The sequence below is a fragment of the Salvelinus fontinalis genome, chromosome 21 (genome assembly GCF_029448725.1).
Source record: "Salvelinus fontinalis isolate EN_2023a chromosome 21, ASM2944872v1, whole genome shotgun sequence".
Classification (NCBI taxonomy): Eukaryota; Metazoa; Chordata; class Actinopteri; order Salmoniformes; family Salmonidae; genus Salvelinus; species Salvelinus fontinalis.
The window spans coordinates 31,986,286-32,190,249 of NC_074685.1; the positions used below are offsets into that span (position 1 = coordinate 31,986,286).

A 203,964-nucleotide genomic window follows, 5' to 3' on the forward strand; every position below is an offset into this window, starting at 1 on the left:
ACCTATTGGTAGAAAACAAAAACAGACTTTCAATATCTCTTTGAGCATGGGTTAGTTATTAATTAGTGGTCAAAGTGGTCAATGTATTTGTTTTCAATAAACATTGAAGAAATATAGCTTACATGTTGTCAAAATCCTAAGCAGTGGTGTGTATTTATGGATGCCAAGGGAAGCCACGCTTCCCCAATTATTTGACCAATAAAAAAAGATCAAATTAATCTTTCATCTGTGTTCATAATTTTCCATCAATTCGCAAGTGGCTGAACCTCACCGGAGAAATCATTGAGCGAGGAAACAGTGCCCCTCTGTCTCAGTATGTGTAGCCCATGTATCTGATGCTGCTTGAACCAAAAGAGTATAACATTTTACCGCCATAGCGTATGATTGATGTCAGCAAGAATTTGGCCTCCCTTCATAATTTGTTTTTGCCAATCAGCGATGTGCTGAGCTCAACTTTGGGTTGTCCTTGGTGCAGCAAAATGTCATTTTCTGAAATAAATGTCTGTTTCTGGTCAGCTTACGTTGATGTCCTGCAGTAGCTAGCTTGCTAAATCAACCCCTTTCCTAAGCCATGGATGGAGATTTGGACTTAATTCTCTGTACAGGCCTGTGATGACGTCGATTCTCATCTAACCATAAATAAATATGTTGTGCCACTGACCTGAGACGATTAAAGTTCAATATGTAGCCTAGTAGGCTCACGTTAACTAGTTCATTGTAGCCCATGCGAGGAACTTAGGCTACCTCGCTAAAATGCTTGCAACTAGCTTATTACGACAAAAACTAAAAGTGTACTGTATGACAGAGCCATAGACTGTTTTGCAAACATGAGAGAAGGATAGCATTGGCTTTCAACTAGTCTACAAGTAGGGAGAGTCAGTTTTACACAGAAATCAGTACCATGGACAGTCACATGATATTTAGCAACATTGATGGAACTAAATTGTTATTGGTATCTAAGTTTGTTTTTAGTGTATTGTTGATTTGATGCTGTTTACATTTTTAAGTTGAAATGGTGCTGGAATAGTGGAGGCAGTACTCCTGTTGTCTTTGTGCTGACTTGTGGTAACTCTGGTTCTAAATCAGTAGATGTTAAGTAAGCTGTCAAAAACATTAACTTGCTTGACCTGCTGCAGGTGACCTGTGTATTCTCTCCTGATTGGCTCTGTGGTACTTAGTCAATGGGAACTCCGTTGCCGGCCCCATCATAAAGTTTTTACACAGTCTGGCAGTCTGACTAAAGTACCAGAGGTATGAGGAGAGACATCCTCCTTTATGGGAACAAATATTACCTGACACTTTGGATCCTATTCTTCGACAGTTAGAAGACACACTGCATCAATGCAACAAAAAAAATATTACTAATTACTATCCATGAGTAACCTCAACCTTGTGAGTCTGTGGGTGTTTGGGCCAATAAAGTGCCAACTCAATTCTAACACTGACTAGTCTCTCATGCCCCTATGAACGGAGACACAGGTCAATAGTTTTTAATCTAAACCAGCCCTTTTTTACTGGACTACACTAACCCCTGATTGGGGCTCTTTTCTTGACACACAGTAGCAGTTTACCAGATAAGAAGTCAAGAAGATCAAAAAGTAGATTGTTGTAAGGGTGTATTACGTCCTGTGCTGGTCCATTATCATATCCATTCTGGATTCTGAGTGGTAAAATCATAGCTGACAAATGCCTCTATGTATGTGTCTACTGTATGTGGGAATGTCTTATGTCCGTCCTACATGTAGAGTTGGTACATGGAATATTCCTCAACTGCATATATCATAAATTGCTATTACAAATATAAGTATTATGTTCAAGAACTGACATTTTCAGATATTATTTTGACAAACACACTTTAACACATTTTGGAGCTTACAATTAATTCTTTATTGTCATAGATTTGGTGGGCACTGTCATCTGTGATCTATGTTATATGACTTTCTTTCAGCACGTACTGATGAAACTGTCAATTCATATTTTTTTCTTAAAGTCTACAAACGCTCTACATTTATTCACTCTGTGATAGGGTTGGATCTTATATGCTCCTTTTATTATTGTCCTGTAAATGGTTCAGTGCCTATAATTTAGGTTGTGTGTAGAATGGGGCATAAAGGAAATTACCTCTACTAGATCATAGTGATAAGGAAAACTGCATATAATTTTGGCCTGTGTATTAATTTGCCTATAACTAATCAGAATTCCATTATGTTTACATAAAAAACATAATACTTCAAAATGAGAAGATCCTGCCATGGAAAAGACGACTGGGTGGACATCAAGTGGAATGGAGGGGAAATAACTCACACCATGCAGCAGGACACCTTCAGCTGCGGGGTCTTTGTAATGCAGGTTTGATAGTTATATTTTCTATAATGAATGGTTAGCTGTTATGTGACAATTAGGTCAAAAACTCTATTTTATTTTTTGGTGTAGATGGCCATGGAAGTTGCACAGAACTTCCCCAACATCCCCCACCCAAATTAACATAGAACCTTCACAAAAACACATGGAGCAACTGTGAAAAGAAATGGCTGAGGATATACAAAAAATGTCTGGTATGTAATGACATTTAATTCAAAGTAAATGTAAATTCTTTATTTTTATGTAGTTGTGTGGGACAGCCATATGTTCAGTTCATGCCTATGATTTCAAGAGTTCAACAAACCAACAACTGCTTCATGTGTGCTGATAAAGAACCTGGATGTGGCCCAAAGACTGACTGGGTTAGTAACATGAAGACAATTTATGATATAACACAATGGATGGCTAAATTGTCATACTGCAATGATATTTGATATTATTTATAACGTGTTACACTTGGTTTTGTTTTAGATTGAATGTTTTGCATGCCAACGGTGGTTCCTAGAGGTTATGCATTATGGGTGTGTATCCACTGCACGCTTCTTAGGTGTGTAATTGACATGACCAAGGAGCTATTGCAATTTAAAACTATGAAAAATGTACATTACACTGCGTGATTTTACAGTACACAAACAAGAGTGTGCAATATAGAAGGGTAGTCAGTGTACATTCTGAACCTTGTTTGAAGACAGTAGGTCACATGACCAAGGAACTATTAGAAAAAGAAAAATGCATGTAAAATCTTGTGCGATGAAATTGGACAAACTAAAGGGTGTGCAATGTGAGAGGCCCATTGAGTGGACATTCCAAACCTTGTTTGAAGTCAGTAGGTCACATGACCAAGGAGCTATTGAAATTCGAATGTAAAAAAGCTTTGTTCTTTGTTTACGCTCCCTACCGAATTAAAATAGGAATACAAAATGCTGCTTACATTTCCACATGTTTATTAGCTTTGGAAAGCGAATTCATGTCCAAATCGGGAAAATAAGACCTGTGCAATGTTGTGCGCAATTTTTCCAACATCATGACAGTTATTTGGAGTCTGTGGTTCAAGTGGTTTGAAAGCGCGAATATCCAACTTGAAACTTGTCTTTACCTCGGTTAAGTAATTTACGTATCGGCTAATCACATATGTTATAGCAATCTGTCAGCCGATGAGAGAGGGGTGTCGCTTTCTCTTACTTCTCTTTATGTCTAAAAAGTAGTCTGGTCCTATGACTTTCATGACCGATAGGATTTCCTGTATTGTATCATGTTTCTACTAAACGATTTAGTAAGAAAAACGTCAGCCTGGAGAAAAATGTCAATGTGCCAAACTTTTTATATTTTTCCCACATTGCTTTTACAAGAAAAACCTCCCCTAACAACTCTTCCAGTTCCCAACGCTTTGCCAAGTTGTGTCTTTGTAGTACAGCACGTTGGCCAGCCTAAAGGAACCACACTTGAATATTTTTTTCTGTGGATACAAACTCATGGGATAGTGGGTTAGCTGACAACGTTACGAAAACGAAGCGTGCGCTTCAATGGGGCAGAACAGTCTGTGAATTGTGATTCTGGATGGCCAGATAGCTACCAACAACCATGTGGGGAATTGTAAGTGACTCTTTTTTTTAGCTAGTTTCAGCTTGTTCTTGATACCATGTCTTGTTTTGAGGTGTTTTGACTGATTGAATGTCAATTCCATTATTGCTAGATAGCTAACCAACAACTAAGGGTGTATTTGAGAGACAAGTGGTCAGTGTAAAAATAATAATAATACATAAATCATTAACAAATAAGTGCTCATTGTGCAAATGTAATTATGTTTTCAATAAACATTGGAGACGAAAAGTTTACTTGTTGTCAACAATCTAAGCCAACCCCGTCTGTTTTTCCCCATAGTTGCACACGCGTTGGTTTTGTTGCTAAACAACCAACCAGTCTATCCAACAACTATCCCGACCAGAAACTACTGAGGCTGACTTTAAACCAACACCTCACCACGGCATATTTTATGGGAGTAACATCATGTTGGTTTTCCTGCTATGGGCTTCACTGTTCCTCTCAAGCCTCCAAGAACAAAATGGTCAAGATGGTAAGTCCCAAACGTTATAATTTTATCAATATTTTTGACTGATACAGAACTGTACAGTATGTGATGTTGAATTGCATTTTCATCATGCATACTGTAACAGGCTATACCTATGTAGCTCCAGGTGTCCAGCTTTCTGGACCTCAGAATGTGAGTGTGGATTATGACCTAAAAGACCAGAGGATATCTGTAACATGGGAAGATGACCCATCTTCCTCCAGAGTACCGGACAAACTGATTTATGATGTGGAGGTTCTCTTAACAGTCAATATGACTGAAGTACACAGTGTGAGTGTTTTCCAAATCAATTATGCACATTACTACTATTCGACCTTATTACCACCGGACACAATTCCAAGGTTACTATATAGAAGTATGAGTGGCTGGTTTTGGGTGTTGATGTCCTCAGGAAGCTGTGGATGTGAGACCAACCCTCGCCAGCAGGAAATACCACTGGAGTTGGACCTCGGCTTTACCCCTAGAGTGCACCTCCCACTCAGTCAGGCTCCGCTCCAGATACCAGAACTACACCAGTCAATGGAGCCCCCTACAGACCATCACTGGTTGGTGTTTTTAGTACAATTAACGCAAAATCACACGCAGGCATGTATACACGTATACACACACACACAGTACACACAAACAATGCTGTTCATTCACATCCGTAACCTTTCTGCAGGGAGGTCCTCATCACATCCACAGGTTTTCCCAAGAAGCAGTGTGGTTCAAGTCGATAGCAACTTTACTTTCTGCTGTATTCTTGGGCCAGGGCAGAGACTTGAATACATGAAATACAACAACATTCTAATGAACACCACCCACATCATTGACCAGAGTTATGCCATGGTTGTGCATATGCAGTCTCCCTCTCCGCCCAGTTGCATCAATGTCTATTGTAATTCACCGCTGTATGGCACCTGTGTTTACGTGGGATGTAAGTATAAACTTCTTGTAAGCCTCCCTCTTACCAATCTAAGCAGCTAAACAGCTCTGTAGTTCCTTGCCATACTGTACAGTTTACAGCATCATTTGAATGTAATCATAATGGATATGGGATGTGTTCAAACATATAGATCCTATAATTCACTCCCCCAGACCCCCCTGGGGACAGGAACCTTGTGTGTGAGACCCGGGACCTGGAGTCAGTGGAGTGTCACTGGGACACAGGGAGGGCCACCAACCTGACTAAACAGAGGATGACTCGTTATCACCTGAATGGAAGGTACAGTACAGTACTATAACAAAAAGGAAAAGCCACACACTCTAGTAGCTCCAATGCAATAATTTATTCACCAACAGTTCAACAGCAAGCTGTCTTTATCAGGCTAGAGTACTACCCAGGCCATGGTATTGTTAGTATTATTGTGTAATAATCACTGGAGGTGACATTCTCTGTCCATGTATTCTTCAGAGCTTGTCCAAACAGAACAGTCTCAAACTGCTACCAAACAGTACGAGTGGATCAGGGGGAGAGGAATTGGACATTGACTGCCAGAAACCCGCTCGGCACACTGGAGCTCAGAGACACAGCAGATCTGAAGAAAAGAGGTACAGTAGTGTGATAGCAGCTCCTCTCACACTGCATATGAATCTATTCCTTACTCTTAGTATATTGATTTACAAGGCCATTGAATGTTGAGGTTCTACCTTCCAGTGCGTTTACTAGCTCCCATGGAAGTGGTGGCTTCAGGTGTGAATGCCAGTGTTCAGTGGCAGTGGGAAAGACCGCAGTACCATATACTATTAATGGTTTGCCAAGTACAGCTGAACCATAGTGGGCACATAGACATGGTAAGTTACAGTAGGACACCTACAATACAATGAACAATATAGTTATTAACTAGGCAATACTAATGCTAAGCCCATTTACATTCTATTCACAGAGGAACTATTCTGGCATAGGTCTTAGGTCAGTAGTTTTACATGGCCTAGCACCTGCCCAGACATACACCGTGCAGGTGTGTTGTGGATTGAAACAGCACTTCTGGAAATGGGGCGACTGGAGCGAAGGTAGCACCTTCAAAACCGAAGAGGACAGTGAGTATCCAATCCATATGCAGCTACATGGACACACCTTTTTAAATACGGGTAACAAGGAAGACAGTTCAAACACACACCGTATGTGTAGATTGTATTTGATTACATACAGTTCACCATTTTTATGTCATTGTGTGTTTTTTTGTCCCCAGTTCCTGAAGCGTTAGATGTATGGATGCAGATTGAAGGGAACCAAACCATTATACTATGGAAAGTAAGTTTTGAAGATTGTGTACACTATATAGTATACATTATGTGATATTGGTTATACTACATTATAAACTGGGTGGTTCATGGCCTGAATGCTGACTGGCTGACAGCCACGGGTATAACAAAACATTTATTTTTACGTTGGTAATCAGTTTATAATAGCAATAAGGCACCTTGGAGTTTGTGGTATATGGCCAATATACCACGGCTAAAGGCTGTATCCAGACACTCCGCTTTGCATTGTGCCTAAGAACAGCCCTTAGTCGTGGTATATTGGCCATATACCACACCCCCTCGGGCCTTATTGCTTAAGTATAGCACATTAGGGGACTGGGCTGATAATCAAGACTTTAATTAGATACAGTGGGCTCCAAAATTACTGGCACCCCTGACTGGCAATGCACAAACAATGCTTAAACAAATATAAACAATATAATTATAGAGATAAACTCAAAATACCAACATGTGAGAAATACTGTACTTTATTAATGTTTCAATGGAACCAACCAAAATAATTTATTGATTTAATTAAAATTCAATGTCCTCCAAATCAAGGTTTCACAATTAATGGCACCCTTACAGATTACTGTAAATAACATCTACCAAAATTAAATCACTAATTAAATTCCACTTATTTAAATTTATCTAAGTTTTAAGGAACTATATTGAGCCATTACATCACTTCCTGTTTCACTAGGGTATAAAAATGATGTAACACACCTGCAATATCCCGCTGTCATCCAACACCATGAAGAAAACAAAAGAACTAGCAGTTCAAAAGAGACAGATGGGCATAGACCTTCATAAATCTGGTAATGGCTACAAGAAGATCCACAAACGATTGAATATACCACTGAGCACTGTCAGGGCAATTATTAGAAAATTCAAAAGATATGGAACAGTTGAAAACCTCAAGGGTAGAGGACGCAAATGCATTTTGCCCCCCAGGATAGGGAGGAGGATGGTGAGAGAAGCAACAAAATCCCCAAGAATCACTGTGAAAGAATTGCAGGCCTTGGTGGCGTCTTGGGGTCACCAGGTTTCAAAAAGCACCATCAGACGCCACCTCCACATCCACAGGCTCTTTGGAAGGGTTGCCAGAAGAAAGCCCTTTCTGACCCCAAGACACAGACGCAAGCGCTTGGAGTTTGCCAAACGTCATTTAAATTATGACTGGAAGAAGGTGCTCTGGTCAGATGAGACCAAAATTGAACGTTTTGGTCAGACACAGCATCGGCATGTTTGGCGTCGAAACAGAGATGCATACAAGGAGAGGTACCTCATACCCACGGTGAAATATGGTGGGTCAGTGATGTTTTGGGGCTGTTTTAATTCCAGAGGTCCAGGAGCACTGGTTAAGATTGATGGCATAATGAATTCTACTAAGCATCAGGCAATTTTGGCTGACAATCTGGTTGCCTCTGCCAGAAGGCTGGGACTTGGCCGTAAGTAGACTTTCCAACAAGACAATGACCCGAAACATTCCTCAAGATCCACACAGAAATGGTTCTGTGACAACAAAATTCATGTTCTGCCATGGCCATCTCAGTCGCCGGACCTCAATCCAATCGGAAACCTGTGGGCTGAGTGGAAGAGGGCAGTTGATAAGCGCAAACCAAAGAATGTGAAGGATCTTGAAAGGATCTGCTTAGAGGAATGGTCCAAAATCCCTCCAAATGTGTTCCTTAACCTTGTCAAACATTACAGGAAAAGACTCCATGCTGTTATCCTTGCCAGAGGTGGTTGCACTAAGTACTAAATGAGGAGTGCCAATAATTATGAAACCTTGATTTTGGTTAAATTTATTTTGTATTACATAATTGAATGATTTTGGTTGGTTCCATTGAAACATTAATAAAGTACAGTATTTCTCACATGTTTGTATTTTGAGTTTATCTCTATAATTATATTGTTTATATTTTTTAAAGTATTGTTTGTGCATTGCCAGTCAGGGGTGCCAGTAATTTTGGAGACCACTGTATGAATTATATCAAATAGATTATAATATTCATCCCTTTCTCTTTAGCCTCTTACAGTGAATCAGAGTCATGGGCAGATCAAGGGCTATGAGGTGACCTGGGGAAGGCAGGAGACAATTGTCCATCCACCTCAGAATGACCTTCTCATCAGTGATCGATCCACCGATGAGGGGCATAGGGTCACAGTTACAGCCAAAAACTCTGCTGGCAGCTCCCTTCCCTCGATCATCATTATTCCCAGGCTTCCTCACAGAAGTAAAAGCTCCATGGAAATTGTTGGCAGTGATGGTGGGTTTAACCTATCCTGGTCCGCTAGCCCCAATGCTAGCTGTGGCTACGTGGTGGACTGGTGTCCCACACATACTAAATGCAGAGTGGAGTGGGTTAAGGTACCAGCTGGTATAACCAGGGCCAGAATCCAATCAGGTAAGATGCCATCTCAGTAAGGGGATAGTGTGTTGAAATGAGATCTGGGTTCAAACACATGTATTAGATTTTTTGTTATTTAAATACTTATTTCCTGTGTAGTTGAGTACTTTCAAATAATGTCTCTCGAATCCGCTACTTCTACTGGCAGTATTTGAAAGTATTTTGAAATTATGTCCATTAAATAGCCTACTATTTGAAAGTGTTTTCAAGTACTTATTTTAAATACTATTTTCTAATACCTGGGTTAAATGCATGGGAGTTTTTTTTTTTGTCAGTATATTTGTGTATTTCCAGATACATTCCAATATTCAACTACTTGTCTTTTATAATAAAAAATATCTGAATACTTACTTCAAAATGTATGTGAAAGTAATTGAGATATTTGAAATAGTATTTGAACCCAGGTCAGGCTGAAATTGCTCAAACACCATGTCACAAGGTAAATGCTTTTTAATAGTTATTGTAATACCTTTTGGAGTTTGGTTCGTGAAGAATATGTATACCTTCATGCCCTTGTTGCGGTTTCTCACACCCAGCTAGCTTTGAAGAGGGGGTGAGGTACACACTCTCCATCTTTGCCTGTACTCCAGGGGCTCCAGAGCTATGGGAGAGAAGGGAGGGCTATGTAAAAGAGTGCCGTAAGTATCCACTCTTCTGACTTATAAATCCAGAATTCTTCATTCTCTTTCCTCCTGCTATAGTATTTGACCATCCATCTCTATCTTTGCTACATAGTTCCAAAAGGACAGATTCAGAGGTTGGCTGCAGAACAGCATGGTTCGGACACAGTTCTGATCTCCTGGACTGGTATTCCCCCGGAGAATCAGACGTCATTCATTCATGGTTACATCATATACTACTTTGATACTTCCCATCCTTCCAGCATGAGAATTTTCAATGTCACTACAGGTATAAAACACATGTCCAGAGAAGATTTACAGTATTCGGAGACAAATTGATTAAATGTAATCATATCTTGCTGCTTTCTTTTTTTTCTCCTTACTTTCTTCTTTTTGAATCATTGCCGGCTATGATGGACAGATGAGCCTGGGGCCAAGAATCTGACAGGCATACCTGTCAGCTCCTACAGATTCATAGTGAAGGCCCTCACATCAGTAGGGGAGGGCGGAGACTCTTCACCAGTCTTCCTCCAGATGAACCCGCAGAGTATGTCCTGACCTATTCAGTTGTGCATTTGTATTGCTGCTGCTTTGTAAAAAGCTGTAACTTTCTGACTTCATTCCACAGCTGATCAGTTGATCCCAGTGATTATCATTTCCCTGGGTTCAGCTGCCTGTCTCCTCACTCTGGTCACCATCTTATGCTACAGAAACTGGAAATGGTAGGAACATGTTTACTGTCATGTCAATCAATCAATCAAATGTATTTTATAAAGTGGGTTGTTCCATGTCATTTCAGAAAGCCAAGACACCCACCATCTCAGATTGTTCTGAAATTGTTTCTGTAGTTAGAAACAGATAAGATTAGCATTTGTGCAACATTATTTTGTTCAAATATAATTACATATCTGAGAATTGAAGCTAATTGATTGCACCTAAATTGGTCATTTTAATTTATAGGATTCATATAATATTTAATAAATATAGAACCTAACATCTGATTTGGACCAAGCTTTTTTTCTAACAATGAATGGTCAAAAGCCACCTATGGACCCTGCACACCCCACACCAATCCCAACCCATCCCAACAATGAGTATACAGTATCAGTTCACTATGTCTGACTAGTAGTATGGAGCTGCAGCTCTGAGTATTGGTTATTCATCCTAGAATATAGGATGGGACAGAAACCTAACAACTTCAATGACTAATTTCTCTGAACAGGGGGAAAAACAACATGACCAAATTCACTGAGAATACATTACATAGGATGAAGAAACAACACTCAGAGCTGCAGCTCCATACAACTAGTCAGACATAGTGAACTGATAATATATACCTGTTGTTGGGTTGGGATTGGCGTGGGGTGTTTGTAGGTGACTTTTGACCGTTCCTTTGGATTTGTCATGACGATCTCATTGTTAGAAAGACGTTTGGTCTAAATATGATGTTAGGTACTATATTGAATAATATATGAATCCTATCAATTAAAATAGGCAATTTGTATGCAATCAATTAGCTCAATTTCTTGGAGATCAAATTATATTTTAACAAAATAATGTTGCAGGAATACTAATTGTATCTGTCTCTAACAACAGAAACCATTTCAGAACAATCTGAGATGTGCTTTTTAAGGTGGAACGACCCAAAGCCCTTTTTACATCAGCAGTTGTCACAACGTTTGTATAAAAATACTCAGATTAAAACCCCAAAGAGGAAGCAATGCAGATATAGAAGCACGGTGGCTAGGAAAAACTCCCTAGAAAGGAAGGACCCTAGAAAGAAACCTAGAGAGGAACCAGGCTCAGAGGTCCTTTTCTGGCTGTGCCGGGTGGAGATTCTAAGAGTACATGGCCGTTTAGGCAAGATTGTTCTTCAAGATGTTCAAACGTTCATAGATGACCAGAAGTGTAGCCGGAGAGTAGAGCATTTCAGTACAGCCTGGTCTCACAGCAGTCTAATCTTGAAGTGACGAAAGCATGGATTAGCTTTTCTGCATAATTTTTGGACAAACAGTTTCAGATTTTTGTAATGTTACAAACTGCTCTTGAAAATATTTATGATATGTTTGTCATAAAATGCTGTTACAAAGACAGTGCCCACCCCACTCCATTGGCTGTTATTTTTTCCAGGACCTGTCCATATTACTGTTTTATCAACCATTTATTTTCTTCATGTCAACAGTGTGAAAGAGAACCTGTATCCTGAAATTCCAAAGCCAGTATGGAAGGAGGAATGGTTGACACCACTGGTAGGTCCTCGGTCCCACTCCATCTTGTTTTTGCATATAAGCACTCTAGACTAGAAAGCAGTACTTGCTGCAGGTAGAGTATATCCTGATATTAATGTTTTTCTTGTTTTCCAGCAGGGCACTGGCCGCCAAATCCTCTATGTGGATCCATGTCAACCCAGTGAGATTGATATAGTGTGTAACCGAGAGCAGTCTGGAGAAGCTGTACTAGATAACAATGCTGGAAAGGGTGCCTTAACCAACACAAACTCTGATGTCCCAGCTCTGCATGGATATTACAACCAGCTCCTCAGCAAGACCACTTCAGGACACTTCACCTTCTCTCCTCACACAATGGGATCGCCATCCTCTCAACTCCCAGGCACAGTAATCCAGAACCCCTCATACAACCTAGAAGTACAGGCTAGTTTAGATATGGAACAGTCTGTGGGATATGAGCCGGATATGAACTCTTTCTCCTGTCCTAACCCTGAACCACACAACGCCATGTCGTATGTGCCCGTTGAGACGGATTCCTGGGGTTACAAGTTCCAGTATCACATAGAAGACAGCTCTCCTCTCCAGGAGTAGAGCTTCTGGGCAGCCCTATTTCCATCAGCTCCACTCAATTCATATTTTTGTTCCAGCCCAGCACTAACACAGCTGAGAAGACCAATTGATATTTTGATTGGGCCATGATTGCACTGCTCCTGGAAATAAAAGTGTCTTATCAAACAGAAAGAATGAACTGATGTTCTTGTATTTATTTAAATGCACTTCTCTCTCCTGACTTGATATGTTGCTTTATGTGAAATATTTAGATGACAGTGGAAATGTTTTAATAGATACAGCATGAGTAAGTATTGCTTCCGTCCCTCTCTTCGCCCCAACCAGGGACCTTCTGCACACATCGACAACAGTCACCCTCCAAGCACCGTTACCCATCGCTCCACAAAAGCCGCAAGGGAAACAACTACTTCAAGTTTCAGAGCGAGTGACGTCACCGATTGAAACGCTAGCGGTCACCCAACTAACTAGCTATTTCACAAATTCACACCGGTTTTTTTCTGGCAGCATATGGAAGCACGTTCGATTGTGCGTCAAGATTTCAGCATAGCAAATTTGTATGAAGGTCTGGTTATTAAATGGGTAAATAGTTCAATAGTAATATGGTCTAAAACGCTCTGGTGACAAACTTTGCTACCCTGTTTCCAATTATCTACATGGCTTGGAGAACCTATTCAAGTAAGTTAAGTAAATACATTTCGAAAATGTTTTGAATTTTTAAAATTGTTACAGTGTAGGCTAACTCAAATGAGCTAGCTAGACGACTTTACATACTGTATAGATAACGTTAGCTGGCTAAGCGAATTAAATATCACCAGCTACCTAACTTCATATTAGTTCGCTATCTTGATGTATTTATCACTGTAAAAAACAAACTCCAAATGCCATGGAGGAGGGTGAAAGGATAATTTTTAGCAGCCCCAACTTTCAAAGTGAGAGAGTAGGTTATTCTGGATAGGGCAGGCACTTTTGTGTAGTTCCGTCCCTAGAAGTGAGGACGGAGGTAAAAGTAACATAATATTCAGTGCAGTGTAGTTTGGGTATAAGGAAGTCTGTTTCTTGTGAGTTTTTCTGTCCTCAGATAAAGAGAGCTCTGAAAGCTTGTCTACGGATGAAGAGTTCCCAATGAAGAGCAGTGGTTCTCAGTCCTGATCCTGGGGACTCAAAGGAGTGCACATTTTTGTTTTTGCCTTCAAATGATCAACTCATCATCAAGCTTCGAGTGGTATTCATGTATTCATTTGTGATGCTATCCTTGTTATGATCCTGTTAGTGTCACATGCTACATATGCACATGTGTGCTCATGCATCTATCAATCCAATGTTATCATGCTTTGTTATAAGGGATATTATACTTTAGTAGTCCACAATGACCTGGTGATGTAAAAGTCTAATAATTACATTATCTTCCATATTCCTAGATACCTTGTAAATGGAGTTTCCTTCAAAACGATTACCTACAGTTACCGTGTAGGGCACTGCAAGGTTGAGTGACCAGGGCCATCTGGGACTGCCTCCTGGAGGAATTCAAGTGTGTGAAGGCTACCTGTGTCCTGCATAACTTCATGAGGATGGACACGAGGACCAGGAGGGGAACTGCAGCTCGCCGGCGTGTGCCAGAGGAGAAGTCTGGTGCCCTGCAGGATGTTTCAAGGATGGGGTAGAACAACGCAGCAAGAGGTAATCCGTGTGCGGGAGATCTTCACCTCCTACTTCTTTGAAGAGGGTGCTGTTCCATGGCAACACCATAGACTACACTACGCACAACCAAAGGCTCTTTTAAGAGCCATCCACATTGCAGTAAGAGTATTCTTCCTTTTACTTAGCTATGTCAACTGCAGTTATTCAATTCCCAGTTTCTCTCCCTTTAATTTCTAATTCTTAGGTGATGGTGCTGTTTAGGTAAGGGTGTGATGTCTGTACAAAAACAAAACAGGCTATTTTAAGTCACCCATATTGAAAAAAGTTTAAACAATTAGACACCCTGTAACCCACACATACACACATGTATCAATCTGATTGATGGATTGCGTTGTGCAGTAAGCAGGCTCAGGTGTATAACTGTGGCTCCTTCCACCTTCAAAGAATAGGCAAGAGGGCCAACCATGGAGAATAGTAAGACAATTCATTATTTCTATAACTCCGCTATATTTTTTGTCCTCGTGTGTCTGTCCATGTTTTTCAGCATAAAGTACTCTGCAGCAACTTAGTGTGGACACCAGGTAAGGCCACACACAGATTCCTGTTGAACACTCTCTTTAACTACCTTATTTTCTCAATAACAGTCTCTCTCCTTCACTTCATCCCTCTCTCCCCTTCTCCCTAAATCCTCTAGGTTATATCAGCTGTGTCAGTGAACCCCTCTCGCATCTGAACTGGCTAATTAGAGGGCACAGCATGATCAGAGGTGAGAGGTCACGTCAACAGGAAGTATTATTGAAGAGATTCTTTACATTGAAATAGAGATTCAGTAGTCCCATAGTTAATGATCCAAGGTCAGTTTTGCATTTCACCTGATGATTATGATGACAGTGTTAGCATGTTTAAGCCTTGTGTTTTTAAAATGTTTATTCTATCTCTCCATCTTTCTCTCTGCAGGTATGTTTTGATGTGAGAGAGGATGCCAACCCCCAGTCCCGTCATACAGGGGCAAAAATCTGATATCAACCTTGGAGGGGACAATTACATTACATTTTCTCAAGAGCAATTCCTGAGGGGGACACCAAAAGTAGTGCTGTAACACATAGCCTACGTTGTTAAATGTATATTGAGGAACCATAATTCCTACAACTGGATAATTGATAGGTACAGTAGTTAACTGAAGGGTTTTCTAAACTTGTTCAAATGTTTAAATCATTATAATACTACTATTAATAATAGTTATAGCAGTGCTCCTTACCAGTCCAGTATGTATGCAGGTATTCGTACTTACAACCAGCAATATCAAGAAAGGCCAGTAGGTGGCAATGGTACTGTACACTGTGTGGGTGTAGTTTTCATAAATACAATGAACATGGTGTGATCACATCTTAAAATAATCTCCATTGAGAACCATCACAAAGTTGGTCTCTGTATTGAAATTACCTTTTAAGTTGACTTTTTCTGATACATTTATATAGTCATTAAATATGTGCCACTGGCCTGAATCTACTACAATATCTTTACAAGAACAAAAAGCTTAAAATAAGTACAGTTCTAAAAGTGAAAGAACTACTTCAATGAATAACCCAAATAAATCAACCAAAATATCCTTCAGTCAGTGTCTCAACTCGGTCAGTGTCTCAACTCGGTCAGTGTCTCAACTCGGCCAGTGTCTCAACTCGGCCAGTGTCTCAACTCGGTCAGTGTCTCAACTCGGCCAGTGTCTCAACTCGGCCAGTGTCTCAACTCGGCCAGTGTCTCAACTCGGCCAGTGTCTCAACTCGGCCAGTGTCTCAACTCGGCCAGTGTCTCAACTCGGCCAGTGTCTCAACTCGGCCAGTGTCTCAACTCGGCCAGTGTCTCAACTCGGCCAGTGTCTCAACTCGGCCAGTGTCTCAACTCGACCAGTGTCTCAACTCTTCAAACAGCAGCTATGGACAAGTATGTCACACAAAGTATGCAATTTTAAATAAAATAACATGAAATAAATCATTTGTAAGTGTACTAAAAACTGAAAACTACTAAACAAAAGAACAAATATCAATTACACCAGGGGTTCTCAAACAGGGGTCCGTGAAATAAAAAAGTGTAATGAATGTAGTCAGTACCACAAGGTTTCCAGTAAGTTTACATATAATATAGAGTGGAGGTCCCTGAGGACCCCTCAAAACCGTGCCTCAAAATATGCAGGGTTTCCAGTACCCAAAAAAGGTTGAGAACCACTGCTATACACACTACTGAACAAAAGAACCAAACATATGTTTGTGGGTTTCAATGCATCCAACAAATTGCTGGCAGATATTTTCCCTCTTGAGACTGTCCAGCCTGTCTTTATGTACATTACAGACAATTACGCCGTTCAGTCTCTCTTGGCCCATGCTAGCCCGTAGCCAAGTCTTTAACCTGCGGAGTGCACTGAAACTCCTCTCAGCCTCACATGAAGACACTGGCACCACAAACAAAATTCTGATCAGCACCTCAACTTGGTCAAACAACCTGGAAGCCTCCTGAGGACTGCTGCCTCTCCACTGCTGCTACAGGGGTATTTGTTGTGAAAGAGAGGGATCTGCACTAAAAGAGAATCTATGTTCAGTTCTGGGTACTGATCTAGAGACTCATCCAACTCCCCCGTGAGAAGCGCTCTTTCCAACTTTTGCAGGACGTTTAGACTGTCCTTGTCAAAACGGTCGCCAAACTAAACATCCACACCATCCAACACTTAAAAAATTTCTGCCCTATAGTGATCCACTGCTTTGCCAGCAAATCGTCTTGAGTGCGTCTCAATGGATTCAATAGAGTCAATCAATGTTGTTGCTTTCTCATACAGTGCAAGGTAGCTTTCGTCATTTCTCGTGCTTTTAAGAGATGACCGCACACACTTGACTGCAGCCTGCATACCAGAGACAGTCTGAGTTGTCTTCTGCAGTGAAATGTTTAGACATTCAAGCTCTCCAAGAACAGCAGAGGCAAGTGTGAGGCCCAACAGTCTTGCCTTTGCTGAAGTGCTCGAATAAGCCACTGGCAGTTGAAGCTGTCTTGGATGCAGATTTTGCCATCTCCTCTAGGCTGCTTAGTACCCGCTCATACTGCCCTAGCACAGCTCTAATAGCAGTATTCTGCACAGTCCACCTTGTTGGACATAGGGGTTTCAGGGTGGTCAGATTTGTATCTTTGGACGTGGCAATTGATTCAAACATGCTCTTAAACTTTCCTGACTGGCCATAGAGGACACCTAACTGATGGACCCAGGAAAGGGAATTCCGGATCAGTGGGAAGGCTGAGCAGCCAGCCTGTGTAATCAGATTTACACAGTGTGCTCCACAATGGACATAGAGGGCTAATGGCTGCTGCCTCCTCACAATTGCCTGTGCACCTGTGTATTTTCCTGCCATGTTTGAGGCACCATCGTAACTCTGCCCACGTAAGCCAGACATGGGCAAATTGAGCCTCAACAACACATCAGTTGCCACCTTCGCAATGCCCTCACCTGTTGTCTCCGACACCCTGTATAGCCCAATAAACTCCTCGTGAGGGACAAGGTCATGGTCAACATAACGCAGACAGACACTCTCCTGTTCAGCACCAGAGACATCTTGAGTACCATCAACAATTAATGAAAATTGTACAATCGGAAGAGACCTAATCTCAGCTGAAATGCCTTGAATGACAGTTACAATTACAAAGTGGCGGTGGGTTTGGCAGTTTTGATGTGCTGTGAATTTTTCAATGGCTTTTCTCCAGTTCCTAAATCCTGCACTAATGAAGGCAGCATCTGCTCTTTGGCCAAACGATGGCTAGCTTGAAAACCCTTGGCTACAGTGAAAACACAACACTCCTTTTATTGATGGATTATAATGTAGCCAGGGGAAATTGCGAAACCATCTCTCTTGAAACGTCAACAACCGCAAGAGTTTGCAGTTCTATAAATTGTGGGTGTGGCTGATATGGTTTTGTGCCATCACTGAGGTAACTGGACAATGCTGTGCCACTGTCCCCTATACTGGTGTGGCTGGCAACAAGGGTGACACCTGGTCCTGCCGTGGCTGTGACACTGTCCTCTGAAGTCTCTCTCTTTGGCTCTTTCCCTTTCACCACCCTCACTGACTCACAGACAAGAAATAAGGTGTTTGCCGTACTCCTAACTACCGGTACCCAAAACTACACAATTAATCACAACAGTAATACCATTGCCTTAAACAAATCTTAGTTTAGTCACCAGTTTAAGTTGAGAGTGGGGGTATCCATGGCATTTTCCAATTATGTCCCTATTTTACAAGTCAAAAAATTGAGAACCTTTCATAATGTTGCCAAACAAAGACTCAACAAACTTACCTGAGACTCCTTGTCTCTGCCAGTCTGTCCCTGCATATCTGTCCCCAGCTCTGCTGTCTGTGTGCCATATTTTGCCTGCTCTGCCTAATGACATAATTGTGAAACATTTACATTAGCATTTCACTTCTTTCTGATTAACATTTTATCAACTAGTCTTTGAGATATTAGGCTACTAGAGTTCTTACTTTGCGTTTTGGTGTACTGAAAAATACTCTGATGTCCGTCTTTTTACTTTTTTTCTGCCATTTTTCTACCTGGCTGGCTGGCTGGCTGGCCTAGCTGCACACACACACATTTACACAACACATGCTACAACCTTTTGTAATTTTAATATAGTTTGTTTCATATTGGCTGGCTTCCAACAATAGCTGAATTTGTAAAGCTAGCGAGCACCAATTCCGTTTCTGTGGTGTTTGTTATAATCTTTTCTACCTGGTTAAATAAAGGTTAAATAAAATAAAAACAGTTCACTAGCGACAATTTAGCTTTTGCAACGAGACCATTAAATACACTGCACAAAAAATAAAGGGAACACTTAAACAACACATTGTAACTCCAAGTCAATCACACTTCATTTGTGGCCTGCTGGAGGTCATTTTGCTGGGCGCTGGCAGTGCACCTCCTTGCACAAAGGCGGAGGTAGCGGTCCTGCTGCTGGGTTGTTGCCCTCCTACAGCCTCCTCCACGTCTCCTGATGTACTGTCCTGTGTCCTGGTAGCGCCTCCATGCTCTGGACACTACGCTGACAGACACAGCAAACCTTTTTGCCACAGCTCGCATTGATGTGCCATCCTGGATGAACTGCACTACCTGAGCCACTTGTGTGGGTTGTAGACTCCGTCTCATGCTACCACTAGAGTGAGAGTACCGCCAGCATTCAAAAGTGACCAAAACATCAGCCAGGAAGCATAGGAACTGAGAAGTCGTCTGTGGTCACCACCTGCAGAATTACTCATTTGGGGGTGTCTTGCTAATTGCCTATAATTTCCACCTTTTGTCTATTCCATTTGCACAACAGCATGTGAAATTTATTGTCAATCAGTGTTGCTTCCTAAGTGGACAGTTTGATTTGACAGAAGTGTGATTGACTTAGAGTTACATTGTGTTGTTTAAGTGTTCCCTTTATTTTTTTGAGCAGTGTATATTTAAGACAATGGTATAAGAGAGTGTAGTTCTGTTCAGTTTGGACTTCAGTTTATCGCTAACCTTATCACAGGGACTTTGAAGCACTACAGCTGCATGCTGATCTTGGAATAAACTGACGATAGCAAAGATTCCATCTTTGACGACGCCACATAAATGGAATAGGTACTAGCTAGCTTGATAGTTAATGTTTGCTTTAGTTTGCGCGCTAGCTCTGCAAATTCAGCTAGTGTGTGAACCCTGCCAACATAAAAATAAAAAAACATTGCTATGGCGCGATTGACTGGATTAACCTCACGTCAGTTACGTACATTGAGTGCCTTTCGGACAGTAGACACGAACCCTCTATTACCTTGCCAGCTAAAGAACTGGCAGTGGATCAAACCATCGTGAGGCAAAGGGCAGGGGAGGTCGCAATCTTTTGAAACTTAAAAACGCGCTATTAAGTGTCTATAATCAGCACAAGTGGGGGGGGGGGGGTCGTGTCCCCCCTGGGATTTCCGCCTATAACGTCATCGCCACCTCACTCTCTCTAAAGATAACCTTTGGGCCGACTGAGAGCCCAAGGCTGGTTAGGAAACACTATTATGTAATTGTGATTAACTAAAATTATGGTAGCACTGTGATTCATTAATCATATGCTGCCTTCCCAGCTCCTATGTTCTTACCTCTTTCTTCCTCTGTTTTTATAATGCACAACATATGTACATTGAACTACAGATTGAACATGTATTTATAATATTACAATTATAATATTTATAATGCATGTATTTATAACACTTGGACAATTAACTTCTTTAAATAAAGGGTTTTACATTCTCTACTGGTTAAAATTAAGTCTTTCATTTGATGAAATACTACACCCTATCCTGTGTTTATCAGATCAATGCAGATTATGGAAATTAGATATTGAGATGGACCAGTTTGAGTATGTACATGATGCATAGGAAGTGTAGTGTACTGTTTTTTTAAATTATATTTCTGTGTATATGAATTACAAATCAGCCTTTAACTAGTTAAATCATGTTTCTAGTCTATTGCATAGTTACAATGTGTAACCAATGATGTCCCAGGACCAAGACTCGTAAACACTGTTGAAGTGTATCATTGTAATACATACATGCAGACACAGCATCATTCAAAGACGGGAATTTTATGCTCCTGGTATTGGATATGACTGAAAAACTATCTCAAAGACATTCATACCTGAACTGTACCTTCATTTGCCACAGAGTACATGATCAGTGAATATATTAAATGTACAGGCTACAATGTGGGGATCTCATGCATGGTAATAACTACATGTATATATTACTTCCTTGGCACAAAGTTATAATATATTATACCCAGCAGCATACCACCCTGCATACCACTGCTGGCTTGCTTCTGAAGCTAAGCAGGGTTGGTCCTGGTCAGTCCCTGGATGGGAGACCAGATGCTGCTGGAAGTGGTGTTGGAGGGCCAGTAGGAGGCACTCTTTCCTCTGGTCTAAAAAAAAATATCCCAATGCCCAGGGCAGTGCCCTGTGCCCTGTGTAGGGTGCTGTCTTTCGGATGGGACGTTAAACGGGTGTCCTGACTCTCTGAGGTCATTAAAGATCCCATGGCACTTATCGTAAGAGTAGGGGTGTTAACCCCGGTGTCCTGGCTAAATTCCCAATCTGGCCCTCAAACCATCATGGTCACCTAATAATCCCCAGTTTACAATTGGCTCATTCATCCCCCTCCTCTCCCCTGTAACTATTCCCCAGGTCGTTGCTGCAAATGAGAACGTGTTCTCAGTCAACTTACCTGGTAAAATAATGGTAAAAAATAAAATAAAAAAATAATATATTATACTCAATCCATAGCCTTCATTAATGTCATTGAGTGTTTTGAAGTTGATACAACTGGCTATGATAGCTGAGGTTCATAGCTAGGTTCTGAACTAATATGTATACCAAATGTTTTAGGGTCTATACACATAGCTAGCTACACATCCATAGGCATACAGGTATTTTTTTATCCTCCACTGCACAATAAGCAAGAAAATAGCTAGCTAGCTACGTTATTTCATCTATCTGCATTGCATGGCAAATATCAGCAAGGCAAGATCACAAAATTGCACATTAAACAACCAGAATTAAATGTTCACGCTCATGTCACAACAACCATAAAGCTGGCCAGCTAGCTGGCTAATGTTAGCTAGTCAGCTAGTTCGCTAAATCGCGATTTCCGTAAATTAACCACCCGATATGATTGGTCATCGCCGCTGGTGATTTGCATAAAGTTGGGAAAGCATGTCTTTTTCACCGCCTCCCAGGCCACATTCGCACCGCTCAAATGTCCCCCCGCTTTCCTTCCATTGAAATTAATGGAAAGCGGTGTTTCACCGCGTGCTAGTGAACGCGGGGCATCTAGTAGGGGTCTCTCGAGATCAGGGAACGTTCTCCTGCCCACTCCCAAGCTGTGTTCGAATACTCATACTACCCACACTAACCGTACTATTTGTGACGTTACTTGAGTATATAGTATGCTTATTGGTCATAGTATGGATATATTTATTATATCCATACTAGTTAGCTAGCTAGCTACCTAACAATTTACAAGTTCCCCAGATGTCGAGCTAAATTCGCCAAAATATGACGTTTACACGCAGAGGACACTATTCCCGTGCTTTAGGCCCACAATGCAATTCTTCAGGAAATGGGCTTGGTTCCACATCGTTTTCAGATTTCAAGAAAATGGCGAAAAATATGCAGCCAAAGTCCAACAGCGGATACAAATTCATTGCTTTTAACTAATTACGACAAATGTTAACAAAATGTTGAGAAATGTAATAAAATAATGACTTTTCCAATAATTTACCTTACACGTTGTTGGCTGACAATTTTCTACCTACGCTGTCCTTACGAACCACAGCATATCATTACAGCAGTATGAACAGGTGTGCCGAAAATCGTTCTTCATTGCTGCGACTTGCTTGCTAGAACTTGAGATTTCTGCTCTTCACTCCGGTGTCAGTTTAGCCTACATTTCACTGATCTTAGTAGCATAAATAATGTTTGTCTGTAGTTTTCGGCTTGGCTATTTGTTTCAAGTGTATGTGGCGGTTCTAGCTTGTATGGCGCCCTGGGCGGCTGCCATTGTCGCCCATACCTAAATCCTCAAATGATTTTGTAGTGTATAAATGCATATCTTAGCCAAACTTCGTCATCTCTCCCATGTCTTATTCGACTAGTATTTTTGAAAGTGTAAGGATAATAATTCAGCCATAGTAATGACATGTTTATTGCTTGCTAACATGTTACTCCGTCCTATGTTTAATATAACACACATACATTCATTCTTACTTTCGGATGCCTATCCTGACGTGAAGTTTGTTCTATAGAAGGTATTTGACTCTGATGTGTGCCACAAAGTATTTGACTCCAGCCACAAAATAAAGGAAATTAGAAGGGGGGTCTTACACTCATAACAGGGGGGTTCTGGCAGGGCGAGATTTTCGGCACAACACCTGTATGTTACGTTAGTTGTCTACTTATACATCAAACTTGCCAGTATATTAACTATAGGCTATCTAACTACCCAACGTTTATTGACTTAATTATTCCATTCTTAGCTAAATTTTATTATCGTTGTGCGTTCTCAATGAACGTTGGGTGCTTTCGTAAATTCGTTCTGGCTATCTACTCCGATTGTGTACCAGTCCAGAGCAAGAATAATGCATTTACGAGCGCTCAACAGCGGTTGAATATGGTCGACAAAAAAGCGTCATTAAATTGTTGCCACCAACGCTCTGGACAACATAAAAACTGCCTAACCAGCTCTGCTATGGCGAGTAAAATGGTCAGAGTGGTGTCACTCATTTGTGTCTGGAAGTAGCTAGCCAACGTTAGCATGGTGCTTGACTGCCGTTGTAAGGTCAGAACGCTCAAATCCTACTCCTCGGGCCGAGCGTCCAGTGTGCGCTCCGACTTTTCAAACGGACAATGACAACGCTCTGAATTTACGAGTGGACTCTGACACTCCAGGTTGAATTTAAGAACACACCCGAAGTCGTAAAATGTCTAACTAGTAATTTGTTACGCTAACTAGCTAGCATGAGGTTGCATAGCAACAACTTCCGGTAGACCGGCGAAGAGCTAGTACGCTCAACTGAAAGGATACTGTTTCGTTTACAGTATATTAAAATTAACTAATAGTATGTAGTATATACTCATTAAATATGTAGAATACAGTATGCTAGTATGGGTATTCGAACACAGCTCCAGTGATCAACCCCTGCAGCATGTTTTGTAGTTGTCATGGTAACAATGTATTAGTTCCGTCAACAAAATCGCCGGAGAGACTCCTCGTCAAGGTCCATGTGAAACAGTTGGGAAACTTGATGGGATGCAGGACAAATAGAAGTATCTGGCTGGGAAGAAGCTTGTTTTGTATCCAAGTATGTTGGCCAGTCAGACTAGAAATAAACCACAATGTCGCGAGTTTACGGGACCAACACCTCATTCAGTGGCGGTGGTAAGTTCAATACAAACTCCGTGACTAGTTAACGTTAATAAGCTTAGCTACATGTTGTACATAGCTAAACAAACGTATTGTTTTGTAAAATTAGAGAGTAAGCATATCTAACAATTATTTTTTAAATTGTTTTTACCGACCCCAGTTGACCTGGGTAGGAAAATTGGCCCTTGGCCAGATAGATTCCCGTGTGACAGTTCTGTACAATGTTTTAGTTAAAGCAAATAACTACAGTAGGGCCTTGAGTTTTCCTTGGCCAGGTCACTTGGTCAGGAGAAACTGCTGCCTCCCATAAACATAATTACTAAACCCTTACCAACATTTTCTAGAGGGCGAGGTTCCCATCATCCAGGCCTCCAGACTACCTCATCCTGGAGAGAAGGAAACAGGAGGAGGCCCGAGACAAGGTGTTGGAGTTCACCAAGTACCAGAACACCTGTGACCTTAAGACGCGCTGGGAGAAGAACTCTGACCGGCGCATTGTGTTGGGAACCATTGAGAGACGGGTCAAAGATGCCATTGGGCAGTATCAGATGACCATCAATGAGAGAAGGGAGAGGTCTGTGACAAATATTTTGGTTGAGTTCCCATAACAGCTGATCATATTTCCTTAAGAGGTATTTCAATTGCTCCATGTCTGTCTATCACCCCTGTCTCCCTTAGACTGCATGATATGTTGGAGGCAGAGGAGAAGGAACTGCTGAGAGAAATGGAGACCAAGAAGGAAACAGTGCTGGAGAGACAAGCCAAGATGCGAGAGAGAGCCAAGTTACTGCGAGAGAGGAGGGAGAGTGAAAGGCTAAGTGTGGTTGAAGACAAGCTTGAACAGCAATTCAGGTAGAGAGAACAACTAAAGGGAGTTTCTACAAGACAATGTTGCAGCTTTCTTTTATATGTGTGTGTTAAAACCTCTATACAAATAGATTTTTAAATGGACCAATTTCAGAGAGCGGAGTGAGGAGCTCCGGGCTGAACAGACTCGACGCAGGCAGGACGAAATTTGCACAGAGCGGGCTGCGCAGCTATGTACGCGGCAGGTGACGCAGCGACAGAATGAGGAGGAGGAGCAGCTCTTTGCTCAGCTGTGGGAGAGCGACCGGCGAGCCAAGGAGGAGCGGGAGGGCCAGGATGCACAGAGGCAACGCCAGAGTAACTTGCAGCAGCTGGCCTACCTGCGTGTTCAGATGGAGGCTGCCGAGCAGCAGAGAGAACAGGCCAAGCAGCTCAAAGAGGAAGAGGCCCTGCTACTGGTAGGCAAATTCAGCCTGTAATTGAGATGTTTCTCTCTGTGTCTGTGTCGGTTTCTGCTTTGTGATCACTAATTGAGCCCTCTCTGTTTTTCTCTGTGTGTGTCCCAGAGGGAGCAGAGAGAGATGCTGCATCTGGAGGAGCAGAGAGAGCGCCGTCAGAAGCTCCAGGGTCAGGAGAGCCGGCGCAGGCTACTCGACCACTCTCTGAGGCTGAAAATGAAGCGCCAGGCCAGGGAGCAGCAGGACGAGCTGGCGCTGGACATGAGCATGCTCGAGCATCTGCTGACGGAGGAGAGAGATGAGAAACAGGGCAAGGTCACGAGGAAGGTGGGAAAGTGGAGTCGTATTAGTATGTTAAATTACCACATTGTCACTCTATTTGGCACACAAAGAAATCTTATTAAACTAAAAGAGGCAGAGGATAACTGACTGAGTGTGTGTGTGTTTCACAGCTTGAGCTGCGAGAGGAGCAGAGTAGGTACCAGCAGTACCTGGCCGATCAGCTTGAGGAACAGAAGAGACAGGAGGTGGAGACAGAGCAGCTGATCGAGGCAGAGCTAAAGCAGACCTGGGCCCGGAGGGCAGAGCAGTGTCACAAAGAGAAACACGCCAGGGATAGGCTGATGAAGGATGTGATGGACACACGCCGCCTGCAGATCCAGGAGAAATGTAAGAAAGCGGAAGAGAGGAAAGCAGATCTTTCACTTGTGCAGGTCCTTTGTGACAGTGCAGTTGATTTACAGTATACAATGACTTGTTTATATCACAAGTCATCTTTTAAATAGGATGTGGTCTCATGGTGTGTGTGCTTGTGTATTTGTGCTTCTTTTTTAGTGGATTTGAACAAGCAGAAACAGGCTCAGCTGGCCGAGGAGAGAGACGAGCTAAACAAAACCATACAGGAGAACAAACTGCTGGATGAGAGAGAGAAAACTCGGTATGCATAATGTGATCAAAGATTCTGACATGCGTCCTCTCACAGAAATACACAATCATTTTACCCTTTTTCACACACAGCAGAAGACTTCATAATTAATACATATCTCTGCTTTCCTCTCCCAGTCTGAGACAGGGCTGTCAGGAGTTCCAGGCAGACCTGCTGGCCCAGATGATGTACCAGCAGCAGTTGCATGATGAGGGGAGATCTCAGACAGAGCAGGAGCACCAGCAAGGCCTGGTCTACCAGGAGCAGTACAACAGAAAGATGCAGGAGATCCTCTCCAGGCCTACCTCACACACCAGGGCTGTCCACCCTTTCAGGAGAACCTCTTCCACTAACCCACAGGGACAGTTTAGCTTGGAGTAACCTAGCATGTGAAGTAAAGCAAATGCATTTATGGCCTGGCTCGGCAGGGAACACATACTTTCGTAATTCAGACAACGTACAGAAACACTAATCTCTAAAAATTATACACCCACACGAACACACGCCTAACCCTGTCTTACCTCACAAACATACATCTCCGGCAAGTGCTTTATGTGTAATCCTCTTAAGACAAATCGGAAATTAGCTGTCCCAAGTGTCTCAGAAAATGGCTAATGGATATTAAATAAAAATAAAATAAATGTAATCATATTTTTGAGTTCAGAAAATGTTTCCATTTTGCTCCTTGGCAGAGTGCTGTATTGCATACATTGATGGAGGATTTCACCAGGAACAAAGCTGTTCATATTTTGTTCAGTAGGTAGCGCTGAAAATGTATTTTTTCAGTTCAATTTCAGGAACTCTTTTTGAGCAAATTGTTGGTATATTAAATGTACCTATTTTAAGGATAAGTCGATTTTCAATTGAATAATATTACTGTGGAGGCGGAGGCCTGCCTGCATACACATGAAGAGAGTAGTGTCTTTGGATTTCATTGCACTGTAATGTGATGGCAAACATAACATTGTTGGGTAATACAGGGATAAAGTCTGAAATACATTATGTGTCATGAGCATAAGTTGCTTTCTCTGGATATAGTTACAGCAAGTGAAGGCAGAGAAAGATACAAGAAAATCTATCTTGTCGAGTGTGAAAGTGTGTGTGTGTGACATTTAAATTCATGCATCATGTGCTATATAAATCTACCAAGCAAAAATGAGATGTGCCTGTATTTAGCATGTTAAATAAGGCATGATTTAGTGGTGTCAAAAATAAGAATTGGGCTAAAAGCTTATTGTATCACCCAACTCGACTAACTGGATTTTAGTGCCATACTGCCATTAAGTCTATTATGCTTAGACTCATCACATGGCACATACCTGTAGGTAGTTGAGCAGGTGATAGGAATTCAGTGGTTAGTCTGACTTGAGTTACCAGAACAGGTTGTTAGTGGCATGTCAAAGCATTGAGTCCTATTATCTCAGTGTCATTCCCAAAGCAACCCATGGTGTTAGCACCAACGTTGAGACCACCTGCTGTGGAATGAGGCATACACAACTCTCCAAACGGATTGCTGTAGAAAATATTTCACAAGCACTAACTGAGTAATGTCTATCCTCTTTGTAACCGACTGTTTTAGGCCCATTTCATAATAACACAAACCCTTTTCCTTACAAACCCTTTTACTTATCAGTGCTAGTTATCAATACTACTGTAGTTCAATGTGACCTTCAGTAGAATGTATACATTACAAATTGTAGAATGTTGAAAAATAATTGTGTATTCTTGTACAAGGCATGGAGCAAATAACACATTACTAGTCATTTTCCTTGTGACCTGTTCCATCTGTGATCTCTGTTCTCTTTATTTTTTTAATTTCATTTTTATTTAACCAGGTAGGCTAGTTGAGAACAAGTTCTCATTTGCAACTGCGACCTGGCCAAGATAAAGCATAACAAATCGACACATACAACAACACAGAGTTACACATGGAATAAACAAAACATACAATCAATAATGAGGTAAAAAAAAAAAAGTCTATATACAGTGAGTGCAAATGAGGTAAGATAAGGGAGTTAAGGCAATAAATAGGCCATGGTGGCGAAGTAATTACAATATAGCAATTAAACACTGGAATGGTAGATGTGCAGAAGATGAATGTGCAAGTAGAGATACTGGGGTGCAAAGGAACAAGATAAATAAATAAATACAGTATGGGGATGAGGTAGATAGATGGGTTGTTTACAGATGGGCTATGTACAGGTGCAGTGATCTGTGATCTGCTCTGACAGCTGGTGCTTAAAGCTAGTGAGGGAGATATGAGTCTCCAGCTTCAGTGATTTTTGCAGTTCGTTCCAGTCATTGGCAGCAGAGAACTGGAAGGAAAGGCGACCAAAGGAGGAATTGGCTTTTGGGGGTGACCCGTGAGATATACTTGCTGGAGCGCGTCCTACGAGTGGGTGCTACTATGGTGACCAGTGAGCTGAAATAAGGCAGGGCTTTAATTTTTGTAAAAAAAAAATAATGATTGTAATGGGTGGAATGTATTTTGACTGTGCCTGCATACTTTTCAGATTCCATATAGCAGCCTGGTAGGTGAAGTCAATCAACACCCCATACCTGCAGAAGGAGTGGTTTGGGAGTGTAGTCATGGCATGATATTGGAATGGATTTTTTCTTCTTTCTAAATAGCCTGCTGACAATAATGACTTGAGGACAGTATGATCTGGATCGTGGAATAATCACAGCTACCTCTGAATACTCTAGCAGAATCGTCTACTACATACAATATCTAAGGACTATAACGCCATAATGAAAAGGCAAGTGAAGGAACATAACGTCATAATGAAAAGGCAAGTGAAGGAACATAACACCATAATGAAGAGACAAGAGGGGAAGATTGACTATGAACTCTACTGCAAGGTAACATACTACTGCCGTAGACCTACAGTGCAAGTTGTATTTTGTGATATTGTTGATCATAGTGCGACGAAATGCGGAACAGGATGTATAAATGATGCTGTGTTTTATAAAGTCTAATTTCCCCAAATATTGTAACCTTGCAGCTGTCATGGACATAAAACTTCTAATTTTAAGCATGACATCTTTATATGCTTCAGGTACCAGGCTAGTTCCAGTCACAGATTGTACTACTACAATCAAAGATAACACTGACGTGTTAATGCTTGCCTAGAACTAAGATACTAGGTCCACTGAGTTCAGGAAATCATAGTAATTGATTATCCATACCTTTGCTATTCAGAATGATTTTGTGGGATGGAGCAAAAAGTTGCGTTAATTTCATTAAGACTCCCGAAATGTGTCAAGATAAATCATATAATAGCCATACATATAGGCCTATATTAGAAGTTTTCAGTGTAACATTATGACCTAAACCCATAATTTGATCTGCCCCTCCACAGTCCACCATAACATCCCCACTGTTAATGTTCGTTCTAATCTAGAGCGTGGAATAAATTGTAGTGCGCTGATGAGCCAGATGGGGTCTCGTGCGGTACTCCGGTACAGCCTGAGCCATTGCCAGTCAACATGACTTGAGTCCATGGATACGACGGGGAGGATCTAAAGGGAAGCTATTGATAAACTATTTATAGTTTATGTATTTGCACTTATAACCTACTGGGGCTGGCTACCCATATCCAGTCGTCATTCGTTGGCGTTTTTCATTATTGAGTAATTTAAGGGGGATCAAGCAAAACTGAGTTGTTACGCAACTCATCCACGTGAAGACACCTGCGGTTCGTGACCAGGAAAGGGGTCGGAAGTGGCTAACATATTTAACTCAACTCTGGACGACGACACTCGGGAATATGACGACGAAATAAACTTCTAATTAGATGAAAAAACTTTATGGGATTATCAACAATCATGAGATATTGTCATTTATAAAACGCAGCAGTTACTTTTCAGTTTTCGTTGATAGTGTTGGACCATGTCCGTAAACGAGTTATATTCAAAGGTGAGTGCTTTGTACAGTAATTGATTCTTTATATACACTTCTTTCTCCTGTCCAGGTCCATTTCGTGTTGCATAACTGCATAATTATTGTGGCAACCTCTTTGGGCCACCACATCTATAGAGGGTGTAATTGTAGAATTCGCCATTGTAGCCAGTTTCCTGCTTGTATGTCATGTATTTTAATGCAGGCATAATGACAAGTGTTCAGGAAGAAATCGAGCGCCAGCCATCCCAGTTCTGCTTGCTCGGATGTCATTGCAGCTTGTTTGACAGGTGCACGAGCAAGTTTAGTTTCGGTCTGGTATCGGTGTTCGGTTGTAGTTTACTGTTGTCTTCTAGCCTTGTGGGCTACTGCTGGACCTAGTTGTGTCCATAATAGTAAAATCATACATTTTCAATACTGACTAGTCTTAAGATAAAATAACTGACATTATCTTATTAAAGGAAAGTGAGTCAAAGCGTTCATAATCTGATTGTACAGTATCTCCCAGGCGGCAGTGAGTTTTGAACACGGGATAGATAATTGCAAACAATTTATACTGAAGCTGCTTTGTGAAGAGGGTCAAAAGAGGCGTTTTAATCATGGATTGATTGAATATTCTATTTCTGATGGGAACATGCTTTATGCAGTAACACAAGCTTGTGCCCAATCCTCAAAAAGGGCTAATATACCCCTACCCGAGGTATAACAAAGCACAACCATTCCCCCCCCCCTTATCTCGAAGGTCTCTCATATACGAAATGGATGGTTGTACAAACATATTTTACTGGAGAACTGTTTAAATTGATAGATATTGTGACACACCACCTTAACTCAAACAGTGCAGAATAATGCTTGGCTGATGGATTTGGGGCTGGGCCACAAACTCAACCCAAATTGTGGAATAAAAGTAGTAAATTGAATGCCCTACATAACCAAACAAACAGCATTAGGATATCTTAAGTAAAGCTTTTTGGAAGTATAGACCTGTAAACACAGAGATAAAATAGGTGTAAATATCAATAGAAACATTGCCAAGTCAAATTTGCTCTCATTCAGTGGTGTCTGGTCCTGCCTGGGAAAAAAACATACATCTACACATGTTTTTTGATGTTGTGGCTATTGTAATTTGCTCTAAGGAAAACACCCCCTAAACTCAAAAAGTGCAGAATAATGCCTGACAGGAGGGACATGGGCCACAAACTCATGTAACCCAAAATGGAAAGCTCTGGTATTGCTGAAATGTTGTAATACAAGTGGTCAGTTGTCTACCCTACATACACAAACAAATAACATTAGCATATCTTACTTCCCTTTGGAAATTTAGACCTAGCTTGAAAATATAACATTCATCATAATAATTAATAGTTTAACTTCACTTGGTCCTGCTTGACAAAAATGCATACAGTTAAATGTTTTATTTTAATGTTGTGCCTACTGTAATCAGCTCTAAGGCAAGTGGGCTCAGACACTAAAGACTGTCATGTTTTTTTCCAGCCAAATGCTCCTGTTTAGCCCCTACTCTTGCAATTACATTAGGCCCCTCCCCCCTAGATTTGACTCCAAATCCAATATGGTTGCCACATTGCAATTAAATGGTGGTTTAATTACCTGTATTTGTACACGTTTTAAATGAGAAATGTCAGATTTGTGTACTGTACTTATGACCTGTACTCAAGATCATTTTGTGTACTTCAACTAGGCTAGGAATTCATGAATACACTCAAACACCTTTGTCTGGATATATAAAAAGGCAGCAGACTGCTTGGCATGGCAACACCAAGTAGTTATTCCAAGTCACAAGCCTCTGAGGATCAATGAGGCGACTGGGAGGCTCCAACAACAGGACAGATAATCTAACCCTGGACTCTGACACCGTCTCCCTAGCTCTACAACTTGCCCCCACTGTGGTATAACTTGCACCTCCAGGATTGGGCTCTTAAATCACCTCCTTATCATTTAGAAGTGAGCTTTGATTCATTGCTAGTCTAATATGTCTGCCTGAATCTAACATGACCTTTTGCTGGCTCACTGCATTTCTGATGTTTATTGGGATGTTCTGGTGCACTCTTATCCTGTTTGGGTTGAGCTGGCACATTGCTTCTTCCAGACTTTCATGTCCACCATGCTGGCTATCTGCCTTGGACTTGCTGTATATCTTGACTTGGTGACAGTTATGGTGTATGGGGAGGATGCAACCACACATAAACAAGCTCATAAGGCAGGTGTTCACTACAATGAACCAACACAACCTGACACTCATTGACAAGAAATGCCATCAACTTATTGGGCCTTCACATGCCATCCTGGATCTCCCAGAACTGTCCTTGATAGGCCCAATCCATTATCAGTCCTTCCCTCATGTAGTTACTAGAGACAGACACACCATGGAACTGGACTGCCACATGTCAGGAGGCCATTCAACAGCAAAAATGCCATCTGGACATTGCTGGCGTGCATTGTCCTCATATGTACGTACTGTATTTGGCTACCAACCATGGCTGGCCAAGCCATGTGATACCTGAACTGGACTCACTTGTGAAGAATGGCCTTTTCTGCTGATGTGACTCATGCTTTGGTCTGGGAAAATCCCAACATCCCTATGATGACAGTAGTCATTTATGGCAAATGAGGAACCTTAGGATGGTAAAACTTGCTGTATGTCATCGTTTATGGTGGCTGGGTATTGACTGAGAGCGGTCTTTGTGCGTCATGCTTAGTCTGTTCCATCTCCTCTGCAACCCTTTTACTGTCCATCAAATCCCAGGTATCGTCTTCAAATGTATATGTGTGTGGAGCTGTGCTATGTCCCTCACAACCAACACTTCTTAGTCATAGTCTATGTGGTGCAGCGGTCTAAGCCACGGCATCTCAGTGCAAGAGGCGTCACTGCAGTACCTGGTTCGAATCCATGCTGTATCACATCCGGCCGTGATTGGGAGTGCCATAGGGCGGCGCACAATTGGCCCATTATCGTCCAGGTCTGCCTGGGGTAGGCCGTCATTGTAAATAAGAATTTGTTCTTAACTGACTTGCCTAGTTAAATAAAGGTTAAATAAAAAAAATAGCTACACTCTAACTAACCTCTAAATTGAAGTCACCCTCACAGGTTCTGTCATTCTACATCTCCTGCTTGTTGTGCCCCAGTCGCTAATCAATGCCAACCACCCACAGATAATATTGGCGAAATTATCATCCTACCTGACTTCCAAAGGAATATAAAGAAATATATAGGACGTGACCTGCAGGACATTTTGCCACATTCAACATATATAAAAAAAAAAAAAACACCCACAGGCCAATTATGCATTGGAAAGATCTAAATGCAAGTCTGTTTTGACAGCCCTTTCACAGACTGTCCTTCACATCCAGACAACCAACCATTCCACTACTGGTGTATCCCCAGCAACATTCATGCTGGGATAAAATTCCAGTTACCGTAGTCAATGCAACTCCGGGATGCTGGCCTTCTAGGCAGAGTTGCAAAGAAAAAGCCATATCTCAGACTGGCCAATAAAAAGATTGATGGGTAAAAGAACAGACACTGGACAGAGGAACTCTGCCTAGAAGACCAGTATCCCGGAGTCCCCTCTTCACTGTTGACGTTGAGACGGTTGTTTTGCGGGTACTATTTAATGAAGCTGTCAGTTGAGGGTTTGTGAGGCGTCTGTTTCTCAAAGTAGACACTCTAATGTACTTGTCCTCTTGCTCAGTTGTGCACCGGGGCCTCCCACTCCTCTTTCTATTCTGGTTAGACAGTTTGCGCTGTTCTGAGAAGAGGGTAGTACACATCATTGTACGAGATCTTCAGTTTCTTGGCCATTTCTTGCATGGAATAGCCATAATTTCTCAGAACAAGAATAGCCTGACGAGTTTCAGAAGAAAGTCGTTTGTTTCTAGACATTTTGAGCCTGTAATCGAACCAACAAATGCTGATGCTCCAGATACTCAACTTGTCTAAAGGCCAGTTTTATTGCTTCTTTAATCAGGACAACAGTTTTCAGCTGTGCATTTTCTAATGATCAATTAGCCTTTTAAAATGATAAACTTGGATTAGCAAACACAACGTGCCATTGGAACACAGGAGTGATGGTTGCTGATAATGGGCCTCTGTACGCCTATGTAGATATTCCCCCAAAAATCAGCCGTTTCCAATTACAATAGTCAATTACAATAGTCATTTACAACATTAACAATGTCTACACTGTATTTCTGATCAATTTGATGTTATTTTAATGGACAAAAAATGAGGACAACAAGGACATTTCTAAGTGACCCCAAACTTTTGAATGGTAGTGTATACACTACTAGAGTAGCTGACTGTTTTATTACGATTGCTTTCCTGTTACTTGGTTACGATACTGTGTGTTGTGAAGGCTTGTTATTATATTTGAAGGTATTGCCCCTTGTTGATATGAATGAGATTAAAACATGAACACACATTGTGGCTATTCAAACACAACAGAGGCATGACAATGCCACCCATTGTCCTTGATATACCAAGAGCCCTAGGAAACCATTTCAAAGACAGAATAACAAAATTAACAAGGGCTATTTATATGCAGGCTAAGGTGTTTGAGGGTAATCATGTTGGCCATATTGGAATCCGAATATAGTTGATTCACAATTAGGCATGAGGGTTGTACACAATTGTGAATAAATGCCTCTCATTTACAAAATTCATATTTGCAGGTGACTTAACCGTGATCAAATGTTAGTATGGCAGCCATAATTAGATTTAGGATTTGAGGCAAAATATAAAGATAATCTGTGATTGCCCCTTTGACCTAATTGCAATCCTTTAAGAAACCTTGGACCCCAAAAGTTGTTTTATATTGGTGTTTGTTGTTTTCCTTAGAGCCAATTACAATAGCCACAACATCAAAGAATGTGTAACTGTATGTATTTCTTTCAGGCAGGACCAGACGGCATTGAATGAGAACAAATTTGACTTGGAAAGTTTTCTAATGAACAGCTACCAAAACATGAAGTTCATCATAAATATTCGTAGTTGATATTGCCGTCTATTGTATCTGTGTGTTTACAGGTCTACATTTACAAGATGCTTTAACATATGCTAATGTTGTTTGTTTCGGTATGTAGGGCAGATAATTGTCTCCTTCTATTCCAAATTCGAGCAATATCAGAGTTTGTAGTATTGGGTTACATGAGCTTATGTGGCCCACTCCCCCTCCAGCCAGGGATTATTCTGTACTGATTGAGTTAAGGGGATGTCACAACATCTATCAATTTAACCACTTTGATATAAAATATTTGTATACAACCATCCTTTTCATATATAGGAGACCTTTAGAGATATGGAAAAATGTGGTTGTTTTGTTATACCTTTGGTAGGGGTATGTAAAACATTTTGGGGGCCTTGCCACTAGCCTATTTTCCAATACTGGGGGCCCACAGTTGAATGAACATGCAACAATAACTTGAGCTGACACCATTACACACATTACAGACAATTGATGGGTTACTGGCCTACTCTCTGACATAGATTGTTGTGTAAAATTAGTACTTTGAATTTATACTTTGTATTTTGTTCCAATTGTTATGAAATATTATAGTTTCTTGTGGTGTAGGCCTATGTGTTGATTAACCTCGAAGATTTGTGTACACCACTGGAATGACTCATTTCAGGAAGAAAACTAGCCCAATGAAAGACACTAACTGCCTTCAGCGCCTAGTGACGATAGTGTCTTCTGGCCGGGGGAGTTTTTTAAAAGCCCTGATGCTTGCTCTAAACAGTAACACTCATCGCTTGCGGCACAGTTTTGGAAACATAAGGAACGTGTCTTTCATATCAGCGAGAAATCATTTTCAAAAACAAAATGTTTAATTATTTCATACCTTTTTAATAGGGTTAGGGTTCCCACATGGCCATATTTCCATGTTACAGTGGTTGTTTACATATAACAGACGTAAGACTACCTGTGCTAATTAGCTATCTGCGTCTCTGAACACCTGTGTGCAAACGGAAGACAGACGCCACAAACGTGGTGTCACTGAGAAATACTGTCGGCTGCAACTGTGTTAAAACCGGTTAAAACATTGTACAGTTAGTGTTTTGCATTTGTGAAATAATTTTGATGTGATATGAAAGTAGAGGGATATATGTTTCAAGAACCGTACTGATATCGATTCACGTTTAAATGGAGTATTTGGCTGTTTTGGCAGCCAGAGCCAATTCACCTTTAAACAGAACATGTAAGGTCCTTGGACTATAAGGAGTAACGTTGGGCTACTTTAGTCCATAATTGGGCTAGAAGAAACCTAGCCAAACTATTGAGAAAGCGATGTCTTTGAAGTGCAGAGTCATACATTGCAGGTGTAATTGGATAGAGAACAGAATCAGGTTACACACATTATTTGTCACTAATCCTCCATGACTCCAAATCTAGTTTCGCATTCCTCTGCAGAAATGACAAAAATAGCTGCATTGTTGTTTACTTTAGAACTCTTGGATTTAGTTTAGGTGTTCCCTTTACTCAACTTTTGACTTGTTGAGTGAATGGCTGTTACAGTTCTCTGTCCAAACATATTGTTCTATTTATTTACTAGTTACTTCCCTCTGTCTCTCTTTTGTTTACTCAGGGACAGACCAGTCAAACTTTGTCCCGTGAATAATTAACTTAGTCTGACGGATGTCAAACCTTTTTCTTAATGTTTTCCTTTGTGTATAGTTAGTAAAAAATAGGACTGTGACATCATTGTAAAACACTAAAGACACACCTGTAGGCATTGTCATCTGTCATATTTCCTCTCTAGTCATTCCTGCTCGGTGCTTTCATCCATGACCTTTTACCTTGCATTGTGTGACATCTCTATGAAATATTCTACCCAGTCTGTGAATTATATTGTATCAGAAGATTCTTCATGCCATAATTCTGTCTCGCTGGGCCAGTTCAAAGTCTTCTGATTAGGAATCCATTTAGCTTTTAGATTTAGTTTTGATACTGGATTGCAGTACAGTAACAGTCCTCAAATTGCACTCGTCAGTTAATAAGCTGTTATCCTCCTGGTCCATCCCACTCACACTCTCTGTATCCCCCCCCCCCCCCCACCCCACCATGAAGCCCAGTAATCCAGAATAAAGACAAATCCTACGATTCCATCTGTTTTGTGATCAACGGCTGTACCAGTTGGCACACAGATTCTTTTTTAGCTTACTATGTTGAAGTCAAAACACAGATTCAGCATGTGTCGTCTATCTGCCTTGCATTATGTACATAACCTGTAGATGTTGTGATGTCATTGCAGACCTATAGTAATTAGGCCTACCCTCTGTGTGTTTGGTTTGCTGGTGGAATGTTGTTTCTTTGTGTTTAGTAAAGCTGTGGGCCTTTTAGAGTGCGATTATTTGGAGTCGACACTAGCCCCCTACAGTTTGGGCTAGGGGGTGCCTTGGAGTGAATTAGCCTAAACCTGCCCTCTTCAGAGGTTTCAGTGGATTCCCAAATCCACGACAAATGCCTACAGTTGAAGTCGGAAGTTTACATACACCTTAGCCAAATACATTTGAACTCAGTTTTTAAAAATTCGCTGTCTTAGGTCAGTTAGGTTCACCACTTTATTTTAAAAGTGTGAAATGTCAGAATAATAGTAGAGAGAATTATTTATTTCAGCTTTTATTTCTTTCATCACATTCCCAGTGGGTCAGAAGTTTAGATACTCTCAATTAGTATTTGGTAGCATTGCCTTTAAATTGTTTAACTTGGGTCAAACGTTTTGGGTAGCCTTCCACAAGCTTCCCACAATAAGTTGGGTGAATTTTGGCCCAGTCCTCCTGACAGAGCTGGTGTAACTGAGTCAGGTTTGTAGGCCTCCTTCCTCGCACACGCTTTTTTAATTCTGCCAACAAATTTTCTATAGGATTGAGGTCAGGGCTTTGTGATGGCCACTCCAATACCTTGACTTTGTTGTCCTTAAGCCATTTTGCCACAACTTTGCTTGGGGTCATTGTCCATTTGGAAGACCCATTTGCGACCAACTTTTAACTTCCTGACTGATGTCTTGAGATGTTGCTTCAATGTATCCACATCATTTTCCTGCCTTATGATGCCATCTATTTTGTGAAGTTGCTCTCAAGGATGAACCAGACTTGTGGAGGTCTACAATTATTTTTTTGAGGTCTTGGCTGATTTCTTTTGATTTCCCCATGATGTCAAGCAAAGAGGCACTGAGTTTGAAGGTAGGCCTTGAAATACATCCACAGGTACACCTCCAATTTACTCAAACAATGTCAATTAGCCTAACAGAAGCTTCTAAAGCCATTACATAATTTTCTGGAATTTTCCAAGCTGTTTAAAGGCACAGTCTGTATGTAAACTTCTGAACCACTGGAATTGTGATACAGTGAAATAATCTGTCTGTAAACAATTGTTGGAAAAATGACTTGTGTCATGCTCAAAGTAGATGTCCTAACCGACTTGCCAAAACTATAGTTTGTTAACAATAATTTTTTGGAGTGGTTGAATAATGAGTTTTAATGACTCCAACCTAAGTGTATGTAAACTTCCGACTTCAACTGTATGTGTTAATGTGGGCCTCAGAGGAATGTTACGCTGTCTTGACCTTTTCTTTAACTTGAGGCAATGATAGCGAGAGGACAATTCACTTATTTCTAATATGCTTGTGTCCCAGCCTATTGGTAGGCCTATGTTTTTCCCATTTATCATTGCAATATTTGAATTGTTTGAACTCTCACCTCCCACTTAATGTAGCAGTATTGACAAGTGCTTGTTGCTAAATGGCATCATTCAGCTAATGTTAAACATCTCCATTGCAAGATGTCAAAAGGTATTAGACGATGCTGTAATTCTACTCTATACATTGTTTCTTAGACATGCCAGTGCAGTACTTTCCTTTCATTAACAGGTAATAGGGTGCTGTCAGTGAGCCACTTTCAGTGCCAACATAAGTTATCTTGCAGGCTATTCTAAAAGTTCTTTCCATACAGTTCTTTCCTAAACAGACATTTCTTTACTCCAGACCCCAGTGTCCTAAACTCCGGAAGTATATGCTTGGCTACTGTATGTAAGAGGGTCTGTGTTTCGGTCCTACTGTATCGTAGCTGAAGGGAAGTTACCTGTAAAAATGTAAGGCACACAACAGAGGAAGAAAATTGTACCATGAAGCAGGAAGTTGCTGTGATTCTCAGGAGTACAGCACATAGAGAAGCTGGTAAACAACAACCTTGGTTCTTCAGGGAATTGAGCTTAAAGCCACGTGTGTGTCAGTGTGTTCCTCTCCCTAGGGATATATTGTCCCTCATAGGGCTTGTAACTGTAACATTACTCAGAAGCTTCACAGTAGAGTCGCTTGTCAGCCCACAAATGTCTGTCAGGGAGATACTAGTTGCATATAGCCTCAATGTCCTATGTAGGCTATTCTAAAACGTCCCGATTCTGACTTGCGATACTGTAAGTAGACTTAACATTGTTTGACATAAGTCCATGTTAAGTCAACTCAAGTCTGAATAGGGCCCAAAGTGATTAGCATTTCGTTTTGTGGTCGAATTCTACTGAAAAGGGTGACATGTTTTTAACACCACATCTTTTGCATCATCAAGCTTATCTCTAGATAATTATCTGGAGCTAGTCTGTTGCTTAGGAAAATGTGTCATGTCCTTTGTACAACAAAGCACTCCAGGAAAACCTTTTATTCCACCTGCCTGCCTCATGATCATGCTAGCTGACATTCTCAGCATTTTCCCCTAACGCCTAAACGTTTCTCCTTGCTTCTGTCTTTAGAGCAGGTGTAATTAGCGCTCTCTTTTTACGATAAACAGACAGGTCAAAGTTCCTGGAGGAAGGGATTATGGACGTGACTTCCTATTGGCAACACCCAGGCAGCAGGTTTCACCTGACGAGGTAATAATAGTCCTTGTGCTGACACGCACATCCTAGCAGGGCGGGGCAATAGCAGCACTGGAGCGGAAGGATGGAACACCTGTACAGTAGCTGGCTCCATTCTCAGGGTTTGCATCTTACCTGTGTGTATTTACTTCAGCAGTTTATAAAGGGGCTTTTACTGAAACCCGAGAGTAGTCTCTTCAGGTTAACCTCGTTTTCTCTCCTCACGACTCCTCACCAATTTATTCTATAGATAAGAAGAGGATAACTTTTCACCAACTGTTGTAAAACCCATTAATAGTTCACAAAAAGGACAATGGAGATTGAAGAAAAAATATATTATTAAATATATTATTTGATTACATTTTTTAATCATTGCGATTATGTTTAACAATATGGTTGTAGTTTTAAGTGATCCAGTACGTAATATAGTACACTTATCATTATTTGGTTGTGATCCAGAGAGGTTAGAACAAGTATCTAGATCTTCTATGAGGCTGTGGTGGGATCCAAATTGTGGATTTAAAAGAACATGAATCATCAGCGTACAATAACACCTTTTGTTGTTAAGCCCTGGATTTTAGCACCTTGATGTTTTTGTTGGATCTGATTTCAATAGCTAACAGTTCGATGACCATAATAAATAGATATGCTGATAGTGGATAACCTTATTTTACTCCTCTCGACAGTTTAATACTTTCTCAGAAGTAGACATTATTTACTATTTTACACCTAGGGTGACTATAAATAACTTTAACCCATTGTATAAGAGATTCCCCTGAAATTAATTCCAGTCGTACTTTATCAAAAGCCTTTTCAAAGTCAGCTATGAATACCCAGCCTGGTTTCCCAGATTTTTCATAGTGTTTCATTGTTTTCAGTACTTGTAGCAAAGGAGCACACAAACTCAGCAAAAAAAAGAAATGTCCCTTTTTCAGGACCCTGTCTTTCAAAGATAATTAGTACAAATCCAAATAACTTCATAGATCTTCATTGTAAAGGGTTTAAACACTGTTTCCCATGCTTGTTCAATGAATCATAAACAATTAATGAACATGCACCTGTGGAACGGTCGTTAAGAAACTAACAGCTTACAAACGGTAGGAAATTAAGGTCACAGTTGTGAAAACTTAGGACACTGAAGAGGACTTTCTACTGACTCTGAAAAACACCAAAAGAAAGATGCCCAAGTTCCCTGCTCATCTGCATGAATGTGCCTTAGGCATGCCGCAAGGAGGCATGAGGACTGCAGATGTGGCCAGGGCAATAAATTGCAATGTCCGTACTGTGAGATCCCTAAGACAGAGCTACAGGGAGACAGGATGGACAGCTGATCATCCTCGCAGTGGCAGACCACGTGTAACAACACCTGCACAGGATTGGTACGTCACACCTGTGGGACAGGTACAGGATGGCAACAACAACTGCCCGAGTTACACCAGGAACGCACAATCCCTCCATCAGTGCTCAGACTGTCCGCAATAGGCTGAGAGAGGCTGGACTGAGGGCTTGTAGGCCTGTCCTCACCAGACATCACCGGCAACAACGTCGCCTATGGGCACAAACCCACCGTCGCTGGACAGGACTGGCAAAAAGTGCTCTTCACTGGCGAGTCGCGGTTTTGTCTTACCAGGGGTGATGGTCGGATTCGCGTTTATCGTCGACAGAATGAGCGTTACACCGAGGCCTGTACTCTGGAGTGGGATCGATTTTGGAAGTGGAGGGTCTGTCATGGTCTGGGGCGGTGTGTCACAGCATCAACTGACTGAGCATGTTGTCATTGCAGGCAATCTCAACGCTGTGCGTTACAAGCAAGGTGCAGCAGCATCACACAGAAATAAAATCTATGGCAGCACATGCAGTCAGAAGCAGAGGAGAAGGAAAACATGTCCGTCGAAATTACCGTCATCCAAGATTCCATGACCGTCAGCCCTAGTTTACCCATGACATTTTTTACCACCACCTCACTGGTTATGCTAGTGTTATATCCTCATGAGTTTAATCAGTGTTGTTGTAGGTTAGTTAACTGACGTGGATACGGGTAGTATCAGAAAGTTAAGGGGATTCTAAAACATTTTCCGACATTACGCAACAGCATTACTTCATCAGGGTCAAAGGGGAAACTGGTAATGTAACTTTTTCCTCTGACGTTATTTTCTTCTCCTCCCCCTTATTTCCTTACTCATCCCTCCCGCCACCCTTACAGGTGTACTTCCACTAACTCAGCACCACCAGCCCTGTCTGGGTGCTTGTTTTATGTCTTTTTCTTTACATTAGTAGTATTTGGTTGGAGTACTACTGTATCTAATGTATTGTTGCCTTTTCTCACTGTTATAACTCAGATCAGAGTTCAGGCATCTATCTATTAGTTTTCCTTCTCTTATGTTCTTCATATTTGACACAGAGCATAGGGTACTACCCCTATCACAATTCTGTCAGTCCATGGCCATGAGAGAGAGAGAACACACAAACACACACACTAGAGTAAAGACTGATTCTCAATGTTTCCTTGTCAAGATCATAAACTTCCCTGTATAACTCCTTTGTGTCTTGTCAGCCCATCTGCAAAGCAAGCAGGACCAACACTAAGCCTGATTGAATTGACCCAGTGCAGTGGCCGATGGTAATAAAATATAATAAAGCAATTTCATTAGGTTTGCTTGAAGTGTGATCAGAAGGGGAGGGGGGAAAAGAGTCAGGGAGTGAGCGAGAGTAGGGCTCAGTTAGTTAGTAGTCAAAGCCAGTACTAAGTGAATGTAGGCTTATTATACCCTGTCATTACTGCTCCTGCCTTTTGTACTCAACAATGAGGAATGGCATCACTTTTTTTGATAACCATGGGCGACATTGTTAGTCTTCTAAATAGCACTGATTGAACAAAAATGACTGTATTACAGCACATGTCACCCATTGTCTCTTTTAATGTGCTTATATCCAATACCTGTAGGTAATGCTTTGACTACCCTGTCTGTGTCTGATCGATAGTAGAAGGGACATGGAGATGAGGTCCTGGCTATTGTATCTTTCCCAGTATAAATCATGGTGGCACTTTGTCCTTGTAATGTTAATGTCTCCTATTATTTTGTCTGATGTCTGACTGCAGAATCCCAACGTTTTTTTGCTGAGCAAACTGCTTCTTTGTGTTTGAATTCTGATGAACTGTACCTGTCATCATAGAACTGTGGCATATGATGCAGCACATACTGCAAATCATGTCAGTTCCATTATCAAAGACATAAGGTCCTATTTGATCAAAATCGGGAACCATATTTCTAGGAGAATGAGGAAATAACTTATTTCTGCCCAGCGAGGAAGCATTTTTTTTTGTTTATTTTCGTTTCACAGTGGGATGGTAAGGATTGGATGAGAGGAGTGTAGAGGTAAACACTCAGCTGAGTGTCATTGAACTTGGCTTCCGAAACATGCTGGGGGCTCATTACGAGTTCATTACGATCAGAGTCTTCACGAAAGTTTCACCACCGCAGCGTTTGACATAGCAGAACAGACTAAATTCAAACGGCTGCCTCAAAAATATATATTTTTAAATATGGTCACATTTCATCAACAGTATACAATTTAGAGTATCTATAGGCAGATATCTGTAATGTAGTCTACTCTATCTGAACACCACCACACTATCCTATCAAATCATAATTTGTCACATGCTTTTTGTAAACAACAGGTGTAGACTAAAAGTAAAATGCTTACTTACTGGCTCTTCCCAACAATGCAGAGAGAAAAATAATAAAGATAATAGCACAAGGAATAAATACACAATGAGTAGGAAACAGGATTGATAATTAGCTGCAGTGTGTGTGATGAGTCAAATAGTTGGTTCAAAGGGGGGGGTCAATGGAAATAGTTGCAATTTGGTTAACTATTTAGTAGTATTATAGCTTGGGGGTAGAAGCTGTTCAGAGTCCTGTTGGTTCCAGACTTGGTGCATCGGTGCCGCTTGCCGTTCGGTAGCAGAGAAAACAGTCAATGACTTGGGTGGCTGGAGTCTTTGACCATATTTAGGGCCTTCCTCTGACACCGCCTTGTATAGAGGTTCTAGATGGCAGGGAGCTCAGCCCCAGTGATGTACTGGGCCATACGCACTACCCTCTGTAGCGCCTTGTGGTCGGATCCCAAGCAGTTGCCATACAAAGCGGTTATGCAGCCAGTCAAGATGCTCTCAATGGTGCCGCTGTAGAACCTTTTGAGGATCTGAGGGCCCATGAAAAATATTTTCATCTGTTGGGTCGGTATGTGAATTGTACACTGCTCAACAAAATAAAGGGAACACTTAAACAACACAATGTAACTCCAAGTCAAACTTGGAGGTCTCCTCCACGTCTCCTGATGTACTGGCCTGTCTCCTGGTAGCGCCTCCATGCTCTGGACACTACGCTGACAGACACAGCAAACCTTTTTGCCACAGCTCGCATTGATGTGCCATCCTGGATGAACTGCACTACCTGAGCCACTTGTGTGGGTTGTAGACTCCGTCTCATGCTACCACTAGAGTGAAAGCACCGCCAGCATTCAAAAGTGACCAAAACATCAGCCAGGAAGCATAGGAACTGAGAAGTGGTGTGTGGTCACCACCTGCAGAATCACTCCTTTTTTGGGGGTGTCTTGCTAATTGCCTATAATTTCCACCTTTTGTCTATTCCATTTGCACAACAGCATGTGAAATTTATTGTCAATCAGTGTTGCTTCCTAAGTGGACAGTTTGATTTCACAGAAGTGTGATTGACTTGGAGTTACATTGTGTTGTTTAAGTGTTCCCTTTATTTTTTTGAGCAGTGTAGTTGGTCCAGGGTGTCTGGGACGATGGTGTTTGATGTGAGCAATGACCAGCCTTTCAAAGTATTTCATGGCTACGTATGTGAGTGCTACAGGGCAAAAGTTATTTAGACCGGTTATCTTGGCGTTCTTGGGCACAGGGACAATGGTGGTCTGCTTGAAACATGTAGGTATTACAGACCGGGTCAGCGAGAGGTTGAAAATGGAAATTGTCTTCACTGACATTTTCGCTGGCATGCTCTGAGTACACATCCTGGTAATCCATCTGGCCCCGCAGCCTTGTGAATGTTAACTGTTTTAAAGGTCTTACTCACATCAGCTACGGAGAGCGAGATCACACAGTCGTCCGGAACAGCTGGTGCTCTCATTAACTTATTAGTGTCACGTTCTTTGAAAGTGGCAGCTTTAGCCTTTTAGCTCAGTTCGTATGTTGCCTGTAATCCATGGCTTCTAGTTGGGATATGTACGTACGGTCACTGTGGGGACAATGTTGTCGATGCACTTATTAATGAAGCTGGAGACTGACGGGGTAAACTCCTCAATGTTATCAGATAAACCCAGGAACATGTTCCAGTCTGTTCTAGCGAAACAGTCCTGTAGCTTAGCATCCGCTTAATCGGACTACTTCTGTATTGAGCACGTCACTGCTACTTCCTGTTTGAGTTTTTGCTTGTAAGCAGGAAACAAGGTTAGTTGGTCATCAAGTATTGTGATTCTGATGACTTCTGTGTGAACCACGTCTAAGGACAGGATAGATTGGTTCGGTTTAGGAGGGTGATGTATATGTTTTGACGGAGGAAAGGAGTGGTGTCATGGATCTAGGGGAGGACACTTCAGGATAAATGAGGCTGCTTCATATGCGTTCAGGATTGATGTTTGTTTACGAAGTGAAGAATGGGTTGGAAAAGTGTGTGTGTAGGCTATTGTATGTGTTTTAGGGGGTTGGTAGGACCGTGTGTGGCATCGCATCAGAACAGAAGTCTTTAGCAAAAAGACTCCTTCACAAAGCTCTCTGTCCATCTAGGTTGCACGTTCATTTGGCACTGTCTTATTGTCCTTTCTTCAAACAGTGATGGGCTGAGGTGACCCGCTGCACTACTCATAAAGTTCTTTATTTTGGATTTCAACTCAGTTGTTGAAGAGTTTGAAATTTGGAGAATGTTTAGTCACCTCTCTGTTTCACCAGAGGCACATATAGGGTACTAAGTAATGCCAGTTGAATCAATGTGGAGAAGGATCTAGCTGTCTTTTGCTCACATTTGCAGAGGAGCTTGGCTTTCCTCCTACTGTGTTCTGTCTATGTTGGTACATAATTAAAGATGGTTTGATCAGGACCTAGCAAGAACACTGCCCTCAAACGCCTTAGCACACCGTGGGAGAGAGACATGAAAGATTAGGAGAGAAAAATCAACTGCAGAGAGAAGAACACCTCGCCAAGTGATTTCCCCTGATGCTTTTATGGAAGTCTGGCAAGAATTGATTACTTGCATAAATGTGTTCTGAAATAATCCTTAATGATCATGATCTCCTGAATGCCTTAGCTTATGAAACAAACTCCTAATTTTACATTTGAGTGTCAGCACAAAACCAAAAATGTGTCTTACATCCAGGCTAAGCACCAGGTTTCTTAATAAAGGCATACACTACTCCGGCCTACTGTATGTTAGGCATAGCCTACATACCATAAGTCCGTATGTTTGGCCTGCTTTGTTTGTATTGTTTTCTCTGGGTCAATCCATGGGCCGTGGGACATGCAAGGTCCTTTGTGACGGTCATTGAATGAGACGGGCGCAGTCAGTGCCAGTCCCCCCCCCCCACCCTCAATCTCTAAATGGATTTATAAGGAGGAGAATCAGCCCCCTGGGTGGTTGCATTTGCATCAGAGGAAGAGGTTGTTGTTATTGTTGTCATGCTGAACCATTTACTCATGAACTCCATGTTTAGTAGGGACAACAGAGAGGGGTCTTCACCTTTAACCGTGCCGCCATGTCCATTTCTTACAAAGGGAGTTTCCATGCCAGCATAACCTGGAAATATTTATTCTGGAAATTCTCACGTAGAAACTTATTGGGAGGAAGGATGTTTAACATGCTTTTTACATTTGTCACAAACCAATTTTTAGAAAATCATGATGAAAGTAGACCTATACATGCCTCCTGTAAGACCCTATGAACCGTACATGATACAGACACCATCAGGCTGTCATTATACTCCTTAGAGTGTGCTCTCAAATATGGAGTATGTCTATATTATGAAATAAACTTTTTCACATTCATAAAATATGAATATTTCAAAAGTCCCCTTTTTTTATTTAGCTTATTTTTAGACATATTGTTTGGAACAATATGCTCTTCAAACATGTCAAATTTCCAGAGTGGCTCTGTGGTACTTTTAATGATATGACCTATTTTATACATCGACATTTACATTATAACCAATCACAGGCCTCCTTTAGGATTGCACATTCAAGCAAATCACCAGCAGCAGATCCATTTGAAAACCATGTTCTCATTCACTGTGTTGGCGATGCTCATAAAATTTACTTGAATTGAATTCATAACTTCAGAATTACGAGAGAGCCCACTCTAGCAATGTAATGTACTTAGAGTATATTGTTCCAAACTTTTTAACTACTTCACAGATATGAAACAAACAGACAATCATAAAATCAGTCAAATATCAAATTCCCAGTTTATGCTCAAAACCAACTTTTATAAGAGGTTTTTCAAATAAGTTTTATGTTTTACTCAATTCCATGACGTACAGTAAAGAATTGTTGACAGAATCGATGGATGCAGTACAATGCATAATTTATATAATTAATTAATACATTTCTTGGTAGTCCTAAAAATATTGCTTTCAGGTTGTAAATCACAGCTGGCCTGGTAAATTGTTTGTTGCCTCCACCCATTTGGGATGCACTGTTTCAGTTTCAAATCACTATATTGACAGAAATGGATGATTGCAACTGAGGTTGGGAATGCCAATACAATCAAACTAGCAAGGGCAATGATCACAAGTCAGTCTTAACGTGGCTAATAGGCTAGCGTATCTATTTATGTAGCTACTTATTTAGCAAGCTAAAAACACACAGCCTAACATTAGCTAGCTAGCTAGCTAGCTGCTGGGAGGATGTCATGTCATTGGAGGAGTGGGTGTCATTTGGTTAGCTAGAAAGAAGTGTGAATCGCTTTGCTAGCTATGCTGAATTTGAACGACTGTTATCCAGTTAGCATATCTCTTGCGTTCGTAAATTAACTCTGGCTATTTACTCTGATTTCAGAGCACTCTCGTCTGTGTGCCAACCTTCATTTAACTAGGCAAGTCCGTTAAGAACAAATTCTTATTTACAATGACGGCCTACCAAAAGGCAAAAGGCCTCCTGCGGGGACGGGGGCTGGGATTAAAAATGTATTAAATATAGGACAAAACGCACATCACGACAAGAGAGACAACACAACATAGAGAGACCTAAGGCAGCAACACATGGTAGCGGCACAAAACATGGTACAAACATTATTGGGCACAGACAACAGCACAAAGGGCAAGAAGGTAGAGACAACAATACATCACGCAAAGCAGCCACAACTGTCAGTAAGGGTCTCCACGATTGAGTCTTTGAATTAAGAGATTGAGATAAAACTGTCCAGGTTGAGTGTTTGTTGCAGCTCGTTACAGTCGCTAGCTGCAGCGAACTGAAAAGACGAGCGACCCCAGGGATGTGTGTGCTTTAGGGACCTTTAACAGAATGTGACTGGCAGAATGGGTGTTGTATGTGGAGAATGAGGGCTGCAGTAGATATCTCAGATAGGGGAGAGTGAGGCCTAAGAGGGTTTTATAAGCATAAACCAGTGGGTCTTGCAACTGGTATACGGAGTTGACCGGTTTACAGAGGAGTATAGAGTGCAGTGATGTGTCCTATAAGGGGCATTGGTGGCAAATCTGATGGCCGAATGGTAAAGATCATCTAGCCGCTCGCGAGCGCCCTTACCTGCCGATCTATAAATGTATGTCTCCTTAATCTAGCATGGGTAGGATGGTCATCTGAATCAGGGTTAGTTTGGCAGCTGGGGTGAAAGAGGAGTGATTACGATAGAGGAAACCAAGTCTAGATTTAACTTTAACCTCCAGCTTTGATATGTGCTGAGAGATGGACAGTGTAACGTCTAGCCGTACTCCCAAGTACTTGTATGAGGTGACGACCTCAAGCTCTAAACCCTCAGTGGTATTCTTCTTACCAAACCACATGACCTTTGTTTTGAAGGTGTTCAGAACAAGGTTAATGGTAAAGAAAGCTTGTTGGACACTAAGAAAGCTTTGTTGTAGAGCATTTAACACAAAATCTGGGGAGTGGCCAGCTGAGGATAAGACTATCATCTGCATATAAATGGATGCGAGAGCTTTCTACTGCCTGAGCTATGTTGTTGATGTAAATTGAGAAGAGCGTGAGGCCTATGATCAAGCCTTGGGGTACTCCCTTGACGCCAGGCAGTGGCTGAGACATCAGTTTTTCTGACTTTATATACTGCACTCTTTGAGAGAGGTAGTTAGCAAACCAGGCCAAAGACCCGTCAGAGACACCAATAATCCTTAGCCGGCCCACGAGAATGGAATGGTCTACCGTATCAAAAGCTTCGTCCAAGTCAATAAAAATAGCAGCACAACATTGCTTAGAATCAAGGGCAATGGTGACATCACTGACACATCCATAACCTGAGCGGAAACCAGATTGCATACCAGAGAGAATACTATAGACATCAAGAATGCCAGTCAGTTGACTATTGACATGTTTTTCCAACACTTTTGAAAAACAGGGAAAAATAGAAATAGGCCTATAACAGTTAGGATCAGCTTGATCTCCCCCTTTAAATAAAGGACGAACTGTGGCTCCCTTCCAAGCAATGGGAACCTCCCCAGAAAGGAGAGACAGGTTAAAAAGGTTGGAGATAGGCATGGCGATGATTGGGGCAGCAACCTTAAAGGAGAAAGGGTCTTGAAAGTATTGCCAGAACAATTTGAGACACCCAAAATATTTTGGTCTACGCTGGCGTGGAATCATCCCAAACTTATTCTCCGAGTCAGATAACTCTTCAAAGGACTTTGTGTTCTTTTGTATGTGTTATAGTGGGAGTGTTCAGTACATTCTTGGTGTCCTAATTACAGTTTGATAGGGCCCACACTGAGCTGTTCTGCATTCAGGGGGTGGGCAGCACTCTTTTCTGTACGCTCTACATATTGGAGAACTTCACTGACCCAGATAAACACAGAAAACGGGGATAGGAGGATTCGCTTTGTCGCTGATATATTTCAATTTGAACAGAATAGCTTAGGCCGACTTATTAAAATGCCCAGGCCTGCAAGAAGCAGAAATGTCTACTACGGCATGTGCTCATATGGGTGCGGGGAGGAGTTTACTACAGATGACCTCGTTGCCCCCTTTTAACTCTCTCTCTTAGTCCGATGCAGCATCTATGACATTTTGAGACGATATCGTGAATATTGTCACAAGAAGAGAAACAACAATTCCACGTTCCACCTAACCGGGGTATGATTTTGGCTACTTGATTTAATAATGTTTGTCTTGCCTGAGTCCAAATGTGCAACAAACCTTTGGAAATAGTCAAGTGTTGTGATGGACTGTTTTGAGAGGTGGACTAATGGTCCAGTTTTGATGCAAAAGCTGCATGTGTACTGTTGTTGCCTCTATACAAGGTGATTCATGCCACATAACAGGGCTTTCATCTTGTTTGTTGTTAGTCTCGAAATGCTTTCGACCTGTATAACATCACAAAGCAAAGAGCGGAGCGAAGGAAGGAAAATGCCGGAATGCCAGTCCCAGCAATAGAATGTAACGAGTGAGAGAAAGATGAGGAGTAGAGGGAGTTTTACAGTACTGATCAAGTCCGTCTCATTCAATGGAGCTGATTTACTTCAGCACCACTGCAGCTTGACTTACAGGTGGCTGCTGCTATTCCCAGGCATTGCTATAGCTTAGCACTGCTTACAGCAGGGGCAGCTGTTGGAATGGTGGCTAGAACAGATATGGTAAAGTCATTAGTGCTCCTTCCTGATCTCTACAAAGCAAACTGCAGTCAGAAGTCCTCTGTCAAGTCTCTCTGTTCATTTGTTTTCTAACGTAATAGTGAGGTCATATTTAGCCCTGGCTCTGTCAGCCATTGCTGTTTAGTTTAAGTGTACATCATGCTGGTTTGAGGAGGAGTGAGGCGGAGCTCTAGGAGATGACACTGTTTTACAAATCAAATGAGTTCCTGCCATCACTGAGCAAGATTTGCATTTCTGCTACGACCGCACGAAGGAACAGCATTCTCTGGGAGTTTCCCCTCGTGCTTCCAGTTCACGTCAGAGTGCTGCACAATCACCTGACCCATGGAGCAGTCCAAGACAATTGAATTAGCCTATTCCTTTCAAAATGTCTTTATGACGGAGTACTGACTGACTGAAGCCATTTACAATGTAATGGCAATCACCTTTCAATCTCTCATGTTTCTCCTGTTCTTCCTCTTTTGACAGAGTTTCCATCCACCACACTTTATTTCCCTTTTCTGTTGTCTTTCTTTCATTATTAGGCAAATACCACATCAGAGGTAGTACCTGTACCATAGTTCCTTATTTGTGATGATTCATGAAGCCTTTGAACTTTGTCTATGGTCAAACATGGGTATTTTCCACAGATTTGTCCTTTATGTGCTAAATTAGAGAATTGTATGTCCACTCTAACTTACATGATGCTACAACCATGACTACTACAACCATGCACTACTGCCAGCAGATTGTCCATCTGCTCTTGTTCAGGTCCCCTAGAACGTTGCCGTGTCTGTGTAAAGGCAACCATATGTACCGGTCATGTTTACACTGCTGAGAGAAACTGACTGGGCTGCTACAGCGTTAGAACTGTTTGCCATCAAACCAGATTATATCACAATGGTCTGACACTGCTGCTGTGTGAATGGCCATAGCAGCCACCCAGCATGCAAAACAAAGTGTGACGCTCGCTATTTTCCCCATTCCCGAAGCAGAAGGCAATAAAGTTCTACCACCAGCAGGTGAGCAGGGTGCCGCTAAAGACGTGATTTACATCTCTGGCGGGTATACAAGCCTTCAACAAGCCCCTTATGTTATTTACATCTCTGGCGGGTATCCCCCAGTCAGAGGACTGCTACAAGCCCCTTATGTTATTTACATCTCTGGCGGGTATCCCCTTGTCAGAGGACTGCTACAAGCCCCTTATGTTATTTACATCTCTGGCGGGTATCCCCTAGTCAGAGGACTGCTACAAGCCCCTTATGTTATTTACATCTCTGGCGGGTATCCCCCAGTCAGAGGACTGCTACAAGCCCCTTATGTTATTTACATCTCTGGCGGGTATCCCCTAGTCAGAGGACTGCTACAAGCCCCTTATGTTATTTACATCTCTGGCGGGTATCCCCTAGTCAGAGGACTGCTACAAGCCTTCAACAAGGCGCCTTTCCCTGCCCAGCAAATGTAGACGCCAGGAGTTTGCTACATGGCATTGGTACTTGGATTGGAACCGGTGCTATGGTCAGATGAAATTAAAATAGAGCTCTTTGGCCACGCACACCAGTGGTGTGTTTGGCTTTGAAATAAGGATACATAAGCAGAAAAGAACCCCAAAATATGGTGGTGGATTAAATGTTATTGGTCTCGTAAAATATTTAAAAGGCTCTGCGCCGCTACCCTTGCAGGGTGAAGTATTGAAAACAGGGTACCAGTAATTTTGACCCCAATCTTTTTGAGAAAGATTACTTGTTAACCCCCCCAGAGTCGATGTCCACACCTCTATGGTAATCTAGTTTGCGTTAAAAAAAGTAAGTTTCAGCTAGAGAGAGAGTGCATTCGGAAAGTATTCAGACCCCTTGACTTTTTTACGCATTTACATTACAGCCTCATCAATCTACACACAATATCCCATAATGACAAAGTAAAAACAGTTTTTTAGAACTTTTTGCAACCCTGACAGAGCTCCAGAATTCCTCTGTGGAGATGGGAGAAACTTCCAGAAGGACAACAATCTTTCATCAGTCCTTTTACATGAAAATGCCCATCAGGAAAATTTAAGTCTAGAGCATATTTCCCCAAATATTCTGTTAACAAATGTTTTATTACTATAATGTTATACTATATGAACCCTCAATTGAATTATACATAAGCCTATTCTCTTTTTACAGAAAGTCAAAAGATCTATGTATAGTGACAGTCACACGTTAGATAACTTGCCAAGCAAAGTCTACATTTTTTTACTCCTCGACTTTAGAAGGTCTTAGCTCAGCTTCTGAACGTCATAGAGACAAACCAAAGATATTCCCATGTGCATCAGTCGCGTCTATCTCTGGCATTTTTCAGCTTGTTTCACAGAGTTATGCGTTGTTATAGATCGGTTTATACAATCCCGAATTTGTAAAAAAAAATGTTTTTATAAAATTACCACTCATATCAAGGAAGGTCCCGTGACCCCCCCAACCCCCCCCCCCCCAAGGAAACTTTGGTGCCCCCCACCATTTTGAACAAATAGCCTAACCATTGAACAAATAGTACAGTGAGTAGGTTAGATTGTGCTTTGAAAGTGATGTTTTAAAGCCATCAGTGATGGAAGCCGTAGTGGAAGCCAATGAAGCAGAGCGTTAAAAGCATCTTGTCAGGATCAAAGTGAAAGGACTCTGGTGTGCCACTGAAATACCAGTTGTCATCTGAAAGGGTCTATAACCTGGAGCTCTGGGCCTGATTGGTCATCTCTTCTGGGCAGATCCATCCTAAATCCCATCCAATAGTGGGCTGAGAGAGTCTCTGAACTCTCTGAAATCATGTCCCCATTGTGTCAGTCTGGATCTCACACACACTCCAGGTGATGGGCTGAGTAGAGCGCTGGGCTGGCTCGACCCAAACCCGCAGAACCAGGAAAAACGGTAACAAACTCTGTTTACTGTATGTTTATGCTCTGTTTACAATCACATGGTCCAAAAGTTCTGTCTTGGTCCCATCATCCAATTTTTAGGATAATCAAATGGCCAGTTCAGTGGCACTTTGCCAAAATCCTTGCTATTTATAAATGAATTATTCTCTTCTCTAATTGCATGTGTAGATAGTCTACTGCACTGTAGTCACTCAAGACCGTGTAGTGGTGGATTCTTGCAATTCAATGATACAGAGACAAGTGTGATTTTAATTAGGAGATTAATATGCACAGTAATGCTGAAGTCAAATGCATCAATGAGTGACATTGAGATGGGATGCTTCAGTACTTCTTTGCGATTTATTTATCCACTTAGATATTGTTTATCCAATTTCATGGAAAATTGTCTTACTTCCACTGCATGGGGTTTTGGCAAAAGGATTTCAGACATCAAAGACCCAGTAAAGCTGAAGACTTGATGGAAGTTTGCCCACCATCCTGAGTACAGACTGAGGCGTAGTAATACACGTGATGCTGAATTCCTCTTTTTTGTTTAGCCATGGGATACAAAATATTGGCTATATCCCAGCCACTTTGTAATTTTTAAGAAATAATGTCATGGCGACTAAGCTTTTCATTCAAACAGTATCGGTGCACGGGCCGTATCCGTAACGCGTCTCAGACTAGAAAATTGGTCCTGACGATGTAGACATTTTACGCCTACTCTTATGGGTAAAAATAAAAGCTATGCATGAAGCCTCTGTCACGATTACCGGCTGAGGTTAAGTTGAACATCATCCTAAAACCCACTCTGAGCTGGGAGTTCTTTTAGTCTTAAAACCGGTTTTAACAAGATTCCTAGGACCTTTTCTCAGACGATTTGTGGATACAACCCCAGGACATGCATAGTAATTCAATTAGGCTAATAATGAATGCTGCCATTTCAAACGCAACCTTTGGAAATGGCACAGCACAGTTGCCATTTCCCTTCCAAATCCTTGATCTTTTCTTGATCTTGACATTCAATCAGCCTCTCAAATATGAAGAAGCAACAGTGTGTGAAAAGAGTAGTGAGGATTCCTCTTGCATTATATGCCTACGGTTGTGCCAAAAAATGTCCTCAATCGTTTTGCCAATAAGGATTCATTGGAGAAGTGTGACGATGTCAGCCATGCTTACAAAAATCTTGTATTGATTTAAACATTTCTCCCTCCATCTCTCCTTCCTTAGATCCATCCCTCGCTGCCTCTCATGCTCTCTCATGTTTCCCCTATTGATTTCTTCCCTGGTGATATTAAGTAACTGATTTACATGTAGCTAACAAATGAAAATGTGTCCGAGCATGTGGTATCAGCGGCATGGGAATTACTGTAGTTGCTCAGTGGGATCCAGAGAAAAGGCTTTGTTTATTTCCTTCTCTGATGTGTTGCCCTGGGATGATGATGATGATGATGATGATGATGATGAACTACAGTCATGTAGAGTCACACCTGACCTGACTTCTGTGATTTGGAGGTAGGGTGACTCACTTACTGTTCTTTTATTTCCGTGCTAAAAGAACGATCACAAATTGTCATAGCTCTGCTGGATACTTGACAAGTACACAAAGGTCTCTGTGCTTGTAAAGAAGAACTCTGAGCAAAGGAGAAGCATTGTAACCCATGAGCGTAAGCTTGCAATCGGGAGCGAAGTGAAAGCACCTTTGTGACCTGTCGTCGATCTTCGTAAAAGTCAGCGCGTGAATCGGTTTTCATGTCCCACGTCTAAATGGACTGGTGGTGAGGGAGTTGCTGGCTCTGTTGTGCAATTATTTTGAACAAGGCCCTATGTAACCTAATATGATAGTCATAAATAAGGTACTGATCAGGTCAAATGAGCCATACTATTTCCTACAACTGTAAGCTGCAAATCAGAATGAAAGTCACTCACAGTACAGTAAGATCTTCCTATGGTTGTGTGAGAGTTTCAGACTAGGAGACAAACTGTCTTCAAGTGTTCCCAGAGTCAAAGCCCATGTGACCCTGGCTGACACGTGGGTAATATTAGTGATAGCACGGTCGGTTGCAGCGCTACGCAAGGTTATTTTGTATCGCTACATCTCCCCCCCCCCCCCCCAGTTATCTGCCAGCCCGCCCGCTGCCTCCTTATTAAAGCGGATTAAAAAGCGCTGCTGTCATCTCGCCTGTCGTAATACGCTGTGACTCTCAGGGCCCGGAGGGGAAGACAGCGCTCAAAGTTCAGTCTTTCAGCCTCTCAGTCAGAGCATGAGTAACGAGGACTTGGCGTCAGTAGGTGTCTTCTCTATAATGTATTTCTACAGGGGAGTGGCCTGCGACTTGGTTGGGAGGTGTGCTTGTTGTTGTTGAAATATGAATGGGCCCTCTGTGACTGAGGTAAATGTTAGGTTAAACCTCATTGTCATCTGACTCCTCTCACTGTTCTGATATCAGGCTGAGATATCATGATGTACTGATCGGAGATAGCGGAGCCCTCTGGTAACAGTAAACACTGACAACTTGTTGAGAAGTTTCCTATGAAGTTGAGAAGGTCGTACAGAGAGTTTGTTCTCCATTTGAGACACGCAAAGCTCAGGTGTGGAAAATCCACTTTACTTACACACAGACTACACAGCTCCGTAGGGCTGAGCACTGCATAAACTCTATTACCCCTGACAAACTGCGTTAATTCAGTCTGCTGCTGAAATGTGAACCATCGTCTACAAATGATTCCGTCCACTTACCTTTTCTAATGAATAAAATGCCAATGTGGCAGAATGGAGGAAATGAGTTGGAATATTCATTAACATTTTCAGATGTAGTTATTTTTCTAAAAGTTTCCTCCTCTCTCCCTCTGTAGTGTTTCTCTGGGGTGATGTAAAGGAGAAACAGTTCTGCACTGGAGGGATGTTGCTGCTTTATTACCCCCCCCCCCCCCCCTCTCCTTCTGTCAGCACCCTTTTTTTGTTTTGGCTTTCTTCCTCTGCTAGCAGCAAATTGACATGCATCTAGCTGCTATCTGCTGGTTTTATGTACATAAACTGTGTATATATTGGTGTGAAAGTAGAATTAATTTCTTCCTGGTATGGGACCTCCCTATGTGTGCATGCCTGTGCACCTAGAAAATGTATGAGCTTAACAGGCCTGGCCCTGGAAGTTCTGCCGCCCTAGGCGAGAAAGAAATCCCCCCCCCCATCCTCGCTAAACTAGAATAGTGTACAGCAGGGGTTAGCAATAGGTTTGGCCTAGGGCAAGTTTTCTCAGCTAATAGTCAGCAGAACAGAACATAATAGCAGCCCAATTCATAGGCCTACGTTACACATTAAACACAATGTTAACACATCTGGTTAGTTGGCTATGTAATCAGGTCAATGTCAGTAACATATTTTCATATTTGCAATCTGATTACATTGATATAATCACCAACTTCTCTATTAAATTCGTTTTATATATTTCTTTGTGCGTTGATTGGGGAAAAACTGCTTGCAGTCAAGAGAATGTCGCTCTGAAAAAGTCTGAAAAGAAGGATGGATAATGAAAAATAGAGCTTTCAGGGAACAATGGACAGAGGAATAGGCATATTTCTCCAATGTCAAACCAGAGTGTGGGCCTAGTCATAAAGATTTGTCATTGAGCTTTATAGTGGCATAAACACAACCAGGCATGATGTTTTCCTCTGCTTGTCAAACAATCACTTCAAAGGGCTCCTTTACTTGGCTACCCACACACGTTCACCCACTCACAACATATTTCCATCCTCCAAACAGTTGTGAATGGAAAGACACTTCTGTTACACAAAACACCAAAAAGTGTCATGACATTTGGTGATTGTCATTAGGCCAGAATTAATGCCTCCACTGCTGTCCGTGTGCTTCTCGGTGTGGCCACTCATCTCTGCCTTGGCACATTTCTGTGATCTTGTCGAACCACATTGCATTTTGGAACATAGGCTATCACCCACTTTCAAGTCCATTCGCTTTTTCATGCCTCTGACGTATGGTAATGATAAATAATGGTGGTACAGCCTACAGTTTTCTTGATGTTTTCGTTATTGTGATCGGCCCAGGTACCGGTACGGCGTACCCCCACTATTTATTTTGCCCGGGACGCCGTACCGGACCGCCTTACTTTCACCCCTGTGCAGTGGTGGAAAAGGTACCCAATTCTCCTACTTGAGTCAAGGTAAAGATACCTTTTAATAGAAAATGACTGGTGGTTGATCACTCACAGTGAACCCTATGTAGTTTTGCTGTCTGAGGTTAGGCTGCTACTCTACTGTACTGTGTTTCTAAGGTCTGCAGCTTAGGCGGGCTTATCTCTGTCAGATAAAATATGGTCATGGTTTTTAAAGAGCTGAAACATCTCAACAGTGATTGTACTGCGTACAGTAGTTTTGTTTAGCCTTCTCCTTTGTCTGCTGTTTCCCCCACTTACTCCCTATTACCTCGTAGCAGTGCATTGTTAGGCTGTTTTGTGCCTGTGAAGGAATAGGAGGTCAGGAGGACTGTGTTTGGATCATTTGTCTGGCTTTTCTTTTTGCCCTCAAGAACACAAAAAATAAACTGCTTGTCCTTTTGTTCTGTGGGGCAGTCGTTTGCATCTGTGGTACGGTCGTTATAGGCCTAACTCATTGAAGTGAAACTTAGGCCGATGTGCTGAGAAATGGACTAGTCAATTAATGATTAATTAGCGAATAAAACTCTTGCATTGAACTCCATAAAATTATATGCTCAATGTTTGTTCAGCAGGGATTTTTTTTTGTAAACAAAAATGATTGTTCTGATCCTGAATGAAATTGACAATACCTCATTTCATGTGTTTTTTTATTTTTATTTCCCCCCCCTAATTTATTTTTTACTAATTGTTGTAATTTCAAAATGCAATTAGCAGCAGAGGACCAGCTAATGGTTTGTATGATTATTCACAGTGAGTAATCACTCCCACTCTCCTGACAAAAAGAATAATAATTTCTTAAACTTTTATAGCACTTTACATAACAGAAAGAAATCTCAAAGCGCTTCAAAAGCAACAACAAAAGAAAACGATCAAGCAATAGGCTATGTCGTGAGTAGCCTAGCTATAGTTAGCCAGGTCAACCAATAGAGGCCAAGTCTTTGAGTGCATGAATCCTCCAAAGATGGAGATGGTCAGTTTATGGCTTGATCAGATGAAGGTAGAGGGAGATGGTCAGTTTATGGCTTGATCAGATGAAGGTAGAGGGAGATGGTTGATTGAATCTGATGGTGATCTTGTCGAGGGTCAAGCCCTTCTCCTTCACAATGTGTGGGTGATGCCTCAGCAGCACTAATAGGTTAAAAACAAAACCTTTATCTTCAACATCAGGCCAAACTTCTCTCATAATAATGTGTTCTATTCATCCCGTAAAGTTACTAATTTATCGTCAAAGGAACTGTTAGAAAGGCGCAATTTAATCATTTTTGGAAGATGGAATAAGTTGTTGCCGATCGCTTTAGGAGACAACTTAGTTTTGCCGTTAATGGCATCCCGACTTGAAGTACATTTTATGTGATTCTAAGTGAGTCAATCAAAAAGGTAGGGCTAGGTTTATATAAGAAGTAAGATTAGCAAACAAATGTGCCCTTGGAAATGATCAGTCAGCATTTTCGCCTCACTACGGGCCTATCTAGGGTATCTCAAGGCGGGATGTGTCGCAAACACAATTACCTCAACACTGGCACACCGTCAACCTATTTACACTTATTTTCAGCTCTTGTTGAAACAGTAACGCATTGCAACATCTTTGAGCTGTCATATCAAATGGACATCTCTAGAGCATTCAGCTGTTCTGTCACTTTTTATGGATTGACAGTATGTATGCATTGACAATAAATGACACACTGTCAATGAACACGGGCAAGTGGGGGAGGAATGCTGTCTAAATGTGCAAACAATATTCAAAGTAATTGATGAGTTGAATTAAATCTCTGTGTTTTTGTGTTGCAGTACACTCGGGTGTGGATCCCAGACCCAGAGGATGTATGGAGAGCTGCAGAGATCATCAAGGACTACAAGGAGGGAGAGCCAATCCTGCACCTCAAACTTGAAGATGAATCGGTGATCTACCCCCCCCCCCCCCCCCCCCTAACCCTAACCCCCCCAGATCAGGCCACAGTTATAAGATAAATATCGTAATATATATATATTTTTTTTTATAGCCCTTGCCTAAGGACTCAATAGGCTTTGGTCTATTTTGTCGTGCTCATGTACATTTGTACATGTACTAATTTTAAAGCAGTTAATGTTAACTGCGTGCCTACACACATTCAGAAACTTTGGTGCCATGAATCATTAATCATATTTTTTGAAGTGAGACATGCAAGCCCTGAGAGATGCAAGTCACAGTTATTAAATAACAATGTACTGTGCCAAGAGTAGTTTGAATGAATCAGCAGATGATGATATTATCGCTTTGTGCAGCAGCAGTATATTCCCCTACTCATGATCACAATCTCTACTTGATACAGGTATGATTCATAAACACCTAGAAGCCACCAAATCCATATCCTTTAACATGTGTAGTTATGGACAGTGCTGCATTATGATTTCAACTGGTAAAGGGAGTCGTCATACCCTCAAACCAGGGGCACATGTGCAAAGACTTTGCTTTTAACGTTTTTTTTTAGTATTGACATTTTTTGCTTGAACCCCTCCTGTCCCAGCCGTTGGAATACCGCATCGGACCCAAAGACAACCCTCTTCCCTTCCTCCGGAACCCTGATATCCTGGTGGGGGAGAATGACCTCACAGCGCTCAGCTACCTGCACGAGCCTGCTGTCCTGCACAACCTCAAAGTGCGCTTCCTCGAGCCCAACCACATCTACACATACTGTGGTAAGTCTATACTGTACCACCACCTGCTCTGGCAGCGCCACTTATAGTAACCAGAATGTCTGGTCTGTATAGGGTCTCTTAGCAAAGCCCTTGGCCTGACCTTGTGCTGCAAATTCCTCCTACGTTTACTATGGTAGCTGGCTTATTTTACACCATGTAGGGTCGAGGCTTTCATTGACCTTTTTAATGGTTGTCTTGTCCCAACTTTTACAAACCTGTCCTCCCAATTCCCCAATCAACTAGGGTTCCATTGACTTAAACAGCCAACGAGTGAGCTGTTGCCATGTGTGGTATGCGCCCTAAACAAAGCAGACAAAGGGGAATGAGCAAAGACAATATTTGTCTGTTGATCCTACACTGGCTATAGATATCACCATCATGTTTTAATTAGGGAAATCTGTCCCCATAGTAACCCTGCCAGTGCAAACTTGGGTGAGCCTACTACATTCCTCTGGTAATATGGATGTTTTGACAGTATTTGCCTATCAAAGTTATCAAGAAAAATACAAAGGGGTGTTAACAATGTGTTTTTACCCACAGTAGCACATTGTACTGTACTGTAAGATAGGATTATATAATTATTATCTGTGATATGTTGTTGTCCCACCTAGCTTTCTTAATGTGAACTCACTAACTGTAAGTCACTCTGGATAAGAGCGTCTGCTAAATGACTGAAATATAGATGCAGATACAATTAATGGACTTAAGGTATTTTGGTGGGAATTCAGGTATTTACTTTCTCATACATTTCCTTATTATATCAGGTATTTCTTAAATACTTTGTGAAAATATGTTGCCTCATTTGCATATATACAGTATGCTGGGTGTATTTGCATTCATGAATAAATTAATATGAAGGGGTGGAGCAGGGCTGCAACCACCAAAAACTTACTCTGTCTCTAGGTTACTCCTTACTGTTGTTGTCACCAGTAAGGAGTGTGTCAGGAGAAAGTGTGTCAGGAGAAAGTGTGTCAGGAGAAAGTGTGTCAGGAGAAAGTGTGTCAGGAGAAAGTGTGTCAGGAGAAAGTGTGTCAGGAGAAGGATAACCAATGCTAATAGAACTCTACACGCTTGGCTCTAGATTACACCCATCCAAACATATTTTACGTTGTTTGTGAGATCAGACATAATGTCACTAATCCAAGTGTTCATTTTCAGAAGTTGCTTTCATTTCAGCGCATTTCATTTGTAAATATTTCAACTGTATTAAATCATTACTTTTTTCTCTCAAATTGGACAAAGAAACGAACACCCATCAAAATACCTTTATCTTTGTTCTCTTTCTTGGGATGTAACTGTCGAAGACGTGCAGTTGAATCCCTTACGAAGCGTTAGCGTTCTTATAGATGCAACGGAAAGCCAATGTATTCTATTGAGCCCATTTCAGCCATTACCGGAGTGTGTATGACAGGTCATTACAAACGTTTCCGCGGTCGTTACATTTAACGGGGGGGGGGGGGGGGGGGGGGGGGGGCGGGAACGAATGGCACAAGCAATAGTGGGAAAGAGTCACCAGTGAAATAAAAGCAATCAATCCAGCAAGATTTCAGTGACAAAGTGGATTTTGCACTCCTCAAACACAGAAAATAGATGGCTAAGATCCTCAGCTGGGTGAGACACACAAATACACACCCACAAGAATATATGGGATGTATTACTAAATATAGGATTAAGGAACTAGAGGTTACAGTCTCGCTGACTGGTCATACTATTTTCTCTGTCCTCCCTTCCCTCCTTCCTCTATAGGTATCGTACTGGTGGCCATCAACCCCTACGACCAGCTTCAAATCTATGGAGAGGAGGTCATCAATGCCTACAGTGGGCAGAACATGGGAGACATGGACCCACACATCTTTGCTGTTGCTGAGGAGGCATACAAGCAGATGGCCAGGTACTGGATGAGCCTCAGGGTACAGCTAAACGGGTATAACACAGGATCAGGATACTGTTAATGTATTAGACCTGGAAGAGTTGCCAATTAATAACCACATTCTATGTATTAGTCTGCTTTGGGAAGCAATTGAGTTGTTACTGTGTGTCACATGGAGCTGCGTAAGAGGCACTTGATTAGACTCCTCATTCGGTTTGATATGTCATTTTGACAGTGTGTGGCTCAGTTGGTAGAGCGCTGCGCTTGCAACGCCAGGGTTGTGGGTTCAATTCCCATGGGGGACCAGTATGAGGGGGGGGAAAGTGTGAAATGTAAATGTATGCACTCTCGATAAGAGCGTCTGCTAAAATGTAAATAGTGTTGGTGTGGGACTGAATAATGAGTTGCCACAGAGATAAACTGTGTCTTCAATGGAAGATGTGGGTGGGTAATAACAGTGCTTCGGTCCACATTAACTGTCAACCTCATCAATGCTGCTCTTCTCTGTAGAGCAAAAGACAATAAATACCATGTCCACTGCCTACATACTGTGCATGCCCACTGCTGGGTAGTCCTGGCAACTCCAGTCATGTAGAGAAAATGAGCGTTGTGTAACTGTAGACGTGGCCCATTAATGCAGCTCTGGTCAGTTACCTATTTTTTATTAATGTTCCAAATCTCTTTCTCTCTCTTTTTCTTTTCCCGTAGAGATGAGAGGAACCAATCCATCATAGTAAGTGGGGAGTCGGGGGCAGGGAAGACCGTCTCTGCTAAGTACGCCATGCGGTTCTTCGCCACTGTGGGAGGGTCGGCCAACGACACCAACGTTGAGGAGAAGGTGCTGGCCTCCAGCCCCATCATGGAGGTGAGGAGGGGAACTGGGGATGGGCTGCTGGTCCCATACTGTAGGCCAGCCCAGCAGTATGGCATCCTAGTAAAGGAAGTCGATCCCGGAATATATGGGTTACATAATATGATTTGTGCCTTTTTGGAGATGACACATATATCTTCTGGACAACCAAGTAATATTTTATTTACCTGCTTAGATGGGTTCTAGTGAAAACGTCATCGTGTTTTACTTTTTCTATGCCCTGAAAGTTTTATGAACTCGGCTGTAACTTTGTAGATTTTACAGCACAGTATTCTTATGGGGAATCATTTTGTAAACTGTAGGTGGAGAAGCTAAACACACCAGGAGTCCATGAACAGCAAAGTCCCACAGCCTGTCTGGAAAGATACGACTAGGAGAAGCTGCTAGCTAAAAAGTTCTCATGACTCTCTGTCCTTCAGGAAGTTATAGCTGAGGAGAGTCCGACATCTCTGAGTCCATTACCAGCCTCACCTCAGCTAGATCAGTCAGAGTGAAGAAACAGGACAGATCTGTATGCAAGGCCAGTTGGGCACAGTCTCCATCTTGGCAGATGACGCAACACAAAATTAGGAGCTTTACAACTGTCAAGACACATTACGAGCAGCAAGGAGAAGCTAAAGGTTTTTGTGTGGCATGAATCACAATTTCAGAAGATATAAACTTCCTTTTTTCAGGACCCTGTCTTTCAAAGCTAATAAGTAAAAATCCAAATAACTTCACAGATCTTCATTGTAAAGGGTTTGAACACTGTTTCCCATGCTTGTTCAATGAACAATAAACAATTCATGAACATGCACCTGTGGAACGGTCGTTAAGACATTAACAGCTTACAGACGGTGGGCAATTGTCACAGTTATGAAAACTTAGGACACTAAAGAGGCCTTTCTACTGACTCTGAAAAACACAAAAAGATCGATGCCCAGGGTCCCTGCTCATCTGCGTGAACATGCCTTAGGCATGCTGCAAGGAGGCATGAGGACTGCAGATATGGCCAGGGCAATAAATTGCAATGTCCGTATTGTGAGACGCCTAAGACCCCGCAACAGTGGCAGATCACGTGAAACAACAGGATCGATACATCTGAACATCACACCTGCGGGACAGGTACAGGATGGCAACAACTGCCCGAGTTACACCAGGAACGCACAATCCCTCCATTAGTGCTCAGACTGTCCACAATAGGCTGAGAGAGGCTGGACTGAGGGCTTGTAGGCCTGTCCTATGGGCACAAACCCACCGTTGCTGGACCAGACAGGACTGACAAAAAGTGCTCTTCACTGACGAGTCAGGGTTTTGTCTCACCAGGGGTGATGGTCAGAGTCGCGTTTATAGTCGAAGGAATGAGCGTTACACCGAAGCCTGTACTCTGGAGCGTGAACGATTTTGGAGGTGGAGGGTCCGTCATGGTCTGGAGCGGTGTGTCACAGCATCAATGGACTGAGCTTGTTGTCATTGCAGGCAATCTCAACGCTGTGCGTTACAGGGAAGACATCCTCCTCCCTCATGTGGTACCCTTCCTGCAGGCTCATCCTGACATGACCCTCCAGCATGACAATGCCACCAGCCATACTGCTCGTTTTGTGCGTGATTTCCTGCAAGACAGGAATGTCAGTGTTCTGCCATGGCCAGCGAAGAGCCCGGATCTCAATCCCATTAAGCACGTTTGGGATTTGTTGGATCTGAGGGTGAGGGCTAGGGCCGTTCACCCCAGAAATGTCCGGGAACTTGCAGGTGCCTTGGTGGAAGAGTGGGGTAACATCTCACAGCAAGACCTGGCAAATCTGGTGCAGTCCATGAGGAGGAGATGCACTGCAGTACTTAATGCAGCTGGTGGCCACACCAGATACTGACTGTTACTTTTGATTTTAACCCTCCCTTTGTTCAGGGACACATTATTTTATTTCTGTTAGTCACATGTCTGTGGAACTTGTTCAGTTTATGTCTCAGTTGTTGAATCTTGTTATGTTCATACAAATATTTACACATGTTAAGTTTGCTGGAAATAATCGCAGTTGACGGTGAGAGGACGTTTCTTTTTTTTGCCGAGTTTAAATATATTTTACAGTGGTTATGATTTTCTTTTGATCTCTGAAACTCTCCACCCCTTCTCCACCCCTCTGCTTCTCTTTTCAGGCTATTGGAAATGCGAAAACCACGCGCAATGACAACAGCAGTCGTTTTGGGAAGTACATCCAGATTGGTTTTGACAGGCGTTATCACATAATAGGTGCCAACATGCGCACGTATCTGCTGGAGAAGTCAAGGGTGGTGTTCCAGGTACGTGTAACTCCATGCTGCGCAGTCTGGGATGAAACTCTGTATTACTACTTTCTAAGTCCATGCTTCCCTTCACATTTACTTTCCTTCATTTAAACATTTGATTAGGTCCTAGCTTGACATGTTTTTTCCAGCCAATCAAATATCAAAATAAACGTATCTAAGTACTTTACAGAAATGAATACGATATTAAATTGCAGCCTGGCGGAACTCATGATCTAACAAAAGTCTTTCATTCATCAGAATATATTATTGATAAAGAGTTAAGTGTAGTATATTTCTGCTTTTTAGGCTGAGGATGAGCGGAATTACCACATCTTCTACCAGTTGTGTGCCTCTGCTAGCTTCCCGGAGTTCAAAGACCTAGCCTTGAGTAAGTGTCCAGACCGAGCCAATATTCAACTACGTTTCTGTTAAGGAAGCAACTGCATAATAACTGCAATCGTTATTTTTATGTCATGTTTACTGGAGCATAGTCCTTCGAACTACATTCAGAGAATAGTACGTGTCGTCTGTGAGGACGTTCAAATAAGAACACTTTTCTAATACGTTTATTTCTATCTCTGCTTTCATCTTAAAGCCAGTGCGGAAGACTTCATCTTCACATCGCAAGGAGAGAACATCTTCATTGAGGGGGTGAATGATGCCGAGGACTTCAAGAAGACGAAGGAAGCCTTTACACTACTGGGTAATGGTCTGACTGCATGGGTACATTCTAAGATGGTAACACCGCTACATTAGAACAGGCTCAGAACATAGGGTTTATGTATCTTGGACATAAATACTGACTGGTTTTTTGTTCTTTTTTTTCAATCTCCCGATGGAACAATATTTACTTTACTGTGGTTTGTTTTTGCAGGTGTTAAGGAGAGCAATCAAAGCAGCATCTTCAGAATCATAGCTTCCATCCTGCATCTGGGGAACGTGGAGATCTGCTCAGAGAGAGACGGAGACTCCTGCCACATATCAGTATGTCACTATATAGCCTTGTCCAGATTAATTCTGTTTGAGTTTATAGTTCCACATCACAGCCTCAAACCGAATATATCTTCTCTATACCTAATTTATTGATTAAATCTGTGTGTGTTTGTAGAGGAACGACCCTCACTTGACGCACTTTTGCCGGTTGCTGGGGGTGGAGCTGGAGCAGATGGAACACTGGCTATGTCACAGGAAGCTGGTCACCACGTCAGAGACCTACGTCAAGAACATGTCCCGCAAACAGGCGGCTAATGCCCGCGACGCGCTCGCCAAACACATCTACGCACACATGTTTGACTGGATTGTGGAGCACGTCAACAAGTCTCTGCACACCTCCTCCAAACAACACTCCTTCATCGGTGTTCTGGATATCTATGGGTAAGACTGCCCACCTGGGCTCCCCAGAACCTCTGAAAACAAACCTCAACAGTGGGTTGGTTTGGATTGTGAGAGAAACTTGACTGTGTGGTGAGAACCGATTTTCATGCCAGCAATAGAAGTCTTATTTCAGGAGTGTAATCTCAGCCATGGTGAATGGTTAAAGCATCCCAGGCTGGCAGTAAGTTAACACACTGTGACAGCAGACACACAGAAGAACATCAGCCCAACATTTCTCATTTTCCCCCGCAGTTCTATCACACAATGTTTTCTGTACTAAAGGCACGGAGAAGCATGATATTTGATGAGTAGATTTCATAACGGTCACATACACATATTTAGCAGATGTTATTGCTGCTGTAGCGAAATGCTTGTGTTCCTAGCTCCACAGTGTAGTAAAATCTAACAATTCACAACAATACACACAAATCTAAAAGTAAAATAATGGAATTAAGAAATATATAAATATTAGGACGAGCAATGTCGGAGTGGCATTGACTAGAATACAGTATATACATTTGAAATGAGTAAAACAGTATGTAAACATTATTAAAGTGACTAGTGTTCCATTATTAAAGTGACCAGTGGTTCCATGTCTCTGTATATAGGGCAGCAGCCTCGACGGTGCAGGGTTGAGTAACCAGGTGGTAGCCGGCGAGAGATGGCTATTTAACAGTCTACCTTGAGATCGAGAGACTGAAAAACAGCTTCTATCCCAGCTTTGATGCACCTGTACTGACCTCGGCTTCTGGATGGTAGTGGGGTGAACAGGCCGTGGCTCGGGTGGTTGGTGTCCTTGATGATCTTTTTGGCCTTCCTGTGACATCAGGTCCTGTAGGTGTCTTGAAGGGCAAAAAGTGTGACCCGGTGATGGGTTGGGCAGACCGCACCACCCTCTGGAGAGCCCTGCACTTGCGGGCTCTTGGATGCACTTGGATGCTCTCAATTGTGCATCTGTAAAGATTTCGAAGGGTCTTAGGGGCCAAGCCAAATTTCTTCAGCCTCCTAATGTTGAAGAGGCGCTGTTGCGCCTTCTTCACCAAACTGTCTGTGTGGGTGGACCATTTCAGATCGTCAGTGACTGTGTATGCCGAGACACTTGAAGCTTTTCACCTTCTCCACAGTACTGTCCCGTCAATGTGGATAGGGGGGCGCTCCCTCTGCTGTTTCCTGAAGTCCACGATCCGCTCCTTTGTTTTGTTGACGTTGAGGGAGAGGTTATTTTCCTGGCACCACTTTCAGGGCCCTCACCTCCTCCCTGTGGGCTGTCTTGTCATTGTTGGTACTCAGGCCTACTATGGTTGTGCCGTCTGAAAACTTGATGATTGAGTTGGAGGCGTGTGGCCACGCAGTCATAGGTGAACAGGGAGTACAGGAGGGGGATGAGCACACACCCTTGTGGGGCCCCTGTGTTGAGGATCAGCGAAGTGGAGGTATTGTTTCCTACCTTCACCACCCGGGGGTGGCCAGTCAGGAAATCCAGGACACAGTTGCACAGGGTGGGGTTCAGACCCAGGGCCCCGAGCTTGATGATGAGCTTGGAGGGCACTATGGTGTTGAATACTGAGCTATAGTCAATGAACAGCATTCTTACATAGGTATTCCTCTTGTCCAGGTGTGATAGGGAAGTGTGCACTGCAATGGCGATAGCATCGACTGTGGATCTATTGGGGTGGTAAGCAAATTTAAGTGGCTCTAGGGCAGGGGTTGGCAAAGTTTTTGGCTCAAGGGCCACATCGGGATTTTGAAATTCAACAGAGGGACACATTTTTGGAGGACCAATTGTTTGTTAAAATGAATTTGCGGGGGCCTCCCGAGTGGCACAGTGGTCTAAGGCACTGCATGGCAGTGCTTGAGGCGTCACTACAGACCCGGGTTCGATCCCAGGCTGTGTCAAAGCTGGCTGTGACTGGGAGACCCATGAGGCGGCGCACAATTGGCCCAGCATCGTCCGGGTTTGGCAGGCCGAGATTTCCTTGTCCCATCGCGCTGTGGCGGGCCAGGTGCATGCACACTGACACGGTCGCCAGGTGTTTCCTCTGACACATTGGTGCGGCTGGCTTCCAGGTTAAGTGGGCATTATGTCAAGAAGCAGTGCGGCTTGGCTGGATCGTGTTTCGGAGGATGCACGGCTCTCGACCTTCGCCTCTTCTGAGTCTGTAACGGGAGTTTGGACAAGACTAACTACCAAGACTAAGACTAACTACCAATTGGATACCACAAAATTGGGGAGAAAAAAGGGCAAAAAAAAATATATTTCTTATGTCTCACGGGCCGGTTTGAAGTGCCCGGCTGGCCGGATGCGGGCTGTACTTTGCCTCCCCTTGGTCTCGGGTGTTATGTAAGGGTGTTATGTAAGGTAGGCAAAGTACAGACTCTCAAAGCACTTCATGATGACAGAAGTGAGTGCCACGGCGCTATAGTCATTTAGTTCAGTTACCGTTGTTATCTTGGGTACAGGAACAATGGTGGACATATTGAAGCAAGTGGGGACAGCAGACTGGGATAGGGAGAGATTGAATATGTCAGTAAACACTCCAGTCAGCTGGTCTGCCCATGCTCTGAGGACGCGGCTAGGGATGCCGCCTGGGCCGGCAGCCTTGCGAGGGTGAGTATGCCTTGCGAGGGTGAGCACGCCTTACTCACGTCGGACACGGAGAACGAGAGCCCACAGTCCTCAAAGCAGGTGAAGAAGGTGTTTAGCTTGACTGGGAGCAAGACGTCGGTGTCCGCGACGTGCCTGGTTTTCCCTTTGTAATCCGTGATTGTCTGTAGACATTGCCACATACTCATCTGTGTGTGTGAGCGCTCTGCGTGTCTCCAGCCAAATACCTCCATCCCCTGTGTTTTAAGTGCCTCTTTTCATTACAGTAGATAGAGGATGGAACCATATTGAATTGGGAGAGCTGTGCTTTTCTTATTCATGACCCTGTTTGACTGGGGGCTTAATTGCTTCTCTGCTGTGGGTTAGATTATTGATAAAACTGGCAGCCTGGCGCTGGGAGGGGAAAGATGCTGAGCTACAGTAGAAAGCCCAAATAATAAGACATACAGCGGGGGGTTATGTGTAACTTGAGTCTGATAATTATCTGTAGAAAACAGTTCATCTGAAAATACTTGTGGAATTTAAAATACTTGCTTGATTCACTGTTTGTTATGTTTTCCAGTTTCTTGAAATACTTTGCAAACGCAACTTATTTCTATGTGAAAAGTGAAATGGTCTATTCATTCCTTTTCCATTTTAGTAGACAGTCTTATCCAGAGCAACTTAAAGTAGCGAGTGGATACATTTTCATACTATTTCGTACTTGTCCCCTGCGGGAATCGAACCCACAACCGTAACATTGCAAGCGCCATGCTCTACCAACTGAGCCACATCACATCATTGTCAATGTACTCAATTACTGTATTGTGATGGAAAGTGTACAGGTACAAACCTCGATGACCAGCCTATGTACAATACGGTAATATACATTTACATGAAGTGGTTTGTAAGGATGGCACATTAATGCTGCACAAAAAGTGGTTGTTTTCCATGCTATTTGATGAAGAAAAATATTGAATTTGATGTGGATGTTTTGTGTCTTTGCCCATAACTTTGTACCTTTTTGATGTAAGTGTTTGAGGACAGGGTTTTTAATCTTTCTGGATACCATTAGAATGACAATCGCAAAGAAAGGGACAAGGGCAACAACTCTTACAGTTGTATTGAATCCTGCAAGATACAGTTCTCAATAATACCTTACTACCTTATTTGCCAAAGCAGAGATGCTGTGGAAAAAAACTTTTGCCCACGCTATCTGTCCTCTAATACTGGTAAATGCATACTACAGTACTTAAAAAAAAAAAAATTGTATAAATATATTTTTTTATTCAGATTTTTCAGGGGTGCTGCAGCACCCCTACTTCCCGTGGCTATGCAGCAGGGGTGTCAAAATCATTCCATGGAGGGCCTAGTTTCTGCAGTTTCTTTTAAAGACCTAGACAACCAGGTGAGGGGAGTGCTTTACTAATTAGTGAGTTTCATTTATTAATCAAGTGTGGGAGGAGGGAGGAGTGAAACCACGCAGACACTCTGCCCTCTGTGGAATGAGTTTGACACGTGATCAACAGTGAGCTCAACATTTAAGGGACAGTTTTGTCGTTGTTTTGTCTCTGTACTCCAGCACTTTGGATTTGGAATTGTACAATGACTATGAGGTTAAAGTGAAGACTGTCCCCTTTCATGTGAGGGTATTTTCATCCAAATCGGGTGAACTGTTTAGAAATTACAGCCCTTTTTGTACATAGTCCCCCAATTTTAGGGGACCAAATGTATTGGGACAGATTCACTTATGTGTATTAAAGTAGTAAGAAGTGAAGTATTTGGTCCCATATTCATAGCACACTATGACTACATCAAGCTTGTGACTCTACAAATTCGCTGGATGCATTTGCTGTTTTGAGTTGGTTGCATTTCAGATTATTACAATAACAGGGGAGGTTAGAATTTTGGGGGGGATATATTTGTGCATCTGAAACTTTCTCACTCGTCATTATTCACAATTCATTCAAGATTATCAGTAATCATGGTAGCATCCACATGCACGTAGAAGTGTTTAGAAACATTATCGTCTCATTTAGAATAAAAGTGACTCAAATTACACACTACATTATTTACTATTTAGTTTTCCTCTAGGCCTAATCACTGTCTAAAACACGGGATGGAAATAGACCGGAGACTTCCGACTCACCAGATATGTGACTGTTTTCTCTTCATCTGAACAGATTTGAGACCTTTGAGATAAACAGCTTCGAGCAGTTCTGCATCAACTACGCCAATGAGAAACTGCAGCAGCAGTTCAATCAAGTGAGTTTAAGTCTTCTATTTATAATATACACAGTGTACAAAACATTAAGAACACCTGCTCTTTCCATGACATAGACTGACCAGGTGAATCCAGGTGAACGATATGATCCCTTATTGATGTTACGTGTTAAATCCACTTCAATCAGTGTCGATGAAAGGGAGGAGGTTAAAGAAGGATTTTTAAGTCTTGAGACATGGATTGTGTATGTGTGCCATTCAGAGGGTGAATGGGCAAGACAAAATAGTTAAGTATGGTAGTAGGTGCGAGGCGCACCGGTTTGAGTGTGTTAAACTCAGCAGTGTTGCAGTTCTTTTCACACTCAACAGCTTCCAGTATGTATCAAAAATGGTCCACCGCCCAAAGAACATCCAGCCAACTTCACACAACTGGAGTATACATGCCCCTGATGAATTGAGGCCGCTCTTAGGGCAAAAGGGGGTGCAACTCAATATTAGGATGGTGTTCCTAATGTTTTGTACACTCAGTGTAGCTACCTACCTTATATTCCAATGTTCAGTAGAGGAGACCTGAGAACATAAAACATAACATAAAGCTGTTAACCTCGTGACTCAACATGAATGTTTTCAAGTGAAATAATTCAGGACTTAGTCTAACTGATAACCTACTGTGCTGTAGCTCACTGTGGGACTGCCTCTGTGTGTCCTCAGCATGTGTTCAAGCTGGAGCAGGAGGAGTACATGAAGGAGCAGATCCCCTGGACGCTCATCGACTTCTATGACAACCAGCCGTGTATCGACCTCATCGAGGCCAAGTTGGGTATCCTGGACCTACTGGATGAGGAGTGCAAGGTGGAGTACCCGGTCTTCCATACATAATGTATTCGTCTTTAGTCCTGAATTCTGTCCTTGCTCCAGTAGTTCTTAACTTCTCTTTTTGGGATGCATTAGTGGGGAAGTGTATATGAACAATTGGCAACTGGAGGAGTTTTAACGCTGAATGCACTTGAGCAGTCACAGGTGTTGAACAATCTTCTGTGTTTTGGTCTGGAGGGAGCAGAGCGGAACACACTGCTGATCCCTGCGTTTTAAACCTCTGGTCTCAGTTTAATGGGATTCATCCTGCATTCATAGGTGCACACCGTGGCCTGCGTCTGTTTCCCCTGCCTGCATCCAGATTGTTATCGGAGTTAAGGACTTTGCAACAAAACACAGATTGCTTATTTATTTCACTCATCCTCATCCCACAGCCCTTTGAAGTTATTGACGATCATTTGGAACAACCTCAAAATAATTGTTATTCTGAGCACAGCTAACCTGGATAGAAAGTTTTGGTTTCCTTCATGGTTTTACATAATATTTCTCCTTTATTCCCCTTCGCCTGCTGCTGCTACAGGTGCCCAAAGGGACAGATCAGAACTGGTGCCAGAAGCTGTACGATCGCCTTTCAAGCAGCGTCCATTTCCAGAAACCACGGATGTCCAACATATCTTTCATTATCATTCACTTTGCTGATAAGGTGGGTAGACCCAGCCTAGAGACATGTTTCACATGAAAAGCACCTGTACGTAAGGCTCTTCAGTTAGGTCAAAATTGACCTGATCCTAGGCTGTTGGTTCAAATGTCATTTTGGCCGGGAAATCCTGTTGTTACAGTCCTTAAGCAAGGTTGTGTGTTTAAACCTAACTGCTTCAGTATACCTGGCTGAGTAATTGGGAGCATCTACAAATTGTGCTATTCAAAGGACCTGACATGAATCACCCTCATTGCAGGGGCTTTGCCTGAAAAGAGCTAATATGATTATCCCATGATGACTCATCAGAGAGGCTTTGTGTGTTAGTATTACTGTGAGTGATCTCATTGGCCCTGCAATGTCACCCCTCCTCCTTATGACACATACACAAGCTCTAATTAACTCAAAGAGCAGTGCTCCTACACAGAGGAGCTGGCACTAAATAGAAAGGACTGCCTATGTGTCTGCCTAAAGTGGGTCATGTAAACAGATGAAAGGCAGGCAGCTGTAGCAATGTCCTTTTATTTACCGTGGTAATTTCCGTGAAAAGCTAGGGATGTGAGTGGCTAGAGTGGGACGAGAGAGTCCTGTTAATGTAGATGGGATTTCCTCAGCTCTCCTCTTAAGATGGTATTAAACTGATTCCCTTGGTGTTTCTCTTCGTCTAACTCTTCAAGTGAAAAGGAGTAGGATCTGCATTCAAATACTGCTCTTCCTCTCGCGCGCCAGTTGTACAGTCGTGGCCAAAAGTTTTGAGAATGACACAAATATAAATTTTCACAAACTCTGCTGCCTCAGTTTGTATGATGGCAATTTGCATATACTCCAGAATGTTATGAAGAGTGATCAGATGAATTGCAATTAATTGCAAAGTCCCTCTTTGCCATGCAAATGAACTGAATCCCCCAAGAACATTTCCACTGCATTTCAGCCCTGCCACAAAAGGACCAGCTGACATCATGTCAGTGATTCTCTCGTTAATGTAACGGTTGTCCTCCTCCTCTTCATCCGAAGAGGAGGAGCAGGGATTGAACCAAAATGCAGCGGATTGTGAAGACATGATATTTATTAAAGTAAAGACGGAAAACACGAAAACGAAATACACTTGACTAATAAACAAAATAACAAACGGAGTAGACAGACCTGGACATACGAACTTACAATAAAACACGAAGAACGCACGAACAGGGAAAATAGCCTACACATAAACGACGATGAACAAAACAAACCGAACAGTCCCGTATGGTGCGACAAACACTGACACAGGAGACAACCACCCACAACGAACACTGTGAAACAACCTACCTAAATATGACTCTCAATTAGAGGAACGCCAAACACCTGCCTCTAATTAAGAGCCATACCAGGCAACCCTTAAACCAACATAGAAACAGAAAACATAGAATGCCCACCCAAACTCACGTCCTGACCAACTAACACATACAACAAACTAACAGAAATGGGTCAGGAACGTGACAGTTAACACAGGTGTGAGTGTTGACGAGGACAAGGCTGGAGATCACTCTGTCATGCTGATTGAGTTTGAATAACGTCATCATTGCTTGCACAAAAAAGGCTTCACAGGCAAAGATATTGCTGCCAGTAAGATTGCACCTAAACCAACCATTTATCGGATCATCAAGAACTTCAAGGAGAGCGGTTCAATTGTTGTGAAGAAGGCTTCAGGGCGCCAAAGAAAGTCCAGCAAGTGCCAGGACCGTCTCCTAAAGTTGATTCAGCTGCGGGAGCGGGGCACCACCAGTACAGAGCTTGCTCAGGAATGGCAGCAGGCAGGTGTGAGTGCATCTACACGCACTGTGAGGCGAAGACTTTTGGAGGATAGCCTGGTGTCAAGAAGGGCAGCAAAGAAGCCACTTCTCTCCAGGAAAAACATCAGGGACAGACTGATATTCTGCAAAAGGTACAGGGATTGAACTGCTGAGGACTGGGGTAAAGTCATTTTCTCTGATTAATCCCCTTTCTGATTGTTTGGGGCATCCGGAAAATAGCTTGTCCGGAGAAGACAAGGTGAGCGCTACCATCCGTCCTGTGTCATGCCAACAGTAAAGCATCCTGAGACCATTCATTTGAGGGGTTGCTTCTCAGCCAAGGGAGTGGGCTCACTCACAATTTTGCCTAAGAACACAGCCATGAATAAAGAATGGTACCAACACATCCTCCGAGAGCAACTTCTCCCAACCATCCAGGAACAGTTTGGTGACGAACAATGCCTTTTCCAGCATGATGGAGCACCTTGCCATAAGGCAAAAGTGATAACTAAGTGGCTTGGGGAACAAAACATCGATATTTTGGGTCCCAAGTCCAGGAAACTCCCCAGCCCTTAATCCCATTGAGAACTTGTGGTCAATCCTCTAGAGGCAGGTGGACAAACAAAACCCCACAAATTCTGACAAACTCCAAGCATTGATTATGCAAGAATGAACTGCTATCAGTCAGGATGTGGCCCAGAAGTTAATTGACAGCATGCCAGGGCGGATTGCAGAGGTCTTGAAAAAGAAGGGTCAACACTGCAAATATTGACTCTTTGCATCAACTTAATGTAATTGTCAATAAAAGCCTTTGACACTTAGGAAATGCTTCTAATTATACTTCAGTATTCCATAGTAACATCTGACAAAAATATCTGAATACACTGAAGCAGCAAACATTGTGGAAATTAATATTTGTGTCATTCTCAAAACTTTTGGCCACGGCTGTACAATTAGAACAGCCTGCAACCCTATCTGTGAGAAAGAGGAGAGAGCAGGGGTGAAGTGTGACACCAGACTGCCTGGAGGCTGGGGCTGCTGATGGACAGACAAAGGGAAGGACAATAGACTGACTGACAGGGGGATTTCCTTCCAAACAATACCTGCACTCATGTTATTTTACATCTGACTTTTAATAAATAAACAGAATGTTTGCTAATCTGGCTCATCTTTTCTTTTTTTTATGCTCAGTAAATGCTTCTGTTTAAACTGCCACATGCTTTAAATTATTCAATGTACAGCTGGATGTTTGGCTACGGTTACTGTAAGTGCATTGCTGTGGGACACAACAGCAGGACTGTATGGGCCACCTGGGATTTGAACAAACAACCCTCCGTCCCTATTGTACATAATTACCATAGTTGATTAAATGTTTGCTAATTTAGTTGTCAGTGTATTTGGCTGTGAAGTGTAGTCTGTTCTATATACCTCTGTTCCCGCCCTTGGCAGGTTGAGTACCAGTGTGACGGCTTCCTGGAGAAGAACAGAGACACCGTCTACGAGGAACACATCAACATTCTGAAGGCCAGCAAGGTGAGAGAGAACTATGTCATTAGATCGCTACCACAATGACACAATCATCAAAACCATTCTAGTGGACACTTCAACTCACACTCAACAGCACACTCTGACCACTTAAATGCAGAAAGCATGTCGCAAATAATTATATTTTTAAGCTCTAACTAATTTAACCGTGTGGACTTCTTGGAAAAGCAGCACCGTAAAGCTTTTACCAAATTAGATTACTGCTGAAAGAGGCTTCAGGTTTGGGATAGAGTGCAACGACACAAAAAAAGTAACACGATTTAGAAAGTGGCAAATTGGAAGCATTTCACAGGTTCATATGATGGGCAGTATAGCTCCTATCAGATATAGTTGTTGTTTAAAGCCAGGCTGACAACTTGGCAACACTTCACATGAACCCTAAAGTTTAAATCCTGCTTTACATTCTCATTTGAAATACATGAAATGTAAATTAACATGTCATATCAAATTCTAATATATTGCAGATGAATTGTCTCTCACAGACACACACACACTTTCTAGAGATCCACTGACTCCTGCCTCTCCAAGCCAAACTCAAACTGCTTGATTGGAACCTAATTTCAGCTCATGTTCTCTTCATGAACTTTTTTACTGATTAAGTGATGAGAGCCAAAAGTGCATTAGCTTTCTCAGTCATTTCTGTTCAGTTCACCCTCTCTGCTGCTCTCTTTGGGACAAATACCAACTTTAGTTCACTTCATCTCGTATTAGGCATCTCATATTAAGCCCTTTCTCTTTCAACCATCTTGTCTCCCTCTCGTGAAAATCCTCTCCTCAGCATTACTAATGCAACAGCCATTAAGAGCGTGCAAATGAGAAGGAATATTGAGAGGCAAGGAGAGATTTCATATTTTATGTTCTGTCTAAAAGCATCTTGTCTGTGCCAAATCTATTCACTATCAGAAAGACACCAAGCTCCATTGAACAGCATGGATAGGACCGAGTTTGGGAAACGCTGCAGTGAGGTTTCCGAAACAAAAGCAGTGATAAAGACATAGCATGTCTCAATATTGTACAATATGCTGTACTGCATTTTTGTCTCTGTCATTTCAATTGATTTTCTAGTGTCAATTTTGTTCAGTAGTTGAGAACTTGGCAAGATCCCCTAGCTTGTTTAAACCCCCTCATATCTAGCTGACAGTGATGCAGAAACTTATCAACATTGGAGAGCCTTGGAGGACATGTGAGGGTCATGAAACTTCCTCCGGCTGATAAGTCTTTCCTCAATGACCATTACTATCATCTCTCACAGCCTGAAAGCCCTGCTAACTCTGAGGTACCTGAGCTGTACCCCCAAGCCAGAGGAGGTGGATGGATCAAGGAACTTCCACGAATCTTCATAGAAGTCCAATCCTGCTTACAGAGCATATTCTTTGCAAAGTGATAAAGGAAACATTTTCCGGAAGGAATTTCGTGTTAATTTCAGAATATTTTTTCGCAAGTTTGGCATGAGAGAATAGTTATCCGTATGGATGGTGGGACTGCACTGCAGTGTATTAGTACTGTCTAACCACACCAGCCTTATGTGACAGAGATATTATTGTGCTATTATCAGTATGGATGGTGGGACTGCACTGCAGTCTATTAGTACTGTTTTACCGCACCAGCCTTATCTGTGACAGAGATATTATTGTCCTATTATCAATATTCCCTCTGCATCCACTGCAAATACGTGGATGCTGCTGCTTGACACTCAAATTGTTCACCTTCACTGGTTCTGTTGTGGAGATGTGACTACAGAACTCTCCTGACAGACGCCTAAATGCTGGTTTATTGACGTCCTGTCCAGCCATGCTTTTCATTACTGTAGTCTCATCAGTGTTCTTTAACACACCCGCTATTACACTGGATCCTACAGTACAGCACTATGTAAAAATATATCTTATGAAAAAGATTTTTTGTGGAAATTCAACGCCACTTTTATTGTGCGGTTTGGTGAATTGATGTTGTTATCCGGCTGTAAAATGGCTTATAATATAATCTGTTTTATGCTAAGTTGTTTTGGATGAAACCATCTGCTAAACATCTTAATGATGTTCCCCCTCTCCCAGTTTCAGCTCGTGGCGGATCTGTTCCAAGACACTAATAAAGACGGAAGCAGCTCCACGTCTTCCAGCAAGTCCTCCAGGATCAACGTGCGCTCGGCCAAACCAACACCTAAAGTCCCCAACAAGGAGCACAGGAAAACCGTGGGCCACCAGGTTAGCATCCACCATGAGGCCTGAGTTCAATCAGTGTGCCTCTGGATAGGAGCCTGTCTGTGTTAGTGTCATAGTCATTTTCTTAACAATGTCTTTAACCTTTCATTAGGAAGCAATGATGTAACAAGTCTGTATTTTTACAATGATTGGTGGGATTAAGCAAGTTTTTTAACTTAGCCTTTGCAGTACTTTTCGTCCTCCGTTCCTCTGTTTGTTTACTGTAGTTCCGCAGCTCCCTGCAGCTTCTCATGGAGACCCTGAATGCCACCACCCCCCACTATGTGCGTTGCATCAAGCCTAATGATGAGAAGGAGGCATTCTCGTGAGTAAATATTTGGCTTTTCAGTGACGGTGTACAGTTGAAGTCAGAAGTTTACATACATCTTAGCCAAATCAAATGTATTTATAAAGCCCTTCTCACATCAGCTGATGTCGCAAAGTGCTGTACAGAAACCCAGCCTTAAACCCCAAACAGCAATCAATGCAGGTGTGGAAGCATGGTGGCTAGGAAAAACTCCCTAGAAAGGACACATATACATTTAAATTTAAACTCCGTTTTTCACAATTCCTGACATTTAGTCCTAGTAGAAATTCCCTGTCGTAGGTCAGTTAGGATCACCACTTTATTTTAGGAATGTGAAATGTCTGAATAATAGTAGAGAATTATTTATTTCAGCTTTTATTTCTTTCATCACATTCCCAGTGGGTCAGAAGTTTGCATACACTCAATTAGTATTTGGTAGCTTTGCCTTTAAATTGTTTAACTTGGGTCAAATGTTTTGGGTAGCCTTCCATAAGCTTCCCACAATAAGTTGGGTGAATTTTGGCCCATTCCTCCTGACAGAGCTGGTGTAACGGAGTCAGTCATATTTGTAGGTTTCCTTGCTCGCACACGCTTTTTCAGTTCTTCCCACAAATTTTCTATGGGATTGAGGTCAGGGCTTTGTAATAGCCACTCCAATACCTTGACTTTGTTGTCCTTAAGCCATTTTGCCACAACTTTGGAAGTATGCTTGGGGTCATTATCCATTTGGAAGAACCATGAGATGTTCCTTCAAATTATCAATTTTCGTGATGATGCCATCTATTTTGTGAAGTGCACCAGTCCCTCCTGCAGCAAAGCACCCCCACAACATGATGCTGCCACCCCGTGCTTCACGGTTGGGATGGTGTTCTTCCCCCTTTTCTCCCCATTTTCCCTCCAAACATAACGATGGTCATTATGGCCAAACATTTCTATTTTTGCTTCATCAGACCAGAGGACATTTCTCCAAAAAGTACGATCTTTGTCCCCATGTGCAGTTGCAAACCGTAGTCTGGCTTTTTTATGGCGGTTTTGGAGCAGTGGCTTCTTCCTCGCTGAGCGGCCTTTCAGGTTATGTCGATATTGGACTCGTATTACTGTGGATATTGATACTTTTGTACCTATTTCCTCCAGCATCTTCACAAGGTCCTTTGCTGTTGTTCTGGGATTGATTGTCACTTTTCGCACCAAAGTACGTTCATCTCTAGGAGACAGAACGCATCTCCTTCCTGAGCGGTATGACGGATGCGTGGGTCTTATGGTGTTTATACTTGCGTACTATTGTTTGTAATGATGAACGTGGTACCTTCAGGCATTTGGAAATTGCTCCCAAGAATGAACCAGACTTGTGGAGGTCTACAATTTTTTTTCCTGAGGTCTTGGCTGATTTCTATTGATTTTTCCATGATGTCAAGCTAAGAGGCACTTTTAGAGGCACTTTTAAGGAGTTTAAAGGTAGGCCTTGAAATACATCCACAGGTACACCTCCAATTGACTCAAATGATGTCAATTAGCCTACCAGAAGCTTCTAAAGCCATGATCATTTTCTGGAATTTTCCAAGCTGTTTAAAGGCACAGTCAACTTAGTGTATGTACTTCTGACCCACTGGAATTGCGATACAGTGAATTATAAGTGAAATAATCTGTCTGTAAACAATTATTGGGAAAGTTACTTGTAATGCCCAAAGTAGATGTCCTAACCCACTTGCCAAAACTATAGTTTGTTAACAAGAAATTTGTGGATGGTTGAATAACAAGTTTTAATGACACCAACCTAAGTGTATGTAAACTTCTGACTTCAACTGTATGTAGGCAACAGAATATGGAAGAGTTTGTGTGTCTTGTCTGTCTCATGTAACTTCTCTGCTCAAATAGCCAAGTTGTTTGGATTAGCAAACTTTTTTCATTTTTAGTGGAAGAGATACTTTTGGGACTTCTGTACCCACTGGTACAGTATTACTACAGTATTACTGTAAACAAAGAGGGCTCTGTTCTGTGTGTATGTTTGTGTACAGTGTGTTTAAGAATCAGAAGCCAACTTCTTACCGTGACTGGCTTCACTAATCAGATCTAGGAGCCTAATATGTGGTCTGCCATTCTTATTTAAACGTGGTACGGTCATGGTGAGGTAATATTTGCTTATGTAAACAGAACACTAATAAACATGCATTGGAGTCATGGGAAAATACAACTAGGAGAGAGTACTGTGTGTGACAGACAGAGAGAGAGAGACATCACCTGCGTGTGCTGTGTTTGTTCTTTGGTTGCCTAGACCCGAGTGTAGCCTGAGGTGCTGATTCTGTCTCTTGCTGAATAACTCTCTCAAGTCCTCTGACTCAATAACAGTTTCCCTTGCTCACAGTGGCACAGCCATGTTGACTGTTACCAGAAACTCTCGTCCAAAATAAAGACTGTTTTTCAATAAACAATGTTGTCTTGATAAGCAGTGTTGAATGGGGCATTTAAACCAGCACACTAGATATCCTAGGTTTTTGTTTTTCGAGGTCGATTTAAGGAATTGTCTTGTGTTCTGAAGCTTTTCTACTACAGCACACATTGTCGACTTAGAATGTTTACTTCCGAAAAACAGGACAGAAGGAGAGGTCAGGTTATGTTGCCATCGTCTTGATGCATTCTTTTGCACAAGTGCCTCTTCAAGGTCTCTAAATCTAATGATGTGCCTTGGTCACATGCTGTGGCTGGACTTTAGCGAACATACCGACGGCTGTATGTAGGGACACAGTCAGTCTGCCCAGGCAGCACCTAGCTGACTAGCATTAACCTCCTCTCAATGCTTCTGTCTTCTGCCTAGTGGAGATGTGTACAATACTGAAGGGGAAGCTTAAGCTCAGGTACAGTAAGGAGAGGGTAATAGCCTTTACCTCTGTATATGTATGGTAATTAACCCTACTCCCAGAATGGTGTGTTTTCATTGCGATGGGGAATTGTTTTTGAAACTTTGTATACGTGCTCTTTTGTCCCTCTCTCTGTTGCAGGTTTGACTCTAGGAGAGCTGTGCAGCAACTGAGGGCATGTGGGGTCCTAGAGACCATCCGCATCAGTGCTGCTGGCTACCCATCAAGGTAAGATTGCTTCTCACACACCGTTACACGGGTGGCCCTGTTGTCTGCTCTGTGCAATAGATAGTGGATGCATAGAAATTGATTGTGGTCCTGTGTGGGTCAGTTGGTAGAGCATTGCGCTTTGCAACGTCATGGGGCGTTGGTTTGATTCCTGCTGGGGCCACCCATATAAAACATTTGTCACTTTGGATAAAAATGTCTGCTAAATGGCATATAATATTATTATTATTATTATATATATTGTAATAGAATGTGGTTGTTATGTGACTCCTGGTGATGTAATGGGCATGTCACTTCCGTAATCTGTGCTGCCTGGACGGAGGCTCTTCCTCTGTCTGTTTTTATTGCTCCATCATTGAGCTTTCTCGGTCGTCCTAAGCAGGGAGGAAATTGAATTCCGTCTCCCCTGAGGTACGTGCTTCCCTGAGGGAGAACAGCAGGAGAGCAATTCACCACAGAGCACGAAAACTCTCTTAATAACAATTTGATTCCGTTACACAGCATAAAACAGATTGCATAAGACAAAGTACTGCGTGAGAAAGTGCAGTCTTACTGTTTCAAGTCTAGAGGACCGACACTAGTCCTGACCTGCTCATGGTCGCAAACCAAAAGAAAATAGAGATGAACAATAATCATGCCTTTGTCGCAAGGACATTTTTTACAATTTGATTTGTTCAAAATAATACAATGGTTTCCTTTTTCATGAATTAAAATATGCCTGTTTCAGATTTGGGCTGTGTGTGTTTGACTTGCTTCTCAGCCAGTCCTATGTGATTCCAGGTGGACGTACCCAGACTTCTTCAACAGATACAGAGTCCTCATGAAGAAGTCAGATATGACCGTAGGAGACAAGAAACTGGTGTGTAGGAACCTACTAGAGACCCTGGTCAAGGTAAGAAAGATGTACGCCCTAAAGCCCCAAGCAGGATAGGAAAGGAAATGAACAAATAGAAAGGAAATGAATGAATAGAAAGGATCACTATTGTTCCTCCCATGGTTGAAGGATGTTGTTCTCTTCAACGGAGCTCCCTAACTCCTTCAGGGCCAGTCCATCTTTGCATCATTGAACCTACTGCATGTCTGCTCTGATACAGTACATGTTAACTTTTCCAGTATTGAGAGACAACAGCTTTGAATGTATGAACCTGGGGAATGGGGATGGAAAAAGGCAGGTCACGAGTTTCAGTCCTAATGGACAAACCCCGTTGTGTTCTCTAGGAACAGTGGAGAATTCAGCATACACAGCCTGAGATGAATCATGTTATTAATACATTATTACTGGTATTCGCCTTGGACAGTATGTCATGGATTCCTTAGGGGGGGGGGGACAATTTAACCTTGTGTTTGATAACGTCCACTTAACTAGCTGCCTTGATGCTCAGTTGATCGAGCTGAAGTTCAATTTAACTGAATGAATGAATGACTGGAAACCAAATGACTTCATCTTTCTCCCTCACCAGGACCCAGACAAGTTCCAGTTTGGTAAGACCAAGATCTTCTTCCGGGCGGGCCAAGTGGCCTACCTGGAGAAGCTGAGGGCAGACAAGTTCCGCTCCGCCTGCATCAAGATCCAGAAGACAGTGCGACGCTGGCTACAGATGGCCCGCTACAAGAAGATACGCAAGTCTGCCATCACCTTGCAGAGATTTGGCCGCGGTTACATGGCCCGCAGGTGAGAGGAGAAGCACAACGTTCTGCTAGACTAACAAAGTAGCTGGTCAATTCAGAATGTTTCCCACGAGGCAACTTCTTGACAAATCACACTACAAGGGTCTTGAACAAGTTTTAACCCATATCGGTGCCAGTGATGTAACTACTTTCCGTGTCCTCCTCCTCCTTTTGCTGTCTTTCTCAGGTATGCGGAGCAGCTGCGTCTAACCCGCGCTGCTGTTATCTGTCAGAAGCAGTATCGTATGGTCCGAGAGCGGAGGGGCTATCTGAGGGTGAGACAGGCTGTTGTCACCATCCAGGCCTTTACCAGGGGCATGTTCACCCGCAGGATCTTCCAGGAGGTACTACAACCACAACACTCTACCTGTTATGTCACTGGTTTACCTTTTACCTTTTTGATCCTGGATTTTGTATACACTCTCATTTGTTCCCAATCCCACACTGTATTCATGTTGAAGCTATCAGTGGTTAGATCTCTATTAGATCTCTATCTCTATCAGGAGTAAAGAGTACCCTGGGAAGATGCCTCAGTCTTGGACTTGTTGTCCTGTTTGTGTGACTGGAAAATTGGAGACGAAGTGCTCGGATTTGAAATGGAATGTGATCAGGCGGGCCTTGCATAAATGCTGCCTGCTATTGCGCCTTCTCAGATACTCTAGATTCCCTTTGGATTTAGTACTCTAGAATTTCCCCCTACTGGGAAATCTAGTTAACTACATATTTCTCATCACATTGTACAGTATAATAAATGGTTCCTTGTCCCTGATCTCTACCTCTCCTCTCCCCCACCCCAGTTCCTTCTGCATCACAAAGCCATGATCATCCAGAAGCATGTCCGAGGCTGGCTTACTAGGAGGAAGTTCAAGGTGGCACGGAACGCCGCCATCACCATCCAGTGTGCCTACCGCCGCATGCGAGCCAAGCGTGAGCTGAAACAGCTGAAGATTGAGGCGAGGTCCGCTCAACATCTGAAGAAGCTCAACACGGGCATGGAGAACAAGATCGTCCAGCTGCAGAGGAAGATGGATGACCAGGTACAGTCAAAGACGCATGGTTCTGACCCAAGCGACTTTATAGGAGTACACTGACCTGTAACGCTAGTAGCCTACAATGAGTGCCATAATACAAAGACAGGTCAATATTTTCCTTTGCAATCATTTTGGCACAGAATGTGTTTTGGCTAGTCTAGACTGTAAGTTATGTTAAAAAGGGATGGATTTGAAAGTGATGTGACGTCCCATAGTAGTAACAGAGCTCTCTCTGCTGTCCCACTGTTTAGACCAAAGATCTGAAGACTCAGAATGAGCAGCTGGTGGTGGCCAAAGCCTCCCTGGGCTCAGAGGTGAACAAGCTGCAGAAGGAGCTGGAGACCATGCGCAGTCGCCAGGGAGACGGCGGTCAGCTGACCTCTCTGAAGGATGAGCTGGAGAAGCTGAGGGCGGAGCTCCAGGAAGCACACGCCCACAGGAAGAAGCTGGAGGAGGAGCACAGCAACGAGAAGATGAGATTTGAACAGGTGAGCTGTTAATCACTGAAGAGGAGAAAGTACATCTTCCTTTACCTTGTATGTTCTCCAAAGCCCTAATGTTGACTGAAAACAACCTTCTGTTTGAAACACGTGGGTGAAAACAGTCTTCAGTTGCCCGAGTAACTATAGAAGATGCTGGTAGCAGCGGTTTTACTGAATTCTTGCTCTAAGAGTTGAATTACTGAACATCTGTTTCTCCAACAATCTCACTGTGGATTTAACTGTATGTATCAGTGGTCTTCTACTGACCGGAAAGTGATATCATGCATACATTTTTGTATTGTTTTGACCACCTGACTTAAGGAGATCATTGTTAAGTAGATTGGCCTCGGGCTTTCTCAGTGGTAATAGACACCCCTCTTTGGTCCTTTTGATTCTCTCCCAAGTCAGTCAGACAATGCAGGAATTGTCCCTGGCTCTCTAGCTCCGTCTGACATCAGTATGAGAGCCTCACACGCAGGATCAACAGATTTATAGTCACTTAAAGAGAAACAAAACAACTAAATAGACCTTTTTCTCACTTGTGGAGAGTAAGTAGCGTCTATCGTCTGAAGTATCAAATTGAAATAGATAAAAGAAAATGCATTGCTCTTGAACGGCCACCATGCTCTTTCTGATGTCTCTATTTCTTTCATTATTGCTCTTGTTCTTTTTCCTTAGAGAGTGGAGGAGCTGGAGAGGGAGAATTCCCTGCTGAAGAGTGAAAAGGAGAAGATGAACCAAAGGATTCTGCACCACTCCAAGAGCACAGAAGGTAAGTGCTTTTTAGATCTCATACACCACTAAGACGTAAACGATAGTACTACTACAGTGATTAGTTGATACATATATATAGGAGTGGTTGAAGGTGAAACTGTAGTCACAGTGAGCCCTGCATTCTGCCTGACCTGAGGGGAGGGACGGCTTGTTTCCCCACACAAAAGGGTTTTTTGTGGAAGTAGGACAAAAGGCAGAAACCGCATCAAGTTACACGGCAGCAGCAATGTGAGACAAAAAAAAAAAAACTGTGGTCAGCCCTTGTTTAGCACTGGGTTCACGTGGAAAAGTATTAGTTTTGGAATATGTACCTTTATGTGTGTGAAACATAAATCAATCAATTTGTTAAATCCATTCGTCAATGGACTTCTCTTTGTCAATGAGAAGTCACTTCTAGTTTACATCACAATCTCTGAACATGACCACTGCCTTTATCTAAATACCATGTGCAGTACTTCAAATGGGATGTTTCATCACAGAGCAGTTAAAAGGAAATCATGGGGCGGCGCACAATTGGCCCAGCGTCGTCCGGGTTAGGGGAGGGTTTGGCCGGCAGGGATGCTCTTGTCCCATCGTGCACTAGCGACTCCTGTGGCGGGCCGGGCGCAATGCACGCTGACACAGTCGCTAGGTGTATGGTGTTTCCGCCGACACATTGGTGCAGGTTCCGGGTTAAGCGGGCATTGTGTCAAGAAGCAGTGCGGTTTGGCTGGGTTGTGTTTTGGAGGACGCACTTCTCTCGACCTTCGCTTCTCCCAAGTCCGTACGGAAGTTGCAGCAATGGGACAAGACTGTAACTACCAATTGGATAACACGAAATTGGGGAGAAAAAAAGGGGTGAAATTGAAATTAATAAAAAAGTTCAAATCTGGTCCCATCATAGCCTAAATACAACAATTGTATCATAGCCTAAATAGAACTGATTTATTATTATATCATAACCAGAGTTTTACCTGGTGTGGTTAGCCTACCAGATCATGAAAGACTATCCCCCCCATCACTCTGGGAACTTTGGTGCCACCTCTAAAATCACCACAAAATGTTAAAAATGAAAAAATATATTATATTTGTTTGAATTACTATCTCAACATTTTGACTTGCGTAGTTTCACTTGCGTATATCAAAATGTTGACTTGCATATCTAAACATTTTGGGATAGTAGGCCTATCAAAGAATATATACAGTGGCTTCGGAAAGTACCCCTTGACTTTTTCCACATTTTGTTACATTACAGCCTTATTCTAAAAGGGATTAATTTAAAAAAAATCCTCAGCAATCTACACACAATACCCCATAATGACAAAGTGAAAACACGTTTTTAGAAATGATTGCAAATGTATTAAAAATACAAAGCTGAAATGCCTTAAGTGTTCAGACCCTTTGCTATGAGACTCGAAATTGAGCTCAGGCGCATTCTGTTTCCATTGATCATCCTTGAGATGTTTCTACAACTTGATTGGAGTCCACCTGTGGCAAATTCAATTAATTGGACATGATTTGGAAAGGTACACACATGTCTATAAGGTCCCACAGTTGACAGTGCATGTCAGAGCAAAACCAATCCATGAGGTCGAAGGAATTGTCCGTAGCGCTCCGAGACAGGTTTCTGTCGAGGTACAGATCTGGGGAACGGTACCAAAGCATTTCTGCAGCATTGAAGGTCCCCAAGAACATAGTGGCCCCCATCATTCTTAAATGGAAGACGTTTGGAACCACCAAGACACTTTCTAGAGCTGGCCGCCCGGCCAAACTGAGCAATCGGGGGAGAAGGACCCGATGGTCGTTCTGACAGAGCTCTAGAGTTCCTCTGTGGAGATGGGAGAACCTTCCAAAAGGACAACCATCTCTGCAGCACTCTACCAATCAGGCCTTTATGGTAGAGTGGCCAGACGGAAGCCACTCCTTAGTAAAAGGCACATGACAGCCCGCTTGGAGTTTGCCAAAATGCACCTAAAGGACACTCATAGCATGAGAAACAAGATTCTCTGGTCTGATGAAACCAAGGTTGAACTCTTTGGCCTGAATGCCAAACGTCACGTCTGGAGGAAACCTGGCACCATCCCTACGGTGAAGCGTGGTGGTGGCAGCATCATGCTGTGGGGATGATTTTTAGGGACAGGGAGACTAGGCAGGATTGAGGGGAAGATGAATGGAGCAAAGTACAGAGAGGTCCTTGATGAAAACCTGCTCCAGAGTGCTCCGGACCTCAGACTGGGTGTAAGGTTCAACCTTTCAGCAGGACAACATCCTTAAGCACACAGCCAAGACAACGCAGGAGTGACTTCGGGACAATTCTCTGAATTCTCTGAGACCTGAAAATAGCTGTGCAGCAACTCACCCCATCCAACCTGACAGAGCTTGAGAGGATCTGCAGAGAAGAATGCAAAAAACTCCCCAAATACAGATGTGCCAAATTTGTAGCATCATACCCAAGAAGGCTCATGGCTGTTATCACTGCCAAATGTGCTTTAACAAAGTACTGAGTAAAGGGTCTGAATACCTATGTAAATGTGATATTTCCGTTTTATCCAAAATCTGTTTCTGCTTTGTCATTATGGGGTATTGTGTATAGATTGAGGGGAAAAAACAATTTCATAAATTTTAGAAGAAGACTGTAACCTAACCAAAATGTGGATAGGGTCAAGGGGTCTGAATACTTTCCAGTGTGTGTGTGCGCTAATAGGCTTCCATTGTTGTTCTTGGCTCAGTGCAGCCGGCAGGCAGCGGCTACTGTGACAATTTCAGAATGTAACAGGGTATTAACGGCAATTTCTGTTGTTAGGTTCTAAATATCAGAGTAAGAACTCAATGTAACTATGAAAGCTTAAACCAAGTTTATACATGGTTCCACCAGTGGTGGTATATGTACCCCAGTTTGGGGTGGAATCTCCTCCTTCTCTTTAAACATTACATCTCTGTTGCTAGGCAGGAAATTAAGTGACGCGGGCAATAAACTGTTCCTTCTCCCTTAACGTGACCTGACCTCAACCCCCTTCCTCACTAATCCACAGCTCTCCACCCTTATCAGTGCCTGCCAACATGTGATCGTTTTTCCTTTACTCAGTACATTCCAAGCTTAATTGCCTCCACCATATACATTCCTCCTACAGATAATCATTAACTTCTGGTGTAGACCCTAGACTATAGCACCCCTCATGTCTCGATATTTAAAGTTTAGAAATCTGAACCCATCACAGGTAAAAACAAGTCTCAAATATAGTCTATACATTTCAGCTGTTTCAAAAACATTGCTCTGTAGGAGTGTTAAGCTCAACGAGGTAAACTGCCCTGCTCGGAGGGGTCAACTGTCAGGTGAGTGTAGTGCGTGAAAACTCATCTTTTTTCTAGTGTAAAACCAGATGTAACGCTCCAGGTGTGATCATTTCGCAAGTTTACGTGACAGTATTGTCTCTCAAAAATCTATGCCTCTCGAGAACCTCTCAAGAATGTCCCTATGCTATCGGCAATGTGAAAACGGTCCAAGATAGAAAAGGTATTTGGAATCTTGACAATACAATAACCTATCCCTCAAGTTAACATATGAAATGGTGCTGACACCAAGGTGCTAGTCCAAGTAACTTAATAAAATAAACTTGACATCAAAGACTAGCAATAGATATTCAGTACCTGTAATGGAGAATACTGTATGTAACTTATTGATGGCTTGTTTTCTAGTCACTCAAATGAAGGCTCATCTATAGGACAGTAATTGAGTAATAGTAAAAGTGGAGACTCATGAAAGTGATTGATGTGGACTGGTCGTGTGCGTGTTTCAGACCAGGAGAGCAGTGCATCCCAGAGTGTGGGTCGGGTCCAGGCAGAGCTGGATGAGGAGAGGCAGCGCTACCAGAACCTGCTCAGGGAGTTCTCCAGACTGGAGCAGAGATATGACAACCTACAGGAGGCCAAGGTGCGTGTGTGTTTGTGTGTGTGCACATTTGCATGTAGGTGTCCTATGCCAAGCCAGATATTCAATAGTTTCCTGTCTCCTCTTACCCTTCAGTTTCAGCCTGGCCACAGGAGGAACAATTCTAACCAGAGCAGCCTGGAGTCTGACTCCAATTATCCCTCCATTTCTACCTCGGAGGTGGGAGACACTGACGATGCCATCCAACTCGTAGAGGTAAGACCTCCTTAACCAGGATTAACCAGTTTTATACAGTCTAACACAGGCTTACTGTACATAGTTGCTTGGACTAGGTTTTGACCTGACATTGTTCCCCTGCAGGAGATGGGAGTGGAGAAGGCAGCAATGGACATCGGTGTGTTCATGAAGCTGCAGAAGCGTGTTAGGGAGCTGGAACAGGAGAGGAAGAGACTGCAAGTCAACCTGGAAAAGATGGAGGACCAGTCTAAGCGCAAGGTGGGCCTACGTCTCAGTCTAGTGTTATGCTCTTGCTTGTTTTTCTATACTTCTAAAATACCTACACAGAAGTTTCTTCCGTTACTCTTTGTCTTGAATACCTTTAAGTTTAAGATCCTCAAGCTGCCTGCCTCTGCCTTATCGACCCAAAGTGGAATATTTACTATTAGCCATCTCTCTTAGGGCACTGAGCCAAAGATGACATCAGAGCAAGAGAATGCGGATCTGGCCTACAACAGTCTCAAGGTACAGATCCATCCACCCCCACACAGATACACCAACTAACATGCATACACACAGACAACCACAGTGTACAGTACTATTCAGCAGTGGGATGTCTCTATTTGTGGTGTTCCATTTCTTCACTCTGGATGTTCTGGTGTCTTTAGTCTTCCTGCCCTCAACTTCTCAAGCATATTCAAAAAATGAAATTGTATGATCACAGGTCACCACAGAAAGGTAGAGGATCTGATTCATGTTAATTTTGTAGCAACACCTTTTCACTGGAATAATAATTTCAATATCCATGACACACAGTTGAAAACAAAAAACTAAAATATAGCTGCGAGCAGCAATGAATGGGGTTCACAGGATGAGAGAAAGGACGCACGGGCAGTTGAATAACAAAGCAAAGGTTCATTATAGGAATATGTTTCAAGTATTTTTTTAGCATATCTGCTAATGTATATCTATAGGTACAGTGTGGCCATATTTTAATGCAGCAACAACAAAAAAACTCAAAACCATTAATGACTGAGTCTAAATACAAAATCAGGAGGGAATCTGGCATATGGTTCATGAGGAGAAGATGATTGCATATGATTTTGAGCATTACCGTTACATATGCAAATAATTAGATGTTAAAAGTCTTTGTTTTTTGAGATATCAATACCAAATTCAATGTGGTTTACCTTAGAGACGTCCATGATAGCGATGACAAGTTTCAAGTTAATAGGCAACTGCGAAGTGAATTTAAAGTGGTTTCAATGGATACGTAAAATCTGAACTCCGCCATCTTTTGTCCAGCTTTTCTCAAGCTAAGTTAAGACACGTACCATGGGTATACTTTCCAAATGTGTTGTCATTTGGTCCTATGGTTCATGAGAAGTGTTTTTTGCATATTAGCCTATGTGCTAATATGCTTCTACTGGTATAGTGTGGCCATCTTTTAATGCATCAGCGTCATTTTCTCAAACTCTTTAGGGACTATTGTGATGAGTCCAAAAACCAACTTTATTTATTGATTTAAAATTTTGCAGGATGAAATCTCTTGATGCACCATTCCATTTTCAAGTGTTCAAATGATTTTTTTTTTTTTTTACAAACAATACTTGGTAACAAAAATATGGCAACTAGTGTCTAATAATAAAACGTACAATCAACAGAATAAAAAAGTTGTTGTACAAATACTAATAGGTCTACAACTAATAAAAATGACTTCCAACTACAACTAATAAAACTAAGTACCTATAATATATACAGTGCATTTGGAAACTATTCAGACCCCTTGACTTTTTCCACATTTTGTTACATTACAGCCTTATTCTAAATTAGATTTTATTTGATTTTTTCATCAATCTACACACAATACCCCATAATGACGAAGCAAAAACATTTTTTTTAAGAAATGTTTGCAAATGTATTACAGATGCAAACAAGGTATCTGTTTTTTGTAAGTATTCAGACCCTTTGCCCTGAGACTCAATTTTGCTCAGGTGCATCCTGTTTCCATTGATCATCCTTGACTGGAGTCCACCTATGGTAGATTCAATTGATTGTACATGATTTGGAAAGGCACACACCTGTCTATACAAGGTCCCACAGTTGACAGTGCATGTCAGAGCAAAAACCAAGCCATGAGGTCGAATTAATTGTCCGTAGAGCTCCGAGAAAGGATTGTGTCGAGGCACAAATCTGGGGAAGGGTACCAAAACATTTCTGCGACTTAGGGTTTTGATTATTTACGTTAGACATACTATGGTTACACACATGGTTAACATATTATGGTTACCATACTATAATTTCTGCAGCCTTGAAAGGCAGGTATCAACATGGCCGAACGAGAAGCTGCCAGCGATTTCTAGAAATCGCTTTCTATGGATATTAACCTTTTTTCTATGAATACAAATCGCTGTCTGTGTGAGAACTTTTTTTATACGCATGAGAACTTTTTTTTTTATACGACTACAAATCGCTTTCTATGCGTGAGAACATTTTGTATTTTTCTTCTCGTCAAATCCCTGCCAAAAGCCAGGTGACCTAAGCACTTTCAAATATGGAGTTGCAGGTTTGCCATGTCTGTCATGTTTTCCGCATATCTCTTCTATGTGCAAATCTTTATGGCAGTCATTTTAATTAAGGCCCTTGGAAATGACCTGCATATCTGCAGTTATAAAAAAATTATAATGCAATATATCGATTTACAAATACAAATCAGAAGGTGTTTGGATAATGAATTGCATTTGTGGATTGGGGATTTACATTTGTGAATACATTTGGCATGATATTGATCCCATATAATAGCACCATAATAGCACAGGCCACAGGGTTTAGATTTGATTGGCAGTAAAGATGTGTGCGTCGTGAACATTTTACAGGTTTGAGCCATGGGATCTAATGTAGCTGAGTCTACTGCACAGGTGAAATGATAACTGCTATTGGTGCCTTTCTGGACTCATTGCATAGAGAGAGAGAGAGAGTTGAGTACTTTCAGTCACTGTACAGTATCTTAGAAGATTAATAATCTTGTCAGTGTATCTATGAATCAACTGCAGTAGTCTTCGTGGCTATTAGCTACTTGCCATAGCTAAATACTGTAGCTACTTGCCATAGCTAAATACTGTAGCTACTTGCCATAGCTAAATACTGTAGCTTCTTGCCATAGCTAAATACTGTAGCTTCTTGCCATATCTAAATACTGTAGCTTCTTGCCATAGCTAAATACTGTAGCTACTTGCCATAGCTAAATACTGTAGCTTCTTGCCATAGCTAAATACTGTAGCTACTTGCCATAGCTAAATATTGTAGCTTCTTGCCATAGCTAAATACTGTAGCTACTTGCCATAGCTAAATACTGTAGCTACTTGCCATAGCTAAATACTGTAGCTACTTGCCATAGCTAAATACTGTAGCTTCTTGCCATAGCTAAATACTGTAGCTTCTTGCCATAGCTAAATACTGTAGCTACTTGCCATAGCTAAATGCTGTAGCTTCTTGCCATAGCTAAATACTGTAGCTACTTGCCATAGCTAAATACTGTAGCTGCTTGCCATAGCTAAATACTGTAGCTACTTGCCATAGCTAAATACTATAGCTTCTTGCCATAGCTAAATACCGTAGCTTCTTGCCATAGCTAAATACCGTAGCTTCTTGCCATAGCTAAATACTGTAGCTTCTTTCCATAGCTAAATACTGTAGCTACTTGCCATAGCTAAATACTGTAGCTACTTGCCATAGCTAAATACTGTAGCTACTTGCCATAGCTAAAATGAAAATCAACTACTAATAGTTTCTCTACAAAGATTTACTTACTAAGGTACTCACAATGTGGCAGCAATCACATCTTATTCTGCTCTATATTACTTTAGTACCTGTATTGGTATCAATCACTGTCATTCTTCCTTACATTGAGCCTTGGCATTTCATTACTTTTATTACCAACGATTACCAAAGTTACATTTTAGATTGCCAATAAATCTCTTTGAACTTTGGCCTTGTTTTTCCACAGAGACAGGAGCTGGAGTCTGAGAACAAGAAGCTGAAGAATGACCTGAACGAGCTGAGGAAGGCCATCGCTGACCGCGCTTCCAAGAACAGCTCCTCCAATGAGCTTCAGGACGGCTACAACCTGCTGCTGGGCCAGCTCAAGGCAGCCAATGAGGAGCTGGATGTGCGTAAGGATGAGGTCCTTATCCTCAGGAGTCAGATTGTCACTGCAGCCCAGCAGAAAGAGAAGGAGACAACCAATCACATTGTAAGTTACCATACTGGGATCTGAAAGTTGACATGGCTTCAGTTGTCCAATGGGAAGTGTTTATTGTCCAGTTTATATGGCCCTATTTGTTAATCAAAAGGTTATCTACACATTAAACTGGTACCAGGGACCTTAAAATTAGTCTTGTGAGGCTTGCATTCCAGGGAAAAACGGAGAACACCATCATGTTCATGAGTCTCAGCATCTCACACATATCTCTAGCTTAAGCAGATGAATTTTGATGGAGATGTTTTTATGTTAATTAGATTTCCACTGGGGCGCGACCATTGTAGGCCAAGGGTTGAAAGAATGTTCCACAGCATGTCTCCACGACTCCACAGCAAGTTGTTAGTGGCCCTAGTTATCCAAATTGCCCAGATATATTTATATACATATATTTATATATATATTTATATTATTATTATTTATTTATTTGAAAAAACACTTTTTTATTGCATATAAGCATCGAACCATTATCGAACCAGGAAGTCATTTGTTAGAATGATGAGATTAATACAGCTTCGATGGTGCTTTGCATCTGGAAGGCAGGTATAGTATGGGGAGGTGTGTCTAAGCTTAATATAGTAACAGCAACAGCAGAACTAACGATACACAACCGCAATGCACACAACAGCACTATATGAAATTATGCCAATATAAAAACATTATCTAGCAGGCGCCCCAAACACTTACTCTGTTGTCGTCTGTTCTCTTGGCCCCAGGCATATTTTTTTCCTCGAGTGGATGGTCAGGGTGCCGGAACATAATTACAAATAATTTGTAGACTGCACATTGACCGCAAGATGCACAAACCGATATATTTTACTAAAACATTAATTTCACACCTTGCTTACATTTGTATACAAGAGTGTATGATCGGGCCTCCCGGGTGGCGCAGTGGTCTAGGGCACTGCATCGCAGTGCTAACTGTGCCACCAGAGTCTCTGGGTTCGCGCCCAGGCTCTGTCGCAGCCGGCTGTGACCGGGAGGTCCGTGGGGCGACGCACAATTGGCATAGCGTCGTCCGGGGTAGGGAGGGTTTGGCCGGTAGGGATATCCTTGTCTCATCGCGCTCCAGCGACTCCTGTGGCGGGCCGGGCGCAGTGCGCGCCAACCAAGGGGGGCCAGGTACACGGTGTTTCCTCCGACACATTGGTGCGGCTGGCTTCCGGGTTGGAGGCGCGCTGTGTTAAGAAGCAGTACGGCTGGTTGGGTTGTGCTTCGGAGGACGCATGGCTTTCGACCTTCGTCTCTCCCGTGCCCGTACGGGAGTTGTAGCGATGAGACAAGGTAGTAACTACTAGCGATTGGATACCACGAAAATTGGGGAGAAAATGGGATAAAAAAAATAAAAAAAATTTTTTTAAAAGTGTATGAGTGTATGATCACAAAGTATCTTTCTATTATGCATACTATTATGCATATTATGCATATTATGAATACTTTGCAACAGCATTCCAAAATGTAAGTTACTTGGAGCTGATTTGCTGGTGTTTTTACAGTCTTTAATGTCCAACAATAAAACATTAAAATAAATCAAATAAAAATGTTTTGGTCACATGCAGATGTTATTGCGAGTGTAGCGAAATGCTTGTGCTTCTAGTTCCCGACAGTGCAGTAATATTTAACAAGTAATCTAATAATTTCCCAACAACAACCTAATACACACAAATCTAAGCAAAGGGATGGAATAAAAATATATACATATAAATATATGGATGACCGAGCGGCATAGGCAAGATGCAGTAGATGGTTATAAAATACAGTATACACATATGAGCTGAGTAATGTAAGATATGTAAACATTATTCAAGTGGCATTATTAAAGTGACTAGTGATCCATTTATTAAAGTGGTCAATGATTTCAAATCTGTATCTAGGCAGCAGCCTCTCTGTGTTAGTGATGGTTTTGTTCAGAGAATTTGAGGTTCCAAATAAAATCACACGCGGGCCGCCATTTGGGGAACCCTGCTATAGGTTTTGTGACAGTAGTAACGATAGAAGCTCTCTGACACAGAACTACATTCTCATGGCTGTTTAATTCCTTACGTTCGGGGGTGGGACAAGCGGAGACCAGGAAATCAACCTCACTCCTCCCTAAAGCTTGTTGTCGTTTTCCAAAAACACGTTACCTCCAAATATGTCACTGAGGGTCAAATCTGGAAAACAACAATACCTAGCTTTTTGATCTACAGAATGCATTTGGAAGCTGTTTCCGTAACGTGACAAAAAAATGTAGGTAAAAAAAAATCCTGAACGTTCGTTTAAGGATGGCTGATATACTTTTCTTGTTTGTGACTTATGTGGGTTGAAGGTCAACACGATTATTATCATTATGCAGCGCAATTGAATTGAGTCAAGTCAGCCAGTGATGGAAAAGCACATGATAGTCTTGCACTGTATGTTATGGATTCCAGTGACCTGTATCTTACCCAAACAAAACACTGGAATATTTGATCAAATGTTTCCAGTTGGATTTAGACAGAGGTACAGGCAGACTAGTATGTAACTGGAGAGTCTCATTATGAGACGTTTGAAAGAGACTGGCCTCCGTGCCAGACCTCCAACTGGAACTGAGACAGCGTCTGACAGATCAGTCCTTACACTGTAATAATCCAGCGCGGCATTCACCTGTAGTTATGTCCTCCTGAAGAGAGTTCCGAAGATGATCCCCACTGCTGTTAAACACCGTGGGTAGCCAGGCGTTTGGTTTGAGAGCGAGTGCCTCAGGACAGAGAGCAGAGAGAGCGCATGGTGTGCGGGAGGCAGCAGAACAGACAGCTCTCATTCACTCAGGCGTTTCCACTTCTACCCCCCCCCCCCCCCACACATCTAGGTAATATTTCAGACACTCCTGAGCTGCACTCTCCCAGTCCCACCTGCTAGGCTAGTGGAGGATATGCCTTGTGTGTCATACTCCTTAGAAGGAGGGTGATTATGACTCCTCCGAGATGGTGGCCTGTCGCTCTGATTCTTCCTTTCCCAACTGTTGAAGCTGATTGGTTCAGATGCAGATATTAGAGAGGCGCTGGCCTGTAATATGAAAGTGTGTTGAGGGCAGCTGTACTACAATATGTCCTATGACTCACGTTTGAGTGCGTGTTAAACACTGACTGGGTTTGACCTAAAGAGGGAAAGAGACAAGTCGGATGAATGTCATTACCTTATAAAGCAGTGGCTGATGTACCCACCAACTCTCTCCCACGGGTTTTGCTACCTCTTCAATGGCATCATAAATTGACCTTCATGTCCCCCTCTCTCCATAGGAAACCAATAACTTGCCTGAATGGACCAACAGCAAGAAGCCCATAGACAAGGAGGAGGCTCTGAGGTCCTATCATGGACTCTGTGAGTCTAAGAAGTAAGTGTCTTTCTTTACCTTATATTGGAAGTACAGTCATGGAATACACACTGGCCTGTGATGAATATGGCCTCTTTTTTTTTTTTTTGTCATACCCACTGGCGCACAGAATGTTTTTCAATGTAAATATCACCCCCCCCCCAGGGAAAGCACTCGAGGCGAAGCAGTTTAAGCACCGTCTTCACCCAATCCTTATACGTCAATATAACCAGTGACGAAAACACCAAAAACAGAACTAATGCTGCTCGGATCTCCCGCATCGCATTCAGTCCAGGAAGTTTCTCTCAGTCTATGAGCAGAATCTGCCCACAGGAGATGACTCTCAGGGTAACATCGGATCACCTTTCTAATCTAAACTGTCCCAATCACTTTGACGGTATAATGACATATTCATGGAAAAATGCCCTGCTTTTGATTCCACCCTATTGAAATTGACACAGTAATATCCTTCCTGAGCCATCTACCTTCATGGCCCTCTGTGTCATCATTAACAGAACCCTCAGACAGCCATTGAGTGACATGACTTAGATGGCACTCAGATTGCCAGGGAGGAAAGACATTTGTGTTGCTCATAATGAGCCACTCGAAGCACAGAGATTCATCGCGATCCAAAGCAATCTTCCGTTGACCCGCGATCTATTCCTGTTTTATATCTTTCATTCTGTGTCCCGGCCCGGTTTGAGAGACCTAGCCAAAATGCCAGGGTGAATCGAACACCTCTGTTGTGTCTGCAGAGCAGAACCTTTTAACCTGGAGGTATTTGTTAGACGTCCTCATTATGGCAGAATGCAGATAGATGGCAGTAATGAGAGGCAGATGCTGATATAACGACACTCTCTCACCGTGATCGGGTTTTAAAAGGGTGATGGTAGTGTCTGTCTGTTGTGTGAGAGCTTTTTCCTATGTCAGCTATAGGATTTTAACTGGAGAATCTCTGGTTCTGCTCTACCTCTCTGTGATGCTAACTCCTATTGCTCTGTTCTGTTTTCTCCTGTCCATTTTTGTTTCACTTCCTCCTGTCCCTCCTTTCTTCTTGCCATCTCTCGCTTTTCCTCTATCTCTCCGTCTCGCTATCTCTATCTCTCCTGGCTTGCCGCCGGCAGCAAAGCTTCAGACTGGGGTTATTTGAATGAAGATGGCGAGCTGGGCCTGGCATACCAGGGTCTAAAGCAAGTGGCCAGGTTATCTTCTGCTTTCCTTCTCTACTTACTGCCTTCCTGTTTTATCCTCTCCCCGTTCCTATGCCTCTGGTAAAAGAGGCACAAACTGTGGGGGTTAAGATGTGAGTTAATGAGCTATGAAACCATACTTAATACAGTAAGTCTCCACACTATGGTACCGGAATGCTACAAGTTAGGCGTTTAGGAAGGTTCAGTCAGCTTTAGGCTTATTGTAACCATCCCCTCTCTCCTCCTTTCCCCCAGGCTGTTGGAGGCCCAGCTCCAGTCTCAGGCCAGGAAGCACGAGGATGAGCTGGCGGCGTTCCACACCCAGGTTGAGCTGCTGAAGGACGACATAGAGAAGAAGCAGGAGATGCTGAACCACACCATGTCTCTGTCCCCTGAGGCCCAGGTGGAGTACAGCGTCCAGCAGGAGATCACCCGCCTCACCAACGACAACCTGGTGAGAACACTGCAATCAGGTTGCTGATCTAGGACTCTCAACCATACTATTATGATCTAAAAGGCAAAACTGATCCTGTATCAGCAGTCCTACTCTGAGACTCTTTGAATACAGGCCCGGGGGCACCTATTGGAATGGAACAGCCCGCAGCTCTGAAGGTTAGTGTTGAGTTGACCATCTTTGAATGTTTTTGTTACTATAGGACTTAAAAGAGCTTGTGGAGAAACTGGAGAAGAATGAGAGGAAGCTGAAGAAGCAGCTGAGGATCTACATGAAGAAAGTACAGGAGCTGGAAGGTGAGAGACCTGGAGCTCCTAATGAATTCTGTAGCCTATTCATTTATTGGTCTCACTAAGCTGTAATGAAGGCCAAAGGGACATACTGTATGATGGTTATTGCAGTGTCAGTGACCACTTTGTCCTCTGCTCTGTCCAGTGTCCGTGACTGCAGCAGCATCCCAGTCCACCACGGCCAAACCAGAGATGACCCGTCAGGTGACTGTCCAGCGCAGAGAGAAGGACTTTGAGGGCATGCTGGAGTACTACAAAGAGGACGAGGCCCTGCTTGTCAAAACGCTCATCACAGGTACGACGTGGCGGCAGAAAGCCAGCTCATCACAATATGACAGCATCCCAAGTACAAACACCTGTCAAGTCCAGAGCGTATCACTATATTCTCAAATCCACACGATGACTACAATGATTACTGAAATGAGTGGATGAACTTGTTCCAGGACACATCACTCTCTGTTTTCGAAATGGAATGGGTTAACATTGGGATAACTTATTGTAATGCGATTTGGTGTTCCAGACATGAAGCCCCACGCTGTATCAGCAACAGTGCCCTGCCTACCTGCCTACATCCTCTTCATGTGCATCCGCCATGCGGACTACATCAACGATGACCAGAAGGTCCACTCTCTGCTCACCTCCACCATCAACGCCATTAAGAAGGTCCTCAAGGTATAGATACAGAGCTGTATTCCCGCATACAGATGGAGACTTCACTCACATACTTTAATGCGGTGCACAATCTTTGGAAGTAAGTTGCGAGTCAAGCTCGGTCAGAATACAGTACAGCGACTCTGGTATTTGAACGTTCTCTTCATTTTGCAATGCCTCTGCAGAAAAACAATGATGACTTTGAGATGACCTCCTTCTGGCTGGCCAACACGAGTCGTCTGCTGCACTGTCTCAAGCAGTACAGTGGAGATGAGGTGAGGCTTACTTTGAACGATCAGAGATCATTCTGCTTATTATAAACTGTGACGAGATGCTAGAAAGGATGCTCAGTACTTTAGCTGGTTGAAATAAGCGGTAGATTGTCTGACATTTATACAGTCTGACTACTCCTTGATTCCTCTCCACGCACAATGCATTTTAAAGATGTGCAGACGGAAATACACTTGCTTTAACCTACTCTACAAATTGTAGATCTCCACAACTCTCATTCCTGTCTTGCTGTGTTCCCAGGCGTTTATGACTCAGAACACGGCCAAGCAGAATGAGCACTGTCTGAAGAACTTTGACCTGGCAGAGTACCGCCAGGTGCTGAGTGACCTCTCCATCCAGATCTACCAGCAGCTCGTCAAGGTGGCAGAGCACGTCATGCAGCCCATGATCGGTGAGGTGCTGGGGTAGCTCGGTGGCAAGAACTATATGTTCCAGAAGTTTGAGACAATGGAGTTGGAAATTGACCAACCATTTCTTCATTCTGGGTTGATTGTACTGCTGTTTTGACATTGTAAAATCCCTTATTATACTGATGTATATTTTCCACAGCTGAATGTTATAGTTCAGTACTTAGGTTTCCTAAAAGAAGAAAAGTGAACCAGTTAAACCTATAGAAATGAATGAATGAACATTGCGTTAACTATCTCCTCCCTTCAACTGGGCAGTGTCGGCCATGTTGGAGAGTGAGTCTATCCCCAGCCTTGCAGGAGTGAAGCCCATGGGTTACAGGAACCGCTCCTCCAGCATGGACAAGGACGAGGAGGGCCCAGGGAGCTACACCCTGGAGGCCCTGATCAGACAGCTGGGCCAGTTCCACGTGGTGATGGGCGAGCACGGCCTGGACCCAGAGATAGCAGGTCAGGTGGTCCGGCAGCTGTTCTACAGCATCAACGCTGTCACCCTCAACAACCTGCTGCTCAGGAAAGACGTCTGCTCCTGGAGCACTGGCATGCAGCTCCGGTATGTTTATATATCAATATATATATATATACAGAACCATGCTGGGGATATTATATGTTCTAGGGACTGACCAGGAAAAGGTCTTTAATGCTACATACAGTATAGCTGAGAGGAGCACTCATTAAAGTAGCATAAGGGTTTCATTTATGACCCGTCACTGAAGAGGTGGGTCTATACTAAGTGTCTTTCACTGGGATTGGTCAGGTACAACATCAGTCAGATGGAGGAGTGGCTTCGGGGGAAGAACCTCCACCAGAGTGGGGCGGTGGTTAACATGGAGCCCGTCATCCAGGCCGCCCAGCTGCTTCAGGTCAAGAAGAAGACGTCCCAGGACGCCGAGGCCATCTGCTCACTGTGCACCGCTCTCACCATGCAACAGGTACACTCATACACCTGTTACAGAAAGATGTTACAAGCCTGTTGCACATCAACAATCTTTGAGCATCGGAACGCCCCTCACAACTCCCTCTCAACGTTCACAGGAAGAGTGACGTGTCTTGTCTTCATATATTAACCAGTGTCCTATTTGTCTAACAGATTGTGAAAATCCTCAACCTCTACACCCCGCTCAACGAGTTTGAGGAAAGAGTCACTGTGTCCTTCATCAGAAACATCCAGGTAACAGCTCTCTGTCCGTTATAATTTATGATTGCCTGAAACCAATTCCAGTCAAATATAATCTATTTTCCATGCCATTTATTCCTGTTTTTTTTTTGTATCTTGTCCTCAGAATCGTCTGCAGGAGAGGAACGATGTCCCAATGCTCCTGGTGGACACCAAGCACACCTTCCCTGTCCTGTTCCCCTATACCCCCTCAGCCCTCAGCCTGGAGACCCTGCACATCCCTGCCAACCTCAGCCTACACTTCCTCACTCGAGTCTGAGGCTTCAGTGGGGCCTACCACAGGTTCTTAGCAAGAAGGAGAGCCCAACGGAGCTCCCTCTAACCTGGGTAGCTTTCAGTTGTGTTGCTAAACAGCAGAGGGCGCCAAGTCTACAGGACTCAATGGAAGGCAAAGAACCTTCCAGCTGACCAACATTGGATGCTGTCGAGCCTCTGTGTGTAAATCCAGCCGAATGTGTCAAGTCATTCTTTATAGCTGTCCACAACTGCTTCCTCTATTTGGCATCTTCTACAGTGGGCTATTGAGATGCCGTGCTTCCTCAGTTCTGTCCCAGACAGTCACATTTCTTTTCATTCACTGTAAGGAGTCTCTATGGTAAGCTGACTGTAAATTTATTCCTCTTAAAGATGAATTGAAATTTGTGCTAAGGTATTGATTCCCAGTTAGCCACTCCGCTGGTGTCCAGTTTTATTTATTGTACAGTAGGCAGTGGTCTACCGTGTCAGTCTGTCTGGATTTCTCATGATGAGTTAATTGTAGCCTCACTCCTCTCTACACCCTGTCAATGGACAGCAGATCAGACTCGGGAGCAGCCCTGCATTGCAGTGGCTCTGTTTGTGACTCACACTCTACACGCAGCACTGTGGCTCTGCTGCTCTTGATCATTCCTCTGCCTTGAGGAATCCTCAGTCTTCAGAGCCCTTCTCTCACTGAGGCTCGAGTTTGATCTTATATAAGAGCCGTATCTCCTCTGTGTTCAGATCAGAGCACACCGTCACACCATCTCCTACTACACGCTATGGTCCAGGAAGTCTGAAGTGCTCAACAAATCTCTCAACAGAGAGATTAGTTGTTGTTTTTACTCTGAATTCAATTTGAATGAATTGAACCCGTATCATCTCCGAATCAGGAGAAGTGAAGGCAAGCTTTATGTAAGTGAGGAGTTAGTAAGTGGGGTAGATCCATGTGTTTGTGAAGACTAGGGTTGAGTAGAGATGGGCGAGAGAGAGCACTTGAAAATGGGACTGGAGAGTCTCCTGTGTAGAGTGAGCTAATAGCCATTCCTGCAGGACAGTCTTAGCCTGGTTTCAAATCTGTTTGTGCGGTCTTGCCAACTCCTGCATGGCATGACAATGACTGGCAGGAGTTGGCAAGATGGCACAAACAGATCTGGGGCCATGCTAGGTCTGCTGCAGGACAGAGGAATTAACCCTTTACACTTGTGGGAATTGGCATATGGATAGGGCTAAATTGAAATGTTTCTCACAGAAGACATATGGAAAGCATATGCATAAGCATGGTAGCAATTGAAAGGGAACAGTTTGGATACTATGGGGAAATTATTAGACCAAAGTTGAGGACACAACAGTTCACCTGACATACTGTAAGACTGAATCCAAACATTACACTGTTGATTGGATGTGCATTTTACATTTACTGTACATTTTGCCGCATTTGTTGATAACGAAATCTGAAGATACTGGATACGTTCGGTAACATAATAATATTCCCTGGAAATTGTGGGGTAGGTGCAACATAATACAAAAAAATGACAAGGGTTTGAGTGAGAGGACTAACTGGTTTCTCCAAGTGGCCACACACTTTTATAAGTCATTTCAATCCACTTGTACGATTCAAAGAAGAGTCTTCAATTATAAGGTGCTTTTTTTTTTAGCTCTCCTAGCTGTAGTCGTTTTGTTTGGAACACAACCCTGCATCCCCGCCATCACACAATTACTGTTGTTTTCCCAATCCAAAAAACGGGCCATTTATAAATTGCAATCTGGGTCAGGTGGGCATCATATGAAAGCCTGTTCTATTGCCAACATGACTAGCTAAGTTAGAAAAGACAATATTACAGTGTTAAGCTTTCACAAGGCAATTCAGAGAAACAGATTTTGGTGCGCGTAGAAAGGAGTCGTGAGTGCATCCAGGTGCGTGTTCCAGAGCAAATGTTCTTTACATTAGACAAACAGGCTCATTCCGTTCAGAACAACCCAGGGTGTGACGCCATGTCATCTTGTAACTGTACATCAAACATAGTGATCATCAACGTTGACACTGTATATGATGCGAGTTTTAGGATATGGAAATGTGGCTTGTTTGACATCAAAGCGGTATTTATTATAATTCTCAACATCTCATATTTTAAAATACAACGAGTCCTCGTAAATTACAGCATTTCCCTCACTCAGACAACAAAACATTTTGCTAAAGTATCCCAATTAGCAGGAGGGATGGGGTCAACTTCTTGTTGCATGCGGTGCTCGAGTTCAGAACGGCTGCCAGTCACAATCCTACAGCGCTGTGAAGCGCAGAGCCAGAGCTCGGATGTAATGTATAGCATGCTACTGTACATCCACTGCATTCCAATTTAGGCGTTTATCAGTGGCCAAATCTGCCATTTACAACCCCGCATACTGGTACGAGTGTAAAGGGTTAAAGGTCAAGTGGAAGTGAGAGATTGTTCATTAGTAAGTGAAAAGGGAGACAATTAGAAGTGACATTGGACGGGAAGAGCCACACAGCTATCAAAGACTACTGATGAGAGAGGAAGAATGAAACCTGACTTCCAATAATGACTACATTTTGAGCCCAAGTAATCGAAAGCGGCATTTGTCTGATTTGTTGCCATTTCCTTGGACTGCTGCCACAGTTGTGAAGCAGAGAGCACGTGGAAGGTCAAAGTAACTTCATTATGATACTTGGAGAGCACTGTATCTCAAGTTAAGACTGCGAGCGTATCAGCTCCATGAAACTGAAGTAATAAATAGCAGATCATGTCTGCAACTCCACTGTTTCCGCACCGGCTATTCCTATTGGATAGAAAACACATACTGTTGTTGGGCCTCTGAAGTTTTAAGCTCGTCTTCAAATCACGTTCAGAGATATCAGAGCAGCTTTTACTAGAACAAAGCCTGTATGGGGAAAGGTCTCTAGCTACTAACGATGCCACTAACATGTACAGGACCATCTTTGATTCACCTTGTGCTTGTATTTTGTTTGGAATATGTTAATGTGTTTTTTTTATTATTACTGTTGAGAGTTTATGGTAAAGGGATCAGGCTTTTTCTAACACTACTACTCGCTCATTTTGAGTGTCATTCCTATTTCCGTTGTGTGGTTATATAACTTGGTCTTCTGTGGATTTTGTGCCATTTATAGCAGAGCGTTTCAGATGCAGGTTCCTATAACATCCTTTCTGCTACTCTCACTTATAAAGAACTTGATATTGCTTATGTTAAGACTGGAAGTTCAGCATTTTTCACTGCATTCCTCTTTGTCATAATTTACGATCATATCCATTATATCATGAGGCTATACACAGAATACAATATTTCACAGGGGCCACATCCTCAGAGAGGCCTTCAGTCTATGGGCCCTGTGTGCCATAATAACAGTTAGAAAACACAAACAATGCATACATTTAACAATGTCATAATTTTCATCGATCATAAAAAATATTGTCGCACACTCTATATATATATATATAAACTCCCAGTAATTTATTGGGGGAAATCATTGATGAAATTGAACAGGAGTCAAGGCCCTGGTGTGTGATCAGAGTATGGATGCCAGCGTTCATACATTGATTGATGTGTTGACCTTAATTGAAGCTCTTTCTAAAGCAGTGGTCTTGTCCTAAAGTTGAATCTTGATGTGGACTTTATGGAAGTGTTTAATTGTATGCAGATTAGTACATGTTGCACAATATGAATTTGGTGACATGGACACATTTATTCTGCCAACATCTCATTGAATGATCAAGGATTGTGAATTTAAATGAATATATTTTAGATGAAGCGTTGAAAGCCCACAATGACCTGGTTTTGTGGATAAGTAAATGATAAGCAAATGCATATGACAATGTTTTGTATGGTCAGGGTGATGTACGGTTTTCCATCTTATATCTGTATAATTAGGAAACTTATTTAGTCATTGGGGGGAAATTGAAATACAGTGTATTGGCTCAGTTTGAACAAAATGTAACCTCACAATCTTTCTTTGGAAAAATGTTGTAAAAATGAAATAAAATGTTCAATATATATTTTGTGTTGTGAATTGTGGTTTACTACTGTTACGTCGCCCAGCAAGAAAACCAAATAATGTTGCTCAAACAGAAGGGGGAACTAACAGTCACTGACAACTACCAAAAGGAACCTTGTGAGGTTTTAGGAGGGGTTCTGAACGACACTTGTGGGTGTGTCCACGGAAAGTTAACTAACTACAACAACTGGAACCAAAAAGACACCCACCATGAGACCCACTAAATTTGCCCAAGAACAGGCAAACAAAATGAAAACACCCACCAGGACGTAAAGCAAAATGAAAACCCCCACCAGGACGTAAAACAAAATGAAAACCCCCACCAGGACGTAAAACAAAATGAAAACCCCCACCAGGACGTAAAACAAAAAAGTGGAGCAAAACAAAATCAGACAAAGGAATGTTTTTCTAGAAATCAAATCTCTCAAGACAACCGGAGCACTGGGCCAGCCACTCTTAAATATCAGCTGTGCCAGCACAGGTGAAACACCTAATGAGATGACAAATAAGCACAGGTGTACGCATACTGACTAATGAGGTGACATCAATTGGTTATAGCTATATGTGCTGAAGTCCAACCTCAAAACATAAATGGAAAAACCAAAGCCTGTACACTATCAAAACAACATTTCAGATGTGATTACAGAATTGCATACATTATCTGCTGTGTGGGACTACCCTGGGGAATGTTTTAAACTACTCCAAAGGCTCCTTCCTGTATTAGTTAAGAGTAGCTGACGTTACTCTTTTGTAATAACACAACTACAGCCCTGCAACCACTTGGTCTCTGTGGGTATTGGTAGAATGGCAGTCTCCCCTTCTTCCTCTCACACAGACACCTTCATTTCACACAAACACCGATACACGGACAGAGCCGATGTGTGGAAGGCTTTGTGAAAGTGTCTCGCATGGTAGCAGACCGGTTGTGTCTATAGCTAAGCAGCTGTCACTGAATGGCTGTCTAGCTCAGTGTCCGTGGTTACCTTCAGTCTCTCAGGTGGTTAGTAACTCTGCTCTCAGAACAGGCTGATCAGCGAGGAAATGATAGGTAGTGTTGCATGGCTGTTTGGTATGTTTTGTTTTTCAATATATTTGCACGTTTTTAGTGTGTTTGTTGGCTCGAGAACGATAGAGGTTAACCTTTCTACAGTTTCCACGGCCCTGTGGAAATCTAATTAACATAACACACAAATCCCCATCAAAATGGGTCTGTTTAATGAAAGGCAGGAGAGGGAATGCTGACAGAACAGTGGGTCTGATTCAAACCCATGCTGGCAGCGGTACATCGTACATGTGCTCCAGAACACACCAGGCCACGTTATGTTTAGTTTGACAGTAAGGCTGACGTAGACAGGTTGCCCTCCATTGACATAACCACCATAACCAACATCTCTATTGTCTGCCAGTCTTATTACAAATCACAGCTTTCTGGGTTAAAGCAAGTTTTGGGAGGTTTACATCAATGATAGTGTGTCTCACACAAACGTGTGGTCAAATGGGCCTCTGTGGTTCATCTTTGACTCCGAGGATGACCCAGTATCTCGATGCCTGCACCAAAATCACTAAGCTATATGATTAGAACAGACTTGAGACATTGTGAGATGACAACATCCACTCTGCATTCGTGAATGTTGAACACAATTAAAGAGTGACATAAGGAGGTGGATTTCTTGACCAATTAGTCAAAAGAAATGCAGGTGAAAGGCATTCAGTTGAGTTTTATAGGCAAAAACACAATACGTTACCTCTGCAACCAGGTCTACCTTTTGTTACAGAATATTGCAAAACAGTTTGTTGATGTTGAGTGCAACCTTGGTTAGAGAAACAAGCAAAAGGAAGCAGGAAGCTCACAGAGTTGCTGTGCAGCGGAGAGATTCATGTGGCTGCCACAGACATAGGTTCAAAGAGTTGCTTATTTTGGTGTGGCTTCAATGGAAATGAGCCAATCAATAGTAGTAAGAGCTCACAGTGTGCCTTCATAGAGGAGGTGGAGGATATATCTGAAGGATGAGGTCAGAGGTGGCTTAAGTAGCACTTTACCGAATCTGTTTACATGCTTGATGGGGATGTTTTAATTGTTTTTGGCTAAAGATGCACTCTCAAACTTTTGTATAATTTCAGCCAGTAGTTTTGAAAGTGCTGCTCATGAGACAATAGTGGTCCCCGTTTTTTGTGTACTACGTCATCCATTTTGTGGGGCCAAAAAATATATACTGTATATATTTATATTATTTTTGCTATTCATATGATGTTACACATTTGTTGTGCTTCAGATCCTGGAGTGCATCTTTAAAGGTCGACTGCACTTCCTGATTTGGCCTTGTTTTAGATTTGGTTAATTAAGAAATGCTAGCGGCCATTACTGAATTCAACGTGAGTTGGTTTCGGTGTGTGGTTTGATGTGGGTGTATCCTGTGTGTGTTTGCAGGTGGGAAAACTTAGCCAAATCATTTAGCCAATTAGCTTCAGCCCGCTGGTGTGCGACTGTGGCAAAATTGGTTTGCCTTTGGATATACTATATCTGAGGATAGTTTGGGACCGTCAATAAAATTACACAATGTAAATGAGACAATATTTTAATGTTGCACATCTATTAGTTGTCTCAATAAATGCTTTAAATATTTGTAAATGAATTTCTACAATTTATTTGGTTTGAGGTTTTTAAGTCATTGAAATTTGGAGCTATTGATCTTTTAAAATATTGTTCCTTGTACGTCCTTTACTGATGGTCCCTAACTTGCCCCATAGGGATGTCGAATGTACAACCAAATTGACCATGGGCATTACAATTGAGTCCAATGCTGCTGCGCTTAAATGTATGATTACTTGGGTGCAGCCAGCTGTGGGCATCTGAGCACGATTAAAATAAACCCAACTCATGGAAAACTGTTACGGTACCCTTCATTCAGTAACATACCATTTTATCCTATCATCTCTCAAATCTCAGTTTTGGATGAGGTTGACTGTCTGACAAAAATTATCCTATTTACACATTGTAGTCAATTTTTACACAATAATAAATGTTTCATATTGATGCCACATAGGCCATTTTCAAAACGAAAAGTAGCTTTTTAGGGACAGTTGCTCTTTAATTATGTGATATTCTGGTTTTTTTTTGCTGTTGCTTTTCAATACATTACTACAGACTCTTTTCACCAGCACACAGGGACCATGCATCATCCTTTACCCACAAGCACTAAATAGTCTCTACACTCAGTCAAAGGATGAGGATTTAGACACCCCCGAGAGACTACAAAACAGACGAGAGAACAGATTCCCAGGCCGGTGTGGAGCGCTATAAAACCATGTGGTATAAAACCACAGCAGATGATGTTTGTGAGATGAGTGCAGAGATAAGGCCGCCAGCTTGTGGTTTCATCGGGGGAGGCGGGGCAGGCTGGTTGGTTCCTCAGAACTCCGTAGAATCAGATGTGTACCAACCAGGCTTTACGACGCATTCTAGAGAATGGTGTGCTGCTAGGCAAGTGTTAACTAACCTTTGACCCTTCTCATAACCATCTCCCCTTCCCTAACGCAGGTATCAGTGTAACACAGGCAATCACGGGCTTTGATAAACAGCTATGTGTTTGTGGTTGTTAAGTCAATGAGACCATGCCTATTTCAATCTTATCTTTCAAAAACAGTTATTTCTGAATATTTAGGCAAGTTAGCTGGCCACCTCCTTGATCCTGCTTTGTAATCAGTAATCTCTTGTAAGATGTGGCCCCTAAATGTAAACAGTGCAAACGCCAGTGAGTGTAGAGAGGAATAGGATTCTTCCACTTCCCCTACATGTTTTTTGAATCTTTCTTCTACATCAAACCCAGCATCAGAACCACAGCTGCCACCCACAGACGCATTCGAGAGCTCACACCAACATCTACCTTCCACCCACGGGCACCCGCAGGTACCAAAAACACACACAGATCCATCACCTTCCCTCCAATCCTCCTTCACAATATGAAAGATCTAAGTTATGTTATTCTCTCTAATGTTAAATCCTGATAAACACATTAGGTATTTTACTGTGTGCAGTGGTGTAAAGAACTTAAGTAAAAATACTTTGAAGTTCTACTTAAGTAGTTTTTTGGGGTATCTGTACTATACTATTTACATGTTTAACTACTTTTACTTCACTACATTACTACAAGAAAATAAAAAACAATGATAATACAAATCTTGAAGTTAGAATTAGCCCGTCAATAGCAGAAGAATATAACCTGAGTATTGGATGAGTATCCATACAACAATACTACAATGTACACTACCTTTCAAAAGTTTGGGGTCACTTAGTGAAGAGGCGACTCCGGGATGCTGGCCTTCTAGACAGAGTTCCTCTGTCCAGTGTCTGTGTTCTTTTGCCCATCTTAATCTTTTCTTTTTATTGGCCAGTCTGAGATATGGATTTGTCTTTGTAACTCTGCCTCGAAGGCCAGTATCCCGGAGTCGCCTCTTCACTAAGTGACCCAAAACTTTTGAACGGTAGTGTACATTGTAGTATTGTTGACGTTGAGACCGGTATTTTGCAGGTACTATTTAATGAAGCTGCCAGTTGAGGACTTGTGAGGCGTCTGTTTCTCAAACTAGACACTAATGTACTTGTCCTCTTGCTCAGTTGTGCACCGGGGCCTCCCACTCTTTCTATTCTGGTTAGAGCAAGTTTGCGCTGTTCTGTGAAGTGAGTAGTACACAGCGTTGTAAGAGATCTTCAGTTACTTGGCAATTTCTCGCATGGAATAGACTGACGAGTTTCAGAAGAAAGGTATTTCTTTCTGGCCATTTTGAGTCTGTCATCGAACCCACAAATGTTGATGCTCCAGATACTCAACTTGTCTAAAGAAGGACAGTTGTATTTTTTCTTTAATCAGAACAACAGTTTTCAGCTGTGCTAACATAAATGCAAAAGGGTTTTCTAATGATCAATTAGCCTTTTAAAATGCTAAACTTGGATTAGCTAACACAACGTGCCATTGGAACACAGGAGTGATGGTTGCTGATAATGGGTCTCTGTACGCCTAGATATTCCATTAAAAATCATCCATTTCCAGCTAAAATAGTAATTTACAACATTAACAATGTCTACACTGTATTTCTGATCAATTTGATGTTATTTTAATGAACAAAAAATTTGCTTTTCTTTCAAAAACAAGGATATTTCTAAGTGATCCAAACATTTGAACAGTAGTGTATGTGTGTGCTAGCGTGTGTATGAGTATGCGTGTGTCCAGTGGTGTAAAGTACTTAAGTAAAAATACCTTGAAGTGCTACTTAAGTAGTTTTTTGGGGTAACTGTACTTTACTATTTATATTTTTTACTTTTTAAATATTTCCTTGGTAGTTAGGTTGGTCTCTAGACATAACAGGAAAATGTGGGGAAATTATATACAGTAAGGGGATTTTCTTTACTGTCAAGTTACAGGACACATACCACAAATGCAATGGAACCTTATCAATGTAATACTAGAAACTGTTGAAACAAGTGTGTCAAGTGTCAAGTCATCCTCACAACATCCTGTAGTGGTAAATGGTTTGAACTCCTTTTTCTGATTTTATATTGTTATATTTTGGCAAGCAATGATGGATATATCGATAGTGAAGAATTATTCAAACTCAAACTTTTGTTCAGTGATACGGTTAGTGTTGAGTAAGTTGAGTACGTTCTGGCCTCATTTGAAACCAAACCAGTTAATTTGAGTTGACAGGAAGTGGTTTGTAGGTTACTGGTTTGTTTTTCTCTTCATGGTTGTTGGTACATGGAGAGGAAGACTGTCTTCTTGTTAAATGCACGTAGCACAGGTTGTTGCACGATAGTAAATGCACAGGTTGTTGCACAATAGTAAAGACAGCTGAAAAGTATTATAATATTCAAACGACTAGGTCCTTACACTATGTGAAAACACAAGTGTTTGAAAGTAAGACAATGATATATTCTTCTGTCTGTGTAAATATACAAGGTCTCCGTAACAGCAAACCTTTCCCATATTGTAATGCTTGGAGCACTGAATAAATAGGCACCCAACACAAATAGGCACCCAAGGCACCCTTTCTTAGAAAACATTCTCACAGAAACAACTATCTGAAATTCTCATGCAGGAATGTGCCCTGGCTAGATAAACCTTGAAATACTGACCCCCTGTGATATCACTGAGAGTGATATCACGGGGTCAGAATAAACAATAAACAATGAATTAACAATGGTAATACAAATCATGAAGTTAGGGTTAGCCCGTCAATAGCAGAAGAATATAACCCGACAATTGGATTTTTTATTTATTTATTTCACCTTTATTTAACCAGGTAGGCAAATTGAGAACACGTTCTCATTTACAATTGCGACCTGGCCAAGATAAAGCAAAGCAGTTCGGCACATACAACAACACATAGTTACACATGGAGTAAAACAAACATACAGTCAATAATACAGTGAAAAATAAGTCTATATACAATATGAGCAAGTGAGGATGAGTATCATACTACTCTCAGGGATATTACAGAATATAGAATATAACCTGACAATTGCATAAACGTATCCGGTAAGGTATATGGACCCAAAAACCCTTTCTCTGCCCCCGCCCTCTCTTTCCCTCTTGCTCTCTCTCTCTCTGCCACTCCCTCTTCCTACCACTCTCTCTCGCTATTTTCTGCTCTCCTCTGTGATATTTATACTGAAAGTTCATTGAGACAGCTGAGACATCACTTTGAGTTCCTTGTGCGTGTGTGCCCTAGAGTCTAACACCGCTGTGTGTGGTGCCACTACATCTTATGTTAGTGTGACACCTTTGTGAAAAATGGCATACAGCCTGTGGATCGCCCTACTCCATCTCCCAGTTCTGGTGCACTCTCAAAGTGGAAGAGAATGGGCTGACAACGGTGAGTTGCCTTTTCTCTTGAAGAGTTATTTTAATTCTCTTTAAGAATTATTTACATTCACTGCAACGTTTGTGTCCAAAAATACAGTGCTGGTGCATCATTGAGTGTTATTTCTCACTCCATACCAAAATGTATTTGACAAAATGTATCTGGATTCGCTGCTGTTGACCTCATCTAAATTGCTGAAATGGTTTCCTTTCCTTTCCCTCCCAGAACCCAGAATACTCTGCACTTCTCATCTAAGTGTGTCATCACCAAACACCCTAACCTGCCACTTTGATGATGACAACGGTGACGATGAAATAGAGGACGTAAAAGCCATGATTCTTTGGTAATGAACCTTCTAGAAGACCACTGAACATCAGCTATGTTAGTTAGGAGCTTGTACAATACATTGGACATAAATCATGGGTAGAAGAACACCACCCTTACTGCATATACAGATATCCAAATGTGTAAAATCCTCAGCTGGACTCGGAAATTATTCCCTGAATCTGATTTTATGAATATTATGTTTACAGCTACAGCAACAGCATTGGTGAGCAACGCTGTCTGAAAGAGAAGGGGAATAATGTCACATTTACGAACCTGGACACTCTGCCACCGTGTAATCTCACCATTCAATTAAAAGGAGGCAGCACATTTTGGAAAACAATCCTCTTGGCAAAAATAAGTAAGTTATCATAATTTCATACCTTCTCACCCTAAATTACACCTATTTGTCACATGCTTCGTTAAACAACAGGTGTAGACCAACAGTGAAATACTTACTTATGGGTTGTTTTCCAAAAATGCAGAGTTAAACATAATATTTTATAGAAAAATAATGACAAGAGGAATAAATACACAATGAGTAACGATAACTTGGCTATACTCACGGGTACTAGTTCCGAGTCGATGTGCAGGGGTACGAGATAATTGAGGCAGATATTGTATGTCCATACACAGTACCAGTCAAAAGTTTGGACACACCTACACATCAAGGGTTTTTCGTTATTTTTACTATTTTCTACAAAAAAAAGTGAAAATTTCTTCTAAATGTTTTGTTAATACACTGCATGCATGCTATAGTTTTGAATACATTGGTGTTTTATGTACCATGTTTTATCCTATTGCAAAGTTAAAGAATGTTTTTAATAGTAGTGAAGACATCATTCTTGGCATTCTCTCAACCAGTTTCATGAGGTAATCACCTGGAATCCCATCTGTTTTGCGCTGAGTGGGACTATCATTTATTTTTCAACAGGACAATGACCCAAAACACACCTCCAGGCTGTGTGAGGGTTATTTGTCCAAGAAGGAAAGGGATGGTGCTGTATCAGATGACCTAGCCTCCACAATCACCCGACTTCAACCCAATTGAGATGGTTTGGGATGAGTTGGACCGCAGAGTGAAGGAAAAGCAGCAAACAAGTGCTCAGCATATGTGGAAACTCCTTCAAGACTGTTGGAAAAGCATTCCTCATGAAGCTGGTTGAGAGAATGCCAAGAGTGTACAAAGCTGTCAACAAGGCAGAGGGTGGCTACTTTGAAGAATCTGAAATATAAAATATATTTTGATTTGTTTAACACTTTTTTGGTTACTACATGATTCCTTATTTGTTATTTCATAGTTTTGATGTGTTCACTATTATTCTACAATGTAGAAAATTGGTATAAATAAAGAAAAAACAGTAAATGAGTAGGTGTGTCCAAACTTTTGACTGGTACTGTAGGTAGGGATGAAGTGACTAGGCAACATAGATAATAAACAGTACAAGCAGCGTTTGTGATGAGTCAAAAGAGTACGTGAAAAAAGCGTCAATGCAAATAGTCCGGGTAGCTATTGGTCATCTTTATTTTTTTATTTTTTACCCCAATATCGGGATATCCAATTGGTAGTTACAGTCTTGTCCTATAGCTGCAACTCCCGTATGGACTCGGGAGAGACAAAGGTTGGGAGCCATGCGTCCTCCAAAACACGACCCCGCCAAGCCGCACTGCTCGTCAGCCGCACCAATGTGTCGGAGGAAACATCGTACAACTGGCGACTGAAATCAGTGTGCATGGACCCGGCCCGCCACAAGGAGTCTCCAGAGTGCGATGGGATAAGGACATCCCGGCTGGCCAAACCCTCCCCTAACCCGGACGACGTGGGCCAATTGTGCGCCGCCTCATGGGTCTACCGATCGCAGCCGACTGTGACACAGCCTGGGATCGAACCCTGGGTCTGTAGTGACGCCTCAAGCACTGCAATACATTGCCTTAGACCGCTGCGCCACTCAGGAGGCCTAATGGTTATCTTTTTAACTAATTACTTAGCAGTCTTATGGCTTGGAGGTAGAAGCTATTCAGGGTCCTGTTGGTTCTAGACTTGGTGCATCGATGCCGTTTGCCATGCGGTAGTAGAGAACAGTCTATGACTTGGATGGCTGGAGTCTGACAATTTTTAAGGCCTACCTCTGACACCACCTGCTATAGAGGTCTTGGATGGCAGAGAGCTCGGCCTAAGGGATGTACTGGGCCGTACGCACTACCCTCTGTAGCGCCTCGCTGTCAGATACCAAGCAGTTGCCATGCCAAGCTGTGATGCAGCCAGTCAAGATGCTCTCAATGGTGCAGCTGTATAACTTCTTGAGGATCTGAGGGCCCATGTCAAATCTTTTCAGCTTCCTGAGTGGGAGGAGGCGTTGTCGTGCCCTCTTCATGACTGTGTTGGTGTGTGTGAACCATGATAAGTTCTTAGGGATGTGGACACCGAGGAACTTAAAGCTCTCGACCTGCTCCACTACAGACCTGTCGATGTGGATGGGGGCGTGCTCGGTCCTCTGTTTCCTGTAATCCACGATCAGCATCTTTGTCTTGCTGACATTGAGGAAGTGGTTGTTGTCCTGGCACCACACTGCCAGCTTTCTGACCTCTTCCCTATAGGCTGTCTCGTCGTTGTCGGTGATCAGGCATATCACCGCAGTCATGGGTGAACAGGGATACAGGAGGGGACTAAGCAAACATGAGGGGCCCCTGTGTTGAGGGTCAGCGTGGCGGATGTGTTGTTGCCTACCCTCACCACGTGGGGGCGGCACGTCAGGTAGTCAAGGATCCAGTTGTAAAGGGAGGTTTTTTAATTCCAAGGTCTTTAGCTTAGTGATGAGTTTGGAGGGAATTATGGGGTTGAACACTGAGCTGTAGTCAATAAACAGCATCCTCACATAGGTGTTCCTTTTGTCCAGCTGGGAAAGGGCAGTGTGGAATGCAATAGAAATTGAGTCATCTGTGGATCTGTTGGGGCGATATGCGAATTGGAGTGGGTCCAGAGTGTCTGGGTGATGGTGTTGATGTGACCAACCTTTCAAAGCATTTCAAGGCTACAGATGTGAGCACTACGGGGCAATAGTCATTTAGGCAGGTTACCTTGGCGTTCTTGGACACAGGGACTATGGTGGTCTGCTTGAAACTTGTAGGTATTACATAGTGGGTCAGGGAGAGGTTGAAAATATCAGTGAAGACACTATGGTTTGAATGACAGTTTTTACATGACATCTTCCATCAATTGAGAGTCCTTAGTTGTCTCCTTCATCAATTGCCCTTAACACTTATCCTCTTGTTTCTTGTTCATCTTTATGGTTTAGTTAAACCCATGAGTCCTTGGGTGGTGAATGTCACATTTCTGGGGAGCTCCAACCGGGCTCTTATTTACATTGGGAATCCATACCTAAACGATTACCTGAACCCCAGCAATCAACTGTTCCAATTTCGCATCTGGAGTGTCAAAAATACTCTGGTACAGTAGCCAAAAGTCTATTTGTCTTGGATTTTTGGATGCAAACGCTTAACTATATGATATATATTTCCCTTTAGTTCAGACATAATTATTTAGCAACACTGTAGTTACTCTGTATAGTACAGTATATTCTATGGATACAATTTCTTGTCTTGTTCTTCTTTTACGGTGTACCCTGTTCATAGGTTCATAGCATAACCTATCAGCCTCTGATCATCGAGGGGGACGAGTACCTCCATAAGAACACAGAGTATCACGTCAAGGTTCGAGCCAAGCCAAACGGGAGGTACTTTGATGGGAGCTGGAGTGAATGGAGTGTCCCCCTCAGTTTCAGAACAGACAAAGGTAAAAAAAAAAAAAAAAGGCTTACGTGTCTAAAAAGTATAGTATGATATCGAGACGGTGCAGTTGGAAGTGATAGAGGGTAGAGGAAATGGGAGTCACATGCGTCGTCTCTGCTCTCGTTCTCTCTCCACTCCCCTACAGAGACAAAGATAGATGTCCAGATGCTGTCCTACTCACTCATTGTGGCCATTTTTGCTCTGCTTCTGGTCACCTTGGCAGTTAGTATTTTCTGGAGATTACAGTGAGTATTAAATTGGTCTCCTTTTCCTCTGCAAATCATCTTTTGTGTGTGTGTGTGTGTGTGTGTGTGCGTGTGTGTCAAATCAAATCAAATTTGATTTGTCACATGCGCCGAATACAACCTTACAGTGAAATACTTACTTACAAGCCCTTAACCAACAATGAAGATTTAAGAAAATACCTACAAAAAAGTAAGAGATAAGAATAACAAATAATTAAAGGGCAGCAGTAAATAACAATAGCGGGGCTCTATACAGGGGATACCGGTACAGAGTCAATGTGCAGGGTCACCGGTGTAGAGGTAATTGAGGTAATATGTACATATAGGTAGAGTTATTAAAGTGACTATGCATAGATAATAACAGAGAGTAGCAGCAGCGCAGAAAGGGGGGGTGCAAATAGTCTAAGTAGCCATTTGATTAGCCGCTTGTCGTGCGTTAGCAGAGAGAACAGTCTATGACTAAGGTGGCTGGAGTCTTTGACAATTTTTAGGGCCTTCCTCTGACACCACCTGGTATAGAGGTCCTGGATGGCAGGAAGCTTGGCCCCAGTGATGTACTGGGCCGTACGCACTACCCCCTGTAGTGCCTTGCGGTCGGAGGCTGAGCAGTTGCCATACCAGGCATTGATGCAACCCGTCAGGATGCTCTCGATGGTGCAGCTGTAAAACCTTTTGAGGATCTGAGGAGCCATGCCAAATATTTTCAGTCTCCTGAAAATCGGTTTTGTTGTGCCCTCTTCACGACTGTCTTGGTGTGCTTGGACCATGTTAGTTTGTTGGTGATGTGGACGCCAAGAAACTTGAAGCTCTCAACCTGCTCCACCACAGCCCTGTCGATGAGAATGGGGGCGTGCTCGGTACTCCTTTTCCTGTAGTCCACAATCATCTCCTTTGTATTGATCACGTTGAGAGAGTGGTTGTTGTCCTTGCACCACACGGTCAAGTCTCTGACCTCCTCCATATAGGCTGTCTCATCGTTGTCGGTGATCAGGCCTACCACTGTTGTGTCATCGGCAAACTTGATGATGGTGTTGGCATTGTGCCAGGCCGTGCAGTCATGAGTGAAATGGGAGTACAGGGGACTGAGCACGCACCCCTGAGGGGCATCCGTGTTGAGGATCAGCGTGGCAGATGTGTTGTCACCTACCCTTACCAGCTAGGGGTGGCACGTCAGGATGTCCAGGAACCAGTTGCAGAGGGAGGTGTTTAGTCCCAAGTTAGCTTAGTGATGAGCTTTGAGGGCACTATGGTGTTGAACACTGAGCTGAAGTCAATGAATAGCATTCTCACATTGGTGTTCCTTTTGTCCAGGTGTGAAAGGGCAGTGTGAAGTGCAATTCAGATTGCATCATCTGTGGATCTGTTGGTGTGGTATGCAAATTGGAGTGGGTCGAGGGTTTCTAGGATAATGGTGTTGATGTGAGCCATGACCGGCCTTTCAAAGCCTTTCATGGCTACAGACATGAGTGCTACGGGTCGGTAGTCATTTAGGCAGGTTACCTTAGTGTTCTTGGGCACAGGGACTATGGTGGTCTGCTTGAAACATGTTGGTATTACAGACTCAGACAGGGAGAGGTTGAAAATGTCAATGAAGACACTTGCCAGTTGGTCAGCGCATGCTCGGAGTACACATCCTGGTAATCTGTCTGGCCCTGCGGCCTTGTAAATGTTGACCTGTTTCAAAGTCTTACTCACATCGGGTTTGGAGAGCGTGATCACACAGTCATCTGGAACAGCTGATGCTCTCATGCATGTTTCAGTGTTACTTGCCTCGAAGCGAGCATAGAAGTTATTTAGCTCATCTGGTAGGCTTGTGTCACTGGGCAGCTCGCGGCTGTGCTTCCCTTTGTAGTCTATAATAGTTTGCAAGCCCTGCCACATCCGACGAGCGTCGGAGCCGGTGTAGTACAATTCGATCAGTCCTGTACTGCCGCTTTGCCTGTTTGATGGTTCGTCGGAGGGCATAGCGGGATTTCATATAAGCTTCCGGGTTAGAGTCCCGCTCCTTGAAAGTGGCAGTTCTACCCTTTAGCTCAGTGCAAATGTTGCCTGTAATCCATGGCTTCTGGTTGGGGTATGTACGTACAGTCACTGTGGGGATGACGTCATCGATGCACTTATTGATAAAGCCTGTGACTGATGTGGTGTACTCCTCAATGCCATCGGAAGAATCCCGGAACATATTCCAGTCTGTGCTAGCAAAACAGTCCTGTAGTTTAGCATCTGCTTCATCTGACACCTTTTTATAGACCGAGTCACTGGTGTTTTCTGCTTTAATTTTTGCTTGTAAGCAGGAATCAGGAGGATAGAATTATGGTCAGATTTACCAAATGGAGGGCGAGGGAGAGCTTTGTACGCGTCTCTGTGTGTGGAGTAAAGGTGGTTTTTTTCTATCGTTTTCCCCCCCTCTGGTTGCACATTTAACATGCTGCTAGAAATTAGGTAAAACTGATTTAAGTTTCCCTGCATTAAAGTCCCCGGCCACTAGGAGTGCCACCTCTGGATGAGCGCTTTCCTGTTTGCTTATGGCGGTATACAGCTCATTGAGTGCGGTTTTAGTGCCAGCATCGGTCTGGTGGTATGTAGACAGCTACGAAAATTACAGATGAAAAATATCTAGGTAGATAGTGTGGTTTACAGCTAATCATGAGATACTCTACCTCAGGTGAGCAAAACCTCGAGACTTCCTTAGATATCGTGCACCAGCTGTTGTTTACATATATGCATAGACCCCCGCCCCGTGTCTTACTAGAAGCTGCTGTTCTATCCTGCCGATAGAATGTATAACCCGCCAGCTGTATGTTCTTAATGTCGTCGTTCAGCCATGACTCGGTGAAACATAAGATATTACAGTTTTTAATGTCATGTTGGTAGGATATATGTGCTTTCAGTTCGTCCAATTTATTTTCCAGCAATTTAACGTTAGCTAGCAGGACGGATGGCAAAGGCAGATCGTCGCCTGATCCTCACAAGGCACCCTGATCTCTTTACGCAAAATCTTTGTTTCCTTCTCGAGCGAATGACAGGGATGAGGGTCCGTTAGAGTGTTTGTAGTATATCCTTCCCGTCTGACTCATTAAAGAAAAACTCTTCGTCCAATTCGAGGTGAGTAATCGCTGTTCTGATGTCCAGAAGCTCTTTTCGGTCATAAGAGATGGTAGCAGCAACATTATGTACAAAACGTGAAAAAAAAAAAAAATAGCACAGTTGGTTAAGAACCGATAAGACGGCAGCCATCCGCTCCGGCGTGTATGTGTGTGTGTGCATGTCCTCCACTCTCATGTCTCTCTTTCCTCGCAGAATACATTCCTTCATATGGCCAAGCATTCCACATCCCAAACACACACTTCTCCAGATCGTCCAGACCTACGAGCCAATGAAGGTACACTATACATTCTAAAAGTATTCTGACCCATTGACTTTTTCCACATTTTGTTACGTTACAGCCTTATCAAAAATATATGTTTCCTCATCAATCTACACACAATACCCCATAATGACAAAGCATACTGATATATTACATTTACATAAGTATTCAGACCCTTTACTCAGTACTTTGTTTAAGAACCTCTGGCAGCGATTACAGCCTCGAGTATTGATGCTATAAGCTTGGCACACCTGTATTTGGGGAGTATCCCCCATTCTTCTCTGCAGATCCTCTCGAGCTCTGTCAGGTTAGATGGGGAGCGTCGCTGCAAAGCTATTTTCAGGTCTCTCCAGAGATGTTCGATCGGGTTCACGTCCGGGCTCTGTCTGGGCCACTCAAGGATATTCAGAGACTTGTCCTGAAGCCACTCCTGCGTTGTCTTGTCTGTGTGCATAGGGTCGTTGTCCTGTTGGAAGGTGAATCTTCGCCACAGTCTGAGGTCCTGAGTGCTCTGGAACAGGTTTTCATCAAGGATCTCTCTTTAGTTTGCTCCCTTTCCCTGCAGCTGAAAAACATTCACACAGCATAATGCTTCCACCACCATGCTTCACCGTAGGAATTGTGCCAGGTTTCCTCCAGACGTGACGCTCGGCATTCAGGCCAAAGAGTTCAATCTTGGTTCCATCAGACCGGAGAATCTTGCTTCTCATTGTCAGAGTCCTTTAGGTGCCTTTTGGCAAACTCTAAGAGGGCTGCCATGTGCCTTTTACTGAGGAGTGGCTTACGTCTGGCCACTCTACCATAAAGGCCTGATTGGTGGAGTGCTGCAGAGATGGTTGTCCTTCTGGAAGGTTCTCCCATTTCCACAGATGGAGCTCAGTCATAGTGACCATCAGGTTCTTGGTCACCTCACTGACCAAGGCCCTTCTCTCCGGGTTGCTTAGTTTGGCCGGGTGGCTAGCTCTACAAAGAGTCTTGGTGGTTCCAAACTTCTTCCGTTTAAGAATGATGGAGGCCACTGTTTTCTTGGGGGCCTTCAATGCTACAGAAAGTTTTTGGTACCCTTCCCCAGATCTGTGCATCGACACAATCATGTCTTGGAGCTTGAGGGCCAATGCCTTTGACCTCATGGCTTGGTTTTTGCTCTGACATGCACTGTCAACTGTGGGACCTTATAGACAGGTGTGTCCCTTTCCAAATCATGCCCAATCGATTGGAGTCCACCTGTGGTAAATTCAATCAATCATATAAACATCTCAAGGATGATCAATGGAAACAGGATGCGCCTGAGCTCAATTTCAAGTCTTATAGCAAAGGGTCTGAATACTTATGTAAATAAGGTATATAAATAAATGTGCAAAATTTCTAAAAACCTGTTTTCTGTTTCTCATTATGGGGTATTGTGTGTAGATTGATGAGGGGGAAAATACATTACATCCATTTTAGAATAAAGCTGTAACGTAACAAAATATGAAAAAGGGAAGGGGTCTGAATACTTTCCAAGTGCACTGTACATACAAAAGTATGTGGACACCCATTCAAATGAGTGGATTCGGCTATTTCAGCCACACCCGTTGCTGACACGTGTATAAAATCCAGCACACCGCCATGCAATCCCCATAGACAAACATTGGCAGTAGAATGGCCATACTGAAGAGCTCAGTGACTTTGACTTTCAACGTGGCATCGTCATGGGATGTCACCTTTCCAACAAGTCAGTTCGTCAAATTTCTGCCCTTCTAGAGCTGCCCCGGTCAACTGTAAGTGCTGTTATTGTGAAGTGGAAACGTTTAGTAGCAAGAATGGCTCAAGCGCAAAGTGGGTCACACAAACTCATAGAATGGGATAGCCGAGTGCTAAAGCGCACAGCGCGTAAAAATCGTCTGTATGTGTGGTTGCAAACTCTAGGTTTCCATGGCCAATCAGCCACACACAAGCCTAAGATTACCACTCGCAATGCCAAGCGTTGGCTGGAGTTGTGTAAAGCTTGCCGCCATTGGACTCTGGAGCAGTGGAAACGTTCTCTGGAGTGATGAATCACGCTTCACCATCTGGCAGTCTGACGGATGAATCTGGGTATGACGGATGCCAGGAGAACGCTACCTTCCCGAATGCATAGTCCCAACTGTAAGGTTTGGTGGAGGAAGAATAATGGTCTGGGGCTGTTTTTTATGGTTCAGGCTAGGCCTCTTAGTTCCAGTGAAGGGAAATCTTAATGCTACAGCATACAATAACATTCTAGACTATTCTGTGCTTCCAACTTTGTGGCAACAGTTTGGGAAAGGGCCTTTCCTATTGCAGCATGACAATGCCATTCAGAAATGGTTTGTCGAGATTGGTGTGGAAGAACTTGACTGGCCTGCACAGAGCCCTGACCTCAACCCGTTCGAACACCTTTGGGATGAATTGGAACACCGACTGCGAGCCAGGCCTAATCGCACACCATCAGTGCCCGACCTCACTAATGCTCTTGTGGCTGAATGGAAGCAGGTCCCCGCTGCAATGTTCCATCATCTAGTGGAAAGCCTTCCCAGAAGAGTGGAGGCTGTTATAGCAGCAAAGGAGGGACCAACTCCATACTAATGCCCATGATTTTGGAATGAGATGTTCAATGAGCAGGTGTCCACATACTTTTTGTTATGTAGTGTAAGTCCTCTGATATGCACTAGATTGGGAACAATAATGTCCATAATGAGTTAGAAGGATATTGGTTTATCCTGTCTCTTTCCTGTGACCCAGCAGGGCCAACCTCTGAGCTTTAACCCAGAGGTGTTCAGTGACCTCAAGATCCAGCTGGTGGAGCTGGACGAGGAGCAGCACGTTACTGCCCAACCCCCTGACTCTGACGCCCATCCCCTCACTGAGGTCAAAGATCAATACCTCATTCAAGAGTGTGATGGGGATACGAAGTCCTGCCATAGCACCAGTAGTGGAGGTTCGGAGGCCATACTGTTGAGGTGCAAGTCCCCAGGAGAGCACCCCAACTTTGGGGCTGGGAGCAGTGGCTCCACCATGGGTATCCTGGACCTGAAGAGTGACACGGAGAGTGTGGAGACAGACGACAGTGATGGTAACATTGGTCCTGAGGGGCTAGTTGCTACCCAGCAAGGAGGTAAAGGTGAGGTGTATGTCACCATGTCTAGTTTCTATCAGATCCAGTGAGAGATGTAGAGAGAAAGAGCTTATTCAAGGTTATAGCTTTTTATTACATTCTTACGCTGAGCTCTGAGCGACTTTGTTAACGGCTGCTTTCATATGAGGTCTATTTGATCCACCGTGACTCAAACTGACTATCCACTGACTCCCAGTATCGCAAGACTAGCAGAAGTCAATGCACATGTTATTTACAAATGATAGGAGACAGAACAGGAATAATCCTCATTATGTTTCTTAGGTCTTGTGTTATTAATCTGTTGGTAGTTGCAAAAGACAAGGGAGAACTTGACTTGACTAACTTGAAATACAAAGCTGTCCCTCCTTTATATATTATTTTTGCATTTGCACTTCTTCCCATTTTGTATATTGTACTGAGGATAGTATACTGAGGAGCCACCGTGATATCCTGGCCTAATATTATTATAATACACACTGCTGCTTCTTATGACCTTGACACAGATACTCTTTACTTTACCATGACAACAGCTGCAAAGTAAACCTAGAATGTATCATTCAATTCCTCAGGGTTTGAACCCTTCTACACATTTATAGACATAAACATGGCAATAAGGTTTGATTAATTTATCTGTCTGTCACGTTTTTTTCTCCTCTTTTTGCACATACATGATTGTATTTCCTGCAGTTACCAGTACGTAGTTTTTTAAAACTTTGAATGTATTGTACTATGAACTATCATGCATTCGTTTTCAATGCAGAACGCTTGATCATTTTGTTGAACACGTTATGGGAGACATAGCATTAGACAGTCTTCAGCTTCACCGTATTACAGCTTTTTTTTCTGTAAATCTAGTATTTGTATATTTTACTCGAACAAATGTGACAGCATTTCCTGTATAAAAATGACCGTTGCTAAATTTTGTGTTTAAAACATTTTATTAAAACAGATCAAATGTGTATGCATAATAAATAAATTAAAAGTATAATTTCTTCTGCTCTCATCCCCTGAAATGACTGTACTTTGATTTATCATTCATGTTGTATCTGTTCAACCAATCTGAATGTAAGGGGATCTCTATGGTTTTCCTGTGTCTTTATATAAAGTTGTATTCCAACATTGCCGCCTCAATCAGACCGACAGTGTTTTGGTACACCAGAAGTACATTCATTTACAAAGGAATTCTGCTTTTGCTTTGCAGCATTGCGTTGCAGAGGCAGTTGCAGTGCGTTCTGTGTAATGCATAACATGGTATGGTATATACATGCGTTCAGTTTAGTTGCGTAGCTATGCAAAACGGTATGTAATGATGCTGTCGGTCTGATCGAGGTGTCAGACTGTGGACTACAGTTTTCTACAATACATACAGTGGGGAGAACAAGTATTTGATACACTGCCGATTTTGCAGGTTTTCCTACTTACAAAGCATGTAGAGGTCTGTAATTTTTATCATAGGTACACTTCAACTGTGAGAGACGGAATCTAAAACAAAAATCCAGAAAATTACATTGTATGATTTTTAAGTAATTCCTTTGCATTTTATTGCATGACATAAGTATTTGATACATCAGAAAAGCAGAACTTAATATTTGGTACAGAAACCTTTGTTTGCAATTACAGAGATCATACATTTCCTGTAGTTCTTGACCAGGTTTGCACACACTGCAGCAGGGGTTTTGGCCCACTCCTCCATACAGACCTTCTCCAGATCCTTCAGGTTTCGGGGCTGTCGCTGGGCAATACGGAAATTCAGCTCCCTCCAAAGATTTTCTATTGGGTTCAGGTCTGGAGACTGGCTAGACCACTCCAGGACCTTGAGATGCTTCTTACGGAGCCACTCCTTAGTTGCCCTGGCTGTGTGTTTCGGGTCGTTGTCATGCTGGAAGACCCAGCCACGACCCATCTTCAATGCTCTTACTGTGGGAAGGAGGTTGTTGGCCAAGATCTCGCGATACATGGCCCCATCCATCCTCCCCTCAATACGGTGCAGTTGTCCTGTCCCCTTTGCAGAAAAGCAGCCCCAAAGAATGATGTTTCCACCTCCATGCTTCACGTTTGGGATGGGTTCTTGGGGTTGTACTCATCCTTCTTCTTCCTCCAAACACAGGGAGTGGAGTTTAGACCAAAAAGTTATATTTTTGTCTCATCAGACCACATGACCTTCTCCCATTCCTCCTCTGGATCATCCAGATGGTCATTGGCAAACTTCAGATGGGCCTGGACATGCGCTGGCTTGAGCAGGGGGACCTTGCGTGCGCTGCAGGATTTTAATCCATGACGGCGTAGTGTGTTACTAATGGTTTTCTTTGAGACTGTGGTCCCAGGTCTCTTCAGGTCAGTGACCAGGTCCTGCCGTGTAGTTCTGGGCTGATCCCTCACCTTCCTCATGATCATTGATGCCCCACGAGGTGATATCTTGCATGGAGCCCCAGACCGAGGGTGATTGACCGTCATCTTGAACTTCTTCCATTTTCTAATAATTGCGCCAACAGTTGTTGCCTTCTCACTAAGCTGCTTGCCTATTGTCCTGTAGCCCATCCCAGCCTTGTGCAAGTCTACAATTTTATCCCTGATGTCCTTACACAGCTCTCTGGTCTTGGCCATTGTGGAGAGGTTGGAGTCTGTTTGATTGAGCGTGTGGACAGGTGTCTTTTATACAGGTAACGAGTTCAAACAGGTGCAGTTAATACAGGTAATGAGTGGAGAACAGGAGGGCTTCTTAAAGAAAAACTAACAGGTCTGTGAGAGCCGGAATTCTTACTGGTTGGTAGGTGATCAAATACTTATGTCATGCAATAAAATGCAAATTAATTACTTAAAAATCATACAATGTGATTTTCGTTTTAGATTCCGTCTCTCACAGTTGAAGTGTACCTATGATAAAAATTACAGACCTCTACATGCTTTGTAAGTAGGAAAACCTGCAAAATCGGCAGTGTATCAAATACTTGTTCTCCCCACTGTATATAGCTAGATGTAGTTAGTTAGCTTGTGGAGAGAGTGACTAACTGAAATACATATTTTAACATTGCACAAAATATGAACAAGTCAATTATAAATATTAGTTTGTCAACATGATTTCCATAAAATATTAGTTTAAGAAAGCACCTTGAAGAACTGTCCATTAAAAATCATTATCATAAATGTATCAACTTAAAACTCATAATTTCCATGCATTTTTCATCATTAGAATGAAATAGACATCACTGTCGATGGAGGCACTGACTCCGCAGTAGTAGTTGAGAAACTCCTCCTTGGTGACCTGCAGAAGGGGAGGAAGTGACAGACAGAGCTTACTGAACCAGCCTATACCATCAGTGTCAGATAGAGACAGAAAACCCACATTGCACTGATAAGGAGAACTGGAACACAAGAGTTGAAAGGGAAAGGGAAAGGCAAGGTTGTGTGAGAGCTGAGGGTGTCACCCTTTTGCATTTCCCCCCCTTTTTTTGTAAGCATTTCACTGTAAGGTACACCTACACCTGTTGTATTCTGTGCATGTGATAAATAACATTTGATTTGATCAATACATTGACATTTTCCTCTAACGTCCAAATGCTTATTTAATCAGGCCACTAAAGGTGCATTATACACTGAACAAAAATATAAACGCAACATGTAAAGTGTTGGTCCCATGTTTCATGAGCTGAATTTTTTTTTTATGTGCACAAATGTGTTTACATTCCTGTAAGTGAGTCTCTCCTTTGCTAAGATAATCCATCCACTGGCATATCAAGAAGCTGACTAAACAGCATGATCATTACACAGGTGCACCTTCTGCTAGGGACAATAAAAGGCCACTAAAATGTGCAGTTTTGGCACACAACAAAATGTCATAGAAGTCTTACGTTTTGAGGGAGCATGCAATTGGCATGCTGACATCACAAATGTCCACCAGATCTGTTGCCAGAGAATGTAATGTTAATTTCTCTACCATAAGCCGCCTCCAACGTGGTTTTAGAGAATTTGGCATTATGTCTAACTGGCCTCACAACCACGTGTAACCACGCCAGCTCAGGACCTCCAAATCCAGCTTCTTCACCTGCGGGATCGCCTGAGACCAGCCATCCAGACAGCTGATAAAACTGTGGGTTTGCACAACCGAAGAATTTCTGCTGTCAGAAATCGTCTCAGGGAAGCTCATCTGCATGCTCGCCATCCTCACCAGGGTAACCGTAACCGACTTCAGCGGGCAAATGCTCACCTTCGATGGCCACTGGCACGCTGGAGAAGTGTGCTCTTCACGTATGAATCCCAGTTTCAACTGTAATGGGCAGATGGCAGACAGCGTGGCATGGCATTGTGTGGGCGAGTGTTTTGCTGATGTCAACGTTGTGAACAGAGTGCCCCATGGTGGTGGTGGGGATATGGTATGGCCAGGCATAAGCTACGGACAGCAATTAATTTGCATTTTATCGATGGAAATTTCGATGGACAAAGATATTGTGACAAGATCCTGAGGCCCATTATCGTGCCATTCATCCGCTGCCATCACCTCATGTTTCAGCATGATAATGCACGGCCCCATGTACATATTATACCAAACTACTGCATAGAGAAATATAAGCGAAAGGAGACACCATGGTCTTTCTCTATGCAGTAGATTAGTGGGGTGTAACGCTCTCCTTTTGCTTATTTTCTCTATGCAGTAGATTAGTGGGGTGTAACGCTCTCCTTTTGCTTATATATTTCTCTATGCAGTAGTTTAGTGGGGTGTAACGCTCTCCTTTTGCTTATATATCTCTATGCAGTAGTTTAGTGGGGTGTAACGCTCTCCTTTTGCTTATATATTTCTCTATGCAGTAGATTAGTGGGGTGTAACGCTCTCCTTTTGCTTATATTTCTCTACTCAGTAGTTTAGTGGGGTGTAACGCTCTCCTTTTGCTTATACATTTCTCTATGCAGTAGTTTAGTGGGGTGTAACGCTCTCCTTTTGCTTATATATCTCTATGCAGTAGTTTAGTGGGGTGTAACGCTCTCCTTTTGCTTATATATTTCTCTATGCAGTAGTTTAGTGGGGTGTAACGCTCGCCTTTTGCTTATATTTCTCTACTCAGTAGTTTAGTGGGGTGTAACGCTCTCCTTTTGCTTATATATTTCTCTATGCAGTAGTTTAGTGGGGTGTAACGCTCTCCTTTTGCTTATATATTTCTCTATGCAGTAGTTTAGTGGGGTGTAACGCTCGCCTTTTGCTTATATTTCTCTACTCAGTAGTTTAGTGGGGTGTAACGCTCGCCTTTTGCTTATATTTCTCTACTCAGTAGTTTAGTGGGGTGTAACGCTCTCCTTTTGCTTATATATATATCTCTATGCAGTAGTTTAGTGGGGTGTAACGCTCTCCTTTTGCTTATATTTCTCTACTCAGTAGTTTAGTGGGGTGTAACGCTCTCCTTTTGCGTATATATTTCTCTATGCAGTAGTTTAGTGGGGTGTAACGCTCTCCTTTTGCTTATATTTCTCTATGCAGTAGTTTAATGGGGTGTGACGCTCTCCTTTTGCTTATATATTTCTCTATGCAGTAGTTTAGTGGGGTGTAACGCTCTCCTTTTGCTTATATTTCTCTATGCAGTAGTTTAATGGGGTGTGACGCTCTCCTTTTGCCTATATATTTCTCTATGCAGTAGTTTAGTGGGGTGTAACGCTCTCCTTTTGCTTATATATTTCTTAGTTGAGCAGTATAGGTGTACACTATAGTTGAGGTGGATGATGGTAAGACCCTTATTACCTATACCCAACATTGTTATCAGTATTACCTGTCCGTCCTTGTCGTAAGGAGAGTCGAAGCTGTCCAGGAATTTGCGGAATATTTGCTCTTCTGTCCATTCCCCGTTTTGATATTTGGGATGGTACTTGACATTGTAAACTCCCCTTAGATCTTCAATAGTGATCACCCCGTCATTAGTCTTATCCAGCTTCCTAAAGGCCTGCATGATCACCTCCTTCCTGGCATTGGACATCGGAGGCTGCAAGCAGAAATAATGCACAACGTTTACAAATGGCATACTGTAAGTGTGATCACATTTCAACAGTTATCATGTACTTCAGAGGCTTACCCCTTACCACTGATATTTACCCTGAGAGTGAGGAGAAATTCATCAAAGTCGATGAATCCACTGTTGTCCCGGTCAAAACGCTGAAACATTGCCATGGCTTCCTCTTTCTCGATGAGGACACCATAGTCATTAAGGCCCTTCATAAACTCCTTCATATCTAAGGTACGGTTATTGTCATCATCCATTATCTTGAATGTTCTGACAAATAATTAAACAATTGAAGAAGAAAAAAGATAAATACTTAGCTGTTGAAGAAAATCAGACAGTATTTCGTGGAGTTCACATTACTGAAACAATCCTTGCATTTTATAAACCAACCAAGAGAGGTCCTTAGACTAATTCAGACTACGTTACAGGCTTGACTAGTGACATATTTGATACAGTTGGCCTGTTAAATCACTACTGCATCAAACAAACCCACTGTTCCTAGGCCGTCAATGAAAATAAGAATTTGTTCTTAACTGACTTGCCTAGTTAAATAAAAGGTAAAATAAAATAAATGATTTGATGTTGATGACCTCCTGGGCAACAGTTGATATAGAACCATTTCCTCTGCCCATCACATAAAAGTATACTGTCCTTTCTCTCACCTGCCCAGACCCTTGATGCCAGAAGAGCCTCTTGCAAGACACTGCAACCTCAAGCTTTCCACAGGATCTGTGCACACAGACAGCTGTTTTTTGGCGTTCACTGCCATCTCCCGATCATGTCGTGACGTCCCCGCCATTTCCTGCTGCCAGGAAATGCATTTGCATAACTGATTTCCAAGCATACATTTCGATTTGATACAGAAAACATTCCATTTTCAATGATGTCTAGTACAGTATTTGAGAGACGGTGACAATGATAAATGAAACGTAAAGCTATGTGATAGCTATGTGACAAAAAGGGCGTAGTGGGGAAACGAACAGGTAGGTTCAAGTTGTCACCTGGCGCTTGCTAGCTGAACGGTCAAACTAGCCTAGCAAGTCGTTTGCATTATGTCCGTGTTTGCAATAAAGTCTAATTGTACCCATTTAGATATTTAGCTTCCTAAATACAAGTTATTTAGAATTTGTTTGCTACTTTATCTGTAGATGCGATCAACTTACCGTGCAAGTTAATATTGATATTGCAACCTGTAACTGTAAACAACATCAGCAGCGGTCCCTCTTCCCAGTCCACACCCCTACGCGTTCCCATAGAAATGTGGGCTTGCCTTATCCTCTTGCCTGCCCCCTTTGGCCCTTGAGCACAAGTCAGTTTACGGAAAGTGGTGTAAAGTATCTACATACAAATACTTTGAAGTACTACTTAAATAGTTCTTGGGGGTATCTGTACTTTACTATTTATATATTTTTGACAACATTTACTTCACTACATCCCTTAAGAAAATATATACTTTTTACTCCCATACATTTTCGAACGGGTAGGCCATACTAAACTCAGCAAAACAAGAAACGTCCTTTTTTCAGGACCCTGTCTTTCAAAGATAATTAGTAAAAATCCAAATAACTTCACAGATCTTCATTGTAAAGGGTTTAAACACGGTTTCCCAAGCGTGTTCAATGAACCATAAACAGTTAATGAACATGCACCTGTGGAATGGTCTAACAGCTTACCAACGGTAGGCACGAACAGCTTACAGGCGGTAGGCAATTAAGGTCACAGTTATGAAAACGTAGGACACTAAAGAGGCCTTTCTACTGACTCTGAAAAACACCAAAAGAAAGATGCCCAGGGTCCCTGTTCATCTGCGTGAAAGTGCCTTGCATGCTGCAAGGAGGCATGAGGACTGCAGATGTGGCCAGGGCAATACATTTTAATGTCCGTACTGTGCGACGCCTAAGACAGCACTACAGGGGGACAGGACGGACAGCTGATCGTCCTCGCAGTGACAGACCATATGTAACAACACCTGCACAGGATCGGTACATCCGAACATCACACCTGTGGGACAGGTACAGGATGGCAACAACAACTGCCCGAGTTACACCAGGAACGCACAATCCCTCCATCAGTGCTCAGATTGTCCACAATAGGCTGAGAGAGGCTGGACTGAGGGCTTGTGGGCCTGTTGTAAGGCAGGCCCTCACCAGACATCACAGGCAACAAGGACTGACAAATAGTGCTCTTCACTCACCAGGGATGATGGTCAGATTCGCGTTTATCGGCGAAGGAATGAGCGTTACACAGAGGCCTGTACTCTGGAATGGGATCGATTTGGAGGTGGAGGGTCCGTCATGGTCTGGGGCGGTGTGTAACAGCATCATCGGACTGAGCTTGTCGTCATTGCAGGTAATCTTAACGCTGTGTGTTACAGGGAAGACATCCTCCTCCCTCATGTGGTACCCTTCCTGTAGGCTCATCCTGACATGACCCTCCAGCATGACAATGCCACCAGCCATACTGCTCATTCTGTGCGTGATTTCCTGCAAGATAGGAATGGCCAGCGAAGAGCCCGGATCTCAATCCCATTAAGCACGTTTGGGATTTGTTGGATCCGAGGGTGAGGGCTAGGGCCGTTCCCCCCAGAAATGTCCGGGAACTTGCAGGTGCCTTGGTGGAAGAGTGGGGTAACATCTCACAGCAAGACCTGGCAAATCTGGTGCAGTCCACGAGGAGGAGATGCACTGCAGTACCTAATGCAGCTGGTGGCCACACCAGATACTGACTGTTACTTTTGATTTTAACCCTCCCTTTGTTCAGGGACACATTATTCTATTTCTGTTAGTCACATGCCTGTGGAAGTTGTTCAGTTTATGTCTCAGTTGTTGAATCTTGTTATGTTCATACAAATATTTACACAAGTTTGCTGGAAATAAACGCAGTTGACAGTGAGAGGATGTTTATTTTTTTGCTGAGTTTAGTTACATTTCAAATGCTCAGCAAGGAGAGCAATATGGTCCAATTTACACACCTATCAATATTTTACATTTACATTTGAGTCATTTAGCAGACGCTCTTATCCAGAGACTTACAGTTAGTACATTCACATTAAGATAGCTAGGTGGGACAACCACACAGTAAGTAGCCTACAATACATTAATCCTCAATATTACGCATTGTTATCCCTACTGCTTCTAATCTGGCAGACTCAAATACACTCAACTTTTACCCAAGTAGAATTTTAAATGGGTGAGTTTCACTTTTACTTGAGCAATTTTCTATTAAAGTATCTTTACTTTTACTCAAGTATGGTAATTGAGTACTTTTCCCACCACTGCTTACGAAGATCATAATAACCTTTTTATTGTTGAAAAGAAAGGTTACTCAAGTGCACCATCTGTAAATTGTCAGTCCTCTCCAAAAAAATACAATATGATAGTAATACATCATTTTAAGATGTTTTATTTAGTTCCACAACACTTTAGTCTAAATACTACATTAAAAAAAACACAGAGGACCAACACCAGAGTTTAATAAATTATAACATTCCAGCATCAGAGTACATGTGCAAAGAAAATGAAATATACCTGTACATAATATATTTCAAGATACAAAGCAAAAACGTCTTCACCAAAATCATCAGTGTGAGGTTACCCATCTCACTAACACTACAGTATACTGTATAATTCATTAGGAACTTTAATTCATTTCTTACAGAGATTTTAAGGAGATTAAGTTAAATGAGCATCTAAACAGATGTAGTTCAATTCATTTACAATAAATAGCATGTTGTACATGTGTTGACCTTTTCTGTCTGCTATATTAAAAGAACAATATAAAACAAAACAGAAAAATCTAACAACATATACAACAGTGCATCATTAACAAAGACATGGAGACTTTTCTGGTTAAATCTAAAATATTATTTACAGCAGATTACATTCAATTATAATTTAACATGATTTTAGGATAATTGTCCATCTCCTTCAAATATGAATATCATGCATTTAACTTGCATGCTATTGAGTGTGTGTGTGTGTGTGTGTGTGTGTGTGTGTTACATCTGAATTACTCAATCCAACTAAGCGCATACAGTAGTTCTTCCATGTTGACACATTGTGCAGTCCTACTTTTGGGACCCTGCCTTGAAAGATGTTTGGGAATGTACAGTATTTCAGAGATGTAAATGGCCTGTTGCTTTGCTGTACCTGCCAGCAAGACCTCTTGATCAATGTAAGAATAAATATTTAAAATGTAAGACATTTGAAGGTCACTTTTTTTGTTGTTGATTGAGCCAAGTAATTAAAACCAAAAATGGAATCATAATTGGGAAAATGTGCATTTGCCATTTTTGTAATGCAGCCGAATAAACACAAATAAAACAATAAATGGCACAATGATACCCCAAAAAGACCTCAGTAGATTCTTTAACACCTAAATTCTAAATAGTTTACTAAATGTCAAGCGGTCAAAGGTTAATGACACAATATTGCAAATCATTTTTTTTTTAAAACAGGCCTTTCAACAGAATTTAAACAAATAAATTCTCAAACACGAAAGTTTAAGGTCATTCTGACATTAGGAATAGAAAAGAGAGTATACATAACAATACATAACAGCTGTATCAGTTGACCTCCATCAATTGCAACAACATCTCTAGCGTTATGTGCTGAATTCACACTTGAGTTCCGATTTACACAAATCTGACATCAATTCCCTTGCACAAAAAATGTGAATTAAGAACACACATCTCAAGTTAGTATTCAGCTCTATGGGCAGTATAAACACCATGTGTGTTAGCTCAGTGTGGGCCTGATCACATAGATTATACAAGAAATAGAGGACTGTCTACTGTACACTTTGTTTCTATGGTAGCAGCTTCAGAAACAGTCCCAAGCAACTGTCCATCCTTCCATAAACCAGAACCATAAATCATAGAATTCTACAAGACTGACAAGTGACAACACAAGACTAATTAATTGAAACATTGATCATTTGTTCCACTATTTCTATTTTTCTGGCACAGTTAAATAAGTAGGTAGTTAGGAACTTTTCGGAGATAAATACAAACGCATAAAAAATATATATACACACACACTACCGTTCAAAAGTTTGGCATTACTTAGAAATGTGCTTTTCTTTAAAAAAACAAGGACATTTTTTGTCCATTAAAATAACATCAAATTGATCAGAAATAAAGTGTAGACATTGTTAATGTTATAAATTACTATTGTAGCTGGAAACGGGCAGATTTTTTATGGAATATCTACATAGGCGTACAGAGGCCCATTATCAGCAACCATCACTCCTGTGTTCCAATGGCACGTTGTGTTAGCTAATCCAAGTTTATAATTTTAAATGGCTAATTGAACATTAGAAAACCCTTTTGCAATTATGTTAGCACAGCTGAAAACTGTTGTCCTGATTAAAGAAGCAATAAAACTGGCCTTCTTTAGACTAGTTGAGTATCTGGAGCAGCAGCATTTGTGAGTTCAATTACAGGCTCAAAATGGCCAGAAACAAAGCTCTTTCTTCTGAAACTCGTCAGTCTATTCTTGTTCTGAGAAATGAAGGCTATTCCATGTGCTAACATAATTACAAAAGGGTTTTCTAATGTTCAATTAGCCTTTTAAAAAGATTAACTTGGATTAGCTTACACAACGTGCCATTGGAACACAGGAGTGATGGTTGCTGATAATGGGCCCCTGTACGCCTATGTAGATATTCCATAAAAAATATATATGTCGTTTCCAACTACAATAGTCATTTACAACATTAACAATGTCTACACTGTATTTCTAATCAATTTTATGTTATTTTAAAATGGACAATATTTTTTGCTTTTCTTTCAAAAAACAAGGACATTTCTAAGCGAGCCCAAACTTTTGAACGGTAGTGTATATAATGTCTCCCCCCTCCAGAATATCCTTCATTAGTGGTAATTACTTATCTTCTCAAAAAAATTAACAACTCGCTCAACCCGTCAACCAGATTTGAGGGAAGACACATTCCAGTGGGTATCAAATGAACAGATGACCTTTAATTGAAATTCATGCACATAAGTAACAAATGAAATAACAAAACGGATTAACAATGATAAGCCCAAATAGGGTACAGGTTCATGCATTCATGACATGATGCACACTGGCTGGCACTGGGGAGGACAGCTATCTGCCTAATGGGGAAGTGTATATTAACAGCCACTGGAGTGTTCTGACAGGCGACAAGCTATTGGAAACGAGGGGTAGCAGATACATCAGGCCAACAGTGTAGTGTGAGATAGAGGTCATGTGCTACATTCACAGAGGTTGAGAGAGCGTCTCTCCTTCGTATGGTCTTCCCTGAAAAGTGGAGGATGAACATTAATGTGTGTTTCTAGCTTTCCTGTTCCTTCGACTTCCCCTCTCTACTTCTCTCAAACGTCATCAAAGATTCTGCTCCGTGACGAGGACATGGACAGGTACCTGCCCGGTACATGTCTGCAACATGGAGAGGCATAGTGAGCATACTGTATATGTTTAACACACACACACACACACACACACACACACACACACGTCTGTGTTATTTGCTTACAGGTATCGACCACAGCAGAGCAGAAAATTATACTAACACACTTAATTAGATAAGAGTGGGCACTGGAGGACGTATTACCTGGTGGAGCCTGCTTCAAGAGGGTCGTCTGAAAGTGTCTCTGCATTGAAGTCCAAAGGCTCTGCGTCCTGAAGAAGTTCTATAGAGTCTCTCTCTGTTCCTCTGCCAGTCCGAGAGTACTTGGCCTCTGTTGGAGAAAAGACAACAATCAATACCATTTCACTGCCTTCCGCAGCTCAATTCCGATACATGTTAGAAGGGATTTTTAAAGAAGATGTGGTGTTGATATCCTTAGTGGCATTATGATAAGCCATGACTACAATAGGAAACGAACCAGTGATTAATTGTTTAACAAAGCAATGAGTAAAATCTAGCCAAACGGTAGAAAAACAAGTACAACGTAATGTAAGCAGGCTCTGCGACCATTCACTCACGTCTAGTGTTAGGGACAGTATCGGAGTAGTTGGTCTCTGTCATTTCTGCTGCTTCATTTCTAATCCTGTTCCTGGCGGTGTCTTCCCGCGTGTTACCGTAGCGCTCTTTCCACTCCTAGAACACAGGCCTGACGTTATCATCTGGATCTGTTTCTTTGCAATAACTACCAACGCACACAATAAAGGGGCATGGGAAATAAACTAGGCACTCACCCTTCGTCGGTTCTCTCCATCCTCAATCCTTTGGAGCTTTCTTTTCTCTGTTAGAAACAGAGAAATCACTAAGTACCGTTGTTTTAGTCGACAACCACACACACACACAGAAAACCAAAGCTTTTTTCCCCCGTCAAAAGGTTTCAATTCAAGTGGTGCCAAACCTCGCCGAATGAGCTCCTTGCCCTCATCGATCAGGTCAGAGGTCATTTCATTGTCTCCCACAAACTGCTGAAAGCCCAGGAGGTTCAGACAGCGGGTGCCCAGGCTAAAGGGTTCATACAGAAACAGTGATGGTCTATCATAAATCAATACTTGTTCTTGCACAGTATGTATGTGCACTGATAGTCCTTTTGGGTCATTGGAGGAGTACTCCTTGTAGAACAGTAAGTTGATATCATCATGTATCCTAATAGTATTGATCTACAAATGCAATTGAATTCCAAAATCTAAACAGCAGACTGGACTCACCTGAAGTAGGTAGCGATGCAGAGCAGTAATATGAGCATGGGGTAATAGATGTAGAAGCCATTAGCTATGAACGATAGAACCCTCATAGAACCCATGATCTGCAGAGGAGTGACATATCATCAACATGAGGAAAAGAACACGTCAAGGAATACGTTGGATCACTGTCAGAAGGACGTGCTGTGTCTTACAGAGGTGTAGGCCGTCTGCTCCTTCAGTTGGTGGGAGATGGCAGAGTCCATGTGGATCAGACCCAGGAAGTTCAGACACAGAGGAGGGGTCAGACGGCAGAACAGCCTAAAGAGCAACAAGACTACATTAGACATTTAACATTAAATCATGTTACATAAACATATACCAGGTGAAAAGTAAGGGATGGTATGGTCATTTTCAGTGTAGCTGTCCTCATACAGTATAGCTCTGTGCACACATGCACCAAAACCAGAAACACACACCACTTTCTGAATGTCAATTTCGTCCATTTCTATCTTATACTGTCTATGATTTCCAGAGATGTTCTCTCTCTTTGATACTTAGCTATCCAATCAGACCCAAATTCATCCTCTCACTGCTCTCTACCGTCTAGTCACTTACATGCCACTGAACTGCAGGCTGTAGGCATCAGTCTGGTGGTGTGAGGCCAGGTAGTAGTAGTTGAACACTCTGATCCGGAACACAGTGGAGTAAACACAGGTGCACAGGAAGAAGATGGTGATGAAGCACGCCATCTAGTGGACAAAACAATAACCATGTAAGAGACCGACAAGCTCCTACTGAATTATGAATACACAACAGGATGTTGATATTATCAGATACACCAATTAGTACAGTAGTACACCAGTAACTGCTTTCCGTTGGCATCTCACCTCAATGTACAAGTAGTTGTAGTCTCTCTCAGCGAGCTGGATGAAGACAGCGAAGAGTGAGAGGACGGGTCGGGTGCTGAAGAAGGTGCACTCAGACCACACCACGGCCACAGAAAACAGAGACAGCACCACAGCCAGCAGCCGGTAGAACCAATGTCTCAGCAGGCACTCCCAGTACCACTCTGGAGAAGAACAACATACAAACACACAAGGATCTTAGACGTTCAGAAACATCCCAAATGAGAAGCGGAATGGAAGACTAGACAGGGTAAGACCCATTAGGGAGCCCTGCACCCAACACTGCGAAGAGCATACTGTAGGTGAGTGAACAGTCAGTCAGTTGTAAAGTTGATCTAGGACATATTCAATCTCTCCCTATCCCAGTCTGCTGTCCCCACATGCTTCAAGATGTCCAACACTGTTCCTGTACCCAAGAAAGCAAAGGTAACTGAACTAAATGGCCCTGTAGCTCTCACTTCTGTTATCATGAAGTGCTTTGAGAAACTAATCAAGGATCATATCACCTCTACCTTACCTGCCACCCTAGACCCACTTCTATTTGCTTATCGCCCCAATAAATCCACAGACGATACAATCGCCATCACACTGCACTGCCCAATCCCATCTGGACAAGAGGAATACCTATGTAAGAATGCTGTTCATTGACTATAGCTCAGCATTCAACACCATAATACCCTCCAAGCTCATCATTAAGCTTGAGGCCCTGGGTCAGAACCCCACCTTGTGTAACTGGGTCCTGGCCTTCCTGACGGGCCACCTCCAGGTGGTGAAGGGCACCTCCACTTCTTTTGTCCTCGGCACTGGGGCCCAGCGGGGATGCGTGCTCGGCCCCCTCCTGTATCAAGTTTGCGGCCGACACGGCAGTGGTGGGCCTGATTGCCGGGCGGCCTGCAGGGGGGAAGTGGGGGCCCTGGGGGTGTGGTGCCGGCAAGATGGCCTCTCACCCAACGTCAACAAAACATAGGTGCTGATCGTGGACTTCAGGAAGCAGCGAAGGGGGTGCCCCCTGTCCGCATCGACGGGACCGCAGTGGAGAAGGTGGAGGGCTTCAAGTTCCTCGGCGTAAACATCCTTGACACTGAGGTGGTCCACCCGTGTGGACAGTGTGGTTAAGGGTACGCAGCAGCGCCTCTTCAACCTCAGGTGGCTGAGGGGATTTGGCTTGGCGCCTAAAACCCTCACAAACTTTTGCAGATGCACACCAGGCGTCCTGTCGGGCTGTGTCGGCGCCTGATATGGTGGCTGCACCGTCCGCGGGGCTCTCCAGAGGTTGGTGCTGTCTGCCCAGCGCATCACCGGGGGCGGGCTGCCTGCTCTCCAGGACACCTGCAGCGCCGATGTCACAGGAGGGCCAAGGGGATCATCGGGGACGGCAGCCACCCGGGCCACTGCCTGTTCACCCTGCTGTCGTCCGGAGGGCGGGGTCAGTAAAGGTGCATTGAAGCTAGGACTGAGAGACAGGGGCCATCGGACTGTTGAATGCCCATCGCTGGCACATTGGAGGCTGCTGCCCTATATACATAGACTTGAAAATCGCTGGCCGCCTTAATAGTGGAACACTAATCACTCTGATGATGTTTACATATTTTGCATTGCTCATCTCATATGTGTATGCTGTGTTCTTTCCTGTTCCTTTCCTGCTGTATCTTGGTCGGAGCTGCTCTGACATTGCTCGACCAAATATTTGTATATTCTTGGTTCCATTCCTTTACTTCAGATTTGAGTGTGTTGTTATGAAATTGTTGGATATTACTTGTTAGATATTACTGCACTGTTACAGCTAGAAACACAAGCATTTCGCTACATCCGCAATATCATCTGCTAAACACGTGTATGTGACAAATACAATTTGATTAGATGTGACCCACCTACGGTAGGAGTGTAAAAGTATCGGCTGAGCCAGCTAGTTGGTTCTGTGGAGGGGAAGCTGCGGACAAACTGGTGGGCTGAGCTGGTCTCATTCTTTGCCACATCCTCCAGGTGCATAGCCTGCTGCAGGAGGATCAGCCACTGGACACGGGTCCTGTTGTGCCTCTGCACTGCGTAAATTACCTGACCATTCACAAAATAACCACATTAGTCTGATTTAACCACAATTGAATCTAATATAGCTAGTGGATATATCAGTAAAATAAAGTAAACACAATGAAATACTTAAGTGAAAAGCCTTCTAATATATTTCTTCATTTTACTTGTTTGTGAAGCTTCACCAGGCTCTTCTCACTGGGATAGGTGTTCTGTTTGTCATCAAAGTCCTCATAGTCATCCATGTTTCTGCCCATCTTCTCCTGGTAGTCCACAGGGCACTAAGGGAGAAAACTCGTGTTAGGATTAACAAAAGGCGCCCGTCTCTCTCAGGCCACGTCACATTCCTCACTTGTTTAATCCTCACTTTAAGCACACGGAGCAGAGATTGTGGTGGGGCTCCATCTATTCTTCACTAAGAACGTGCAAATTGTTTCTTTCCTCGTGAAGCTCCTTTAATCTTACCTTTCTAAGAACAGTATCAATGTACTTCCTCAGTGGGTGGTTGTACTTGATGGATTCTTGGACCTTTCGCACTTCCTAAAACAGACGCACAACAAATGTGGACAAAAAAAAAGAAGGGAAAAAAAGGACATCAATTAACTCTAGGGGAGCCGAGAGCGTCATGTTGACTCAAAACAAAATGTACTTTTTTAATTACTCTGCCATTTTTTAAGTCGTGCCATGTCCCCACCTGTCCTTGACTTTCCTAAATAAGTCTATAAAATCAAACATATTGAGTTATAAGCCGTTTCAAGAGGACATGACATTTTCCCCCCTGCCCCTTATTCACCGCAAGTCATTCACTGGCAGTCAGCCTGCGTAGCTGATGGCCCATCGAAACTACACCTAACTACACCTGAAAAATACATTCACACATAGAATAAGAGAGTTAGCCTAAAGACGAGATTAAATTGACAATAGACTGATGGGTGAGAATATTATGAATTGTATATGAAGAATCTGTTGCAATATATTTCAACTGTTATGCCTGCGGCTATGAAACCCTGACCTGTTCACCGGACGTGCTACCTTGTCCAGAACCTGCTGTTTTCGACTCTCTCGCTCTCTCTACCGCACCTGCTGTCTCTAACTCTGAATGATCAGCTATGAAAAGCCAACTGACATTTACTCCTGAGGTGCTGACCTGTTGCACCCTCTACAACCACTGTGATTATTATTATTATTTGACCCTGCTGGTCATCTATGAACATTTGAACATCATGGCCATGTACTGTTATAATCTCCACCCGGCACAGCCAGAAGAGGACTGGCCACCGCTCAGAGCCTGGTTCCTCTCTAGGTTTCTTCCTAGGTTCCTGCCTTTCTAGAGAGTTTTTCCTAGCCACCGTGCTTCTACACCTGCATTGCTTGCTGTTTGGGGTTTTAGGCTGGGTTTCTATATAGCACTTTGTGACATCGGCTGATGTAAGAAGGGCTATATAAATACATTTGATTGATTGATTCACAGCGGGGCTTGGAATTGACACAGAGGCAGGTAAACAGAGTGCCAAAAAGTGACTTTTTCAAATGTCTACATAGTATCAAAAAGAGCATATTCTGCAATTCCCAAATCACCTATCATTGCCAAAACAACCCTTGAGCTCTATAAAAAAAATAACTTTGACAGAATTACCAAGATTCTATGCGCTCCCCACGTAAACTCGCAAAACTCACAGTAATATATTTAAATTCAAAATGCTATTCTGTTCTTTTTCAATGCTTTAAAAAAATGTTTTTTTCAAAATGTTCCTTAAGACCTGCCTGTAATGAATGAATGGTATTTGTGACGATGTTTATTTAAATGGTTTTTAACACAAATTGTGGCGTTTTTGTGGTTTTACCGTTGTAAGGTCTACAGTTGAAAATGCTATTGTGTTCTTTGATAATAAATGTTCTTTCGTATTATAATGTTATAAACACAACCAAATGATATTTTTTGAGATAGCATACTGTATATAAAATGTCTTTATTAGACTGTTAGAATGTGTCCCGAAGGGGGGTCTAACGAGGCCAGGCTTTTCTAGTGTTAAACACAATTTAACTCAGTTTCTAAGAAACAGAGCACACTAAAGTTTCCATTTCATAGTGAGAGCAGGAAGTTTTCCCTACCTCCATGACATCCTCTAGGTTCTCCTGTGCATCAGCCTTCTCCGTCATCAGCTTGGCTGCCTTGAAGTAGGTCTTGATGAGCAGGTGTCCCCGCCGCGAGGCGTTCCAATAGGAGCGCGGAATCTCCACCAGGCCGTAGCCCAGCAACAGCACCAGCAGGAACAGACCCCAGGTGTTGGCTGCAGTGATGCCTATTGTCTGCAGCTCATACCTGAGAGAAGCAGGGAGACATACCAAACCAGATTTACACGAGACGAAGACAAACATGGTTCCTCCTAATTACCCTTCCATGTTTGCACGGAGTTGTGTAGAATACAAATGAGGTGAAATACGGAATGTTAAACGTTGTTTTTGTAGTCAACAGCTACACTTTCCAAACCACTCATTTGTCCATGTTGCTGTCCACTCACCAGGAGAGGTGCCACTGAGGGTGAACGGCCACGTAGATAAGCAGCGAGCCGAAGATGAGCAGGTATGTTCCGTAATAAATGGCGTTCTCTATCAGTGCAGTCTTTATTTTCCCAGTGATGGAAAAGCCCCCTGAGCGTGCATAGGACTGCATGAAGGGCAGCAGCAGCCTACAAGAACATAAACATCTGGAGTAAGGCAGGTGTACTAGAATATGTGAAGTAAGAGAACATCTCTATAGGGACAGATGTGGGTGATTGGCTTAGTGAAGAAAGACTGGTCAGTCAAACTATATTAACTCGGGCAGACAATTCCTGTCCCAAGTCCTTGTCAGTCTAGTGTTTCCAGTACATACAACACCATGCAAATTCTACTCTAAACCTCACCAGGTGAGACACTGAGAGGTCCAGTAAACAACTCTCCAGAACACAGGCATGATTCCATCTGGAATGTAGCTCCATGGCTTGTAACACACCTTTAGAACACTGTCAAGGGAAACAAAGTGTTAATATGTAAGCAAACTTGGGGAAATAACGCTTACGCTATACTGATTATACACTGAGTACGCCCGGAGTTAATTATATAATGTTTTTGTACACTCAGTGTATACTGTGCTAGTGTGCTGGTGACCTATTTAAGATGAATCTAAACATTGAAACTGGAGCAAAGTACACGAACATTGATCTTCATATTTAAAACCATGGAACTCCAATGTTTGCCTTGTATAAACTATTAGGGTAACATGTCAGACTGGGAAAAAAACACTTTACATAACAATGAGCAAAACTAAAAAGGACCCGAAGTACTCAACTTTTCATGGTAGGAAGAGGCTGGACTTGTAAGTGAAATTAGATTACGTCTAGCTGTTGCAAATAAGTGTGTGTGACAACAGATATACAAAACCTGCCTTGTAATCTGCAGAGGCTTGTCTAAATCAAAACCTCTCTCTGGTTTGAGAAGACAGCTGAAACACAGTGTCATGTTTGAAATTACAGCAGTAGGTACTGCTTTTTGGCTGGGCCCTTTGTTCCTGGTCTTAAGTAACCAGGGTATGCTGGCGTTTTGTTCAACCAAATCCTGACCTATCATGCCCTGAATACTGAACCAAATCCTATTACACATGAACATTTGATGACACCCTAGGCACTCTAACCTTTTAGTGGCAGTGGCCATAGTTGAGTTTCCTGCTGTTTGATTGGATAGCAGTGGGGTCACAGGGAGTACGGCAGGATGTTCTTCATGATCAATCTTACACTGCTTGTAGATTGTCTGAAAGGTCAAACACACAGGAAGACATCAGAGAGGTATGCAAACACACAGACACCACAAAGTTAATGGTCACCATTTTGATCCATTTTTTTTGTCAAAGGGAATGGATAAGATGGGGCTTCAGTGTGTGGTGAATGTGTTCAGTAATAGTACTAACTGTGCTGATGTCCAGAGGAAGAATGAAGACGATGAGGAAACACAGGTACCAGGCCAGCAAGGTGCCAAACAGCACCATCCTCTGCTGCTTACGGAAGTCTGCATAGCGATGCAGCAGGAACAGAGCCAGGAAGAACACCACCACTATCTCAATGCCCAGAGCAGCCCCACTCATCCTGCCTCTCTTACCGCTCTCTCAACGGCAAGACAGTCACTGAAAAGAGACAACGTTTTAGAATCAATCCCTAGAAGTTATATAGACTAGAGGCTGTGAAAGAGAAATGCCATATTCACTACCTAATATAATAATAATTAATTTAAATTCCGCGGATTCTTTTAATGAGATGGTGCTGCGTACAGCCGGGGGGGGGGACGGGGGGGGGGGGACGGGGGGACGGGGGGACTGTAACCACCATTTCCTGCAATCTAGAGCAAACAATTGCCTTATATGATAACATATGTTACCAGTCCACAAGGTGGCGCAGCGCCTCTCTAACATGCCTTTGGAGAGAACGCTGGCTTTTCTTACACACAAGGCACTGAAGAAATGAATCAAAAATAAAATTCTAATAATAAAAACAATCCAAAACACAGTACATAGTAAGCAGACGTCAATAAAAGCTATATACAGGTGTTGTCAGGTCCAGTGGACAGTAGAACAGAATTAACGGAGGTCCTTGAAAGCTTTTCTGAACAGCTCAGTCTTGAGCTGAGTCTTAAATGAGTCCAGAGACTCTGCAGCCCTGACAGTGACTACAAGTCTGTTTCACAGCCCTGTCACCCATAGTTTTTAGTCTGCTGTGGGGCTGCTGAAGGAAGATAGACCTGGAGGAGTGAAGGTGTGTGTGGGGCAGGAGGGTAGAATGAGGACAGACAGATTCTTGGGTACAGATTTTCTCTCGTCAGTCACTGACAGTAACTCAACTAGCCCATGTGGGCTAACATGTTTTAGATTGGTAAGTTAGGCTAGCGGCCAGATAATTAAACTTGTAGTAATTATGGTGGAATTACCGACCGGGGGGCCCCCATTGATTTTCTTAGCAAACATTTCTATGGCAAAATGAGTAGAATTGCATGAACGGAGTTATAAAATTGCAAAATCTTCTCTCCGCCCCAAGGCAAAATGTGTAGAATTGCAGGAAATGAAATTCTAAAACTTCTCTGTTGTCAAGAGGGGGGCCACTAAATTGTTTTGCTTGGAAGATGGGGGAGGTGAAGCCGACTGGAAGATGGGGGAGGTGAAGCCGACTGGAAGATGGGGGAGGTGAAGCCGACTGGAAGATGGGGGAGGTGAGCTCTTAAAGCCGACTGGAAGATGGGGGAGGTGAAGCCGACTGGAAGATGGGGGAGGTGAGCTCTTAAAGCCGACTGGAAGATGGGGGAGGTGAAGCCGACTGGAAGATGGTGGAGGTGAAGCCGACTGGAAGATGGGGGAGGTGAGCTCTTAAAGCCGACTGGAAGATGGGGGAGGTGAAGCCGACTGGAAGATGGGGGAGGTGAGCTCTTAAAGCCGACTGGAAGATGGGCGAGGTGAGCTCTTAAAGCCGACTGGAAGATGGGCGAGGTGAGCTCTTAAAGCCGACTGGAAGATGGGGGAGGTGAAGCCGACTGGAAGATGGGGGAGGTGAGCTCTTAAAGCCGACTGGAAGATGGGGGAGGTGAAGCCGACTGGAAGATGGGGGAGGTGAAGCCGACTGGAAGATGGGGGAGGTGAGCTCTTAAAGCCGACTGGAAGATGGGGGAGGTGAGCTCTTAAAGCCGACTGGAAGATGAGGGAGGTGAGCTCTTAAAGCCGACTGGAAGATGTGGGAGGTGAGCTCTTAAAGCCGACTGGAAGATGGGGGAGGAGAAGCAGATTGGAAAATGGGGAAGGTGAGCTCTTAAAGCCGACTGGAAGATGGGGGAGGTGAGCTCTTAAAGCCGACTGGAAGATGGGGGAGGTGAAGCCGACTGGAAGATGGGGGAGGTGAAGCCGACTGGAAGATGGGGGAGGTGAGCTCTTAAAGCCGACTGGAAGATGGGGGAGGTGAAGCCGACTGGAAGATGGGGGAGGTGAAGCCGACTGGAAGATGGGGGAGGTGAGCTCTTAAAGCCGACTGGAAGATGGGGGAGGTGAAGCCGACTGGAAGATGGGGGAGGTGAAGCCGACTGGAAGATGGGGGAGGTGAAGCCGACTGGAAGATGGGGGAGGTGAAGCCGACTGGAAGATGGGGGAGGTGAGCTCTTAAAGCCGACTGGAAGATGGGGGAGGTGAGCTCTTAAAGCCGACTGGAAGATGGGGGAGGTGAGCTCTTAAAGCCGACTGGAAGATGGGGGAGGTGAGCTCTTAAAGCCGACTGGAAGGGCTCAAGTAGGTTGTGAGTGGACAGATGGTGTCGAGGAGCGTCATCAGGAAGGGCTGGTTGGAGATAGGCCTGTAGTTCTGGATGTTGTCAGGGTCAGATCCTAATCAAATGGGGAGCTTAAGAAAACAATTAAGCTCCAGACTTTTTAAGTACTGGTTTGACTGAGGCGAGTTTGAGCTGAGGAGGGACACATCCAGTGATGAGGGACTTGATGATTTCTGTGAGGGAAGGCTCCAGAGCAGGTAAGCAGGTCTTGACCAGGGAGGTGGGGAATAGTGTCAAGTGAATAAGTGGTGGGCCTCCTGGCCTCATTGTCCTAACCAGCTTGGTCACATCAGCAGTAGTGACTGTGGTGGAGGTGGAGAACTTTGACTCAGGAAGCGTAGATCAACTAAGGGGCTGGAGAGGACAGGATGGTGTTGAGGTTTTCAAATTTTGCTTTGGAAGAAGCACAGGTATTGATTGCAGCGTTCTGAGGAGAGCAGGGTTTGGGGTTTTGAGACTCCTAAACTGAATGGAGCATAGGCCTCTAAAGTGCGACCAATGTGGTTGCATATGCGACCAAATATTTTGCTGTGCGAGCAGGAGTATTATTTTGGGAGCACTGTGCCACAGTGGCGGCTCCTCAGAGGAGGAGATTGTAAAGATGGTAAAACGTTTAAAAAGTAATTATTTCAGATAAAACTATACTGAATATAATCGCATCACCAAACAATTGGTTGAAACACACTATTTTGCAAAGAAGGTCTACAGTAAACTCAACAGCACTCTGTAGGGTAGCACCACGGTGTAGGAGGACAGCTAGCTTCCGTCCTACTCTGGGTACATTGACCTCAATACAAAACATAGGAGGCTCATGGTTCTCACCCATCCCATAGACATACACAGTAATTATGACAACTTCCGGAGGACCTCCTCCAACCTATCAGAGCTCTTGCAGCATGAACTGACATGTTGTCCACCCAATCAAAGTTTTAGAGAAATAATCTAGTACTGAAAGCATATGCTACAGCTAGCACTGCAGTGTATAAATTGTGGTGAGTAGTTGACTCAGAGTGAGAAAGACAATAGTTTTCTTAGTAATAGTATTTATTCCTCAATGAAGGAGAAGCAAGAGAGAAATATAGAGAGATTGAAAAAAATGACACTTTCAGTTTCACTTAGCTAGCAAATACAGCTAGCTAGTTTAGCCTACTGCAACACCCTGCTCAAACAGAGCAATGCTATATTAGCTAGTTGGCTTTGACTATCCAACACAACACTGGAACTCTTCCAAGTCAAGGTAAGCTTTTGGTATGACTAATTTATTGCCACCGGGGCCCGCCGGTATAACTGCTTACTGATTGTACACTAATGTTACTGCATGATTGCAGCAGGTTTACTAACACGTTAGTTTCATTAGCTATGCTGTCTATGACGTTACATTAGCTAATATCGTGACAACGATGTAGGCTGTGTGTAGAGGTTTGGCTTGGAAAGCTTTTTTCGCCTGGTCACATACAGCCGATGTGTTGTGCATTGAAGTCCACAAGCGAAGCGACAAGGTGAGAGGAGGAGAGCGCATAAAAGGAATACTACGTGGTTGCTATGAAAGTGAACTTAGTTCACTTTCAAAAAAATATTAAACTGAAGCAAACGGGGATACCTGAATGTGTCCAATAGAAACTCTCGTTTGCAACGGTTGGACTAATGATTACACCCTATATCAGCTAGATGCAGGCAAGTGTGCAAGGCAGTATTTAATGTCACTGTCTGTCGCCTCAAATTTGTCTCTCGACCTGTGTGCACCTACGTTGTAAACTTTCATTCATAGGCTGGGTTTTAGCAACCTTATTATGGCTGTATATAGTCACAGCTGTGTACATTCCCCCTCAAGCAAACACCAAGACACCCCTCACGGAACTTCACTGGACTCTAATTACTCCAGTGCTAGCATCTCTACACTGGCTTCCTGTTAAGGCAAGGGCTGAATTCAAGGTTTTACTGCTAACCTACAAAGCATTACATGGGCTTGCTCCTACCAATCTTTCCGATTTAGTCCAGTTTCAGCTGTTCTGCCTGCAGCTATGGAACCCTGACCTGTTCACCGGACGTGCTACCTGTCCCAGACCTGCTGTTTTCAACTCTCTAGAGACAGCAGGAGCGGTAGAGATACTCTTAATGATCGGCTATGAAAAGCCAACTGACATTTACTCCTGAGGTGCTGACCTGTAGCACCCTCTACAACCACTGTGATGATTATTATTTGACCCTGCTGGTCATCTATGAACATTTGAACATCTTGGCCATCTGTTATACTCTCCACCCGGCACAGCCAGAAGAGGACTGGCCCCCCCTCATAGCCTGGTTCCTCTCTAGGTTTCTTCCTAGGTTCTGGCCTTTCTAGGGAGATTTTCCTAGCCACCGTGCTTCTACACCTGCATTGCTTGCTGTTTGGGGTTTTAGGCTGGGCTTCTGTACAGCACTTTGTGACATCAGCTGATGTAAAACAGGCTTTATACATACATTTTATTGATTGATTGACTCTATGTAAACTGGAAACTATATATCCGGAGGCTGCATTTATCGTAGCTGGGGATTTTAACAAAGCAAATTTGAGAACAAGGCTACCTAAATTCTATCAGCATATGAATTGCACGACGCGCAGGGGTAATACTCGACCACTGCTACTCTAACTTCTGCAATGCATACAAAGCCCTCCCCCACCCTTCCTTCGACAAATCCGACCACGACGTCATCTTGCTCGTACCGTCTTATAGGCAGAAACTCAAACAGAATGTACCAGTGACGAGAACCATTCAATGCTGGTCTGAACAATCGGAAGCCACGCTTCAAGATTGTTTTGATCACGCGGACTGGAATATGTTTCGGTCAGCCTCAAAGAGCAACATAGACATATACGCTGACTCTGAGTGAGTTTATAAAGAAGTGCATTGGATATGTTGTACCCATTGTGACTATTTAAACCTACCGTAACCAGAAACCGTGGATGGATGGCGGCATTCGTGCAAAACTGAAAGCGCGATCCACCGCATTTAACCATGGAAAGAGGACTGGAAATACGGCTGCATATAAACAGTGTAGTTATTCCCTCCGCAAGGCAATCAAACAAGAGAAATGCCGGTACAGGGACAAGGTGGAGTCGCAATTCAACGACTCAGACACGAGACGTATGTGGCAAGGGCTACAGGAAATCACGGACTACAAAAACAGCCACGTCATGGACACCGACGTCACAATTCCAGACAAACTAAACACCTTCATTGCCCGCTTTGAGGATAATAGTGCCACCGTCGCGGCTCGCTAACATTGACAAGCTCATCATCAAGGTGGAGGCCCTGGGTCTCAACCCTACCCTGTGCAATTGGGTCCTGGACTTTGAGGGGCCGGCCCCAGGTGGTGAAGGTAGGAAACAACATCTCCAGTTCGCTGACCCTCAACACTGGGGCCCCACATGGGTGAGTGCTCAGCCCTCTCCTGTAGTCCCTGTTCACCCACGACTGCGTGGCCATGCATGCCTCCAACTCAATCATCAAGTTTGCAGACAACACAACAGTAGTTGGCTTGATTACCAACAATAACACAGCCTACAGGGACGAGGTGAGGGCACTCAGAGTGTGGTGTCAGGAAAACAAACTCTCACTCAACGTCAACAAAACAAAGGAGATGATCGTGGACTTCAGGAAACAGCAGGAGAAGGAGACGTGTTCTGTCTCCTAGAGATTAACGTACTTTGGTGCGAAAAGTGCAAATTAGGACCTTGTGAAGATGCTGGAGGAAACAGGTACAAAAGTATCTATATCTACAGTAAAAACGAATCCTGTATCGACATAACATTAAAGGCCGCTCAGCAAGGAAGAAGCCACTTCTCCAAAACCACCATTAAAAAGACAGACTACGGTTTGCAACTGCACATGGGGACAAAGATCGTACTTTTTTGAGAAATGTCCTCTGGTCTGATGAAACAAAAACAGAACTGTTTGGCCATAATGACCATTGTTATTTTTGGAGGAAAAAGTGGGAGGCTTGTAAGCCGAACACCATCCCAACTGTGAAGCACAGGGGTGGCAGCATCATGTTGTGGGGGTTCTTTGCTGCAGGAGGGACTGGTGCACTTCACAAAATAGATGGCATCATGAGGGAGGAAGATATTGTGGATATATTGAAGCAACATCTCAAGACATCAGTCAGGAAGTTAAAGCTTGGTCGCAAATGGGTCTTCCAAATGGACAATGACCCCAAGCATACTTCCAAAGTTGTGGCAAAATGGCTTAAGGACAACAAAATCAAGGTATCGGAGTGGCCATCACAAAGCCCTGACCTCAATCCCATAGAAAATATGTGGGCAGAACTGAAAAAGCATGTGCGAGCAAGGAGGCCTACAAACCTGACTCAGTTACACCAGCTCTGTCAGGAGGAATGGGACAAAATTCACCCAACTTATTGTGGGAAGCTACCTTTAAAGTTTGACCCAAGTTAAACAATTTAAAGGCAATGCTACCAAATACTAATTGAGTGTATGTAAACTTCTGACCCACTGGGAATGTGATGAAAGAAATAAAAGCTGAAATAAATCATTCTCTCTACTATTATTTCTGACATTTCACATTCTTAAAATAAAGTGGTGATCCTAACTGACCTACGACAGGGAATTTTTACTAGGATTAAAAGTCAGGAATTGTGAAAACATTAGTTTTAATGTATTTAGCTAAGGTGTATGTAAACTTCCGACGTCAACTGTATTTAATACCATCTATTGCACCTTGCCTATGCCGCTCGGCCATCGCTCATCCATATAATTATAATGTACATATTCTCATTCACCCCTTTAGATGTGTGTATTAGGTAGTTATTGGGGAATTGTTAGATTACTTTTTAGATATTACTGCAATGTCGGAACTAGAAGCACAAGCATTTCGCTACACTCACATTAACATCTGCTAACCATGTATGTGACCAATACATTTTGATTTGATATAGGGAAAATGTGATAATTAGTAGCCTAAACCCATCGCTGTAATATCGAACTGGGTGATTGGAAAATTAATGAGAGTCATCTAATATGCTGTAATAGAAATAAGGCCATTCTCATCTTTCCCTCGGTCCTGACTAGTCTCCCAGTCCCTATCGCTGAAAAACATCCCCACATGTTTCCATGTTTCCTCCAGACGTGATGCTTTGCATTCAGGCCAAAGAGTTCAATCTTGGTTTCATCAGACCAGAAAATATTGTTTCTCATGGTCTGAGAGTAGAGGTCGACCGATTATGATTTTTCAACGACCCCAAAAAAAAGCAGATACCGATTAATCTGCTAAATTTTATATATATATATACACTTAATTTAACTTAATATAATACATCAATGAAATCAATTTAGCCTCAAATAAATAATGAAACATGTTCAATTTGGTTTAAATAATGCAAAAACAAAGTGTTGGAGAAGAAAGTAAAAGTGCAATATGTGTCATGTAAAAAAGCTAACGTTTAAGATCCTTGCTCAGAACATGAGAACATATGAAAGCTGGTAGTTCCTTTTAACACGAGTCTTCAATATTCCCAGGTAATAAGTTTTAGGTTGTAGTTATTATAGGAATTATAGGACTAGTTCTCTCTATACCATTTGTATTTCATATATCTTTGACTATTGGATGTTCTTATAGGCACTTTAGTATTGCCAGCCTAATCTCGGAAGTTGATAGGCTTGAAGTCATAAACAGTGCTATACTTCAAGCATTGCTAAGAGCTGCTGGCAAACGCAGTAAAGTGCTGTTTGAATGAATTCTTACGAGCCTGCTGCTACCTACCACCGCTCAGTCAGACTGGCTCTATCAAATAATATACTTAATTATAATAAACACACAGAAATACGAGCTTTAGGTCATTAATATGGTCAAATCCGGAAACAATCATCTCGAAAACAAAAAGTTTATTCTTTCAGTGAAATACGGAACCGTTCCATATTTTATCGAACGGGTGGAAACCCTAAGTCTAAATATTGCTGTTACATTGCACAACCTTCAATGTTATGTCATAATTATGTAAAATTCTGGCAAATTAATTACGGTCTTTGTTTGGAAGAAATTATCTTCACAGTTGGCAATGAGCCAGGCAGCCCAAACTGTTGCATATACCCTGACTCTGCTTCCTCTGAACGCATGAGAAGTGACACAATTTTCCTTGTTAATATTGACTGCTAACATGAATTTCTTTTAACTACATATGCAGGTTTAAAAAATATATACTTGTGTATTGATTTTAAGAAAGGCATTGATGTTTATGGTTAGGTACATTTGTGCAACGATTGTGCTTTTTTTCGCGAATGCTCTTTTGTTAAATCATCACCCGTTTGGCGAAGTTGAAGAAGGCTGCGATTCGATGATAAACAGGCACCGCATTGATTATATGCAACGCAGAACAAGATAGTTAATCTAGTAATATCATCAACCATGTGTAATTAACTAGTGATTGTGAAGATTAATTGTTTTTTATAAGATAAGTTTAATGCTAGCTAGCAACTTAACTTGGCTCCTTGCAGCCACAAGGTCCTTTTGATTCTGCTCTCGCATAACAGGTGGTCAGCTTGCCACGCAGTCTTCTCGTGGATTGCAATGTAATCGGCCATAATTGGCATCCAAAAAGGCAGATTACCGATTGTTATGAAAACATGAAATCGGCCCCAATTAATCAGCCGTGCCGATTAATCGGTCAACCTCTATCTGTGAGTCTTTAGGTGCCTTTTGGCAAACTCCAAGTGGGCTGTCATGTGCCTTTTACTGAGGAGTGGCTTCCGTCTGGCCACTCTACCATAAAGGCAGGATTGGTGGAGTGCTGCAGAGATGGTTGTCCTTCTAGAAGGTTCTCCCATCTCCACAGAGGAACTCTAGAGCTCTGTCAGAGTGACCATCGGGTTCTTCGGGTCAACTCCCTGAACAAGGCCCTTCTCCCCCGATTGATCAGTTTGGCCGGGCGGACACTTCTAGGAAGAGTCTTGGTGGTTCCAAACTTCTTCCATTTAAGAATGATGGAGGCCAATGTGTTCTTGGAGACCTTCAATGCTGCAGACATTTTTTGGTACCCTTCTATGGACAATTTCTTCAACCTCGTGGCTTGGTTTTTGCTCTGACATGCACTGTCAACTGTTGGACCTTGTATAGACAGGTGTGTGCCTTTCCAAATCTTGTCCAATCAATTGAATTTACCACAGGTGGACTCCAATCAAGTTGCAGAAACATCTCAAGGATGCTCAATGGGAACAGGATGCACCTGAGCTCAATTTCGAGTATCGAGTCTCATACTTACATAAATACGGTATTTTTGTTTTTTATTTGTAATTAATTTGCAAACATTTCTAAAAACCTGTTTTCGCTTTGTCTTTATGGGATAGTGTGTAGATTGCTGAGGACATTTTGTTATTTAATCCATTTTAAAATAAGGCTGTAATGTAACAAAATGTGGAAAAAGTCAAGGGGTCTGAATACTTTCCGAATGCACTGTATATCGATGTGTGCCTGATGCCGCCCCTCATCTCTGATTCTCGGCTCAGCCCTCCATATCAAGTGCGCATATAGGCTATTTAGTGTGTTCTCAATCAAATGATCCATAGAAAGAATCCCTACGGAATGCTTTCTACACCTTGTAGACTGTATGCCCCGAGGAATTGAGGATGTTCTGAGGGTGGGCGGGGCAACTAAATATTAGGAAGTTGTTCCTCATGTTTAGTATACCCGGTGTATAGCATATGTTCAGTTTGAAAAAGAGAGCACTAACATGAAGTGGAGGATCAGAGCTAAACTTATATTGCTTGCTACTACTATAATTAATTTTATTAAAAACAATGTTTCTTGCACATGATGTATTTATCAGAGTTATTGACCTCACAATAAGACAGATTTGAGTAACTTACATTGTGGTGCTGAAACTTGAAGCAGAAGCCGCGCGTCACAATCAATCGCTAACGGACAGCAGACTAATTCGAGTAAGCATAATTCATTTAAACTAGAAGTCGACCGATTAATCGCAATGGCCGATTAATTAGGGCCGATTTCAAGTTTTCATAACAATCGGAAATCGGTATTTTTTACACCTTTATTTAACTAGGCAAGTCAGTTAAGAACACATTCTTATTTACAATGACGGCCTAGGAACGGTGGGTTAACTGCCTTGTTCAGGGGCAGAACGACAGATGTTTACCTTGTCAGCTCGGGGATTCAATCTTGCAACCTTACAGTTAACTAGTCCAACGCTCTAACCACCTGCCTTACTTTGCACTCCACGAGGAGCGTGCCTGTTACGCGAATGCAGTAAGAAGCAAAGGTAAGTTGCTAGCTAGCATTAAACTTATCTTATAAAAAACAATCAAATCAATCACTAGTTATAACTACACATGGTTGATATTACTAGTTTATCTAGCGTGTCCTGTGTTGTTTATAATCGATACGGTGCGCATTCGCGAAAAAGGACTGTCGTTGCTCCAACGTGTACCTAACCATAAACATCAATGCCTTTCTTAAAATCAATACACAGAAGTATATATTTTTAAACCTGCATATTTAGCTAAAAGAAATCCAGTTTAGCAGGCAATATTAACCAGGTGAAATTGTGTCACTTCTCTTGCGTTCATTGCACGCAGAGTCAGGGTATATGCAACAGTTTGGGCCGCCTGGCTCGTTGCAAACTAATTTGCCAGAATTTTACGTAATTATGACATAACATTGAAGGTTGTGTAATGTAACAGGAATATTTAGACTGATGGATGCCACCTGTTAGATAAAATACAGGAATACAGGAATATGGTTCCGTATTTCACTGAAAGAATACATATTTTGTTTTCGAGATGATAGTTTCCGGATTCGACCATATTAATGACCTAAGGCTCGTATTTCTGTGTGTTATTATGTTATAATTAAGTCTATGATTTGATAGAGCAGTCTGACTGAGCGCTGGTAGGCAGCAGCAGGCTCGTAAGCATTCATTCAAACAGCAATTACCAGCGTTTTGCCATAAGCTCTTCGCTGTGATTCAAGCCTATCAACTCCCGAGATTAGGCTGGTGTAACCGATGTGAAATGGCTAGCTAGTTAGCGGGGTGTGCGCTAATAGCGTTTCAAACATCACTCGCTCTGAGACTTGGAGTAGTTATTCCCCTTGCTCTGCAAGGGTAACGCTGCTTCGAGGGTGGCTGTTGTCGATGTGTTCCTGGTTTGAGCCCAGGTAGGAGCGAGGAGAAGTATGGAAGCTATACTGTTACACTGGCAATACTAAAGTGCCTATAAGAACATCCAATAGTCAAAGGTTAATGAAATACAAATGGTATAGGGAGAAATAGTCCTATAATAACTACAACCAAAAACGTCTTACCTGGGAATATTGAAGACTCCTGTTAAAAGGAACCACCAGAATTCATATGTTCTCATGTTCTGAGCAAGGAACTTAAACGTTAGCTTTTTTACATGGCACATATTGCACTTTTACTTTCTTCTCCAACACTTTGTTTTTGCATTATTTAAACCAAATTGAACACGTTTCATTATTTATTTGAGGCTAAATTGATTTTATTGATGTATTATATTAAGTTAAAATAAGTGTTCATTCAGCATTGTTGTAATTGTCATTATTACAAATACATTTTGTATATGTATATATATATAAATATATAAATATATATAAATATATATATAAATATGTATATATATAAATATATATGTATATATATAAATATATATGTATATATAAATATGTATATATATAAATATATATATATAAATATAAATATATATATGTATATATAAATATATATATATAAATATATATATATATATATATGTATATATAAATATATATATATATATATATGTATATATAAATATATATATATATGTATATATAAATATATATATATATATGTATATATAAATATATATATATATATATGTATATATAAATATATATATATATATGTATATATAAATATATATATATATATATATGTATATATAAATATATATATATGTATATATAATATATATAAATAATTATTTTTTTATTTTATTTTTTTTCGGTATCGGCTTTTTTTGGGTCCTCCAATAATCGGTATCGGCGTTGAAAAATCATAATCGGTCGACCTCTAATTTAAACTGTCTTCATTTTAATTAGACTTTGATAACAACAAGAGAGCTTTGTGTTGGAGCCTATATCTTTCTATTATGAGGTAGGCCTACCTGTTTGACAGACTATATTAGGCTATAGGCTGCTATATCCATAGATTTGTCGCTCAGTTCCTCCAATACCATGCACTCTTTAAATGCTCTACCTCCATATCAGGGCTGTTAAGTTAAAACCAAGACTCGACTTGAGAAAGTATGCAAAATGGCAAAAGGCATAGGCCTACCCCTTGTTAGCTTAAGATTTAGAAGAAAATAAAACGGATCCGTTTTAATAAAGTAATCCATAACAGCGCTTTGGTCCGCGATGCTTTATGCTAGAAACAAGCTGTAAATTACCCGGGAAAGAAGTGACTCCGATGCATATGGTGATGTCATTTTTTTCATTTCTTTAACATAGAGAGGCTGAACTACAACCTTATTTAACAGAAAAGTCGATTTTTAATTTGCTTGGGGAGTAATCTAATTCAGTCACTTTCAATTGATTAAGCTATTCAATTTCTGTACATTAGAAGATGTTTAAACCCAGCCAGCTTTTAGCGAAACACTTGTGACCTCGTTAAGCAACAGAAGAAGAGTAGCCTGCAGTTAAAGCTTACATTTTTCTGCGTTGGTAGACCTAACTTTTGAAAGTACCAGGCTCAGATCCTAATGATGTCTCAGATTTTTTGTTGTTGTAATTTTTACCCCCTTTTTGTGATTACGATCTTATCTCCTCGCTGCAACCCCAATAGGCTCGGGAGAGGCGAAGGTCGAGTCATGGGTCCTCTGAAACGTGACCCGCCAAACCGCCCTTCTTAATAACTGTTCTCTTAACCCGGAAGCCAGCTCCACCAATGTGTCGGAGGAAACATTGTTCAACTGACGACCGAAGTCAGCCTGCAGGCGCCAGGCCCGCCACAAGAAGTCCCTAGAGCTCAGTGAACCAAGTAAAGTCCCCCCCCGGCCAAACCCTCCCCTAACCTGGACGAGGCTGGGCCAATTGTGTGCCGCCCTATGGGACTCCCAGTCACGACACAGTCTGGGATCGAACCCCAGGCTGTAGTGACGCCGCAACACTGTTCTAATCTACAATAGGACATTTTTTCTCGACCTGCAAATACGATGATAGACTCATGCAATGCTTTTACTATGAAGGATATGTTTCCACCCATACTGTGGTCTGCGAACCCACAACCTGCTGGCCCGCAGCCCTGTGTACCATCAAAACCCATGTAATGCTTACAGCAACAGTTTCTAAAGATGCATATCTATGGATCTGGTCTGTCCAAGACCTGACGGTAAACATGTTTTCTGCTATTCCATTTGTTTTTATTATTATTTTGGGTATATAGGGGAAGGTCACTTTCAAGCATCCAGGGAGGGTTTAGGTAAAATATAGGGAGGGCCATCCATTTTAATTTCTGAGAGGTCCGATTTTCTCCATGCAACCCTTATTATAAATAACGGTCACTCCCTAATCGCTAGAAAAATGTTAACCCGTGTATGGAAACATAAAATCCCTCAAATGAGCAGAGAGCGCCGCCTTGCTTGCTAACTAGCTAATTCTACATATTGGCCGTGTTCGAGAGCATCAAAATCGTGATGTATGATGGGTAAATTGTGACTGAATGACTGATCTACATATAATATTGAGTAGTTTTTTAGGATGCAAGGTGATGTGTAGATCAGAGTCAGTCTCGACCTGACTTAAAGTCGGCTGCAATGTCGAACGCGCCCAACGCATTAGCTAGTATGTCAGCTCACATTAAAATTCAATAACAAAACAAAGATGCTTTCACACTTGTTAAACAACATAAAATCTAACTTGTCAAACCAAATTAAGATCAACGCTTCAATTGCCTTATAGATGTATTTATCGCATTTTGGGCCGCAATGAAATATTAATAGCAAACGACCTGTCAACATTTTCAATTATAGCTAGCATTAGCTAACCTCGACTCGCGAACAAGCGGTCTTTGTAGCTAACTACACACGCTAAAATAGTATCTTACCTTCGTTTTTGTTTCGAATATACGGTTAGAATTATAGCCAAAATCCCAGCTATGATATTGTAAAATACAACCACTGTGTACTATGTAAGAAATAACGTCACATCCTTGGTTCTTCCTGGTCTGCGTTATGGCCGCTGAGGATGATGGGAAGTGTTTGCGTTTCTAACATGTTTTGTCTCAAAGTACCTTTGAGCTAAAATACTATGGACTACATATACAGGAACCAATAATAAAGTCAGAGAGAGCCACGTCTTTCAAAATGACAACGCAGACAAAAATAAAGAAAAGTTGGAAAGAAGGAAACATTAAAATCACTCAAAATATGTTCTTATTCCAGATCAGAATCACCTTTATTCGGTTAATACATTTACACATACCCAGAATTTTTATTGGTGATATGGTGCTGCTAGCAGTATACAGCATATAGAGACAGAAACAGAGAGGAATTTACACAGCTCTCTATGTTCACTTAAAATTTTTGGTTATAATGTATATAAACTTTGTGTAAATTCCTCTGCCTGTTTCTGTCTCTATACGTTGTCTGGGATGGCACAGTAGAGGAGCCTGGAGAGAAATGGGGGAAGGAGAGGTGTACATGGTTGTTAGCAGATTGGAGGGGGGGGGGGGGGGGGGGGGGTAGTGACCTGAATGTTGAGGGTCTTTTGTGATTCGAAACTGCAATAGAACTGGTTCAGTTTTTTCGGCAGTAGGGAGTCGCCTGCTATATGGGGGCTTTGTGTTTGTAATTGGTGAACTTTTGAAGCCCTCTCCAGACAGATGAGCAATCGCTAGCGGAGAATTGTTGCTCCAGTCTGTCCTTGTACTGTCATTTGGCCTCCTTAAAGCAGCAATCGGGTGGTTAGATTAGAGCGTTGGACTAGTAACTGAAAGGTTCCTAGATTGAATCCTCGAGCTGACAAGGTAAAAATCTGTTGTTCTGACCCTGAACAAGGCAGTTAACCCACTGTTCCTAGGCCGTTATTGTAAATAAGAACGTGTACTTAACTGACTTGCCTAGTTAAATAAAGGTAAAAAAAAAAAAAAAAAAGAGCAGTTGAAACAATAACAGTGTGTTCCCCACCACTGTTTTGGAAAAAAAAGCTGAGGGATGGGAAGTGTTTCAACTCTCAAATTAATAGAAAGAGCTATAATGCATAGTTGTAAACATGTTTTAAGACGATATTGTTTGTATCCATTTACTTTGTTTACAAACATTGGAGTAAAACAAGCATATATTTTGGGTTCTCATGGGTTACAACAGTTGAACTAAGCTCCACTATGTTCTTCAAGAATCAATGGGTATATAGAATATATTTACAAAAGTATGTGGACACCCCTTCAAATTAGTGGATTAGACTATTTCAGCCACACCCATTGCTGACAGGTGTATAAAATTGAGCACACAGCCATGCAATCTCCATAGACAAACATTGGCACTAGAATGGCTCGTAATGAAGAGCTCAGTGACTTTCAACGTGACACGTCATAGGATGCCACCTTTCCAACAAGTCTGTTCGTCACATTTCTGCCCTGCTAGAGCTGCCCTGATCAACTGTAAGTGCTGTTATTGTGAAGTGGAAACATCTAGGAGCAACAACGGCTCAGCTGGGAAGTGGTAGGCCACACAAGCTCACAGAACGGAACTCATGAGCGTTGAAGCGCGTAGCGCGTAAAATTCGTCTGTCCTCAGTTGCAACAAACTGCCACTGGAAGCAATATCAGCACAATAACTGTTCGTCAGAAGCTTCGGGAAATGGGTTTCCATGGCCGAACAGCCGCACACAAGCCTAAGATCACTATGCACAATCCCAAGCGTCGGCTGGAGTGGTGTAAAGTTTGTCGCCATTGGACTCTAGAGCAGTGAAAACACGTTCTCTGGCGTGATTAACCACGCATCACTATCTGGCAGTCAGACAGACGAATCTGGGTTTGGCAGATTCAAGGAGAACGCCACCTGCTCGAATGCATAGTGCCAACTGTAAAGTTTGGTGGAGGAGGAATAATGGTCTGGGGCTGTTTTTCATGGTTCGGGCTAGGCCCCTTAGTTCCAGTGAAGCGAAATCTTAACGCTTTCTGTTTCTTCATGACAATGATCCATACAGCAATGGTTTGTCGTGATCGGTGTGGAAGGACTTGACTGGCAGGCCGACTGCCCGACCTCACTAATGCTCTTGTGGCTGAATGGAAGCAAGTCCCCTCAGCAATGTTCCAACATCTAGTGGAAAGCGTTCCCAAAATAGTGTAGGCTTTTATAGCAGCAAAGAGGTGACCAACTTCATATTAATGCACATGATTTTGGAATGAGATGTTTGACGAGCAGGTATCCAAATACTTCTGACCATGTAGTATATATATACGGTACCAGTCAAAAGTTTAGACACACCTACTCATTCAAGGGTTTTCTTAATTTTTACAATTTTCTACATTGTAGAATAATAGTGAAGACGATTATTGATGACAGCTTTGCACACTCCCAGCTTCATCTGGAATGCTTTTCCAACAAGCTTGAAAGAGTTCCAACATATGCTGGGTACTTGTTGGCTGCTTTTCCTTCACGCTGCGGTCCAACTCATCCCAAACCATCTCAATTGGGTTGAGGTCGGTTGATTGTGGTAGCCAGGTCATCTGATGAAGCACTCTATCACTCTCCTTCTTGGTCAAATAGCCCTTACACAGACTGGAGGTGTGTTGTGACTATTTAATGACAGCTTCATTAAATAGTACCCGCAAAACACCAGTCTCAACGTCAACAGTGAGGAGGCGACTCCGGGATGCTGGCCTTCTAGGCAGAGTTCCTCTGTCCAGTGTCTGGGTTCTTTTGCCAATCTTTTCTTTTTATTGGCCAGTCTGAGACATGGCTTTTTCTTTACAACTCTGCCTAGAAGGCCAGCATCCCGGGGTCACCGATTCACTGTTGACGTTGAGACTGGTGTTTTGCGGGTACTATTTAATGAAGCTGCCAGTTGAAGACTTGTGAGGTGTCTGTTTCTCAAACTAGACACTAACATACTTGCCTTATTGCTCAGTTGTGCACCGGGGCCTCCCACTCCTCTTTCTATTCTGGTTAGTGCCAGTTTGCGCTGTTCTGTGAAGGGAGTAGTACACAGCGTTGTACGCAATCTTCAGTTTCTTGGCAATTTCTCGCATGGAATAGCCTTCATTTCTCAAAACAAGAATAGACTGACGAGTTTCAGAAGAAAGTTGTTTGTTTCTGGCCATTTTGAGCCTGTAATCGAACCCACAAATGCTGATGCTCCAGATACTCAACTAGTCTAAAGGGCAGTTTTATTGTTTCTGTAAATCAGCACAACAGTTTTCAGCTCTGCTAACATAATTAAAAACTGTTTTTCTAATGATCAATTAGCCTTTTAAAATTATAAACTTGGATTAGCTAACACAACATGCCATTGGAACATAGGAGTGATGGTTGCTGATAATGGGCCTCTGTACGCTTATGTAGATATTCCATCAAAAATCTGCCGTTTCCAGCTACAATAGTCATTTACAACATTATCAATGTCTACACTGTATTTCTGATTAATTTGATATTATTTTAATGGACAAAACATTTGCTTTTCTTTCAAAAACAATGACATTTCTAAGTGACCCCAAACCTTTGAACGGTAGTGTATATATATACTATTAACAGAGACACCTTAAGTTTCTCATGTCACATGCATTTATTTAATGGGTTACTTTAGGATTTTGACAATGAGGCCCCTTAACTACTTCCCTAGAGTCAGATGAACTCGTGGATACCATTTTTTTTTGTCTCTGTGTCCAGTATGAAGGAAGTTAGAGGTAGTTTCACGAGCCAATGCTAACTAGTGTTAGCGCAATAACTGGAAGTCTATGGGTATCTACGCAATGACTGGAGGTCTATGAGTATATCTGCTAGCATGCTAGTAGATACCCATAGACTTCCAGTCATTGCGCTAACGCTACTTAGCATTGGCTCTGCCGAATACATCTAACTTACTTCATTTTTTTTATTTTGGAAAAGTTTTGTTATTACATTTCCTTTAAAAACAGCTCATTTATATTTGTACATTTATACACATAAAAACAGCATAAAAGCATAAAAACAGCATTTAAATATTACATTTAAATTAGTTAAAAAGTACATGTTGCTTATTTAAAAACAGTAGAAACAACTATGAATAAACATACGTTTTCTTGTAAACATCCAATCTGTAAAAGCCATTTAAAATGTGTACAGATGATTTAACAAAGTAAAACATTTTTAAGACATGAAAACATGTTAAAAAGTCACTTTGTTAAAAAGCTGTCTTCGGTCCTTTGTACAGGAATGGGGTGACTCCTCCCCCTGCTCTTCCGAATCAATAACCGTCCTGTCCTTCGGGGCCCAGAGGAGATCCCTCCCCTAGGCGCCGCAGCGCTTTCAAGCCGTGGCCGCCGGGACCTTGAGTGTAGTGGGGGACGTTTTACCTGGGGTCGAGGCCCCCCTTCTTCCGTACCACTCCAGGGCTGCCGTGGCTACCATGTCCAATGCCTGGGGGATGGTCTCTACTCGTTCTGCTACCAGCAGGTTGTGGGAGGACCACAGTGCATCCTTCAGACATGTGAGGGTGGGCCAGAGCTTAGTGAAGGCCTTTGGTGGAATAGGCCTTCGGCCCACCCCGTACAGCACGAGCTGGGGCGTTAGGTCCTCCCCTGCTGGCAGACACGGAGAGATCAGGTGGCTTGCCTCCTTCCACAGGTCCCTGGTGGCTCTGCACTCCCAGATCAAGTGCCTCACCGATTCATCTTGGCATCAGCCTGGTCGGGGGCACGCGGATGTCTTCGCCATGCCCCGGGAGTGCATAACGGCCCTGACCGGGAGGATCTCGTGGGCGGCCATCTAGGACAGGTCCCAGTGCCGATTCAGCAGAGCAGGATGGGCCACGTTGCGCCAAACCATTGTGGGCTCACCTATAGCAAGCCTGCGCACTGGACACACGTTCCCGCTCCTGCACAAGAGAGAGAAGAGAGCGGTGTTTATTTAAAACTGTAACTGCCTCTTTTTCCTGTTTAAAATGTCTTAAAAACTTCTAGAGCTGGAAGTAGTGTGTGGAGAGCAGGAAAGAGACTACGTCTCGCAGGTCGACTGGGATCAGCCTCGAAGTCCTGAGGTAAGATCCCAGACAGAACCGCGCGAGGGCCTGGGTCTTATTGTTGATCGGGGAGGTGGCAAGAGTGAGATGTAGCGCTGTGTAGCGGTTGCCCAGGAACAAGTAGAGGTCAGGCAAGCCTTTCCCCCCCTTGGACCTGGGCCTCTTGACCACCTCCCTCCTCAGCCTCTCCCACTTGCTTCCCCACAGGAAGTAAAAAAGCATCTGCTCCAGAACTAAAAGAGTTGTTTGTGGGGGTATAAAAACAGAACTGATTAATAAAAGCACAGGTAAAATCACAGCTTTAATGATTAAACCCTTGCCCTCATAACTCAGCTGTCGAAGTTCCCAAAAGTGCCCAGCTGTCGAAGTTCCCAGTTGCCACTTCCTCCTCCCTTCAGGTCAAACTTTACCCCCAGTTATGTCAGTCATTTTAACTGTCATTGGTAGTCTGGTCAAGTCTGGGTCTGCCCATGGTCTGAAAAATTGGGCTTCTGTCTTGTCTCGTCCGTACCAGTCAGTCCTGTTCAGGGTCCTGTCGACAGATAAAAGGTCGGTGCATAAAATGTTGACATCGTCCATGTAAAAAATGCACTAGGTGGTCATCCCCCTACTCCCCGGGATACTCACCCCACTGATCCGTTGGTCCCTTTGCAAGACCTGTACCAGTGGTTTGATGCAGGCCATAAACAGAAGAGGAGATAATGGACAGCCCCGATGAACGCCACAGTGTACTCCCACTGCTTTTGACAAATGCCCATTTACAAGAATTTTGCTGGTGATATCCCCATACAGCAGTCTCACCCAAGCTAAGAACCTGTACGGGAAGCCCATTTTTGCAGTACCTTGAAGAGGTACTGGTGCGAGACTCGATCAAAAGCTTTTTCGAAATCTAAATTTAGGACTACAAGCCACATGTTTCTGTCTCTCGCATAACAGATGGCATCTCTCATCAGTGCCAGCCTGTCTGTGATCTTCCTTCCGGGAATGGCACAGGTTTGGTCCGGGTGGATCACTTCCCCTAAAACAGAAGACATTCTGAGTGTTAAAACCTTAGTAAAAAGTTTACAATCAAAAAATAAAAGGGTAATCGGTCTCCTGTTTCTAAGGTCCGTCTTGTCGTTTTTCTTATATAAAAGTGTCACGATACCTACTCTAAACCTGTCCGTTAGTCTGACATGTTTTTTAAAGTACATAAAAACAGTCAGAAGTTCGTCGGCTAAAACATCCCAGAAAGTCAGGTAAAACTTCCAAGGGAGTTTTCTCCCAGTGACTTACACCTCTTAAAATGTCTCAGTCCTTTGTCAATTTCTGTCATCGTCAGGTCTTTTGTTAGGCCGTCTGTGTTGGGTAAGGTCCTGTCAATATATGTTAAAACGTCCCCCATGGTTTCTTCACACACATCTTTTACTCCTAACAGTTCCCCATAAAAATCATCGACAACTTATTTTATTCCTTCTGTATATGTTTTTAAAACAATATCTATGTTTTTTAAACCGGTCATTGTCCTACCCTTACTATTTTCTTTAAAAAAGTACTGTCACGTTCCTGACCTTATTTCCTTTGTTTAGTATGTGTTTAAGTGGTCAGGACGTGAGCTGGGTGGGCATTCTATGTTATGTGTTTCTATGTTGGGTTAATTGTATTTGCCTGATATGGTTCTCAATCAGGGGCAGGTGTTTTACGTTTCCTCTGATTGAGAACCATATTAAGGTAGGCTGTTCACACCGTTTGCTTGTGGGTGAATGGCTTCCGTGTGTGTGTATGTACCACACGGGACTGTTTCGTTTGTTTAGTCTGTTCCTGTTCGTGCGTTCTTCGTGTTATGTAAGTTCTCATGTCCAGGTCTGTTGACGTCGTTTATGTTTTGTAGTTTGTTCAAGTGTATTTTCGTCTTCGTTATTATTATTAAAATCATTATGTCTTCATACCTCGCTGCGTTTTGGTCCGATCCATGCTCCTCCTCAGACGAGGAGGAGAACAATCGTTACAGAATCACCCACCAACCAAGGATCAAGCAGCACTAGCCTTACGGTGCGTGTCCTTAGCCCGGTACCTCCAGTTCCGGGACCACGCACCAGGCCTACTGTGCGCCTCAGCCGGCCAGAGTCTGCCGTCTGCCCAGTGCCGCCTGCACTGCCCGTCTGCCCAGAGCCGCCTGCGCTATCCGTCTGCCCAGCACCGTCAGAGCCGCCCGTCTGTCCCGAGCCGTCAGAGCCGCCCGTCTGTCCCGAGCCGTCAGAGCCGCCCGTCTGTCCCGAGCCGTCAGAGCTGCCCGTCTGTCCCGAGCCGTCAGAGCCGCCCGTCTGTCCCGAGCCGTCAGAGCCGCCCGTCTGTCCCGAGCCTTCAGAGCCGCCCGTCTGTCCCGAGCCTTCAGAGACGTCCGTCAGTCAGGAGCCGCGAGAGCCGCCCGCCAGACAGGAGCAGCCTGAGCCGCCCGCCAGCCATGACCAGCCAGTGCCGTCAGCCAGCCCGGAGCTGCCCCTCAGTCCGGAGCTGCCCCTCAGTCCGGTGCTGCCCCTCAGTCCGGTGCTGCCCCTCAGTCCGGTGCTGCCCCTTAGTCCGGTGCTGTTCCTTAATCCAGGTGGGTTAATTTGGAGGGTGGCCATTGGGAGGAGGCTACGGAAGCGGAGATTGACTATGGTGGGGTGGGGACAACGTCCAGAGCCAGAGCCGCCACCGTGGGCAGATGCCCACCCAAACCCTCCCCTATAGGTTCAGGTTTTGCGGCCGGAGTCCGCATCTTGAGGGGGGGGGGTACTGTCACGTTCCTGACCTTATTTCCTTTGTTTAGTATGTGTTTAAGTGGTCAGGACGTGAGCTGGGTGGGCATTCTATGTTATGTGTTTCTATGTTGGGTTAATTGTATTTGCCTGATATGGTTCTCAATCAGGGGCAGGTGTTTTACGTTTCCTCTGATTGAGAACCATATTAAGGTAGGCTGTTCACACCGTTTGTTTGTGGGTGATTGTCTTCCGTGTCTGTGTATGTACCACACGGGACTGTTTAGTCTGTTCCTGTTCGTGCGTTCTTCGTGTTATGTAAGTTCTCATGTCCAGGTCTGTTGACGTCGTTTATTGTTTTGTAGTTTGTTCAAGTGTATTTTCGTCTTCGTTATTATTATTAAAATCATTATGTCTTCATACCTCGCTGCGTTTTGGTCCGATCCATGCTCCTCCTCTGACGAGGAGGAGAACAATCGTTACAAGTACCTTGTGCACTTCTCCCCTTCTTCTAATTCCCTGTCCTTACTTCTTAAAATAACCCCCTTACTTTTCTGTTCTGCTAAAATGCCATTTCCTTTTTTACTTTAATTTCATGGTTAAAATCAAAGCCCTGTTGACCTAGATTAAAATACCTTTCCAGTCGCCTCTGCAGTCCCACCATGGTTATATCTTTTTCTTTACTTTTCTTCTTTCCGATCTCTCTAAAGAAGATCCTCGTCCTACCCTTCACCATTTCCCATCACTGTGCTCGTGTGTCAAAGAAGTCCTGTAGCGTCTGCCACTGGCTGAACTGCTCCCTGTACTGACTAACTACTCTATCATCTTCTTTTTTATTTATTTTTTATTTTATTTTATTTTTATTATTTTTTCTCCCCAATTTTCGTGGTATTCAATCGCTAGTAATTACTATCTTGTCTCATCGCTACAACTCCCGTACGGGCTCGGGAGAGACGAAGGTCGAAAGCCATGCGTCCTCCGAAGCACAACCCAACCAAGCCGCACTGCTTCTTAACACAGCGCGCCTCCAACCCGGAAGCCAGGCGCACCAATGTGTCGGAGGAAACACAGTGCACCCGCCCCCCTCGGTTAGCGCGCACTGCGCCCGGCCCGCCACAGGAGTCGCTGGAGCGCGATGAGACAAGGATATCCCTACCGGCCAAACCCTCCCTAACGACGCTAAGCCAATTGTGCGTCGCCCCACGGACCTCCCGGTCGCGGCCGGCTGCGACAGAGCCTGGGCGCGAACCCAGAGACTCTGGTGGCGCAGCTAGCACTGCGATGCAGTGCCCTAGACCACTGCGCCACCCGGGAGGCCCTACTCTATTAACTTCTAAAAGGTAGCAGTTCAGTTTCCAGGGCCCTCTTCCCACAGTCACACCCGAAGTTAGTGAAAAGGTGCACGTCAGCATTACGTGATCTGAGAAGAAAGCAGGGGTTATTCTAGCATCAGTTGGGGGACAGTCACGGGTAAACAGATAGTCGATGCGAGAGACTCTGGTGCCGTCACCACTGGTCCAGGTGAAGTCCTCCTCTCTTGGATGCAGAGTTTTAAAACAGTCAGTCAGTTTAAAATCCTTGCACAACCCTTGCAATAAAACACTTGACCTATCTACCTTAAAATCCTCTCCCGCCCCTCTTCTATCTGCTCTACTTAAAACACAGTTCAAATCCCCACCCACAACTAGATCCCTCCTTACCATGTGGGACTGCAGGTCTTCTAAAACTGTGCACCGGTCATGTTTATCGTTAAAACCATACACATTTAGCACATTAAAATCCCTCCTCATAAAAGTGCAATTGGCTAAAAGAGCACACCCACCAACCATCACCATGCTCACCCTCACCACCACCTGTGGGGTCTTGATTAAAATGGCAACACCGTCATTTTTGTAAAAATGGAACCACTCCAAATGGAGGGCCCGTGCTGCCACTTATCCTCCCATTTAATGTAAGAGGACAAAAAGGGTAGACCACACTCCTGTAATAAAAACACATCTAAATGAAACCTTTCTAAAAAGGGTAAAACCGACTGTGCCTGTGTCTCTGTTTTTACACTCCTTACATTAATAGTTGTGATGTTAATAGCCATAAAAGGGGTGAGTAAAAACAGTGCTGATAGAAAAGAAGGCATTTTGAATAGTTAAAAGGGGTTACTTTCCGGGTACTTTCTCTCTCTCCCTCCGGGGTAAAGGGGGTGGCAGGGAGAGGAGGTTAAAACAGGACTTAAAAAGGAGATTTGGTTGGGGGGGAAGGTTCTAGATTGTTCCTCCCCATGGGAGCTCTCCCATTCCAACTTGCCCTTTTTTTCCTCACCCTGTTCGGGGTCGGAGAGCTCCTCAGAATTTCTTTTTCGTGGGGGAAAGTGTTCCTCCAGAATCTCCCCCACGTCTCCTGTATCTCCTGACACCGTCCCCATGCTGTTTGACCCACTTAGGGAGCTCTCGCTCAAAAACTCTCCAGAGCCGTCTTTCTCGGCCCTTTCTCCTCCAGGGGTCACAGCAGTCTGGGTCAGGGGGACTGGGGTGGGGAGGGTTTTTTCCTCTCCTCCCACTTCTTCCACCACCGCACCTTCCACAGGTGGGTGGGACCGCTCGCCACAGAGGTTGCACAACCTTCCGTTCGTGCATTCCTCGTAGCGTTGGCACACCTCCCGGCATTTCATGCAGACCACCTTGTTGCAGGCTTCTGCTAGGTGGCCATGTTCATCACACTTACGGCACAGCTTGGGCTGGTCCTGGTAGTGAACATAGGATGGCTTTCAACCACCATAGCCCCCGAGATCCTCCCTCTGCTGGACAGTGACCCTCCAGGCCCCTGTCCAGATCCCATCGGGATCCTTCACCTGGACCAGGGGCCCCCTCACATTGCAGTACCTGCCCAGCCATACTGCAACGTCCTCCGGGTCTACAGTTTCGATGTACATCCGAATAATAACGGGACTCCTGGGTGTTCAGGGCGTTCTGGAATTTCCCCCAGAACTCCCTCAGGAAGCTGGCACAGGTAAAACTATCATTGAAGCCTTTCCCATAGGAGAGGGCTAGGATGCAGTTCACATGCGCGGGTTTGAAAACGAGCTCTTTCTGGAGGAATTTTCTGGAGAAATCGGATCGGGATAATTCCATAAATTTCCCTCCCTTCTCCTTTAAGAGGAGGCGCACATCATGGTGCCTCCTCATGCCAGCCTGTGCTGCTGACATGATGGAGGCCCACTCCCTTTAAAAACAAACACCAGTGAAAAGGGGGAGGGGAAGTGGAAAATGGGAGTGGGAAGGGAGAGGGGGTTGGGAGGAAAGGAGAGGGGGTTGGGAGGAAGGGGGAGGAGTGTAGGCAACCGAGGAAGGTAGCAGGCTCAGCTAGGCTATGCTAACAGGGCCTACCAGCACCATGGGACACACAACAAACTATCTAGCGCAGCATCAAACTAATCTTATCGACAATGGGAAGGGACACTAGGAGGGGAATTTCAACTCTCCACAAAGGGGAAGGGCACAAAGGGGAAAGACAAAAGTACACCACAAACCAAATAAAGGCTAGGAGGCACCAGCAGGTCAGGCTAAGCCTACCAGCTAGCAGGCCTGCTAGCCAAGAGGCCTCACAACAAAAACAAACAAAACACACAAACCAAAAGGAGGGACAAACTAGGGGGTAAAACTAGCGAAACAAGATGGTTGGGGTAAAGAGGAATGAGGGGACAACAAAAACACTGACCAACAATACCTGCCAAACTTAAGGGACGAGAAAGCTAGCAAGCCTCACCAGCAGGCCAGGCTAACCAGCTAGCAGGCCGGCCAGCAAAAAGGTCCCTCAGTTGACAACACAAAACAACAAGAAACTGAAACAATGGGCAATTTGGGGAATAAACTAAGGGTACAAGATGGGTGGGGTCAAAAGTGTATAACGAAAGACTATCAAACAATACCTGCCACGCCTAAGGGGCCAGGAGGCTAGCAGGCCAAGCCAAGCTAAAGCTAGCAGGCCGGCAAGCCAGAAAGGCACCCCAGCTAGCAGACAACACAAAACTGAACACAGTGGGAGGAGCTAGGGGAAGACTATAGGATACACAGGGGGAGGGGAGATGCAAAACAGGACAAGCAAATGGAAAAACAAAAATGGAATTAATAAAGAAAAAGGACCAGAGGGCCTTAACTCACCCTACAGGTGCTAGTGCACCTGTAGTCCACCACCAAGACCACCACCTAACCTAGGACAAAAGAAAACAATGGTGAAACAGAACAAGAATAACACATTTAACAAAAATAACCCGGGCCTCCCCGGCTTATGATCGCCTCTCCGATCAAATGCAGCAACTGTTAAAGAAACTACACTTGATCTTAGCCAAAAGGCCGAGAAGCTAACTTCCTTCATACTGGACACAGACTTCATCATTGGCAGTGTACAATATATCTTTTTTTAAACATTACACAACAGAAAACTTAAACTGGAATGATACTCTTAGTAACGGTTGCACAAGAGGGAACTTGTGACCTTAGAACTACACCCATGTATCCCTGTCCTTTGCTTTCATCAAGCCCACCAAAGCCAAGGGACATGCTACTGAGGGACTATTTTAGGCTCACAGTTTGACAAGTTCAGAGTCTACCTCGGCTGACTGCCAGTGCAAATGTTTGGCTTATCACAAACCTGGGCCTCTTTGAACTTCACCAGGCTGCTGATAAATTACTGGATCAATATTGCCATGTGGCCCATCAGTCTGCCAAACACACTCTATTTCATAATTTTGTGTGACAGTAACCGGTTCAGAGGATGGTGCTAGTTAGTGAGAAGCTCACCTGACTGGACCAGTGTAATGCTGAGAAGGAGGTGGCATGTTTGGGAGACGAAGAAACACATTTATTTCTGAATAGAGCACTTCCCTACGGAGACATTAAATTATTTTAATCAAGTTTCAAGTTTATTTTATATAGCCCTTCGTACATCAGCTAATATCTCGAAGTGCTGTACAGAAACCCAGCCTAAAACCCTAAACAGCAAGCAATGCAGGTGTAGAAGCACGGTGGCTAGGAAAAACTCCCTAGAAATGCCAAAACCTAGGAAGAAACCTAGAGAGGAACCAGGCTATGAGGGGTGGCCAGTCCTGGCTGTGCCGGGCCAGTACAAAAAAAAGTATGAATGTATGTACTTGTAAGTCGCTCTGGATAAGAGCGTCTACTAAATGACTTAAATGTAAATGTAAATGAGATTATAACAGAACATGGCCAAGATGTTCAAAATGTTCATAAATGACAAGCATGGTCAAATAATAATCAGGAATAAATGTCAGTTGGCTTTTCATAGCCGATCATTAAGAGTTGAAAACAGCAGGTCTGGGACAGGTAGGGGTTCCATAACTGCAGGCAGAACAGTTGAAACTGGAACAGCAGCAAGGCCAGGTGGACTGGGGACAGCAAGGAGTCATCATGCCCAGTAGTCCTGACGTATGGTCCTAGGGCTCAGGTCCTCCAGGAGAGAGAAAGAAAGAGAGAAGGAGAGAATTAGAGAGAGCATACTTAAAAATTCACACAGGACACTAGATAAGACAGGAGAAGTACTCCAGATAGAACCAACTGGCCCTAGCCCCCCGACACAAACTACTGCAGCATAAATACTGGAGGCTGAGACAGGAGGGGTCAGGAGACACTGTGGCCTCATCCGATGATACCCCCGGACAGGGCCAAACAGGAAGGATATAACCCCACCCACTTTGCCAAAGCACAGCCCCCGCACCACTAGAGGGATATCTTCAGCCACCAACTTACAATCCTGAGACAAGGCCGAGTATAGCCCACAAAGATCTCCACCACAGCACAAACCAAGGGGGGGGGGCAACCCAGACAGGAAGATCACGTCAGTAACTCAACCCACTCAAGTGACGCACCCCTCCTAGGGACGGCATGAAAGAGCACAAGTAAGCCAGTGACTCAGCCCCTGTAATAGGGTTAGAGGTAGAGAATCCCAGTGGAGGGGAACCGGCCAGGAAGAGACAGCAAGGGCGGTTCGTTGCTCCAGAGCCTTTCCGTTCACCTTCACACTCCTGGGCCAGACTACACTCAATCATATGACCTACTGAAGAGATAAGTCTTCAGTAAAGACTTAAAGGTTGAGACCGAGTCTGCGTCTCTCACATGGGTAGGCAGACCATTCCATAAAAATGGAGATCTATAGGAGAAAGCCCTGCCTCCAGCTATTTGCTTAGAAATTCTAGGGACAATTAGGAGGCCTGCGTCTTGTGACCGTAGCGTATGTGTAGGTATGTACGGCAGGACCAACTCGGAAAGATAAGTAGGAGCAAGCCCATGTAACGCTTTATAGGTTAACAGTAAAACCTTGAAATCAGCCCTTGCCTTAACAGGATACAGCCTCTGACAGCCTCTGTATTAATCTGCTCTCTTGTGAAATGCACCTTTGCTCATAGGCTCCACATTGACCCCAAGGCTTTGGCCCAGTTTTGCCCAGTGTGGGTAGCCCAAAGGTGCTTCATTCTGTAGCTAGAGGATTCCTGATATCTCCAGGAGTGATTAGTATAATTTTTGTCTTTATCTGTTGTTGTCTAGTACTAACTTTTTGCTAGCTAGGGCCATTTACTTTAGGTGCTGCCTGTCTTCCCAGTAGCCTACTTGGTGTGTAAACTGCTGACTGCTATTAATTTGCAGATGATTGTTGACACATCAACCAGGATTAAGGGGCAGGGCAATTTGGGACTGTTGTTGTTTTGGTAATCAGTGGCTGAATTGGAGGGGGGGTAGTTTCTCCTTTCCTAGGCAATTAGTACCGGGAGGTGTGCTCTTCACCTTTGCAAAGCAATTTGATATTATACTGGACAAAAATATAAAACGTAACATGCAACAATTTTTAAGATTTTAACGATTTACAGTTCATATAAGGAAATCAGTCAATTGAAATAAATTAATTAGGCCCTAATCTATGGATTTCACATGACTGGGAATACAGATATGCATGTGTTGGGCACAGATACCCCCCCAAAAAGTAGGGGTGTGTATCAGGAAACCAGTCAGTATCTGGTGTGACCCCTATTTGCCTCATGCTGCGTGACACATCTTCTTCGCATAGAGTTGATCAGGCAGTTGATTGCCGTACACATCGATCCAGAGCATCCCAACCATCCTCAATTAGTGACAGGCCATGGAAGAACTGAGACATTTTCAGAACTGAGACCTCCTTGCGACATGGGGCCGTGCATTATCATGCTTTAAATATGAGGTGATGGCGGAGGATGAATGGCACGACAATGGGCCTCAGGATGTCGTGCCATTCATGTCTGAAATCGTGTCCGTTTTCCTTAGCTTATGACTGTCCATACCAAAACCCCACTGCCACCATGGGGCACTCTGTTCACAACGTTGACATCAGCAACTGCTCACCCACACAACGCAATACTGGTCTGCAGTTCTGAGGCCGGTTGGACATACTGCCAAATTCTCTGAAACGACGTTGGAGGCTTATGGTAGAGAAATTAACATTAAATTATCTGGCAATAGCTCTGGTGGACATTCCTGCAGTCAGCATGTTAATGTCATTCTCCCTCAAAACTTGAGACATCTGTGGCATTGTGTTGTGTGACAAAACTGCACATTTTAAAGTCGCCTTTTATTGTCCCCAGCACAAAGTGCAGCTGTGTAATGATTGTGATGTTTCATCAGCTTCTTGATATGCCACACCTGTCAGGTTAATGGATTATCTTGGCAAATGAGAAATGCTCACTAAAAGGCATGTAAACAAATTTGTGCAAAAAGCTTTTTTGTGCACATGGAAAATTTCAGGGATCTTTTATTTCAGCTCATGAAATATGGGACCAACACTTTACTTGTTGCATTTATATTTTTGTTCAGTGTAGTATTAGTACTTCAGTCTCCCATTTTCTAAGTGGCAGCCGAAGACCGTTGCCGAAACAAAGACGATTGTGCAGAGTTGTTCGAGGAAGGAAAGAAGGCTCTACACCACTCTCTCACTTGAGTATTTTACAGTTATTTTCAGATGATCTCACTTTGCTCTTTTGTAGCTTTGGCATCTATGTGTGTGTTTTCTATCCCTGTTGACTCCTCTCCCTGTAGGTTTTACAGACGTTCTCACCCCCTGGCTGCAACCCTTCTGATATAGATGCACGCATTTGGAATTCCTGGTCTTTGGCAGCGTTTGGAACTGCCAATCTGAGCATATGGTGCCCTTCAGTCCCTCGACTTTGTGGCCCTGACGGAGACATGGATCACCCCAGAGAACACTTCTACTCCAGCTGCTCCCTCTTTATCTGACTATATTTTCTCTCATAGTCCAAGAGCATCTGGTCGTCACGGTGGTGGCACAGGTCTACTCATTCCTCCTAAGTGGAGATTTTCTGTTTTCTCCCTCTCACCTGTCCATCTCCTCGTTTGAATTCCATGCTGTCACTATCACTTGTCCACTCGAGCTTAAACTTGTTGTCATCTGTCGCCCAACAGGTGTCCTTCGAGAGTTCCTCAATGAGCTTGACACCTTGATAAGCTCATTTCCTGACGATGGCTTACCTCGTTTCATACTTGGCAACTTCAACCTCCCGACGTCTGCCTGATTAATTTCTTTCCAACTCTCTTGCCTCTTTTTACCTCACTCTTTCCCAGTCCCTTTCCACTCACAAGGCAGGTAATACGCTTGACGTCATCTTTACTAGAGGCTGTTAGCCTACGAACCTCACTGCAACCCCCTTCAGGTCTCTGATCACTACTTTGTTTCTTTTTCTGTGTCCCTTTCGTCCAACCTTAGCCATTTAGCCTCTACCCAAATGGCTCTCCCCTCCTGCTCTGTGGCTGAGTGACCCCTCCCATCCTCCCTTCTCCAGATCATCTCTTGAGACCTTCTACCGTTCCTCACATCCCTCATCCTTGACCACTGGCTACATCCCCTCTGACTTCAAAATTGCCCGTGTCGCTCCCCTCATCAAGAAACCAACAGTCGACCCCTCTGATGTCAAAAACTACAGACAAGTATCCCTTCTTTCTTTTCTTTCCAAAACATTTGAGAGTGCTGTCTCTGACCAAGCTCTCTCAAAACGATCTTCTTGACCTTAACCTGTCAGGTTTCAAGACCTGTCACTCGACCGAGACTGCTTTTCTCTGTGTCACGGAGGCTTTCCGCACTGCCAAAGCTGACTTTCTCCCCTCTGTTCTCGTCCTCCTAGATCTATCCACTGCTTTCAACAACATGAACCATCAGATCCTCCTCTCCACTCTCTCAGGGCTGGGCGTCTCTGGCTCTGCACACTCTTGGATTGCATCCTACCTGGCAGGCCGCTCCTACCAGGTGACAAGGAGAGGATTTTGTCTGCACTATACACTCTCTCTACTGGTGTCCCCCAGTGCTCGGTTCTAGGCCCTCTCCTCTTCTCTCTATACACCAAGTCACTCTGCTCCATCATATCCTCACATGGTCTCTCCTATTATTGTTATGCAGATGACACTCAACTACTTCTCTCCTTACCCCCTTCTGACACCCAGGTGGTGACACACCACATCTCTGCGTGCCAGGCAGATATCTCAGCTTGAATGTCGGCCCACCACCTCAAGCTCAACCTCGACAAGATGGAGCTGCTCTTCCTCCCGGGGAAGGCCTGCCCATTCCAAGACGTCTCCATCATGGTTGACAACTCCACAACTCTGTCGTTTTCTGCAAACATCAAAGCAGTGACTCGCTCCTGCAGGATCATGCTCGACACCATACCATGTCACCCCGCTCCTCCGCACACTCCACTGGCTTCCAGTCGAAGCTCGCATCCACTACAAGACCATGGTACCTGCCTACGGAGCAGCAAGAGGAACTGCCCATCTCTACCTTCAGGATGTGCTCAAACTCTGCACTCCAACCCAAGCACTCCATTCTGCCATCTCTGGTCTCTTGGCCCTCCCACCCCTACAGGAAGGCAGCACAACAATGGTGGAACCAGCTTCCCCCTGAAGCTAGGACAGCAGAGTCCCTGCCCATCTTCTGAAAACATCTGAAACCCTACCTCTTCAAAGAGCCTTAAATAATCCCACAGCACCCACCCCCCCACAAAAAAATACTTTTGTGAACTAACGCTCGCACTTGACTTTGTTTCCACCTTACGAGCTCTGACCTTGCTGATAGCTACCTTGAGGAAAATGTTTTACTTACTATGACTGTGATATGTGTTTGTCCCACCTAGCACTCTTAAGATGAATCTACTAACTGTAAGTCACTCTGGATAAGAGCGCCTGCTAAATGTCTAAAATGTAAATGCAGTCCATATCTGGTGAGGGCAGCCCTCACTTTGCCAGAAATTAGCCCATCTTTTGCCAATATTGGCATTATGTGGGCTCAATGTGGGTTAAAACATTGGGCCCATGAAGGCTGCCCACATAGAGAGCAATAGTAATGGTGTCTTTTTGGAGGTACTAACTCCACCATGGGCAAACCCTATGGGGATAATGAATAGAGTTTTTCGATAAATGCCAAAAATAAGGTCTGTGGTAAACACAGGCTTAGGAGATCTTACACGTTTTATTCTAATCAAATCAAATTGTATTGGTCTCATACACATGTTTAGCAGATGTTATTGTGGGTGTAGCGAAATGCATGTGTTCCTAGCTCCAACAGTGCAGTAATATCTAACAATTCACAACAATACACACAAATCTAAAAAGTAAAATAATGGAATTAAGAAATATATAAACATTAGGACGAGCAATGTCGGAGTGGCATTGACTAAAATACAGTAGAATAGAATAAAGTATATACATATGAGATGAGTAAAGCAGTATGAAAACATTATTAAAGGGACTAGTGTTCCATTATTAAAGTGGCCAGTGATTCCATGTCTATGTATATAGGGCAGGAATGAGTAACTGGGTGGTAGCCGGCTAGTGATGGCTATTTAACAGTCTGATGGCCTTGAGATAGAAGCTGTTTTTCAGTCTCTCGGTCCCAGCTTTGATGCACCTGTACTGACCTCGCCTTCTGGATGATAGCGGGGTGAACAGGCAATGGCTCTGGTGGTTGATGTCCTTGATGATCTTTTTGGCCTTCCTGTGACATCGGGTGCTGTAGGTGTCCTGGAGGGTAGGCGGTGTGCCCCTGGTGATGCGTTGGGCAGACCGCACCACCCTCTGGAGAGGCCTGTGGTTGCGGTTGGTGCAGTTGCCATACCAGGCGGTGATGTAGCCTGACAGGATGCTCTCAATTGTGCATCTGTAAACATTTCTGAGGGTCTTAGGGGCCAAGCCGAATGTCTTCAGCCTCCTGAGGTTGAAGAGGCGCTGTTACGCCTTCTTTACCGCACTGTCTGTGTGGGTGGACCATTTCAAATTCTCAGTGACGTGTACGCCGAGGAACTTGAAACTTTCCACCTTCTCCACTGCGATCCCATCCATGTGGATAGGGGCATGCTCCCTCTGCTGTTTCCTGAAGTCCACTATCAGCTCCTTCGTTTTGTTGACATTAAGGGACAGGTTATTTTCCTGGCACCACTCCGCCAGGGCCCTCACCTCCTCCTTGTAGGCTGTCTCATCATTGTTGGTAATCAGGTCTACTACTGTTGTGTCGTCTGAAAACTTGATGATTGAGTTGGAGACATGCGTGGCCACGCAGTCATGGGTGAACAGGGAGTGCAGGAGGGGGCTGAGCACGCACCCTTGTGGGGCCCTTGTGTTGAGGATCAGCGAAGTGGAGGTATTGTTTCCTACCTTTACCACCTGGGGACGGCCCGTCAGGAAATCCAGGACCCAGTTGCACAGGGTGGGGTTCAGACCCAGGGCCCCGAGCATAATGATGACCTTGGAGGGTACTATGGTGTTGAAGGTTGAGCAATAGTCAATGAACAGCATTCAGACGTAGGCATTCCTCTTATCCAAATGGGATCGGGCAGTGTGCAGTGTGATGGCGATTGCATCGTCTGTAGATCTAATGGGGCAGTAAGCAAATTGAAGTGGGTCTAGGGTGTCAGGTAAGGTATAGGTGATATGATCCTTAACTAGCCTCTTAAAGCACTTCATGATGGCAGAAGTGATTGCTACGGGGCGATAGTTCAGTTACCTTTGCTTTCTTGGGTACAAAAAGTGGGGACAGCAAGTGGGGACAGCAAACTGGGATAGGGAGAGATTGAATATGTCCGTTAACACTTCAATGTGTCCGTAAACACTGAAATGTGTTACTCAAATGTCTTACCAGTGTCGGTGGCACTGTGTTATCCTCAAACCGGGCAAAGAAAGTGTTTAGCTTGAATGTGTCGGTGTCCGCGACGTAGCTGGTTTTCCCTTAGTAATCCGTGATTGTCTGTGGACCCTGCCACATGTCTCGTATCTGAGCCGTTGAATTGCGACTCCACTTTGTGTCTGGACTGACTTTTTGCCTGTTTGATTATCTTACGGAGGGAATAACTACACTGTTTGTATTCAACCATATTTTGAGTCACCTTGTCATGGTTAAATGCGGTGGTTCGTGCTTTCAGTTTTGCGCAAATGCTGCTATCTATCCACAGTTTCTGGTTGGGTAGGTTATAATAGTCACCGTGGGAACAACATCCCCTATACACTTCCTGATGAACTCAGTATCCATGTCCGTGTAAACGTCAATATTATTCTCAGAGGCTACCCTGAACATATTGCAGTCCACGTGATTAAAACAAACAATCTTGAAGCATGGATTTCGATTGGTCAGACCAGCGTTGAATAGACCTTAGCACGGGTACTTCTTGTTTGAGTTTCTGCCTATAGGAAGTGAGGAGCAAAATGGAGTCGTGATCTGATTTGCTGAAAGGAGGGCGGGGGAGTGCCTTGTAGTAGTGGTCTAGTGTTTTTCCTAAGCGAGTACTACAGTCAATTTGTTGATTGAACTTCGGTAGCATTTTCCTCAAATTTGCTTTGTTAAAATCCCCAGCTACAATAAATGCGGCCTCAGGATATGTGGTTGCCAGTTTGCATAAAGTCCAGTGTAGTTCCTTGAGGGCAGTTGTGTTATCGGCTTGAGGGGGAATATACATGGCTGTAACTATAACTGAAGTGAATTCTCTTGGGAGGTAATACGGTCGGCATTTGATTGTGAGGTATTCTAGGTGGGGTGAACAAAAGGACTTGAGTTTTTGTATGTTATCACAATCACACAATGAGTAGTTAATCATGAAACATACACCCCCGCCTTTCTTCTTCCAGGAGAGTTCTTAATTCCTGTCTGCGTGATTAACTGAGAACCCAGCTGGCTGTATGGACGGGGACAGTATATCCAAAGAGAGCCATGATTCCATGAAACAGAGTATGCTACAGTCCCTGATGTCTCTCTGGAAGGAGATCCTCGCCCTGAGCTTGTCTACTTTACTGTCCAGAGACTGAGTAATATACTCAGAAGAGGTGGATGGTGTGCCCGCCTCCTGAGTCGGACTAGAAGTCCACTCCAAGTACCTCTTCTCCACCGGCGGCGTCTTGGAGCAGGCTCTGGGATAAGTTAATTTGCCCTGTGGGGTACGAACAAAGGATCCAATTCGGGAAGTCGTAATGCTGGTGAGCTAACGCCACTCTGATATCCAAAAGTTATTTCTGGCTGTATGTAATAACACGAAAAACGTTCTGGGCAAATAATGTAAGAAATAACACACAAAAAAATAAAAATACTGCAAAGTTTCTTAGGAGCTAGAAGCAGAGCTGCCATGTCTGTCGGCGCCACATAAACCTATAAGATCTTCATCAGCTAACATCAATTTTTGTGAATTTTGAAGCATTTATATAATATTAAAAAACACAAAGCACATAAACGCCTCAAAATTCATGAAGGTCATGTTAACTGACTGCTATTATCTTATAGAATAAAACGTATAAGGTCACCTAAGCCTGTGTTAACCTCAGACCATATTTCCTGAGTTTATCCAAAAACCCTATTCTTTCTCCATAGGAATGGCTGAACGAACCAGAGGTAACTTATTTAGGGTGTTAATGACTACAAGCTGGCGAGCTCTATTGGGCCTTTGCTCTTCAGCTCCACATTGGCCCCAAGGCAAGTTATATATGTGTAGCTATATACTACTGTTTTTTCTTTCTTTTTACTATTTTCTACATAGAATAATAGTGAAGACATCAAAACTATGAAATAACACATATGGAATCATGTAGTAATCAAAAAAGTGTTAATCAAATCAAAATATATTTTATATTTGAGATACTTCAAATAGCCACCCTTTGTCTTGATGACAGCTTTGCACACTCTTGGCATTCTCTCAACCAGCTTCACCTGGAATGCTTTTCCAAGTCTTGAAGGAGTTCCCACATATGCTGAGCACTTGTTGGCTGCTTTTCCTTCACTCTGCAGTCCAACTCATCCCAAACCATCTCAATTTGGTTGAGGTCGGGGGATTGTGGAGGCCAGGTCAGGCCAGGTCATCTGATGCAGCATTCCATCACTCTCCTTCTGGGTAAAATAGCCCTTACACAGCCTGAAGGTGTTTTCCTGTTGAAAAACAAATGATAGTCCCACTAAGCTCAAACCAGATGGGATGGCGTATGGCTGCAGAATGCTGTGGAAGCCATGCTTGTTAAGTGTGCCTTGAATTCAAAATAAATCACAGACAGTCATCAGCAAAGCACTCCCACAACATAACACCTCCTCTTCCATGCTTTACGGTGGGAAATACACATGTGGAGATCATCCGTTCACCCACACCATGTCTCACAAAGACACGGCGGTAGGAACCAAAAATCTCCAATTTGGACTCCAGACCAAAGGACAAATTTCCGCCGGTCTAATGTCCATTGCTCGTGTTTCTTGGCCCAAGCAAGTCTTCTTCTTATTGGTGTCCTTTAGTAGCGGTTTCTTTGCAGCAATCGACCATGAAGGCCGGATTCACACAGTCCCTTCTGAACAGTTGATGTTGAGATGTGTCTGTTACTTGAACTCTGTGAAGCATGTATTTGGGCTGCAATTTCTGAGGCTGGTAACTCTAATGAACTTATCATCTGCAGCAGAGGTAACTCTGGGTCTTCCATTCCTGTGGCGGTCCTCATGAGAGCCAGTTTCATCATAGCGCTTGATGGTTTTTGCGACTGCACTTAAAGAAACTTTCAAAGTTCTTGAAATGTTCCGCATTGACTGACCTTCATGTGTTAAAGTAATGATGGATTGCCGTATCTCTTTGCTTATTTGAGCTGTTCCTGCCATAATGTGGTATTTTGCTGTATACCCCCCTACCTTGTCACAACACAACTGATTGGCTCAAATGCATTAAGAAGGAAAGAAATTCCACAAAATATATTTTAAAATGTTAATTGAAATGCATTCCAGGTGGCTACCTCATGAAGCTGGTTAAGAGAATGCCAAGAGTGTGCAAAGCTGTCATCAAGGCAAAGGGTGGCTATTTGAAGAATCTCAAATATAAAATATATTTTGAATGTTTAACACTTTTTTGGTTACTACATGATTCCATATGTGTTATTTCATAGTTTTGATGTCTTCACTATTATTCTACTGTGTAGAAAATAGTAAAAATTAAGAAAAACAGTTGAATGAGTAGCTGTTCCTAAACTTTTGACAGGTAGTATATATATACATACAGTGCAATTGAAAACTATTCAGATCCTTTGAATTTTTCCACATTTTGTTACGTTATTGTCTTATTCTAAAATGGATTAAATCACTTTTTCCACATCAATCTACACACATTATCCCATAATGACAAAGTAAAAACTGTTTTTTAGACATTTTTGCAAATGTATATAAAAAAAAAATGGAATACTATGTTGACATAAGTATTCAGACCCTTTACTCAGTACCTTTGGCAGCGATTACAGCCTTGAGTATGACACTACAAGCTTGGCACACCTGTATTTGGGGAGTTTCTCCCATTCTTCTCTGCAGATCCTCTCAAGCTCTGTCAGGTTGGATGAGGAGCGTCACTGCACAGCTATTTTCAGGTCTCTCCAGAGATGTTCGATAGGGTTCAAGTCCTGGCTCTGGCTGGGCCACTCAAGGACATTCAGAGACTTGTCCTGAAGCCACTCCTGTGTTGTCTTGGCTGTGTGCTTAGGGTCGTTGTCCTGTTGGAAGGTGAACCGTCGCCCCAGTCTGAGGTCCTGAGCGCTCTGGAGCAGGTTTTCAACAAGGATCTCTCTGTACTTTGCTACGTTCATCTTTCCCTTGATCCTGACTAGTCTTCGAGTCCCTGCCGCTGAACAAGATCCCCACAGCAGGATGCTGCCTCTACCATGCTTCACCGTAGGGACGGTGCCAGGTTTCCTCCAGACGTGACGGTTGGTATTCAGGCCAACGAGTTCAATCCTGGTTTAATCAGACCAGAGAATCTTGTTTCCCATTGACCGAGAGTCCTTTAGGTGCCTATTGAAAAACTCCAAGCGGGCTGTCATGCGCCTTCTACTGAGGAGTGCCATAAAGGCCTGATTGGTGGAGTGCTGAAGAGATGGTCGTGTTTCTGGAAAGTTCTCCCATCTCCACAGAGGAACTCTGGAGCTCTGTCAGAGTGACCATCGGGTTCTTGGTCACCTCCCTGTCCAAGGCCCTTCTCCCCCAGTTTTTCTTCCCCAGTTTTGCCCAGTTTGGCCGGGCGGCCAGCTCTAGGAAACTCTTGGTGGTTCCAAACTTCTTCCATTTAAGAATGATGGAGGCCACTGTGTTCTTGGGGACCTTCAAGGCTGCAACAATTCCTTAGACCTCATGGCTTGATTTCTGCTCTGACATGCACTGTCAACTGTGGGTTTTTATATTTGTGCCTGTCCAAATCATGTCCAATCAATTGAATTTACCACAGGTGGACTCCAATCAAGTTGTAAAACATCTCAAAGATGATCAATGGAAACAGGATGCACCTGAGCTAAATTTGAGTCTCATAACAAAGTGTCTGAATACGTATGTAAATAAGGTATTTCTGTTTTTTATTTGTAACACATTTGCAAAAATGTTTAAGAACCTGTTTTTGCTTTGTCATTTTTGTGTATTGTGTGTAGATTGGCGAGGGAAAACATTAATTTAATCAATTTTAGAATAAGGCTGTAATGTAACAAAATTTGGAAAAAGTCAAGTGGTCTGAATACTTTCCCAATGCACTGTATATCCAGGTATCTCTGCCCTGGCACTTAATCCCATTACATTACACATAAGTCATTGAATAAAAGTGTCTTCTGTAGGGGATGAGATTTGTTAAGAGCCGTGACGCATGGTCTGAATCATAACAAGCATTGCTTGTGGTATGGTTTTGGAAACATAAGGACCTTATCTTTAATATCAGAGAGAAATACTTTTCAAAAAAGAAAAGGATGTTGATACACACCTTTTAATAGGGTTAGGGTTCCCACAAGGCCATATTTCCATGTTACAGCGCTTGTTTACGGAAAACAGACAGAAGACCATGGACTACCTGTACTAGTTAGCCATTTTGTCCCCGAACACCTGTGTGTAAACGGAAGACTGACGACACAAACCTGTTGTCACTGAAAAATACTGTAGGCTACAACTGTATACAGTACAGTAAGTGTGTATTTTGCATTTGTGAAATGATTGATGTGATATGAAAGTAGAGGGATTTGTGTTGCTAGTACCATTCCGCAATTAAACATCGATAAACCTTTAGATTTTTTTTTTTTTAGTTTTTATTTTACTTGCTGTGTTGTACTCACTTCGCCTCCATGGCCTTTTTATATTTTTATTTATTTATACATATATCTGTTTGCCTTCACCTCCCTTATCTCACCTCACTTGCTCACATTGTATATAGACTTATTTTTTTATTTTTTTTCACTGTATTATTGACTATATGTTTGTTTTTACTCCATGTGTAACTATGTGTTGTTGTATGTGTCGAACTGCTTTGCTTTATCTTGGCCAGGTCGCAATTGTAAATGAGAACGTGTTCTCAATTTGCCTACCTGGTTAAATAAAGGTTAAATAAAATAAATAAATAAAAAAGATTGTGAATTTGGCTGTTTTGGCTTCCAGAGCCAATTCGCCCTTTAAACAGAACATGTAAGGTCCTTGGACTAAGATGAGTAACGTTAGGCTACTTTAGTCCAATATTGGGCATACTTGCCTTAAAATGCTTAAGCAGACTGGAACTGTGACAACAAAAAAGTAATGGTAAACGGCCTGAGTGGGATATCTTCATTGATCCACCATCTTTGATTTTGCTTTAGGACCTAGGCAGAAAGTAAGATGAGAAGCGAGAGGGTTTGCTCAGCCTAAAATCTGTCCAGGATAATAAAACCAAGAAGTGAGGATTTTTTTATGGAAGTCAATGAGTGTCGAATTTGGTCAACAAAAAATGTAATTCCTAATTTGCTACGTGAGTCTTATTTGAACGAATAGAAGTTGTATCCATACCTCACAAGACATGCCACAAGAGGTCTCTTCACAGTCCCCAAGTCCAGAACAGACTATGGGAGGCACACAGTACTACATAGAGCAATTACACGGAACTCTATTCCACATCAAGTAGCTCATGCCAGCAGTAAAATTAGATTTTAAAAAATGATTTAAAAACACCATATGGGACTGTGAAGCAACACAAACATTGGCACAGACACATGCATACACACACGATAACATACGCACTATACATACACATGGATTTAGTACTGTATAAATGTTGTGCTGGTGGAGTAGGGGTAATGTATTGTATTGTAATGTTTTTTAAATTGTACAAACTGCCTTAATTTTGCTTGACCCCAGGAAGAGTAGCTGCTGCCGGGGATCCATAATAAATACAAATGGTTAGGTTGTTAAGACGCACGTGGCATTCCGGCAATAAATAAATAAAAACGACTATATTGGTGTTGTGCCACTTGTTGACAAGCAAAACTGCCCTCTCATTTGCTAGAATGGTCCCGCCTGATCTTGCCTGCCTTCTATTTTTGAGGACAAGTATTTCCATCGTTAGAGCGGTCATTCGACTATCTCTAGATTTTCTTTCACCAAGTTGATGATTCACCGAGCGCTTCTCCACGGCCCACTGTTATTGGCTACAGGTAGGCCTACATGTTCACTTGAACCTAGTATGGTGTTTGAAACGGTGGCATGACCAAAACTGGATACAGTTTGTGAAGTTGCTAGTTACATTTTATTTGTAGCAATAGTAGAGTAGCATTGCAGCAAAATTGATTATAGCCTACATGTAAACGACAAGGAAGAGGAGCTTTCACCGCTGAGAGGGCAATGGTGATTTCTGACTGGTAGAGTAGACGTAGCCTATCACGTCAATCCTACCTGAATTCATTGCAAATGTTTCAAACCAACTGCACAAGGTAAGCTTGTTTCGTGACTAACGTTAGATAGACAAAAGTATCACTTTTGCAGGATTATAATCCAATTCGCAGTGGTAGTCTATAACATTGAGTTAGTTCATAGCCAAGGAACTCAAACCTCAGCCTCTGAGGTCGAGAATACATAGTCACTGAATATGGCCCATAGACAATGCAGTCATGCAACATTCAACTAACCTTTACTTGCCGGTACTTTCTTCAGAAAGCTGCGGTGTATTATTCACATCTGTCTCCAGTTGCAGGTGGAACGCCCCAAAAAAGAAAATATCCAGGAAAATCTTAAATCCACTTTTTGTATTAAGTGAGATGCGTCTTGCATGTGTGTAGATCTTTGTTTGGGTCGCGTGGCAGCGGCGTTGTCACTTAAAACTGAATAGTTGATGGAAACGTGAAATGTCTCCTAACTAAAATGTATCCTCACTCTGTGCAAAAATTGCTTTTAATATCTTTCTGATGAATATTACCTCATTATTTGGGTTCTACCTGCAACTAGAACAGGAGTTTTTAAGACAATGCGGACTTCTGAATCGAGATTTAATAAAGTATCGCCAAGTAGTCTGAAGGAATGGCAAAACATTTGCTGATTAGGCAAATCCTTAAACAGCACCATCATATCAATGGCTATTCGCAAGCTTTAACATGTAATGTTGGGTATAGTTTATTGGCTAGTTAGTATACATTGTTTTTTGTTTCACAATGAACTTTCAGAAAAACTGAAACCAGAAAAAGACACAATTATGTGTATTGTGTTGCTCAGTTGCAACACCGGGGTTGTGGGTTCGATTCCAACGGGGGACCAGTATGCTAATGTATGCGCTCACTACTGTAAGTTGCACTGGATAACATCGTCTGCTAAATTGCCCTTGTCTGGCATATTAGAAAATAAAGGACAACATGTGTGTAACACTGAGTAGTAATGACCCCATCTGTAGCGTTTCAGTTCTGAAGTTCATGTTAGTAAAGTGGGACAAGTTTAGTGCATTAAGAATGGGCTTTAATAGGATACTTCGGGATTTTGGCAATGAGGCTCTTTATTTACTTCCCCAGAGTCAGATGAACTTGTGGATACTAGCATTTTAAAATACTTTCTCACCTCTATTTCTGTCAGATATCAGATGCGTGCCTATGCCTCACCTCAAGACAAGGCTATCCAATAAAATAGGTCAAGTACAAGAAATGTGGATATTATGGAGACCTCAAACTCATTTAGCATTTCAGAAGAAAACCCCTCATAGCATTTCAGGATAAGGCTATACATGATCACCTTCGCTTTTCCAAATGATTGCATGATGGATTGTACAAATGCTAAAGCATACCCATGATTATACACATCGGGCAAGTAGGTCAGAGAAGACCTTTTGAAAACTTAAACAGTGATATTATATGGCAGACAACCAAATACATGTGATGGTTGGCTGAACAAGAGTGACTTGGTGGTTGATCTATCAGCTGATGAAATTGATGCAATGTTTGCTCTGGCCATGCACTTAGCCTACGGTTGCTTAATGTTTCACATGCAAATTCGGCAATAAAGATACTGTATACATTTCACAAGAGAATGTGTATTCTGTCAAACATTGTTTGAAGCAACTGGACGAATGACAACTTTCTGGTATCTTTGTTTTTTCCCCTCAGTCTATTCAGCCTCTTTCCTCACAAATCCACCATGCCGATTGAATTGGCCATGCCGCTCTACCTGTCAAACGACGACTTCTGCTACACGAGGTCCCCGAAATCACTACAACCACTACGACCCTGTCTGAAGCCCTGCCTGCGGTTCAAATCCTCTGCCCCTCCTATGCAGACTGAACCAGATTTGCTTCATGAGAAGAATGGGAAACCTAAAAGGCGAGTGTCCTTCGCAGACCACAAGGGCCTGGCCCTCACCAAGGTGAAGTTCTTTTCTCATTTTGACACTATTGACATCCCGCTCAACATCACAGAGCTGTTCAGCTCTTCGCTCAAGTTACCATATGAGGAGGACAGACTGGTAATGGGCTTCACCCAGCCCTCCTCTGATTATCTGCTGTTCCGTCAGCGTCTGGAGACTGAGCTTGTCTGCCTAGAGCACTGCATGCTGAAAGAGAAGGCACTGTCTGGAACCGTGAAGGTCAAAAACCTGTCCTTTGAGAAGTCTGTCAAGGTGCGTGTAACCTTTGACACTTGGAAAAGCTACATGGACTTGGAGTGCCAGTACTTGAAGGACAACTACACAGGCTCGAACTATGACACCTTCGCCTTCGAGGTTTCCCTTCCAGCTGAGCTGAGGCCGCACAATCACATAGAGTTTGCCATCTGCTATGAAGTCAATGGCCAGACATACTGGGATGGTAACCAGGGCCGAAACTACAGGATCATCTGGTCTGCTTTGAAGATGGACGGCCAGGGCAGCTTCAGCAGTAACCAGCAGAGATACTCGTTTGATCTTGGAATTCAATTCGACTTCTATGGAAGTCCCAGATGCTCCCATGGGATGTTCCCAGAGTGGCCAAGTTATGCAGGATATGAGGATATTAGACCTTACTACTGAAAAGCCGTCATCCTTAGAGTAAAATGTTTTTTTGTTCAGAGAAAGGGCTGTTCCTGAAAATGAGTGATTTTTCAGGCCAGGCCCGTCCAGCCATGCTCTGGGGAACAAAAGCAATAAGAAAAATTAATACGTTTTGGGATGGGGGTTGTATACTCTGTGGATTATTAGAATATTCAGATGTGACATTTACTGATTGCATAGCAGGTTTAATTAACAGGCATATCCCAGTGTAGATATTGACTGAACCAAGAGAAAAACATAATTAATATCTAGCTTTTGTACTTGATCTACAGTGGGTTCTGGAATTATTGGAGCCCTTGATAAAGATTAGTAAAAAACAAACAATTCAAACTGGTCTCTATTCTATGGTCAAAAAATGTAGAAATTATATTTTATACTAATACAATTGCTCAGACAAAGATTTTGTTAAACAAGTAATTTAAAAAAATCTCAAAGATGAGGTCAAAATGATTGGACCCCATGTTTTCAATAAGCCAGCACCCTTCCTTTGCGAGGATAATGACAATTGATCCTTTTTCAAAAATGTTTTATTAGATTGGAGAACATGTTGGAAGGGATCTTAGTTATTGTCTTGCTGGAAGATTCACTTGCGGCCAAGTTTCAGCCTCCTGGCAGAGGCAACCAGGTTTTGGGCTAAAATGTCCCGGTCGTGGGTAAATTTCATGATGCCATTGACCTTAAACAAGGACGCCAGGACCGAAATAGCCTCATAACATCAAAGATGCACCACTATATTTTACAGTAGGGATGAGGTATTTTCTGCATATGCCATGTTCTTTTGAAGGCTAAACCCATCATTGGTGTACATGGTCAAAGAGCTCTATTTTCATGTCATATGACCATAGCACCGCCTGAAGTTTGCTAAACGGCAATGGCACTTGGATTGGAACCGGTGCTATTGTCATAAGACATGAAAATAGTGGTCTTTGGCCACGCACACCAATGGTGGGTTTAGCTTTGGAAAGAACAATGTGCATGCAGAAATTACCTCATCCCTACTGTGAATTGTGTCGTTATCCTCAAAAAGGGAGGGTGCTGGACTATTGAAAACAGAGGATCCAATCATTTTGTCCCTTTATCTTTTTGAGATTGTTTAACAAGCAATAGATCAAATATACAATTCATGCAATATAGCTCAGTATTTATTTTATACAGTGTATTTTGCCCATCTTTGTCAAGTGATCCAGTAATTCTGGATCCCACTGTATGTGTTGGGATAAGCCATTGTTGACTCAACAGGAAATTACACTAACTGGTAAAACTATGTACACTGTTGTGTGATGTAGGTCAAAATAATTGGAAGAGCAATGTTTATGATGAAACTTTCAATGATTTTTAACAAATAGATTTGGAATCAAAATGTCTATGTACTTTCACATCACATTTCCTGTACTGAGTTCTTTAAGTTGATTTATGTTAAGTGATATGACTTCAGAATAGACATAGGTATTTTTAAGTCACTTCAGGATTTGCACCATGTTTGTACTGAGCTCATTCTGGTATGTGGGTGTTTGAGTTCAAATCCTTTCATTTTTAAAGGGGTGGGAATGGCAGGAATTTACTTGGGACGGGAACCTTAGAAATACACATTTCTGTCTGCTACTGATGATGATTTAAAATGTTTTACAGTGTTCACTATGCTGCTCTATGTAAATAAGAGTCATTGTAGATGTTTTTAAAGGGACAAGTATGAAGGATGGATTTTTGTATGTCAGAATTAAATATGTTTTGCAAGAATATTACATTTTTTGTTTATTTAAACTCCTCATTGAAACCTTCAGTACAGAGGTGGTATTATTACTGTGGGTGATATGAAACGAGCCTTTTGATGGCAATTCAGTGAATGATAGGAGAGCTAACCAAAGGTTTGTTTGACTTATCAATCCCATGACCTCGTCACTATGAACTATGATACTCAAACAGATGTCTATAGAAGTGACTGATGAAGCCTGTTCAACGCATAGCAACCTGTACAAAGGTCTGCCAGCTGAACTATATTCAGCAAGACCCTTAGACACCATTCACCAAGCCATACATTAACAGATAAGACTGTTTACTGTAGAGTTCACTACTATATCAAACACACTAAAAACAAAAATTAACTGAGTGAGGGGGATGAAATCTTTCTTGATCACTAAGAACAATTTGCTGCCTTTATAAAGGGTCTTAGAAGAGGTGGCAATTTTGGCATGTAAATCTTGGTGGGGCAAACAAAAAAATAAGGGATTTGAAATTATTTATACTTTAACCTCTACTTTTGATACTTAAGTATATTTTAGCAATTACATTTACTTTGAGACTTTCACAAGTAGTATTTTGCTGGGTGACTTTCCCTTTTACTTGAGTAACTTTCTATTAAGGTATCTATACTTTTACTCAAGTATGACAATTGGGTACTTTATCCATCACTGACAAACGGTGCCCACAAACTGTTAGGGCCTACATAAAGCTTTCCCAACTGCAGAGTACCAACATGCCTTACCACTGCACTGCTACACCTGGCAATCAGCGGAGCCTTGTGTGGAAGCGAAACAGTTCATTCAGCCTCATTTACTGCCTTAGAAAAAAAAATCATGGCTGACTTGCTTAAACAAATGTGTTTTCTACTGACAATTGAGATGTAGAAAATATGGCATAAGGGGACGACAAGCGGAAAAGAGGCAAATACATAATTTTAAGAAATTAATGAGCGAGCTAGGTTGGAGGTAGCCATAACTATTTGTTCACCACTTTTGAAATGTACAGTGACAAAATTCAGAACATGGGCCATTCTTACAGTGTTCTGTAAGACCAAGTCAGAACCGTAGCATAGATAATGGGGGCATATAAGCAGACAATGAAAGCTCTTACAATATTCAATGATTACATTTCTCTAAAACTTGAACCCGATCGAACATGTCTGGAGAGACCTGAAAATAGCTGTGCAGCTACGCTCCCAATCCAACCTGATGGAGCTTGAGAGGATCTGCAGAGAAGAATGGGAGAAACTCCCTAAATACAGGTGTGCTAAGCTTGTAGCATCATACCCAAGAAGATTCAAGGCTGTAATCGCTGCCAAAGGTGCTTAAACAAAGTACTGGCTAAAGGTTCTGAATACTTACACTACCGTTCAAAAGTTTGGGCTCACTTCGAAATGTTCTTGTTTTTGTAAGAAAACCTTTCTTTTTTTTCATTTAAAATAGCATCAAATTGAGCAGAAATAGTGAAGACATTGTTATTGTTGTAAATTTCTATTGTAGCTGCATAGAAAAAACCATATCTCAGACTGGCAAATAAAAAGAAAAGATTAAGATGGGCAAAATAATCCATTTATTTATTTATTTATTTATTTTTTATTTCACCTTTATTTAACCAGGTAGGCAAATTGAGAACACGTTCTCATTTACAATTGCGACCTGGCCAAGATAAAGCAAAGCAGTTCGACACATACAACAACACATAGTTACACATGGAGTAAAACAAACATACAGTCAATAATACAGTGAAAATAAGTCTATATACAATATGAGCAAGTGAGGTGAGATAAGGGAGGTGAAGGCAAACAAAATATATATATAAATAAATATATAAAAAGGCCATGGTGGCGAAGTAAATACAATATAGCAAGTAAAAAAAATAACACTGGAATGGTTGGTTTGCAGTGGAAGAAGGTGCAAAGTAGAGATAGAAATAATGGGGTGCAAAGGAGCAAAATAAATAAATACAGTAGGTAAAGAGGTAGTTGTTTGGGCTAAATTATAGATGGGCTATGTACAGGTGCAGTAATCTATGAGCTGCTCTGACAGCTGGTGCTTAAAGCTAGTGAGGGAGATAAGTGTTTCCAGTTTCAGAGATTTTTGTAGTTCGTTCCAGTCATTGGCAGCAGAGAACTGGAAGGAGAGGCGGCCAAAGGAAGAATTGGTTTTGGGGGTGACCAGAGAGATATACCTGCTGGAGCGCGTGCTACGGGTGGGCGTTGCTATGGTGACCAGCGAGCTGAGATAAGGGGGGACTTTACCTAGCAGGGTCTTGTAGATGACCTGGAGCCAGTGGGTTTGGCGACGAGTGTGAAGCGAGGGCCAGCCAACGAGAGCGTACAGGTCGCAGTGGTGGGTAGTATATGGGGCTTTGGTGACAAAACGGATGGCACTGTGATAGACTGCATCCAATTTATTGAGTAGGGTTTTGGAGGCTATTTTGTAAATGACATCACCGAAGTCGAGGATTGGTAGGATGGTCAGTTTTACAAGGGTATGTTTGGCAGCATGAGTGAAGGATGCTTTGTTGCGGAATAGGAAGCCGATTCTAGCTTTAACTTTGGATTGGAGATGCTTGATGTGAGTCTGGAAGGAGAGTTTACAGTCTAACCAGACACCTAGGTATTTGTAGTTGTCCACATATTCTAAGTCAGAGCCGTCCAGAGTAGTGATGCTGGACAGGCGGGCAGGTGCAGGCAGCGATCGGTTGAGGAGCATGCATTTAGTTTTACTTGTATTTAAGAGCAATTGGAGGCCACGGAAGGAGAGTTGTATGGCATTGAAGCTCGCCTGGAGGGTTGTTAACACAGTGTCAAGAGAAGGGCCAGAAGTATACAGAATAGTGTCGTCTGCGTAGAGGTGGATCAGAGACTCACCAGCAGCAAGAGCGACATCATTGATGTATACAGAGAAGAGAGTCGGTCCAAGAATTGAACCCTGTGGCACCCCCATAGAGACTGCCAGAGGTCCGGACAACAGACCCTCCGATTTGACACACTGAACTCGATCAGAGAAGTAGTTGGTGAACCAGGCGAGGCAATCATTAGAGAAACCAAGGCTGTCGAGTCTGCCGATGAGGATGTGGTGATTGACAGAGTCAAAAGCCTTGGCCAGGTCAATGAATATGGCTGCACAGTACTGTTTCCTATCGATAGCGGTTAAGATATCGTTTATGACCTTGAGCGTGGCTGAGGTGCATCCATGACCAGCTCTGAAACCAGATTGCATAGCGGAGAAGGTATGGTGGGATTCGAGATGGTCGGTAATCTGTTTGTTGACTTGGCTTTCGAAGACCTTAGAAAGGCAGGGTAGGATAGATATAGGTCTGTAGCAGTTTGGGTCTAGAGTGTCTCCCCCTTTGAAGAGGGGGATAACCGCAGCTGCTTTCCAATCTTTGGGAATCTCAGACGACACGAAAGAGAGGTTGAAAAGGCTGGTAATAGGGGTGGCAACAATTTCAGCAGATAGTTTTAGAAAGAAAGGGTCCAGATTATCTAGCCCGGCTGATTTGTAAGGGTCCAGATTTTGCAGCTCTTTCAGAACATCAGCTGACTGTATTTGGGAGAAAGAGAAATGGGGAAGGCTTGGGCGAGTAGCAGAGGGGAGGGCAGTGCTGTTGACCGGGGTAGGGGTAGCCAGGTGGAAAGCATGGCCAGCCGTAGAAAAATGCTTATTGAAATTCTCAATTATAATGGATTTGTCGGTGGTGACAGTATTTCCTATCTTCAGTGCAGTTGGAAGCTGGGAGGAGGTGTTCTTATTCTCCATGGACTTTACAGTGTCCCAGAACTTTTTTGAGTTTGTGTTGCAGGAAGCAAATTTCTGCTTGAAAAAGCTAGCCTTGGCTTTTCTAACTGCCTGTGTATACTGGTTTCTAGCTTCCCTGAAAAGTTGCATATCACGGGGGCTGTTCGATGCTAATGCAGAACGCCATAGGATGTTTTTCTGTTGGTTAAGGGCAGTCAGGTCAGGAGAGAACCAAGGGCTATATCTGTTCCTGGTTCTAAATTTCTTGAATGCGGCATGCTTATTCAAGATGGTGAGGAAGGCATTTTAAAAAAATATCCAGGCATCCTCTACTGACGGGATGAGATCAATATCCTTCCAGGATACCTCGGCCAGGTCGATTAGAAAGGCCTGCTCGCTAATGTGTTTCAGGGAGCGTTTGACAGTGATGAGTGGAGGTCGTTTGATCGCTGACCCATTACGGATACAGGCAATGAGGCAGTGATCGCTGAGATCTTGGTTGAAAACAGCAGAGGTGGGGGGCGGAGCTAGCATGTTGGAGTGAACGGCTGCGTGTGAGAGGCTCCTGCAACTTTTTTGCGAAATAATCTAACTTACCCTACTTTATGATACTTTTTACAACAAACGTTTCTTTCTAATACAACATCGTAACTTTCTGTGTAAAAATGCCGAGTAATAAGCGACCAAAGGACAATAAATCCACATCGGAGGCCTACTCCACACCAAACAACGAGACAGACATGGCGGAAGGCACAGGCAACAACGTGACACTTAAAGAACTTACCCAGGCTTTGGGAGAACTACGTGTTGCTTTAGCTGAGGATCTTAAGGCTACTATTGCTGAACTGGACACCAAAATCGAGGGCACCATTCGAGCGGTCGCTTCGCAGGGCCAGAGTATTGTGGACCTTGAGAGGGCTTCTGAATTCAGCGCTGGTAGGATCGACGAGTTAGAGAAGCTGTGCTCATCACTACAGGGTACTGTGCAGAGGCTTTCAGTGAAAGTGGTCGACCTGGAGGGCCGTTCCAGACGTAATAACCTTCGCGTTGTTGGTCTGGCAGAGGGGGTAGAGGCGGGCTCTCGCCCCACCGACTTCTTCGCCAAGCTATTGAAGGATGCAATGGGATCGGACATTTTGGGTTCGGACCCCCAGCTGGACCGTGCACATCGCGCCCCTGTCCCAGTGCCTGGACCGGGTCAACGCCCTCGCCCAGTAATCATCTGTTGTCACAGTTTCAAGACCAAGGATCTTATCCTGCGCGAGGCCCGAATGAGGGGCAACCTGTTACATAAAGGGCACCCCTTCCGTGTCTATGATGATTATGCGCCCGATGTGGCAAAGGACCGTGGCGGCTACAGAGATGTCATGGCCAAACTCTACAAACTCCATCTTCGCCCAGCCTTGCTCTTCCCTGCAAGACTAAGAATTACCCCGCCCTCTGGTGAGAAGATGTGGCTCTCCTCGGTTTTGGACGCAGAGAAGTTTATCCGGGAACATACGCCAATCCCCCGTACAGGTTAGAGTGCCTTGTCATTGTGTGTTAGGGTCTGCTCATGGAATCGAATCCATACTAAACCATAACGGGTGAAACCGTATTGAACGGTCTCAACAAGGGCTACCGAACATGCAAGATGCTGTGGAGGGCGGTCTTGGCTCTCAATTAAAGTCACTTTCATTCTGGCTGTGTTCAGAGCGATGCCTATTTAGGATGCCTTCCAGGTTTGATCATTGTCACTTTCGGATGAATATACTTATTACCCCCATTTTTTTTTGTTTCGTTATTTATTTTTTAATTCTTACATTTATTGTTATTACAATACCATTTATTTAAAGCTTGCAGGGGACTGGGGGTGATGGTGGGGAAGGGGCAGACACAGACACCTGGATAGCAGGTGGATGTTTTGTGCCGTTCTGCCTTTGATATAGCCGAGGGCCGCTCTCCCGATTAGATCCCTACCAGCCCTCTGTAGTGTCTAGGTAGGTGTGCGTACATATAATTATTATTTGTACTTTATAATTATTTTCTCTTAGCATGTTACTATTATGTATGTGTATATTTTAAATTAGTGTAGATTATTACTCTGGGGCATGAATGTTTCTGTATGTATGGGTATGTATGTGTATATGCGCATATGTAGATATGTATGGGTGTGTGTGTGTATATGTATATTTTTAAATATATACCTTTATATGTATTTTTTGGGGATGTGTGTGTGTGTGTGTATGTGTTTGTATGTGTGTATGTGTATGTATGTATATATATGTGTCTATATGTATGTATGTATGTATGTGTATGTATATATATATATATATATGTATATGGGTAAGTATGTGTATGTGTGTGTATGTATACATGTATATATATATAACCTTTTTATTTATTTATTTTCTGACTGGGGGATACGTTTAATTTAGAAAAATTCTTGTTTCCGATCTAACCCACAATATGTAAATGTACGGCTGTCTAAGTTGGTTGCTGATGGTTCATGTTTAGACCGGCAGTGCTTAGCAAAATAATCTTGTGATGCTATATCTTGCTTATCTCAGGGATAGATAGACCCAAGATGACGCTTAAGTGCGCAATATGTTTAGGTTGAAACTTATTCTCTTTAGGTTTATTAGATGCTAATTGGACACTTTATTCGCGGGAGCCTCCTCAGTTCATATGTTAGTAGAAGTTCTAGGATAGTGAGAGGTGAACGTACAGTTGGGATTTTATTTCTGTTTCACCTCTTGTTCGAGGTCGCGCCGTGCTTTTTTGGCATCGGCCAGACAATGTGTTTATTATTTTTATTTTAATTTTATTTTCTCTCCTATTTGTGTATGCCTGTTAAAGGTGGGTTGGGCGGGGGGGTAAATAGTGGGGAAAGTAGGGGAACAGGGTGGGAAGTAAAGGGGCTTGCAGGGGGGGAGGGGCTGGTTGGATACTGCTCGGGTGTAGCTGCTACATATGCTGATCGTGATGGTTTGGTGCGCTTTCTTACCTTTTTATTGAGTTACAAGTTATGCAGGCCACCATAGGAACTACAAATGAGAGGGGGGCGGGGCTCACATTCACTTCCTGGAATGTCAGGGGCTTAAACGAACCAATTAAGAGAGGCAAGGTCCTAGCCCACTTGAAAGCACTCTCGTCTGATATTATATTTTTGCAAGAAACCCATCTGAAAAATAATGCTCACAGCAGACTTAAATGTAGGTGGGTGGGGCAAGTGTATCACTCTAACTTCTCTGCCAAAACGAGAGGCACAGCGATTCTGGTACGGAAAGGAATTCCCTTTCTACATAAAACCACTATTGTGGATAAAGAGGGTCGTTATGTGATCGTAATAGGAGAGATCCACTCTACTTCTGTAACTCTACTAAATATCTATGGGCCAAACATTGATAACCCCTCTTTTTTCAAAAGAGTCCTTGCCCTGATTCCAGATATCTCCCATACTAACCTGATCATTGGAGGGGACCTTAACTGCGTGCTAGACCAATATTTGGACAGATCCTCTACCCGGCGAACCCCCACCTCCTATTCAAGTGAATTCTTGAATACCTACATAAAGAATTCTAACTTATTTGATATATGGAGGATCACTAACCCTACGGGCAGGGAATACTCCTTTCACTCTCATGTTCACAATGTTTATACTCGAATTGACTACTTTTTGGTTGATGCTAAACTACTCCCCTATACCTGTAATGTGAAGTATCATGATATTATAATCTCGGACCACAGTCCACTCACCTTCTCCCTGAGATTGGGTGACATGGTACCAAACGAGAGGGTCTGGAGGTTAAATCCTCAGCTCCTCACAGAACCAACATTCTGTGAACATCTTAAAGACCAAATAACATTTTTCTTTGATACCAACGACAACACAGAGACTTCCCCAGCATTACTGTGGGAAACACTTAAGGCTTATTTGAGAGGCTGTATCATCTCCTATCAGACTGCCAGGAGTAGGCAAAACAAGGGAAAATTGGTAGAACTGGAGGGACAAATTCACTTACTGGATAGGGAGAATGCTAGACATCCATCTATGGAGAAACATAAAAAAAATTACCTCTTTAAAATTTGAATATAATCAGACTCTCTCAGCTAAAATTGCTAAATCTTTTCTCTACGCCAAGCAAAAATATTTTGAGTTTGGTGACAAACCACACAAATTACTCGCCAGACAACTTCGAAAAATTGTGAGTGACCGAATGATTCACAAAGTTAAGTCTGCATCTGGGGAATTACTCTCTTCCCCCAAAGACATCAATGACAGATTCCGTCAGTTTTATGAGACTCTATATACATCTAAAGCCGATTCTAACCCCTTAATTATGCAAAACTTTTTGGATGACTGTAATCTTCCTGCCCTGAACCAGGAAGATTCTAACTTCCTGAATAAGGAAATATCTCTTGAAGAAATTCGAGAAACAATCAAAACTCTAAAGAGTGGCAAGACCCCGGGCCCAGATGGATACCCGGGCGAATTCTATAAAACATTCAGCAACATGCTCTCTCCCTACCTGCACAAAATGTTGGTTCAGTCCAGAGAGGATGGAGCTCTCCCATCTACTTTGGATGAAGCATTCATTACAGTTATACATAAGAAGGGTAAAGATCCGGAAGAGGTAGGGTCATACAGACCAATATCCCTCCTCAATACAGACCAAAAGATTTTAGCAAAAACCCTGGCTAACAGGCTTAGCACTTTAATTGGCAAACTGGTCCATTCGGACCAGACCGGCTTTATCCCGAACAGAAACTCATTCTTCAATCTCAGGCGCCTCTTCAACATTATGTATTCTCAGAGGTTACCAAACATGGACCTTGCCGTTATATCTCTTGACGCCGAGAAGGCTTTTGACCAAGTTGAGTGGTCCTATCTATTCAAAGTCCTACATAAATTTAATATTGGAGATGGGTTCATAAATTGGATCCAGCTTTTATATAGGAACCCCTGTGCGAGAATACTCACTAACCAATCATTGTCGCCCCGATTTAACCTCTACAGAGGGACAAGGCAGGGTTGTGCGCTGTCGCCGATGCTCTTCGCCCTAATCATTGAACCTCTCGCTCAGACGATTAGATCTGATGCAGCAATACACGGCTATAATACTAAAGATACTCTAAATAAGATTTCCCTATACGCAGATGACATTCTCCTCTATGTAACAGAACCCCAAGCTAGTATTCCAGCTATTCTTGATGTGATTAATTTGTTTGGTACCTTCTCGGGATACAGAATAAATTGGAACAAGAGTGAATTAATGCCCATACGGTTACAAAACACCTCCTGGCTAGAACATCTTCCACTTAAGTTATCTTCAGAAAAATTTACCTATCTAGGAATTGTAGTTACCAAACAATATTCCTTACTATTTAAAGAGAATTTCCCCTCGCTGATGCAAAAACTAAAAACAAACATACAATTTTGGAGAACTCTCCCAATTTCTCTGCTCGGAAGAATTAATGCCATTAAAATGGTCTTCCTCCCACAACTGCTCTACCTATACCAGAACATCCCAGTATTCATACCTAAATCCTTTCATAAACAACTGGACTCAATTATCAATCCTTTCATCTGGGATTATAAAACACACAGGATAGGTAAAAAACACCTCTGCAAATCCAAGATGGAAGGAGGACTGTCTCTCCCAAATTTTATATTTTATTATTGGGCCGCTAACCTCCGTGCGGTTACGTTTTTGCTGGATGACGCACGTCCGTCACCCACCTGGCTTAGTATGGAGCGTGAGGAGTGTCACCCCTTCTCTATTGGTGCTGTGATTTTGTCGCCTGTCAATCTGGAGAGGTCACTTTATCGTAACAATCCTATTATACATAGCACAGTCCGAATCTGGAAGCAAATTAAAACCCACTTTGAGCTTAGACCAATGTCATTCATGCTCCCTGTTGCCAGGAACCCCTCCTTTGCCCCCTCCAACCTTGATAACACCTTTGAGCAATGGGGAGAGTTGGGGATAAGTACCATAGGGGATTTATATATAGAAGGGACCTTTGCTTCCTTTGAGTTGCTGAGGGAAACTTATAATCTTCCCAGAAATAACTTTTTCAGATACCTACAAATCAGAGACTATGTTAGGAAACACCTCCCAACATTTGGGAACGCTAAGCCTTCCATGTTTGACGGATGCATAAAAACATCCCCCACCTCAGACAAACTGATATCTCGTTTATATGACTCTTTTCAATCGGTTAGCACACCCTCTACAGAAGCCATTAAGGCAAAATGGGAGGAAGAACTAGGGACTGACATTTCGATGGCAGACTGGGAAGATAGCTTGGAGTATATCCACACCTGCTCCATTAACTCCAGACATCGGCTCATACAATTCAAGGTATTACACAGATTACACTATTCCAAAACCAAACTGCATAGGATATTTCCTGATACATCCCCTTTGTGTGATAAATGTCAGGCTGCACAGGGTACACTTCTCCACTGCTTTGCCCTATGCTCTAGCTTGCATGGTTACTGGTGTGGAATTTTTAGGATCCTCTCTGAAGTTCTGGAGACTTCAATTGACCCAGACCCGCTTCTGATAATCCTGGGAGTGTCTGATTCCCTAATCGGACTAACCAACCCCCAAAAACAACTCATCTCTTACAGTCTCATTTCGGCAAAAAAACTAATCTTGTTGTTCTGGAAAAAGAGGGAAGCGCCCACTACCAAATTATGGCTCAGCGAATTGGCAAACACTGTACACTTAGAAAGGATTAGATATATTCTGAACAATAAATTATTAACATTTGATCAGATCTGGCAGCCTTTCCTCTCTTACTTGGACCATTCGGCGCTGTGAATTTGTACTTTTTAACGCACTCTCCATTGTAATATTTTAATCCACCTCTGGGCAGCACGTGCTGGCACCGCCACCCGAGCAGCGGGGAGGGGTATAAGGGGAAGGGATAAGGGGGGGGAGGGATAAAGGGGGGGAATAAGGGGGGGTGACACCCACCCTCTTTCTTTCTACCTGTCCTTGTTTTGTATGTCTTGTTTTGTAATAATTGTTTTGTACCCAGAACTCTGGATCTTTTTATTTCTGTCTGCTCTTTTATGTTTAGTTAAAAATTGTATACCTGCCTTTCATACCTATACACCATTCCTGTGTGTGTTCAATAAAAATATTTGAACGAGAAAACAGCAGAGGTGTATTTGGAGGGCAAGTTGGTTAGGATGATGTCTATGAGGGTACCCGTGTTTACGGAATTGGGGTGATACCTGGTAGGTTCATTGATAATTTGTGTGAGATTGAGGGCGTCAAGCTTAGATTGTAGGATGGCTGGGGTGTTAAGCATGTTCCAATTTAGGTCGCCTAGCAGCACAAGCTCTGAAGATAGATGGGGGGCAATCAGTTCACATATGGTGTCCAGAGCACAGCTGGGGGCAGAGGGTGGTCTATAGCAGGCGGCAACAGTGAGAGACTTGTTTTTAGAGAGGTGGATTTTTAAAAGTAGGAGTTCAAATTGTTTCGGAACAGACCTGGATAGTAAAACAGAACTCTGCAGGCAATCCTTGCAGTAGATTGCAACACCGCCCCCTTTGGCCGTTCTATCTTGTCTGAAAATCTTGTAGTTAGGGATGAAAATGTCAGAATTTTTGGTGGTCTTCCTAAGCCAGGATTCAGACACGGCTAAAACATCTGGGTTGGCAGAGTGTGCTAAAGCAGTGAACAAAACAAACTTAGGGAGGAGGCTTCTAATGTTAACATGCATGAAACCAAGGCTATTACGGTTACAGAAGTCATCAAAAGAGAGCGCCTGGGGAATAGGAGTGGAGCTAGGTACTGCAGGGCCTGGATTCACCTCTACATCACCAGAGGAACAGAGGAGGAGTAGGATAAGGGTACGGCTAAAAGCTATGAGAATTGGTCGTTTGGAACGTCTAGAACAGAGAGTAAAAGGAAGTTTCTGGGGGCGATAAAATAGCTTCAAGGAATAATGTACAGACAAACGTATGGTAGGATGTGAATACAGTGGAGGTAAACCTAGGTAATGGGTGATGATGAGAGAGATATAGTCTCTAGAAACATCATTGAAACCAGGTGATGTCATCGCATATGTGGGTGGTGGAACTGAGAGGTTGGATATATAGTGAGCAGGGCTAGAGGCTCTACAGTGAAATAAGCCAATAAACACTAACCAGAACAGCAATGGACAAGGCATATTTACATTAAGGAGAGGCATGCTTAATCGAGTGATCATAAGGGTCCAGTGAGTAGAGGTTGGTTGGGGGCACGGCGATCCAGACAGCTGGCCGGGTAGCTGGCTATCGGTAGCAAGATAACATAGGATGGAGGTCTGTTTTTATTTTTATTTTTTTTATTTTTTTGTCACCTCGTTCGTTTCCGTCGGTAGATTAGTGGGGTTCCGTGTGGTAGAGGGGATCGATCCAATTGGCAAAATAGAAGAAAAAAAATTGTCCGGTATATTTATTTAGATAGCAGCCGATAAGACAGCTAATAATTAGCAGATGGGTATTCAGAAACGTCGCAATGGAAAAGCCTGTTGAAACCACCTCGGACAATTACGTCGGCAGACCAGTCGTGATGGATCGGAGGGGCTCCGTTTCGGCAATAAAGGGTCCAGTCCAATTGGCAAAAGAGGTATTGTAGCCCAATAATTCGCTGGTAGGCCTCTTCGGCTAGCCGGCAGATGGGCCTAGCTCGAGGCTAGCTCAAGGCTAACTGGTGCTTGTTTCGGGACAGAGGTATTAGCCAGTAGTAGCCACCTGGTTGCAGCTAGCTAGCGACGATGATCCGGTGTAATTGTCCAGAGCTTGCGTCAGGAATCCGGTGATGTGGTAGAGAAAAAGCAGTCCTATATTCTCTGGGTTGATATCGCGCCTGCAGACTGGCAGGTATTTGCCCGAGCTGAAGCTGGCTGGTGTCCGAGTTAAGGGCGAAGACCGCAGCAGTGGCTAACTGACTACTAGCTAGTAGCTAGTTATCTGGCTAGCTTCTGATTGGGGTTACGGTTCTAAAGTATAAAAAATAGCAGATCCGTACCACATTGGGTGAGGCGGGTTGCGGGAATGTATATTCAGTTCCAAGATGGAAAGTGAAATTAAAATATATACGAAATGTATACAAAAAATACGAGGACTATTTACGCGGGACAAGACAAGACAAGACAAACACACGTCCGACTGCTACGCCTCCTTGGAGCAGACACTGGACAGAGGAACTCTGCCTAGAAGGCCAGCATCCCGGAGTCGCCTCTTCACTGTTGACGTAGACTGGGGTTTTGCGGGTACTATTTAATGAAGCTGCCAGTTGAGGACTTGTGAGGCATCTGTTTCTCAAACTAGACACTCTAATGTACTTGTCCTCTTGCTCAGTTGTGCACCGGGGCCTCCCACTCCTCTTTCTATTCTGGTTAGAGCCAGTTTACGTTTTTCATGGTGGCGAAGTAAATACAATATAGCAAGTAAAAAAAATAACACTGGAATGGTTGGTTTGCAGTGGAAGAAGGTGCAAAGTAGAGATAGAAATAATGGGGTGCAAAGGAGCAAAATAAATAAATACAGTAGGTAAAGAGGTAGTTGTTTGGGCTAAATTATAGATGGGCTAT

The 203,964-nt window shown here is 42.8% G+C and overlaps 8 protein-coding genes and 2 long non-coding RNA genes across 22 annotated transcripts; 6 read left to right on the top strand and 4 right to left on the bottom strand.

The window, feature by feature from the left end:
* Positions 1-4,256: 4,256 nt before the first annotated feature.
* Positions 4,257-12,679, top strand: LOC129818673 (leukemia inhibitory factor receptor-like). 3 transcript variants are annotated; one of them, XM_055874813.1, is made up of 16 exons: positions 4,257-4,435; positions 4,536-4,720; positions 4,842-4,995; positions 5,112-5,366; positions 5,528-5,654; positions 5,844-5,980; positions 6,087-6,223; positions 6,316-6,469; positions 6,622-6,683; positions 8,706-9,084; positions 9,624-9,725; positions 9,823-9,996; positions 10,129-10,254; positions 10,336-10,429; positions 11,890-11,956; positions 12,071-12,679. In XM_055874813.1, exons 1-16 carry the CDS (start codon positions 4,369-4,371, stop codon positions 12,524-12,526), a joined length of 2,676 nt encoding a protein of 891 aa, XP_055730788.1. In that variant the 5' UTR covers positions 4,257-4,368; the 3' UTR covers positions 12,527-12,679. The 3 variants fall into 3 exon arrangements, with proteins under 3 accessions (XP_055730788.1, XP_055730789.1, XP_055730790.1); XM_055874814.1 differs by having other exon boundaries at positions 12,074-12,679; XM_055874815.1 differs by having other exon boundaries at positions 4,551-4,720.
* On the bottom strand, positions 5,699-22,719 carry LOC129818689 (uncharacterized). The gene is made up of 4 exons (XR_008753971.1): positions 22,465-22,719; positions 18,476-18,559; positions 9,557-9,688; positions 5,699-5,967 (listed from the first exon to the last, which is right to left on the bottom strand). It is a non-coding gene; the product is annotated as an uncharacterized LOC129818689 (long non-coding RNA).
* On the top strand, positions 12,838-21,380 carry LOC129818688 (uncharacterized). Of its 3 annotated transcripts, XR_008753969.1 has the most exons (6): positions 12,838-13,180; positions 13,584-13,727; positions 13,924-14,302; positions 14,688-14,724; positions 14,838-14,909; positions 15,101-21,380. It is a non-coding gene; the product is annotated as an uncharacterized LOC129818688 (long non-coding RNA). The 3 variants fall into 3 exon arrangements; XR_008753968.1 differs by having other exon boundaries at positions 12,839-13,727; XR_008753970.1 differs by having other exon boundaries at positions 12,840-13,727; positions 13,924-14,182.
* On the top strand, positions 22,720-28,081 carry cfap53 (cilia and flagella associated protein 53). The gene is made up of 8 exons (XM_055874818.1): positions 22,720-24,120; positions 24,450-24,679; positions 24,784-24,957; positions 25,067-25,370; positions 25,479-25,697; positions 25,823-26,039; positions 26,205-26,307; positions 26,433-28,081. Exons 1-8 carry the CDS (start codon positions 24,046-24,048, stop codon positions 26,674-26,676), a joined length of 1,566 nt encoding a protein of 521 aa, XP_055730793.1. The 5' UTR covers positions 22,720-24,045; the 3' UTR covers positions 26,677-28,081.
* An 802-nt stretch (positions 28,082-28,883) lies between these two features.
* myo5b (myosin VB) lies at positions 28,884-106,582 on the top strand. 4 transcript variants are annotated; one of them, XM_055874807.1, is made up of 40 exons: positions 28,884-29,157; positions 59,737-59,847; positions 60,453-60,624; positions 62,371-62,515; positions 63,203-63,359; positions 65,499-65,642; positions 65,934-66,015; positions 66,223-66,330; positions 66,502-66,611; positions 66,736-67,001; positions 71,769-71,850; positions 72,520-72,660; positions 73,205-73,327; positions 76,540-76,623; positions 78,687-78,836; positions 79,061-79,158; positions 82,137-82,223; positions 83,004-83,115; positions 83,684-83,895; positions 84,079-84,235; positions 84,689-84,928; positions 85,174-85,410; positions 86,083-86,176; positions 89,955-90,088; positions 90,182-90,301; positions 90,407-90,541; positions 90,725-90,787; positions 94,269-94,514; positions 97,781-97,875; positions 98,979-99,056; positions 99,300-99,498; positions 99,701-99,794; positions 99,934-100,083; positions 100,309-100,460; positions 100,625-100,714; positions 100,971-101,121; positions 101,396-101,690; positions 101,895-102,069; positions 102,228-102,308; positions 102,421-106,582. In XM_055874807.1, exons 1-40 carry the CDS (start codon positions 29,047-29,049, stop codon positions 102,571-102,573), a joined length of 5,634 nt encoding a protein of 1,877 aa, XP_055730782.1. In that variant the 5' UTR covers positions 28,884-29,046; the 3' UTR covers positions 102,574-106,582. The 4 variants fall into 4 exon arrangements, with proteins under 4 accessions (XP_055730782.1, XP_055730783.1, XP_055730780.1 ...); XM_055874805.1 differs by lacking the exon at positions 28,884-29,157 and adding an exon at positions 29,749-30,214; XM_055874808.1 differs by lacking the exon at positions 98,979-99,056 and having other exon boundaries at positions 28,885-29,157.
* A 6,598-nt stretch (positions 106,583-113,180) lies between these two features.
* Positions 113,181-125,264, top strand: LOC129818678 (interleukin-7 receptor subunit alpha-like). 2 transcript variants are annotated; one of them, XM_055874820.1, is made up of 8 exons: positions 113,181-113,451; positions 113,665-113,782; positions 113,973-114,124; positions 117,060-117,211; positions 117,397-117,556; positions 117,698-117,797; positions 121,098-121,179; positions 123,904-125,264. In XM_055874820.1, the coding sequence occupies exons 1-8, from the start codon at positions 113,370-113,372 to the stop codon at positions 124,324-124,326; spliced, it is 1,269 nt and encodes a 422-aa protein (XP_055730795.1). In that variant the 5' UTR covers positions 113,181-113,369; the 3' UTR covers positions 124,327-125,264. The 2 variants fall into 2 exon arrangements, with proteins under 2 accessions (XP_055730795.1, XP_055730797.1); XM_055874822.1 differs by having other exon boundaries at positions 123,907-125,264.
* capslb (calcyphosine-like b) lies at positions 125,196-131,528 on the bottom strand. Of its 2 annotated transcripts, none has more exons than XM_055874831.1 (5): positions 131,421-131,528; positions 130,920-131,059; positions 130,350-130,527; positions 130,030-130,239; positions 125,196-127,538 (listed from the first exon to the last, which is right to left on the bottom strand). In XM_055874831.1, the coding sequence occupies exons 2-5, from the start codon at positions 131,054-131,056 to the stop codon at positions 127,437-127,439; spliced, it is 627 nt and encodes a 208-aa protein (XP_055730806.1). In that variant the 5' UTR covers positions 131,057-131,059; positions 131,421-131,528; the 3' UTR covers positions 125,196-127,436. The 2 variants fall into 2 exon arrangements, with proteins under 2 accessions (XP_055730806.1, XP_055730807.1); XM_055874832.1 differs by having other exon boundaries at positions 130,920-131,062; positions 131,421-131,524.
* Positions 131,529-133,643: 2,115 nt separating this feature from the next.
* On the bottom strand, positions 133,644-159,401 carry LOC129818674 (G-protein coupled receptor-associated protein LMBRD2B-like). The gene is made up of 18 exons (XM_055874816.1): positions 159,262-159,401; positions 144,765-144,977; positions 144,492-144,607; positions 143,725-143,823; positions 143,341-143,508; positions 142,931-143,141; positions 141,284-141,358; positions 140,986-141,099; positions 140,662-140,845; positions 138,773-138,954; positions 138,501-138,634; positions 138,098-138,203; positions 137,910-138,007; positions 137,603-137,706; positions 137,439-137,485; positions 137,226-137,340; positions 136,852-136,978; positions 133,644-136,676 (listed from the first exon to the last, which is right to left on the bottom strand). The coding sequence occupies exons 2-18, from the start codon at positions 144,936-144,938 to the stop codon at positions 136,613-136,615; spliced, it is 2,118 nt and encodes a 705-aa protein (XP_055730791.1). The 5' UTR covers positions 144,939-144,977; positions 159,262-159,401; the 3' UTR covers positions 133,644-136,612.
* Positions 159,402-162,529: 3,128 nt separating this feature from the next.
* Positions 162,530-172,747, bottom strand: LOC129818681 (uncharacterized). The gene is made up of 2 exons (XM_055874826.1): positions 165,003-172,747; positions 162,530-164,231 (listed from the first exon to the last, which is right to left on the bottom strand). The coding sequence occupies exon 1, from the start codon at positions 168,928-168,930 to the stop codon at positions 167,995-167,997; it is 936 nt and encodes a 311-aa protein (XP_055730801.1). The 5' UTR covers positions 168,931-172,747; the 3' UTR covers positions 162,530-164,231; positions 165,003-167,994.
* Positions 172,748-185,912: 13,165 nt separating this feature from the next.
* Positions 185,913-190,638, top strand: LOC129818682 (protein phosphatase 1 regulatory subunit 3B-like). 4 transcript variants are annotated; one of them, XM_055874829.1, is made up of 3 exons: positions 185,913-186,054; positions 187,457-187,510; positions 187,984-190,638. In XM_055874829.1, exon 3 carries the CDS (start codon positions 188,015-188,017, stop codon positions 188,876-188,878), a length of 864 nt encoding a protein of 287 aa, XP_055730804.1. In that variant the 5' UTR covers positions 185,913-186,054; positions 187,457-187,510; positions 187,984-188,014; the 3' UTR covers positions 188,879-190,638. The 4 variants fall into 4 exon arrangements, with proteins under 4 accessions (XP_055730804.1, XP_055730803.1, XP_055730805.1 ...); XM_055874830.1 differs by lacking the exon at positions 185,913-186,054 and adding an exon at positions 186,062-186,330; XM_055874828.1 differs by lacking the exon at positions 187,457-187,510 and having other exon boundaries at positions 185,914-186,054.
* The last annotated feature ends 13,326 nt before the right edge of the window (positions 190,639-203,964 follow it).

Excerpts from the sequence above, each read along its gene's own strand:
- myo5b (XM_055874807.1), top strand. The coding sequence starts at position 29,047 with ATGAAAAGGCAAGTGAAGGAACATAACGTCATAATGAAAAGGCAAGTG. Across the intron at positions 72,661-73,204 it reads TACTGGATGAGGAGTGCAAG|GTGCCCAAAGGGACAGATCA; the intron begins GTGGAGTACCCG and ends CTGCTGCTACAG. Across the intron at positions 99,057-99,299 it reads GGTCTAAAGCAAGTGGCCAG|GCTGTTGGAGGCCCAGCTCC; the intron begins GTTATCTTCTGC and ends CCTTTCCCCCAG.
- LOC129818678 (XM_055874820.1), top strand. The coding sequence starts at position 113,370 with ATGGCATACAGCCTGTGGATCGCCCTACTCCATCTCCCAGTTCTGGTG. Across the intron at positions 113,452-113,664 it reads AAGAGAATGGGCTGACAACG|AACCCAGAATACTCTGCACT; the intron begins GTGAGTTGCCTT and ends TTTCCCTCCCAG. Across the intron at positions 117,212-117,396 it reads GGAGTGTCAAAAATACTCTG|GTTCATAGCATAACCTATCA; the intron begins GTACAGTAGCCA and ends CCCTGTTCATAG.
- capslb (XM_055874831.1), bottom strand. The coding sequence starts at position 131,056 with ATGGCGGGGACGTCACGACATGATCGGGAGATGGCAGTGAACGCCAAA. Across the intron at positions 130,240-130,349 it reads AATTTCTCCTCACTCTCAGG|CCTCCGATGTCCAATGCCAG; the intron begins GTAAATATCAGT and ends TTCTGCTTGCAG. Across the intron at positions 127,539-130,029 it reads CTTACGACAAGGACGGACAG|GTCACCAAGGAGGAGTTTCT; the intron begins GTAATACTGATA and ends CCCCTTCTGCAG.
- LOC129818673 (XM_055874813.1), top strand. The coding sequence starts at position 4,369 with ATGTTGGTTTTCCTGCTATGGGCTTCACTGTTCCTCTCAAGCCTCCAA. Across the intron at positions 5,367-5,527 it reads CACCTGTGTTTACGTGGGAT|ACCCCCCTGGGGACAGGAAC; the intron begins GTAAGTATAAAC and ends TCACTCCCCCAG. Across the intron at positions 5,655-5,843 it reads CGTTATCACCTGAATGGAAG|AGCTTGTCCAAACAGAACAG; the intron begins GTACAGTACAGT and ends TGTATTCTTCAG.
- LOC129818682 (XM_055874827.1), top strand. The coding sequence starts at position 186,308 with ATGTTTCAAACCAACTGCACAAG. Across the intron at positions 186,331-187,983 it reads TTTCAAACCAACTGCACAAG|TCTATTCAGCCTCTTTCCTC; the intron begins GTAAGCTTGTTT and ends TTTTCCCCTCAG.
- cfap53 (XM_055874818.1), top strand. The coding sequence starts at position 24,046 with ATGTTGGCCAGTCAGACTAGAAATAAACCACAATGTCGCGAGTTTACG. Across the intron at positions 24,680-24,783 it reads ATCAATGAGAGAAGGGAGAG|ACTGCATGATATGTTGGAGG; the intron begins GTCTGTGACAAA and ends TGTCTCCCTTAG. Across the intron at positions 25,698-25,822 it reads AGGGCAAGGTCACGAGGAAG|CTTGAGCTGCGAGAGGAGCA; the intron begins GTGGGAAAGTGG and ends TGTGTTTCACAG.
- LOC129818681 (XM_055874826.1), bottom strand. The coding sequence starts at position 168,930 with ATGGTGATGGTTGGTGGGTGTGCTCTTTTAGCCAATTGCACTTTTATG.
- LOC129818674 (XM_055874816.1), bottom strand. The coding sequence starts at position 144,938 with ATGAGTGGGGCTGCTCTGGGCATTGAGATAGTGGTGGTGTTCTTCCTG. Across the intron at positions 143,509-143,724 it reads ACCTCTCAGTGTCTCACCTG|GCTGCTGCTGCCCTTCATGC; the intron begins GTGAGGTTTAGA and ends ATGTTCTTGTAG. Across the intron at positions 138,008-138,097 it reads AGCAGACGGCCTACACCTCT|ATCATGGGTTCTATGAGGGT; the intron begins GTAAGACACAGC and ends ACTCCTCTGCAG.